The 257,708-nt window shown below is 44.2% G+C and overlaps 11 protein-coding genes and 1 long non-coding RNA gene across 14 annotated transcripts in view; 4 read left to right on the top strand and 8 right to left on the bottom strand.

Annotated features, from left to right (window-relative positions):
- Positions 1–923, bottom strand: part of LOC311111382 (unconventional myosin-Va-like) — a gene marked incomplete at its 5' end in the record, with an annotated part of 35,412 nt that extends 34,489 nt beyond the window's left edge. The window contains one exon of the mRNA XM_084154099.1: positions 900–923. Coding sequence (XP_084010225.1) covers positions 900–923 — 24 coding nt within the window. The remainder of the gene's footprint in view (positions 1–899) is intronic.
- Positions 924–7,573: 6,650 nt separating this feature from the next.
- Positions 7,574–11,020, bottom strand: LOC311111851 (nicotinamide riboside kinase 2-like). The gene is made up of 8 exons (XM_084154752.1): positions 10,428–11,020; positions 9,845–9,935; positions 9,520–9,568; positions 9,106–9,292; positions 8,596–8,667; positions 8,361–8,467; positions 8,102–8,196; positions 7,574–7,879 (listed from the first exon to the last, which is right to left on the bottom strand). Exons 1-7 carry the CDS (start codon positions 10,451–10,453, stop codon positions 8,111–8,113), a joined length of 618 nt encoding a protein of 205 aa, XP_084010878.1. The 5' UTR covers positions 10,454–11,020; the 3' UTR covers positions 7,574–7,879; positions 8,102–8,110.
- Positions 11,021–23,628: 12,608 nt separating this feature from the next.
- Positions 23,629–33,559, top strand: LOC311111645 (signal peptide peptidase-like 2A). 2 transcript variants are annotated; one of them, XM_084154424.1, is made up of 17 exons: positions 23,629–23,799; positions 24,299–24,409; positions 24,651–24,833; positions 25,001–25,090; positions 25,267–25,400; positions 25,515–25,681; positions 25,888–25,984; positions 26,579–26,680; positions 27,857–27,938; positions 28,446–28,520; positions 28,624–28,680; positions 29,132–29,179; positions 30,190–30,289; positions 31,259–31,339; positions 31,454–31,614; positions 31,844–31,877; positions 32,846–33,559. In XM_084154424.1, exons 1-17 carry the CDS (start codon positions 23,746–23,748, stop codon positions 32,884–32,886), a joined length of 1,617 nt encoding a protein of 538 aa, XP_084010550.1. In that variant the 5' UTR covers positions 23,629–23,745; the 3' UTR covers positions 32,887–33,559. The 2 variants fall into 2 exon arrangements, with proteins under 2 accessions (XP_084010550.1, XP_084010551.1); XM_084154425.1 differs by lacking the exon at positions 29,132–29,179 and having other exon boundaries at positions 23,643–23,799.
- A 932-nt stretch (positions 33,560–34,491) lies between these two features.
- On the top strand, positions 34,492–107,020 carry LOC311111121 (transient receptor potential cation channel subfamily M member 7-like). The gene is made up of 44 exons (XM_084153807.1): positions 34,492–34,630; positions 49,765–49,844; positions 55,834–55,872; positions 56,249–56,459; positions 57,632–57,845; positions 58,268–58,392; positions 58,707–58,878; positions 61,785–61,959; positions 62,078–62,201; positions 62,793–62,865; positions 68,725–68,825; positions 69,261–69,395; positions 69,607–69,660; positions 69,796–69,936; positions 70,148–70,282; positions 71,324–71,601; positions 71,974–72,202; positions 72,432–72,587; positions 73,334–73,477; positions 77,649–77,777; positions 78,200–78,451; positions 80,971–81,145; positions 82,779–82,911; positions 83,077–83,261; positions 83,643–83,775; positions 83,968–84,815; positions 91,201–91,295; positions 91,710–91,806; positions 91,945–92,024; positions 92,133–92,170; positions 93,056–93,087; positions 93,234–93,281; positions 93,938–93,982; positions 94,303–94,368; positions 97,540–97,688; positions 97,862–97,996; positions 100,079–100,161; positions 100,332–100,537; positions 100,941–100,992; positions 101,160–101,266; positions 103,094–104,422; positions 105,406–105,470; positions 105,889–106,264; positions 106,567–107,020. Exons 1-41 carry the CDS (start codon positions 34,628–34,630, stop codon positions 103,195–103,197), a joined length of 5,781 nt encoding a protein of 1,926 aa, XP_084009933.1. The 5' UTR covers positions 34,492–34,627; the 3' UTR covers positions 103,198–104,422; positions 105,406–105,470; positions 105,889–106,264; positions 106,567–107,020.
- Positions 107,021–108,288: 1,268 nt separating this feature from the next.
- Positions 108,289–109,128, top strand: LOC311111136. The gene is made up of 2 exons (XR_014610748.1): positions 108,289–108,365; positions 108,668–109,128. It is a non-coding gene; the product is annotated as an uncharacterized lncRNA (long non-coding RNA).
- A 5,808-nt stretch (positions 109,129–114,936) lies between these two features.
- On the bottom strand, positions 114,937–119,394 carry LOC311111204 (anti-apoptotic protein NR13-like). The gene is made up of 3 exons (XM_084153913.1): positions 119,236–119,394; positions 117,641–118,105; positions 114,937–115,995 (listed from the first exon to the last, which is right to left on the bottom strand). The coding sequence occupies exons 1-3, from the start codon at positions 119,377–119,379 to the stop codon at positions 115,873–115,875; spliced, it is 732 nt and encodes a 243-aa protein (XP_084010039.1). The 5' UTR covers positions 119,380–119,394; the 3' UTR covers positions 114,937–115,872.
- A 109-nt stretch (positions 119,395–119,503) lies between these two features.
- On the bottom strand, positions 119,504–131,607 carry LOC311111203 (guanine nucleotide-binding protein subunit beta-5b-like; the record flags this gene model as incomplete). The annotated part of the gene is made up of 12 exons (XM_084153912.1): positions 119,504–120,005; positions 120,528–120,694; positions 121,346–121,442; positions 121,997–122,045; positions 122,312–122,403; positions 122,609–122,752; positions 128,500–128,632; positions 128,778–128,854; positions 129,018–129,059; positions 129,986–130,122; positions 130,418–130,529; positions 131,482–131,607. The coding sequence occupies 12 exons, from the start codon at positions 131,605–131,607 to the stop codon at positions 119,994–119,996; spliced, it is 1,188 nt and encodes a 395-aa protein (XP_084010038.1). The 3' UTR covers positions 119,504–119,993.
- An 8,460-nt stretch (positions 131,608–140,067) lies between these two features.
- On the bottom strand, positions 140,068–188,157 carry LOC311111669 (unconventional myosin-Va-like). Its single transcript, XM_084154458.1, has 41 exons — positions 187,960–188,157; positions 174,787–174,897; positions 173,969–174,140; positions 173,737–173,881; positions 173,057–173,213; positions 171,894–172,037; positions 170,808–170,889; positions 169,514–169,621; positions 166,632–166,738; positions 166,086–166,351; positions 165,921–166,002; positions 164,935–165,075; positions 162,915–163,040; positions 162,594–162,677; positions 160,299–160,451; positions 159,371–159,468; positions 158,877–159,072; positions 158,353–158,564; positions 156,592–156,748; positions 155,152–155,391; positions 154,713–154,961; positions 153,900–153,993; positions 153,433–153,581; positions 153,129–153,242; positions 152,732–152,866; positions 152,556–152,612; positions 152,000–152,227; positions 149,769–149,869; positions 145,604–145,684; positions 145,222–145,420; positions 144,223–144,291; positions 143,524–143,617; positions 143,253–143,399; positions 142,901–143,055; positions 142,530–142,619; positions 142,095–142,245; positions 141,833–142,017; positions 141,634–141,731; positions 141,347–141,521; positions 140,871–140,951; positions 140,068–140,407 (listed from the first exon to the last, which is right to left on the bottom strand). The coding sequence occupies exons 1-41, from the start codon at positions 188,011–188,013 to the stop codon at positions 140,255–140,257; spliced, it is 5,640 nt and encodes a 1,879-aa protein (XP_084010584.1). The 5' UTR covers positions 188,014–188,157; the 3' UTR covers positions 140,068–140,254.
- A 2,512-nt stretch (positions 188,158–190,669) lies between these two features.
- LOC311111744 (cAMP-regulated phosphoprotein 19-A-like) lies at positions 190,670–195,351 on the bottom strand. The gene is made up of 3 exons (XM_084154558.1): positions 195,169–195,351; positions 192,729–192,851; positions 190,670–192,566 (listed from the first exon to the last, which is right to left on the bottom strand). The coding sequence occupies exons 1-3, from the start codon at positions 195,226–195,228 to the stop codon at positions 192,387–192,389; spliced, it is 363 nt and encodes a 120-aa protein (XP_084010684.1). The 5' UTR covers positions 195,229–195,351; the 3' UTR covers positions 190,670–192,386.
- Positions 195,352–196,147: 796 nt separating this feature from the next.
- On the bottom strand, positions 196,148–221,198 carry LOC311111642 (atos homolog protein A-like). The gene is made up of 12 exons (XM_084154420.1): positions 221,116–221,198; positions 207,122–207,309; positions 206,827–207,023; positions 204,789–204,914; positions 202,682–204,638; positions 202,310–202,429; positions 201,848–201,936; positions 201,048–201,144; positions 200,808–200,966; positions 197,760–197,828; positions 197,208–197,446; positions 196,148–197,014 (listed from the first exon to the last, which is right to left on the bottom strand). Exons 1-12 carry the CDS (start codon positions 221,144–221,146, stop codon positions 196,861–196,863), a joined length of 3,426 nt encoding a protein of 1,141 aa, XP_084010546.1. The 5' UTR covers positions 221,147–221,198; the 3' UTR covers positions 196,148–196,860.
- Positions 221,199–221,815: 617 nt separating this feature from the next.
- LOC311111644 (uncharacterized protein) lies at positions 221,816–232,320 on the top strand. Its single transcript, XM_084154423.1, has 3 exons — positions 221,816–221,903; positions 229,120–229,390; positions 231,923–232,320. The coding sequence occupies exons 2-3, from the start codon at positions 229,138–229,140 to the stop codon at positions 232,132–232,134; spliced, it is 465 nt and encodes a 154-aa protein (XP_084010549.1). The 5' UTR covers positions 221,816–221,903; positions 229,120–229,137; the 3' UTR covers positions 232,135–232,320.
- Positions 232,321–232,407: 87 nt separating this feature from the next.
- LOC311111643 (hepatocyte nuclear factor 6-like) lies at positions 232,408–238,263 on the bottom strand. 2 transcript variants are annotated; one of them, XM_084154421.1, is made up of 2 exons: positions 236,754–238,263; positions 232,408–232,947 (listed from the first exon to the last, which is right to left on the bottom strand). In XM_084154421.1, the coding sequence occupies exons 1-2, from the start codon at positions 237,892–237,894 to the stop codon at positions 232,565–232,567; spliced, it is 1,524 nt and encodes a 507-aa protein (XP_084010547.1). In that variant the 5' UTR covers positions 237,895–238,263; the 3' UTR covers positions 232,408–232,564. The 2 variants fall into 2 exon arrangements, with proteins under 2 accessions (XP_084010547.1, XP_084010548.1); XM_084154422.1 differs by having other exon boundaries at positions 236,769–238,263.
- Between the last annotated feature and the right edge of the window lie 19,445 nt (positions 238,264–257,708).

Raw genomic sequence — 257,708 nt, 5'->3', positions numbered from 1 at the left:
GCCAGCCAAGCAGCGCTGCAATTATAGACATGTTTTAATTTTTTCCTAAGAGGAGCACCACTTCTTACATAACTGCTTATCTGACGCTCTCACACGGCCTTATACTATCAGATATACACAGAGAGAGAGCCTTATTCTAATGTATCTCCAGAACATTGTGCTGTAACAGGAAAGGCCTCTTTATCTGTGATGTCTTCTCTTTGACCTAGAACTTTTCCACCTCATTTTAAAGTTATGTCATGCTGGGGTACGAGTGGGGGGTTGTGGGAGTTTACTGTATGAGTGGGGGGTTGTGGGAGTTTACTGTATGAGTGGTGGGTTGTGTGAGCGTATGTGTGGTGGGTTGTCTGTGTTAGGGATTTTAAGAAGTGCAGTGTTATCTGAAGCGTGTTTTACTGAGCCCAGCAGTGTAGAGTGCGGTGGAAAGGCTTGGCGTTGACAGATACATAATTTCAGTGTACAGGATATGGGTAGATGTACTGCTAAATTACATGTGCCAACAGTTGATATGGCCTATTCAGTTATTATGACATTCTGTAACATTTACATTTAGCAGACGCTCTTATCCAGAGCGACTTACAGGAGCAATTAGGGTTAAGTGCCTTGCTCAAGGGCACATCGACAGATTTTTCACCTAGTCGGCTCGGGGATTAGAACCAGCGACCTTTCGGTTACTGGCACAACGCTCTTACCCACTAAGCTACCTGCCGCCCCCGTCTTCTTCAAGACCTTTAATGTAACACGATTTAATACACATACTGGATATTGTATCATAAATGATACACATGACTTTTATTCATTTAATCATTTATCTCAATCATTAAATCACACATTCACACGTTCCCCATTTGACCTTGTGAAATCTTGTAATGACACAGGATCCACTTGATCTGATGTACTTGATCCAGCTTGCTGGTAGCCATGTTCATTCTCCCCCCTGCAGGGTCGGTTTGTAAAGCGTCATCATGTGGCTCCGGTGAGCTGCTAAAATAGCCACTAGGAAATTCCCGGCGTGGGTAGGATTGCAACAAGATCGACTGCTTACCGCTACACTGCTCACACGCACACACGTACACACACACACATACAGTACAATACAATACCCATGTAGGCTACTTCCACAGCTTTACATTGCAATGCCCACAGGCAGGCATGAGAGAAAACCAAGACTGACAAAGTAAGCACGTTTCCATGTGCTAGGGAATCCCTCACAGCAGCTGCTGCAGGACAGTATGTTTCTCTCTCTGTCGCAAGTGGGACTGAAAAGGCTCTCTGTCCATCCATTACATTACACACAAACACGCAGACACATTCACACAAGCACACAACACAGTGAAGCTATTTGTCTGTGTGTCATCAGACAGGGATTGCCTGTTCAGACACGCTCTCTCTGGTCGACCAGGAGACACAGTGACAGTTAGGTTACACTGTCCTTAACTTAGTTCACAGTTTCAGCTGGTAACTCCCTGGTATTTACTGAGAGATTATGTGCTTTCTGGTATTTACATGCTTTCTGGTACTTCAAATAGTACAACACAATTGATAACTGACAATTGATGATGATTGGTTAGAGATTAATTTCAAAGCAACTAAAGCATGTATAATTATTATGTAATAACCATTTTCTCCTGATATGATTGATTTTTGTTTTCAGAGGTTGCAACTTTAATTTCATTGTGGTTTGAGGTGAATGTAATGGCATAATTTATACAATGGTGTGAATGTGGGTTACCACATGTTGGGAGAATGCACCTGGCACACAGACAGAGTTATATTATTGTGTTATTTTGTGATGTGTTACATATGGAGTGTGTGTGTTTGTGCCCACCTGGCACAGAGTCAGAGTTGTGTTATTGTATTGTGGTGTTGTGTGGAGTGTGTGAGGGGAGTTATGTTATTGTGGTGTGTGTTGTTGGATGACCTCAGGGTGACTCTGGTGACACATCCAACACACACGCACACATGCAGACACACGTAGCAAGTTCAAATGTGTCAAAGGGGACCGTGTGTGTGTGTGGAAATTGTTGCTGTGCTCTGTCACCGTGTGTGTGTGTGTGTGTGTGTGTATATACAGTATGTATATGTAGCATATACAGTGCCTTCGGAAAGTATTCAGACCCCTTGACTTTTTCCACATTTTGTTATGTTGCAGCCTTATTCTAATTTTACACACAATACCCCATAATGACAAAGCAAAAATAGGTTTTTAGAAATGTTAGGCAAATGTATTAAAAATAAAAATTGGAAATCACATTTACATAAGTATTCAGACCATTTACTCAGTTCTTTGTTGAAGCACCTTTGGCAGCGATTACAGCCTCGAGTCTTCTTGGGTATGACGCTACAAGCTTGGCACATCTGTATTTGGGGAGTTTCTCCCATTCTTCTCTGCATATCCTCTCAAGCTCTGTCAGGTTGGATGGGGAGTGTTGCTGCACAGCTATTTTCAGGTCATTCAGATGTTCGATTGGGTTCAAGTCCGGGCTCTGGTTGGGCCACTCAAGGACATTCAGAGACTTGTCCTGACGCCTGTGTGCTTAGCGTCTTTGTCCTGTTGGAAGCTGAACCTTCGCCCCAGTCTGAGGTCCTGAGCACTCTGGAGCAGGTTTTCATCAAGGATCTCTGTATTTTGCTCCGTTTATCTTTGCCTCGATCCTGACTAGTCTGACTAGTCCCTGCCGCTGAAAAACATCCCCACAGCATGACGCTGCCACCACCATGCTTCACCGTAGGGGTGGTGCCAGGTTTCCTCCAGACGAGACGCTTGGCATTCAGGCCAAAGAGTTCAATCTTGATTTTGTCAGATCAGAGAATCTTGTTTCTCATTGTCTGAGAGTCTTTAGGTGCCTTTTGGCAAACTCCAAGCGTGCTGTCATGTGCCTTTTACTGAGAAGAGGCTTCCGTCTGGCCACTCTACCATAAAGGCCTGATTGGTGGAGTGCTGCAGAGATGGTTGTCCTTCTGGAAGGTTCTCCCATCTCCACATAGGAACTCTAGAGCTCTGTCAGAGTGACCATCGGATTCTTCACCTCCCTGACCAAGGCCCTTCTCCACCGATTGCTCAGTTTGGCCGGGCGGCCAGCTGTAGGAAGAGTCTTCGTGGTTCCAAACTTCTTCCATTTAAGAATGATGGAGGCCTCTGTGTTCTTGGGGAACTTCAATGCTGCAGACATTTTTTGGTAGCCTTCCCCAGATCTGTGCCTCGACACAAAACTGTCTCGGAGCTCTACGGACAATTCCTTCGACCTCATGGCTTCGTTTTTGCTCTGACATGCACTGTCAACTGTGGGCCCTTATATAGACAGGTGTGTGCCTTTCCAAATCATGTCCAAACAATTGAATTTATCACAGGTGGACTCCAATCAAGTTGTAGAAACAGCTTAAGGATGATCAATGGAAACAGGATGCACCTGAGCTCAATTTCGAGTGTCATAGCAAAGGGTGTGAATACTTATGTAAATAAGGTATTTATGTTTTTTTTTATATACATTTGCAAAAATACATTTTAGAATAAGGCTGTAATGTAATTAAATGTGGAAAAAGTCAAGGGGTCTGAATACTTTCCGAATGCACTGTATATGTGTGTATGTACAGTATGCCTATGAGTGTGTGTCAAATCAAATAAAATAAAATTTTATTGGTCACATGCGCTGAATACAACAGGTGCAGACATTACAGTGAAATGCTTACTTACAGCCCTTAACCAACAGTGCATTTATTTTAAACAAAAAAAGTAAGAATAAAACAACAACAAAAAAAGTGTTGAGAAAAAAAAGAGCAGAAGTAAAATAAAGTGACAGTAGGGAGGCTATATATACAGGGGGGTACCGTTGCAGAGTCAATGTGCGGGGGCACCGGCTAGTTGAGGTAGTTGAGGTAATATGTACATGTGGGTAGAGTTAAAGTGACTATGCATAAATACTTAACAGAGTAGCAGCAGCGTAAAAAGGATGGGGTGGGGGGGCAGTGCAAATAGTCCGGGTAGCCATGATTAGCTGTTCAGGAGTCTTATGGCTTGGGGGTAGAAGCTGTTGAGAAGTCTTTTGGACCTAGACTTGGCACTCCGGTACCGCTTGCCGTGCGGTAGCAGAGAGAACAGTCTATGACTAGGGTGGCTGGAGTCTTTGACAATTTTGAGGGCCTTCCTCTGACACCGCCTGGTATAGAGGTCCTGGATGGCAGGAAGCTTTGCCCCAGTGATGTACTGGGCCGTACGCACTACCCTCTGTAGTGCCTTGCGGTCGGAGGCCAAGCAGTTGCCATACCAGGCAGTGATGCAACCAGTCAGGATGCGCTCGATGGTGCAGCTGTAGAATTTTTTGAGGATCTGAGGACCCATGCCAAATCTTTTTAGTCTCCTGAGGGGGAATAAGCTTTGTCGTGCCCTCTTCACGACTGTCTTGGTGTGTTTGGACCATGATAGTTCGTTGGTGATGTGGACACCAAGGAACTTGAAGCTCTCAACCTGTTCCACTACAGCCTCGTCGATGAGAATGGGGGCGTGCTCAGTCCTCTTTTTTTTCCTGTAGTCCACAATCATCTCCTTTGTCTTGGTCACGTTGAGGGAGAGGTTGTTGTCCTGGCACCACACGGCCAGATCTCTGACCTCCTCCCTATAGGCTGTCTCATCGTTGTCGGTGATCAGGCCTACCACTGTTGTGTCGTCGGCAAACTTAATGATGGTGTTGGAGTCGTGCCTGGCCATGCAGTCATGGGTGAACAGAGAGTACAGGAGGGGACTGAGCACGCACCCCTGAGGGGCCCCCGTGTTGAGGATCAGTGTGGCAGATGTGTTGTTACCTACCCTTACCACCTGGGGGCAGCCCGTCAGGAAGTCCAGGATCCAGTTGCAGAGGGAGGTGTTTAGTCCCAGGATCCTTAGCTTAGTGATGAGCTTAGAGGGCACTATGGTGTTGAATGCTGAGCTGTAGTCAATGAATAGCATTCTCACGTAGGTGTTCCTCTTGTCCAGGTGGGAAAGGGCAGTGTGGAGTGCGATAGAGATTGCATCATCTGTGGATCTGTTGGGGCGGTATGCAAATTGGAGTGGGTCTAGGGTTTCTGGGATAATGCTGTTGATGTGAGCCATGACCAGCCTTTCAAAGCACTTCATGGCTACAGACGTCAGTGCTACGGGTCGGTAGTCATTTAGGCAGGTTATCTTAGAGTCCTTGGGCACGGGGACTATGGTGGTCTGCTTGAAACATGTTGGTATTACAGACTCAGTCAGGGACATGTTGAAAATGTCAGTGAAGACACTTGCCAGTTGGTCAGCACATGCTCGGAGTACACGTCCTGGTAATCCGTCTGGCCCTGCGGCCTTGTGAATGTTGACCTGCTTAAAAGTCTTACTCACATCGGCTACGGAGAGCGTGATCACATAGTCATCCGGAACAGCTGGTGCTCTCATGCATGCTTCAGTGTTGCTTGCCTCGAAGCGAGCATAGAAGTGGTTTAGCTCGTCTGGTAGGCTTGTGTCACTGGGCAGCTCGCGTGTGTGTTGCGTACTGTATGTAATAATATAATTTCCTTACTACCTCAAAGTGTATATAGAGACAAAGCATGCTCATAATGTATGGACACATGCACACACACATATTCAATGGGAGAGACAAACAAACAGTTGAACTCTATTCATTTGAAAAGTGGGCCAGAGGCCAATGCTTGTTCTCATAATCCTGCATGCTGACTCACACCCCCATGGCCCAAGACGTTCTGTCTGGTTTAGGGTTCTGGTGTGGGTTGGTGGTGAGGGCCTTTTCCTTCCCCTGTAGCATTACTTATACTTCTGACATCTTATTCCCATTAGAGGGAAAAAATGCTTCACATTGAGTGTATATGAAGGACACATTTAAGACATATATGTGGACATAGTCCTATTTAGCAGAGAGCTAGGAAAGGGATGTGTATCTGGACGTGATCTGCAAAATGCCCCTTATATAAAGTATGTGTACAGTAAGCAGCCTCTAATGCATCATTTGAATAATTTAAGATAGCACATCTACTCCAGTTGTTTGAGCATAAAAAACTATTTTAGACCAGTAGTATACTCCTATCATAGGAGGAGTCCTATGGGGAAATATTTCTGACATTACTAACACTAGTTCTCATCTATTTCAAGTTCAACGTTTTCATTTATCAAATAGCAGACAGCACACCGTCTAAAATATTTGATTTAACAGAAGAAAAGATTCCAACTCCAATTTATAGGCCTATGGTCTTATGCAGTTTCCTTGAAAGGTGTTTTGAAAGGGCCATAGATCTCTGGTCAAAAGTAGCGCACTATATAGGGAATAGTGTGCCATTCGGGATGAAAACAGTCTCTATGGAGCAAACTACAGTTATTTGGACCTCTCCCAGCTGTAGGTCAGTTTGGTCTCTTTCTATAGCCTTGTGGAATACAAACTGAGCTGCCCTGTTTCTTTAGTGAAACAGAGTAATTCAGTGTGGATTCCAGTTTACCGTTTCTCCCTAAACTGACTAGACTGAAGGTGTGGCATTTATACTGCATGTCGTTGTACATGTAGCCTTGAATCCCAGGCTTCTCCCCCACCAGATTCAATTCAGTAAGCAGAGTGACCGAGAGTACACAACATACCAGTGGCCTAATGGTCTGGGGCTAGATCCAAAAACACACAATAGAGTCTTTATTGAACAGTTGCACATGGAGATCTGTTTTACTATTGCATTATCTGTTGAACAAAACAATGTTCTTCCATAGTTTTGGTTGGTTTTAACAGTAAAGAAGCATTTTTAATAAACTCCCACTGTCATCCAAGAGTTGCTGAATTTCCTTTTCAGTAACAAAACAACCTTGACATATAGGCTATCCAGGGACAGCACATAATGTTTTAGTCTAGAATGTACTAAATGTAATGAGCTACTTGTTGCCAATGATTCAGCAATGTCAACAAACAAACGCAGTTGTGACCAGCCAATAGCAACAGAGCATGAGCTGGTGATGTAGCAGTCTTTTCCTGGAGTTCAGTTTGTTCTATATAAGTTCTGGAGTTCAGTTTGTTCTATATAAGTTCTAGAATCCACTATCTATGAAGTCAAAACTCTGTAGAAATAAGCATACTGTACAGCGTGGCTAAATCCTGAGAAAAAAATAAATAAAAAAAAAGAGTTGATTTTCCAGTGAAGCAGATCTTAAATGGTTGTCAGCAAAGTCACAGGGTAGTCTCGTGATCACACCCTGCTATCACTCGTGCCAACTGTTGCCGGGGGGATAGATAGCGAGCGTTGCCGCAGAGACCTGTTTAGTGGTGAAAGTGCGAAAACCCCAACGAGCATTTAGCTCTGCACTGGCTGGGGATGTGTCTGAGCCAGACGTACACACACTGTCAATGGAAGGGTGGAAGCGGAACTATAAGTCATTCTACAGTAAACAAAGTGAAGAGATGTCTATTTGGAGCGATAGTCATGGGATTAAACTCCACTATGTACAGTAGAACTGGAGAGGAAACCTTCATATCCTGCGCCATTTCAACGGTATATGGGTGCACTTCATGTCAACAGGTTGAATAATACAGTGGAAACCAACAGTTATAGAAGACAACAGAGAGTAGAGTCTGTTTAGCAGGAGGATTGTTTATTGGTGTTGTGCTTTGAGCTGCAACCCTCTCAACTGTTCCATTGTCATCTCTGTGACTGACTGCCTGGTGGCCCGTAACAAAGCAATAAATATGGAGGATATAAAACCATGCCAGCATATAATAATAATTTACACTAGAAAATAGTAATATCACGGTGGCAGCAGCAGCCGGTAGAGTGTTGCTAGCTGCAGGTCAGAAAGACGTAGGAACGGTTAAGGCAATGCGCGCCTCTCCTTCTCCTCATGTAGCAGATCCATCCTGCTCTTAGCCGATAGATTGACCTGGAAGAACACAAACCTATTAGTTGCGATTTATACAACACATACACCTAGTATATTTAGATGCACAAGTATTAGTTGTTTTACACAACAAAACTATCTCTCACACGTTTATTTTCACAACGATTAGTTTATTTACACACAAACAACTATTTGTTAGGATTTACAGGTAGTGATGTTTTCATGGTTTTGAGGCTGAAATGAAGGGACAGGAAGGAAACGTACCTTTGTTGCTTACAGACACTTCTGGATGTTGTTCAGGACATCTCCGTAGACAACGTTGTACAGTTGTTCCTTTGACATAGTTCCATCTAGCTGAACTGTAAACACCACACCCAAATAATGACTAACATGAAATCAGATACTACACATGTATAAGTAGGAGAACCAATATGCCGTGCACACACACAGAGAAGAAGCATTACACATTTATCACAAACACCACATGATATACTGTGCACACATAAACCAGACAGACACTTACCAACATCAACGCCTGATGTTTCCATTATGTTCTTGTGTTTGGTGTACATGGGCCAGACGTGACCATCAAACAGACCGGGGGGATCTGGTACCTTGTAGTTTCTTGAGCTGCACACAGGACACACACACACACACACCTGGGATTAGCTGAAAGGTTCCTTCACAACAGTAAAGCAGCAAAAAGCTGGATGTTCAGGTAGATATGTCTGTGTTTGAATCTCAGAGTTTTTACTTACCACCTCCTCTTTTTGCATTCTTCGTATGGAATGGAAATAAAATAGCGTTGGTTCAGTACGTCGATCAAAGGTCTGCAGGAACACAAACATAATTGGAAATATTATATTTTTAGTTTTATAAGTCTGACAGGTCTTTGACAGAATGAGATGAACGTACGTCTCACTCATGTGAGGAATGCACCGGCCCCTCACCCAGAGTTGTTAGGAGAGAACATACTCCAGACAGGGGTTTCACTTATGTGTGAAAGAATTTCATTTTCAATGTACACGCTTATTACTTATTTAAACAGGAAGAAATATTCAAAGTATTGACCAAGTGTCCTGTTGTTACTACTACCATATTACTGTGGTATCCCATTTGACATATATAACAAGAAAGCCTCTAAATTAACCGGATCTAGAACTACTGATGCTCTACTAAGAGACAGACACAGAGAAACACATGCTGTCCTCCTCACCCATAGTTCAGGAGCAGGAAGAGAGGGAGGAGAGAGAGACAAGAGTTCTCACCCGTAGGTGTAAAGCAGGAATCCTTCCACGATGAGGATGTGAGTTTCCTCATCCTTGTGGTCAGACTCCGGGAGAATCTCGGTATCCAAGGTGTTGTTGACGCCGTGCGACCGTTCAAACTTCACCGGGTCGTCAAACCAGGCGTAGATGGTACTCATCATGGCGTCCATGTCGAGGGCAGTGATGACTGGAGGGACGGAGGAGGGATGATGACAGGGAAAAGGCATATAAAGGAGAGAGGGTGAGAAACGGAGAGATGTACAGCTAAAATCAGCCTCCTTGGTTAAGAAGCATGATGATTGTATTGAGTAGTAGTGTGTTACACAACCACACACTGTCAATCACACACACAAACAAACTCACCCCCCACCCCCCACACACACACACAACCCTTCCAGAAAGAACCCGTCTTACCATCATACTGCTTAAAGCCATCTTCACCAACTTCAATCTGATCTTGTGGCTGAAACATACATGAATGAGATGTACCCAGGTACATTCTAACATTCTGCCATATGAACACCTCTCAGGGTCTGCCAACCCTCCCTCACGCCTCTCTCCCAACACACACTGAAGGAAATAGGCTAGGCTACTTTCCACACTAGTTCTTCCAAGCAATGATATAGATTCAAAGCTCTGACGAATCTAGCCCATGTGCAATGTGCGTTTAGTCTTTATCACTAGAATAGCGACCAACAACATAGTAATAACAACAGTAATACACTCATAAAAGACTCACCTTGAAAAAGTCATCCTGATGAACCACACAACAGTTGGGAAGGTTCTTGATCAGTTTGTTGGTGAGGGTGGTCTTTCCCCCGTTGGTTACGCTGTAAAGACACACAATCACATATGGTCAGAAACACCACGAGGGAGGGCGCTGTATTGTACAACGTATCACAAAGGCGCTGGCATTACATATGAATGGTAACTAGCGGGCAGAGGATCAGAGAACTATTTGCACACGTTTGTATTATTTTAGCGACGCTGGCAACATTATTGTAGTGAATTTCGTTACAATGTTACACAAACTTTTAACTAGCCTCTTCGCCACAGACAGAAGGGGTTAGTTATAAATATATTGGTATTCGCTCCCGGAGCGATGAGACTAGGCGGAAACGTCAGAGATATCGAATAGAACATATCAGAACCATATTTTTGATATTTATTAGACAATGGAAATGTACTGCTGAAAAGGGAAGGGCTGTAAAGTGGCCACGATGACGGAAAGATAATGGACAAGCAGTCTTTCTATGGAACGCGCCCAGCCCCACGTGCTGCGGCCTAGTAGGCTACATTACAAGTTATTTTAAGACACTCACCCGCCGATGCCGATAATGTACTTCATCTTGTCAGACAGTGAAAGTTCAGGTAACTTGCAAAAAAACGTCAACAAAACCAGGACCGGTCAGCTCACTAGGAACTCAGTGATCAGACGGAAGAAAGCTTCAAAAGAGAAGGTTCAGTTAACGTCAACTACTTGATTCTTCCATGTTTCAGAATATGGTGAAAGGTTGGATGATGTCACTCCGCTGTGCACTTCCACCAAGAGAGAAATGTACTGCTAGGCTCACTTCTACACGTACTGCCTGTTCAACGGTGATTGGCTATATAAACACTTCAAGCCCAGCGGAAACAAAACCCACATCCAATCAGGAAGCGTTTCAGCCTTCAGCCCCCGCTTTCCGCGGCCAACTTTTTTTTTTTCTAGTGACTATTAAAATATAATTTATTGCAAAAAATAAAAATAGTTATTTTGTTGTTGTCTGTAAAAGGAAAATAATAAAACACTTGTTCGTTCTTTGTCACCTCCCAATTGCACTATCGTTTGTATCGGTTTGCTATGTATTTGTTATTGGCTTTATCAGATAAATTAATCTGCTGATGAAAATCATAGTTACAGACAATCTGTCCTGAGGAGTGACATGTAGGTACGTGTTCATTGTACACAGAGTACACACAATATCTTCAGCCATGCAATGTAACAAGTACATGTCAAATGTCATTTTCTATGTCCTGGACCTTCTTCTCATTTCCTGAGAGACTGTATGCAATGCACGAGCTGCATATTTTATACATACGGTCTTACCTCACTGAACAAGCACATGCCCTGAGAGTTTAGAGGTTATCTAACCTAGATCAAGATAATAAGATAAAGGTAATTGTTTTTGATTGCATCATGTTGTTGCTCTCTCTTCATTTTCTCCTGCTGACATCTTTGCTTTGTTTACTAGTATCCACCCTTTCAACAATGTGACACAGTTTTCTGAGGTTGGAAACCAAAATATCTCCTACAGATGGTTTACTGCCCCCTCAGAACCTCAGCTATGAGGAGTTGGCTGCCAACCGTATGGGGCACTTCCCAAATGGCACCCTATTCCCTACATGGTGCACTACTTTTGATCAGGGCCCAAAGATCTCTGGTAAAAAGTAGTGCACTATATAGGAGATAGGGTGCCATTTGGGACACTAATGAATAAAATCCGGTTCTGATTTATGTTGTGAGGCGGCTGTCGACATACTTTGTTTAAATTTTTTTTTCCTTGTTAAGGTTTACATTGACCATCAAAAGCAAGCCATTAACAACTAAAATACCAAGATAGAATGTGTAAACATTTTATAGCCACTTTCTCTCTTCCATTTCTATTCTGTGACAAAACAACTTAATCTATGGATGTACCAATTAAAGCCTTTTTAAGTCAGAATTCTGGTTAGAATACCTTGGTCTTTAGGATTAGCTCCTCACACACTGAGCCTTTCCTTTCCCAACACTTTCATGTTTTATTTGTGAACCTGAATGCATTCCTCTCAACAAACATGAGGGTCGTTCCACCTCAAAAAGCACAACAAAATTGGATTTTGACACCAACCATCTCAGATTGTTTACTGAAATTGCTTCGGGGGTTAGAAACAGATAAGATTAGCATTCCTGCAACATTATTTTGTTGAAATATAATTTGATCTTTGAGAAATTAAGTTAATTGATTGCACCCAATTTGGCCATTTTAATTTATAGGATTCATATAATATTCAATAATTATAGTAATTAACATCTGATTTGGACCAAGCTTTTTTCTAACTTTGAGTAAGACATGAGGAATCCAAAGAAGTGATCAAAAGCCATCCACGGACCCCCCACACCCCACGCTAATCCCACCCCAAAAATGAGTATATACAGAACTGTAGTATCAGTTATCTATGTTTGACAAGTAATATGGAGCTGCAGCTTGGAGTATTATTTATTCATCCAATGTAATGTATTCTCAGTGAAATTGTTAAAGGGATAGTTCACCCAAATTACAAAATTATATAAATATTGGTTTTCTTATCGTGTAAGCAGTTTATGGACCAGGTATAACAGCAACCCATGCTTTGGTTTAGTTTACCTGGCCACTGTTTCAACTGCTAACTAAGCGTGGAAATGCTAATATAGGTATCATTCACTTGCATTGGATTTATGCCACAAATGCAAAAAAGTTAGCATTTGAAACAGTAATAATATGCCATTTAGCAGACGCTTTTATCCAAAGCGACTTACAGTCATGCGTGCATACATTTTTGTGTATGGGTGGTCCCGGGGATCGAACCCACTACCTTGGCGTTACAAGCGCCGTGCTCTACCAGCTGAGCTACAGAGGACCACAAAAAACAGTGGCCAAGTAAACAAAATCAAAGCATGGGTTGCTGTTATACCTGGTCCATTGACTGCTTACAGGGTAAGAAAATCAATATGTAATTTGGTAATTTGGGTGAACTATCCCTTTAACAATGGGGGTGGGGGAACAGCACCATCTAGTGGTCAGAACCTGGTAATATCAGGATGTAGGATGGGACATAAACCCAACAACTTCAATGACTAATTTCTCTGAACAGGGGAAAAAAACATCACCAAATTGACTTAGAATACATTACATAGGATGAAGAAACAATACTCTGAGCCGCAGCTCCATACTACTTGTCAAACATAGAGAACTGATACTATATACGGCGCCATTTGGGACGTACTGTAGCCTGTCTGTCAGTCCCAGTTTGCAGCGGGACAGATGCCATGGCCATGCTGCTGTACATAGGGCTCCCAAGTGGCGCAGCGGTCTAAGGCCCAGCGTCGTCCAGGTTAGGGGAGGGTTTGGCCGGGGTAGGCTGTCATTGTAAATAAGAATTTGTTCTTCACTAACCTAGTTAAATAAAGGTTAAAGAAATAGAGACATGTGGAGCTGATTCAGCTGGCTGCCATTTTGGCAAACTGTGGGGCGCATTAAAAACATTTTTTTTTTAAGGAACTCAGTCCGGCTTTCAACTTACTCTTGAAAGTTGTAATAGTAGAATGCACAAGGTGCAATTTCGAAATTGTAGTGCATCATCAGTTTTCCTCCCTCTTGTCATGTCAGTCATTGCATACCTTGGAGAGCTATTTATAACTTGTCAGAAATGTCCAGATCAACTAGCCCATGTCAGCTAACGTTTTTTAGCCCATAGATTTTGTTGTAATGTTTGAGTCACTCAAATATCACATGAATAAACATTAGCCATAGCAAAATGTATAGAATTGCAAGAAAATAAGCTTTAAACCTACAACATTTTCTCTCTGCCAACAAGAGGGGTGTGAACAGTGGGGCAGTGGTCTAAGGCAGTGCTAGCTGTGCCACTAGAGATCCTGGTTCGAATCCAGGTTCTATCGTAACCGGCCGCGACCGGGAGACCCATGGGGCGGCGCACAATTGGTCCAGGGTAGGGGAGGGAATGGCCGGCAGGGATGTAGCTCAGTTGGTAGAGCATGGCGTTTGCAACGCCAGGGTTCTGGGTTCGATTCCCACGGGGGGGCAGTATAAAAAAGAATGTATGCACTAACTGTAAGTTGCTCTGGATAAGAGCGTCTGCTAAATGTAATGAACAGTGCTTGTGCCCATAGATGTGGCGTGTGCAAGGGGGGCACGGGATGTTCCCTAATGCTGGAAGCGGGGCCTGAGTGAAAAGGTTTGGGAACCCCTGATTTACTTTATTACAAAAGTAATACTGAATTGTGGTTGGTTGACAATGCATCCAAATATGCACATTTAAAGGAGATGTATCTACTGCTTGGATCTGTGCCACTGACTTAGTCTGGCATGAATTCCAGTTTGTCTACAAATTAATGATATGTTGGATTCACGTCTACATCTCAACCAAAAATCTAAGTTAAAGAATAGGACTAATTCAAATCAAACTTTAAATTAACTTTAAATAAAGTTTGATTTGATTTAGTCCTATTCTTTAACTTTGTTTTTTGGTTGAGATGGAGACATGAATCCAACATATCAATTATTAATTTGAAAACAAACTGGAATTAAAGACAGACTAAGTCAGTGGCACAGATGGAACTATCCAAACAGAAGATACATCTCCTTCAAATGTTGATATTTGGTTACGTTGACAAGCAAACACAATTCAATATCACTAAATATCATTCAATTTGAAATAAACCAGAGCTTGAAACCCTAGGCTTATTGAATTGTCTATTTTTAGTTTAATTCTGGGTTGAATTGAAATAATAGCTGTTGATGACTTTGCAAATGCTATTTAGGGCAAATAGCATAATTGATGACATAAGAGTGATAAAGTATGGTCACATTTAGTTTGCTCTGTTAACCCTTTTGAATGGGTTCGATAGCAACAGTGAATCTATTTAGTTTTTAATTGGAGATCTCTCAACAATCATTCTCACGATAGCACATTGGTAATAGTCAGTGACAAATATCATAGCTTGGGCTTGGTTGAAACCCTGGATGGGAGTAGCTGTAGATAGATACATTCTCCGGTAATTGTTTTTTTCTCTGCTAGTGGATATAATGTTGAAGATCTGACGTTGTTTTAAAAGTACAAATTCAACATATTTTACAAAAGGTTTATCCATGATGACACAATCCTGTGGATTAAATTTCACCATCAAAACAATGGTTGATAACTTTTTTCAAATCCAATGTATTTTCCACATAGATTCCAAGTCACAATAGGTTGACAAATTACGTTGAAACAACCTTGATTCAACCAGTTTGTGCCCAGTGGGTTCCCTCTGGCTATACACTCATTGCAGGTTTTGAAAATCACTGTTTGTCTTACTTTTAATCCTACCCTGTGATGTCACAGAGAAGCATTTTTAGGAGCTTTCTTCTTATCTTTTTAATCACAGATCATGGAAATGTGTCGTTTTCACATATGTAGACACTGGAATGGTGCTGGAGATAATGAATATGAAGTTATAGTGGTAGAATTGTCCCAAATGGCTATGGGGCCTGGTCATAAGTAGTACACTTTAAAGATAATATGGTGCCATTTGCTACAGCACATTCAAATTACCTAATCACTCCAGGAGCTACACAACTCACTGCAAATCCAAACATATTAGACAAAGGAGTTAGATGTATTCCCTATGCAAAAATGTAATCCTTATGGAAAGAATCCTCAAACTTATCGGATGTTTCAGGGTTTCTTCCCTGTACTATCTCATCTGGTGTGATGAGATAAACCTTGGTCTGTGCATCAGTTTACACATCTAAATGTATCTAGCTACGTTTAATGTATAGCTATCACATGATAGGAGGAGTAAACTAGCTGATGACTATATGTGATGGCATACACTTATACACTCCATGCGTGGTGTAACTAACTGTTCCTGAGTCAAGTTATGCCCAGTTGGAGTCATTGTGTAGAGTGAGTGAGATAGATCGCAATACACCTTCTATTTGGCTACAAACCTTTTTTGATTTTGTGAGTAGGTCTGCCCTCTGCTGGGCATTACTGAGACACCACTAGTGACGTGAATTTGATGAGGCTTGCCTTGCTGTCACCCTCTTTAAAGGTAAAATATGAACCATTTCCTGGTTGCTAAAATTCTAATAGTTCGCCTAATTTCAGTTTATGTGAATCATTGTACCATCTAAACCGCCGTGAAATACATTTTCAATAACCAAAAATATTATATTTTCAGCTGTTTGAAGACTGAAAGTAAAAGATGCAAAAAACGAAACGTAATAATATAATAATAATGAAACAGGAAGCATAGAAATAGCATACATAGAACATACCACTTCTTAGAGTTGCCTTCAATGAGAATGACAAATATATAACTCACATTTCTATGTGAATTTGGTTGGTCACCCAAAAAGTTACATATTGCAGCTTTAATAGAGCTCACCAGCTTGTAGACCAAAAACCTGGAAATTAGTTACTTCTGGTAATTCCTATGGTGAAAATGAATGGGGAAAGAATAGGGTTTTGGGATAAACGTTGAAAATAATGTCTGAGGTTAACACAGGCTTAGGAGATCTTGTATGTTTTGTTCTATGCGATAATATCAGTCAGTTAACATTACCTTTATTAATTATGATCCCTTTATGTGCTTTTTTAGGGCGCGTTCGTAAATTCACTCTGGCTATCTACTCCGATTTCAGAGTACTCTCGTCTGAGTGTGCCAGAGCGCAGAATAACTGATGAATTTAAGAACGCTCAACACCCGTTGAATATGGCCGGTGTCAGTAAACATTGGCAAAAAAAGCTTAATTAAATTGTTGCCAGCAGCACAGTTACAGTCACCAACGCTCTGGATAACATGAAAACAGCCTAACCAGCTCTGCTAGGGCAAGTAAAAGGGTCAAAGTGAGGTGTTCTCTCATTTATGTCTGGAAGTAGCTAGCAAGCTAGCTAACTTTAGCCAGTTAGCTTCGGTGCTTGACTGCTGTTGTGAGGTCAGAACGCTCCTCGGCCAGAGCTTCCAGTGTGTGCTCTAAACGCTCTGAATTTACGAACGCACAGAGCGCACTCTGAGCGCTCTCTGGCACTCCAGAGTGAATTTACGAACCTACCCTTTAATTACATAAAGGCTTCAAAATTCACAAAAAGTGACGTTAGCTGATGAAGATGATCTCATAGAACCAGACCTTATTACAACGAAGACGCCATTACTATTGCTCTCTATTCCTAGGATAGAAAACAAAAAACTGAATCAAGCAATAGCTCAAAATTGGAACAATTGGCCATTTATATTAGTAAAAAAAAAAATGAAGGAAGCACGAGTTTCCAAAAGATTGTCTGTTTTCTATTGGAGAAGTCTGCTTTTAGGTAATATCGTTTCATTGAACACTATATCCCAGAAAGCATTGTGCCAAGGCAAAGCAGGAAGAGCTTTTTCTCGTATGCAACTTCGGGAAGTTAGCCAGCAGGTATGTCTATTTTACTTTCTTTTTTTTTTTACCCCCCAAAATCTATCTAATTAACCTAAAGCTCATTTGAAATTAGTTCCAACCTTCAAAGTTCACAGCTACGTGTAGATGTATTTCCATAATTGGTCCTCTTTCAAGTTTCTGAGTACAGTTTACTGAGTTAGCTACCGGTAGTTAGCGGTTAGCTAACTACTTAGCTGTCAGTTTGAAAACCACAAGTCGAAGCTCGCTCTTTCCTGCTTGTGTCTCCTCTGTGCGCTAGAAAGCCTGAAAGAAGTTGCCTCTTCTTGGCCTATTTCAATTAAACGACTTTGGCAATGAAATAGCTATTGAGAGTAAGTACCTTCTACTGTAAGAGATTATCGAGATAGCTACAGTACTACAAATATCGCCCCTCCCTAGTTATTGAATTGTTTGTAAACAATACAACCCATAGTTCAGTCTCATTTGGTTAATCTCTGAGATCAATGATTCTAAACCTCTTTGGGCTTCAATGTCATTAACAGCACCTTAGATCATTGTCAACCAACAAGTATTTTTAGCTACTCAACGACACCTATCCTGGTCTTGAATTAAACATGTTAATGGTTAGTGGATTTGTAGACTTCTCTAGTTTGTAGTAGAGATGGTAAAAACACTAGTTAGTAGAGAAGACGGTATCGAGTAATGACATAGTCTGTCTCAACTGTTTCAGGGTGAAATGAATAGCCTAGTTCCTTGATTAAACTAAAGTATTTTATTCTAACTCCACCATCTGTGTAGGGTGAGGCAGAGGCGTCTGAGCTCACACCGCTCTGGGTATTTTTATAAAGTGGTCATGTGAAACTACAGACAACAAATGAGAGATGTCTACTGTCTTTTCTTCCTGGGCCACAAGATGAAGGGTCGGTCGGTCGGTCGGTCGGTCTGTCGGTCTGTCGGTCTGTCGGTCTGTCGGTCTGTCGGTCTGTCGGTCTGTCTGTCTGTCTGTCTGTCTGTCTGTCTGTCTGTCTGTCTGTCTGTCTGTCTGTCTGTCTGTCTGTCTGTCTGGGATCGGTATTATAGAGCGGTATTTGTTAGACTATGTTTTACAACTGAGAAGACTGGGTGTCAGCATGTTATTAAATATAGAATAATAGATGTTTTGAATGTTGAAAACCGACCAGTTAAACTTGCTATTAAATCCGCTATCTATGCCAGTGTTTTTTTTCTTCAGCAGTGGTGGCAAAGGTAGTGTGGGCCGAGGGGTGCATCGCTACTAGAGGGGTGGGGGCGCACCGCTGCTAAATTAATATAGGGGAAACACTGTATGCTATTGTCCATTACTGTACTTTCACTGGGTCCCCCCTAAGTCTCCTAGTCAGTCAGTGGACTATTCTGTAGTATGATATTAAAGGGGAGTTTTGCTAGATTACATTTAATGGGAAATCTACAGTTTCTCTAGTAGGCAGGTACAGTAGTGTGTTACTGGTGCTTGGCGGCATGTTGCTCGAGTTCCTTCCTCTTTTAAGACTCGGTTAGTCTCTCTCTTTTCCAGACCCGCCTCTGTGTCCTTTTTATCTTTACCACAACTACAAATGCACCCCTGTCTAGCTAGCATACCATGCTACAACTAGGCCTACATAGCCAGGTCACAGAATCTCCTGGCCATCACCAAATCTCACTTGATATTTAACATAACTAATACTAAGATATGCCAACTGTCCTCTGATTCTGTGTGTCCACAGGAGTGTGTTGCTCAGGCCCTGTGGACAGTGGTGTGTGTCAGTGTGTGTTACAGAAACACCAGCAGTGAGTGTATGTCTGTCTGTAATCAGCTTCCGCCGGCTGTTTGTGGCATCGGCTGTGAAGTGAACAGGAAGACAGAGGGCTGAAGAGAGAAAGAGAAGAGAGAGGAAGCTGCCGTCAGCATGACTGAGTTTTGGGTGTGTTTCAGCTGCTGCGTTGCAGAGCAGCCCCAGCCTGTGAGTATACACACACACACACACACACACACACAAGCAAGCAATCACTGTTTTGTTTACTCCTGACCTTTCAGTCTATGAAGTGTGAACACTAAAGGGGAAGGTGCTAGACACTGAAGTAGAACCAGGTCTTCTCATCTTCTGTACTTCTTATCAGCCTGTGTGAGTGTCTGTTAATAAAACAGTTGACTGTTGTTGCCTGTAGTAACACTACTATGTCTTTATTGCTTTACAGAAGAGGCGGCGGAGGATAGACCGTTCAATGATCGGAGAACCAACCAACTTTGTTCACACAACACACGTAGGCTCAGGAGACATGGGCATTGGGCTGTCATCGGTACGTACTGACCTCCTACCCTCACACAGAGAACAGAGCCTTATGTCATATCTACTAGGTAAAGAATCGAAGCAGTTACAAACCGTTATCCAAGTCTTCTGTTCATTATGACGGTGTGTGTGTGTAGGTGAACTCTGTTCAGGCCCAGATGAAATCTAAAGGAGGTTATCACGGAGGGTCTGAGAGCAATCAGGAATAATGAGGTGAGACACTTGCTGCTCCCTGTGTTACAATGTGTTATCAACGTGTTACTACTATGATATCAGCGTGTTGTCAGTACTGTGTTACTACTGTGACATTGACGTGTTATCATTACTGTTACTACTGTGATATCAACGTGTCATCAGTGCTTTGTTATTACTGTGATATCAACGTGTTTTCAGTACACATTTGCCACGCTGATCCTCAACACGGGGGCCCCTCAGGGGTGCGTGCTTATTCCCCTCCTGTACTGCCTGTTCACCTACGACTGCGTGGCCAAGCACGACTCCAACACCATCATTAAGTTTGCAGACGACACAACGATGGTAGGCCTGATCACTGACAACGATGAGACAGGCTAGAGGGAGGAGGTCAGAGACCTGGCTGTGTGGTGCCAGGACAACAACCTCTCTCTCAATGTGATCAAGACAAAGGAGATGATCATGGACTACAGGAAAAGGAGGCCCGAGCACGCCCCCATTCTCATCAACAGGGCTGTAATGGAGCAGGTCGAGAGCTTCAAGTTCCTTCATGTCCACATCACCAACAAACTATCATGGTCCAAACACACCAAGACAGTCATGAAGAGGGCACGACGCCTATTCCCCCTCAGGAGACGATTTGGCATGAGTCCTCAGTTCCTCAAGAAGTTCTACAGCTGCACCATTGAGAGCCTCCTGACTGGTTGCATCACCGCCTGGTATGTCAACTGCTCTGCATCCGACCGCAAGGTGCTACAGAGGATGGTGGGTATGGCCCAGTACATCACTGAGGCCAAGCTTCCTGCCATCCAGGACCTCTATACCAGGCGGTGGCAGAGGAAGATCCTAAAAATTGCCAAACACTCCAGCCATCCTAGTCATAGACTGTTCTCTCTGCTACCGCACGGCAAGCGGTACCGGAGCGCCAAGTCTAGGTCCAAAAGGCTCCTTAACAGCTTCTATCCCCAAGCCATAAGACTGCTGAACAGTTAATCAAATGGCTACCCGGACTATTTGCATTGTACCCCCGCACATTGACTCGGCACTGATACCCCCTGTATATACCCTCGTTACTTTTTTAGTAAATATTTTCTTAACTCTTATTTTTCTTAAATGCATGGTTGGTTAAGGGCTTGTAAGTAAGCATTTCACGGTAAGGTCTACACCTGTTGTAAATGGCACATGTGACAAATAAATTAGATTTTTGTGTTGCTACTGTGATATCAATGTATTATCAGTACTGTGTTGCTACTGTGATGTCAACGTATTATCAGTACTGTGTTGCTACTGTGATGTCAACGTATTATCAGGACTGTGTTGCTACTGTGATGTCAACTTATTATCAGGACTGTGTTGCTACTGTGATGTCAACGTATTATCAGGACTGTGTTGCTACTGTGATGTCAACTTATTATCAGTACTGTGTTGCTACTGTGATGTCAACGTATTATCAGTACTGTGTTGCTACTGTGATGTCAACGTATTATCAGGACTGTGTTGCTACTGTGATGTCAACGTATTATCAGGACTGTAATGCTACTGTGATGTCAACTTATTATCAGGACTGTGTTGCTACTGTGATGTCAACTTATTATCAGTACTGTGTTGCTACTGTGATGTCAACGTATTATCAGTACTGTGTTGCTACTGTGATGTCAACTTATTATCAGGACTGTGTTGCTACTGTGATGTCAACTTATTATCAGTACTGTGTTGCTACTGTGATGTCAACGTATTATCAGTACTGTGTTGCTACTGTGATGTCAACTTATTATCAGGACTGTGTTGCTACTGTGATGTCAACGTATTATCAGTACTGTGTTGCTACTGTGATGTCAACGTATTATCAGGACTGTGTTGCTACTGTGATGTCAACGTATTATCAGTACTGTGTTGCTACTGTGATGTCAACGTATTATCAGGACTGTGTTGCTACTGTGATGTCAACGTGTTATCAGTACTGTTAACATGCTCCTTGTGTCTACGAAAGCTTCATTCAACGTTTGTGTAATGTGTGTTTTAAACTTTACATGAATGTGAATTTGCCAGCTGCATTAATGTGATGTATGTATGTATTCTTTCTCCACAGTCTGATAAGAAGCCTGTGCTAACTACTGCTGTAGATCTGAAGAGGAGGCGTTGTAAAAACACTCTTATCTGAACCAGACAAACGACCAAATGATGAAACCACTGCTCTGCTCCCCAGGAACCTGTATATAATTCATTTATATTAAATCACCGCTATCTGTCTGTCTGCCATGCTGTTGCACTGTAAGAGTAGTCTGTGTGTGTGTGCGGCTGTGCGTGTGCCTGTGTGAACAAATGTTTCCCCAAAAAATGTTCAGGAGTGTGTGGTCGTGTTTTTAGGTCTTGCCTGTATTTATAGTCGGATTTGTGGAAAAATTACCTTTCGTGTGGTGGCTGGGCCACTGTGGAGATACGAAGCACATGATTAGTAGTATCTGGTTCATTATCAAATCATAGAGACTTTTTAAACAATGTCTGTTTGCATCCCAAATGGAACCCTATTCCTTATATAGTGTGCTACTTTTGACCAGAGACACATGGGCCCTGGTCAAAAATAATGCACTATATAGGGCATAGGTTGCTGTTGGGGACATAGGCCATGTTAACTGCTTTATTCTGTTAAATATCCCATATTCTTTGAGTTGCCTTCAGGAGTAAATAGAGAATGCTGTTTTCCAATAAACTTGAAATGTGTAGGTAGGGCACACTGGACCATTTTGTTTCTTGTACACACTTGTTCAAAAGCTTTTAAGCTTTTGCATTGATTTCAGCCAATGTGTTTTTATACATGTATTTTTCTCATTCATTAGCTAGAATCGTAATAAAAATTGTTTTCTATGCCATCTTAGAAAAGTCTTTCTTTGTCAGGTTTGACTGTAGCAATATCTGATCGTCCTCTCTAGGAACACTTAAATGGCACCCTATACCCTATATTGTGAACTACTACCCTATGGGCCCTGGTCAAAAGTAGTGCACTATAAAGGAAATGGTGCAATTTGGGAAACTCAGATGAATGACCCATCACTATGATAAGTAGATTTTATTAACACTTACCCCTCCTACATGGACAATATGGGGACAAGGAGAAAATCTCCTCGTGTTGTCTCTCCTCGCCTCCTCAAAACCCATTGGAGGAGAAGGTCAGAGAGGAGGTACCCCGGGCTTTCTCTTCCAATGGGTTTTGAGGAGGCGAGGAGAGGACGCACGGAGTATGCAATTGAGATTCTACCATTGTCATCTGGCATGACTTTGACATTTGTCTCACAAACCACAGACAGGCTGTGGGTTGAAATGCCGCATTCAAAAAAACTGGGAACTCTGAAATCTCTCACTTCCGAAATCAGTGCGTTCAAGACAACTGGGAACTCTGGAAAAAATCAAGCTCCGACTGGGAAAAATCTTTTGAATGGTCATCCAACTTGGAATTCCAAGTCGGAAACTATGGCACCTTTCTAGAGCTCCTTCTTTCTGACCTGAAGTTCACTGACGTCATGATTTGACCGAGTTCCCAGTTGTTTTGAAAGCGCCATAATCACACAGTCTTTGGTTGTAATGGATGACTTAGTTTCCCATTACACTCACAGACAGAAGGGGTAACTCGGACACATCACAGGTGAACTATCTTGGGTTAGTTATAATTATCTTTGGTACACATGCAGACAGTTACATAATAAACAACTTTTCTCATGATATTTATACTGAGAAGAAATATTGACATATAATGATATGGGAACAGTGAATGCATTGATAAAATGCAGTGCATGTCAGCATTTGCCAAGATGTTGTCAGCTTTCACGAGATCCATCCGCATGAGGAACAGGAAGTGAATGGCTAACTCTGAAAACGATGATGCGAGTACAATAAAAGGGACGATGTTGAAACTAGTGTCGTGCCAAATCACAGATTAGCGTTTTCTTTCTGAACACGATTTTTACTCAATCACGGATGTTACCGACATGGCAAAAACTCCGTGGATTATTATTTTATCAGTCATTCTCCTGTCATCTCAGGTAAAATAGGCAGTTAGCTGTTATTGTAGGTAAAGCTAGCTAGCTAACGTTATTTATCATAACAATACAGAGATAGCTGTAACATGTAGCTAGCTAGCAAGCAAGCCATGTCCAACTATGTCGACATGTAGACAACTATGTGACATTTATTTCACAAATACTATCGACAAATGGATAATGTCACCTTTACAATTGTCATTTCGAGTGTCTTTATCCTGTTAGGCAGGTTTGCCATCTTCATCTAGCTAGCTAGCCAATTAGCCCTCAGCTAAATTAGCCAGCTGAGCTCTTTTATGGCTTGGCTATGGGGAAGTACCTAACTTCCCAGGCAAGCTTCAGAATGGAACAGATACTGACAGTGTAATGAAAAAGTGTTACACTGCTAACACTGATCAGTCTCTGAACAAACGAGCTGTTGTTGTTTCTTATACTTTGTATACTCTGAAATACATGTTGCGTTCTATGTATTTCACTTAGTTACTGTTTTTATTCCACACAGGTGAACTGTCAAGAGGCAATCTTGCACATCTCAAATGGAGCCACAGATAAAGAATACTGCCTGGTCTACAACTCCTTATGGACCAACCTGTCACTCTCCCTCAGCGCTGCTGTAAGTCCAGTCCAACAACATGACCATTCTGATATTCAGCTGCCCTATGCACCCATTTGCTCCAGCCTCGACTTTGTTAGACTTTAGTATGTGTTGGTGAACCAACAGAACTAGGTGAACCTCACCTGACATCCAGCCTGCTGTTTAGTGGCTCTGGGATTCAGCCTTTCTACAGTGACAATACATCATAGCTATTAATATATTGATTGATTGTCTAACCCTACCTGTTGTCCTGTGTTAGACGGCGTATCCCCTGGTGAACCTGTCCTCCAGCCTACTTTGTAGCTCTGCAGGGGTGAGCCCGGCCACAGTGAGGGGCAAGGCGGTGGTGGTCATGAGAGGGAAGTGTACCTTTAACCAGAAGGCTCTGGTAGCCCAGGACCTGGGGGCTGCCGCTCTGATCGTTGCCAGCAATACATCTATGGTAAGGCTTTGATAATGGATCTACAATGTATCAATAGTGTTACCTCCAATGTGTCTATGATGCAGCACTTAATTTACATCTATGGTATAACATGATAGGCCTACATCTTTGAGTGTGCTTTTTCAGACCTGTGTTTTGTTTTATATCTCATCTGATTGGTTCTAAAGAGTCCCCCGGCAGCCAATGTGACAGAGGATGAGAAGGTTCAGATTCCGCTGGCTCTGATGAGATACAGGGACTTCCTGGACGCACAGAATGTGAGTTCTCTGGAACTGTAGGTCCTCTGGTATAGTGCTTATTCACGCCTTCTGATTTAATGCAAAAACATGTATCTACAGTATATCTTTCAATCAATAAGAATATACATGAGACATTAGTGTGTGTGTGTCTCCTCAGGTGTGTTAGTGTATGATCTCTCTGTGTGTTTCTCCAGGTGTTTGGTGAGGAGATGCAGGTTAGGCTGTATGCCCCGGCGGTGCCTGTGTTTGATGCCAGCATTGTGGTCATGCTACTCATAGGAGTGGTGACTGTTGCTCTGGGAGGCTACTGGAGCGGAGCCTGTGAGAGGTGAGACTGCACACACACGTTTCTTTATTTCCTTCGGAAAAGGACAGCCATGCATGCTGTCCACTCTTCAGCCACTCTACACTCTGTGTAACAGTCTGTGTGTCTGTGTGTCAGAGAGAGGCTGAGTGCATCTCGAGGAGGAGGAGGAGGAGGGGGAGGGGGAGGAGAGGAGAAGAGTGACAGTGGGGACTTGGCTCTGCACTCTCCCCTGAAGGTGGTCATCTTTGTAGCGCTGATGTGTCTGATGCTGGTACTCATGTACTTCTTCTACAAGTACCTGGGTCAGTCTTTCACTCTGGACATACACTGCTTAATGTATTTGTATTACATTTTCACAATGTGTTAAGTTCATTAACAGTTTATTAACAGTTTTATATGCAAAGCAAACATACCACACCAAAAGCTGTTAGACACTCAATGATTGTCTCATAAGGAGTTCGTTCAGGTGTGTTTTTATATTTTCTCTGTGTATTTGTGTGTTTTCCAGTGTATGTGATCATCGCCATATTCTGCCTAGCGTCTGCTACCGCCCTCTTCAGCTGTCTGGATGCCCTGTTGGACCTGGCCAAGTGTAGCCCCATGAGGTACACCCCCCCCCCCCCCCCTTTAAAATCATGGTATTTACAGAGTGTCAAGGTTTTCTATGGTAACAACGTAAAGCTTGAGACTATTTCCCTGTTCCATAGACATCTGTCTGTTCCATGGACATCTGTCCTTCCTGTCTGTTCCTCTGTCTGTTCCATAGACATCTGTCCTTCCTGTCTGTTCCTCTGTCTGTTCCATAGACATCTGTCCTCCCTGTCTGTTTCTCTGTCTGTTCCATGGACATCTGTCCTTCCTGTCTGTTCCATAGACTTCTGTCCTTCCTGTCTGTTCCTCTGTCTGTTCCATAGACATCCGTCCTTCCTGTCTGTTCCATAGACATCTGTCCTCCCTGTCTGTTCCTCTGTCTGTTCCATAGACATCTGTCCTCCCTGTCTGTTTCTCTGTCTGTCATAAACAACTCATCGGTCATAGTTTCATATGGAAGTTCTGAGAGAAGTTTTTTTTTAAGTGAATCACACGCACCCGTCTCCTCGAACATCACACACACACACATGTTTTTGTGAGTCATACGGACCTTTCTGTGGTTGCCTGTGCACTCTCTCTCTTCTCTCATGTGTGCTGTGTTCCTCTAGTGTGACGGTCCTGGGTAGGAGTGTATCCGTGAGGTCGGTGCTGCTGTCTGCTGTGTGTGTCACCGTAGCCGTGGTCTGGGGAGTCTACAGGAACGAGGACAGGTACTGTCTATCACACACACACTGACACAGTCACGCACACTGATACAACCCTTTGGAATGCTGTGGCTGGGACATCAGGATGAGGGAGTCTGGAGGACTCGGACGTCATCAGCAGAGTAGAGGCGTGTTGTTGGTGTTAGTTTAGTTTAGTTCAGCATCCCTCACTGCCTCATTGACTGTCTCTGATTGTGTCTCAAATGGCACCCTATTCCTGATATAGTGCACTACTTTTGCTGGTCAAAAGTAGTGCACTTATAGGGAGTAGGGTACTATTTGGGACGCACTCTCTGACAGACCGAAACCGTTAGTCCCACTAATGCCCAATAACAGAATAACATCATGGTGGGTAGTGTGTGTGTTCATACAGGCTAGTGACTGTCCTTAGTCCTTAGCGCAGTAGAAGTATTAGTAGACATGATAACTAAATGTCCCCAGTCTACAACAGCAACACACTGTCCACAGCTAATGTCGTATGAAACTTTTCCATAAGCAAAGCATGGTGGATAATTATAATGTTCTAGAGAATGTGGTTTCACTTCCCTTTCCACCACCCCACACATTATAACTCACTCAGATTACACATTTACTAGTTCACTGGATCATACTCCCGAGTGGCGCAGTGGTCTAAGGCACTGCATCGCAGTGCTAGCTGTGCCACTAGAGATCCTGGTTCGAATCCAGGCTCTGTCGTAGCCGGCCGCGACCGGGAGACCCATGGGGCGGCGCACAATTGGCCCAGCGTCGTCCATGGTAGGGGAGGGAATGGCCGGCTGGGATGTAGCTCAGTTGGTAGAGTTGTGGGTTCGCTTCCCACGGGGGGCTAGTATGAAAAAATAAAAAAATTATGTATGCACTCACTAACTGTAAGTCGCTCTGGATAAGAGCGTCTGCTAAATGACTAAAATGTAAATGTAATAACTGGGAAAATGCTCTCATTTTTGCTTTCAGAAAAAATTGAACTAAAACTAAACTAACAATGAATGCTTGGGCCATTTCAGGGTAAAGTACAGGAACCATTGTCAATGGTTGTCCTTATGTTTGTGAGGGTGATAAGCTTGACATGCACTTTATAACCTATTTCTTTATGACCTTTATTAAATCAGTTTGGTTGTATTTAATAGTTAGTTGACAGGCTGAAGTGTGTTGTTGAAAAAAACTACTCTACTCTATTGCCAGGTGGATCTGGATCCTGCAGGACCTCCTGGGTGTGGCCTTCTGTCTCAACTTCCTGAAGACCATCTCACTGTCCAACTTCAAGGTGAAATCTTCACTCTGACCTCTCACCTCTGATCTCCAGTCACAATGAGGGCCACCATAGAGATAGATAGAGATCACTACTTGGAAATAAACCGTTTTTGCATGGACATTGCCATTGAGGACTTCCACCGTTTTAAAGTAGTCAGCTGGGTGGGATCAGCCAATGAAGTATACTCGTGAGCAAACATTCCATAACTGCAGGTGGCAGTAAATTGCCAACCTTGGCTTTATACCTGTTCAAACAACACACTACAGGTGGCAGTATGCCCCCTTTCAGTTTGTTTACCAACTCATAAAGTAGTAGAAGAAGAAAATGGACTACTCTAAAATGGAGATGGCCTCAATGGCGCCGCCCATGCCCTCACAGACCGATAAAAATATGTTGTCTAACTAAGTCTGTGGACACGTCTCTAAACATCTGTTCTCACTTTCCCTCTCTTTCTTTCTTCTCTCTTTCTCTCCCCCTCACCTGTCTTCCATTCCACCCCCCCCCCCTCTCCCTCCTCAGATCTGTGTGATCCTGTTGAGTCTGCTGCTGCTGTATGATGTATTCTTTGTCTTCATCACTCCTCTGTTCATGCCGGTGAGTCACTTTTCCCTTTAAATACAGTGCAATATTGTCTTATTTTTTTTCATAGAAAGGTTAAATACATTGTCCCTCGTTTTAAATGTTTAATATTTTACAGAATGGGGAGAGCATCATGGTCCAAGTGGCCATGGGTCCAGACGCAGCAGGAGAGAAGGTAACCACTTGTCTGTCTGTCTGCATGTCTGTCTGTCTGCCTGCCTGTATGTCTCTCTCTCTCGATCTGTCTGTCTGTCTGTCAAAACTTGAATCTTCAATCTCTGGATGTTAAAATGGCTTGATTAACAATCAGTAAGGTCAGGAGTTTTCCTTGACTGAGTGTTCCCCGACCCAGTAAACACTCCTGGCCCTGACTAGAATCAGGCTGCGTAGTTGTGATCTCATCTGCTGTGTTCCGTTGCAGCATTGCGGTGTAGATTAGATTTCCCTCGGGGTCGGAATGGCTTACTGTCTAACTGAGGATGTGTTTCAAATGGCACCCTATTCCCTACACAGTGCATTACTTTTGACCAGAGCCCTGATCAACAGTAGTGCACTATGTAGGGAATAGGGTGGCATTTAGGATGCAAACTGACTGCGTCTGGTTGGGGTGTTCTGTCTCGACGCAGGGTAACACGGTGGAGGTGCCAGCCGAACCCTCGACTACATATGAGAAAGTAAGACCCCACCGCTTTACCACTCAGCTTCATATGTACTGTTAATGATCAAATAAATGCATTCATTTATTCACACCCTGCCCGCCCACCTAGCCATTCATCTCTGCGCTATACCATTGTTTGGATTAAGCCCATATGTTTAAAGCCATAGTTTAAAGCTATATGTTGTTAGTTTTACAAATACATTGTTTACAAACAATGAAGTAAAACAACCATATATTTTATGCTGGGGTAAGATGGTTATACTAAGTTCATAAGGCATTTATAAGTCGTATTCTTAAAGAATAAATGGGAATGTATATATTGCTGTAAATATTGTAGATTGTTCCTTTTAAAAGCTGTAGTGAAATGGCCCCATCTCCACTAGTCCCTTACATGACTATCAGCAGAGAGAGAGCAAGAACATACAGCACATACCAACCAACCGTCACATGACTGGCTCTTATGTCATGTGACAACTGTGTTAACATCTGATTCCTCATGTGTGGGGCCAAGAGTTTTTATTCACGTGACCTGACCAGGGAAAAATCCTGTCTCTAACAAACTTTACTGTGCTATTATACAATATTACACAATCTCAAGTCATTGCGTTGTAGCCTAAGAGTTTAAATAATGAGGGCTTAATCTGCATTTAATAAAACATTGATATATTTGCTGTGTGATTTGGTGGTGAACTGATTGCGTTCCTGTGTGTCTCATGTTCATGTCATTAACAATCACTATGGCTTGACAGTTGGCATATTGACATTACATGTATGTCTGTTTTCTGTTTTTTTAAATGGAAGTACTGTAGTTGGTTTCGATTCAGAATATATTATAGTGAACACTCCTAATCCTCAGGATGTGTCTCTGTGATTGATTTTTGTTGAGTTTTTATTATTCTTTAGTTTAGTTTTGGTTGAGCTTTAGTTAACTTTTAGTCAATTGTTATTTAACAGAGTGTTAGATGGTTTTTATTTAATCGTTAGTTGACCGTTAGTTGACTGTTGCCTGTGTTCTCTCCCTGGTAGCTCCCGGTAGTGATGCGTGTTCCACGGTTCTCTTCATGGGCACAGAACCTGTGTGGCATGCAGTTCTCCATCCTGGGCTATGGGGACATTATCGTACCAGGTGAGATAAACATGGTTGCATCCCAAATGTCAACCCTATGCAATGTCACCCTATGCCCTATATAGTGCACTACTTTTGACCAGAGCTAGGGTTGCAAAGGGAGGATATATTACTGGAAACTTTTAACATTTACCAGTAAACTACCAGAATTACGGTAACGTATATTTTTATTTTCTATTTTATCAGATGACATCTAGTGGCCTTGGGTACTTCAGATTATCACAGGTGTCTGTAATTATCTCTGGCCCTCTGTGTGGCCTTATCACATGTAAAATATATACAATAATCAAATAAGATGATTTTTTAATAAAAAAATATAATGACAACTGTAAAACATTATAAACCATAAATTTAGTGAATGCCATTAGTGTTTAACATGAGGGTATCAGCATGAAATATCCTTTATATTCTTTTTACACACTTCTATTTATTTTACTATGTTAATATGTCTTTGTTGTAAATATTTTTGTGCCAAGCTGGTGTCAGTTGTGAAGAAAGTCAATAGTTGGAAGTGTTGCAGAGTTAATAGAAAATAAATGCTATTGTTGATTAAATGCTTTTTTCATGAATTAGGCTATTTTTTCTTGAACCATATGGTCTATCCACTGGATACTCATGGACAATATGGACACAGAAAAATTACCATAGATTACCTGTTAATTACCAAAATTACTTAAGATTCTGGTAACTTTGTTAATTACCGGTAGCTTTGCAACCCTAACCAGAGCCCTATAGGTCCGTGTCTCTAAACAGTGATGTAAGATCAGTATTATGCTTCCCTCTATAATGGTTATAATTAGGAAGTTTGGCGTGTAAGCTGATCCTAGATCTGTTCATGAAGTAATTTTTTTTCCAGGAGCGATTTTAAAGCCTCAGTATCAGCTCCATGTTCACACCCTTCTGTTCTGCCTTCTCATTGGACGATAGCTTCAGACCTTCATATATTCTGTTTGCTGATTGGTCCAACAGGTCTTCTGGTGTCCTATTGCAGCAGGTTTGATGTGTGGGTCAACAGCCCCAAGAAGATCTACCTTTTCTGCTGCTGCATAGGTAATGACATGGACATTATCAATACATTACTGATCATTATCATCATCATCATCATCATCATCGTTTTGATCATCTCCTCTCCTCTCCTCTCCACCCACCCCCCTCCCTCCCCAGCCTACCTGTGTGGTATGGTTGTGACGTTTGCGGTGATGTTGGTGACTAAGATGGGGCAGCCAGCCCTGCTCTACCTGGTTCCAGTCACCCTGCTGGTATCTGCTCTGCTGGCCTGGAGGAGAGGGGAGATGAGGCAGTTCTGGAACGGGACCACGTACGAGGTGAGAGGACGACAAGACACTTTTCCTTTGGGGGGATTCAATTTATTTAATTTAATTGAATATTTGATCACTTCAAAGGGTTTGGGCCTAATTCCATTTGAATTCAAACAACTCAGGAAATTATTATACATTTGATTATAAAAAATTTTGTTCTCATGATATATTTCTAATATGGAGGGTTGTTATACAGTAGTGTGTGATGTAATGATGATAATTGAATCTCCATCAGGTGTTGGACTCCACCAGGGAACCCTTACTGCCAGGTGTGCTTTCACTCCCTGACCTCTAACCACTGACAACAGTCAAGGCTACTCACGCTCCCTTCTCCTGCATCCTCCCCGCCATCTACCTACCCTGTGTCTCTAGACTAGCATTCTTTTTTCTTTTTTCACAGCCTTTCAGCCTTTACTTAAAAAATTTAGCAAATTAAAAACATAACACTGCAATGTCAAATTGAGTTATGTATGTTCATAAAGCTGGTAGAGCACGGCGCTTGTAACGCCAAGGTAGTGAGTTCGATCCCCGGGACCACCCATACACAAAAAAAAAATATGTATGCACGCATGACTGTAAGTCGCTTTGGAAAAAAGCATCTGCTAAATGGCATATTATTATTATTATTATGTATAATATAATGTTACATACTCAGATCAGCAGTACCCAACATGGCCACTAGATGTCACTAGAGTCCTGGAAATGCCAGTGGTGCCACAGATTTCACTCTAGCTTGGACACACACATACGACACACACACACATGTTGCTTAGAAAAGTATGTTTCTATTGTTTTATTTCTTTAGTCTGTTTGTCAATGTCTGCATCCCTTAATTGTTTTCTCTCCTAACCAGAATACAACCCTCTCATAACGTTTTCATGGGTTTGAATTTTCCCTGTGCAGCTGTGTTGAGATGTGGGAGCTTTGTTTGTTGTTTATGTTTTGTCATGTGCGTGTCGTCATGCTTTCTGTAAACCTGTGGTTTGCTGCTGTTCAGAAGGGTGAAAATTTCAGAACGTTGCAGTTAGAAATGCAATGCATAGAATGGACACAATGGACTATTCTCTATGACAAAGAAGATGAATGTCTGTTCTACATGAACGTTCTGTACAGTTCCACCCTCCTGAATAAACCTGTGCTGTGCACAGCAGACTGTCTGTTGGCTACTGGACTAAGCTTTATGTTGTATCACTGATGTCTGTCTTATACTGATAAACTCCTCTACTCCCTCTCCTAGATGGAACACCTGACTATGACAGCAGAGGAGGAAAGTGCTGACTACAGCTGATCCAGGAGCCAACCAACAAACCAACTGCTGGGGCTCTTTTCTACTCTTCAAATCAAGCATCTAGTTCATCATCCATGGGATGCAAGGGAAATACTATAGCTAGTCTATCAATCAATACAGATTTATACTGGGGAAATGTAGTGGGGAGGGGTTAGGGGTCAGGGGTGGGTTAGGGGTATGGGTTGATTGGACAGTGAGACAGTTAATTTGAGAGGCTGACTAGTGGCTGAGAATGCAGTGTGTTCATATTATGGGGTGTTTGAGGAACTATAATATTAAAATGATGCCTAAACTGTATTGCCTTGGTAACCGATACAAGTGATTTATTGAGAAAGCACTTTAATACTTATGTTAGCAGGTTTGTGGGTTTTTTAAAGTGAAAGTTAAACTGTAGATGAAGTTAGAATTTTTTTTAAATAACTGCTGTTCTGGGGTTTTCTGTATAACTTGTTTGTATTATTGAGAAACACAATCTTTGATTGCTTTTGTTGCCTTAAATTAGTCCATTCTGATTTCAGCTCTGAGTGTGTCCTTATAATGTGTTCTATGGCCTGTACTTTATCTAACACTTCTTCATGTATTTTTAAAGCTCACAGTTAGAACTATGACATAACTGATTCAAATAATCATAGACTCCAATAAAGACTCACTGTATTAGTTGAATCAGCTGTGTTACTGCTTGGCTGGAGCAAAAGCCTGCACCCACACCGGCCCTTTGCATATATCTTTGCCCACCCGTGAGCTAGGTCACTGTGGGGATGGGTCTGGTCAGTGTTACACAGTGCTATATATGTACCCGTTACCACCGGTACTTTAGAAAGAGCAAATATTGAGTTAGTGATCTGAGTTTGGTAAGGCACTGACTGACTGACAACTGAGCCCATGGTACCCATATTAATGAATTACTTTATATTGTTTAACTACCATCCTCATAAATGTAAAGAGAGAGTGAGGAGGGAGGGTGGGGGAGAGAGGCCTGAGGAGGGAGGGTGAGGGAAAGGGACCGACAGGGAGGGAGAGAGATGGAGATATCAAACTTGACCAGTAGATAGGGAGTGCGTTAGAGAGGTGGCTTTTTGTACTGTTGCAAAATGTTCTTTGTTTGGGTTCATCTGTGGAGTTGGTCATGTTTCAGCCTGTTGTAGCTAGTTCCTGGTGACTTGCCACCTCTTGCCTACATACCAGTCAGATTGAGAATGAGAAGTATGTAGATCTACCACATTGACCTAGAAACACACAGCCTACTACCGAGCTATATTTACATAATGCACTTTTAATTCCAAGCCAGAGGTCAGCAGGAAAAGGTCTTCAATAAGACAATGCTCACAGTTTCTTCAGTGTGACTTTGTTTACAGTTCACTCTTATGCCTGTTGCATAATACACTTATCCAAACACCCATCCCATGGCAATAAACTAATATAAATGCGGGTATTAATCAATCAATCAAATAACACATAAATATTCAGGTATTTGACCCCCCCCGTCCCCGTCCCCGTCCAGTCATGTGACGTGCTGCGGGCTCGGGGGCTGACTCAGCTGGCTTCGTCACGCAGCGGCGTCAGTTCGGAGTCGCACAATTATGAAAAAGCAACCTTCCGCTGGAGCTGCAGCTAGGGAAGATCTCACCAGCGACTACTGGACTTTCCTTCCAAGGCTAACAGAAAAGAACACCGCCGATAGATGGATAATAGCCTCGGAGAAGCTCTTCCTGAGTCTCAACGGTGAAGAGAATGGTACGAGATCCAACCAAAGTGCTTTTCAGCTGGGGTTTTTTGTCCAGGTAGAACGTTTCGAGGTAGAATGGGGGCTTCTAGAATGTCAGGTCGGCGGACCGAGCGAGCCAAAGTGGGAGAAATGAGTTGTTGGCAGTTCTTTACATGCTGCTTGTTTGTCTTTCAAGAAGATCATGATCAGTTGGTATCGCGTACTTGTGTTGGGTTATGTATCTAGAATAACGTTATATATGGTTCAGTGGCACCGACATCTGGGTAAAACATCTGGGCACCTTTACATTGGTAGTAAAAAGGCATCGGCCGAACGTTCGTTGAAATGCAAACTGCGGCTGGTTGAGTTCTGCAGATCCGCGATGCCGCAGCTAGGTAGTTAGCTATCTAACTAACTTTAGCATTACCATCCATCCACATTGGCGTTAGATGCTAACTAGCGAGCCAGCTCCATCTAGCTCTGTCTGCCAAGGGACTTGAGCACAAAGCGATGTGACTGCAGCGCCATGCCAACTCGTGCGTGCACTCGTGCGATGACTTGACAAAGTTGGATTCCAAGAAAAGGGGTGGAGATGACATTGTCCCCGCGAGACAGTACTGGTATCCAGCATTCAAAGCTTGCCTTTATTACTGTCTTGACTAGCTAGCAAATTAGCCTGCTAGTTTTCATTTTGCGGAAGTTATCAGAGATTGTGTCACTAACTCATACTATTGTTGTCTTTGTTATGGCAAGCTGTCACTAAACAATAGCTTAGCCAGCTACTTTAGCTGACGAATTTCTGTCTTTGATGATCCCTTCGGGGGTCTCGGGATTGTTCATCATCTAGCTAGCTAACCACCACTGAGTAGCATAGTTAGGCTATATGAAATCGTTAGAAGCTTGTCATCAGACCTCCTATAAGTCAGTTGAAAACACACCAGATTTTTTAAAGGCATCTCTCTTGAAGAGTTTCAGGCAACATAGGCTACTGTCAAGTCGCCGCCGACTCGCAGTTTGGCCACACAGACAGTCAGGCACTGCATGTGGCGTCACTAATTGTGCGCGGTGGTCATGGTTGTTATGCTGCTTTGTGTGAGCCTTTGTTGTAGTCCCCATGTGTTCACTGTCCAGCGGTTTACCAGGCCAGATGAATGCATGCAGGCTACAGGATATAGAACGGACACCAGCAAATGATCACCAGATTCAATAGAATACCAAAGAAACTGTAGCTCAGTTGGTAGAGCATGGCGCTTGCAACGCCAGGGTTGTGGTTTCGTTTTCCACCGGGGGCCAGTATGAAAATGTATGCACTCACTAACTGTAAGTCGCTCTGGATAAGAGCGTCTGCTAAATGACTAAAATGTAAATGTAAACAGAACATAATTGAATTAAACAATAGAACCACATAAGTACTACTTGCATCTGTTTTAGACTACAGGGGATCATTAGACCATGCACAATTTGAGTGTCAAACGCCTTTATAAAGCTCTGTCCATTCTATACTGAACAAAAATATAAACGCAAAATGTAAAGTGTTGGTCCCATGTTTCATGAGCTGAAATAAGAGATCCCAGAAGTGTTCCAGACACACAAAAAGCTAATTTCTCTAAAATGTTGTGCACAAATTTGTTAGTAAGCATTTCTCCTTTGCCAAGATAATCCATCCATCTGACAGGTGTGGTATATCAAGATGCTGATTAAACAGCATGATCATTACACAGGTGCACCTTGTGCTGGGGGACAATAAAAGGCCACACTAAAATGTGCAGTTTAGTCACACAACGCAATGCCACAGATGTCTAAAGTTTTGAGGGAGCGTTCAATTGGCATGCTGACTGCAGGAATGTCCACCAAAACTGTTGCCAGAGAATTTAATGTAAAATTCTCTACCATAAGCCGCCTCCAACGTTGTTTTAGAGAATTTGGCAGTATATCCAACCGGCCTCACAACCGTAGACCATGTGTATGGCGTCGTGTGGGCGAGTGGAGTGCCCCATGGTGGCATTGGGTTTATGCTATGGGTAGGCATAAGCTACGGACAATGACACAATTGCATTTTATCGATGGCAATTTGAATGCACAGAGATACTGTGACAAGTCCTGAGGCCCATTGTCATGCCATTCTTCTGCTGCCATCACCTCATGTTTCAGCATGATAATGCACAGCCCCATGTCGCAAGGATCTGTACACAATTCTTGGAAGTTGAAAATGTCCCAGTTCTTCCATGGCCTGCATACTTACCAGACATGTCACCCATTGAGCATGTTTGGGATGCTCTGGATTGACGTGTACGACAGCATGTTCCAGTTCCTGCCAATATCCAGCAACTTCGCACAGCCATTGAAGAGGGGTGGGACAACATTCGACAGGCCACAATCAACAGCCTGATCAACTCTATGCGAAGGAGATGTGTCGTGCTGCATGAGGCAAATGGTGGTCACACCAGATACTGACTGGTTTTCTGATCCACGCCCTTACCTTAAAAAAAAAAAAAGATATCTGTGACCAACTGATGCATATTTGTATTCTCAGTCATGTGAAATCCATAGATTAGGGCCTAATGCATTTATTTCAATTTACTGATTTCCATATATGAACTGTAACTCAGTAAAATCTTTGAAAATGTTGCATTTTATATTTTTGTTCAGTATAGTTTGAGTAAGGAGGACTTGATGATGATGATGGTGGTGGTGGCTGTGGGTTGATTACTGGGTGTAGGAAAACCAGTCCTGTCTAAACCTGTAATTTCCTTGATGGAGTGAGTGAATGTTATCATTTGTGTTCTCTCAGTTCTTCCTCCCTCTGCATCAGATGCAGGTTGTTGTAATGCTACTCCTTGTTCGTGGAATGGTCACAGAAGGTTCATGAATAATTCATTAGTATTACCTATGATGCATTGACACGCATTGCGATCACTTTCTACAAGACCTCTAAGTGCCTCTTAAATTTACATTTTTACATTTTAGTCATTTAGCAGACGCTCTTATCCAGAGCGACTTACAGTTAGTGAGTGCATTCATTTTTTCATACTGGCCCCCCGTGGGAAACGAACCCACAACCCTGGCGTTGCAAGTGTCATGCTCTACCAACTGAGCTACACGGGGCCACTAAATGGCACTATTTTCCCTATAAAGTGTACTACTTAGTAGTACACTATATAGGGAATAGGGTGCCATTGGGACACAGCCCTAGATTGTGGACATCAACCATGGGTTTTCTGTCAAACTTTCCCAGAAGAGCCTGGTTCTGCAAGATGTTTTTTTTTTTTTTTTAAGTCATTTAGCAGACACTCTCTTATCCAGATTGACTTACAGTGCATACGTTTTTCATACTGTTTTGGCCAGGCCAGGGCAGGTGTTGTGAAACTGCTCCTTGTTTCCCCCAGTCCCCTTTCAGCTTGTCACATGCCTCAGTTTACAGCCACTTAGCATGTTCTAGCAGTAGGGTGGTTTACCATAGCCCTGCTGCAGCCAGGCCAGCGCTGCAGAGATAGTCACACCTACTCAGCATGTCTAGGAGATCTACAAATCACTTTGCATCCCAAATAAATGCATTTAAAATATATGGGATCTGGACTAGAGAATCTGCACAGGAACTTGTGTAGGGCGAGTCCCCTCGAATGCACCCCCTGACTGCCAGTTTGCTAGAGGGCTGATCATGGACCAAAGGAGACTCCTACTGTATAGGACTCTGGTCTGTTCTATATACAGTAGCTACAGACTTATCACAGACACTGTTCGAGTGCATGCAGAGCGTGAGAGCAGTGATGCAGTATAGGATTGAAGGCAGCAGTGTGCTTGGGAAGTAGCAGTAGCATCAATAGCTGTCCCTCTCCTCCTGTTCTACCTTATTCACTGTGAGAGAAGAGTCTCTTCTATTCCACTACAATGCCTACAGGTGCTCCCTGGGAGTGGGAACTGAAGGCTCGTCACACTGCTGTCCCGTGACTTTTCACATGGCTCCACACTTGGCTTAGTTTATAGTTCACGTTTTATTTGTCACATGCACAGGTACAGTGAAATGCTTAACTTGCAAGCCCTACCCAACAGAGCATTATTCAATGTCAAAATAGTATAACTAATAGAAAATACACTAGAAATAAGAAATAAGGGAAATAGAAGAATGTACGTTTTATATACAGGGTCAGTGCCAGTACCAAATATACAATGTGCTTATATACAGGGTCAGTGCCAGTACCAAATATACAATGTGCAGGGATACTGGAGTAGTTAAGGTAGATATGTACATGTAGGCAGGGATTAGGAGAAAGGTAGTAGTAGTAGTAGTAGTGGTAGTGGTGGTAGTAGTGGTAGTGGTAGTGGTGGTAGTAGTGGTAGTGGTGGTAGTAGTAGTGGTAGTGGTGGTAGTAGTAGTAGTGGTGGTAGTAGTAGTGGTAGTAGTGGTAGTGGTAGTGGTGGTGGTGGTGGTGGCGTATGGCAGCAGGATAAGTGGTGGGTGCTAGAGTGTCAGTGTATGTGTGATAGGTGAATATACATGTAAACAGGAGTAATAGTGACCAGTAGCAGGATAAATACTAATGGTAATAGCAAACAATAATCAATAAACAGCAGCGTACTAATAAATCCAATCAATAATCATTTTAGCAGCCGAGTAGATGTGAGGGGGGTGTCGTGAGTGGTTAGAGACCTGTGGATGGGCATAGTCAGTGTGGATAGTCTGTGGGAGAGGGAGAGCAGTAGTTGTTAGCCATTTAACAGTCTTATGGCCAGGGACTACAAGCTGTTTGGGAGTCTGTTGGTCTGAGCCTTGATGCACCGGTACTGCCGGACAGGAGCATGGAGAACCATCCATGTCTCGGGTGGCTGGAGTCTTTGGCAATTTTTCGGGCCTTTCTCAGACACCGCCTGGCATGTACGTCCTGGATGGCTGGGAGCTCACCCCCAGTAATGCGCTAGGCTGTCTGCACCACCCTCTGTAGGGCCTTCCGTCTGCAGGTAATACAACCAGTCAGGATGCTCTCCATGGTGCAGCTGTAAACGTTTGTTTCAACCTCCTGAGAGAGAGAAGGCACTGCCGTGCCGCCTTCACCACTGTGCTGGGGTCAGAGGACCATATTAAGTCCTCAGTGATGTGGACACTGAGGAACTTGAAGCTCGTGACCCTCTCCACCGTGGCCCCGTCGATGTGGATGAGGGGTGGGCACCCGCCCCTGTTTCCTGTAGTCCACCATCAGCTCCTTGGTCTTGCTGACGTTGAGGGAGTTTAATCTACTTGAGGCAGCTACCCACAGCCAGCTATAGATACTTTTACAACATCATATCATGTTGTAGCTACAGTTAATATAAAGAACATTATCATGTGTGTAGTAGTAGGACTTATAACAACATTATTATGCCAGGTTGGTGGTCCATGCTGCTCTGTCATCGCTCGTCCATATATGTATATATTCTTAATTCCATTCCTTACTTAGGTTTGTGTGTATTGGGTATATGTTGTGAAATTGTTAGATATTACTGCACTGTCGAAGCTAGAAGCACAAGCATTTGGTAGTTTTTGCTTTAGGTATGAGATCAGTCATACTGACCTGAATCTCATCTTACTTTGCCAATGTCAATGTTTATTGACCTTCATTTATGCTGCCAAATGCCAGGCAATGTCAAATAAGACGATTGGAGTTGTATTACAACTCTGGGTCATTGAGGGCAGCAGTTTATATTGTTTTACGAAGAGCAGCGCAGACATTTATGGACATGTTTATGGTGGTGCCTACATTAAATGTTGATTTATTATGAACGCAGGAGAGTGATACTTCCCTTACAGTAGGCTCCACTGTGCAACTGTTACAGACTGTGCCAATACCTACTGGTGTAGGGTGAAGTTGGACTGTGCCAATACCTACTGGTGTAGGGTGAAGTTGGACTGTGCCAATACCTACTGGTGTAGGGTGAAGTTGGACTATGCCAATACCTACTGGTGTAGGGTGAAGTTGGACTGTGCCAATACCTACTGGTGTAGGGTGAAGTTGGACTGTGCCAATACCTACTGGTGTAGGGTGAAGTTGGACTGTGACAATACCTACTGGTGTAGGGTGAAGTTGGACTGTGCCAATACCTACTAGTGTAAGGGGAACTTGGACTGTGACAATACCTACTAGTGTAAGGGGAACTTGGACTGTACCACTACCTACTGGTGTAGGGTGAAGTAGGACTGTACCACTGTACCAGATTGTAAACTGTCATGGTCAAAACATATTAATGCAACAGTAGCTAAGATGGGGAGAGGTCTGTCCATAATAAAGTGCTGCTCTGCCTTCTTAACAACGCTGTCAACAAGGTAGGTCCTACAGGCCCTACCTCACTACTTTTATTTGTGAGAAGTATTGACATGTTGAATGCACAGAGCTGTCTGTTTAAACTACTAGTACACAGCTCAGACACCCATGCATACCACACAAGACATGCCACCAGAGGTCTCTTCACAGTCCCCAAGTCCAGAACAGACTATGGGAGGCGCACAGTACTACATAGAGCCATGACTACATGGAACTATTCCACATCAAGTAACTCAGGCAAGCAGTAAAATCAGATTTTAAAAAACGATACAAATACACCTTATGGAACAGCGGGGACTGTAAAGAGACACACACCGGCACAGACACACGCATACACACACACACACACACACACACACACAAACGATAACATGGATCTTGTATTGTGGAGTAGTGGCCTGAGGGCACACACTTAATGTGTTGTGAAATGTATTTTAATGTTTAAAAATTGTATTATAATGTATATTACTGCCTTCATTTAGCTAGACCCCAGGAAGGGTAGCTGCTGACTTGGCAGCAGCTAATGGGGATCCTTAATAAATACAAATACTGGTGTATGGTGAAGTTACCCCTAGACGCTAGTCTGGGGTCAGTTTTTTACATTTTCTTTCCCCCACTAATGGTTAAGGTTGGGATTGCATTGTTGGGAAGGTCCTGTAAGTAAGCATTAGTTAGTCTACACCTGTTGTGTACAAAGCATTTGACAAGTAACATTTGATTTAGATTTGATTGTGGGAGGGTAAGCTGATCCTAGATCTTCACTGAGGGGAAACTTCACCCCAGCGTGTACCTACTCTCTAGGTATCCTATTGTCTCTTGTGACATGCTAGTTACATAGGCCTACATGTTAACGTGTTTCAAATCGAGTAGCTGGCCACTAGTGCATGTGAGATTCAGTTCTGGGTTCCAAGCACAGGAGTCTGCTGAGGGGAGGACGGCTCATAATAATGGCTGGAATGGAGCAAATGGCATCAAACATGCAAACCATGTGTTTGATGTATTTGATACCATTCCACTTTATCTACTCCAGCCATTACTACGAGCCCGTCCTCCCCAATTAAGGTGCCACCAACCTCCTGTGATTCCAAGATGAGGTATTCTATCTACAGCATTCTAACTGCCTTGTGGGAGACTTGGTGCTGCTCTGACTCAGAGCTCTGAGGCAGATTAGTTGATTATTAGTATCTAGAGTTGTCAGGCACAAAGTTCACAACTGTCTGGTTCTTATAGGGCTTATCTACTGGGGATGTCTGACTGATGCTGGGATCAGGACAACTATACTGAACAAAAATATAAATGCAACATGCAACAATTTCAACGATTTTACTGAGTTACAGTTCATATAAGGAATTCAGTCAATTGAAATAAATTCATTAGTTCCTAATCTATGGATTTCACATGACTGGGCAGGGGCGCAGCCATGGGTGGGCCTGGAAGGGCATTGGCCCACCCACTGGGGAGCCAGGCCCAGCCAATCAGAATGAGTTTTTCCCCACAAAAGGGCTTTATTACAGACAGAAATACTCCTCAGTTTCATCAGCTGTCCGGGTGGCTGGTCTCAGACGATCCCGCAGGTGAAGAAGCCTGATGTGGAGGTCCTGGGCTGACGTGGTCACACATGGTCTGTAGTTGTGAGGCCGGTTGGTCGTACTGCCAAATTCTCTAAAACGTTGTTGGAGGCGGTTTATGGTAGAGAAATTAACATTAAATTCTCTGGCAACAGCTCTGGGGGACATTACTGCAGTCAGCATGCCAATTGCACGCTTCCTCAAAACTTTAGACATCTGTGGCATTGTGTTGTGTGTCAAAACTGCACATTTTAGAGTGGCCTTTTATTGCCCCCAGCACAAGGTGCACCTGTGTAATGATCATGCTGTTTAATCAGCTTCTTGATATGTGTGCACAAAATTAGAGAGAAATAAGCTTTTTGTGCGTATGAAAAATGTCTGGGATCTTTTATTTCAGCTCATGAAACATGGGACCAACACTTTACATCTTGTGTTTATATTTGTGTTCCGTTTAGTTTATTTGTCTTCCTCTCCTCTCTGTTATCTCCTTATCTCTCCCTTATGGTGTGTCCACCTAATCCTTCTGTCTTTGTGTTTAGTAGTAGTCTTCTTAATAATGCCTACTTAGAGGTGAGAAAGAGAGCGGTCTGTCTGTGTCTGCTACAGAGGAAAGGCCAGCACACAAAACACTTTGTGAGAGGTAGGCCTATTCACCTCTTAGAGGACAAAGGAAGTTGATTGAAGTATTTTCAATTTTCTTTATTGTTAAAAAAACACAGAGCATTTTTCAATCAACACTGGCCTTCTGAGGATGACTCAACAACACCTCTTTTACACTTAATTTTTGTTGTCATATAGCAGATGCTGTTATCCAGAGCGACTTACAGGAGTAATTAGGGTTAAGTACCTTGCTCAAGGGCACATCGACAGATCTTTCACATTGTCTGCTCTGGAATTTTAATCAGCGACCTTTCGGTTACTGGCCCAACGCTCTTAACCGCTAGGCTACATGCCTTTTACACCTTATCCTGCTTGACCCTGAGCTTCTCAGCTTGTCATACACCTTGCCTGGACCGCTAGCCTGGCAGGTGACAACAGTATAGACTTTCTCTTGTTATTAACACCCCAGCACCACTACTTCATGCTAATGTCCTCTCTCTCTCCCCCAGTGTATAGACTCATTATGAGTGTGAGAACAGGCTGGCTGGCCAGGTGTTATCAGGAATGATGTGAGTCAGTCAGGCATGTCGGGCCAGAGGAGTGAGAGAGGAGAGGTTAACTAGGGCTGCAGGCCAGGTCTGTGGTGTGCATTTAGCCACCTTTCTCTGTCACTGCCTTAGCCCGCCTACCTGAGAAACGGGTTGGAGAGAGGGTAGGAATTTGGGGGGTGGGGGGTGCTTGATGAAACTGACTCATGTTGTCAGAAGGTAAAGGGTTAACAGAGGTGTGTGTGTGTGTGTGTGTGTGTGTGTGTGTGTGTGCGTTTTATGATGGAAATGTGGGCTGGTTAATTTCCTACAGGAAGACTAAGTGGCCAAAAAGAGCCCTTCCTCTGTTTGGCAGAGAGAGAGGGAAGTACATCTCAGAAAGACAAAAATAATGGTGTTCCAAAAAAGGTCCAGTTGCCAGGACCACGAATACAAATTCCATCTAGACACCGTTGCCCTAGAGCACACAAAAAACTATACATACCTCGGCCTAAACATCAGCGCCACAGGTAACTTCCACAAAGCTGTGAACAATCTGAGAGACAAGGCAAGAAGGGCCTTCTATGCCATCAAAAGGAACATAAAATTCGACAACCCAATTAGGATCTGGCTAAAAATACTTGAATCAGTTATAGAACCCATTGCCCTTTATGGTTGTGAGGTCTGGGGTCCACTCACCAAACAAGAATTCACAAAATGGGACAAACACCAAATTGAGACTGCATGCAGAATATATCCTCAGTGTACAACGAAAAACACCAAATAATGCATGCAGAGCAGAATTATGCCGATATCCGCTAATTATCAAAATCCAGAAAAGAGCCATTAAATTCTACAACCACCTAAAAGGAAGCGATTCCCAAACCTTCCATAACAAAGCCATCACTTACAGAGAAATGAACCTGGAGAGCAAGCTGGTCCTGGGGCTCTGTTCACAAACACAAACAGAGCCCCAGGACAGCAACACAATTAGACCCAACCAAATCATGAGAAAACAAAAAGATAATTACTTGACACATTGGAAAGAATTTACAAAAAAAACAGAGCAAACTAGAATGCTATTTGGCCCTAAACAGAGAGTACACAGTGGCATAATACCTGGCCACTGTGACTGACCCCAAATGTAATGAAATCTTTGACTATGTATAGACTCAGTGAGCATAGCCTTGCTATTGAGAAAGGCCGCCTAAGGCAGACCTAGCTCTCAAGAGAAGACAGGCTATGTGCACACTGCCCACAAAATGAGGTGAAACTGAGCTGCACTTTCTAACTTCCTGCCAAATGTATGACCATATTAGAGACACATATTTCCCTCAGATTACACAGACCCATAAAGAATTAGAAAACAAATCCAATTTTGATAAACTCCCATATCTAATGGGTGAAATGCCACAGTGTGCAATCCCAGCAGCAATATTTGTGACCTGTTGCCACAAGAAAAGGGCAACCAGTGAAGAACAAACACCATTGTAAATATATTTATTTATTTTCCCTTTCGTATTGTAACTATTTGCACATTATTACAACACTGTATATAGACATAATATGACACTTGCAATGTCTTTATTCTTTTGGAACTTTTGTGTGTAATGTGTAATGTTTACTGTTAATTGTTTGTTTATTTCACTTTTGTTTATTATCTATTTCACCTGCTTTGGCAATGTAAACATGTTTCCCATGCCAATAAAGCCCCTTAAATTGAAATTGAGAGAGAGACCTGCCTGTGTAATTGGCAGAGAATGAAAGCTGGAGAGGGAAATGTAGAGACCTGCTAGTATAGTTGGTAGAGAATGAAAGTGAGGGAGGGAGAATGAGAGGTAGAGAGAGAGAGAGATGTGTCTGTGTTCCTGGCTGGGGCTTTAAAGTGCATCTTAAGTGAGTCTTTTGTTGCCTGACATTCTCAGGTGCCATGGTTACAGGTCAGCGGGGACCAAAGCCTCTCTAACAACCCTCTGTTAACACTAACTATCAGACCACCTGAATGAGATGTCCTGTGTTCATTATCTGAAGCATTCAAATCTCCTCCTGTTGTTACCATAATATCACCGTCCTATTGAAGATAGTTTTACCATAATGAATAGGACTGGGAACTGCCAGGGACTCACGATACAATATTATTTTACATTTACATTTTTAGTCATTTAGCAGACGCTCTTATCCAGAGCGACTTACATGAGCAATTAGGGTTAAGTGCCTTGCTCAAGGGCACATCGACAGATTTTTCACCTAGTCGGCTCGGGGATTAGAACCAGCGACCTTTCGGTTACTGGCACAACGCTCTTAACCACTAAGCTATACTTAGGTGCCAATACGATATGAATTGCGATTGTCACGATTCTCTGTGTGTGTGTGTGTGTGTGTGTGTGTGTGTGTATATATGTATATATATATATAACACATATGGAATCATGTAGTAACTAAAAAAGTGTTAAATAAATCAAAATATATTTTATATTTGAGATTCTTCAAAGTAGTCACCCTTTGCCTTGATGACAGCTTTGCACACTCTTGGCATTCTCTCAACCAGCTTCATGAGGTAGTCACCTGGAATGCATTTCAATTAACAGGTGTGCCTTCTTACAAGTTAATTTGTGGAATTTCTTTCCTTAATGCTTTTTAGCCAATCAGTTGTGTTGTGACAAGGTAGGGGGGTATACAAAAGATAGCCCTATTTGGTAAAAGACCAAGGCCATATTATGGCAAGAACAGCTCAAATAAGCTAAGAGAAACGACAGTCCATCATTACTTTAAGACATGAAGGTCAGTCAATACGGAACATTTCAAAAACTTTGAAAGTTTCTTCAAGTGCCATTGCAACAACCATCAAGCGCTATGATGAAACTGGCTCTCATGAGGACCGCCACAGGAATGGAAGACCCAGAGTTACCTCTGCTGCAGAGGATAAGTTCATTAGAGTTACCAGCCTCAGAAATTGCAGCCCAAATAAATGTTTCACAGAGTTCAAGTCAGACACATCTCAACATCAACTGTTCAGAGGGGACTGTGTGAATCAGACCTTCATGGTCGAATTGCTGCAAAGAAACCACTACTGAAGGACACCAAAAAGATGAAGAGACCTGCTCGGGCCAAGAAACATGAGCAATGGACATTAGACCGGTGGAAATGTGTCCTTTGGTCTGGAGTCCAAATTGGAGATTTTTGATTCCAAACGGCGTGTCCAACCGGCGTGAGACACGGTGTGGGTGAACGGATGATCTCCGCATGTGTAGTTCCCACCGTAAAGCATGGAGGAGGAGGAGGTGTTATGGTGTGGGTGCTTTGCTGGTGACACTGTCTGTGATTGTATTTAGAATTCAAGGCTACCAGAGCATTCTGCAACGATACGCCAACCCATCTGGATTGGGCTTAGTGGGACTATCATTTGTTTTTCAACAGGACAATGACCGAACACACCTCCAGGCTGTGTAAGGGCTATTTTACCAAGAAGAGTGATGGAGTGCTGCATCCGATGACCTGGCCTCCACAATCCCCCGACCTCAACCCAATCTGAGATGGTTTGGGATGAGTCAGATGACTGAGTGAAGGAAAAGCAGCCAACAAGTGCTCAGCATATGTGGGAACTACTTCAAGACTGTTGGAAAAGCATTCCAGGTGAAGCTGGTTGAGAGAATGCCAAGAGTGTGCAAAGCTGTCATCAAGGCAAAAGGTGGCTATTTGAAGTGTGTGTGTGTGTATATATATATATATATATATATATATATATATATATATATATATATATATATATATATATATATATATATATACATACATACATACATACATACATACATACATACATACATACATACATACATACATACATACATACATACATACATACATACATACATACATACATACATACATACATACATACATACATACATACATACAGTGGGGAAAAAAAGTATTTAGTCAGCCACCAATTGTGCAAGTTCTCCCACTTAAAAAGATGAGAGAGGCCTGTAATTTTCATCATAGGTACACGTCAACTATGACAGACAAATTGAGGAAAAAAAATCCAGAAAATCACATTGTAGGATATTTTATGAATTTATTTGCAAATTATGGTGGAAAATAAGTATTTGGTCAATAACAAAAGTTTCTCAATACTTTGTTATATATATATCTTGCAATAAAATGCAAATTAATTACTTAAAAATCATACAATGTGATTTTCTGGATATTTGTTTTAGATTCCGTCTCTCACAGTTGAAGTGTACCTATGATAAAAATTACAGACCTCTACATGCTTTGTAAGTAGGAAAACCTGCAAAATCGGCAGTGTATCAAATACTTGTTCTCCCCACTGTATATATATAATTTTTTTTACACCATTACTTGGAGTCAAATATCTATATAATATTGCGACATGTAACTGTATTGATTTTTTTCCCCCATCACTAATAATGAACAGAGAGAGCCTTGTGAAACCAGCCTGATCTCGCGATAGCTCACATTCTGTTTCACTTCACGTCGAAACGTGAACGTAGCGGACAGTCTGCTTGACCAGGCTAGAACAGATTTGAATAGCAGTAATGCCAATGAGCAGAGAGTTGGGCCTAGTTTCAGTGGGAAGTGAGTCTCTCCCAGTGACTATTAGTTGTCTGGTGGTAAGCCTGCCATTATAGATGGTCTTACCAAGTCGTCCTGAAGGTACCTAACCTGTGGTCCCTGTGTATATAGCGGAGGTGGTTGGTTGAGTGAACTATTCTCACGTGACGAGTGAGGCTGTGCGTCTCAGCAGGTGGTCTGAAGAAGATATAAATTACTGAGGCCTCTACAATCCTGCCCCTCTTCTCTCTCTCTCTTGTAATAAGCAGTGTGTCTCAGACACATTCATCAGCCCTCTGAGTGTCTCTGTCTTACAGATTAACTCCTATTCACAGTTAGAGTAACACAGGAGGTTTCTCTCTGCTGCTCACTGATCGCTCAGCTTTTAACAGACACGGATTCACAATATGCCATCACCTTTTAGACTTTGAGACCTGAGCTATTATGTGGTGAGAGAGAGGAAGATCTAGAGTTAGAGATGGTATCTGTGGAGATCTGTTGAGGCTGCGGTGCTGGTCTGCGGTGCTGGTGTGGTCTGGTGTAGTTGTTTGGTCAGGAGATGCGTGAAGTTTCTTTGGTATGTTCCTGTACTCAGCCCTTAAACACTACCGCGATGAAGATGAAGAAGACTTCCAGGTAGACAACCTGTTTTATCATTGTTTTATAACTTCTGTTGTTCTAGAAGTTCTGTTCTAGCAGTTTTGCTGCTGTGTTAGAACTTCCATTTGACCTTTGTTCTAGAACTTCAGTTCTTCTACCTCTGTTTCTAAAACATCTGTTGTCCGAACACTGTTTCTAGCTGGTATGTTCTTTCACTGTGGGACAACAACAGGACTACTAGGCCACTTCAAACCTTGTCCTTCCCAGTGTTGCGTAATCTCAGCTCTTTGCCAGTAAACCACTGTACCCAGTACCTCTCTGAGTTAGGAGGAGGTGAAGAATTTCAGGCTGTTTCTTTGTGAAGGGAAGGATTATTGGTGGTAATCGTCTGTGAGGCCCTGCGAGGTTTAGAACCAGGAACAAAAAGGTATCGGAACGACGGAACCCTGGAAATTAATTGAAAATTCTTCTGACATAAAGCCCTCGCTGGACGCTCGGACGCCTGTCTCAGGAGGGAGAGAGTTTGTGGTTGTGAACAGACCGCTGCTGTTCACACACACACTGCTGTCCCCTTGGCAGCACTAGCAGCTCTGGTTTAAAACACAGCAGGATTTAGTCTGATTACATTTATTAGTTTATCAATCAGAACACTGAGCCTCCTGGATTATGGGGTCGCTAGGAGCTCCTGGCTGGCCATTGTAGTTTGGGGGGAGCTAGGCTCTGTGGTTACTGGTTAGTTACCACAGCAAACATTGATTGGACTGCCTTTAACTGTGAAAATATTATCTTGTATACTTTTGTGTTGACTTGAGTTCAAATTGTAAATATGTTTGTTGAATGTTCAGGGTAAGTCAATTAAGCAATCAAGTAGTCCAACTACAGGCCCGTTTGAACTGTACATTGGCCGATGGGTTCCCTACTATAGCGATCTCAGATATAGGGATCCGATGTGTAACGTTGTGATTCATTATATTTCTGTCTCCTTCTCTCTCCACAGTCCCAGAAATCCTGGATAGAAAGCACTTTCACCAAGAGGGAATGTGTCCACATTCTTCCAGTGTCAAAAGACCCCCACAGGTATGTACTGTGTGCGTGTATGTGTGTGTGTCTGTCTGTGTGTTTCACATGTATCTCCCTCCCTCCCTCCATCCTTGAGTGTTTATTACCTGCACGGTGGGGTTAGTACACTGTAATTACAGTGAGTGTGTCAGTAAAGGCCAGAAGGTGAAACTTAACCACTACTGTAGTAAGTAAGATTTGGTGTTCGGCCAGGGTGTAGCCCAACAACTAGGTTAACCTCCAACAGTGAGTCAGTCAGTCATCAGGCAGTCAGCCAGCCAAGGGCGTAACTTTGTGTTGGATATTGAAGGGGTCAGGGTCAATGGGTTCCGGTGTCAACACCCCTCTACCGGGGGCTTGGCCCCCCGGGATATATTTTTATTGCTGTGAAATTGTTATTTCTGGTGAATTTCTAAGGGAAAATGCATCTAAAAATGTCCTGATAATGTGGTCAATATACCCCAATCACAACTGAAAAAACAATATTTTTCTATATTACTTTAAACTGTGTTCCTACTCTTAACAGTTCAGAATGCCACCACCACACCCATTCTTTAACTTCATTTAAATGTCAAAACCCATTATTCTATTTGTGTACCCTTCACCACACTTGGCTAGTACATGATCTTGAATAACTAATTTCTTATACCCAATTAACTTAAAAGGAGTCGAGGCAATCTGAGTCCAGAAACTTCTTACACAATTTAATTTCAGTATTAATTCATAAAATAATTCAGTGTCAGTTCGAAATATAAATCTTCAATATGGATAAAGCAATAGACTTCAAAGTAAACCAATCAGTATGGCGTTAATCTCAAGCAATAGACTTCAAAAATACATAACATTGTCGTTCACCGTCAAGTAAAAAACATACTCATTGAATAACCAGTTGCAACCTTCTATACAAAGGTGGGCATATAGTGGTACAGAGAGGGTCAGATCTTCAGTCTCAATTACCTTAAATGCACCAACTACCTGTTCATGCCAGTCACTGCCAGAAATAAAATGTGGGTATATTGTTTTCCTAGCTATGGTATCCAGCTTCTAATGGTGGATATGACAGACGGCAACATGGTTCAATCTGCTTTGTGTCATTGTTGAGCACAGCCACGTCTTCAACCTCCATGACAACCAAATGAAATCAGAATGCCAGCAACAAAATGTGTTATAGCACTTGGGCTACAGTCAGCAAAGATGAGTTGAACCGATAGTTCCAATCTGTGTGCGATGTAAATAGCTGTGCAATGTGTTTTACCAGACTGCCTTATAACTCAAATTCAAAATGTGTACCTGATGACCTGTTCGTCCTCACCCTGTGCCTCAACATGGGTGGTGCTCTCCCTCTCTCTACTGACTGTCTCTGACACCTGCCATGACAACCAAATGAAATCAGAATGCAGGGAGCAGTTGTTTTGTTATAGCACTTGGGCTATAGTCAGCAAAGATGAGAAGTTGAACTGATAGTGCCTTATTACTCAAATTCTCACCTGATGACCTGTTCGTCCTCTCCCTGCATTATTGTTGCTACCATGGCTAGAAGAAGAGATCTGTGACTTTGAAAGAGGGTTTAAAGGGTGTGTGTCTCTGTCACCCAATTGAACAATTCTGGGAGGTTCTGGAGCGGCACCGGAGACAGCGTTTTCCACCACCATCAACACATTTCTCGTGGAAGAATGATGTCGCATGCCTCCAATAGAGTTGCAGACACTTGTAGGATCTATGCCAAGGCGCATTGAAGCTGTCCTGGCGGCTCGTGGTGGCCCAATGGCCTATTAAGACGCTTTATGTTGATGTTTCCTTTATTTTGGCAGTTACCTGTACATAAATAATTAGCCTACATCTCAAAGTGTAGCTTAGGTGATATGTCCACACCGATGTTGACATGAGGGAGGCATCAGAAAATGTTGCCAAACTTTAATTAGACTTTTAATTACATAAATATAGGACAAACTCCAGTCATGTTTGACAAATATAATGTAGGATCATTAACATTAACATCTAAATCCCTCTTTCTCTTTAATCATCCCTGTTTCTCTCTCTATTCATTCCTCTTTCGCTCCATGTCTCCCATCCCACCCATAGCATTATTAACCAAAGCTAGCAGAGCGGAAACCAAAGCCTACTGAAGGCACGGTTCATTCAGATCAAGCACAAGAGTGGAGAGAAAGGCCAGTGCCTGTAGCGCACCACGTATCACCCACCTTGCACCTCTGAGTGGAGGCAGTCAGCATTTTGAAACTATTTAACCATAAACTTAATTATTTAAACCCTGGAGGTTTTATGCCATTTTATGAGGCATGTCTTACCTTGTTTCAAAGTAGCCTAGCCAAAATCAGACCATAGAAATGGAGGGAATTATTTGATAAATACTTCCTTATCCCATTGAAAGCAGCTTTCTTTCATTGTCCAGCAGCCAAGGACACAATCCTAGTCATATTAGCAACCCATGCTAGCTGTTGCATCTTTAGATCTCCCCTCTTTCTAAATGTGTGGTGTGCGTTTTTAGTGTGTTACCGCTACTTGCATTCTGGAACATTCGTGCAGAGCCTACTGCCGTGTGCACATTGCTGCACTTACAATGTACAGTGGTTGTATGAATTTTGGATCTGTCGTCCCAGAACTGTCCCAGAGTCTGTTTTGAACCGTCCCAGACATATATTTGTATCGTCCTGGGACGACGGGACACCCTTAATTTCGAGCCCTGTAGCTACGTCTCCTCAGTGAACAGCAAAGAGAGGGAGGAAGTGCACGCTGCTGAACTGTTAATGCAGGGCTGCTGCCTCTGGGGACCGGGCGCAACCAAAATAGTTTTCGGCGGCTGGTGGATCCAATCATAAAATGAGGAACAAGTGTTGTTTTCTATGTTTATAACATTACAATATAATATGAAGGTCTGACATGTAGGCTAGGTTATGTGTGTGTGTGTGTGTCTGTGTGGTATGAAGTTTAAGCCTTGTTTGAACTTGAAGGTCTCGTGCAGCTTAGTAGTATTTCCAACTTGAACTTGTTGGAATGTGACATTGCAGTGCTAGAATTCTACAGAGGTCCCATTTGTGCACTTTTCACACTACTGAACCGTGCTGGCCTGGTTACAATGCTGCAACTGTGTTGGGAAAGACAATCTGAAAAGAAAATATAAAATCCAGCACAGTACGGTTTGGGTTCGAGACAGTGGGAAAAGGGTGCTAGTGTGTGTCTGTGTGTAAGTGTGTGGTAGGCTACAGTCATTCAGTTCACCACATCTACTGGACAGCTAGACACTCAAACAAGTCAGCTCTCTTCAAAACATGTATTTTATTGTGAAGTACTAACAGAGGATTTCACGCTGGCTATTTTTCCCAATATGACATCAATCGTTGCCAGGTTACCCACAGTGACACAGATTCCATCCCCACACTCTCTAAAAGTAGTGGTTCCCAACCTGGTGTTCCTTGAGGAACTCTCAGGTGTGCCACAACTTTTCCTAATCTTGATTTATTTATTTATTGAACACTTAGTGAAAAGTGACCAGTGGAATGCACATGGGAGCACTAGTGGCGGTCAGATCATACACTAAACGGCACATGGTTACATCAGTCCAGTGGGCTCAGGCTGTTACATTTGTATTATTTGAGGGGCGTGCAATCACAAGCAAAGTCATTTGTATCATTTTACTTCGTCTGTGAAAACCATTAGCACAGGCAAGTTTGATTAGGCTTAGTCAGTCATTTATTTCTTAATATATGGCTCTGGACTTAGCTATACCACAGCCTTTGCCATAGAACCATATGGAGCATGGCTTTGTGTCTGTGGTTCCACCTTTTACAATGCAGAAAACTGCTCAACTGTAGCCAAAACCATTCAAACCTATTTTACCTGAGCTATAGTTTCTTCTTTCTGGCGCAGGTTGCGAGACGCTCTTAAACGGGTGCACTCAAAAATTAACCATCATGAGTAAGGAACTATCAAAACTATGAAAATATTTCAAATAAACCCTATCTAATCTATAAAAAAAGGTTTTCACAGAAAATAAATGGTTTGCAGTATGGATCAGATGAGATGGAGGTCATTACCACTAAATAAATGAACAGGTCAATTTGAGGTCTGACGTTAATGTTATATCCCATCAAGGTGTGCCACGGTTAAAAAAAGGTTGGGAACCACTGTTCTACAGTCTAATGGAATGTTCTTCAGTCTGTGGTGGGTTAGCCATCTCTCTCTCTCTTTCTGTTGTTTTTGTTTCCAACGAAAGAGTAACTAATCTTTACAGTTTCCTCCAACTCACACCGTTACTCAGTAATTTATCTCAGTGTATCTTTACATAAATTATTTGCTGGATAACATTTCTCAATACACATCCATTACACAAAACACGAAAAGCAAAACACAAACATATGAAACAAACACATTCTTCAGTAAAAAGGCCCTCTAACATTTACCTAAATTGCCCAAAGAGGCACCAACTTTAGGCACTTTTGGAGATCATTCCACATGAGGCGCAAAAAAACTAAAAGCAAATTTACCTAACTCGGTGGAGATCATATCCAATATCAGCTTTCTGTATAAACCAGAGGAGTCAGTTATATATCGGTGTGAGTGGTACTCAATCAATGCTAGCTGGTTTACTTATTGATCATACTAACAACACTGCTGCTTCCTGTTGAAGTACAACCCAGAGATGGGCTAACAACGGGTACATGATGAATGTGTCTTCAAACGGGACTAGATACAAACGGTTGTCTGAGTTCATCTCTCTTATTTTATAAGGCCAGGTTACAGCTGCACTATATATACAAAAGTATGTGGACACCCCTTCAAATTAGTGAATTCAGCTATTTCAGCCACACCCGTTGCTGACGGATGTATAAAATCGAGCACACCGCCATGCAATCTCCATAGACAAACACTGTCAGTAGAATGGCCTTATTGAAGAGCTCAGTGACTTTCAACATGGCACCGTCATATGATGCCACCTTTCCAACAAGTCAGTTCATCAAATTTTTCTGCTAGAGCTGCCCCAGTCAACTGTAAGTGCTGTTATTGTGAAGTGGAAACATCTAGGAGCAACAACGGCTCAGCCGCGAAGTGTGTAGGCCACACAAGCTCACAGAACAGGACCACCGAGTGCTGAAGTGCGTACCACGTAAAAATAATCTGTCCTCAGTTGCAACACTCACTACTGAGTTGCAAACTGCCTCTGGAAGCAACGTCAGCACAAGAACTGTTCGTCGGGAACTTAATTAAATTGGTTTCCATGGCCGAGCAGCCGCACACAAGCCTAAGATCACCATGCGCAATGCCAAGCGTCGGCAGGAGTGGTGTAAAGCTCGCCGCCATTGGACTCTGGAGCAGTGGAAACGCGTTCTCTGGAGTGATGAATCACGCTTCACCATCTAGCAGTCCCACAGACAAAGCTGGGTTTGGCGGATGCCAGGAGAACGCTACCTGCCCCAATGCATAGTGCCAACTGTAAAGTTTGGTGGAGGAAGAATAATGGTCTGGGGCTGTTTTTCATGGTTCGGGTAGGCCCCTTAGTTCCAGTGAAGGGAAATCTTAATGCTACAACATACAATGACATTCTAGACGATTCTGTGCTTCCAACTTTGTGGCACAAAGCGAGGTCCATACAGAAATGGTTTGTCGAGATCGGTGTGGAAGAACTTGACTGGCCTGCACCGAGCCCTGATCTCAACCCCATCAAACACCTTTTGGGATGAATTGAAACGCAGACTGCGAGCCAGGCCTAATCGCTCAACATCAATGCCCGACCTCACTAATGCTCTTGTGGCTGAATGGAAGCAAGTCCGCGCAGCAATGTTCCAACATCTAGTGGAAAGCCTTCCCAGAAGAGTGGAGGCTGTTATAACGGCATATTAATGCTCATGATTTTGGAATGAGATGTTCGACGAGCAGGTGTCCACATACTTTTGTTCATGTAGTGTATCAAGTACTTATGTATATAATGTATGTATAATACTTATATTTTACTTCATACTCTAATGTGAAGATGTGTTTGATGTTGTTTCAGATGCCTTCCAGGATGTCAGATCTGCCAGCAGTTGGTGAGGTGAGTCTTTGGCCCTATTCGGATCTCCCAGACAGACATGAGCTCAGTCCATAGTGCCCCCACTGTATAGTACTGTATATAATACTTCACTGTATAGTACTGTATATAGTACTCCACTGTATATAGTACTGTACTACACCCCGGTCCTGTCAAGAAACCATTACCTTCCAGGCTTTGTGTGTCATGAGGAACACATCATCCCTCTGAGGTGACTGAGAGAGGGTGTATGGGAGAGCAGGACCTAGACTGCTCTGTGTGTATATCTCTCTTTATGGAAGTGTAGAGGGGGAAAGCTGATGATTCCTATGGGGCTATGACGTGTGTGTGTGTAAAATAATATTTAGCTCTCTGTCCCCCCCCACCCCCCTTCCTCTAGATGCTGCTGTGGTCGGCTGGTACGGCAGCATGCTGGGTTTACAGCCAGCCTGGCCATGAAGTACTCGGACGTGAACTTGGGTGGGGGGGCAGAGGGTGGGGTGCAGCCGGAGTTGGAGGAGTGGGCTGTGGACAAACACACAGAGGAGAGCCCTACAGACGCTTACGGCATCGTTAACTTCCAGGGAGGGTCGCACTCTTACAGAGCCAAGGTAGGGTGGAGAGAAGCTTACACACTCAAGCGCACACACACACACACACACACACACACACACTCACAGAGACTGACACTCCCTAAGCGCTTAACCCAACAAGCCAAAACAGTGTCTAAGTCACATTGTGTCTATGGCCATCACCCCAAATGTATACAGTATAAGACATCCTTTGACCTGGCCTGGCTTAGCATTCTGGAAACTCTTCAGTGCCCTGAGCTGAGCAGCCTAGCCTGTCTAGCCTTCCTCGATAGCCAGTGGGTTCATCCCAAATGGCATCCTATTCCCTATATAGTGCCCTACTTTTGACCATAGCCTATTGGGCTCTGGTCAAAAGTAGTGCACTATGTAGGTAAAAGGGTGCCATTTGGGACGTAGACAACTATACCACCTAGGAAAACACTTTTACCTCAGACTAACTTACTTACTTAGGCCTTTGTATAAACATAGGTAATGTTTCTGATGAGTCAACTACATTTTACATTTTATTTTTTACATTTTAGTAATTTAGCAGACGCTCTTATCCAGAGCGACTTACAGTTAGTGAGTGCATACATTTTTCATAATGGCCCCCCGTGGGAAACGAACCCACAACCCTGGCGTTGCAAGCGCAATGCTCTACCAACTGAGCTACAGGGGACCTACATCCTGTTCAGACTAAACTAAGTGTTTATTGTTGTGGTTATTCTAGATGAAGGAGGTGAATATAATCACATAACGCCATTTAATCTAATATTTTAGAAACAGCAGTGACTATAATACGAGGAAATCCCCCTCTTAAAACTACAGGTTTATTATGCCTTGGAGCAAGTGAAGGGGTTGGGTGGCTGTGAGACTGAGGATATCCTTTACTGTACTGTACATTCCGCTTTCCATGGCCCAGATTAACACATTTAATGGAGAATCTGTATCAAGCATGTCCATGTAGGTTCGGGAAATCAGCCCTCAAAGACCCAAGTATTGACATTGCAACATCATTAATAATAATGTTGTGCTCAGAGTTCAAACTTAAAATTAAAGCTGGGCGTCTTTTGAAAGGACTACAACATTTTGTTTGTACATGAGAAGTTCTAACCCTCCAATTTCTCCTTTCGGCTCCCCTCTCTCCTCTCCTCTCCTCTCCTCTCCTCTCCTCTCCACTCCTCTCCTCTCCACTCCTCTCCTGTCCCCAGTATGTGCGTCTGTCCCATGACAGCAGGCCAGAGAGCATCCTGAGGCTGATGCTGAATGAGTGGCAGATGGAGCTTCCTAAGATCCTCATCTCTGTCCACGGAGGCATCCAGAACTTTGACCTGCACCCCCGTATCAAACAGGTGGTGGGGAAGGGCCTGATCAAAGCTGCTGTCACCACTGGGGCGTGGATACTGACGGGAGGGGTTAACACAGGTGACACACATTTGCATAGAAAAACGCACATACACTAGCACACACGTGCACACAGATTTGCGCAAACTCTCTCACACACTGACACACACACACACACACTGCTATTACAGTTATTGTTCTTATTAAGCAAAAGGCACACAAGTCGGGTGTTCTGTCTTAGCAGAGTACTACTGGGACCTAAAGACTGTGTTTAACTCATTATGGAGACCTAATGATCATGTTTGACTCATTACTTAATGACAGTGTTTAACTGATTACTTACTGTAGTGGGTTAATTAACCAGGCTGGTGTTTACTCTGACTGGTCCTGATAGTGACACTCCACTGCAGCAAACTGGCTATCCAGACAACTACACTTGTAACTAGTCTGTTTGGATACATTGCTTGTTGTTGATTGGTTGTATTTGAACCCCTGACCTCCAGGTGTTGCCAAACATGTGGGTGATGCACTGAAGGAACACTGTTCTAGATCGTCAAGGAAGATCTGTACAATTGGAGTCGCTCCCTGGGGCGTCATTGAGAACCGCAATGACCTCATCGGGAGAGACGTAAGGAACACACAAGTTTGTTTTACTATCCTTGTGGGGACCAAACAATTGATTAAAATCCTATTTTCACTAACCTTAACCCCTAAACCTAACTCCTAACCCTAAAATAGCCTTTTTCCTTGTGGGGATCGGCGAAATGTCGTTTTCCTTGTTTGACTATCCTTGTGAGGACTTCTGGTCCCCACAAGGATAGTAAAACCCAAAAACCCCACACACAAACAAGCACATCACAATACTTACATACCCAGTATTTATTTTTCAAGTGGTCAAAAATATCTGCTGTCCAGTCAGAATAGTGTGTGTGTGTGTCCCAGGTTGTAGCCCCCTACCAGACATTGCTGAACCCCCTGTCCAAGCTAAACGTGTTGAACAACCTCCACTCCCACTTCCTGCTGGTGGATGATGGGACCGTGGGGAAGTATGGAGCAGAGGTCGAACTACGCCGCCAGCTGGAAAAACACATCAAACTGCAGAGGATACACGCACGTAAGCGACACACACACACACACACACACACACACACACACACACACACACACACACACACACACACACACACACACACACACACACACACACACAATAAATACATTACATTTACATTTTAGTCATTTAGCAGACGCTCTTATCCAGAGCGACTTACAGTTAGTGAGTGCATACATGATTTATTTATTTTTCATACTGGCCCCCCGTGGGAAACGAACCCACAACCCTGGCGTTGCAAACGCCATGCTCTACCAACTGAGCTACATCCCTGCCGGCCATTCCCTCCCCTACCCTGGACGACGCTGGGCCAATTGTGCGCCGCCCCATGGGTCTCCCGGTCGCGGCCGGCTACGACAGAGCCTGGATTCGAACCAGGATCTCTAGTGGCACAGCTAGCACTGCAATGCATTGACCTGCAGAGGATACTTTAGCAATAAGGCATGAGAATCGTGGATTATCGTGAATAACACACCATTTTGGGCTGTTCTTACGCACAACGGGAAGCGGAGTGCCGGTAAACAATACTTGAGTGCGTTATTCATGATAATCCACAGGTTGGAGTGCCTTATTGCTTTTATAAAACGATTACTAACATATTTTTAAAAAAAGATTAACAACATGTTTTCATTTTAACAGTAAATTCATTTGATTTCATCCTTCCACCCAACAATATAGTCTGGTCAAACCCCAGTTGTGAGTTCTATTTCTGAGGTTGCTTGCCAAAAGCACTGGTTGTTTGTTTTATTGGCACATTAGCTAGCCAAGCGGACTGGTCGCCAGTTCTAATTGCTAAGGGTTACTATGCCGGCTAGCTATTTTCCCTTTGCTAGCTAAGCAACTAAAGCTAACACAATCCCATCAAGCAGCTGGAATGACAGCAAACTAGCTCAATTTCTGTTTGTTTCACCTTTGTTTATTGCCATTTCTTTGGATATTTCCATAATAATAATGCTGATGCATGAACAGGGCCCGCCCCGCCTATTAGGCAGAATTAGGTGGCTGACAACGGCGGCATTTTCCGAGCTAAACGTATCTCGCCCAATGGCATATGGGCTATTTAGGTGAGTGCTGATGCCAACCCATGATAAGCAGTGCCCACTTTGGCAAAGCCAGGGGCGCAAAATATTTATCTTGTCCATGCCCAGCATGCCTCTCCAGAGTGCTGTTGAAGATCAGCAGCGCTGCGTTGCTTCACCAACACTCAAGTCACCTATCATAAATAATGTAGTCTATAGGAGACTAGTAACCTATGTGGTTTTTCTGTAGCCTACAGACTGGAGACCATATTTATGACAATGTTATGAGACAGACACTTTTGGCACGTGTCTCCGACCACATACCCCTATTAAATAAAAATGAACTTCCATATCCTAAAACCAGGACAGGTCAAAATATAATGGACAATATGGAATTAAATTAGGCTACTCCCGTCTGCTGCGGGAGTTTCACGCCGTGGGCTAAATTGTCATGAATCAATGATTTCAATTGTAGGCCTATTTGTCAATTTTTTACGAGCTGATCATAGCGAAGAAGAAAACACATCTGCATTTACCGCTGTGTAAACACATTGATTCTCACTGAAAATAGGCTCATAACCGCTGTGTAAACACATTGATTCTCACTGAAAATAGGCTCATAACCGCTGTGTAAACACATTGATTCTCACTGAAAATAGGCTCATAACTCCTGATGAACTTGGGTATCTCTCATGCAGATCTTAAATAGACGACATGATGAGTCTTAAGCCTTGGTCGGGAATCAGGTCTAGGCTAATAAAGCCAATGCAAACGGTAGGACACGGATGGGCAGTCATAAAATTGCATTGCGGCCCGTCACTGTAGGCTACACTATTCTAGTTTTTCTCGCCTAGGGTGGAAGAACGGCCAGGACTAGGCCTGCATGAATTCGCCTGGCTCAGAGAAGCTGTCTGTCTCGTCCGAACACGTTCATTCTCATTTTGCACGCTGAAGGTTGCATTCCAACATTGTTGCAGAGATCGGAGAGGCAGACTGCAAGGTTTAGACAAACCCCCACTGTTACAAACCAAATGCTAGGCTAGAAACATGGGGGAAATAATGTCTAGATGCTTTGTCCAGTAGAGATAACGTTTTGGAATTGCCTGGCTGGGCTGTGGGACAGTGAATGCACGGTGATAATTCAAATAGCACTGTTAACAGGCATTACCCGTGGATTATTGTAAATAACTAACGACTATCAACCAATTAGCATCCAGGATCTAAACGTAACGTTTTATTATTATTATTTTCGCCACAGGCATCTTCTGTGGCTGTGTGTTGAGAGTACTTTGACACCTGAAGGCAATGTCTAAGAATTACGATCCGGTCCAAAATGATTGGCACCCTTGATAAAGATGAGCAAAAAATGTATATCAGTAAGTGTCTCCTACCGTAGTTGCTGTATCTCCCCTGGCCTGTTCTGTCTCTGTGTGGTGGTTCTAAGTGCCAGTGTGTGACAGAAGTAGTTTACCAGAGACCGGCTATTATCACAGTAACCTTAGATACCCTATTATTATAATATCCTAGGCAGACACCCATACAGTATGTACACCCAGTGTAGAAAGCCTCTGTTATTATGGTGTGGCAGTCCGATGACCTGCTGAAACACCCTCTTATAATGGTGGTTTAAGACCTGTGACATGTCTCTCTCAATTAACCATTTACTGCTTTCCTGTTGTCATCACAAACAGAGACCGATAGAATACAGGATCTACAGTAGATGAACATACAATGTTGATATTTGAGACGTTTCCAATGTTCTTCTACAGCATATTTAGTGATCTTCTGACTCTCTCTCTCTCTCTGTCTCTGTCTCTCTCTGTCTCGATCTCTCTGTATCTCTCTGTCTCTCTCAATCTCTCCCTCCCTCCCTCCCTCCCTCCCTCCCAGGAATTGGTCAGGGTGTTCCTGTGGTAGCGTTGATATTTGAAGGGGGTCCCAACGTAATTCTGACGGTGTTGGAGTACCTTCAGGAGACTCCCCCTGTCCCTGTGGTGGTCTGTGAGGGGACTGGCCGCGCTGCTGACATACTGGCCTACGTCCACAAACAGACTGAGGAAGGGGGGTGAGACACACACATTCCTCCAACCCATTGACCCACATATAATGGGCTTCCACAAGGTTCTGTGCTAGGACCGTTACTTAGAGGATGGATGGTAACATAACTTCCTTTAACCCTTCAGGGGTCTACCTGATGGTGTGGATACGGAAATCATCGCTACGATCAAAAAGACGTTCAACTTCAGCCACAGCGATGCGATCCACCTCTTCCAGACCCTTGTGGAATGTATGAAGAGCAAAGAACTGGTAAACACACAGTTAACTCACAGTTAATACATGGAACTCTATTCCACATCAGGTAACTGATGCAAGCAGTAGAATCAGATTAAAAAAACTAATAAAAATACACCTTATGGAACAGCGGAGACTGTGAAGAGACACACGCACAGACACATGATAAGACCCACTCTACACACACGTACACATGGATGTTGTATTGTAAATATGTGATAGTGGAGTAGTGGCCTGAGGGAGCACACTAAATGTATTGGGTGAAGTGTTATGATATATATTATGGTATATATGGTGTTATGGTATAATATTTCAAATGGCATATAACTGTCTTAATGTTGCTGGACCCCAGGAAGAGTAGCTGCTGCCTTGGCAACGGCTAATGGGGATCCTTAATAAATACAAATACTTAATTAATTTTAAGAGAATGCTGAATCCTACAATGCATACTGTGTCCTCTGTTCATAGTCTGATCATGATCAATATAAAGATACGGATTAAAAGAATAACGCTTATCATTTTTCCTAAATACCAGAATGTAATGCATTACTTACGATGAATGACTGCCTGTTTTCTCTCTCTTTCTGTCTTCCCTCTGAATGACAGATCACTGTGTTTCATATTGGCTCTGAGGACCACCAGGATATCGATGTGGCCATACTGAGGGCATTACTGAAAGGTGTGTGTGCGAAGCGTGTGTGTGTTTGAAGCGTGTGTGTGATGGGTAACTCCATCGCAGTGTCCTGCTGTTTGACTGACAGAAGATCTGTGCCCATGACTCCTCTCTGACCTCTGACCTCCTAGAGAAAGGGAGAAGGCAAATGAAAAGACCATAATAATAACAAAAAGAGAAGGGCGAGACAGTGGGTTGTGTAGCAAAAGTTTTCATTTGTATGTTTTCATTTTGAAACTGATACTATAGAGATGTTTTGAGAAGTCATCACTCTCTTCCCTCCCTGTCTAAATCTCTCTCTCGTCATGCTCTCTCTCTCTCTCTCTCTCTCTCGTCCTCTTTCTCGTCCTTCTCTCTCTCTCTCTCTGGTCCTGCGCTCTCTCTCGCTCTCTCTCTTGATCTCTTTTGGGGTTTCCCTGTGGGTCTCAGAGGGGCTTATTGCTAGGTACTCTGAGGCCCCATTCTCACAACACATAAAGCTTTCCTCTTCTCACTTTTCTCCGTTCTATTCTATCCATTCTGGCTCTAAGACAGAGGGCAAGAGAGAGCTCTGAAAGGATAGGTACTCACCTGTTTTGCTAAAACATGAATGTGTCTGTCCTGGTGTAGTCAGTAGTTGTGTGTGCATGTTTGCCTATCTGTTAGTGGTCTTCCATCTAGATAGAACTGCCAAAGGGGGTGGAGTTGCAATCTACTGTAGAGATAGCCTGCACAGCTCTATCATACTATCCAGGTCTGTGTCCAAACAGTTTGAGCTTCTACTTCTAAAAATCCACCTTTCCAGAAATAAGTCTCTCACTGTTGCCGCTTGCTACAGACCCCCCTCAGCCCCCAGCTGTGCCCTGGACACCATATGTGAATTGATTGCCCCCCATCTATCCTCAGAGTTCGTATTGCTTGGTGACCTAAACTGGGATATGCTTAACACCCCGGCCGTCCTACAAACTAAACTAGATGCCCTCAATCTCATACAAATGATCAAGGAACCTACCAGGTACAATCCTAAATCCGTTAACATGGGCACCCTCATAGATATCATCCTGACTAATTTACCCTCTAAAACCAGGATCTCAGCGATCACTGCCTTATTGCCTGCGTCCGTAACGGGTCCGCGGTCAAACGACCACCCCTCATCACTGTCAAACGCTCCCTAAAACACTTAAACGAGCAGGCCTTTCTAATTGACCTGGCCCGGGTATCCTGGATGGATATTGACCTCATTCCGTCAGTAGAGGATGCCTGGTTGTTCTTTAAAAGTGCTTTCCTCTCCATCTTAAATAAGCATGCCCCATTCAAAAAATTCAGAACTAAGAACAGATATAGCCCCTGGTTCACCCCAGACTTGACTGCCCTTGACCAGCACAAAAACATCCTGTGGTGTACTGCATTAGCATTGAACAGCCCCCGCGATATGCAACTTTTCAGGGAAGTCAGGAACCAATATACACAATCAGTTAGGAAAGCAAAGGCTAGCTTTTTCAAACAGAAATTTGCATCCTGTAGCACTAACTCCAAAACGTTTTGGGACACTGTAAAGTCCATGGAGAATAAGAGCACCTCCTCCCAGCTGCCCACTGCACTGAGGCTAGGAAACACTGTCCTCTGTAGCTCAATTGGTAGAGCATGGCGCTTGTAATGCCAGGGTAGTGGGTTCGATCCCCGGGACCACCCATACGTAAAAATGTATGCACACATGACTGTAAGTCGCTTTGGATAAAAGCGTCTGCTAAATAGCATATTATATTATACTACCAATAAATATACGATAATCGAAAATTTCAACAAGCATTTTGCTACGGCTGGCTGCTTTCCACCTGGCTACTCCTACCCCGATCACCAGCTCTGCACCCTCCACTGCAACTTGCCCATGCCCCCCCTGCTTCTCCTTCACCCAAGTTAACAAACAGATCACCGACCATTTCGAATCCCACCGTACCTTCTCCGCCATGCAATCTGGTTTCTGAGCTGGTCTTGGGTGCACCTCAGCCACGCTCAAGGTCCTAAACGATATTATAACCGCGATCGATAAAAGACAGTACTGTGCAGCCCTCTTCATTGACCTTGCCAAGGCTTTCGACTCCGTCAATCACCGCATTCTTATTGGTAGACTAAATAGCCTTGGTTTCTCAAATGACTGCCTCACCTGGTTCACCAACTACTTCTCAGATAGAGTTCAATGTGTCAAATCGGAGTGCCTGTTGTCTGGACCTCTGGCAGTCTCTATGGGGGTGCCACAGGGTTCAATTCTCGGGCCGACTCTATTCTCTTTGTATATCAATGATGTCGCTCTTGCTGCTGGTGACTCTCAGATCCACCTCTACGCACACGACACCATTTTGTATACATCTGGCCCTTCATTGGACACTGTGTTAACAAACCTCCAAACGAGCTTCAATGCCATACAGCACTCCTTCTGTAGCCTCCAACTTCTCTTAAATGCTAGTAAAACTAAATGCATGCTCTTCAATCGAACGCTGCTTGCACCCGCCCGCCCGACTAGAATCACTACTCTCGGCGGGTCTGACTTAGAATATGTGGACAACTACAAATACCTTGGTGTCTGGTTAGACCGTAAACTCTCCTTCCAGACTCACATTGAGCATCTCCAATCCAAAGTTAAATCTAGAATCGGCATCCTATTTCGCAACAAAGCCTCCTTCACTAATGCTGCCAAACATGCCCTGATTATCCTACTGATCCTTGACTTTGGCGATGTCATTTAAAAAATAGCCTCCAACACTCTACTCAGCAAATTGGATGTAGTCTATCACAGTGCCATCCGCTTTGTCACCAAAGCCCCATATACTACCCACCATTGTGACCTGTACGCTCTCGTTGGCTGGCCCTCACTACATATTCGTCGCCAAACCCACTGGCTCCAGGTCATCTATAAATCACTGCTAGGCAAATCCCCGCCTTATCTTAGCTCATTGGTCACCATAGCAACACCCACCCGTAGTCTGCGCACCAGCAGGTATATCTCACTGGTCATCCCCAAAGCCAACACCTCCTTTGGCCGCCATTCCTTCCAGTTCTCTGCTGCCAATGACTGGAACTGCAAAAATCTCTGAAGCTGGAGACTCTTATCTCCCTCACTAACTTTAAGCATCAGTTGTCAGAGCAGCTTACCGATCACTGCACCTGTTCACAGCCCATCTGTAATTAGCCCACCCAACCACCTCATCCCCATATTGTTATTTATTTTGCTCATTTGGACCCCAGTATCTCTATTTGCACACCATCTTCTGCACATCTATCATTCCAGTGTTAATACTAAATTGTAATTATTTTGCACTATAGCCTATTTATTGCCTTACCTCCATAACTTGCTACATTTGCACACACTGTATATAGACTTTCTATTGTGTTATTGACTGTACGTTGTGTTTACCCCATATGTAACTCTGTGGTGTTGTTTTTATCGCACTGCTTTGCTTTATCTTGGACAGGTCGCAGTTGTAAATGAGAACTTGTTCTCAACTGGCTTACCTGGTTAAATAAAGGTGAAATAAATAAATAAAAAATGAAATAAGTAGATCAGACAAAGGTAGGAATGTGTTCCTGGTCCGCCCTGCCCAGCGTTTCTACCAGCTATGTAGATCGTCTTTGATCCCGTAGTATAGGTCCCCTGTAGCTCAGTTGGTAGAGCATGGCGCTTGCAACGCCAGGGTTGTGGGTTCGTTTCCCACGTGGGGCCAGTATGAAAATGTATGCACTAACTAACTGTAAGTCACTCTGGATAAGAGCATCTGCTAAATGACTAAAATGTAGAGGAACCAGTCCAGTCAGTCTAGAGTTCAGGACATTCTGACTGAACATAATAGATCCCTAGCCAGCAGGAAAATACAAGCCTGTCAAACCAGTATTAGTCCTGGTCAACCAGTAACACATCCTCAATAGGAGGCCTCCAATAGCTCATTAGACCCTAAATGATACATACACAAGCATATAGAAATACCTTTAAAATAGCTGTCCAGTATTTCCAGATTTCTATGAAATATGACCTATAATGAATTACAACATGAGTGAAATAGTTTTACTTCCAAAAATGGTAATTAAGTATGTATGTTAAAAAGCAGCTTGTCTGTGTTTGAATGGTGTGGGCTTACTGCAACAACAGAATGGTGTGGGCTTACTGCAACAACAGAATGGTGTGGGCTTACTGCAACAACAGAATGGTGTGGGCTTACTGCAACAACAGAATGGTGTGGGCTTACTGCAACAACAGAATGGTGTGGGCTTACTGCAACAACAGAATGGTGTGGGCTTACTGCAACAACAGAATGGTGTGGGCTTACTGCAACAACAGAATGGTGTGGGTGTAAATGGCTGATCAGCCAATCAGCCACCTCGTGATAATGAGACGTCTCCTCTATGAGGAAATATGAGATGTCTCCTCTATGAGGAAATATGAGACGTCTCCTCTGAGGAAATGGCAAGCATTTTTGAAACGGTCTGTTTGAGATACAACTTTGAGGTGGGGTTTTTGAAGTGTTTTTTTCCTGTAATTTATGCTTTGGCCACAAATATGAGTATAGGACAAGTCAACAACATTATTTGGGTTTGCGTTAACAGATTATGAGCCATTAAAAGTGAGATTTTCACTGGACAGTTACTTTAAGATTTCCTCCATAAACATATCAGATGAACCGTAAGGTTACAGAGACATGTTTGTAAATATGGAAATGTACCTCCTCCCACATCAGGACTTACATCCTGAAAATACAACTTGAACTTTAAATCCTGTAGGAAATTCTCTCTCCATGGTAGTTGTATTTGACTGTGTATTAGTATGCACTATATATATTTTTTTTTAATAAGGTACACTAAACAGGTACACATAGACAGAGAATCAAGTGACAAGACCAAACAAGTTCCCTTCCCATCCACAGGACTTCCCCAACCCAAAGTTAGATTAGTGGTTCACAATAGCAGTCTTTTTACAGAGTCATACATTTGATGAAAGAGCAAATATGTTTATTTTTCTCGCCCCATGCATGAGTCCTACATATATTTCCATGTTTTTAATGTCCATGAATGATAGCAGCCACTGCTGTCTGCTTAAAGAATGAGGAGCCTGCCAACGTGATACTATCATTCTTTGGTCTGCTGTCAAACCAGCCAAATAGGTCTAAAGTAGTGTCTTCATTTAACAATAAAATAGATGGGGAACATGGTACATTTCTACCCATTATGTCAGAAAGACAGGATGAAACACAACTTGAGAAATGTAAAGCGCCTGGGCACTCCCAAATCATATGAAAGAACTTATCAGGAGCCCACTGAGGGCACAGTGAGCAACTTGGGGATTGTCTAGCTTTCATGCAGTAGAATCCTAACTTCAAATTGGTGTGTAACTCTGACATCATGCATGGATTTATATGGACGATTAGTGTTGGATGTTAGGATATGGTCCTGTGTAAACCGGAGTGGTTAGTATGGGATTGAATCTGTATTATTCTGTATGGTTGTTTCTGTAGTCCGTCCTCCCCCTAGCCCTGTTATCTTAATCCTGCTGCTAAGTCAACAGGAAACACTGCATTAATGGTAATGTTTGTGTTTTGCGTGTGTGTTGTTTGTATGCTGTGCATGTGTGTGTGCTTACGCTGCTGCTACTCTGTTTATTATATATCCTGATTGCCTAGTCACTTTTACCCTTACCCACATGTACATACTGTATTACATCAATTACCTCAACTACCTCGTACCCAGCACATTGACTCGGTACTGGTACTCCTTCTATATAGCCTCATTATTGTTTTTATTGTGTTACTATTTCCTTTTTTATTTAGCAAATATTTGTCTTACTTTTTAACTTTGCATTGTTGTGACCAATAACATTTGATTCGTGTTCTACTCCTCCAGGCACCAATGAGTCTGCGTTTGACCAGCTGGTTCTGACTCTGGCCTGGGACCGGGTGGACATCGCCAAGAACCATGTGTTCGTCTATGGACAACAGCTACTGGTACGTCTGTCTGTGTGGCTGGCTGGCTGGCTCTCTCTGTCTGTGTGGCTGGCTAGCTGGCTGGCTGGCTGGCTGGCTGTCTCTCTCGTGTCTCTGTCTCTGGCTGGCTGGCTGGCTAGTTGTCTGTCTGTCAAGACTGCATCTATTATGAATGTGCTGTTCACCAGTATCAGCCTAAATGAAAACCTTTAATTTAAACCCCAAATATCTCCTAAGCTAGCCACTCCAGAGTCAGTGGTCCTATATGACCCAAGGGACAGGCTACAGGAAGGCTGCAAGTAGACTGTTTATTTGGACTAATCTGAACTGGTCTGGTATATTTATTCAGGATATACAAACGTCCAGTCACTTGTTAGTGCAGTCAATGTTGGATCCTTGTTGAGGTGTGTGTGTGTGTGTGTGTGTGTGTGTGTGTGTGTGTGTGTGCGGGCGCAGGTGGGTTCGTTGGAGCAGGCCATGCTGGATGCCTTAGTGATGGACCGTGTGGAGTTTGTAAAGCTCCTGATTGAGAATGGAGTCAGCATGCACAGGTTCCTTACCATCACACGACTGGAGGAGCTATACAACACGGTAACACACATACACAGCTCACCAATTTCACACACATACACATAATGATGCTCCACAGGGCTCTATGCTGGTACCATTACTGTTCTCATCACACGTGCAACCTCTCGAATCTAACGTTTGATTTGTATTCTGTCAAAATCATTTCTAAATGGTCTGTTTGTCCATGGTCCTGCTGGGCATCGTGTTTTTATCTGTGTCTTTTCTGTTCCAGAAACAGTCCCCTACCAATCCAACGCTCTTCAACCTTGTAAGGGATGTCAAACAGGTACACCTTTGACTTCCTGTCAACCATTGATTGTCAATAAAGTTTTTATTAAATTGAACAATAGTAATTGATGATGATGGTGTTGTTGATTAGATTAGTATGGCTCACTATGACTCTTATTATGATTCTTTCCAGGGTAATCTCCCCCCTAACTACAAGATGACGTTAATTGACATTGGCCTGGTGATAGAGTTCCTGATGGGCGGGACTTACAGGTGCAACTACACCAGGAAACGCTTCAGGATCATCTACAACAATCTCCACGGCAACAGCAGGGTAAGGGTTAACGGTTAGTGTTAAGGGTTGAAGATTACAGGTTAAAAGGTGAGGTCGCTTCAGGGTCAAGGGATAAACTAATTTTTCACACAGGTTATTTTGATCTTCCGGTTTCACTGATTGATTCACTTAGAGTAATGGTGAAGGTAAACTTTTCTCTATCTCTTTCTCTCGGTCTCGCTCCCTCCCTCACTCCCTCCTCTCTCTCCAGAGGTCAGGTCGCCACTCTGCGGGGCCTGGGTCCCACCTGAGGAAGAGCCAAGAGTCGTTCAGTATCCAGGCCGACAAGAAGGAAAAGACCAGGCACAACCACTTCATCAAGACTGCACAGCCATACAAACCCAAGGTACACACACACACACAACACGGAGAGTCGTTTGAGAACACACTGGCTACGCCGATGACTTTGAGCTGTACCGTGCTATAAGGCTAGCAAGCATTAAAAATTACACCTCAATGGAAGAGAAGGTGAAGTAACTGAAGGAATGGGTGGCAGGTATCAACATGCTTCTTAATGTAAAAAAAATAGTATTTTTAACTAAGAATTTGCTATTCCAAAAATCCTCCCCAACCAGCTCCACTAATCCTGGGTTGACAGGCTGTTCCAGTTGTAACAAGCACAAAATACCATGGCTTCCACTTGGACAACTAACTCAGTGGGGAGTAGGGACCAACACATTGACCAATGAAAAACGCTTCAAAGCGTCTCTATTTCATGACTGTGACTTGTGTGATGGCAAGGAACGGCCTGTCCACTGATGACCTTGTGGAGATCTACACCACTGTAATCCGACCATGCCTGGAGTATGCCAGTGTGTTGCTGGTGGGCTGCACAAAGAAGCAGCAAGATGCACTGGACAGGTTACAGAAAAGGGCAAGCAAGATAATAACAAAAAACCGAGACATCCCACTGACCCTTCCACCACTACAGTCATGGAGAGAGCAAGCAGCAGTAAGATTGGTCGTTGACATGCACCAACCTGACCACCGTCTACAGGATCTCCTACCACAGAGAATGGGAGATTACTGGCAGAGTACTCCGCAACCAGAACCAACTGTCCAGCATCAACGCAAGGACAAATAGGCTGAACATTTCTAATCAGACTTTTTAATAACAAAATGTGACTTTTTAAACTGTAATTTCTTGTAAGATAGGACCTTTTTAATTTAATGTAGTATTTTGTGTTTTTGAAGTATTGTCTAAATGTAACTGTGCATTCTGCATTACTCTTGTTGACTGCGAGCATGAATTAAATCAATCAATCAAATCAATACAAATCCAAGGTACACACATACACACGATCAGTCATACAAACCCACGCCACAGAACTGAGCCATCAGATTACATTAAACTCCCCCTCTCGACACCCACCCCTCTCCCTCTTAGTTGGAGTCGGCGACAGACCAGTCCAAGAAAAAAGCCAAGGAGGAGATAGTTGACATCGACGACCCGGAGACGCGCAGGTTCCCGTACCCGTTCAACGAACTGCTGATGTGGGCCGTCCTGATGAATAGGCAGAAGATGTCTCTGTTCTTCTGGAAGCATGGGGAGGAAAGCATGGCCAAGGCCCTGGTGGCCTGTAAACTCTGTCGCTCCATGGGCTATGAGGCCAAGAAGAGTGACGTGGTCGACGACACCTCTGAGGAACTCAAGGACTACTCAAAGTATGTATGACACATTACACACCAAATAACTATGACACTTCAATCCTCACTAATTCTCAGAGTATAATATGTGACAGATGACATACTAATACTTTGAGTACTCCAAGTATGACGCATTACTACTAGTAGTCACTAAAACGTAGTCACTAATACTCAAGGCTACTTGAAGTATGAGTATTACTGAGTATTAGTATGTAATGTGTCAGACTATTATTGTGAGTGAGGTGCTGACAATGAGGTGCTGTGTTGCAGTGACTGATGATGATGTTTATGATGGTGTTTTTAATGAGTTTGATACCCTGTTATGCGTGTCATGTTTGCAGTGATGATGATGATGATGTCTGGAGTAATGTAGATATTATTATTTTATAGTGAATTTGGCACTCTAGCAGTGGACCTCCTGGAACAGTCGTTCAGACAGGATGAAACCATGGCGATGAAGCTGCTGACCTACGAACTGAAGAACTGGAGTAACAGCACCTGTCTGAAGCTGGCAGTGTCGTCACGGTTACGACCCTTCGTGGCTCACACCTGTACCCAGCTGCTGCTGTCAGACATGTGGATGGGACAACTCAACATGAGGAAGAACTCCTGGTACAAGGTGACACTGCCCAGCAATGCAGTGTATACACACACACACACACACACACATAATGGTGTTCTACAGGGCTCTGTGCTTAGACGGTTATTATAGATGTATTATGTTTTTTTCTCATTTTTTTCTCATTCTCATTTTCCTGGTCCCTCCTGAGTAAACATAAATAAAAATATATAATAAATACATATAAAAACGAAATATAATCTGAATATAATAATCTATATATTTCTAGGTGATCCTCAGTATCCTGGTGCCTCCTGCCATCCTCCTGTTGGAGTTCAAGACAAAGGCAGAGATGTCCCACATCCCTCAGAGTCAGGACGCCCATCAAATGACCATGGAGGATAGCGAACACAACTTCCATAACACCACCGACAACATACAGATGGTCAGAATCAATATGACAGAGTTCATCACATCTGTTATCTTAGTTTATGTTGTATTTTCTTATCTTACTGTGTCTGTTCTGGCATGTACACTGGTGCTACTGGTATTCTGATGGTCCTGGTATTTAACTATGAGGGGTAGCTATGATGGTCCTGGGGCTTAGCTATGAGGGGTAGCTATGATGGTCCTGGGGATTTAGCTGTGAGGGGTAGCTATGATGGTCCTGGGGATTTAGCTCTGAGGGGTAGCTATGATGGTCCTGGGGATTTAGCTGTGAGGGGTAGCTATGATGGTCCTGGGGATTTAGCTGTGAGGGGTAGCTATGATGGTCCTGGGGTTTAGCTATGAGGGGTAGCTATGATGGTCCTGGGGATTTAGCTGTGAGGGGTAGCTATGATGGTCCTGGGGATTTAGCTGTGAGGGGTAGCTATGATGGTCCTGGGATTTAGCTCTGAGGGGTAGCTATGATGGTCCTGGGGATTTAGCTCGGAGGGGTAGCTATGATGGTCCTGGGGATTTAGCTGTGAGGGGTAGCTATGATGGTCCTGGAATTTAGCTATGAGGGGTAGTTATATGAGAGAGAGGGTTGGACTGCAGTTCTCGCTTAATTGATGGTTTCTTAATTTCTGGTGCTGTAGTCTTTTCAGTCTACATGTATATACATGGACATATACACATACATATACATATGCGTACATGTCTATACAGTCTATTAAACATGCGTTATTAAACATGATTCTTCTCCAGGACGTGTTCAAGGAGGCGAAGGCGGATGACAACGTGGAGGTGAAGGATGAGGCGGAGACACAGGTCCGCTCCCGAAGACTTCCTCTAACCAGGAAGTTCTACGCCTTCTACCACGCCCCCATCGTCAAGTTCTGGTTCAACACGGTATGAAACCCTAGCCGCTAGACCAGGGTTCTTCAATTCCGGTCCTGGAGGGCCGAAACACTTCTGTTTTTCATTTCTACCTGGTAGTTAATTGCACTCACCTGGTGTCCCAGGTCTGAATTAGCCCCTGATTAGAAGGAGAGGATGAAAAACAGAGGTGTTTCGGCCCTCCAGGACCGGAATTGAAGAACCCTGCGCTAGACCCTACTTCTACCCCCTCCATGTGAACTGACCAGCAGAAACTCTGGGCCCTACTATGTTTAATGGTACAGCAGAGTTCTGACCATCATGGTTCTCCCTGTGGAGCAGCTAAACAGCTTGAATGGAAGGGATGTTTCCTTTCTCCTCATGGGATATTTCCTGTATCCTGTCCTGTGTGTGTGTGTGTGGATGAGTTCGTTTTGCATCGCTCGGTGTCCCGGGTGGGTGGAGATTTCCCTTTAGAACCAATGTAATGTAATGGTCTGAAAATAAGCTAAACTCGTCCAGTGTGTGTACTCTGAGACCAGAGAGGGCTGACATGAAACGTGTTCGTGTTGAGAGGACAGAGGGAGGCTGGGGCGTGTGTGTACTTTTCCAGAGCTCTACCTCCCACCCCCTGCATACTTCTCACACACACACACACACACGTACCCTCAGGTGGTTTTCCAGATGCCCTGGCCTCATTTACATGTCCTGATAGCATCAGTAGAACAGGCCTTAACATAACTATTGCTGCTGTACCCAGATCAATGCGCTTATCTACCCCACAATCAACATCAACATAATGATGCTGCCTGCCACACAATGATCCTGCTCTGACTGCATATCTGTCACATCATGATTTCTGCTTCCACATAATCACCCCTGCCTGCCTCAGTCAGCACTGATCCCAACACTGATCAGTCTCAGTTTAGTCATGGCCCGCCAACTGCCCCACACACCCTACCTAACCCCCGGGGCCATAGTTAGAATGACTGATGTCTAGGGGGGTGGGGGGGTTCTGTATAATGGCTGAGAGGTGTTGTTGAATGCTGTAGTTTCCTTCACTTCAAGCTTCACTAGTCAGGCTCACAGTGTTCACCTCTAAAAAGACCTGGGGGTATGTCACAAACCAGGAACAAAGTAGGACTGCTGATATAATGACTCATACAGATCAGCCTTTTTAAACCCCTCCTCTGGTAGCCCTAAACTAGCACACCTGTTTTACCTCGGCGAGGGCTTGATGATTAGTTGACAAGTTGATTCAGGTGTGCTAATTCTGGAATATCTGGGGAAAGGTTTGAAAAGGGCTAATATAGATTATGAATTAAATAAGAATATATGGACGGGGGGGACCTGATCCTAGATCAGCACTTTTAATGTTAATATGGGCCCAGGGCGTTGTCTTGGACAAAGGTTTAGTAACCACATAGCAGCTTTACTCTATGTGGGTCATTCTGTATTAGAGCCTTGGTGTACAGGGGTGTGTGTGTTAAGGTGAGTGTTGTCACGATACCAGTATCACAATACTACAATACCAGATTTTCATTGACAAAAAAACAAAACACAAAGCAGACTTCTGTGGCGCTGTTGTAAAACAGTGTGCTATAGCTTGCAAAATAAACAAATGTGACTGTGACAACATAAGGCAGTTTTTTTCCAACATGAGGACGGTTTTCCTCAAGAGATGAAGTCAGCTTGTTTCCTTTCCTTCCTTCCTTACTGGTTTCACAGTACTGGTATCGTGATAACACTAATTAAGGTGTATGTGTGTTGTGTGTCTTCTGGCTAGCTGGCGTACATTTGTGGATCTGTATAATAACCTGTGTTAGGTATGTAAAGGTGTGTGTCGAGGGTCTGTATCATAGCCTGTGTTAGGTATGTAAAGGTGTGGGTCTGTATAATAGCCTGTGTTAGGTATGTAAAGGTGTGTGTCGAGGGTCTGTATCATAGCCTGTGTTAGGTATGTAAAGGTGTGGGTCTGTATAATAGCCTGTGTTAGGTATGTAAAGGTGTGGGTCTGTATAATAGCCTGTGTTAGGTATGTAAAGGTGTGGGTCTGTATAATAGCCTGTGTTAGGTATGTAAAGGTGTGGGTCTGTATAATAGCCTGTGTTAGGTATGTAAAGGTGTGTGTCGTGGGTCTGTATAATAGCCTGTGTTAGGTATGTAAAGCTGTGGGTCTGTATAATAGCCTGTGTTAGGTATGTAAAGCTGTGTGTCGTGGGTCTGTATAATAGCCTGTGTTAGGTATGTAAAGCTGTGTGTCGTGGGTCTGTATAATAGCCTGTGTTAGGTATGTAAAGCTGTGTGTCGTGGGTCTGTATAATAGCCTGTGTTAGGTATGTAAAGCTGTGTGTAAAGGTGTGGGTCTGTATAATAGCCTGTGTTAGGTATGTAAAGCTGTGTGTCGTGGGTCTGTATAATAGCCTGTGTTAGGTATGTAAAGCTGTGTGTCGTGGGTCTGTATAATAGCCTGTGTTAGGTATGTAAAGCTGTGTGTCGTGGGTCTGTATAATAGCCTGTGTTAGGTATGTAAAGCTGTGTGTCGTGGGTCTGTATAATAGCCTGTGTTAGGTATGTAAAGCTGTGTGTCGTGGGTCTGTATAATAGCCTGTGTTAGGTATGTAAAGCTGTGTGTCGTGGGTCTGTATAATAGCCTGTGTTAGGTATGTAAAGCTGTGTGTCGTGGGTCTGTATAATAGCCTGTGTTAGGTATGTAAAGGTGTGTATCGTGGGTCTGTATAATAGCCTGTGTTAGGTATGTAAAGCTGTGTGTCGTGGGTCTGTATAATAGCCTGTGTTAGGTATGTAAAGCTGTGTGTCGTGGGTCTGTATAATAGCCTGTGTTAGGTATGTAAAGGTGTGTATCGTGGGTCTGTATAATAGCCTGTGTTAGGTATGTAAAGCTGTGTGTCGTGGGTCTGTATAATAGCCTGTGTTAGGTATGTAAAGCTGTGTGTCGTGGGTCTGTATAATAGCCTGTGTTAGGTATGTAAAGCTGTGTATCGTGGGTCTGTATAATAGCCTGTGTTAGGTATGTAAAGGTGTGTGTCGTGGGTCTGTATAATAGCCTGTGTTAAGTATGTAAAGGTGTGTGTCGTGGGCCTGTATAATAGCCTGTGTTAGGTATGTAAAGCTGTGTGTCGTGGGTCTGTATAATAGCCTGTGTTAGGTATGTAAAGCTGTGTGTCGTGGGTCTGTATAATAGCCTGTGTTAGGTATGTAAAGGTGTGTATCGTGGGTCTGTATAATAGCCTGTGTTAGGTATGTAAAGGTGTGTGTCGTGGGTCTGTATAATAGCCTGTGTTAAGTATGTAAAGGTGTGTATCGTGGGTCTGTATAATAGCCTGTGTTAAGTATGTAAAGGTGTGTATCGTGGGCCTGTATAATAGCCTGTGTTAGGTATGTAAAGGTGTGTATCGTGGGCCTGTATAATAGCCTGTGTTAAGTATGTAAAGGTGTGTATCGTGGGCCTGTATAATAGCCTGTGTTAGGTATGTAAAGGTGTGTATCGTGGGCCTGTATAATAGCCTGTGTTAGGTATGTAAAGGTGTGTATCGTGGGCCTGTATAATAGCCTGTGTTAGGTATGTAAAGGTGTGTATCGTGGGCCTGTATAATAGCCTGTGTTAGGTATGTAAAGGTGTGTATCGTGGGTCTGTATAATAGCCTGTGTTAGGTATGTAAAGGTGTGTATCGTGGGTCTGTATAATATCCTGTGTTAGGTATGTAAAGGTGTGTATCGTGGGTCTGTATAATAGCCTGTGTTAGGTATGTAAAGGTGTGTATCGTGGGCCTGTATAATAGCCTGTGTTAGGTATGTAAAGCTGTGTGTCGTGGGTCTGTATAATAGCCTGTGTTAGGTATGTAAAGCTGTGTGTCGTGGGCCTGTATAATAGCCTGTGTTAGGTATGTAAAGGTGTGTATCGTGGGCCTGTATAATAGCCTGTGTTAGGTATGTAAAGGTGTGTATCGTGGGCCTGTATAATAGCCTGTGTTAGGTATGTAAAGCTGTGTGTCGTGGGTCTGTATAATAGCCTGTGTTAGGTATGTAAAGCTGTGTGTCGTGGGTCTGTATAATAGCCTGTGTTAGGTATGTAAAGGTGTGTATCGTGGGTCTGTATAATAGCCTGTGTTAGGTATGTAAAGGTGTGTATCGTGGGTCTGTATAATAGCCTGTGTAAAGGTAAGTGTTGTCTCCTGGCTAGCTGGCGTACCTGGGCTTTCTGATGCTGTACTCGTTTGTGGTTCTGGTCCGGATGCCCGAGTTTCCGTCTCCTCAAGAGTGGGTGGTCATCCTCTACATATTCACCTCCGCCATCGAGAAGATACGAGAGGTACGCTAATGCTGCTCCCTACTCTCTAGGTCAATATGGTTATGTTCCAATTGGCACCGTTTTTACTATATAGTGCACTGCTTTTGACAGTGCACTCTGTAGGGAATGTTCCCTTCATTAGTATGAGAAGGACAAGACACTTACCCAGCTATCTTTGGCTCTCAGAGGATTCAATACAATTTAGTATAGTTCAGTTTGCTTTAAAAAAGGTCCTTATTCCTTATTCTTCTAGTCGACAGCTTAAACAGAGAAGTACTGAGCCCCCATTCACGTTGGTAGAATATCTCTCAATTTCTATCACTATTTGTTTACATTTTTTCTGTCTGCATGTTATTGTTGATTTGATTTGAGCTCTCAGTTTACGCGATGCACTCATCTCCTATTTCTGTGTCCTGTTTTCTGTTCTGTTTCTTTCTTTGTAGATGTTTATGTCTGAAGCTGGGAAGATTAGCCAGAAGGTTAAAGTATGGTTCAGTGACTATTTTAACCTCTCAGACTTCCTGGCTATTGTCACCTTCTTTGTGGGCTTTGGATTGAGGATAGGAGGAGAGGATGTGCTTGTCCCGGGCCGGACTGTGTATTGCTTGAATATCATCTTCTGGTACGTGAGACTCCTAGATATTCTGGCAGTCAACCAGCAAGCAGGACCGTATGTGATGATGATCGGTAAAATGGTGAGTATTTTTTTCGAATGCTTTCCTAATCCAAATTAATTTTTCAACTGTGTAATATACATTTCAATGTATATCTCCCGAGTGGCGCAGTGGTCTAAGGCACTGCATCGCAGTGCTAGCTGTGCCACTAGAGATCCTGGTTCGAATCCAGGCTCTGTCGTAGCCGGCTGCGACCTGGAGACCCATGGGGCGGCACACAATTGGCCCAGCGTCGTCCAGGGTAGGGGAGGGAATGGCCGGCAGGGATGTAGCTCAGTTGGTAGAGCATGGCCTTTGTGTATGAAAAAAAAAATAATAATAATAATAATGTTTGTACTCACTTAACTGTAAGTCGCTCTGGATAAGAGCGTCTGCTAAATGACTAAAATGTAAATATCTAAATGTTTTATATATCAGTGATAATGTATATCAACATATTTTATATAGTGATGATAATGTCTATCTATTACAATTGAGTTGTCAATTCAATTGTCTATTACAATTACATTATATTAAATATAGAGCTGACATTGTACAGGTAACTGCCAAAATAAAGGAAACACCAACATATAGAGACATTGAACACTAGTCACTTTAACAATGTTTACATACTGTTTTACCCACTTTTAGAGCCCTGCACAGGCATGAATTTTAAGTCCAAGCTCTACCCATGCTCGCGACGTTCAGGCCTTACCCTACCCAGGCCCGATTGCTTCTGCCAAATTAAGAGCCGGCCCTGCCCGAAACCAGAAATAACTTCCTCTGTTAGTAAATCCCTTAGCTGCTCCTCTCTGTCTGTCACTCGCTCCCTGCGCGAAGCTTGCTCTGTGCATGTACACTGCGAGTAGCCATAGCAACGGCTCCACTTGGGCTGCTCTGCTCAATGAAGAGACATAAGAGAGCATTCTCTAAACTCTGACAAAACTCAAGGAACATTATTATTTTCTCTGAAATAATCTCTCCTGTCGTATATATTTGACGAGGTTGAAGCACTTCTGACACCATGGTATGATCTTAGTCAGATATGACTGTACTGCGCAGTAGAACACGCGCAAATGGCTCCGCTTCCAAATATTAGTGATCAATTTAGTGATACCTGAGCCCTGCCCGTAGTTATTGATGAAGAAACAGGCCCCACCTGGCCCTAATGTTGGGGCCCGTCGGGGTCAAGTAGCAGAGCTCTACCCAATTTAAATGTAAATACTGTATTCTAGTCATGGTTAATCCTATATACAGTAACTACTGCTGTACACATCTTTTCTATTCATATACTGTCCATACACACTGAAAAATAGCGCAAAGAAACTAAGGGAACAATGTGTGTCTGTAAAAGGCTCTACACAGTCTACGCAACGGATCCGCAACCAATCCGACGGAGGTTTGTTTGCTTAGACTGTGAAATCACTGTGGAGTGCCCTTAAGAACAAGGTGAGAGGAGGGTAGCCTTTGACCAACTTATTTAGGTAATGTATGAAGGTAGATTGGATGGTTTTCACTCAATAGCACATCTCTAGGGTTCCATGCTGGTTTGGTTTGAAAGAGGATAATGATTGCAGGTGGGGGTATTTAAAGGGGTAGCCCTGGCTCTTTCATGTGGACATGATCTGGTTGATTACATTGAATGAGGTGTGTGGGGACCAATAGGTGGCAGGCTCCGCTCCAGGGTAGGAGGGAAGTGGGAGGAGTTTTCTACGCACACTATTTATATTCCGGACTCTGATATTGCTCCTTCTGATATTTCTTAATTTATTTTTTTATTTTTTATGTTTTCGGATTATGTATGTATTGTTATTGTATTGCTAGATTATACTGCCCTGTTGGAGCTAGAATGGTGTTTTGTTGATGGTGGTGGAAAATGTTGTCTCAGGCACCGCTCCAGAATCTCCCATTAGTGTTCAATTGGGTTGAGATCTGGTGACTGACACACACACACACACACTTTAAACTCCTTATACTCTTTTCAGACCCCTCTTTCAAAGTCAAGAAAGATATCTTCTAGCCATGGTAGCCAAAAGAATGGCAACTGGGCATTTTTATTTGTATGTTAATTGCTTAATTAACTCAGGAACCACACCTGCTTTCAATATACTTTGTATCCCACATTTACGCAAGTGTTTCCTTTAATTTGGCAGTTACCTCTATATATCAACATGTTTTGCATAGTGGCAATAATGTCTACTATCAACAACATGTTTTGATAGACTAGCACCAGTTCTTTTCATTCTGAGTCTGGAAATTCTCTCAGTATTTTCTGGGAACTTGGACGTTTATAGACCTGGTTAACTGCATGTACATGCCCTTAATATAGTGGTGGTAATGTATCTATTCATACAGATGGCCAGCATGTTTTATGTTGTTGTGATAATGTATAGGATAATGTGTATATTCCTCTAGGTGGCGCTGGTGTTGTTGCGTTATGGCATGAAAGCCATCCTGTAATAATGTGTGTATATAATAGGATAATGATAATGTATAGGATAATGATTGTGTGTGTGTGTGTGTGTGTGTATGTGTATATATATATATATATATTCCTCTAGGTGGCCAATATGTTTTATATTGTGGTGATCATGGCGGTGGTGTTGTTGAGTTATGGTGTGCCCCGAAAAGCCATCCTGTACCCAAATGAGGAGCCCAGTTGGACGCTGCTCAAAGACGTGGTCTTCCAGCCATACTGGATGATGTACGGGGAAGTGTATGCATATGAAATCGACGGTAAGGAAGACGAGCCTAGTATAAACGACTACGATGGTAAGAGAGTTTTCTTAAGGATTCTCACCACGGCATGAGAAGCTGATTAGCACTGGAAATCAATCAAAAACCCATGTTTGGTCTAATCAACGCCTCGCACCACACAGTCACCTCACACAGTCGCTGTGTTACAAAATCTATTTAGAGTATAGATTGAGATGCTAGTCCCTTGGTTGGAGAGGCATACGTTTCACTATGCCTATCCAGTTCTTTCATAAGTAATCAAGTCCCTAGGAGGTAGGGGCTAGGAGTTGATTGTGGACACAGCCAGTTGGCCCCTGTTAGGGGAGGTATAGCCAGCAATTGTAGGGAACAACAGCTATTAACCAATCAGGGCTTTAGTTTAGGTTATTGTACACGTGTCCAGATTTCTCTCGAGGCATGTCAAATGTAAGTGATTTGCTTAAAGTACAGGCTCAGTGCTTCAAAATGGTGTATCGTACACTGTAGTTGGAGGAAACATGGGAGTCAGCATGGCATTGTCCTCCAGAAAGTAGTCTCTCTACTTAAACCCAGCTAAATTCAGGGCAGCAATGTTTTTGAGAGCTGTAGCAACACTTTTGCAGTTGTCCATAGCTTTATCTTTCCAAAAATCTGTGGTAAAGATGATCTATATACTTACCAGAGAAGAGCCCATTCTATTATAGACAGAAGCCTGTGACATGACAGACCAATCAGGAATTGTATCTCAGCATACCCAACCACTCTAAAATCTCAGCCAATTATGACTAGCCAGGAAGGATCCTGTCTTTCTCCCTGTATCAGTGCTTTCTCCTTGGCTAAACTAGGCACATTTGAGATTTTTATTCATATTTACGAATCCCATACAAGTTTGTAATTAAGGCAGATAAAAGTTCACATGTTCAAGAAGGCATTTCTGCAAAAAAAACGTGTTTTGAAACGGCCCTACTGTGAAGTAGGAACCAGTGTCAAATGCCTCAGATCCTGTAACATTTAGTAAACATTGTTGAACACATGGGGGTAAATCCTTACTTCCAGTTAAGGCGACTTTTCACTTAGTCTCCTATTGACATAACTGCGTGACTAAGTGACATTTTAGATTTGTTGCATAGAGCACATGTGAGATAGTGTATTATGATATTGAGTAGTGATATTTACAGAAGATACATTCTGTAATATATAATAATCGCAGCTACCTGTCTCGCTCATCAGACTCAGGGAGCTCCACCCCAGTTGTGTGGGAGATACAGCGGCTGTGGGAAGAGACTACCTGTTGATATACAGAGCATAATGCATACAGTAGCAGTAGATACGGTGCAGTAGTATGAAATGTTATTCCACTATTTAGATGGTAGTCGCTGGTTTTACTGACCCAAATGATGTTTACTCCTAGACAAAAAATATATATAATTTCTGTAGAGACATATGAAAAAAAAAGTAGAAAGCTTAATCTGGCTGTGCAAAACCAGTCCATGGAGCTTAGAGCTGTAGTTTGTGTGTGTATGTGTGTGTGAGAATGATCTACACTTGTCACTGTGTGTTTGGGATGTGTGTGAATGTAAGTGCGTGTGTTTTTTGTGTTTTGATGTGTGAAGCACCGCGTGTGTGTGTCTGACCCAGTCCCCTCTCTCCACAGTGTGTGCCAATAATAGTGAACCGAATGTGAAAAACCTGTGCTCAGCTTCAGTGTGGATCACTCCGTTCCTACAAGCAGTCTACCTCTTTGTCCAATACATACTGATAGTTAACCTTCTCATCGCCTTCTTCAAGTAAGACTACACACACACACACACACCGGTGTTCTGTAGAGCACTCTGCTGTGACCAATACTATTCTCATTATTATTCATTAATAACATTATTATTATCATGTTTTTCCCCGATTTCTACATCACTGTGTATATCCATTTTGCAATCTCTCTCTCTTCTCCTCAGTAATGTGTACCTCCAAGTGATGTCAATCAGTAATCTGGTATGGAAGTATCAGAGGTATCATTTCGTCATGGCCTACCATGAGAAGCCAGTCCTCCCTCCTCCCCTCATCCTCCTCTCTCACCTAGTCTCTTTCTTCTCCTGCATCTGTCACAAGAGGAAGAAGGACAGTCACTCTTACGGACCAAGTACGGGAACTACCCATTTATCTCTCTAAAATGCAGATATGACAGAACCACTTGGTGATCTGCTCCTGTAAGTCGCTCTGGATAAGAGCGTCTGCTAAATGACTAAAATGTAAATGTAAAAAAATGTGATCAGCTAGAACAAGAGAGGACCTAGTACCGAGCTCTGGGGGACACCAGTAGTCTATGAACAGACTATAAAACGTATATAGGTGTCCCAGGGCTCTCTAGTTTATCAGCAAAAAGATATGCAGCTACAATAAGTTATTTGAAAATGTTTACCAGAAGTTACATTGAGATCTGTAAAATGGTTTGTTGAAACTAAACTCTTCATCCTCTCCCTTTTTCCCCCTCTTTCCTTCCTTCCCTACCTCCTCCCTCCAGAGTTGTTTCTAACGGAGGAGGATCAGAAGAAGCTCCATGACTTTGAGGAGCAGTGTGTGGAGACGTACTTCCATGAGAAAAACGACCAGTTCCACTCAGGGAGCGAAGAGCGCATCCGCCTCACCTCTGACAGGTAACTGTTACAATAGTTACCGCTCACCACAGTTGTTATTTTACTCTTACATTGACAGTAACAGTCATAGTGTCTATATAACATAAGAGGATTAGGAGGTTAATTGAATAGTGAATGTTGAACTCTATGGCAACATATCAACAAAGTTCAATATTCAATAGATCTAGATTTTTTCCCCCTTTATCTCCTCAGGGTTGAGACGATGTGTATCCAGCTGAAGGAGGTCGGAAATAGAGTGAACTTCATCAAGCGTTCCCTCCACACGCTGGACTCCCAGATCGGCCACCTCCAGGACCTGTCAGCTCTGACAGTGGACACCCTGAAGACCCTGACCGCCCAGAGGGCCTCTGAGGCCAGCAAGGTCCACAACCAGATCACCAGGGAGCTCAGTCTGTCCAAGAACTTTGCCCCCAGCCTGGCCCCCACCCCCCAGGACCCTAACCCCCAATCCAAGGGGGTCAAACGCAGCGTGGGGGCCTACTTCGGTTCGTCTTTCCCCCAGGTGTCCGGGGTGGTGGTGGGGGGCAACTTGGCTGATTCTCTGTTTGGGAGTGGGGTGGAAGGGAGGTTGGAGATGCTGGGGCTGGGGAGGAGGCCTCCTGAGATGGGAATGGGGTTGGACTCAAACCCGCCCCTGACGCTCAGTCCCCCAGAGCAAAGAGGAGACTGGGCTGGGCTGGGGCACCAAGCTACTGCTGCTATAGAGGCTGGATCCTCCACAGGTGGCAGCGCCAGTGCCAGTCACAGTGCCTTCTCCCTCGTCCCAGCTCCAGCACCCCCTACTGTCAGTCCTCCAGAGCTGCGGCTACGCGGCCACTCCTTCACCCAGTGGCAGCTGACCCGTCCAGAGCAGCCGGGCCTCTCCGACTGCCCCTCCAGCCTGCCCAGCGTGCCCTCTGCTGGGGCTGCTTTCTACGTCAGCTCTACCCCCTCCCAGCCCTTCGGCTCCAGCCACCCAGAACTCAGCCTGCCTCTGCCAGACAAAGACACAACCTCTGCTTCCACCTCTGCCTTTGCTGTAGAGTTTGGTGCGTTTGTTGGTAAGTATAAGTGTGAGGAGAAAGACGAAGACACTAGCTGTGTGTACCCCACTATTGTTGTGTCCAAGACTTCTGACATTGCTCGCCCCATTTGCCTGCCTGCTTCCATTGAGAAACGGGAGGGAATTGGTGAGAAGGAGGGGAGGGGTGAGTTGGAGAGGAGGAGGAGTGAGAGAGGGGGGAGGGCGAAAGGGATGTGTGAGAGGGAGGGGAGGGCAGAGGGGGAGGGGTATGTGAATGAGGCATTTTGCAATGATGAGGGAAGATCCGAAGGAGTTCTGATTGGTGGTCAGGGCAGAAACGCTGAGCTTCCATTGGCTCCTGAGACCACCCGTCAGGCCGCCCCCTCGCCGCATGCTGACGCTCACAGGAACAGCCCCCTCCCAGGCTGCACCCTGGCCCCTGCAGTGGTGCCCAGGAGACCCCGCTGCCAGAGGACCAGAGAGGTGGGGTCCTCAGGCCCCGTGGCCCAGCCGGGGGCCCCTCAGCAGGGGGAAAGAAGGACTGAAGCCCATCTGAGAAGTGACAGGAGGGACACTACCAGAGATAGAGGTTTGAGTCTCAGTCTGAGTTTAAGTTGGCAATGGGCAAATCTCAGATCACTCTCTACCTTTCACCTGTAACACACCTTTTCCTAACCAGGGTGAAGTATGGTTGTTGGTATAAAGGGGTGTTCTGGGGTCTAACTAAAATGAAATAACCACAGGTGTGTTCTCAAACCCTATTCAAATACACTGAGCATAACCTGATATGGGACCATGCTTAATCAATAGACTTCAAAATAAACCAATCAGTATGGCATCATGCTCAATCAATAAACTTCATAAACTCATAGCAACAACTCATTGTCATTCACCAGTAAAACATGCACATTCAATAAACAGTTGCAACCTTATACAGTGGGGAGAACAAGTATTTGATACACTGCCGATTTTGCAGGTTTTCCTACTTACAAAGCATGTAGAGGTCTGTAATTTTTATCATAGGTACACTTCAACTGTGACAGACGGAATCTAAAACAAAAATCCAGAAAATCACATTGTATGATTTTTAAGTAATTAATTTGCATTTTATTGCATGACATAAGTATTTGATACATCAGAAAAGCAGAACATAATATTTGGTACAGAAACCTTTGTTTGCAATTACAGAGATCATACTATTCCTGTAGGTCTTGACCAGGTTTGCACACACTGCAGCAGGGATTTTGGCCCACTCCTCCATACAGACCTTCTCCAGATTTCGGGGCTGTCGCTGGTCAATACGGACTTTCAGCTCCCTCCAAAGATTTTCTATTGGGTTCAGGTCTGGAGACTGGCTAGGCCACTCCAGGACCTTGAGATGCTTTTTACAGAGCCACTCCTTAGTTGCCCTGGCTGTGTTTCAGGTCGTTATCATGCTGGAAGACCCAGCCACAACCCATCTTCAATGCTCTTACTGAGGGAAGGAGGTTGTTGGCCAAGATCTCGCGATACATGGCCCCATCCATCCTCCCCTCAATACGGTGCAGTCGTCCTGTCCCCTTTGCAGAAAAGCATCCCCAAAGAATGATGTTTCCACCTCCATGCTTCACGGTTGAGATGGTGTTCTTGGGGTTGTACTCATCCTTCTTCCTCCAAACACGGCGAGTGGAGTTTAGACCAAAAAGCTCTATTTTTGTCTTATCAGACCACATGACCTTCTCCCATTCCTCCTCTGGATCATCCAGATGGTCATTGGCAAACTTCTGACGGGGCCTGGACATGCGCTGGCTTGAGCAGGGGGACCTTGCGTGTGCTGCAGGATTTTAATTCATGACGGCATAGTGTGTTACTAATGGTTTTCTTTGAGACTGTGGTCCCAGCTCTCTTCAGGTTATTGACCAGGTCCTGCCGTGTAGTTCTGGGCTGATCCCTCACCTTCCTCATGATCATTGATGCCCCACGAGGTGAGATCTTGCATGGAGCCCCAGACCGAGGGTGATTGACCATCATCTTGAACTTCTTCTATTTTCTAATAATTGCGCCAACAGTTGTTGCCTTCTCACCAAGCTGCTTGCCTATTGTCCTGTAGCCTATCCCAGCCTTGTGCAGGTCTACAATTTTATCCCTGATGTCCTTACACAGCCCTCTGGTCTTGGCCATTGTGGAGAGGTTGGAGTCTGTTTGATTGAGTGTGTGGACAGGTGTCTTTTATACAGGTAACGAGTTCAAACAGGTGCAGTTAATACAGGTAATGAGTGGAGAACAGGAGGGCTTCTTAAAGAAAAACTAACAGGTCTGTGAGAGCCGGAATTCTTACTAGTTGGTAGGTGATCAAATACTTATGTCATGCAATAAAATGCAAATGAATTACTTAAAAATCATACAATGTGATTTTCTGGAATTTTGTTTTAGATTCCGTCTCTCACAGTTGAAGTGTACCTATGATAAATATTACAGACCTCTACATGCTTTGTAAGTAGGAAAACCTGCAAAATCGGCAGTGTATCAAATACATGTTCTCCCCACTTTATATATTCACAGCTCTGAAACTTTATATAGTCTTACTACATTGCAGGCCTGTGCTTCGTACCTTAACAGGGACTAGATGAGGAAGAGCAGTCCTCGCGCTTCTGTGTGCAAATGTGCATGTGTTTTCTGGAAGCGGGAGTTCCAATGCAGGCGAGGGCGGTCTGTAGCCAGTGCGGTAGTGGGAAACAGAGAGCTAGCGATATCAGGTTGATATCTGAGCTCGATATAAACTACTTTGACACACGGTAGTGTACTTACAATATACATGTCTCTGCCTCTTATGGAGATGGCTTGCTACGCTAGTTATCTAGCTGGTGTTGGCTAGCTAGCGGCAAATATTAGCTAGCTTCGCATTGTACCTTCAGACAGGACCCAGAGGAAACTGTAGAATTGCCGGTATCTTGAGTCGCTATTACATTTACATTTACATTTTAGTCATTTAGCAGACGCTCTTATCCAGAGCGACTTACAGTTAGTGAGTGCATACATTTTTTTATTTTATTTGTTATACTGGAATCGAACCCACAACCCTGGCGTTGCAAATGCCATGCTCTACCAACTGAGCTACATCCCTGCCGGCCATTCCCTCCCCTACCCTGGACGACGCTGGGCCAATTGTGCGCCGCCCCATGGTTCTCCCGGTCGCGGCCAGCTACGACAGAGCCTGGATTCGAACCAGGATCTCTAGTGGCACAGCTAGCACTGCGATGCAGTGCCTTAGACCACTGCACCACTCAGGAGGACACATCTTAGACGCTATCTTAGAGGTATACTACAATTTGAAGCTAGAACTACTCAGGCTTCTATAAAGTTTCAGTTAGCTTCACATTCAAGCTCAGGCTTCATCCATACTAAGGTGGATATTGATCATGCAGCTAACGCAAGCAAGCTCAGAGGGGATTTCCACATAACACGATAATTCGGGATAGCCACTCTAGCTTCACCCTAATGTGGGTGCTATCAAGCAAGGTTGTTTCATCGCCCCCATCTTGTTATATGGAAATGCACTGTCAGTATGTTTTAACTACACTTGTATTCTACCTCGCCCTTCGCCCTCGTGTGGGTGCTAGCAAGCTAGGTAGTGCTAGATATCAACAGCCAATCCATTAGGGACTGGAAGCTATACTGAGCTTCAATTGGTCAAGGGTGATGTTGCAGAGTATTTGCATAAATGTTCCTGTTTCCCCAACTTTGGTCCCGCCCTGTTCACGTCCCTCGCCCATGCTCTCATCAGCCAACATTCCCCCGCCCACTTAGCTTCTTTTCCATTGGAAAATAATGGCTTTTTGTAGTTTCATCGCCCACATCACTTCAGTTAACTGTACGTGCATGTCGCACATGGCTAGTCGAACGCCAAACTCTTAATTGAGACAATGCTCACATTTTAATTTTTGCCAAAATCAACATGAAAGAAAAGTTATCTTGCAAATTCAGCAGGCTATGATGTGAAATAGGTGCCGTGATTATTTTATTAAGTATAGTTAATGCCGTCTTTGTGCTTTGGTATGCCTATCAATGCACGAGCACCTTTTCCCCCACCTATCGATACAATAATTTTAGAAAATCATACAAAGGTTTTAGTCTGCGTGCACTTTCAAATGCATGCTGTCATTACTAAATGTGTAATGTGATCTGTATTTTGAATATTACTATAGAAAAAGTTTAAATTAAAATAAAATATTTAATCAGTCATCTTCCTCAAATGAAGGGGATGACGACAGTCTTTGCGAGAGGGATGGAATCTAATTTCATTAGTCCTCAACTCGAGGCTCAGACACTTCATTCAGGATAAATGGATTTAGCCATGAGTTAGCCTTCCCCTGAGCACGTTAGGTCTGAAGGATTCGTTGCCATATAAACCTACCTGGCTAAAAGGTGAGCCACTTTTGTATGACCGGTTATCCAAAATTGAGCTCCGAGTTGACCACACTTACCTCGCTAACTCTTCTTTGTAGTATAGGGCTCGGGTCTCGTCACTGTCATCAACTCTTCTTAGCCACTTATACAGGTCACATGCTGGTATGTTACATATACAACAGATATTTACTTTACAGCTAAACGGTTACAGCAGTCTGCTGTAAAGTGGGAATCAAAATCACCTCAGAACTAACTATTGTAATTTGTTCCCTTCACTTCCCCTACGTACGTCTGATTTGGCTAAGGGGGACCTTTTAAAGACGCTGCATGGTCAATCTGACGTCTGCATTGGCCATGCAGCATTTATGGTGGTACGGCCTCTACAGACGTCAGGGCATTCATACTTCTTACATTTCGCGAAGCAGCGCAGAGCTGTTAAGGAAGTGAGTTTGTGTTTATACAGGCCCTCCCACCCTCACCTACCGTCAACCAATCATGTCAATGCTGAGCTATACGGAAAATTACAACATTTGAGAGGCGCACGGGATGCAGAGCTCAATTTGGCCTCTGCATGCCTCCGGAGGCTCCGCAATTGCGTCACACTATCCATACGGCGCCTCCGACCACATTTGTGGATCAAGCATAAATTGGCACTTAGTCAGCAACGGGGAATAATGCTGCGTTCATAACCAAGTGGGAAGTTGGTAGGCCAATTTAGCACATACGTCTGGGAAAAATGAGGGGGAACAGTTGACCCCTTACATTGAAGCCATGATGTTTAAGGCAGATCGGGATACTGCAGGCTGTTTTATCCAGAAAGCAGGATACCTCATTATAGTCAATGGGAAAATGGCAATCTTTGTGGTCAATATTCGTGAGAATTTATTTTTATCCAAAACAATCATAGTACGAATAATTGCTTCTATTACACAGATATATGTCCTTGCACCTATTTTTTGTAAAATAAGTTTGTAAAATAATTGGTTCAAGGACATGCATCTGGTATAATAGAAACAATTATTGGAATTGCACACAGAATACTGTAAGTTAATGATAATTTATTTGCTACCGGCAGCCTGCAGTATCATCCAGTTGAACGCCCCTCCAACTCAATAATTACTGGTGGGAAACTTGTCTCATCCCTGAGCTCCGACTTCTCGCACATGCTGATCTCTGACTTTGATAACAGCACTTTCAGTAAAATGTAACAATTATTCATAAAAAGCTATTTACTAATATGATTTTTGAAAACTATATAATATGTTTACAAGCATGATAGCTGTACATTTAGTTTATGGTTGACACCACTTGTTGGCCATTAGCCAATCTGTGTTTCTCAACGAGTTGAAAGCACGTGAACACCTCCAACTGTTATTAACTTCACAACTGGTAATTACCACCTTTCCACTTAGGTATGAACGCGGTAGTGCACTACATAGAGAGCAGGGTGTGATTTGGGACGTTACCTAGGAAGAAGTGCCAGGGATGTAGGGTGCTAGGATCAGCTTTGTAATTGACTTGTCGTCATTGTCTCTCTTTCAGATCTGTCTCTTTCTTTCTCTCTCGCTCTCGCTCTCTCCCTGTCAATTAGTGTGTCCACCTTTTGTCTTGTCTAACGTCGTTGGGGTGTTGGCCTCTGGTTGCAGGGGACAGGGTTGTGACTGTATCACCATGGATTGATTGATTGGTTGGTTGAGATTTGCACCCTTTCCTGAATTTGTCTGTATTGGTTAAAGGGTTTGTCACATGGAAAGGTGAAAGGTTGAGGTACCTACCCTCCGTCCATCTGTCTTCCAGTGACTGTCCAAGAGGTCTAAGATGTTCTCTCTAAGGCACAGAACCAGGTGTGGCCAACCCCTGACCTGGGTCAGGGTTGGGGTCAATTCCATTTTAATTCAGGAAGTTATCAAATTTGAATTGAAATTAACCCCAACAAAAAAGCCTGCGACTCTGCAGCCTTCCAGGACCAGTGTTGGCCACCCCTGGTGTGATGCTGTCTATGTATCTGTCTGACTAACAGTGTTCTGGTCCTCCAGGTCATAAAGACAACCTGCACCTGGACCTGCAGCGCTCCTTCCCCAGAGACATCTCCTCCAGACAGCTCAGCCCAGCCACACGGCACAGGGAACAGGTGAGAGAGTATGTGGGATTACGTGTGTGTGTTCCTCCTAGGTATTGAGGCAGTTATTTACTTTCGCTTAGTTCCCGTTTGGGAAGTGGTTGTTGGTTGGTAGAATGTTAGTCATTGTTATGACCATTTTAAAAACCAGAACCTGTTAGTTCTAGTTCGATATTTCTACCAGGGCAGGGGGCAGAGCAGTTTAGTTCCATGTGATCAATTTATTTACATGAAACATCACAGAGACACTTCCACAGAACAAACCAGAATTCCTCAATGGCTTCCTGTCCAAACACATTGTCCCCACAAATCCTAACCTTAGCCTCACTATGTGAAAAACAAGAAAACTGATCTCATCAGCAGAGCCCAGTAGGAGGAAGTTGCTCCTAGATACTGATGTCGGTGTGTCTTTCTCTCTGTCTACAGGGTCATCCTGAAGGCCAAGGTAATATGAGGACGGTCAACTCGTACGCTGGCTTCACTGAGTTTGACCGGAGTCCCTCCTTCCTCCACCCAGACTCCTGTAAGTCCAGGAAGTTAGAGATGTGTTGCTAGACACATGAATACATTGCAGAACCCTGACAAGACCTGCCAGAGGTCAACGACATGTATACCATGTCTGTTAACTGTAAGTGTCTTTGGTTGTTGTGTGTCTCTGCAGCTCTGAGTAAGAGAGAAAGGAGCAGAGTGTCAGCGGAAGACATCCTCATCCAAGAAGACCCCCGAGCTGCACTACTACTGGTGAGAACTGTTCCATAACTATATGATGTCTCACACCCCTTCAGATCCTGAAATCACTTCTGACTGTATAACTGACTGACTGACTGGTATGTTTTCCTGTCTCCTCAGGAGAGGGCTCAGGTCAAGACAGCTCAGGCCAGCAGTCTGTAAGTACCTGACATGCATTCCTACCTTCATCCTGGTTTTTCAGCTGGGGTCCACTTATACTTAGAGCCCTGGATCTTACAGCCCTGGATCTTACAGCCCTGGAAGAGTAGAGTAGATTCATTCACCTACAGCCGTGGGTCTAGTAGAGTATAATAGATCTCTTGATTGTTGATCAGTTCAGTGTTTCCACAGCGTGGCTCGTAACCCTGGGCCAAGCCTGGCTTACCATTACCATGGTGACAGGAAACAATGTTCCAATCACATTTCCAACACAGCCATTAGGGTTAGGGTGAGTGGGTGGTTCGTAGGCTCCCTGCATTATAGCTTCAGAATCTATGAAAGTGTTAGTTCGTTAATGAATAGGTGAACAGTGTTGTACTACTACTGTTCTACTGTATAGGTTAATGTGTTGTGTAGTATCAGCTGTAGAGGTGGATCATAGACTTGGACAACACATCTTTGTATCAGTCCCTTTATGGCGTCTGTGAGGGCATGGGCAGCGCCATTGAGGCCTTCTCCATTTTAGAGTAGTCCATTTTCTTCTTCCACTACTTCTATGAGTTGGTAAACAAACTGAAAGGGGGCATACTGACACCTGTAGTGTGTTGTTTGAACAGGTATAAAGCCAATCTTGGCGATTTTACTGCCACATGCAGTTATGGAACATTTGCTCACAAGTATAATTCATTGGCTGATCCCTCCTGATGACCTGGATGGAATTGTGTGATCCTTCCTTAACCCATAGGAAGTCCCACCAAGTTGACTACTTTAAAATGGTGGAAGTCCTCAATGGCAATGTCCATGCAAAAACATGTTATTTCCAAGTAATGATCTCTATCTCTATGAGGTGGATGTTAATGTCCGTTGTGTGTTCTCTCTCTCAGCAGGGCACCAGGGGAGGACTCAGGAATAAATGGTATGTGTCCATTGGAACTTGCTGTCTCTACGATTACTGTAAATTGATAGTTCCTGATTTCTTTCTCTGAGATGAACAAGGATGACAGGCTATTCACCCCTGTGGTCATGTCTCTGGCTGATGATCTCTTCTCTCCTTCCTCTCAGCTGCATCATGTCTCTACAGACACGCCCACCTGGGGAGCAGGAAGGACTGTGAGTGGATGTGAACTATCCCTTTAACCACTTCTAACTCATTGGGATGTGAACTATCCCTTTAACTACATCTAACTAATTGTGATGTGAACTATCCCTTTAACTACGTCTAACTCATTGTGATGTGAACTATCCCTTTAACTGTCTAACACATTGTGTTGTGAACTATCCCTTTAACTATGTCTAACTCATTGGGATGTGAACTATCCCTTAAACTATGTCTAACTCATTGGGATGTGAACTATCCCTTTAACTATGTCTAACTCATTGTGATGTGAACTATCCCTTTAACTATGTCTAACTCATTGTGATGTGAACTATCCCTTTAACTACGTCTAACTCATTGGGATGTGAACTATCCCTTTAACTATGTCTAACTCATTGTGATGTGAACTATCCCTTTAACTATGTGTAACTCATTGTTCATCCACCTCTTCACCTCAATGTACTTTTTCATTCTTATTCTCTTCTCTACATGCTTATTTCTTTCTTATTTTTTACTTGTACTTTTATTAGCAAATGTCATGAGAGGAGAGCTTGCAAGTAAGCATTTTGTTGTATTGTGTACATTTGCTGTAAACCATGCATATCACAAATACACTTTAGATTTGATTGGACAGGATTTGAATAACTGATCTTTATTATTATTTTTGTAGCAATTGGTTCCCCGTTCAAGCCAATGGAAAGCTACCAATACTCAGGTGAGGTTTGGTCCTCTGTAGCTCAGCTGGTAGAGCACGGCGCTTGTAACGCCAAGGTAGTGGGTTCGATCCCCGGGACCACCCATACACAAAAAAAAAAATATTTATGCACGCATGACTGTAAGTCGCTTTGGATAATAGCGTCTGCTAAATGGCATATTATTATTATTATTATTATTATTATTATTATTATTAAATCATACTTTAGTCAGTTGCAGGTCACACCCTATTTCCCACTACATGGAGTAGGATGTCAGTTTACTATGTTGTGTGTATTTGACCTATGTGTGTGTATGCACCTGTGTGTTCCCTCCCTGTAGCTGTGGAGCGTAACAACCTGATGAGGCTGTCTCAGAGCATCCCCTTCACCCCAGTGCCCCCTAGAGGTAAGATACAACATTGCACATCCCATTCATCCCAGTGCCCCCTAGAGGTAAGATACGGTATGACACCACACCTCTCCCCCTTGACCTGGGTCCTTTTCATCAGGCACCACATGGAAAAAAATGGGCTGATAAGAAACGCTCATTGTCCCCTACGATTGAATCAGAGTGTGACTATGGATTTGTCTCCGTCCGTTTGTGCGTACATTAATCACACGCGATATCGCTCGTCCATATATGTATATATTCTTAATTCATTCCTTACTTAGGTTTGTGTGTATTGGGTATATGTTGTGAAATTGTTAGATATTACTTGTTAGATATTACAGCATTGTCGGAACTAGAAGCACAAGCATTTCGCTACACCCGCAATAACATCTGCTAAACACATGTATGTGACCAATAACATTTTATTTTATTTGATATCTCAGACACCACTGACCCGATTTTGAGGAAACTTGGTTGAATGATGCTTCTTGCCATAGAGATCCGGCATTTACAAATGTACACTGATTGGCCAAGGGGCGCGCAATAGTAATCAACTGAAATGTCTAACTTTGAACAAGCATATCTCCTCTCCCATTTAAGCTACAGTCATGACATTTCAGTGAGGGAAAAAAGTATTTGATCCCCTGCTGATTTTGTACGTTTGCCCACTGACAAAGACATGATCAGTCTATAATTTTAATGGTAGGTTTATTTGAACAGTGAGACACAGAATAAAAAAATTCCAGAAAAACGCATGTCAAAAATGTTATAAATTGATTTGCATTTTAATGAGGGAAATAAGTATTTGACCCCTCTGCAAAACATGACTTAGTACTTGGTGGCAAAACCCTTGTTGGCAATCACAGAGGTCAGACGTTTCTTGTAGTTGGCCACCAGGTTTGCACACATCTCAGGAGGGATTTTGTTCCACTCCTCTTTGCAGATCTTCTCCAAGTCATTAAGGTTTCGAGGCTGACGTTTGGCAACTCAAACCTTCAGCTCCCTCCACAGATTTTCTATGGGATTAAGGTCTGGAGACTGGCTAGGCCACTCCAGGACCTTAATGTGCTTCTTCTTGAGCCACTCCTTTGTTGCCTTGGCCGTGTGTTTTGGGTCATTGTCATGCTGGAATACCCATCCACGACCCATTTTCAATGCCCTGGCTGAGGGAAGGAGGTTCTCACCCAAGATTTGACGGTACATGGCCCCGTCCATCGTCCCTTTGATGCGGTGAAGTTGTCCTGTCCTCTTAGCAGAAAAACACCCCCAAAGCATAATGTTTCCACCTCCATGTTTGACGGTGGGGATGGTGTTCTTGGGGTCATAGGCAGCATTCCTCCTCCTCCAAACACGGCGAGTTGAGTTGATGCCAAAGAGCTTGATTTTGGTCTCATCTGACCACAACACTTTCACCCAGTTCTCCTCTGAATCATTCAGATGTTCATTGGCAAACTTCAGACGGCCCTGTATATGTGCTTTCTTTAGCAGGGGGACCTTGCGGGCGCTGTAGGATTTCAGTCCTTCATGGCGTAGTGTGTTTACCAATTGTTTTCTTGGTGACTATGGTCCCAGCTGCCTTGAGATCATTGACAAGATCCTCCCGTGTAGTTCTAGGCTGATTCCTCACCGTTCTCATGATCATTGCAACTCCACAAGGTGAGATCTTGCATGGAGCCCCAGGCCGAGGGAGATTGACAGTTATTTTGTGTTTCTTCCATTTGCGAATAATCGCACCAACTGTTGTCACCTTCTCACCAAGCTGCTTGGCGATGGTCTTGTAGCCCATTCCAGCCTTGTGTAGGTCTACAATCTTGTCCCGGACATCCTTGGAGAGCTCTTTGGTCTTGGCCATGGTGGAGAGTTTGGAATCTGATTGATTGATTGCTTCTGTGGACAGGTGTCTTTTATACAGGTAACAAGCTGAGATTAGGAGCACTCCCTTTAAGAGTGTGCTCCTAATCTCAGCTCGTTACCTGTATAAAAGACACCTGGGAGCCAGAAATCTTTCTGATTGAGAGGGGGTCAAATACTTATTTCCCTCATTAAAATGCAAATCAATTTATAACATTTTTGACATGCGTTTTTCTGGATTTTGTTGTTGTTATTCTGTCTCTCACTGTTCAAATTAACCTACCATTAAAATTATAGACTGATCATTTCTTTGTCAGTGGGCAAACGTACAAAATCAGCAGGGGATCAAATACTTTTTTCCCTCACTGTATATGCAGACCCTCATGAGCAACAAGTTTCCCATAAGGACATGTAAGATCCGCCCATTTGATTTTCTGCAAATGAGACTTTTTCTCCCCCACCAAACTTTGAACAAGCATATCTCCTGTCCCGTTTGAGCTACAATCATGTAATTTCGTACATATGTATCTCCTCATGAGAAATACGTTTCCAATAAGGACCTTTTTTCTCTCTCATTAATCCATGCAACGTACGTTTGAATAATTTTCACTAATTGGCCCAAGAGGGTGTGGGTGGGGGGCGCTGCATAATTTGTGAGTACAACATGTTTACTGGTGCCTTGTTTTAATTTTCCACAGTGAAATGCTTTTAACCGTTTTCCATTGCGTGACGTTTTCCATTGCGTGAACACGACCCTAATTACGCTTTGCCCTTTTCAACTGATTCGGGATCCATTTTCTTCCACTGTGGTGGTTTCACGGACCGTGTCCTACTGTCTGACTCAGCTATAGTCTAGCTAGTTGAAAGGACTGCAGTGTTGGGGTCAATTCCGTTTCAATTCAGGAAGTAAACTGAAATTCCATTCCCAGTGTTTCTAATTTATAAACAATGAGATTGAACTGTCCCACCCCAACCCTGGAGAACTGGACAGGTGCAGGCAAGGTGACCCCACCCAGCCCCAGCCCCGGGACAGGAGACTGGGCAGGTGACCTTGTCCTTGTCCTATCACCGGTCTGTTAGAATGAGGACGTAAAGTGGGACATATCATGGCCAGTTAAGGAAAATAAGGAAGCCAGTTTAACCAATAAATAATAGGTTAACTCCCCCTGACACACCCTCTGAGAGTGGGTTCACGGCCAGGGTCAAAACCAGTTTAACCTATAAACGCCCTATCCTGTGTGGCCGCAATTATGTATTTAACACACACTCATACAACACTGTCTGTGTGTGTGTGTGTGTGTGTGTGTGTGTGTGTGTGTGTGCTGCCCCCTGTAGGTGAGCCAGTAACAGTATATCGTCTGGAGGAGAGTTCTCCCAACACCATCAACAACAGCATGTCCTCCTGGGCTCACAAAGGTCTCTGTGCCAAGATAGAGTTCCTCAGTAAGGAGGAGATGGGAGGGGGGCTGCGGCGTGCACTCAAGGTATAGTTGGTGTGTGTGGGGTCACTACTGTGCACTGTCTTCTACATGTAACTGAACATGGAAAAGTATTGCTATTGGTTTGTTGCTTTTGTTGTTGTTGGTTTGTTGCATTGTTGTACAATAATGTATTTCTCAGAAGGAAAATAAACTATAACTATTGTATTCTACTCTAGGTGCTGTGTACGTGGTCGGAGTATGACATTCTGAAGCCAGGTCACCTGTATATCGTTAAGTCCTTCCTACCAGAGGTGGTCCAGACCTGGCAGAGCATCTACAAGGAGGACACTGTGCTGCTGCTCTGTCTCAGGGTAGAGGAGAACGCGCTTCACCCAACGATATATACACTGAGTGTACAAAACATTAGGAACACCTTCCTAATCAAGGCTTTAAAATCCTTCTTTAACCTGTCTCCTCCCCATCATCTACACTGATTGAAGTGGATTTAAAAGGTGACATCAATAAGGGATTATAGCTTTCACCTGGTCCGTTTGTCATGGAAAGGGCCATGTTTTGTACACTCAGTGTTTCCCTGATTCATTCCCATTACTCAAAGCCCCGAAAGGAGGACTAGGAATATGGCGACCTGGTGGCTTCAAAGGCTCTTATTGGCCAAGACATAGTGTCAGCTATCCAGGGCTTACAGTGCATTCGGAAAGTATTCAGACCATTGACCTACACACAATACCCCATAATGACAAAGTGAAAACAGTTTCTTTTTTACATTTTTGCAAATGACAAAAAAATTTAAAACAGAAATACCTTATTTACATAAGTATTCAGACCCTTTGCTATGAGACTCAATATTGAGCTCAGGTGCATCCTGTTTCCATTGATCATCCTTGATGTTTCTACAACTTGATTGGAGTCCACCTGTGGTAAATTCAATTGATTGGACATGATTTGGAAAGGCACACACCTGTCTATATAATGTCTCACAGTTGACAGTGCGTGTCAGAGCAAAAACTAAGCCATGAGGTGGAAGGAATTGTCCGTAGAGCTCTGAGACAGGATTGTGTCGAGGCACAGATCTGAGGAAGGGTACCAAAACATTTCTGCTGCATTGAAGGTCTCCAAGAACACAGTGGCCTCCATCATTCTTAAATGGAAGAAGTTTGGAACCACCAAGACTCTTCCTAGAGCTGGCCAGCCAGCCAAACTGAGCAATCGGGGGAGAAGGGCCTTGGTCAGGGAGGTGACCAAGATCCGATGGTCACTCTGACAGAGCTCCAGAGTTCCTCTGTGGAGATGGAAGAACCTTCCAGAAGGACAACCATCTCTGCAGCACTCCACCAATCAGGCCTTTATGGTACAGTGGCCAGAAGGAAGCCACTCCTCAGTAAAAGGCACATGACAGCCCGCTTGGAGTTTGCCAAAAGGCACCTAAAGGACTCTCGGACCATGAAAAACAAGATTCTCTGGTCTGATGAAACCAAGATTGAACTCTCTGGCCTGAATGCCAAGCGTCACGTCTGGAGGAAACCTGGCAACATCCCTACGGTGAAGCATGGTGGTGGCAGCATTATGCTGTGGGGATGTTTTTCAGCGGCAGGGACTGGGAGACTAGTCAGGATTGAGTAAAAGATGAACGGCGCAAAGTACAGAGAGATCCTTGATGAAAACCTGCTACAGAGCGCTCAGGACCTTAGACTGGGGGTGAAGGTTTACCTTCCAACAGGACAACTACCCTAAGCACACAGCCAAGTTAACGCAGGAGTGGCTTCGGGACAAGTCTCTGAATGTCCTTGAGTGGCCCAGCCAGAGCCCGGACTTGAACCCAATCGAACATCTCTGGAGATGTGCAATGACGCTCCCCATCCAACCTGACAGAGCTTGAGAGGATCTGCAGAGAAGAATGGGAGAAACTCCCCAAATACAGGTGTGCCAAGCTTGTAGTGTCATACTCAAGAAGACTCAAGGCTGTAATCGCTGCCAAAGGTGCTTGAACAAAGTACTGAGTAAAGGGTCTGAATACTTATCTAAATGTGATATTTCTGGTTTTTAATTTTAATAAATTTGCAAACATTTCTAAAATCCTGGTTTTGCTTTGCCATTATGGGGTATTGTGTGTAGATTGATGAGCGGGGGGGGGGGGACAATATAAGATTTAACATAACAAAATGTGGAAAGGGTCTGAATACGTTCCGAATGCACTGTATATACGTAATTGGCTTCACCTCTGTACGTATACACACACACACACACACACACACACACACACAATAGCAGGACACAACTCTATGGTTAGTTTTCCACCCTCTCTTCCTCCATTCTATTCATCCATCCTTCCTCCTCTACTGTCTATTCAAGGCTATTTCATGTGGAAATATGGAAATACCTCATACACTGGGATCATCTCTCTCTCTCTCATTCATTGATTTCTCTTTTGACAGGAAATTCAACAGCAGAGAGCTGCTCAGAAACTGACATTTGCCTTCAACCAAATAAGGCCCAAGACAATCCCTTACTCTCCCAGGTACACACACACACACACACACCAGAGCTATATGGCACAGTTCTCATTTAGCTGCTTGGTTTCAGGTGTTTTCAGCTGCTAACATTAAAAATGATTTTATTTTGGCATTTTAAACATGAATTTCAGAAGACAGAGTGCCCACCTCTCTGTCTCTCTGTCTCTGTGTGTAGGTTTCTGGAGGTGTTTCTGTTGTACTGTCACTCTGCAGGCCAGTGGTTTGCTATAGAGGAGTGTATTACTGGAGAGTTCAGGAAGTTTAACAATAACAACGGGGACGAGATTGTCCCGACCAACCTTCTGGAGGAGACCATGCTGGCCTTCAGCCACTGGACATACGAGTACACCCGGGGAGAGCTGTTAGTGCTGGACCTACAAGGTAATACTGACCTTCAACCCCTAACCTTTAACCCCTGACCCTTCAGTGACTGGACATACAGTACCAGTCAAAGGTTTGGACACACCTACTAATTCAAGGATTTTTCTTTCTTTTTACTATTTTCTACATTGTAGAATAATAGTGAAGACCAAAAGTGTTAAACAAATCAAAATATATTTTAGATTTTAGATTCTTCAAAGTAGCCACCCTTTGCCTTGATGACAGCTTTGCACACTCTTGGCATTCCTAACCCCTGACCTCCAACCCCTAACCTTTAACCCCTGACACTTCAGTGACTGGACATACGAGAACACCAGGAGAGAGTTGTGCTGGGCTGGTCAAAATCCTGTAAATACAAATCCCTCCCATTAGTAACTGCTATCTCTGTGTTTGTGTTTTTTAGGAGTGGGGGAGATTCTGACTGATCCGTCTGTCATAAAGAGTGGAGAGAAGGGGTGTGTAAACCTGTTTCTGTTCTCTCAAATTCAAAAATCATGTTTCACTTTGTTGTAAAACCTTTATAACATTCCCATTTTAATCCATAGATCATACAACACAATATTTGGACCTTTAGAATGCTCACATAATTAATAATAATAATGTTGTCTTGATTAATCTGTAGGTCATATGACATGATATTTGGTCCTGCCAACCTGGGAGACGACGCCATCAGAAACTTCCGTGCCAAACACCACTGTAACTCCTGCTGCAGGAAACTCAAACTTCCCGGTAGGGAATTCTCTCTCTGTTTGTTTTCCGTTTGCATCCGAGTGTGTCCGTTACTATGGAGACGGGGTGAGCTTATCTGTTGCTATGGGGACAGAGGACTGTGGGCGAAAGGGGACAATGCAGATTCGAATATAAGGCTCTAGGACAATGGAGTAGTGACATTGTTACAGTGCCTTGCAAAGGTATTCATCCCCCTTGGCGTTTTTCCTATTTTGTTGCATTACAACAAATTTAAATTGTACTGCAAATTTAAATTGATTTTTATTTGGATTTCATGTAATGGACATACACAAAATAGTCCAAATTGGTGAAGTGAAATGAAAAAAGTAACTTGTTTCAAACAAATCTAATAAATAACGGAAAAGTGGTGCGTGCATATGTATTCACCCCCTTTGCTATGAAGCCCCTAAATAAGATCTGGTGCAACCAATTATCTTCAGAAGTCACATAATTAGTTAATAAAGTCCAATCTAAGTGTCACATGATCTGTCACATGATCTCAGTGTATATATACACACACCTGTTCTGAAAGGCCCCAGAGTCTGCAACACCACTAAGCAAGGGGTACACCAAGCAAGCGGCACCATGAAGACCAAGGAGCTCTCCAAACAGGTCAGGGACAAAGTTGTGGAGAAGTACAGATCAGGGTTGGGTTATAAAAAAAATATCAGACATTTTGAACATCCCACGGAGCATCATTAAATCCATTATTAAAAATGTTTAAGAATATGGCACCACAACAAACCTGCCAAGAGAGGGCCACCCACCAAAACTCACGGACCAGGCAAGGAGGGCATTAATCAGAGAGGCAACAAAGAGACCAAAGATAACCCTGAAGGAACTGCAAAGCTCCACAGCGGAGATTGGAGTATCTGTCCATAGGACCACTTTAAGCCGTACACTCCACAGAGCTGGGCTTTATGGAAGAGTGGCCAGAAAAGGCCATTGCTTAAAGAAAAAAATAAGCAAACACATTTGGTGTTCGGCATGTGGGAGACTCCCCAAACATATGGAAGAAGGTACTCTGGTCAGATGAGACTAAAATTGAGCTTTTTGGCCATCAAGGAAAACGCTATGTCTGGTGCAAACCCAACACCTCTCATCACCCCGAGAACACCATCCCTACAGTGAAGCATGGTGGTGGCAGCATCATGCTGTGGGGATGTTTTTCATCGGCAGGGACTGGGAAACTGGTCAGAATTGAAGAAATGATGGATGGCGCTAAATACAGGGGAATTCTTGAGGGAAACCTGTTTCAGTCTTCCAGAGATTTGAGACTGGGACGGAGGTTCACCTTCTAGCAGGACAATTACCCTAAGCATACTGATAAAGCAACACTCGAGTGGTTTAAGGGGAAACATTTAAATGTCTTGGAATGGCCTAGTCAAAGCCCAGACCTCAATCCAATTGAGAATCTGTGGTATGACTTAAAGATTGCTGTACACCAGCAGAACCCATCCAACTTGAAGGAGCTGGAGCAGTTTTGCCTTGAAGAATAGGCAAAAATCCCAGTGGCTAGATGTGCCAAGCTTATAGAGACATACCCCAAGAGACTTGCAGCTGTAATTGCTGCAAAAGGTGGCTCTACAAAGTATTGACTTTGGGGGGGTGAATAGTTATGCACGCTCAAGCTTTCTGTTTTTTTGTCTTATTTCTTGTTTGTTTCACAATAAAAAAATCCATTTAAATTCCAGGTTGTAAGGCAACAAAATAGGAAAAATGCCAAGGGGGGTGAATACTTTCGCAAGCCACTGTATTTCAGCTGTATGTAATAGATGGATGCCTGTCTGTCTGCCTCATCTCTCTCCTCTTCCTGTGTCTGTTCAGATCTGAAGCGGAACGAGTACACGCCGGACAAACTGATGCTGCCTCAGGACGAATCACACGACCCCGGAAGCGGGACCCGCCCCTCAATGAGGCTCATGCTCTGATCCTATTGGACAGAGATAGAGAAAAGAGGCCAGTGCTGTTATTCTATTGGCCAATGCCATAGAGGAGGAAGGAAGAAGTAGTGCGCAGACCTCATCGGTCATGGCTAGAAGGGATCCAGCTTTTGTCAAATTAGCTTCAGATTTGACTTTTCATAGCAGGTTAGGAGAATTAGGTTAATGTTAGGAAAAGAGTTAGGGTTAGCTAAAATAAAACGTTTTACATTAATTTGACAAAAGCTGGATGAGGTGGGTTTAGCCATGACCCACCTCATCCAATCAACTGGAAGAGCCACGCCTGTGTTTCCATGGAGACCAATGCATGCATGCAGAACTGTGTTACTTTTGTATCTGTCCTACCAGAAACTGTGTCCAACCAACACCAATCAGCAACCAAGAAGATTCTTTTTTTTAATGTGTAAATGGGGAACAAAACTTTTAAATCTGTTTTTTTTTTACTACAAGTTTATATGTTATGAGTGTGTGTATATATATATCTATATATATATATATATAAACATAAATGGTTATTAACAGGTACAATATCATTGCATAAAGAGACGGTATAGTACTTATTCTGAACTATGAAAAGCCTTGTATATACTAAAGCAAAACTAAAGTGCATTGCCTGTGTCTGTAGGGCTGGACTGTAAGGGTTAACCCGCTGAGATACAATTTGCAACACTTTATACAGAATGTCACCAGATACTTTTTTATAAATGTAAAATACCTGTTATGGCATTAGTGGTTCATATTTAATGAGAAGACACATTAATTAGAAAGTCTTGTAAAATATGGGCAGATTGCAATGCAACTTTTACAGTACATATGGAATAATTGTATTCTGTTGAACTCTTCTAAAATGTGTCCATCAAATATTGCTGATAGTTTTTAAATGTTACAAAGCTGGTACTATTATTGTTATTTCTTTGTCATCACGTATTGTATGAGCAAATACCAATCTAGTGTATCTTATAGATACTTATATCTGGTACTGAGCAGAAGCAGATGATATTTTATGCAGGGGAGTGTAAGGTTCTATTACTCTACATTTTCTACTGTATATTATTTAAACTAATAAAATGAAAAAATGACAGTTATGTCCCATTCCTTGTACAGAATGAGGCTGATACTGTCTTGTGGGGATGAGGCCCCCACATTCTTCAGTATGACTGCAGCTGCTGGCAGAGACACACACCTGTTGATGAGCCAGCTGATAAAGAACCCAGTAGGCAACAGTTATTCATCAGTTACTCAACAGACTATTTGTCTGTAACCCAACACCATTACCCTACAGTTAGAAGGTCTGGATGGGAACTCTGCATATTTCCTCCTTTTCACAAACTTCATCTCCACCTATATCTTTAGCAGTTTAGGAACATCGATCAACGGTGATAACGATTCTCGGTGTTGTCACATAAAGTCCAGTGGAAAGCAACATTATGTAAAATCAGTATGTATAGTGATATGTCCATTTTACTGCCACATATCTTTGTCAGAGGTGGAACTGCCTTAGAGCTGTCAAATCCACAAGCGGCTCCTGGCATTATACCTAAAGTGGACATTGCCATTGGCTGCACGGAGTTAAGTTCCAACACTGGAATGTGAGATGTAATCTACACCTTGATTAGGATGATAAAAAAACGTATTTAGTTGAATGATTTTTCAATTTGACTAATTATTTCTATATAGCCTACACTTTCTCGTTCTGAACTTCCAAAGCGAATGGGGGCGGGTATGGCTTCATGAAGAGGCAAGAGCAGCTGCTCACTGATTTGATGGCTCCAACACAGTTCCACCACCAAGTCATCCGCTATGCGGGTGTCTGCCATCGCTGGTTAAGGCTTGATTGAACCTAGGCCTTAGTAGTAGTAAGTTAGCAGTAGTAGTTATTAGTAATAGTAGGACTCCATATGTTTGTGTTTGTTGTTTTTATGTCCTATGAATTTGTATGACAATTTTTTCACACATTTCTGTGAAAATAGACAAAATCATTTTTGATCTTTGGCAAATAGAGAGCAGAGTACAGTATATTGACATTCTGTTGGTCAAATAGCAGAAGGATTTTTTTTTACCACTTCCTGTCTAGGCTAGATAAACCAGTCTACTGGTTTAGGCGTGGTTAGATGGGGGCCAGTGACTCTGCAGTTTACTCAGCTTATCTGTAACCGTGCTCACCTGCTTTCACTTTCGCATTGCTCACACACACAGGTTCTAGAGAGGAGAAACTACCAAGAGATAAGAATCATGTCTGTGGAAATCCACATAGAATATTGGTAAGTTATTGTCAAACGTTTTACTACATCTGTTAATGTCTACTCTAAAATGATATTAGGAGATCTGGTGTTATACCCAAGAAAACATTACAGTGAGTCCATGTACAAACTGTCTGAATGTGTTGGTGTGGAACCAATAGACTTCCTATTGCCTCAGGTTATTGATTTAAAGGGATAGTTTACACACAAAACATTTTTTTTACATGATTTTCCACTTAGACTGATGATGTAAATAATTAGTTTCTCTAACTTTTATCAAAGTTTCAGCCACCCTCTCCATTTCTATTGTCCAGTGTAAAGTTAGAGATATGACATGCCATGTGCAGCCTGTGTGACAGTGTGTGTGTGACCGTATGTGTGTGACAGTGTGTGTGTGACAGTGTTTGTTGTAACGGTGTGTTTGTGTTGTGGGCTGCAGTAGTGGATGAGGGTACGAGTCTCGCTATCAGGACCTGGCATCCGCCATCAAGCGGAATGTTCCTGATGCGACGGTGACGGGAACCACAGGGCGGCGTTCTAAGTTACTCACACACACACAGCTTGAAGTTACCCTGTCAGATACAGTGACGTCATAGCTGTGTTTTACACACAGAACAATGTCACAGATCCCATCAGACTTCAACTGACTACACTATGATGGTCCATCCATCAGATTTGATCAATACCTCAGATTATTATTTTATTTTCTAACCTAACTGCTCATGGTTTGTCCCACAGCCAGTTTCGAGGTAACAGTGAATGGTAAACTGGCTTACTCTAAACTGGAGGCAGGAGGATTCCCAGACACCAAGGAGGTGGGTGTTGTTCCTGTTCTAACCACCAGGTGGCACCATACTCAATGTATCTTCATGTTATGTCTGAGGTCAAGCCACACTATCTGAACCTGAACAGTAGCTCAGAAGTGTAAAGTCAGGGAGCATGGATAAGACGATAAGGCATGGGATCCAATCCCAGCCAAGTCATACTATTTATTTAAGCATTTCATTGTACTGTATAGTATACATCATGTGTATCCTGTGCATATGATATGACAAATATACCTTCATTTGATTTATCGCCTACATGCTCTCTGTAACATGCGCTACCATCTGACCAGCTGGTGGCGATGGTGAGGGAGGTGAGCCACGGAGGAAAGGTGGAGAAAGTGAAGAAGGATAAGTGCGTTCTCCAATAGATGAGTGGAGAGAGAGAGAGAGATGAGGAGGAAAGGAGAGAGCCGGACAGGAGGAGGAAGAGTGTTTTCTAAGATTCTGGGTCCTGATCTGATTCTATTAATGATTGTTCACAATTAAACTAGGGATGTGCAACATGATGAAGACTAGTCATTTCAACTGTCTGTGATCTGAGGGAAATACTCTGTTTTATACAATCATGTCATTTTATGTTATTCCTTGTCTGTTTTTCTTTCGTTATACAGACAAAAATATTATATTCAACTGACCAACATTTAGATTTACATTCTATAAATTATATTGTACTCAATGTAGATCTCTGCAGTTGTATAGGCTTTACGTGTATTTTTAAATGATCAAATAAATTCAATTAATCAATTGGTATTGAGTTTGTGTGTTGGGAGGGTGCTGTCTGACATTTATTGGTGTTTTGTTTTTAAATGGCTGTATAAAGATTAACGTTTTTATTGAACTTGTGACACTTCATCCAAGAGGGGAATTTATTCCAGTTGTGGAGTGCGAGGGAATTACCACTCTGCCATCTGGAGTTTTGCTACATTTTACCACCCAATGTATTCCATGGAATTTAGAGCTGATTTATTATTCATTCTATCCACTCTATAAGCCTCTGTCAAATGCACTTTAAATTGTAATACATCTGTTCTGTGATAGCCTCCAGCATATTGGAGAATATTGTAGAATCTGATCCTTTCTACCCCTCTATCCCGCTTTCTCCCTCTCTATCCACCTGTTACCTGAAAGGGTGTAGTTAGATGGGGGCCAGTGACTCTGCAGTTTACTCAGCTTATCTGTAACAGTGCTCACCTGCTTTCATGTTTCTTTAACATTGCTCACACACACACACACAGGTTCTAGAGAGGAGAAACTACCAAGAGATAAGAATCATGTCTGTGGAAATCCACATAGAATATTGGTAAGTTATTGTCAAACGTTTTACTACATCTGTTAATGTCTACTCTAAAATGATATTAGGAGATCTGGTGTTATACCCAAGAAAACATTACAGTGAGTCCATGTACAAACTGTCTGAATGTGTTGGTGTGGAACCAATAGACTTCCTATTGCCTCAGGTTATTGATTTAAAGGGATAGTTTACACACACAAAACATTTTTTTAACATGATTTTCCACTTAGATTGATGATGTAAATAATGAGTTTCTCTAACTTTTACCAAAGTTTCAGCCACCCTCTCCATTTCTATTGTCCAGTGTAAAGTTAGAGATATGACATGCCATGTGCAGCCTGTGTGACAGTGTGTGTGTGATGGTGTGTGTGTGACAGTGTTTGTTGCAACGTGTAACAGTGTGTTTGTGTTGTGGGCTGCAGTAGTGGATGAGGGTACGAGTCTCGCTATCAGGACCTGGCATCCGCCATCAAGCGGAATGTTCCTGATGCGACGGTGACGGGAACCACAGGGCGGCGTTCTAAGTTACTCACACACACACAGCTTGAAGTTACCCTGTCAGATACAGTGACGTCATAGCTGTGTTTTACACACAGAACAATGTCACAGATCCCATCGGACTTCAACTGACTACACTATGATGGTCCATCCATCAGATTTGATCAATACCTCAGATTATTATTTTATATTCTAACCTAACTGCTCATGGTTTGTCCTACAGCCAGTTTCGAGGTAACAGTGAATGGTAAACTGGCTTACTCTAAACTGGAGGCAGGAGGATTCCCAGACACCAAGGAGGTGGGTGTTGTTCCTGTTCTAACCACCAGGTGGCACCATACTCAATGTATCTTCATGTTATGTCTGAGGTCAAGCCACACTATCTGAACCTGAACAGTAGCTCAGAAGTGTAAAGTCAGGGAGCATGGATAAGACGATAAGGCATGGGATCCAATCCCAGCCAAGTCATACTATTTATTTAAGCATTTCATTGTACTGTATAGTATACACCATGTGTATCCTGTGCATATGATATGACAAATATACCTTCATTTGATTTATCGCCTACATGCTCTCTGTAACATGCGCTACCATCTGACCAGCTGGTGGCGATGGTGAGGGAGGTGAGCCACGGAGGAAAGGTGGAGAAAGTGAAGAAGAAGGATAAGTGCGTTCTCCAATAGATGAGTGGAGAGAGATGAGGAGGAAAGGAGAGAGCCGGACAGGAGGAGGAAGAGTGTTTTCTAAGATTCTGGGTCCTGATCTGATTCTATTAATGATTGTTCACAATTAAACTAGGGATGTGCAACATGATGAAGACTAGTCATTTCAACTGTCTGGGATCTGAGGGAAAAACTCATCCTGTGACTCTGTTTTATACAATCATGTCATTTTATGTTATTCTTTGTCTGTTTTTCTTTCGTTATACAGACAAAAATATTATATTCAACTGACCAACATTTAGATTTACATTCTATAAATTATATTGTACTCAATGTAGATCTCTGCAGTTGTATAGGCTTTACGTGTATTTTTAAATGATCAAATAAATTCAATTAATCAATTGGTATTGAGTTTGTGTGTTGGGAGGGTGCTGTCTGACATTTATTGGTGTTTTGTTTTTATATGGCTGTATAAAGATTAAAGTTTTTATTGAACTTGTGACACTTCATCCAAGAGGGGGATTTATTCCAGTTGTGGAGTGCGAGGGAATTACCACTCTGCCATCTGGAGTTTTGCTACATTTTACCACCCAATGTATTCCATGGAATTTAGAGCTGATTTATTATTCATTCTATCCACTCTATAAGCCTCTGTCAAATGCACTTTAAATTGTAATACATCTGTGCTGTGATATCCTCCAGCATATTGGAGAATATTGTAGAATCTGATCCTTTCTACCCCTCTATCCCGCTTTCTCCCTCTCTATCCACCTGTTACCTGAAAGGGTGTAGTTAGATGGGGGCCAGTGACTCGGCACACCAAAAATTAGGGATTCAACAAGGGTTCTTCTAAGATCCTCAAAGTTCTTTGAAGAACCTTAGGGTTCTTGGCACAGAAAATTGGACCCAAAAGGTTCTTCCAAGAACCCCATAGGAGGTGGGGTTCATCGAGGAACCTCATTAGTTGGTGGGGGTTCTTGCAGGAACCTAACTGCCCAACTGAAACATTTGGATTTGAAAGGACAGCAGGTGCAGGCCCTTAACTAAAACATGTAAAGATCTCCTCAATTTAAGGTAAGGTTTGTTCCTTGTATGATCTAAATTGATATTGTTGAACAGTAGCTCAGCAGTGTTAAGCATGGATAAGACGATAAGGCATGGGATCCTATTTCTTTAAGTATTTCATTGTACTGTATAGTATACACCACGTGAATCCTGTTCATATAATATGACAAATATACCTTCATTTGATTTATCTCCTACATGCTCTCTCTGTAACATGTGCTCTACTGTCTGACCAGCTGGTGAGGGAGGTGAGCCGCAGAGGAAAGGTGGAGAAAGTGAAAAAGAAGGAAGATAAGCTTGTTCCCCAGTACAGGGTTTCCCAAACTCGGTCCTGGGGCCCCCCTGGGTGCACGTTTTGGTTTTTGCCCTAGCACTACACAGCTGATTCAAATAATCAAAGCTTGATGATGAGTTGGTTATTTTAATCAGCTGTGTAGTGCTAGGGCAAACACCAAAACGCACCCAGGGGGGTCCCCAGGACCGGGTTTGGGAAACCCTGCACCAGTAGATGAGTGGAGAGCAAGAGGTAGGAAGAGGAGGATAAAAGGAGAGAGGGGGAGAGGAGGAGGACGGTGTTTTCTAAGATCCTGGGTCCTGGCCTGTTTCTATTAATGATTGTTCACATTGAAACTAGGGATGTGCAACATGGAGACTAGAGTCATTTAAACGGTCTGTGATTTAAGGAAAATACTCTTATACTGTTATGTTATGTTGTTATGTAATGTTATGTAATGCTGTTGTTATTCCTCTGTTTTTCTTTCATGATACAGACAGGGATATTATATTAGACTAGCGTTTAGATTGATATTCTATAAGTTATATTCTACTCAATATAGATCTCTGCAGTTGTACATGTATTTTTAAATGATCAAATAAATTAATTCAATCAGTTGGTATTGAGTGTATGTGTTGGGAAGGTAGAGGTTGGGGGATCAGGGGCACACACAACCACTGCACTTTACCTTCCCAGGTAACATCCACACACTCCAGCAGCATCACAGACTGGCCTACCAGGTGACAGTAGTGCGTGCACCATGGACAGATAAAATCTCACACCACCTGAGATCAGAGCACCCATCTACCGCAGGCTTCCTGTCCAGATCCTCATCTACCCTGCTCTCTGTTTCTCCTTCTCTAGCTCTCCATCCCTCTATCCCACCAGGTTCTGAATGATCAGAGATGGAAATAGCTGTTCTATACACAAATCAACATCCTACTGCTATCACACAGTGACACGCTGGCAGTGCCAGCAGGGGTGTAAAGTATTTTTACTTAAGTCGTTTTTTGGGGTATCTGTACTTTACTTTACTATTTATATTTTGGACAACTTTTACGTCACTACATTCCTAAAGAAAATAATGTACTTTTTACTGCACACCCAAAAGTACTCGTTACATTTTCAATGCTTAGCAGGACAGGAAACTGCTCCACTGCTTCACGCATTTATCAAGATAAATAAATCCCTGTTCATCCCTACTGCATCTGATCTGGCGGATGCTTCATTTGTAAATGATGTCTGTGTTGGAGTGTGCCCCTGATTATCTGTAAATTAAAATAAGAAAAATAAATGTGCCGTCTGGTTTGCTTAATATAAGGAATTTGAAATGATTTTGATACTTAAGTATATTTTAGCAATTACATTTACTTTTGATACTTAAGTATATTTAAAACCAACATTCCAAACACCCATGCACACACACCTGCCACATGTAACACAGCTACTGTAAGCGCAGAGATGTCACAAACTCACAGCACAAAACCCCCCAGAATGAAATACGCCCAAGAGAAGCAAACCAAGCATGCATATCTAGTGACATTCACTGTCCACAGTCTAGAGATATAATTCACTGTCCCCTGTCCACAGATAACATAATTCACTGTCCACAATCTATAGATAACATCATTCACTGTCCCCTGTCCAATCTAGAGCTAATATCATTCACTGTCCCCTGTCCAGTCTAGAGATAACATAATTCACTGTCCCCTGTCCAATCTAGAGCTAATATCATTCACTGTCCCCTGTCCACAGATAACATAATTCACTGTCCCCTATCCAATCTAGAGCTAATATCATTCACTGTCCAGTCTAGAGATAACATGACTCACTGTCCAGTCTAGAGATAATATCATTCACTGTCCCTTGTCCAGTCTAGAGATAATATTATTCACTGTCACCTGTCCAGTTTAGAGATACCAACACAGCATGACTAGCATCAGTCCCCAGCCCAGACATCAGCCGGTCAGTGATCATTCTGCTGATACTGGGTGTCTGGGTATCTAAGGTCAGTGATCATTCTGCTGATACTGGGTGTCTGGGTATCTAAGGTCAGTGATCATTCTGCTGATACTGGGTGTCTGGGTATCTAAGGTCAGTGATCATTCTGCTGATACTGGATGTCTGGGTATCTAAGGTCAGTGATCATTCTGCTGATACTGGGTGGCTGGGTATCTAAGGTCAGTGATCATTCTGCTGATACTGGGTGTCTGGGTATCTAAGGTCAGTGATCATTCTGCTGATACTGGGTGTCTGGGTATCTAAGGTCAGTGATCATTCTGCTGATACTGGATGTCTGGGTATCTAAGGTCAGTGATCATTCTGCTGATACTGGGTGTCTGGGTATCTAAGGTCAGTGATCATTCTGCTGATACTGGGTGTCTGGGTATCTAAGGTCAGTGATCATTCTGCTGATCCTGGGTGTCTGGGTATCTAAGGTCAGTGATCATTCTGCTGATACTGGGTGTCTGGGTATCTAAGGTCAGTGAGGTCAGAGAGTTTAACACATTTCTCAAACCCCCGGACCTCTGTCTGTCTGACTCCCTGCCTCTCCCTCCCTTGCGCTCTCTCTACCCTGGTCTCTCGCCAATTCTCCCCCCCTTATCTCAGTCTCTCCCTTTGCTTGTTTATGAGATCCAGTCCCGAGAGTCCCATCTGGAGGCCAGTAAAGATGTCCCCCTTCATCAGTAATCTCTATAATCCATCATCTAAACAGACAGTGTGCGTCAATAGAAAGAGTGATAATAACTAGGCATTAATATGTCAGCCAGTTCACCATGATGAAGCACAGCAGTGAGGTGCTGCTGTTAGTCTACTGGGAGAAAACATGTCAACAGGATATAACAAACAGTCACACGTTGACAACATCAGCTCTCAGCCATGTGAGTGTGTGTTGTATGTGTTCTATGGTAGCAAATCAGGTCCGTCTCATTGTTGCATGTTTTGAGGGTCTGAGAGGCCGAGGGCAACACAGACTCTTTGATGGTTCAGATATACAATGGCTTGTCTCACGCTTACCTCCTCCATCCCTCACTCCGGAACCCCTCCTCCATCCCAGACCCTATTGGTGACATAAAACAGTCACTCTTAGAAGGAAATCTATTCTGGGGCAGAGCGAAAGAGAGGGGCAGAGAGAGAGAGAGACTTTGTATGGGAAGCAGGGAAAGGGGGTCAAACTCGTTCGCAGGGTTTACTTGGCTGCTTGGGGTGAAATATGGACTCTGTCACAGAGCTTCCTCCTCACCTGATGTTCTCAATGACCCCACAAAGCAGCTGAGTGCCAGCTAATCAGAGAGCAAGGCTTGTGTGTATGTCAGCAGACAGAGTGCTGATAGTATAAACAGATTGGAGAGAGGGGAGCAGATAATACTGCTCTTCCCATGGCTCAAGGGTGTGTGTGTGTGATAAATGTGATGAAAGTGTGTGTATCAGATGGAAAGCCAAAACAGTTCAAAGCCGGCATAGCAGAAACGACTAGCTATCAACAAGATGAGGCCAGATAGTGACTGAGACACTGGGATAGCAGAAACTACTAACTATCATCAAGATGAGGCCAGATAGTGACAGACTCTGGAATAGCAGAAACTACTAACTATCATCAAGATGAGGCCAGATAGTGACTAAGACACTGGAATAGCAGAAACTACTAACTATCATCAAGATGAGGCCAGATAGTAACAGACTCTGTATGTCTGTCCATCCTGGTAGATAAGGATAAAATAGACAGACATAGAATGGTTACGGCCCTCAGGACTGATCTAATTCCCCCATCACAGACACACACCTCTCATTGCTGTAGTATCACTGAGTATAGGACTGAATTCTCTGGCTTGGAGAAACCACTGGCTGATACTTCTAAATTCACTAGAAATACATTTAGTAAAAACGATTTGAGAGGCAAATGTGACTCAGTGAAAGACAAAGTTGTGTTTTTCCTAGCAATGGCTGTTTCTTAGAAAGCTTGCTGTGGCTATGTGTATAGAATAGCAGTAGCTACAGCTTTGTATGGGACTGAGACCAAAGTGCTGAGTTCCATTAGATGTGCGTGTGTCTAAAATAGCGGTAGCTGCATTTGTGTAACAGGATACAAGTCAGCGCTTTTATTTCTGACGATTCTGAGAAGCGTATCGGAGAGACAAGATGTGGAGCACAAGGCCTGCCTCGACAAGACTATGATGGGGGAGGAGAGGGGCAGTGTGTAGGCTGATAAACACACACACACAAACTAAGCACTTAAGTGACAGTAACAAGAACAGAGCACTCAAAAGGAGTCCTGATGCCATAGTGGAGTGTGTGTGTCGTGGTTTACATGGGGTGTGTCAAAGTAAAACCAAAAGGACTCCTGGGATATCAGTGTCTTCACTATCCTGCAGTCTCACTCACTCTGTTTTAACAAAAGACAGAACTGTAACTCAATGATTGCAACTTTTTATTTAGAAAAAGACAAATAAATAAAAGTAATGCCCTGTAGGGAATAGGGTGCCATTTGGGATGCAGTGCATGTCTAGTTAATTGGTCTAAGGTGAGGCAGACATGATGTCTGTAATATCATATCACACTGTAGCACCACTGTCTGTAAGACAGAGACAGAAACATACATAGACATACCAAGGATATTCAACTGCAGGCCTGGAGGACCTAAACACTTCTGGTTTTCATTCTCTCCTTCTAATCAGAGACGGGAGGCGGGATGTATGTAGGCTCTCTGGCCAATCAGTGACAATCAATTACCAGGTAGAAAATAATCAAGCAGTACTGTGGACTGCCGGGCCTGGAGTAGAATAACCCTGTTGTAAACCATAGATGTTTAACATGACGAGACAGAGAAAATAGGTCAAAACTAAAAATTAACAATGAAATCTGCCAAGTGTCAATTCAAAGATGGCCACTGTTTACATTTTTATTTCATATAAATATAATATATTAATGTATATGTTTATTACACTAAAAAAGGCTTCTTGCCACACACACACACACACATTTGAAGTAGAAAGGCAAGAGACATTAATACATTTAAGACAGGACACTAAACCAATGGACAAAATGATGGGGTTCGTCCCAAATGGCACCCCATTCCTATATAGGGCAGGGATATTGAAATCTGGACCACCAGGCCAGTTCAACTGTTCATTTTCATTCTTCCCCTCTTACTAGGGACGGCTTTAGACCTGAGACACCAGTTGGGTGCAATTATTTATCAGGTAGAACAGAAAACCAGGACTACTTGGAAACTTCAGGCTTGGATACCCCTGATATAAGGAAGAAGTCGCCATTAGGGAAGCGGCCATCAACATCAAAATGGTCATCTATGTAGCTGCACGGTCGAACAGAATGCTACCAACCATAGTGGTCCAGTTGTGGTCAACACAACATGTGGTCCCTGTGCGCTCGCTTTGACAAAATACAACATTTTAATAACATAACAGGGGAAAGATATGCAAACTAATAATATTCACATACTCCATCATTTCAGAAGGCATTTAGTTTGTTGTGTTACAATCTCCAGGTATGACTGAATAATAGAGTTGGTAATAGTTGAAGGTATTACTGCGGGGCTGAAAGATGTGGAAACATTCAGTTGATGGTTGAACGAATGAAACAACTAAACCATGTAATGGAATCCTGCTTCAATGTGACATAATTCACCGGGGGTGAAGGGGGACATGTCCCAACCACTATTCTCTCTCTCCCCCCTCCATTTTCAAGACACTGTTTCGCCCCTGTTGTGACACCATTTAACCCATTAAAGACCTACCACACTGTCATTACTTTGAAATGAGACTGATGATGCAGCAGGTGCTGTGTGTTAGCGGACCAGGAGGAAGGTTAACCCTGCGATGCCCATGCCAGCGGCAGCAAACAGAGCAGTCTTCATGGACAAGTCCTGTTTCACCTCTCTTGCTGTGTGGAAGAACTTACAGAAGCCCTCCTAGAAGAGAGCGGAGAGGGTTAGGGTTAGATCCATATATTTTATTGAACACGTACGTATTCAAGGCACAACAGTGTATCAAAGGACCAGGCTAGAGGTCAAAATAAGGAAGTCAAGAAAGTGTTTTAGTTCAATACTGCTCAAAAAGCCCCATTTCCTCTCATGTTTTCAGACAGAGACAGCTGCCTGTGGACAGTCCCTAGTCCCTGCTATAACAGACCTGCGTTGTGATTAGTAAGGCCCATTTCAAAATGTGGTTGTGTTCATCAGTCTAGTTGATGTACTGATCCAGACCCAGGTGGTTGTGTTCGTCTGTCCTTATTTTGTTGTACTGATCCAGACTAGTATTTGAGTATTAATGATTGTTGTGTGCTTGGAGGTCACTAGAGTGTTACGTTAGAGACAGTACATATGGCTGTTGGGACCAGCTGGCTAGAGGAGGGGGGTGTGGTTAATTCACAAAAGCAGTCAACAAATGGAGCTGCAGCTGTGCTTGTTGCTACCCCAGTTCTTCACAGCACTACAGTCCTATGTTGTTTTGGAGTACCCCAGTAACCCCACTACCCCTGATCCACTTTATATGACTATACTGGCTGTGTGGCTACCTTGTACAAACCCTCCTCTTTTAAGTGACAGGTAGATCTCTGACCTCTCAGACTACCAGGGTTTATAATCCACACCACAGTAAAACCCCTGAGTGTATTGACATGTATAATCTACTGTGACACACTTATAACATCCTACTGATATGTAACACATTACAAATCAAAGACCCATTTCTAATAAGCATTAAAAAAAACCTTAGGGCCAGTTTCCCAGACACAGATCAATCATTTTCTAATGGGAATTCTCCATTGAACTTGCTCTTTAGTCCAGAACTAGGCCTATATTTAACCTTTACAGTCATTTAAGTCATTTAGTAGACGCTCTTATCCAGAGCGACTTACAGGAGGAATTAAGGTTAAGTGCCTTGCTCAAGGGCACAGACTTTTCACCTAGTCATCTCGGGGGATTCGAACAAGCGACCTTCCCGTTACTGGCCCAACGCTCTTAACCGCTAGGTTACCTGCCGCCCCTAGACTTAATCTGTGTCCAGGAAACTGTCCCCCAATATTGTCACATTTCGTGTAGCATAAAAAGCCTGTGTGTTGAACAGTCATTCCTGGGTTAGACCTGAACATCATCTTGGTAGCACAGACACACATTCCAGACATTCTTGGCTGACGCCACTCTCTAATTGACATAAACACAGCAAGCAGCAGCCACATAGCAAGAAGCCACAAGGTGTCTGAATCATAGACATTATTATGACAATATAGAATGTGTCTGAATCATAGACATTATCATGACAATATAGAATGTGTCTGAATCATAGACATTATCATGACAATATAGAATGTGTCTGAATCATAGACATTATCATGACAATATAGAATGTGTCTGAATCATAGACATTATTATGACTATAGAATGTATCATTGTCCAACTGCTTCTTTTAACTTGACAGAGAGGACTAGTGCTGCTGATATGAGCCCAGATTCCCATATCTAATTCCCACCAGCTTAGTCAATTATCCTCTGTGTGTGTGTGTGTGTGCACGTGTCCATAAGCGCATGTGTGTGTGATGCTCACTGCTCAAACCTACCCAGCCTTTGTTCTGCAGCATCCAGTCACTCTTCTCTTCTCCTAGGTAGTCTGCTATGGTCTCCGCCAGCGCCCTGCAGCTCTCCTTCCCCCCCAGCCCCATCCCATTCCCCTGGTCAGTGTCCTCTCCCTGTAGTTCTCTGACCAGCACCCCAGTGAAGGTGAACAGAGAGACCACCCTCCCCCAGTTCATCTGTCCGTCTCCCACCAGCTCCTCCATCACCCTCCTCAGACAGGTGCAGGGGTCCGGCCCGCACTGGCACAGGAAGCTGTGTGCCAGGGTGTGGAAGCGGGCCTGGTGCTGGGCCTCCATGTCCCGGGCCAGGCGTCGCATGGCTGCAGCCGATTCGCTGGGAGGAGGAGGGGGCGGGGCTTTCTGGGACCCACTGGCAGGGACGATACTGCAGACAGACAGGTAGTCCTCTGCTACAGCCAGGGTTTCTTTCCACAGCCCGCATGACATGGTCTACAGGAAGATATACATTATCATCACATACAGTTAATACATTATCTATAGCCTATATATCAGAAAGGTCTTCTGCTACAACCACCGATTTTCTCACAGCCAGCATGACATGGTATATACAGGAAACATTATCAATACATTATGCTCAAACATGACCAGTACATTATCACATGCAGTACATTTTTCCCACCCTGTACTACAGGGTCTAGACTCAAAAGGAAACATCATCAATATTCATATAGTTAGGCCTAAAGGTAAGATATTATACAGCAGGCTTCTTTCCACAACCCATCCAACATGGTCTATTGGAAACAACCTCAATCTAACCCCAAGAGGTGACATCCTGTGTGCAATACCAAGAAGAGGCTTGTATTCAAAAGAAAACAAAGCTAAGTTTCCCAATGAGCTGCATAGACCACATAGCAATATGATGCAAGCAGCACAGTGACTTGAGGTTAACATGTAATGTCTAGTCTGAGGCCTGCTTGAACTAATCAGTAGGTAGAAAGGTAAACCGTTGGTTAGCTAAATAACTGGCTATGTGAGCAAGCCAGTAAAGTCTAACTTAAGAGCCCTTGCAGGCTGGAATGATTCAGGACGTGTCATGAAGGAAACAAGGTTGTAGCTAGAGCTAATACGTTAGCTAGCTACTGTATAAAGCCAACTGAATTGACTTGAAAACGGACATCTTTGTACTTGCTAGCTTGACTGTCAAATCGCAGGCAAATCATCACACAATGATAAATCCCAATCTAGCTACTGTAGCCAGCTAAGTTAGATATCTAGCTAACGTTAAGTGGTTGGATTGTTTTACATTTTTTTGTCAACATCAACATTGGAAAATAGACAACCAGTCTTGGTTTGGATATGAGTAAGAAAGCCTTCTCGCGAACGTTAGCCGTTTCTGGCTAGCAGCTGATAGCTAACTAGCGTAGCTGGATCTGTCAATGAATATTGACACACAAAGGACCAGAGAAACCGGGGAAGCGAACAACGTCAGTATATCAAACCGCATCGATCCATTCACTCAAAGTTTATAAAACCGAAGCTTTACTAACGTATACAAGAATAGTTGGAGTTGAAGAAAAAAATATGTAGAATAGGTAGAAAAAGGTTTTTCAAAATCTCACCCTCCCAGCGATCAGACTGCTTTCTCCAAGTACAAACGGAAGAAGGAAGATCGCTGTCGTCAACGGTATTTCCCCCTCACCAGCCTCTCGCCATTCTTTATACTGTCGGTTCCGCCTCACCAAGAACGTCACAAAAAATGGCATTTCCCTGAATTGTATTTTCTTCCGCTAGAAGAGAATCAGATGTAATGGAAATACCACAGTCTCCATACTATCATCATCATCATAACCATAGCATAAAACACACTTTTAACACACCATTCATCAATCATTTAAATAACATGTATTTATTTCACAAGAAGAACACTATGATTACAAATTAACAATATTTCAAACACTCCCTCTTTCTCCCTCTCTGGCTAACCACAGTCTATGGTCTGATTGTATATAACAGTAGTATTGCACTTTCGATCTGAGCGATTGTTAGACTCTGGGCAGACTGACTGACTGGTAAACTACAGACTGTGAAGCAGGTAACAGGGGTTTAAAGGGGGACTAGGGTGTATAAACATTGACCTGATGAGCATTTGGTATAGTCCAACTTCAATCAAATAAATAGTTTCTGGGAGCCAAACCTAGATAGTTTATTATTGTGTGTGTGTAACTTAATAGAGTTTCTATAGGCAGACTCTTTCTGCGGCAGTGTGTGCTCCAGGGGCACTCTGGGTCTACTGGTCACATGACTCTGGTCCTGACCCTTAACCTCTGACCCCTGACTTCCAGCGGTTCGGTCTCGCTCTGATGACATCACAGCAGCTCTAGGCCCATATCTGTTAGAGAAAGAGCACAGAACATCAGTAAATCACATTGTATTCATTAAGACATTTGAACAACAACACAAAAAGTACATTACAGTAACCCGGTCTAGACCCCAAAGAGCAAGCAGCAGCATAGTGGCAACGAAAAACTCCCTGGAAGGAAGAAACCTTGATAGGAGTCAGATTTTTGGGGAGATGGAGAATCCTAAAATGCTAAAATGACTAAAATGTCAAATGTAAGTGAGATCACCAGAGGGAACACTAATGCTGTGTTACTGTACTTCCACAGACATTAATGAAGAACAACTACTACAGTATCTCTCAGTGGGTGGTTTCCATGTCATATATTGTGGCTACAGAGGAAAACAGAAGTATGTACTAGATTATTGTGATGTGGGGATTATCTGATGCATGACTCTGCAGAACCAGGGTTTACCACAAACTCTCCCCCTCTCTCTAGCCCATAAGGTGTTGTCCCTCCTTGTTTAATCTCCCTTCCGACCCCCCTACCCCTCTCTCTCTCTCGTGTCTCACCCGTAGAGTGTTGTCCCAGGACCCAGAGCAGAAAGCGGTTCCATCAGGAGAGACTCTGAGTGAGCTGACTCTGTTTTCATGACCAAACAGGATGGCTACTCTGGTCCCCTTCAGGACGTCCCACACGTTGATGGTGTAGTCATTATAGCCAGCAAACAACAGACGACCTGAGAGAGAGAGAGAGAGATTCTAGAATATTAGCTAGAGGATATCACAGAACAGATTTATTACAGTTTAAAGTGCATTTGACAGAGGCTAATAGAATGAATAATAAATCAGCTCTAAATTCCATGGAATACAGTGGGTGGTCAAATGTAGCAAAACTCCAGATGGCAGAGTGGATTAAATTCCCCATCTTGGCTGAAGTATGATCTCTATCACAAGTTTGATAATTAACTTTAATCTTTATACAGCCATATAAAAACAAAATACTTTGTACCGCTACAATCATATAACACACAGAGAATTAACGTTTTTTGGGGGTATAATCCAGTCTCGGCCTACACACAAAATCAGATAAGATCAAATAAAATCCCTTCACGGTTATCAAGGCCATGGCAGTATATCTATTGCATCATCACACCCGGTAAGAAAGAAAGTGAAAGAGGCAAAGTGAAGATGGGAAAGTATTGCCTGGGACAACAACATCCAATAATAACAGCACAACAACACCAGTAAATGTCCAACAGCATAATTGTAAATCTGTTCACGATTGGGGGACCAATGCATGTTTAGTTGACTCTAGTCTCTGTTTAGAGGAAGCTAATAAAAATAGGTATTATTTGTCAAATAGTTGATGACTTTTGTCCACATCTTACCACTAAGAGAGAAGTCAACACTGGCGGCTCCAAATATGATGCTGTCTTTGGAGTAGATGGACACCTCACGATCAGCCCTGAGATCAAACAGACGGCACTGGAACACACACACACAATCAATGGGACATTAAAAAATATATTTATTTTTTAACCCATCACATGCTAGTTTAATTCTGTGTTGTGAACTCAAAGGCCCAGCATTTTTCCTCATGAGAGACAATAAAGTCACATTGTAATTTTCCCATGAGGTACAATAAAGTTATATTGTAATGTATTGCATTTTTGCTCCTTGGCCCGAATAACACTTCTCAAAACAATACAAACCTGTGTAGTAATGTAAAACAGTGGGATGCTTTGACACATGTACTGTATGATGTGGTCAAAGAAAAGAGTGGTCTTTGACCAGTGACATCACAGTAAGATAACATAATCTCTCTGAGATAATCGATTAAATCAATGGTGTTATTGAGACAGACTGTCCGACTGCCACACACAACACACATAATCACATCAAAGGTAAATCATCTCTCAAGTGTCACCATATTCCCTTTATAGTGCACTACCTTTGATTACAGCTTTTTAGTGGCAACTATGTGGCTTTGCTCAAGAGTAGTGTACTAAGTAGGGTGTATAAGTGTGTTATAAACTCACTGTAGAGTCGTCAGAAGCAGAGGCAAAAGCATCGCCACTGGGGTAGTACCTGGAGAGAGAAAGAGAGCGAGCGAGAGTGAGAAAGAGAGAGAGAGAGAGAGCGAGAGAGAGAAAGAGAGCGAGCAAGAGAGCGCGAGAGAGAGAAAGAGAGAGAGTGAGAGGACTAAAGAGGATGACATGGGCACTAAGCTGTATGAAGGGTTAGGTTTAGGGTCGATGGATGCTGTACTGTAGAGATTATGTGGATACTATAAAGATAGGAGATCTGTAGACAGTGAGGCTGTATAAAGGGTTGATGTGGATCCTGCTACTTACTTGACACAGTTGATGTCAGAGTCGTGGGTATCAAACGACTGGACGTTCTGCCCTGAGCGCAAGTCCCAAACGTTAGCCTTCTTATCAGAACCCTGGAACGAACACACAGACAGGTTAGGGGAGGGGGGAGAGAAGAGAGAGAGAGAGAGAGAGAGAGAGAGAGAGAGAGAGAGAGAGAGAGAGAGAGAGAGAGAGAGAAAGAGAGAGAGAGAGACAGAAAGAGAGAGAGAGAGAGAGACAGAAAGAGAGACAGACAGACAGACAGACAGACAGACAGACAGACAGACAGACAGAGACCCCGGAGACGAAGGTGTTTCCAGTCTCAGAGGGGGCGAGGTCCAGAGTGAGGACATCAGCAGAGTGACCGTGGAAACTCTGCAACAGCTGACCACTCTCCACATCCCACAGCGCACTGGTACCGTCACCACTGGACGTCAGGATCTACACATACGCACGCATGCAACGCGCACACATGCACGCATGGACACACACGCACAAGCAAACACACAAACAGTTTGTCAGAATATTGAAACACACACTATGATGTATTCCTAAACATGGGGCAATGTGTGATCCTCCTACCCTTTTGTGGTAGTTTGGGGTAATATAACTACAGTGCCTTACAAAAGTATTCATCGCCCTTGGCGTTTTCCTATTTTGTTGCATTACAACCTGTAATTTAAATGGATTTTTATTTGGATTTAATGTAAAATGGGCAAACACAAAATAGTCAAAATCGGTGAAGTGAAATGAAAAAAATAACTCCAGTCTCGGCCTACACACGAAATCAGATAAGATCAAATAAAATCCCTTCACGGTTATCAAGGCCATGGCAGTATATCTATTGCATCATCACACCCGGTAAGAAAGAAAGTGAAAGAGGCAAAGTGAAGATGGGAAAGTATTGCCTGGGACAACAACATCCAATAATAACAGCACAACAACACCAGTAAATGTCCAACAGCATAATTGTAAATCTGTTCACGATCGGGGAACCAATGCATGTTTAGTTGACTCTAGTCTCTGTTTAGAGGAAGCTAATAAAAATTGGTATTATTTGTCAAATAGTTGATGACTTTTGTCCACATCTTACCACTAAGAGAGAAGTCAACACTGTAATTTAAATGGATTTTTATTTGGATTTAATGTAAAATGGGCAAACACAAAATAGTCAAAATCGGTGAAGTGAAATGAAAAAAATAACTTATTTTAAAAAATTCAAAAAAATAAATAACGGAAAAGTGGTGCGTGCATATGTACAGTGAGGGAAAAAAGTATTTGATCCCCTGCTGATTTTGCACGTTTGCCCACTGACAAAGAAATGATCAGTCTATAATTAATGGTAGGTTTATTTGAACAGTGAGAGACAGAAAAACGCATATCCAAAATCGTATAAATTGATTTGCATTTTAATGAGGGAAATAAGTATTTGACCCCCTCTCAATCAGAATGATTTCTGGCTTCCAGGTGTCTTTTATTCAGGTATTAAGCTGAGATTAGGAGCACACTCTTAAAGGGAGTGCTCCTAATCTCAGCTTGTTACCTGTATAAAAGACACCTGTCCACAGAAGCAATCAATCAATCAGATTCCAAACTCTCCACCATGGCCAAGACCAAAGAGCTCTCCAAGGATGTCAGGGACAAGATTGTAGACCTACACAAGGCTGGAATGGGCTACAAGACCATCGCCAAGCAGCTTGGTGAGAAGGTGACAACAGTTGGTGGGTGATTATTCGCAAATGGAAGAAACACAAAATAACTGTCAATCTCCCTCGGCCTGGGGCTCCATGCAAGATCTCATCTCGTGGAGTTGCAATGATCAAGAGAACGGTGAGGAATCAGCCCAGAACTACATGGGAGGATCTTGTCAATGATCTCAAGGCAGCTGGGACCATAGTCACCAAGAAAATAATTGGTAACACACTATGCCGTGAAGGACTGAAATCCTGCAGCGCCCGCAAGGTCCCCCTGCTCAAGAAAGCACATATACAGGGCCGTCTGAAGTTTGCCAATGAACATCTGAATGATTCAGAGGAGAACTGGGTGAAAGTGTTGTGGTCAGATGAGACCAAAATCGAGCTCTTTGGCATCAACTCAACTCGCCGTGTTTGGAGGAGGAGGAATGCTGCCTATGACCCCAAGAACACCATCCCCACCGTCAAACATGGAGGTGGAAACATTATGCTTTGGGGGTGTTTTTCTGCTAAGGGAACAGGACAACTTCACCACATCAAAGGGACGATGGACAGGGCCATGTACCGTCAAATCTTGGGTGAGAACCTCCTTCCCTCAGCCAGGGCATTGAAAATGGGTCGTGGATGGGTATTCCAGCATGACAATGACCCAAAACACACGGCCAAGGCAATAAAGGAGTGGCTCAAGAAGAAGCACATTAAGGTCCTGGAGTGGCCTAGCCAGTCTCCAGAACTTTATCCCATAGAAAAACTGTGGAGGGAGCTGAAGGTTCGAGTTGCCAAACGTCAGCCTTGAAACCTTAATGACTTGGAGAAGATCTGCAAAGAGGAGTGGAACAAAATCCCTCCTGAGATGTGTGCAAACCTGGTGGTCAACTACAAGAAACGTCTGACCTCTGTGATTGCCAACAGGGGTTTTGCCACCAAATACTAAGTAATGTTTTGCAGAGGGGTCAAATACTTATTTCCCTCATTAAAATGCAAATAAATTTATAACATTTTTGACATACTTTTTCCCCTCACTGTATTCACCCCCTTTGCTATGAAGCCCCTAAATAAGATCTGGTGCAACCAATTACCTTCAGAAGTCACTTAATTAGTTAAATAAAGTCCACCTGTGTGCAATCTAAGTGTCACATGATCTGTCACATAATGTCAGTATATATACACACACCTGTTCTGAAAGGCCCCAGAGTCTGCAACACCACTAAGCAAGGGGCACCACCAAGCAAGCGGCACAATGAAGACCAAGGAACTCTCCAAACAGGTCAGGGACAAAGTTGTGGAGAAGTACAGATCAGGGTTGGGTTATAAAAAAATATCAGACACTTTGAACATCCCACGGAGCACCATTAAATCCATTATTAAAAAATTGAAATAATATGGCACCACAACAAACCTGCCAAGAGAGGGCCGCCTACCAAAACTCACGGACCAGGCAAGGAGGGCATTAATCAGAGAGGCAACAGAGACCAAATATAACCCTGAAGGAGCTGCAAAGCTCCACAGCGGAGATTGGAGTATCTGTCCATAGGACTACTTTAAGCTGTACAAAAAAATAAGCAAACACATTTAGTGTTCGCCAAAAGGCATGTGGGAGACTCCCCAAACATATGGAAGAAGGTACTCTGGTCAGATGAGACTAAAATTGAGCTTTTTGGGCATCAAGGAAAACGCTATGTCTGGCGCAAACCCAACACCTCTCATCACCCCGAGAACACCATCCCCATTGTGGTGGCAGCATCATGCTGTGGGGATGTTTTTCATCGGCAGGGACTGGGAAACTGGTCAGAATTGAAGGAATGATGGATGGCGCTAAATACAGGGAAATTCTTGAGGGAAACTTGTTTCAGTCTTCCAGAGATTTGAGACTGGGACGGAGGTTCACCTTCCAGCAGGACAATGACCCTAAGCATACTGCTAAAGCAACACTCGAGTGGTTTAAGAGGACACATTTAAATGTCTTGGAATGGCCTAGTCAAAGCTCAGACCTTAATCCAATTGAGAATCTGTGGTATGACTTAAAGATTGCTGTACACCAGCGGAACTCATCCAACTTGAAGGAGCTGGAGCAGTTTTGCCTTGAAGAATGGGCAAAAATCCCAGTGGCTAGATGTGCCTAGCTTATAGAGACATTCCCCAAGAGACTTGCAGCTGTAATTGCTGCAAAAGGTGGCTCTACAAAGTATTGACTTTGTGTGGGGGGGGGGGTGAATAGTTATGCAGGCTCAAGTTCTGTTTTTTTGTCTTATTTGTTTCACAATAAAATATATTTTGCATCTTCAAAGTGGTAGGCATATTGTGTAAATCAAATGATACAAACCCCCAAAAAATCAATTTAAATTCCAGGTTGTAAGGCAACAAAATAGGAAAAATGCCAAGGGGGGTGAATACTTTCGCAAGCCACTGTAATCTATGTCCATTCCACAGAGCTTAACTACTGGGGTGTACCCAGCTAGCGTACAACGTTCTGAGAACCATATGTTTCTTAGAGCTTGGTGAGAGAGTGGTTGTCCTATGATTATTTTGCATACAACCTTCCCACAACTTTCTGTGAACGGTGCAGGATAGTTGCTTGGCTTTGAACATTCTCAGCACATTTAAGGAACTTAACAAAAAAATTATATTTTCTTGGTATTTCATTACTTTAACAGAAAGTTTCCTAAAAGTTCAAACATGGTTGCATTTCATTTCAATTTTGGTAATGTTCTTGACATTGGGAATGTTCTCAAATAGTTCTGAGAACGTTAAGAAACAACGTTCTTCTGTGGGAATTTCAGTACTTCAGCATAACGTTTCCTACAGGTTTCCTTATTGGTTCTATTTAAAGTAATGTTCTCAAATTGTTCAGAGAACGTTAATAAAACTTTCCATAAAAACCACCAGAAAACTTTTGTAACATTCAGAGAACATGCTAAGAATGCTATTCAAAAACATATACATTCTGTTCTTAGCATCAACAAAACTCTCTCTATCCTCTTGTTAATTGTGTTCAGGTGTTTTGGCCGCGCCCATTAATTGGCCACACCTGATCTTAATGAGTGCTTGTTTCCTTTGAAATGGGGTCTGTTTGAATAGACACAAATTAACAGCTTTGTATGTGTGAAACAACATGGCATGCTAGCGCCATCCTGGTGGCGCAGTGGACTAATTCCATGGACAGAGAACAGAAGATTATAGGTTCAATTCTCACTGATGCCGTGTCACACAAAATAAATGTATTTGCTTGATTAATGCCTAAGGAAATTAATTTCCAAGTGTCCATTCATGCTTGGACGTCAAAAAAGTTAACCCCAAATAAGCTAGCAGTGTTATTAAACGTCTTATTGAAACATTCAGAGGAAGTTATTCAAAAACCTCCAAATAACCTATAATTAAGTTCGAATTATAATAATAATGTATATTCTCAGAGTGTTAATAAAACCTCCCAGGAAAACGTTCAAGGAACCAAAGTAAAACATTCTCACAACCTCCCTGCAACCTAAAAATGAACATTCCCAGAACAGGACACATTTTTATTTCTGTTCTCAAAACGTTGACATTTTTTCAGTTTTAACGGTCAGGAAATGTATGGCTTCATTCTCACAACCAATGTGAAACCAAAATCACATGTTCCCACAACTTCCAAGGAACCAAATGTGCTAACTGTATATTCACTAGGAAGCAAACAGAACCAAACGGAAGATATGAAACATCCCCCTGTCAGTCAGACAAAGATATGAAACATCCCCATCAGACAATAAAGATATGAAACTGAGACTGAACTGAGACTGACTGGGACAATGTAGTCTCAACTCTCCACAGCCCTGTGCTTTATTCCTGTTAGAGGAGAGGAGATGTGTCTGTCTCTGTGTGTTTCCTGTATTATATTACAGCTTCCTCTTTACAGGTCCCTCTCCTCACAGATGTGGCACTTAAAACTCTTGACCACTTCTATCTCTTCCTCTACATCTCCTCCACTCTTTCTTTCTCTCTCTCGAGAGCGCAAGCTTGACACACACACAGGCAAACACACAAACACCACCCCACGTTCACCCCGTCCACACGCACACAGGCAGCAACAGCCACTAACAGACCCCAGTACATTAGGTAGACAGATATTGTGAGCGTGTGCCCGTAGGTATGAGTTTTCAGCTCTGACAGATAAAGGCCTCTTAATGTCTAGTAATACACTCATAATGGAGGGCCATCTCTCTCTCTCATCACCTTCTCTCTCATCACCCTCTCCTCTCCTCTTCCTCATCCCCCTATCATTCTCAACAGTTCCTCTCTGTCTAGCAGAGATGAATTATTAACAGCCTTATATCCTCCATCTAATATTATCTTCCCTCTATTCCTCCCTCTCTCTATCCATTCTCACCTCCTTGTTCTGAAAATCTCAAATCGATTTCCTTCTCCCTCTCTCCTCGTTGTGTTGTGTGCGCCTGTGTCTGAGTGTGTTTGTGTCTGTGTGTGTGCGTGTGTGGGTGTGCGTGCATGTGTCTAGTCCCTAACCTGCATGTCAGAGTTGGTGAATGTGCAGCCGGACAGGTAGTTGGTGTGCATGGCAACCGACTTCTTCTTAGCCGCCAAGTTCTCGTCCTTGTCCAATGAGAGAGGGTACACCGAACACTTATTATCCAATCCCCTGTCAGACAGAGAGACAGACAGAGGAGAGAGATATTTGTTGGCCTTTACTTTAACATCAAGCCCTCAAGCCAATACTTTAGCATCAAGCCAATACTTTTCTTGGGGCTAAGGGGTTAAAGGTCAGAGGTTAGGGTCAGACCCACCCACAGGCGATGGCACAGCCAGAGGGGGCGTAGGCACACGCCATCACCCACGTAGTCGGCATGGTCACTGCATGTTCCTAGAACACATTGTGCATATACATTAACGTAAATAAGCACACTCACTCCACTCTCTAGTGTTAATGGAACTATGCTCTTAGCAGCCTGGTTAAGACTGCTCCACCATGGGACTGGATTAGGCAGCCATTAGCGCACTCACACACTCAGGCTGCTTTTACTAACCTTATTGGTGGTGAAAGCATCCCACACGATAACCTTCCCATCCTGGTAGACAGAAGACAAGGAAAAGAAGCATACAGATCACATGGACATACAGGGAGAGATTACCATTAAATGCCTGGTGAGAATAACATGTTCAGTGTGTCTGAGAATGGAGGAGGCAGGGAGGGAGGGAGAAATGAAGAAGGGAGGTGGGAGGGAGGAAGAGGGGAGGTGGGAGGGAAGAATGAAGACGGGAGGAGGGAAGAAGGGAGGGAGGAATGAAGACGGGAGGAGAGAGGGGGAGGAGGGAAGAAGGGAGGGAGGAATGAAGACGGGAGGAGAGAGGGGGAGGAGGGAAGAAGGGAGGGAGGAATGAAGAGGGGAGGAGAGAGGGAGAGGAGGGAGGAAGGGAGGGAGGAATGAAGAGGGGAGGAGAGAGGGAGAGGAGGGGAGGAGAGAGGGAGAGGAGGGAAGAAGGGAGGGAGGAATGAAGAGGGGAGGAGAGAGGGAGAGGAGGGAAGAAGGGAGGGAGGAATGAAGAGGGGAGGAGAGAGGGAGAGGAGGGAAGAAGGGAGGGAGGAATGAAGAGGGGAGGAGAGAGGGAGAGGAGGGGAGGAGAGAGGGAGGAATGAAGAGGGGAGGAGAGAGGGAGAGGAGGGAAGAAGGGAGGGAGGAATGAAGAGGGGAGGAGAGAGGGAGAGGAGGGAAGAAGGGAGGGAGGAATGAAGAGGGGAGGAGGGAGGAATAAATAAGGGATGAGGGAGGGGGGAGGAGGGAAGAGTAATGGATGAAAGTTGGGTGTCAGGGAGTTCAGCGCCATGGACAGGGCTGTGACTAAAACACACTAATTACAGTAGAATAGAAGGAGGACGGAAGGCTAGAGGGCGAGGGGGAGAGGGTGGAGAGGGAGGAGAGAAAGGGGAGGGAGAATAGGGGGAGAGGGGAGCTGTTCAGGCCTAAAGTTTGGGATAGCGTGTGTGTATGTATACCTGTGAGGAGCTGACAATGCGTCGTTTGTCTTTGCACCAGTCCATACAGAGCACCTTGTTACCATGGCCCTTCAGTGTCCTCCTAGTCTTCATGTTTAACTCACCCAGAGCTTCTGCCTTCTCAGCTACCTTCTCCACTACACACACACACACAGTTAAAAACTCCAGTAATGACAATGAATTGTCGTGTAAATTAATAAATAGGATCTTTTTTGATCACCCTGTTGCAGGAGAACCTTCCTGCAATGCACTATATTAACTATATTCTGGTAGCATATCTAATGCGGTTTCATAGCCACGGGCAAATCTCTGCAATAATGGACCTTACATATCGGATATAATAACAGTTTCAGCGCAACATGTTTGGGGTACAGTCGGTAAACATTTAGCGCATCGCGAGGCCCCTCTCCCTCCCTCCCATTAAACACTCACACTCCACATCGTGCAGCTTCTTCCGCTCCTCCTCGAGCTTCTTCCTCAGCGTCTCGCTCTCCGCCTTCAGCGACTTCAGAGTTTCGCCGCTCGCAAGGCCCAGGCACGCCATCTTTAGAGGAGAGGAGGAACAAAAGAAGGGAACCGGGGAAAGGAAAGAAAAGGGACCGGCAAGACCATGTTTTTAGTCGCGCACTGGCTGCGCCTGTCAAGGCGGCTGTCTGCTTTCCTACAGCTGGGGCGTATTCATTACGCCAATTCTGTTGCAAAACGTTTCTTAAACGGAAGCAAACGGAACGAAACGGAGAGAGACCTACCTGAATTTGTCCAATATAAACTCTCGTTTTACTTCCAAAACGTTACGTTTTGCAACTGTTTGGACTAATGAATATGCCCCTGATGCTGCTGCCGCGCTGACGTTCTCCTTCTCTCCCCCTCTTTCCCTGTCTCTTCTCTCACTTGCTCTCAGGCAAGTCTCTACCTCTTTCTCTCTCTCCCTCTTTCTATATCTGTCTTTCTCGCCCCAGAGATGCCACTATGACTGTCTTTGGTAGTAATTTCACTAAATATAGCCTATTTTTTTCTCTAATAATATTAATTTAAACACTTTACAGGAAAAGCACAGTTTCCTTATTTTATTGAACCACATTGCAATGAGTTTACTTGTTGAAATGTATGTGTTTTCCCTTTAAAAAGTGTATTTGCACCTATAGTAGGCCTATTGCTGTTTAGAGAAGTGAAAGACAAGGTTGCTATCAGTGTGGATGAGCTGCCAGAGAGAAGGGAGTACAGATAAGATGAGGTGGTGAATTCATCCAGGCATGGTGTGAGTGTGTATGTGTGTGCGTTCTGAAAGAGGCTCTCTGCTACTGTATATCAGACAGATAGGGAGGCTGCATTCTCAGAGGGGGCCCTCTCCAACCCCCTAAAAATACATAAAGAATCTCAAATCTACCCCTAACCCCTGGGCATTTGTGAAGATCTTAAAGGATTGTATAGGTCCTGGATGGAGCAGTTAGATGGGTTAGACTCAGAGGTTAGAGGTCAGGGGTTAAGGGACGTACAATCTCCATGCATAGTGAGCAGTAGTTGATGGGTTCAGTCTTGATGTACAGGTTCATCAAGGGGCGGTTCTCCGAGCAGCTATCACACGGCCCGAAGGTGATGGCCACAAACGTCTGGTCACACATGGCTGCAGCTGGTTAACCACACACCTGTATAGGGGAGAAGAGGAACACAACGTTAACATTCAGGTATGAGAGATAACACACACACACACACACACACACACACACTGTTATCGATTCACCTGAAGGAAGCATTGCTATTTTGTGTGTGTGAGTGAGAAAGAGAAAAAGAGATGGAGAGAGAGAATGTGTGTATGTGTGAGTCAGTTAGCTAGAGATAGTGAATAAGAGACAGAGCGAGAGGAGAGAATGAGAGAGAGGGAGTGAGTGTGTGTGTAGGTGTGTGTGTGCTGCCAATTGTATTGAGGATAAGCAGTGGGTAATCTCCCTCCTGCCTGATCCTGCTCAGAGAAGGAGAGAGCAGTAGGCCTATTTTGGGAGACGCACACACACACACTTGGATGTAAATTATTATACATTGTGTATAATGGTTGGGATAGGTAACTGCCACTGATAGTGATAGTCTGGGGAATGAATCATAGACACACAGAGCTGGATATGGACCTGCAATATACACAGTGTAGAAATAGAACAGATAATATCCTGCAATATACACACTGTAGAAATAGAACAGATATATAATGACCTGCAATATACACACTGTAGAAATAGAACAGATAGATAACCACAATCTGATAGACAAATACTGTATAAATACATTGCTGGCTGTAACAGATACAAAAGGGTGGAGATATACACACTGTAGAATTATACAACGGGTGTATCTAATCCTGAATGCTGATTGGTTAAAACCGCATTCCAGTCGGTGTCTATTCCACAAATTGCCACCGGCTAAATCTGACGTTAAAATGCCTATTTACTCTGTTCCATCTGACTGCGCAATCAACTGTCTCCGCAATCAATTGTCTCATCAGCCCAACCAGGCAACTTATAAACTTGATCTCCACTATAAAAAGCATCTAGACATTATCTCACATTTCTTTTAGACTAACATTTCGTTTTCAACAGCGGAGATTTGTAAAAAAGTGTTAAACAAATCAGAATATTATTTATATTTTATATTCTTCAAAGTAGCCACCCTTTGCCTTGATGACAGCTTTGCACACTCTTGGCATTCTCTCAACCAGCTTAATGAGGAATGCTTTTCCAACAGTTTATTGGTAAAATTGCCCTTACACAGCCTGGAGGTGTGTTTTGGGTCATTGTCCTGTTGAAAAACAAATGATAGTCCCATAAGCGCAAACCAGATGGGATGGCGTATCGCTGCAGAATGCTGTGGTAGCCATGCTGGTTAAGTGTGCCTTGAATTCTAAATAAATCACAGACAGTGTCACCAGCAAAGCACCCCCACACCATCACACCTCCTCCATGCTTCACGGTGGGAACCACGCATGCGGAGATCATCCGTTCACCTACTCTGCATCTCACAAAGACACGGCGGTTGGAACCAAAAATCTCAAATTTGGACTCATCAGACCAAAGGACAGATTTCCACCTGTCTAATGTCCATTGCTCGTGTTTCTTGGCCCAAGCAAGTCTCTTCTTCTTATTGGTGTCCTGTAGTAGTGGTTTCTTGGCAGCAATTCGACCATGAAGGCCTGATTCAGGCAGTCTCCTCTGAACAGTTGATGTTGAGATGTATCTGTTACTTGAACCCTGTGAAGCATTTATTTGGCCTGCAATCTGAGGTGCAGTTATCTCTAATGAATTTATCCTCTGAAGCAGAGGTAACTCATGAGAGCTAGTTTCATCATAGCGCTTCATGGTTTTTGCAACTGCACTTAAAGAAACTTTAAAAGTTCTTGACATTTTCTGGATTGACTGACCTTAAAAAAGAAATAGTTTACCAACTGTTTCCAACACAACTGCATGACATCAAGATAACAAACATATAATATAGTTCTTACCTAGTGAGGGAAGTTGGTCTGTCTGTCAGACGGTATGCTATCCTGAGGAGAGTGTTTTCCTAGGTTAGTTAGAGGATTGGAGGCCAGGGACAGAGAGGGAACACTAAGCTACTTACCAAGGGCTTTGACCGCGCCACAGTAATACCCTCAGGTACACAGACCAGGTACACAGACCAGGGCTACGTCCCAAATGGCACCATATCCCCTATAAAGTGCACTTCTTATGTCCAGAACCCTATGGCCTGGTCAAAAGTAGTGTCCTGGTCAAAAGTAGTGCACTACAAAGGGAATAGAGTGCCATTTGGGACGAAGGCCAGGGTATTAGGACTGGGTAGAAGCTGTCCGTAATCACTGGTCCAAGGTCAGATTGTTTCTCATTCTCTAATGGCAAATGTTATTGTTGGTGGTAAAGGTTATCTGATCCTAGATATGTTGTTAATAAGGGCTGTATTACCTGTTCAGACCTGTCAGCTAGTCACTGGACGGTCTGAAGGCAGAAATAGTTAACGTTATAACGTATTCAATATTAACTGTTTAACATTAGGTTTTAAACTTAAAAGCTAAAATTCCATGGCAGAATGTTTATAAGTAATACAATATTATAATAACTGCTATATTTTCATAATCCATTCATGACCACAGCTTGCCTTTCGCTTTGGACAAAAAAAATAAACAAATATTTACAGTGCTGAATTCCTTTATTTGTCTTTTACAGAGTTTGACAATTTAAACTTATTCCAAGTTTCTTAATGGTGAACACATTCACAAGTACAGCTACCAGGAATTATACACACAGTCCAGTTCTCCTGATGTACACATGGGACTCGAGAGGAGAGGAGAAAGAAGCGAATAGAAGAGAGGAGATGAAGAGGAGAAGAGCAGAGTTCAGCATCTCTACCACAGGTGGACTGTATGATGTCTTTAGATCATTAGAACAATGAGATGCGTCGGTTAGTGATGATGTCATGAAATATGATACTTTAGCATTGACCTCAATTGTCAAAACCATAAAAGGGAGATATTAAGTATCTATTTTAAGAACCATCTGGAGATGTTTATCTCAAATGAAGTGAAGACTGGTCGTACCACAGACTGACTACATGAACAAGCCTGTCTGAGGCACAGGGCATGTACAGAGTGGGACACTATAAGGGGAAGGAGAGAGGGGGGAAGAGTGGTCCATCCACACTGCTTAAAGAGGGCTAATCATAGAAATGGACTAAGGGTACATACAGTGAGGGGAAAAAGTATTTGATCCCCTGCTGATTTTGTACGTTTGCCCACTGACAAAGAAATGATCAGTCTATAATTTTAATGGTAGGTTTATTTGAACAGTGAGACAGAATAACAACAAAAAAATCCAGAAAAACGTATGTCAAAAATGTTATAAATTGATTTGCATTTTAATGAGGGAAATAAGTATTTGACCCCCTCTCAATCAGAAATATTTCTGGCTCCCAGGTGTCTTTTATACAGGTAACGAGCTGAGATTAGGAGCACACTCTTAAAGGGAGTGCTCCTAATCTCAGTTTGTTACCTGTCTAAAAAGACACCTGTCCACAGCAGCAATCAATCAATCAGATTCCAAACTCTCCACCAAGACCAAATAGCTCTCCAAGGATGTCAGGGACAAGATTGTAGACCTACACAAGGCTGGAATGGGCTACAAGACCATCGCCAAGCAGCTTGGTGAGAAGGTGACAACAGTTGGTGCGATTATTCGCAAATGGAAGAAACACAAAAGAACTGTCAATCTCCCTCGGCCTGGGGCTCCATGCAAGATCTCACCTCGTGGAGTTGCAATGATCATGAGAACGGTGAGGAATCAGCCTAGAACTACACGGGAGGATCTTGTCAATGATCTCAAGGCAGCTGGGACCATAGTCACCAAGAAAACAATTGGTAACACACTACGCCGTGAAGGACTGAAATCCTGCAGCGCCCGCAAGGTCCCCCTGCTCAATAAAGCACATATACAGGGCCGTCTGAAGTTTGCCAATGAACATCTGAATGATTCAGAGGAGAACTGGGTGAAAGTGTTGTGGTCAGATGAGACCAAAATCGAGCTCTTTGGCATCAACTCAACTCAACTCGCCGTGTTTGGAGGAGGAGGAATGCTGCCTATGACCCCAAGAACACCATCCCCACCGTCAAACATGGAGGTGGAAACATTATGCTTTTGGGGTGTTTTTCTGCTAAGGGGACAGGACAACTTCACTGCATCAAAGGGACGATGGACGGGGCCATGTACCGTCAAATCTTGAGGGAGAACCTCCTTCCCTCTGCCAGGGCATTGAAAATGGGTCGTGGATGGGTATTCCAGCATGACAATGACCCAAAACACACGGCCAAGGCAACAAAGGAGTGGCTCAAGAAGAAGCACATTAAAGGTCCTGGAGTGGCCTAGCCAGTCTCCAGATCTTAATCCCATAGAAAATCTGTGGAGGGAGCTGAAGGTTCGAGTTGCCAAACGTCAGCCTCGAAACCTTAATGACTTGGAGAAGATCTGCAAAGAGGAGTGGGACAAAATCCCTCCTGAGATGTGTGCAAACCTGGTGGCCAACTACAAGAAACGTCTGACCTCTGTGATTGCCAACAACGGTTTTGCCACCAAGTACTAAGTCATGTTTTGCAGAGGGGTCAAATACTTATTTCCCTCATTAAAATGCAAATCAATTTATAACATTTTTGACATGCGTTTTTCTGGATTTTTTTGTTGTTATTCTGTCTCTCACTGTTCAAATAAACCTACCATTTAAAATTATAGACTGATCATGTCTTTGTCGGTGGGCAAACTTACAAAATCAGCAGGGGATCAAATACTTTTTTCCCTTACTGTACTAAATGGCACCCTATTCCCTATGGGCCCTGGTCAAAAGTTGTGCACTATATAGTGAATATGGTGCCGTTTGGGATACTCACAAAGACTATAGCCTTCTACTGTGTAAATGACCACAGCTATATGACCTCTCTGAAGGAACATAAACCTCAATGATGATCACAAAGAAATGATAATAATATCAGATATGTTAAGGGCAGACAGAGCTAACTTTATCAGCGTTTATTAAACTTGTTCAGTAAATATTTCAAAAAGTGCATCTAGACAGAAAGCAGAACAATCCTTCCATCCCAGCCTTCGAAAAAAGGATCCAAGGACAACTTATCAAAACACTCAATAATAATAATAATGTTACTTTTTAAAACAGTAGTTGTGTAACAGACGGACTGACACAAACAGAGACAATGACAGGAGATGATTGTGTTTTAAAATCATATGTAAGGCTTTGTCCAAAACATGAGTAACAATGAAGTCATCCTATTGTTATGATCAACAACAGCTCTAAAACATTCACAAGAGTAAAACCTGGAGTATTGCCGGTATCGTTTTCCAGTATCGTCCAAGTTGCAGATATGCATTTTAGATCTGGTATCACTATACACATGTTGCACAACCTATCACCTATTCCTAAAAATCCTTCATTAAAATGCAACGCTGCAAAAATGTAACAAAAAGGCAATTTTTAATTTTTATACAATACACTCATGGTGGTCCCAATAATAAATATGAATATTAATTAATTTATATTAATTAAATTGCACCACAAAACAAGTTTAAACATGAACTTGACTCCTACATCAATGATAGTAATAATAATATGTTTTTCTGAGTCATGTGTCTCTCTATAGGCCAGGGAACAAAGGTCAAAGGTCATGGGGTCAGGGTTGGCAGGCAAATAAAGGTCACGGTAAATAATAAGGTTCACAGTAAAATAAAGTTGATGGTTAAACAATAAGGTTGATGGTTAAATATAGTTAATGGGCAGATAGGGTATAGGTGAACACTGATGGCACAAGTAAGGAAGAGAGGCAACGATGATATGATGATGAATGTATTTCTGTCCTTTCTATCCCTCAGCCTTAGTAGTAGTGATTAGAATGTTAGTAGATCGTCTTCCACTCTATAGAACATCTAGAAGAACGTCTGGTTCTATAGAAACCACAGTCATGTGAGTTAGTGTCTAATGTCGCCCTCTCCTGGTCACTATCTGGTGCTGAGTAACAACATGGCTGCTTTCGCTAAAAGTAGAGCCATGAAAACAGACTTGTCTGATGTTGGGACACAGTGAAGAGGGGGTTGGGGAGACAGTGAAGGAGTTGTAAGAGTTAAAGTAGGTTAGTAGGGAATGAAAGAAGGGGGTAAGAGTTAGAGTAGGTTAGAGTAGAGACTGTAGCCAAGGTGTGTAATAGTTTGTCTAGAAAGCAGTGATTTAGTTTCTGGAGTAAAGCTGGCATGACAGCATTATCATACATGCTGTAGGGAAAAACATTCAAGACATGGTTGATATTGGGTCTAAATCCAATGGATTACAAGAGCAACTACAATAAAACAGACTGACTGTTAGACCGGCTCAGTGATAACCAGGTTTAGTTACACACAATACTGAAAGTAATACCTATAGATCTTGTTCATCATAACCTATAGGGAGTTGAGCAGAGAGAGTGGTGGGGTGAGGACATGAAGATATTTAGAAGTGAAGATATGTAGAAGTTGGTAGTGCAGGGGTTCCCAAACTTTTTATTTAGATGTTTTGATTTTTTTTAAAATCACGACTCCACCATGTAGACAGTCTATTACAAATCAGTCTGACAGTACCTTTGGCAGTTTTTCAATCTGCAGGAAGTATGGTTTGAAGTGACTGGAAAGCATCAGAAAGGTATTGGGAAGTTCAGAAGATCATCAGGCAATAATTTTGTATGATCTTCTGTGTAGAAAATAACATCATCATTGATGAAGTTGTTCTCCCCCCAGTCTGATGTAGTGCCTGGTCTTGTCCACTCTGTTCTAAGGAGGCTTGTGGCCATTGTAGAGGGAAACAGAAGACACATACGTGTTCCTGAGAGTCTTATCTTTCATGATGGGGTCATAATATTTTGTAGCTTAAACCGTTCACAAGATAGAGCCACATTTGCCAGAAGAAAACAGAAACCGCTCTGTTTATTACAATCTAGCGGCTACCGGAAGTTACTAACGTAACCCCGGGGTTACCCCATTTTCAAATCTGGCGACCCCAACATGGGGCCGCGACCAATAGTTTGGGAAACGATGTGGTAGTGGATATGTAGGATCCAGTGTGCTTCTGTTTTTAACAACAGTCATTAGTGTGTGTGTGTGAGTCCTCAGTAGGGGTTGGAATGACACTACTTACTTAAAGTGGAGAAGCAAGTACAATAGCTGAAGCTGTCTAAACCTGCTAGTTTGATCCCTCTATACCCATACCTATCTAAACTACTCGTCCAATCTAACCATCTACTGCAAGTCTATCTATTTCAACCTCTGTTCCAGTCGAATCCTCTATATCAACCTTTGTTCCAATCTAATCATCTATATTAACTTCTGTTCCAGTCTAATCCTCTATATCAACCTCTGTTCCAGTCTAATCCTCTATATCAACCTTTGTTCCAATCTAATCTTCTATATCAACTTCTGTTCCAGTCTAATCCTCTATATCAACCTCTGTTCCAGTCTAATCCTCTATATCAACCTCTGTTCCAGTCTAATCCTCTATATCAACCTCTGTTCCAATCTAATCCTCTATATCAACTTCTGTTCCAGTCTAATCCTCTATATCAACCTCTGTTCCAGTTTAATCCTCTATTTCAACCTCTGTTCCAGTCTAATCCTCTATCTATTTCAACCTCTCGTGCAGCGGTGATAAAGTGCAGATCTACTAGAGAAGCAGGTTACACACGACAAAGCTACGGCAGAGAGATCTTAAAGCACAATACATTGTGAGCTAAACAAATAAAAACCTACATTAAATAGCGCTAATTAAATGATACTACATAGTTAATCTGCTATCGACATAAATATCATTATAATACTATAGGACTCTAGTCGTCTTTCATGTCCATACTTCTCTCCGGCCTGGAAAGTTGGAGAGATAGGTCTACCTGTCTATGGTATCTATGTTTTCTGTCTGCAAAGAAAAACGTATTTTAGGGAAGGGAGCGGAATAAATGCAATAAATAAAATACCCTAGCGTGATATATATATATATATTAATATTTATATGTATTTATATATGTATAAGAAGTATGGTACAGACAATGGGTACTGCACTTGGCTTGACTGTGTTCAGTGGGTGAGTTGACAACAATGTACTCAGAAGTGATGCTAGCTAGCTAACTGTAGAAGCGCTAGCTAGCTTTAGCATCACATCAAAACAGAACTATCTAATGCTAGCTATGCTAACTGTAGAAGCGCTAGCGTTAGCATCCTATTATAACACAACAGATGCTAGCTGAGTTTAGCTGAAGGAGCTAGCTAGCTGTGATGCTAGCCCTGGACAGCTAGCTTTAGTGTACCGTAATACATTCCTATGGGAGAACCGGACTGCTAGAAAACACTACACTACTGAGAAGAGAACACAGAGGAGAAAAGAGAGGACTGGGGGAACATGGTACTAGGTCTTAAATGGGGTTCTATGTGGTCTGTGTAGCTCCAGTAAAAGGGGGTAAGATAGGAGAAAAAGGTGGCCTGTAGCAGTGCATTCTCTTAGAGTTTAGCATTTGTATATGCAGAGGAGGATGGGCTTTCAACTACTGACGTAAAAACTACCGAATGGTGGAAGCTGAGCGTGTGTGTGTGTGTACACGTTGTGTGTGTACTGTATGTAAGTGTTTGGATGCGTTAGGAAGCGAATGGTTTGTGTATGCATGTGAATGCATGTGTACCTATGTATAGCTTATCTATTAATCATATATGTGTGTGTGTGTGTGTGTTAGACGCGGGTAAGGAAGGCTAGGTTGAGGGAGCCTGGTATTTGGATAGTCTCCAGGGCCAAAGAGGAGGGGTTGAAAGGGAAGGTGACGGGGTAGATGATCTTAGTGTCCATCAACAGCTGAGGAGTCTCACACCGGTCCCGCAAACGAGTCTGACAGAGAGAGAGAGAGAGAGAGAGAGAGAGAGAGAGAGAGAGAGAGAGAGAGAGAGAGAGAGAGAGAGAGAGAGAGAGAGAGAGAGAGAGAGAGAGAGAGAGAGAGAGAGAGAGAGAGAGAGAGAGAGAGAGAGAGAGAGAGAGGACAGGGAGAGAGAGACAGAAAGAGAGAGAGGGAGATACAGAGAGGGAGATACAAAGAGGGAGGGAAGGAGAGGGAGAGGGAGAGGGAGGGAAGGACAGGGAGATAGAGACAGAAAGAGAGAGAGGGAGATACAGAGAGGGCGATACAGAGAGGGAGGGAAGGAGAGGGAGAGGGAGAGAGAGAATATACACATTAGTTGCAGTTATTTATATGCAGACAGACAGACAGACAGACAGACAGACAGACAGACAGACAGACAGACAGACAGACAGACAGACAGACAGACAGACAGACAGACAGACAGACGGGTCTTACCTGTATGGTTCGTATGAAGGTAACAGACACCCTCTCTTCAAACTCGTTGACTGGAGTGTACAGGTTCAACACCTTCACAATCTGGGAACACAGAAAGACAGATACAAACTTCATTAGTTGACCTTGAACTATTAACTCAACTGTCAAAGACTCCAGTCACCCTAGTCATAGACTGTTCTCTCTGCTACCGCATGGCAAGCGGTACCGGAGCGCCAAGTCTAGGTCCAAAAGGCTTCTTGATTTGATTTGATCCCCTGTCCCATTCTCCGCAGTGATTGGGCTTGATTGGTCAGTTGAGTACCTGAGGGCTGGGATTGGTTAGTTCAGTACCTGAGCGGTAGAGGGCTGTGATTGGCTAGTTTAGTACCTGAGCGGTAGAGAGGGCTGTTATTGGCTAGTTAAGTACATGAGCGGTAGAAAGGGCTCTAATTGGTTAGTTTAGTACATGAGCAGTATAGTGAGCTGTGATTGGTTACCTGAGATGTGGAGAGGCTGTTGCACATGGAGCAGATGGCCTCGGCGTCTTCGTCCGTCTTCTTCTTGACTTGCAGAAGCTGAGCAGCCTGAATCAGAGGCTCCAGAGTCTCCTTGGCTCCACACAGCATCAGAGACTTGTCACGCAGCCACTCCTCCAGCTGACTCACGTTATACCTGGTACAAACACATTATATACGTTACACACACACACACACACACACTATACACACATTAGACACTGTCTGTCTATACATACTAATACACATTACACCCTCTCTGAACCTACCTGATCTGCATGCCCTTGCTCCAGGAGCACATGTCTTTCCGCAGTAGCAGATTGTTGAGAGTCACAGCTCCAATGATGTAGAACTGCTGCTTCACAACCTGGGGGTCAGAACACAACCAAGCACCAGGGTCAGACACATGCACACACACAGGATCAGACACATGCACACACACGCGTGCACACACACACGTGCACACACCTGTTTGATGAGTTCAGGGTCGGTGCCGTGCTGACACATGGTGGAGTGGAAAGCGCTGAGCTGGCGTAAGATGGATTCCAGTGTGTAGGTTCCCTCGTCAGCGATGCTCGATGTCCGTTTACGCAGACCGGTCGGCTTAACCCCCGACACACCCTGGATGGTCTCATGCTCCAACATACCAGAGACTGAGACACACACACACACGTTAGTGGTGTGATCCTACACACACAGGACACACACACACACAGCGTGGTATACTCACCGATCATGGGCTGTAGGATGTTCTCCATGCATTTGATGAGCTGCTGGTAGATCTGAATGGCCAGGTCACTGAGGACCTGACGGTACTCAGCCAGGTCAAAGTTAGACAGGCAGTGATCATTCTGCTTAGGAGTGTTGTGCTTCATAAACGACTGCAGGAACAGAGAGGAGGAGGAGAAAGAGAGAGAAACAGACACAAACAAGTTGGAGCAACGCAAGAATAAAGTGTGTCTGTGTTTTGGGGTGTACCTCATCTCCGCTGTACTGTTTGAGACTGTGTGTGTGTGTGTGTGTGTGTGTGTGTCTCGGTCTGTAAGCATTTGGTTGTGTATTTGTTTTAGCATTTGTTTGTGTGTGTGTGTGTCGTCTCGGTCTGTAAGCATTTGTGTGTGTGTGTGTGTGTGTGTGTGTGTGTGTGTGCTGGGTCCTGTCTCACCTCATCTCCGCTGTACTGTTTGAGACAGTGTAGGAAGCGGCAGGTGTTGGACAGCCAGAAGGAGACTGTCTCAAAGTCATCCCCCCGTTTCTGACAGAGGATAAAGAGGAGAGGGACAATTAGAAGAGATGGATATGCAGTATGGTTACTAGTGGAACTACAGGGTTACTACACAAGTATAACAGCAACTTACTGTAGTGTTACTGACATCATAGGGTGTGCGCCCCAAATGGCACCCTGTTCCCTATATAGTGCACTACTTTTGACCTGAGCCCTATGGACCCTGGTCAAAAGTAGTGCACTATAAAGGGAATAGGTTGCCATTTGGGACACAGCATAGATCAATATCAAAGGCACCCCCCCACACGCACCTTGAGTATCTTCTTGATGCTGTTGATGGTAGATGTGAGCAGGGTCCTGACCTTCTGGTCATCGTTGACATAGTCAGCATGTCTCAGACACATGAAGAGGATGTAGGCTGGGAGGCCTGGGATCAGATTCACCGCTACACCCCGAGGCTTCAACTCTGTTAGAGATAATTGATTGTTACAATAGACTATTGGATTATCTATATATATGCCTGTATCGATGTATGAACAGAAAAACGTATTTCTAACACTCATAGAGAGAGAGAGAGGTGGTGAGAGAGACGGATAAAAGAGAGAGTGCAATATTGAGAATGGTTAGAGGTCGGGGTTAGAGGTCAGAGTGGAGGTTACATACCCAGTATGAGGTTCTTAACCAGTTTCAGCTCATCCTCCTTCTTGTACTCCAACATTCCCTGGAAGTCTTTCTCCCGACGAGGAATGTTCACTGGACGGACCGTCTCTTCAACCATCTGACCCGGAGATATAGTCTCACCCTGGCCAGCTACACACACACACACACACACACACACACGTTTAGGTACATATACACAAGTTATAGATATACACAAGTTCAGGTCCAACAGTCACCCATCTACACAGACGGTCAGGTACGTCTCCTTCCTTACCTCCCATTTCTCCAATCTTCTTAGAGAACACCTTCAGCTGTTTCTTAAGCTTACGGATAGTCTTATCCTGCTTCTCCAGCTGTTCCATGAGGTCCTAAGAGAGAGAGAGAGAGAGAGAGAGAGGTGAGATCGGCAGCAATCGATCAGTTTATCAAAGCGAAGGGATCAGCGGTCAAACAAGAAGCTGACAAAGGTCAAAGTTCAGACAAAAAACTGGCTCCATTACCCAGTGGGTTGGAGAAAGAGAGGGGGTTGATTTAAAATAGGGGGTACTTATTTGGTCCTCTGTGGGGTTAGAGAGAGTCGGGGTGCTGATTTGAAACAAGGCTTGGCTGTGTGTTAACAGAGAGAAGAGGTGCTGGGTTTAACACATTGACCTCCTGTGTGAGTTAGAGAGAAGAGGTGCTGGGTTTAACACATTGACCTCCTGTGTGAGTTAGAGAGAAGAGGTGCTGGGTTTAACACATTGACCTCCTGTGTGAATTAGAGAGAAGAGGTGCTGGGTTTAACACATTGACCTCCTATGTGAGTTAGAGAGAAGAGGTGCTCTACTGGATTTGTCTGCCATGGGTTAACACACACTGCTGCAGAGTTAGAGTAGAAATCTGACACAGCTCCATAAAAAACACACACCAAACTCTGTTAGTGGTCACACACGTGCAGAGAAACACACACAATGTCCTTAGAGACTCTACATACAACCATCCGTCGTAATATGTTGACTTTGGCGCTGCGATATGCTGTTGGATCCTCAGTCAGCAGCATCTCCTGTTAGGTGACAGCCACACACATCAGAGTGTGTTCTCACAGGACACACACCTGGGTGGTGTCGGACACAGTACCACTACTGACCAATAAGGGAAGTGCTGGTTGATGGCACCAGGTTTTCTTTGGTGGGGCCAGTGATCATGTATGAGTATGTGAGTGTGTTCATGTATCCCTGACATTTTGAATGTTTAAATAATTTTTGCAAAAGTAATACAATTTGTGTTTTGAAATGTGTGTGCATGTGACTGTATGTGTGTACACGTTTGCATGTTTGTAAGCGTGTGTATACACGGGAGTGTACAAAACATTAAGGACACCTTCCTAATATTGAGTTGCACCCCCCCCCCTTTCCCCTCAGAACAGCCTTAAATTTGTCGGGGCATGGACTCTACAAGGTCTCGAAAGTGTTCCACAAGGATGCTGGCCCATGTTGACTCCAATGCTTCCCACAGTTGTGTCAAGTTGGCTAGATGTTTGGGTGGTGGACCATTCTTGATACACACGGGAAACTGTTGAGCGTGAAAAACCCAGCAGCGTTGCAGTTCTTGACACAAACCAGTGCACCTGGCACCTACTACCATACCCCGTTCAAAGGCACTTAAATGTTTTGTCTCGCCCATTCACCCTCTGAATGGCACACATACACAATCCATGTCTCAATTGTCTTAAGGCTTAAAAATCCTTCTTTAACTTGTCTCCTCCCCTTCATCTACACTGATTGAAGTGGATTTAACAAGTGACATCAATAAGGGATCATAGCTTTCACCTGGATTCACCTGGACAGTCTATGTCATGGAAAGAGCAGGTGTCCTTAATGTTTTGTACACTCAGTGCATGTCTGTATGTGTGTATATGAGTGTGTACATGTGTCTGTATACGATGTGTGTGTGTGTGTGTGTGTGTGTAAGCGTGTGTGTGTGTGTAACGTACCAGGTTTTCGTTGGTGAGTCGTGTGATCTCATGCTGTAGACTAGCCTCTATGCGTGCCTCTGGTGGAAGCTGCAGGTTCTGGGCCAGCAGCTGTTGTTGACGGTTATTCTCCTCTTTAACACTCTGTAACTCCCCTCGCAACACCTCCACCTCGTTGTCATAGCTACGCCGCTGCTGCTGCATCTGGCCCTCCAACAGTCTGAGAGGGGGGGATGGAGAGAGAAGAAGAAGAAGAATTCTTAGAACTACTATAGGAGGTTGGGAAAGCAGGAAGGAGAAAATATGTGATGAGGGAGCAAGAGTCAACAGCCCCACACCATCCCTGGTCCACACACACACACACACACACACGCACGCACGCACGCACGCACGCACGGTTAACCTGTTGGTCTCTTTTAACCCTTCATATACCAGCCACAGCTCTCCGTCCTCATTCAGCCTATGGAAGTCAGCAGTGGGAGATCTGACACAAAAACAAAGGAAAGAAAGGGAACATAAAAAAGGCAAAATAAAGAGGAGGACTAGGGGAGGTGGGGTGGTGGTGGACTAGGGGAGGTGGGGTGGTGGTGGACTAGAGGAGGTGGGGTGGTGGTGGACTAGAGGAGGTGGGGTGGTGGTGGACTAGGGGAGGTGGGGTGGTGGTGGACTAGAGGAGGTGGGGTGGTGGTGGACTAGAGGAGGTGGGGTGGTGGTGGACTAGAGGAGGTGGGGTGGTGGTGGACTAGGGGAGGTGGGGTGGTGGTGGACTAGAGGAGGTGGGGTGGTGGTGGACTAGAGGAGGTGGGGTGGTGGTGGACTAGAGGAGGTGGGGTGGTGGTGGACTAGAGGAGGTGGGGTGGTGGTGGACTAGAGGAGGTGGGGTGGTGGTGGACTAGAGGAGGTGGGGTGGTGGTGGACTAGGGGAGGTGGGGTGGTGGTGGACTAGGGGAGGTGGGGTGGTGGTGGACTAGGGGAGGTGGGGTGGTGGTGGACTAGAGGAGGTGGGGTGGTGGTGGACTAGGGGAGGTGGGGTGGTGGTGGACTAGAGGAGGTGGGGTGGTGGTGGACTAGAGGAGGTGGGGTGGTGGTGGACTAAGGGAGGTGGGGTGGTGGTAGACTAGAGGAGGTGGGGTGGTGGAGGACTAGGGGAGGTGTGGTGGTGGTGGACTAGAGGAGGTGGGGTGGTGGTGGACTAGGGGAGGTGGGGTGGTGGTGGACTAAGGGAGGTGGGGTGGTGGTAGACTAGAGGAGGTGGGGTGGTGGTGGACTAGGGGAGGTGGGTGGTGGTGGACTAGGGGAGGTGGGGTGGTGGTGGACTAGAGGAGGTGGGGTGGTGGTGGACTAGAGGAGGTGGGGTGGTGGTGGACTAGGGGAGGTGGTGGACTAGAGGAGGTGGGGTGGTGGTGGACTAGAGGAGGTGGGGTGGTGGTGGACTAGGGGAGGTGGGGTGGTGGTAGACTAGAGGAGGTGGGGTGGTGGTGGACTAGGGGAGGTGGGGTGGTGGTAGACTAGAGGAGGTGGGGTGGTGGTGGACTAGAGGAGGTGGGGTGGTGGTGGACTAGGGGAGGTGGGGTGGTGGTGGACTAGGGGAGGTGGGGTGGTGGTGGACTAGAGGAGGTGGGGTGGTGGTGGACTAGAGGAGGTGGGGTGGTGGTGGACTAGGGGAGGTGGGGTGGTGGGGGACTAGAGGAGGTGGGGTGGTGGTGGACTAGAGGAGGTGGGGTGGTGGTGGACTAGGGGAGGTGGGGTGGTGGTGGACTAGAGGAGGTGGGGTGGTGGTGGACTAGAGGAGGTGGGGTGGTGGTGGACTAGGGGAGGTGGGGTGGTGGTGGACTAGAGGAGGTGGGGTGGTGGTGGACTAGAGGAGGTGGGGTGGTGGGGGACTAGAGGAGGTGGGGTGGTGGTGGACTAGAGGAGGTGGGGTGGTGGTGGACTAGGGGAGGTGGGGTGGTGGTGGACTAGAGGAGGTGGGGTGGTGGTGGACTAGGGGAGGTGGGGTGGTGGTGGACTAGAGGAGGTGGGGTGGTGGTGGACTAGAGGAGGTGGGGTGGTGGTGGACTAGGGGAGGTGGGGTGGTGGTGGACTAGAGGAGGTGGGGTGGTGGTGGACTAGAGGAGGTGGGGTGGTGGGGGACTAGAGGAGGTGGGGTGGTGGTGGACTAGAGGAGGTGGGGTGGTGGTGGACTAGGGGAGGTGGGGTGGTGGTGGACTAGAGGAGGTGGGGTGGTGGTGGACTAGAGGAGGTGGGGTGGTGGTGGACTAGGGGAGGTGGGGTGGTGGTGGACTAGAGGAGGTGGGGTGGTGGTGGACTAGAGGAGGTGGGGTGGTGGTGGACTAGAGGAGGTGGGGTGGTGGTGGACTAGGGGAGGTGGGGTGGTGGTGGACTAGGGGAGGTGGGGTGGTGGTGGACTAGAGGAGGTGGGGTGGTGCAGTTCATGACATGACAGACATGGTCTAGTCTCATGCTGTGTGTGTGTGTGTGTGTGTGTGTGTGTGTGTGTGTGTCAGCTTGTTCTGCTTAGTATACTGAATAAATGTGTGTTTAGAACAGGGGTTGGAACCGGTTCAGGGAACAGAACGGAAAACCGAAAAATAAATAAATTTTTCAAGGAACAGAATCAGAACAAAAGTGATCTATACTGTTACGGAACAGAACCATTATTTTAAAAGCATGGAACCGGTTAATAACGTTCTTTTACTTTCCATGCATTTTTTTCCAGTCCGAACATTTACATTTGACATTTTAGTCATTTAGCAGACGCTCTTATCCAGAGCGACTTACAGTTAGTGAGTCCATACATTTTTCATACAACAAAGCGCATATGCAAAGCCCTCACACTCTGTCACTCAGAAACGTATTCCAGTGTCTGCCTGTGTGTGCGTGTAGGCTACCTGCCCCTCAGAAGCGTAGTCTACTAGCCTACTGACGTTACACGCCTGATTCAGAATTGTTTTATTAGAGAAGAATGGATTAACCTTTTCAATGCTAGTTAAGGACACTATAGTTATCATGTTTCACATTGGATTTATTAACTACAAAAAGGTACTATAGTTATCATGTTTCACATTGGATTTATTAACTACAAAAAGGTAAGACGTGTTTTGATTTTAATTCTGGTGCCGCTCTGCACAAACAAGCTTGTTAGCTAGCTAGCTGATCCAACGTTAAGACAACTTTCTGAAGTTCAAAGACATTCAGAGTTCCTTCATATAAGCCGCTCTTCCGAAGGTATAATTCTGTGGGCCTAATTCAGATGATGCATGTCATAACAACAAGATGCCCAGATGTGTTTCAAGCCTCCTCCAGCCTCTCTCATTCTCTCCCCACCCGCAACATTTCAGTCGCATCCAACACCCTACACTCGTCTGTCCAACGCATGAAAATAGCTTGTCCGCTCCATAGCAAGCTGCTGTATCCTCACTGATTGGTGAAGTCATTTAATGTTGAGCTAACTGTAAAAATGTCAATTTCAGAGGTTTAAAAAGGAACAGAAAGGAATGATTTAAACCGTCACTTTTTGTTGGGTTCGAACCGGTTCAAAACGTTTTTCTTCTGGTCGGAACAGTGGAACAGAAACAAAAAATGTATGGTTCTGTTCAGAACAAAACGATTGGAAAATAATATTGGTTCCAACCCCTGGTTCAGAACAAGCAAAATTAACAAAATCTGAAATGACAAGGATTCTTAATGCAACTTAACACATAGGGTGGTAGCAACATGATGGAACTAAGTAACACAACACAGGGAAACACATGGTTGGTAAAGATGCAGGTTTGGTTCCATGCAGAAGAAGACATTTCATAGAGCTGATTAGTAATTTAGAGTCTGTGCATCATTCATGCCTAACCCTAAACCCATACGGAGGCTAACCTAGCATAGCCTCAACATGCTAGTTAGATGACCAATGCTATGTAGGCTAACCTAGCTATGCTTAATCTCCATGCTAGTTCGATGACCAATGCTACGGAGGCTAACCTAGCTTAGCGTCATCATCATACTAGTTAGTAGGCCGGCTTATGCCGCCTTTGCCGCTTACAGTACAGTACAGGTTAGGCATCGCCTGGCGTGCAAAATAAGCAGACCCACTGCTACTGAAGCAAACCTAGCTTAGTTTAATCACCTACATAATATAGCATTAATATAGCATTCAATATCAGCCAGCCATCATCAACTGTATTAGCCTATCCAATAAAAAGCCTCCACTCAGTCTTGCTCAATCCCCATTGGTCAGCGTGGCCATGCATGCTCCGCCTCATGATGCAAAGGCCACATCTGATTGGTTACCTGAGCCGATTAAGGAGCTCATTGGCTTCTAATGGTTTACGCAAGAACCTGGGAGATCTGTGCAAAACAGAGAGAGTAGTTCACACATACACAGTTCTCAAACACATACAGATCACACACACACACCAAGTGTACTCATGGAGTACGTCACACATACTGGTGGAGAGTCCTCCGTGGCACTCTGGGGGGGAAGAAGGGAAAGGGGGAGAGAAAGGTAAAGAGGGTGACAGAGAGAAGGAGATAGAGGGGGAGGGAAAGCGAGAGAGGGAAAGAGAGAGATGTACCTGTTGGTCTCTTTGAGTCCTAGATAAGCCTGAGTGATTGCACCAGAGTCCTTCATCTTATGGACATCATCTACATAGTGCACTGGCTCTGTCATTGTCTCCTTGATAGAGGGATGACATGGAGGGGGATGAGAGAGAGTGAGAGAAAAAGAACCATCAGTCATGTAGATAAGACAGAAAACAGAGAGTCAGAGAACAGAGCAGACAGTATGACACTATTATTCCACTTTAATCTTGACCCATCCAGTATTGTGAACCTAAAGACTATACATACGGTGGGGTTACATGCAAATAATCAGTGGCACGTGTGTGTGTGGGCACGTTAAGCTAGTCATTCCCAGAGCATGCAGTCAGCAGGGGAGTTCTAGTACCTTCTCATCCTTTAGGAAGACATGGGAGGAGAGAGAGACAGTAGAACAGAAGAGAGAAGAGACTGGAGTGTTAGAAGCATTGTTAGTGCAGTGGACAGACATGAAAGGGTTTGTGTGTGTGTGTGTGTGTGTGTGTGTGTGTGTGTGTGTGTGTGTGTGTGTATCTCTGCAGGTCTGTGCATGTGTCAGTGTGTGTGTTTACACGTGTCTGTGTACAGTGGGGAAAAAAAGTATTTAGTCAGCCACCAATTGTGCAAGTTCTCCCACTTAAAAAGATGAGAGAGGCCTGTAATTTTCATCATAGGTACACGTCAACTATGACAGACAAAATGAGGGAAAAAAATCCAGAAAATCACATTGTAGGATTTTTAATGAATTTATTTGCAAATTATGGTGGAAAATAAGTATTTGGTCAATAACAAAAGTTTCTCAATACTTTGTTATATACCCTTTGTTGGCAATGACACAGGTCAAACGTTTTCTGTAAGTCTTCACAAGGTTTTCACACACTGTTGCTGGTATTTTGGCCCATTCCTCCATGCAGATCTCCTCTAGAGCAGTGATGTTTTGGGGCTGTCGCTGGGCAACACGGACTTTCAACTCCCTCCAAAGATTTTCTATGGGGTTGAGATCTGGAGACTGGCTAGGCCACTCCAGGACCTTGAAATGCTTCTTACGAAGCCACTCCTTCGTTGCCCAGGCGGTGTGTTTGGGATCACTGTCATGCTGAAAGACCCAGCCACGTTTCATCTTCAATGCCCTTGCTGATGGAAGGAGGTTTTCACTCAAAATCTCACGATACATGGCCCCATTCATTCTTTCCTTTACACTGATCAGTCGTCCTGGTCCCTTTGCAGAGAAACAGCCCCAAAGCATGATGTTTCCACCCCCATGCTTCACAGTAGGTATGGTGTTCTTTGGATGCAACTCAGCATTCTTTGTCCTCCAAACACGACGAGTTGAGTTTTTACCAAAAAGTTATATTTTGGTTTCATCTGACCATATGACATTCTCCCAATCCTCTTCTGGATCATCCAAATGCACTCTAGCAAACTTCAGACGGGCCTGGACATGTACTGGCTTAAGCAGGGGGACACGTCTGGCACTGCAGGATTTGAGTCCCTGGCGGCGTAGTGTGTTACTGATGGTAGGCTTTGTTACTTTGGTCCCAGCTCTCTGCAGGTCATTCACTAGGTCCCCCCGTGTGGTTCTGGGATTTTTGCTCACCGTTCTTGTGATCATTTTGACCCCACGGAGTGAGATCTTGCGTGGAGCCCCAGATCGAGGGAGATTATCAGTGGTCTTGTATGTCTTCCATTTCCTAATAATTGCTCCCACAGTTGATTTCTTCAAACCAAGCTGCTTACCTATTGCAGGTTCAGTCTTCCCAGCCTGGTGCAGGTCTACAATTTTGTTTCTGGTGTCCTTTGACAGCTCTTTGGTCTTGGCCATAGTGGAGTTTGGAGTGTGACTGTTTGAGGTTGTGGACAGGTGTCTTTTATACTGATAACAAGTTCAAACAGGTGCCATTAATACAGGTAACGAGTGGAGGACAGAGGAGCCTCTTAAAGAAGAAGTTACAGGTCTGTGAGAGCCAGAAATCTTGCTTGTTTGTAGGTGACCAAATACTTATTTTCCACCATAATTTGCAAATAAATTCATTAAAAATCCTACAATGTGATTTTCTGGATTTTTTTTCCTCAATTTGTCTGTCATAGTTGACGTGTACCTATGATGAAAATTACAGGCCTCTCTCATCTTTTTAAGTGGGAGAACTTGCACAATTGGTGGCTGACTAAATACTTTTTTCCCCCACTGTATATGCGTGTGTGTGTGTATGGATCCCTCCATGTCTCCTACCTTGTGCTGCATGGCCTCCTTCTGAGAGACCAGTTGGGATCGTAGAATCAGCACCTCCTCTTTCCGCACCTCCAGCTCCTCGCAGGAAGAGTTCAGTTGGTCCATGAGAACTTTGTAAGGTGGACTTCCTGGTGCACCTGCCCCAGCGCCTGCATTACCCAGCAGGCTCTGCCTCATGGCGGTCAAGTCGTGCTTCAGCTTCTTGTTCTCCGAATCCAGCTCCTGGCGCTGTGAAATAAAGATGGATGCCGCCGGCGACAGGCAGAGAATTAATACACACCCATAGAGATGGCAATGTCAATGCTAAAATGGGTTATATATATATATATATATCATCTAGAGATCTCTATCTATCTCTATGTACACAGCACACTCACCCAGCTAATACAGTCCCAAATCAACCCCTAGCCCCGTGATGGGCAACTGGCAGGCCCCGGGGCCCTTGAGCCACGAGCTGTTGCCCACCACTGCCCTAGGCCCTAAGTCCTAGCCCCCACCCACTACCCACTAGAGTAGATGAGTAGATTGGATATCTATTCGGATTCCAATACAATACCTTGAGCGACTCGTACTCCAGTTCTGCTCCACGAGATTTCCTATGCTCCTCATCATCCTGACACACAGACAGAGAGACAGAAAGAGCGGTCCGACAGTAAAGTAAGTAAGAATGTGGTTGTAATACAGTAATACTGCATAGTATTGTAGTAATATTGTGTAGTACTGTCGCTGTACCCTGACTCTAGCCCGCTGGAACTGCTCCTCCTTGTTCTCGAGCTCGTTGCGGAGAGAGGATTTCTCCTGCTCCAGCTCCGTCACGCGCTTCTGCAGCTTCAGAGTCAGAGACGTGTCCATGCCCCGGGTCACATCCTGTCACAACAGGAAGTGAGGTCAGAGACAGGAAGGACACTGACAGGCGGAGCTTCGGGGCATCATCAGGGCATTAAAGACATTAGCTGTCAACACTAAAATGTTACAGAACGTTTTTTACTGTATGATTACCAATTCTGCAGGGTTGTAGTTGTAATAACTGTTAAAATAACTACAGAACAGTTTGAAGCAACATAAACAGGTTTTTGTAACATTTTCTAATGGTTAGAGGATGTTCCTGTCTAAGTCCCACCCCACTCACTTCTCCATGTCGGGAGCTTTCTTCTGATTCGGCGAACTCGGAGTTGTAGGTGCACTCTGATCCGTTGCTGCTGTGGGTGGAGTCTGTTCTCCTGTGGCCGGGCTTGGGCACACTCTAAAGAAAGGAGGGGCAAGGGGACGTTAGTGTGTATGTGTGTGTTTGTGTTGTGGTGCAGTGTGTTTGTGTTGTGTGTGTGTGTAGCATGGTGGGGTGGTGTGGCGTGTCTGTAAGTGTGTAAGTATGTGTGGTATGGTTCAGTCCAGTGAGTGTGAAAATGTTGACATGCTATACGTGTGCCTCCTACCACAGAGAGTGTGATTTCTTCCTTGAGGTCGTCGTAGCGTTCCTCCAGTCTCAGGTGTTCTGTTAGGAGGTTCTGGTAGCGAGACCTCTCCTCGTTCAGATCGCTCTCCAACTGCTGAGTCTCCTCCGCTAATGCACGAGCCATTTTCTCTGAGAGGGGGAGGAGGGTGAGACGGGGAGGGAGGGAGATTGAAAGGGGGTAGGGGGGAGAGGGGGAGGACAGAGGACAGAGAGAAGAAGGGAAAGAGGGAGAGGGGGGAGAGAGAGGAGAAAGAAGACATTTTCAGCATGCGTGGGGAACATATCATAAATTCTCTGTATGGAACTTCAACAATGAATGTGATTGGTCTAAAAGTATTAACACGGAATGTGATAGGTCTAAAGATAGTAACAGTGAATGTGATTGTTCTAAAGCTAGTAACAGTGAATGTGATTGTTCTAAAGCTAGTAACAGTGATTGGTTGGTACCTGTCATCTGCTGGCTCTGTTCTTTGATCATTCGGTTCAGGTCGTCTTTCTCGGTCTTCAGCAGACCATTCTGCTCCTTCAGCTCTGCTACCATCTACACACAAAAGAGAACATACTTAAATAAAGTCTACCACAGCCTATTGGTCAGTAATCCATCAATTTGAGAATACTAGCAGATCTGGGTCAAATAGTTTCAAATACTTAAAGATGCACTTGATTAGCTGGACCAATGTGCAGAGTGGGTGGAGTTTGAGAACATTTCCATTGGTTCCAGTGTACAAGGTGAGACAAATCAAGTGCATCTTCAGTATTTGACAGATGTTCTGTATCTGACCCAGGTCTGGACCCTAGGGACATTGGGGATGAGTTGATTTCCCTGGGCTTCTGGAGGACTGCTCTACTGTACTGCACAGCTAGCACTAGTCTACCTGCTCTCGACTACTAGTCTACCTGTCTCACCTGCACCAAGGCAATGGCCTCCCAGCCCGCCATGTGCCCAGTCTGCAGTAGATTCCCCTGGGTCCTAAACCATTGAACCACGACACAAACACTGTATCCTCTGGCAAAAACATCTTTACACATTCTTATACAAACTTGTCACATTTCTATAGGGCCACTATGGGGAATATGTATGAAAGGGAGCCATTTCACTTAAATATATCTGAGAAGTGACTGGAGGAGAGAAGATGAAGAGATGACTTGAGTAGGTGAGAAATGTTCTATCCCACCACCCTCCTCACCCCACCTCACCCTCTCCCTAACCCCCTCCTCACCCCACCTCACCCTCTCCCTAACCCCCTCCTCACCCCTCACCTTTTCCATCTCATCCCTGTACTTGGTAGCCCAGTCCTCTATGGTCTTCTTCTCTTTCTGGGTGGTGGTCAGCTCCTTCCTCAGCTTCTCCAGCTCCTCCAGAAGGGAAGTGACACGGTTGGCGTTGTTCTTGGCTTCCTCTTCTATCCCCTTCAGCTTAGACACCTCCACCTTCAGCTTCTCACTCTCCACCGCGTGGGACGTCTCCAGACAGTTCAGCCGCTCGCTAGTCACACGGTTGTCTTTAGCCTGGGGGGAGGGAGAGGATGAGGGGAAGGAGAGAGAGAGAGGTAGGGTTAGTCCATTTTAATGTAATGTGTGAAGATGCATATTCTATTATTTTTGAGCAGTCACTCTTGGAGGAGAGTTTGTTATTAGGGTGGCTACTTCCAGCTGCAAAAAGATCAAAAATGTCCGCCTGGTTTCCACAGAGCCTCACCTGTTCGTCTAACTTCCTCTGCAGCTGCATGATCTTGTTCTCCATGCCGACGTTAAGCTTCTTGAAGTGTTCAACGGAGCGGGCCTCGATTTTCAGCTTCTTTAGCTCTTTCTTGGCCTTCATCCTCCTGATGCAGCACTGCAGATAGACGATGGCTCGCAGGGAGCGCTTGTACCGCTGTCTGGCCAGCCAGCCACGCACGTGTTTCTGGATGAACACAGCTTTGTGGTTACGCAGCAACTGTGGAGAGAGAGGGAGAAAGAGAGAGTTAGTTCCTGTGAATGTAATGTGAGCGTTCTGGTGTTGCTGAACTCTTATTGGTCTCCTGGGCTTCATCTTGCTGTTAATCCACAACAACAGGAGATCTATCTACTTTCTACCTAATATAACAGACGAGTGATGACAGAGACAGAGACAGAGAAAGAGAGGCAGAGAGTGAGAGAGCAGCAGAGAGAGAGAGACATATACAGATGCACAGAAAGATAGAGACAGAGTGTTGATAGAAAGACAGAGAGAGCAATAGAAAGTGGTATCCTAGCAGGGTTATGTTAAAGAGGTCAGCTGTGTGTGTCAGTCAGTGGGACAGTCCCTAACTACTGCCATGTCACCTGACCCTAACATGGCCCCAGTGACCAGAGAGACACCAGCCTAGTTCTCTCCCTAGCTCCCAGTGACCAGAGAGACCCCAGCCTAGTTCTCTCCCTAGTTCCCAGTAACCATAAAGACACCAGCCTAGATCTCTCCCTAGCTCCCAGTGACCAGAGAGACACCAGCCTAGTTCTCTCCCTAGCTCCTAGTGACCAGAGAGACACCAGCCTAGTTCTCTCCCTAGTTCCCAGTAACCATAAAGACACCAGCCTAGATCTCTCCCTAGCTCCCAGTGACCAGAGAGACACCAGCTGAGTTCTCTCCCTAGCTCCCAGTGACCAGAGAGACACCAGCTGAGTTCTCTCCCTAGCTCCTTGGGAGTGGTCCAGGTATGAGGGTGACTGGTGACTCACGTCCATCCAACGTTGCACTGGAGTTATTTATAAACCACACTGCTGACAGACATGCAGGAGGGCTGCGTTATTAGCTGGCAGTGCTAGGAGTGTGTATGTGTGAGTTGGTTCTTCTATCCTTGTGGGGACCTAAAATCACAAAATCTCCCCCCACAAAGATAGTAAAACAAGGAAAAAGGCTATTTTAAGCTTAGGGGTTTGGTTTAGGGTTACAATTAGGGTTAGGGTTACAATTAGCGTTAGGGTAAGGGGCTAGTGGTTAGGTTTAGGGTTAGGAGTTAGGTTTAGGGTTAAAGTTATGATTAGGGTTATGGTAAGGGAAAATATAATTTAATGGAAATAAATGTTAGGTCCCCACGAGGATAGAAGAACATAACGTGTGTGTGTGTGTGTGTAGTGTATGTAGTGTGTGTGTGTATATAGTGTATGCGTCTCTCACCCCTTGGTATTTCTGTCGGGCCATGTATGCTCTGAGGATAGTCTGCATGACCAGGGCAGCAGCCTGCTTCTGGAGGTACAGTTTCCTCTGGACACACATCCTCTGGAACTTCTGGATGGTGATGGCTGCCAGGGTCTGACGCATGTACTTAACCAGACTGGGGGAGGAGAGAGAAAGAGGGGAGGCAGGGGAGAGAGTGAGAGAGGGGAGGGGGACAGAGGAGGAGGAGAGAGGGGAGGCGGACAGAGGAGGAGGAGAGAGGGGAGGCGGACAGAGGCGGCAGGAGAGAGAGAGAGAGAGAGAGAGAGAGAGAGAGAGAGAGAGAGAGAGAGAGAGAGAGAGAGAGAGAGAGAGAGAGAGAGGAGGCAGGGGGGAGAGGAGAGGCAGGGGGGAGAGAGAAGGGGGAGAGGGGAGGCAGGGGAGAGTGAGAGAGGGGAGGGGGAGACAGGGGAGAGAGAGAAGGAGACAGAGGAGAGTGAGAGCGAGAAATGGAAGATGGACAGAGGAGGCCAGGGGAGAGAGAGAGAGAAAGGGAAGGTGGACAGAGGAGGCAGGGGAGAGAGAGAGAAGGGGGACAGAGGAGGCCGGGGGAGAGAGAGAGAAGGGGGACAGAGGAGGCAGGGGAGAAAGAGAGAGAGAAGGGGGACAGAGGAGGCAGGGGAGAGAGAGAGAGAAGGGGGACAGAGGAGGCAGGGGAGAGAGAGAGAGAGAGAAGGGGGACAGAGGAGGCAGGGGAGAGAGAGAGAGGAAAGGGGGACAGAGGAGGCAGGGGAGAGAGAGAGAGAGAGAGAGAGAGAGAGAGAGAGAAGGGGGATAGAGGAGGCAGGGGAGAGAGAGAGGAAAGGGGAACAGAGGAGGCAGGGGAGAGAGAGAGAAGGGGGACAGAGGAGGCAGGGGAGAGAGAGAGTAGGGGGACAGAGGAGGCAGAGGGAGAGAGAGAGAGAGAGAGAGAGAGAGGGAAGGTGGACAGAGGAGGCAGGGGAGAGAGAGAGTAGGGGGACAGAGGAGGCAGGGGAGAGATAGAGAAAGGGAAGGTGGACAGAGGAGGCAGGGGAGAGAGAGAGAAGGGGGACAGAGGAGGCCGGGGGAGAGAGAGAGAGAAAGGGAAGGTGGACAGAGGAGGCAGGGGAGAGAGAGAGAAGGTGGACAGAGGAGGCAGGGGAGAGAGAGAGAAGGGGGACAGAGGAGGCAGGGGAGAGAGAGAGAAGGGGGTCAGAGGAGGCAGGGGAGAAAGAGAGAGAAGGGGGACAGAGGAGGCAGGGGAGAGAGAGAGAAGGGGGTCAGAGGAGGCAGGGGAGAGAGAGAGAAGGGGGACAGAGGAGGCAGGGGAGAGAGAGAGAAGGGGGTCAGAGGAGGCAGGGGAGAGAGAGAGAGGGGGGTCAGAGGAAGCCGGGGGAGAGAGAGAGAAGGGGGACAGAGGAGGCAGGAGAGAGAGAGAGAGGGAAGGGGGACAGAGGAGGCAGGGGAGAGAGAGAGAAGGGGGTCAGAGGAGGCAGGGGAGAGAGAGAGAGTGTAGTTAGGGTAAGTGGTGAAACATGCTGTTGAATTACTATAATTTACCCACCAATAACCTCCAACTGATCGGATTAACAAATCAATCAATCAAATCACAAATAAATATTTGTAAAATGTTACCACTTCCTACAATACATCAGACAATTCTGATTGGCTCCTTTTCAGGAAGTCACACAGTCTAAACTGCTTTTATCTGCATTGTGATTGTCCAGAGGGTGTTGAGTGACAGGTGTGTGCTCCACTGACCAGCGGGCCTGGTGTCCGCGGGTGTATCTCTGGATGGTGATGGCGGCATGCTTCTTGCGGAGGTACTTCTTGCGTACCAGCCAGCAGCGGATGGTCTTCTGGATGCGGACGCATGCCTTTCTCAGCTTATCAGCCCTCAGCTTCTCCAGGTAGGCAACCTGACCAGCCCTGAAGAAGATCTTAGTCTTACCAAACTGGTACTTATCCTGGTCCTAGAGAGAGAGAGGAGAGAGGAGAGAGGGATGGGTGGGAAAGAGACAGACCACGTGTTTTAGAGGATCAGTTTCAGCAAGGTGAGGTCCAGAATTGCTCATTTTGACCACAGTAATCAACTAATCATGCAATTAGTTTAATGAGCTGTGTTTACTAGGGATGGGAGAAAAAGTGTGTCACCACTCCGGCCCCCGAGGACTGGAGTTGACCATCCCTGACATAAATAGTTGGGATGTAAGATGATTTGTAGATCTTTGATTCTACGCAGTCTGATTGCAATGTAGTCGATCTCAAACCCTTGACCCTCGTACCTGCACTAGTTTCTCCAGGACGTTCCTACAGGTCAGCCTCCTGTCCGACAGGACGTCCTTCTGCTTCATCAGAACCCGGTAACGACTGAAGAACTCCTGGTAGGTCCACCTGGATGGGAAGCCTGCGGCTGAGATGCGGATGGTTTCAAGAACACCACAGGCTCGGAGCTGCTGCACCGCTCGCTTAGGGTCAAACCTAAAGACAAAATTCACCTAACGTTAGGGTCAGACCCACACACAACATTCAGCTCAACCTAAGGGTCAACCTAAAGACAACGTACACCTAACATTAGGGTCAAACTTAAAGACAACATTTCACTAATGTTAGGGTCAAACCTAAATACAACATTCACATAGTTAATCAAACCATACCAGCCAAACTTGGAGAGAACCATTCAGCCTCATAACATCACAATTACATCCACCTAACGTTATCTTGCCAAGTCAGATGGTACTATGGCAATTTAACCAGAGATTAGTATGCAGACACTTACGTGAAGGGGAACTTGAGGTCATTGGGCTTGATGCAGCGAACATAGTGAGGAGTGGTCGCATTCAGAGTCTCCATCAACATTGCCAGAGAGTTACGGAACTACAAGAGGAGAGGAGAGGAGAGGAGAGGAGAGGAGAGGAGAGGAGAGGAGAGAGGGAGAAGCGGACAGAGAAGGAGGAGAAAGAGTAAAGACAGGAGATTATTAAAGTGCTTCATTTTTACATTTCAGCTATTCTGACTCTGGTTGGCAAGTCACAATGCTGGTCTGAGTGCCTGTAGGGGTGTGTGTGTGTGTGTGTGTGCAGTGGTGTAAAATACTTAAGTAAAAATACTTTCAAGTACTACTTTAGTAGTTTTTTTTGGTATCTGTACTTTACTATTTTTATTTTTGACAACTTTTACTTCACTACATTCCTAAAGAAAATAATGCACTTTTTACTCCATACATTTTCACTGACACCTAAAAGTACTCGTTACATTTTGAATGCTTAGCAGGACAGGAAAATTGTCAAATTCACGCACTTATCAAGAGAACATCCCTGGTCATCTACTGCCTCTGATCTGGCGGACTCACTAAACACAAATACTTTGTTTGTAAATTATGTCTGAGTGTTGGAGTGTGCCCCTGGCTATCTGTACATTAAAAAAAAACAAGAAAATGGTGCCGTCTGGTTTGAAATAATTCATACTTTTAGTTTTGATACTTAAGTACATTTTATCAATTACATTTACTTTGATACTTAAGTATATTTAAAACCAAATACTTTTAGACTTTTACTCTAGTAGTATTTTACTGGGGTGACTTTCACTTTTACTTGAGTCATTTTCTATTAATGTATCTTTACTTTTACTCAAGTATGACAATTGGGTCCTTTTTCCACCACTGTGTGTGTGTGCATGCATGCGACTGTCTCTATGATGCAGTCTACCTGGCAGCCAACAGTCTTCTTGTGCTCCTTGCTGCTTGCTCCAGGTCTGATCTCTTTTGGTTTGACGCTGAGTCGTGTTCTACCTCCTGCAGCGGTCCCTGTCGGACTGGTCGCCTTCTCCTCATCCTGAAACAGCTCCACTAGCAGGTCCAACTACACACACACACACACACACACACACACACACACAAGCATGCACACAGGCACGCAACCGCACACAAACATTTGTACACACACAAACATGCCTCGTCATTGCAAATAAGACACTGTTCTTAATTGACTTACCTGTATAAATAAAGGTAGCAGCAGCCAACAGACAGTTACGTCACAAACTTGTTAAGCTAACAGTTAGCCATAGGTATATGTGGGTGGTGGCTAGGCTAGGCTAGGTAACAGTGCTAATAATGTTTGTGGCTAAAGCTGCAGACAGACTGGCTATTAACAGAATGGTACAACAAGACAACAGGAAACTCTGGACAGAAAATGTGTGTAGTCTAATTAATACATATTTTTAGTTTTTTGGACCAATAACAATGTGGACCAATAAAAGCCCTTGATAAGGAATGAGATGATGCTGAGCAGCGGCATCTAAACATTACATGATAAGTATAATAAGGTCTATAGTATAACAGACAAGTCTATGGAATTGTTATCATCAGCTTATTCATGCAATCCTTTATATCTAACAATCTAAAATGACAACAAAGAATGTTATGGTTCGAGGAGAAAGCGATTGGTTAGTGTGTTCTCTGTTGGTTAAGTTGTAAATGGGGAGGGGGCCACAGTGCAGCCTTTCAAAAGGGGTTCAGTCCTCCAGCTGTGTTCTTGTGTGTGTGTGTAGAATGCTGCTATGCTGCTTCTATTCGGCAGGGTTTCCCAGACTCGGTCCTGGTGAACCCACAGGGTGCACATTTAGATTTTTGACCCAGGCACTACACAGCTGATTCAAATCAGCTTGATGGTGAGTTTATTATTTGAATCAGCTGTGTAGCGCTAGGGCAAAAACCAAAATGTGCACCCCTTGGGGTCCCCAGGACCGAGTTCGGTAAACACTGCTTCAGCTCCATTAAGCAGGATGATACAGCCAAAACATCTCAACCCCCCCGAGAGGTAGTCTCCAGTGCTGCAGCGCCCATGCAGCCTCACCCCCTACACCCCACACACTTAAGTGCCATTAGAACTATTGTGAGACCACAGTGACGAAGAATGAATGGTGTGGGTTAGAGAGTCAGGGAGAAAGAGACGATGCAAGGATAGAAAGAAAGAACTAACAAAAGGTTGAGACAGAAAGAGGTAAATGGGGCAGCAGAATGTTTACCTTTAGCTGTTTAAGGGTTGTTGTCATGATGGGACAGACACACATGGACAACAGATGTAAACAACAACAACACAACAACAAAATAAAGATTAACCAAAAATGAAAGAAACCAAGGAAATCAAAATCATTGCAGTATATACATCTAAAACACATTAAAAGTATATTCATATAAAACTATGAATCCAAACAAAAAGGGCCATCAGATCAGACAGGGTAGGTGTCATGGTGTCTACTGCCGAAGGCTGTTTGTAATGACAACACACCATTCAAACATGGCATCAGACCATAGACGTGGCACTATGTCTGTCGGCTCAGACAGCATAACACATGACTGAGCCATCTCTTTGCTGATGGTAGGCAGAAGGAATGTGTGTTTCTTGTAGACATAAACACACACAGAACCTCTCTCTTTCTCTCGAACACCATGATGATGGGTTGAACTGCTAGATTTCTAATTAAAGAGTCATTATCACGTCTACACCATTACTGGTTAGTCAAGCTGGTTTCCATGACAACACACACACAATTACACGCACAAGCACATACACACACAGTATTGCCATGGCTGATTGTTCCAGTGTAGTTAAACCTTGTGTGTGTTTAATGTGTTAGGGGGTTAAAGGAGTGTTTTAACCCTTACCCCGCTCTGCTGCTGCTGGCCTCTACAACAGAACAACGGGCAGAGTGAATCTTTATACACACACACACGCCCACACTTACACAGACACACACACTGCAAGGCCTATTTGGCGGAAAATGTCTCCCATTGTGTACATATCATCATTACACCACATGGACAGCAGAGGGTGCTGTTTCTCCTGACCTTCACTGGGTTCCCTGTCGGAGGTCATTCAGTGAGACAACACTGAGACTGTCAAACACACACACTAGTGAGAAAGTCATCGATCGTGTGTGTGTGTTACCAGTTGAATGTGTGCGTGTTTGTATTTGTGTGTGTGTTTTGCAGGGACACACACCTTGCTGGCCTTCAGGACATTGATCTGCTCTTCATTCACTGTGTCCTTGTTTTTCTCCAGAAAGCCATCACACTGGTACTGCACCTGGACACAACAGTTAGAAAATAAGGTTATTTTGCTGACACTTTAATACAAAGTAATTTACAGAACTGTCAACTTGGACTCAGATTATCAATCAGAACAGCATTCATTTTATTCATAGAGTGAACCCGCTCACTTCCCGCTCTCTGTAACCGGACACTGATACTAAAACAGAACTCAGCAGTACTGGGTCAGCCAAGACGTCAACACTGCACACACATAACACACAGTGATCAGCACCTTGTCAGCGAAGTGTTGTATGATGAAGGCTTTGTTGGACATGCGAGGTTTCTCAAACAGAGAGCAGGTCTTCAGATGGGTGTTGTACAGCTTCTGGGCCCACGAGTCATCTGAACCTTTAGGCATCTGGACACACAGAACACTGGTTCACACTAGGTACTCTATGTGTGTGTGTCTGTGTTATGGGGGTGTGTGTTATGGGAGTGTGTGTGTGTGTGCCTCTGCATTATGTATGTATGTATGTATGTATGTATGTATGTATGTATGTATGTATGTATGTATGTATGTATGTATGTATGTATGTATGTATATATATATATATATATATATATATATATATATATATATATATATATATATACACACAGTGGGGAGAACAAGTATTTGATACACTGCTGATTTTGCAGGTTTTCCTACTTACAAAGCATGTAGAGGTCTGTAATTTGTATCATAGGTACACTTCAACTGTGAGAGACGGAATCTAAAACAAAAATCCAGAAAATCACATTGTATGATTTTTAAGTAATTAATTTGCATTTTATTGCATGACATAAGTATTTGATGCATCAGAAAAGCAGAACTTAATATTTGGTACAGAAACCTTTGTTTGCAATTACAGAGATCATACGTTTCCTGTAGGTCTTGACCAGGTTTGCACACACTGCAGCAGGGATTTTGGCCCACTCCTCCTTACAGACCTTCTCCAGATCCTTCAGGTTTTGGGGCTGTCGCTGGGCAATACGGACTTTCAGCTCCCTCCAAAGATTTTATATTGGGTTCAGGTCTGGAGACTGGCTAGGCCACTCCAGGACCTTGAGATGCTTCTTACGGAGCCACTCCTTAGTTGCCCTGGCTGTGTGTTTCGGGTCGTTGTCATGCTGGAAGACCCAGCCACGACCCATCTTCAATGCTCTTACTGAGGGAAGGAGGTTGTTGGCCAAGATCTCGCGATACATGGCCCCATCCATCCTCCCCTCAATACGGTGCAGTCGTCCTGTCCCCTTTGCAGAAAAGCATCCCCAAAGAATGATGTTTCCACCTCCATGCTTCACGTTGGGATGGTGTTCTTGGGGTTGTACTCATCCTGCTTCTTCCTCCAAACACGGCGAGTGGAGTTTAGACCAAAAAGCTCTATTTTTGTCTCATCAGACCACATGACCTTCTCCCATTCCTCCTCTGGATCATCCAGATGGTCATTGGCAAACTTCAGACGGGCCTGGACATGCGCTGGCTTGAGCAGGGGGACCTTGCGTGCACTGCAGGATTTTAATCCATGACGGCGTAGTGTGTTACTAATGGTTTTCTTTGAGGCTGTGGTCCCAGCTCTCTTCAGGTCATTGACCAGGTCCTGCCGTGTAGTTCTGGGCTGATCCCTCACCTTCCTCATGATCATTGATGCCCCACGAGGTGAGATCTTGCATGGAGCCCCAGACCGAGGGTGATTGACCGTCATCTTGAACTTCTTCCATTTTCTAATAATTGCGCCAACAGTTGTTGCCTTCTCACCAAGCTGCTTGCCTATTGTCCTGTAGCCCATCCCAGCCTTGTGCAGGTCTACAATTTTATCCCTGATGTCCTTACACAGCTTTCTGGTCTTGGCCATTGTGGAGAGGTTGGAGTCTGTTTGATTGAGTGTGTGGACAGGTGTCTTTTATACAGGTAACGAGTTTAAACAGGTGCAGTTAATACAGGTAATGAGTGGAGAACAGGAGGGCTTCTTAAAGAAAAACTAACAGGTCTGTGAGAGCCGGAATTCTTACTGGTTGGTAGGTAATCAAATACTTATGTCATGCAATAAAATGCAAATTAATTACTTACAAATCATACAAGGTGATTTTCTGGATTTTTGTTTTAGATTCCGTCTCTCACAGTTGAAGTGTACCTATAATAAAAATTACAGACCTCTACATGCTTTGTAAGTAGGAAAACCTGCAAAATCGGCAGTGTATCAAATACTTGTTCTCCCCACTGTATTTATATATATATATGTATATGTGTGTGTACGTGTGTATGTGTGTACTTTGCACTCTTCGTCCAGCAGATCTAGTACTCCCATCTTGGCCTCTATGAGGTTGATACATGGCTGGTTATCATAGAAGTCTATCAGAGTCCAGGGAATCTGCTCCTTCAAATACTCCTCCTGCTCCAGCTTGAACACATGCTGTAGAGAGGAGGAGGAGAGAGAAGGGGGGAGAAGAGAGGAGAGGAGAAATGAAAATACAGGAGAGGAGAGGAGGGGAGAGAGGAGAGGAGAGGAGAGAAGAAGAGGGGAGAGAGGAGAAGAGAGGAGAGAAGAAGAGGGGAGAGAGGAGAAGAGAGGAGAGAAGAAGAGGGGAGAGAGGAGAAGAGAGGAGAGACAAGGTCAGCATGTACAGAGAGCATCACATTGTAACTCTGCATCAATAATAAAATATATAAATCTATTTATATTGTTTTTTTGGAATACTTTTACACACAAGAGGGTTATTTAGACAACGGCATCACAGGAGTTCAGTTTCAGACAGGACACACACAGTTTTCTCACCATGTTAAACAGGAGTTCAGTTTCAGACAGGACACACACAGTTTTCTCACCATGTTAAACAGGAGTTCAGTTTCAGACAGGACACACACAGTTTTCTCACCATGTTAAACAGGAGTTCAGTTTCAGACAGGACACACAGTTTTCTCACCATGTTAAACAGGAGTTCAGTTTCAGACAGGACACACAGTTTTCTCACCATTTTAAACAGGAGTTCAGTTTCAGACAGGACACACAGTTTTCTCACCATGTTAAACAGGAGTTCAGTTTCAGACAGGACACAGTTTTCTCACCATGTTAAACTGGAGTTCAGTTTCAGACAGGACACACACAGTTTTCTCACCATGTTAAACAGGAGTTCAGTTTCAGACAGGACACACAGTTTTCTCACCATGTTAAACAGGAGTTCAGTTTCAGACAGGACACACAGTTTTCTCACCATGTTAAACAGGAGTTCAGTTTCAGACAGGACACAGTTTTCTCACCATGTTAAACTGCTGTTGTAGCTTCTCGTTAGCATAGTTGATACAGAACTGTTCAAAACTGTTGATCTCAAACGTCTCAAACCTGGAGAGCAGAGGAGAGGTCAGAGAGTGATTGTCTCACACACACACACACACACAAACAAGCACAGACACACACCCACCCACCCATAGATATCCAGGACTCCTATGAAGGAGTGCTGTTTGACAGTGGCGCGCAGAGATTTGTTGACGTGGTCCACGATCCAGTTGAAGACTTTGGCGTAGATGTGTTTGGCAAGCGCGTCGCGGGCATTGGAGGCTTGCAGCCGAGGGATGGGCTTGATGTAGGTCTCCTGGGCTGTCTTCAGCTTCTTGTGGCACAGCCAATGAGACATGTCCTGGTAGGTCACGCCCATCAGCTCACAGAACACCGTCAGGTGGCGGTTATTGGGCTGAGAGGGGGGAGAGAGAGGGATTCATGGTCATTTCAATCAATTGCTCAATTAATCTTTCTGCTATTCTTCCCATCTCCTCGACCCTTCTCAACCGTATTGGAGAAGGTCCAAGGTCCCTCCCCTCAGACCTTCTTCTCCAATGGGTTTTGAGAAGTAGGTGAGGAGAGAGATGGGAGGAATTGAGTCAAGACAATTTGAGAAAGAGCCAATGATTAGGAAAGGTCAGAGGTTTAATAATAGAGGTTAGAGGTCAGAGAGGTTGGAGGTGTCTCCTCACAGGTATGATGCTGCTATCAGAGTCTCGGTCCTTGATCTCCACGTTGCCCAGATGTAAGATGGCCGCCAGGACCTGGAACAGCCCCCTCTGGTTCAACTCGTTGATGCCTGAACACAAATACACACAAAAACAATACTATCAAAATCAACACTATACTAAAAACCAAATGGGACTGAGAGTAAATGACTGCCTGGGAAATGTTAACGTGTGTGGTGTGGTGTTTGTGTGTGACCTAGGACATTAGGGTAGCCTAGCGGTTAGAGCATTGGGCCAGTAACCGAACGGTAGCTGGTTTGAATACACAAGTCGACAAGGTGTAAATCTGTCTATGTTCACTTCAGCAAGGCACTTAACCCTCATTTGCTCCAGGTGCGCAATACTACTATGGCTGACCCTGTGTGTATATATTACCTAGCAGTGAGAAGGAATGTCAGGTGTGTATATATTACCTAGCAGTGAGAAGGCATGTCAGGTGTGTATATATTACCTAGCAGTGAGAAGGAATGTCAGGTGTGTGTATATGTTACCTAGCAGTGAGAAGGAATGTCAGGTGTGTGTATATGTTACCTAGCAGTGAGAAGGAATGTCAGGTGTGTATATATTACCTAGCAGTGAGAAGGAATGTCAGGTGTGTATATATTACCTAGCAGTGAGAAGGAATGTCAGGTGTGTATATATTACCTAGCAGTGAGAAGGAATGTCAGGTGTGTATATATTACCTAGCAGTGAGAAGGAATGTCAGGTGTGTATATATTACCTAGCAGTGAAAAGGAATGTCAGGTGTGTATATATTACCTAGCAGTGAGAAGGAATGTCAGGTGTGTATATATTACCTAGCAGTGAGAAGGAATGTCAGGTGTGTATATATTACCTAGCAGTGAGAAGGAATGTCAGGTGTGTATATATTACCTAGCAGTGAGAAGGAATGTCAGGTGTGTATATATTACCTAGCAGTGAGAAGGAATGTCAGGTGTGTATATGTTACCTAGCAGTGAGAAGGAATGTCAGGTGTGTATACAGTGAGGGAAAAAAGTATTTGATCCCCTGCTGATTTTGTACGTTTGCCCACTGACAAAGAAATGATCAGTCTATAATTTTAATGGTAGGTTTATTTGAACAGTGAGAGACAGAATAACAACAACAAAATCCAGAAAAAAACGCATGTCAAAAATGTTATAAATTGATTTGCATTTTATTGAGGGAAATAAGTATTTGACCCCCTCTCAATCAGAAAGATTTCTGGCTCCCAGGTGTCTTTTATACAGGTAACGAGCTGAGATTAGGAGCACACTCTTAAAGGGAGTGCTCCTAATCTCAGTTTGTTACCTGTATAAAAGACACCTGTCCACAGAAGCAATCAATCAATCAGATTCCAAACTCTCCACCATGGCCAAGACCAAAGAGCTCTCCAAGGATGTCAGGGACAAGATTGTAGACCTACACAAGGCTGGAATGGGCTACAAGACCATCGCCAAGCAGCTTGGTGAGAAGGTGACAACAGTTGTGGAAGAAACACAAAAGCGCTGTCAATCTCTCTCGGCCTGGGGCTCCATGCAAGATCTCACCTCATGGAGTTGCAATGATCATGAGAACGGTGAGGAATCAGCCCAGAACTACACGGGAGTATCTTGTCAATGATCTCAAGGCAGCTGGGACCATAGTCACCAAGAAAACAATTGGTAACACACTACGCCGTGAAGGACTGAAATCCTGCAGCGCCTGCAAGGTCCCCCTGCTCAAGAAAGCACATATACATGCCCGTCTGAAGTTTGCCAATGAACATCTGAATGATTCAGAGGAGAACTGGGTGAAAGTGTTGTGGTCAGATGAGACCAAAATCGAGCTCTTTGGCATCAACTCAACTCGACGTGTTTGGAGGAGGTGGAATGCTGCCTATGACCCCAAGAACACCATCCCCACCGTCAAACATGGAGGTGGAAACATTATGCTTTGGGGGTGTTTTTCTGCTAAGGGGACAGGACAACTTCACCGCATCAAAGGGATGATCGACGGGGCCATGTACTGTCAAATCTTGGGTGAGAACCTCCTTCCCTCAGCCAGGGCATTGAAAATGGGTCGTGGATGGGTATTCCAGCATGACAATGACCCAAAACACACGGCCAAGGCAACAAAGGAGTGGCTCAAGAAGAAGCACATTAAGGTCCTGGAGTGGCCTAGCCAGTCTCCAGACCTTAATCCCATAGGAAATCTGTGGAGGGAGCTGAAGGTTCGATTTGCCAAACGTCAGCCTCGAAACCTTAATGACTTGGAGAAGATCTGCAAAGAGGAGTGGGACAAAATCCCTCCTGAGATGTGTGCAAACCTGGTGGCCAACTACAAGAAACGTCTGACCTCTGTGATTGCCAACAAGGGTTTTGCCACCAAGTACTAAGTCATATTTTGCAGAGGGGTCAAATACTTATTTCCCTCATTAAAATGCAAATCAATTTATAACATTTTTGACATGCGTTTTTCTGGATTTTGTTGTTGTTATTCTGTCTCTCACTGTTCAAAGAAACCTACCATTAAAATTATAGACTGATCATTTCTTTGTCAGTGGGCAAACGTACAAAATCAGCAGGGGATCAAATACTTTTTTCCCTCACTGTATATTACCTAGCAGTGAGAAGGAATGTCAGGTGTGTATATATTACCTAGCAGTGAGAAGGCATGTCAGGTGTGTATATATTACCTAGCAGTGAGAAGGAATGTCAGGTGTGTATATATTACCTAGCAGTGAGAAGGCATGTCAGGTGTGTATATATTACCTAGCAGTGAGAAGGAATGTCAGGTGTGTATATATTACCTAGCAGTGAGAAGGAATGTCAGGTGTGTATATATTACCTAGCAGTGAGAAGGAATGTCAGGTGTGTATATATTACCTAGCAGTGAGAAGGCATGTCGTGTTGTGCACATCTCTTTAGCGTCGTCCACTCCATCGATGATCGGGTTCCGACCCTGGTTGGTGCAGTGGAAGTCATCAGCACTACCTGCATGGACACACAAAAACACACACACACTAAATCAACAGTGGTTAATCAGTAGCCTATAGAAAGTCTTATATTCTATTCAACTGTTTAGAGCAGCTGACCAGGAGAATACTGCTACATTAGGGTCACTGGGATTATACAGGGCCCAATCCTGACCTGATGTTTGAGTGTGATACATTGAATACTCTTGTTAATACGTGCACGCAGAAAGTGTGCACACACGCACACTCCCAAAACAAAGCCTTCCCTAGATTAAAGCAACCATAGACTGTTGCCTGGCAACTCAGGGCTGATATCACCGTGACAACCCCTCCATTCTGGTGGTGTGTCTCTGCCAAGAGGCCAGCTGAGAGAGACTAGGGCAGTGTGTGTGTGTGTGTGGCAGAGATTAAGTGTGTGTGTATGTGTGTTTGTGCAACAAACAGCCTCGTTAGATGACACAGTCTCTCTTTCTGCCATCTCACACACATGCGCTCTCCCTCCATCTCTCTCTGCAGGCAGCTGGGCACTGCCTCACACCCACAACATGAAGTTTGATCGAATAGGAGCTCTACTGTAGTTAATATGATCCCACAGTTAATATGACTCAATATGGCTGCTGTCTGTCCTCACGTTTCTGTTTGTTTACAAATACACTGTACTATTTCCTCTACCCCTGTTACACATCTCACCTATATGATCACGGAGAACGACTGGGGCACTATTTTTATTTATCCATTTGTCATTTATTGATATCAATAAATTGCTTGACGACTCATCCTGAATTTAATTCCACTGCTCGACCGATCGCTTCATACATTCAGTCTGAAACTGCCATCCCAGAAGTCATTTGTGCCGACTTCAAAATGAGGATCGTTGTACAAAACAAATTCATTAACGATTGGATCGTCTCAAACCAATCACAGTATCAAAGCCAATGACGTGATTCATGATTTGTGTACGCTGGGCTCAACCCATTGGAATCGGGACCAATCAGAACGGTTAGAATGTGTTCACATTCTATGTATTGAGGGAGGAAAGCAAATCCAGACTCATGGTGGAGAAGAAACTCTAGTGGGCGTGGTGTTTGGCCGGAGCCATGTGGATGGGTTGTCAGGCTAATTAATAAACAAATAGATAGATACGTTTCAAAGCTTAGGAAGCGTCCAACCATCCAATGGAGAGTGTGTGTTTGTGTGTGTCTTACCTAGCTTCAGATTCTTGAACTCTGGTAGATGGGAGGACGCACACAGCTGATAGAAGATGTGATAGTTCCTCTCCTCGTCCGCCTGCACAGACAGACCAACAGACAGACCGACAGACAGACACACACAGTCAGGCAGTTTCAGATAGTGTGTTCTATACAGCCAGCAGATTCCAGTGTGCAATGTTGTATACAGACAACAGAACACTGTCATGCTGTTTAGAATCTCGTATAGTTTTAATGTTGCAACATTTCCACCACAGACTAAGACACACACACCCAGGTGCTGTTGCAGAAAGGAATGTGGGGAATGTGTGTTGCAGTACAGGACTCACTGCAGCTTCCTCAAGTCTGGGAAGACATGCTATACTCCACTATCCTCATTCCTCATCTGAACAATGTGTTTTTGTGTGCATGTGTATCTGTGTGTGTGTGTGTGTGTATCTGTGTGCGAGTGTGTGTATCTGTGTGTGCATCTGTTTGTGTGTGTGCACTTTCTAAGTTGTGCACCTTCCTGATCCGTCTCAGCTGTGTGACCTGGATCAGATCGACACGAGAGAGAGAGAGAGAGAGAGAGAGAGAGAGAGAGAGAGAGAGAGAGAGAGAGAGAGAGAGAGAGAGAGAGAGAGAGAGAGAGAGAGAGAGAGAGAGAGAGAGAGAGAGAAGGACTAAAACACTTATTCAATAGGCTCATATCAGGAATGAGCTGGACACAGAAGGAAGGAAGAACAGAATAGAACAGAGGTAAAGTGACAGGTGAAGAGAAGGAATGTGTTCTGATGTGTGTTCTGTCTCCTGTGTTTTCCTGACCTGGAGGAAGAGGAAAGACAGTGGAAGGAGAGACAGCCAGAAGGATGGATGAGAGAGAGAGAGAGAGAGAGAGAGAGAGAGAGAGAGAGAGAGAGAGAGAGAGAGAGAGAGAGAGAGAGAGAAAGGTAGACTGAGCAGAAGTAAAGACAGACAGACAGGTAAAAAGAAGGAATGTGAACTGATGACTGGTGTGTGTGTATGGTCCGGGTGTGTTTTCCTGAACTGGAGTGGAGGAGGAATTCACTGCTAAATACTGAACTTGTTTAGAGAGACACTCACCTGGAACACCACTCTAGACTTCTCCAGTAGATATGTCCTCATGTTAGCGCCGATGATGCGGTAGCGTTTGTCGAAGCCGATCTCGATGTACTTCCCAAAACGACTGCTGTTGTCGTTACGAGTCGTCTTAGCGTTTCCTATCGCCTAGAGAACACACACACACGGACACACACACACGGACAGAGAGCGAGAAATATAGATTAGGTCAGCAATATCAGCATATCACCCCCCCTTTTACAACAAGGCAGTGTTTTGACATTAGTATTCAGTGTGCATTCCAGGCTAGCTGGGCCATGTGATGGTGTAGAACTAAACTGTCCAGCAGGGAGGGGAGGGACATGGGGAGAGAGATACTGTGGTGGTGCTGCTGCTGCTGCTGTGCATCATGGGGGATGAAGTCCTGCTGGGTCTGCAGTCAAAGCACAGCACAGTAGTCAGTGGTGGTGTTAAAGGTCGTCTTTATTGCAGTCGCGCTGCCCAGATAATCAGACCTCACAACGCCAGCACAGGGACTGGAAATGCCTAAAGCAAATATCACCAACTGACTAACTGCAGTGGAAATCAGCTCTGCTACACACACACACACACACACTATATAGGGGTTAAAGTGTGTGTAAGGAGAGAGCTCTCCTCTAGCTGAGTTAAGAGAAAACACACTGTTACTGTTCCCTAAAGACAAGGAGGCTTTCAGCTGCACAGGCAAGTATGGTAATGTGTCCTTACATCAACACACACACACACAGCACACACACAGCAGGAAGAAGGCTTCCTGTTCATCTGTGATGCTGACCACTGATTGGCTGACAGGGCTGTGAGAGGAGTGATGTCATCCTTACACCAAGGGGGAGAGGGAAGGGAGGAGGAGAGAAAGAGAGGAGATGGGAGAGAGGCCATATGGGCACAGGGGAGAGCACTAACCCCCCCCCCAGATGCCACATGAGAGTACTGGAGCGAGGAGAGGAGAGGAGAGGACTGGAGCGAGGAGAGGAGAGGAGAGGAGAGGAGAGGAGAGGAGAGGAGAGGAGAGGAGAGGAGAGGAGAGGAGAGGAGAGGAGAGGAGAGGAGAGGAGAGGAGAGAGGAGAGAGGAGAGAGGAGAGAGGAGAGAGGAGAGAAGAGAGAAGAGAGGAGAGGAGAGGCAGAGGCGAGGTGAGGGGAGTCATACCTCCATGATGGGGTTGGATGCGAGGACCTTCTCCTCTACGTTGGCCTCTGTGGCTGCTCCGCTGACCGTAGCGAAGTACCGCATGGCGTATTTAGCCGACACAGTCTTCCCTGCTCCCGACTCACCGCTTACGATTATAGACTGGTTCCTCTCATCTCTAATACAGGAGAGAAGGAAAGATGGAGACGGTGAGGGAAGCAAGAGTCTGCTATGTGTCAGCTTAGTTGGCTCAGTCATGCCAATACAACAATACACACATAAAAAAGGAAAGTTATTAGACTTGGTTCTCAAAACGGTGTGTGTGAGGTCACTCTAGCAGACAACATGCTGTACAGAGAGAGAGAGAGAGAGAGAGAGAGGAGAGATAGAAAAGGGGAGAGAGAGAAGGAGAGAGAGAAAAGGGGAGAGAGAGAAGGAGAGATAGAAAGAGAGAAACAGAGACCACCAGTTTATTTCTGGTTTAGTTCTGACCTACAAACCCTAAGAAACAGATTTAGTTAGAGAGGGAGGGGCCATGAGCAGTGGGCGGGGCCAGGAGCAGAGGAACACTTGAAACACAGGTAACACAGACAGTAAATACCCACACACTGTTCTATTCCACTGGAAGCTCTCAGACTGACATCGTTTGAACCATGGGAAAACTGTTTAAACACTGGCACGCATGCCACACACACACATACCTGGCCATCTGTTTGTAAGCCTCCTCAGCCACAGCAAAGATGTGAGGGTCCATGTCTCCCATGTTCTGGCCGCTGTACGCATTGATGATGTCACTACCGTAGATGGGCAGATTCTCATAGGGATTAATGGCCACCAGCACAATCCCTACAGGAAGAGAGAGGAGAGAGGGGGTTGGTGTGTGTGTGTGTGTCTGTGTGTGTGTGGGACCCTTGTGTGTCTGTGTGTGCATACCACAGTATGTGTAGATGAGTTTGGAGTCTGTGAATCGGACTTTAAGGTTGTGCAGGATAGCCGGCTCATGGAGGTAGCTGAGAGCTGTGAGGTCATTCTCCCCCACCAGGATGTCAGGGTTCCGGAGGTGAGGAAGGTTATTCGTCTTATCATCCAGCTTGTGCTCAATGTCCTGAACAACACAGATTAAACAGAGAAGCTGGTGGCACCTTCATTGGTAAATGGAACGGTATCAAACATGGTTTCATTGGGTTTTATACCATTCAATTTAGTTCATTACACCCATTATTGTAATCCGGCCCCCCCTCACCAGCCACCTGTGTGTGTGTGTGTGTGTGTGTGTGTGTGTGTGTGTGTGTGTGTGTGTGTGTGTGTGTGTGTGTGTGTGTGTGAGAGCTGAGTAAGGTCCTGGTTTTATGTAACCCAGTGACATAAAAAGCAGACAGTTGGTGAACATAAGCAAACTCTGCCAAGCCTCATGTATGTACTAAAATATGCCAGCAAATGGGACATGTTTCTGAAAGGTCCACTGGGCTTGGTTGACTTTGTTAACATTGACATATGGACAGGTTATGATATGTATGGTGATATATGGTATATTGCAGTGTGAAGACAACAGCCCTTTACAACTCCTCTGAGTCTTCACTGGAACATACTGGTTCATTTCTGGAGAGTGCTTTCACAGGAAAACTATTAACCAATAATGAGATAGATTCACTGTGTGTGTGTACTGTGAATCTCATCACAAATGAGAGGATGTTATGCAACCACCCAACCCTATACCCCCCTTCTCCTCCTCTTCATCCTCCAGTACTCACCATTCCATCCTCCAGTGTGAGGTGAAGGGTGGAATCTCCATGTTTGTAGTTCTTAGTGAGCTCTGCTGACTTCCACACCTCCTCTGCATCAGGGATCCACACCCGAGCAAACTGAGAGAGAGAGACAGAGAGAGATGTGGATAGAGATATATGGAGACAGAGAGAGAGATATGGATATGGATAGGGAGATATATGGAGACAGAGAGAGATATGGATAGGGAGATATATGGAGACAAAGAGAGAGATATGGATATGGATAGGGAGATATATGGAGACAGAGAGAGAGATATGGATATGGATAGGGAGATATATGGAGACAAAGAGAGAGATATGGATATGGATAGGGAGATATATGGAGACAGAGAGAGAGATATGGATATGGATAGGGAGATATATGGAGAGAGAGAGAGAGAGAGGGGGGAGAGAGAGAGAGAGAGAAAGGAGATGGTGAGAAGGTAGAGAAAGGTTATACATTACATAAATACATACTACAGAGTTTATTCTCCAAGTCATAAAGCTACATAAGGCCTACATCAGTACAGTGCTGTCCCTAGGCTCCATTTCTACTGCATAGAGAGAGCCTGCTGGTGTCCCAGATTAGGACAGTGCTGACTGAGGCTGTTATATATCCATGGTTGTTTGGATATGATTTCACCATCTAACATGATCAATACCGCTGGCCATTCATAAAGTCCCAAACCCAGTCCACATGATTCTGTGACCAATCACAACATGACAGGAATGCTTTCAGAGCCCGCCCTGCCCTGCGGCAGGAGCCTGTCAGCTGATCAAAGACATGCGAAACACACAGACACACTGTGACTGGGTTTGATCCCAGGTCTTCAGCCTTCCACTGGACTATGTTAGCCCGCTGAGCTAAAGCCAAGGCATTAGCTCAGGAAGAAGTCTTCAGGCCTCAGGCTCACAAGAGTGAAGTTCACAGAACCACATCCGTAACACACACATTGGTAGAGACGCACTCCAGTCACCAGAGGAGAGCTGAGTGGTAGATTCCAGCTCTAACAGATGCCATTGGAAAGGTCAAACAGATGGCCTATCAGATTGCCAATCAGTGATCTTTCCGTCTCATTAATCAGCTCAATGATGATCAGCACTACCCTAAGCTTATCATCGTTTACCCTAATCCATTATTACCACCAGCAGACCTATATATGAAGATCTTTCAGAGGCACACACAGCAGGCCAGCCTAGGTCTAATTCCATAGCGCTAGAATGTTTAGCCCACATGATACTGCTTTTTCAGGAGAACAGTCTGTAAAATGTGTTATAATCTCATTGGTAGGAAGGATTTACATGAAGACTGAAAACAAGCTTCAGTGTGTGTGTGTGTGTGAGCATGTGTGTTGGCACTATGACTGTTGGCACTCGGATAGGATGCTCTCATATCCTTATGACTCCCCCTAACCTTCCAGGAACATTCTGTGGAAAAGTCTGATGATCTAGCTCATAGCCTACAGAGCCATGCACTCACACAGACAGACAGACAAGAATCACCATTGTGGGAGGTTGCTTACATATTCAGACCTACGTCATCGTCATGCCATCATGGTTTATCACTACGTAATGGAAAAGGTATTCTTGTGATGGTCCACAATGAATTGAAATGAATCTTTCACACCAGCGTTTAACACTGAAAGGTCAGAGCAGAGTGTGTGTAGAGAGGTCAGCAGAGAAAAGTGCTGACGCGACAGAACACAGAGATTCAGTCATCCTATAGCAGGGTTACTGAGGCTATTCTCTCTCTTTCTCTCTCTACCTGTTCCTTCCTGGAGGAGAGCGGTTCACAGCCCAGCTCCTAGCAATGGAAAGGAGGAGTGAGGGAGTGAGAGTGAGCGATAGAATGAGTGAGAGAGAGATGGAGAGAGTGAGAAAGAGATGGAGAGAGGGGAGTTTGGAGGTAAAAATAGCCTCACACACACACACCTCACTGAGTAGCATCACTCCCACTGTGACACAACCATACACCGCTGAGCACACTTCCTGATCCTCCTAATCACACACACACACACACACTTTCTGCTGCAATTAAGTGTGTAAACCATTTACTAGTCCATGTTGTGAGGAGGGGGGGAGCAGTGGGATTGAGTCATATTTATAGACAGATCCCCAGGGTTACAGTAGAGGAGAGATGAAGGGTAGAACTCTACCCCAAAACACACAGAGATAAGTCAGAGGACCCTGTCTGTCACATGGTGCTAGTGGGGATCAGCTAGACTGGTCAACTATACAGGAGAGGAGGAGAGGACTAAGGAGGAGGATGCAGGAAGAGAAGGGGAGATTATACCCCTTGTGACATCAACCCTCATGACTCAGAGTGAAGGGGTTCTCATCACACACACACACCCTCTGCTTGCCTGGCTCATGACCTGGAACAGCTGATCAGAGTGGGAGAGGAAGAGCTACAGAGAGGGTGAGAGGACAGAGGGGTCCACAGCGAGCAGCAGAGTGTGTGATGTAACCTTGCTTGAGGCTTTAGCTCAGTGGGCTACTGTAGAGCTAACATATCCCTGAGGCATGTGGTGTGTTCTATATTAACCTGACACAAACTGTTTCACACTGCAGGCCTACTCCTGGATCAGTTTAGTAGTTCAGTGCCTTCCTCAGGGGCCCAAGAGCATCCAGTAAGAACACCAGCAACCTTCTGACCTGGGATCTGAACCTATAGGTCAAACCTATAGGCTAACTACCAGCCCAGTGGTTAGTTTTATTAGAGTAGTGTATATGTGTGTGTGTACGTGTGTGTACGTATGTATGTGTGTATGTGTGTATGTGTGAATGTGTGAATGTGTGAATGTGTGAATGTGTGAATGTGTGAATGTGTGAATGTGTGTATGCGTGTATGCGTGTGTGTGTGTGTGTGTGTGTGTGTGTGTGTGTGTGTGTGTGTGTGTGTGTGTGTGTGTGTGTGTGGCAGGTTGGTAGGAGGGAAAGGCCAGTAGCGACTCAGGTCGGCCCTTTAATCCAGGACTGACTAAGAGACTAAAGATCAGCACTGGATTAACTCTGGATTTACCTCTAATCTAATCCCTACACAGAGAACTACACCTCCACTCTCTCTCTTTCACACACACACACACACACACACACACACACACACACACACACACACACACACACACACACACAATAACATTCTACCAGCGTTATTGGTTATACCAGTCCTTTCACAGCCGTGAATACTGAAAGGTTCTGAGAGATACTACGGGTACAGGGTACTAGGGGCTAGGAGCTAGTGAGACAGACCCAGGAGCTAGGGGAAGAGGTTAAGGGGAGGAACTAGGATATTAGGAACAAAGGGCTGGGAGTTAGGAGGTAAGGCCTCAGGCGAGATAGTGAAAGGTTCAACTTCACTCAGTTCCAAGAGGTTATGTCAGTGGGTTTAGATAGAGGCAGTGATGAGGGGACATGAGGAGAGGGTTAGGAGGGGAGTGGAATGGAGAGAGAGGAGTGGGAGGAGAGGAGAGGAGATGAGGGGGGAGGAGAGAAGAAGAGGGGGAGAGAGGAGAGGAGGGGGGAAAGTAACAGCAGAAGTGTTTATACATTTGTTCACAGCCAACAGGATTATTAGAAGTAGATTAACCCTCTTAGACTGAGCTTTCACTTCATCAGTTAGATCTCTCTCGCCCTTTCTTTCGCCTCCTCTCCTCCCCTCCTCTTGTTCGCTCTTCCTCTATCCTTCATTCCTTTATTTCTCCTGATCTGACAAAGCAGGACAGGCCAAACCAGACATCCACCATGTTGCTTTCACAACTCAGCATTACAGATCACTGACAGTGACTGCAGATGGAGGAGAGGAGGAGGATGAGGAGAGTTGAACTGCAGCCTGCCCTCACCCTGCAGGCCTGGTGTCTTCACTGCCGCTGAGGGGGAGGATGAAACAGTGCAGGGCTGTAGAGCAGCAGTAAATCCAGCCTCCACCCCCTGGCCAGGCCTCTCTCTGCTAAAATGGAGAGCATCAATGGCCCTATGAGCCAACATAATTATAATGTTCTTCAATGTCTTCGTTCTTCAACAGAAACAGTTTCCACTCAATTAAACACTTGACTACGATTTATTCATCCTGAATGGAGCCCTGCCCTCTGTGTGTGTGTGTGTGTGTGTGTGTGTGTGTGTGTGTGTGTGTGGTTAGTCTAGTCAACACTGTGTGTGAGCAGTAGAACTAATCTCGCGGTGACTGCGGCCCCGTCATCACATGACCCGGGTCATCACATGACAGAGCCTCATGTGAGAAACTGCTGCTTTTCTGTTTAACCACAGAGTTTCTAAACCATCTTTGGTTTAACACTCCAAGTACACACCTCAGCCGAGATACAGGAGGAAGAGGAGGATAGGAGAAGAGAGATGAGAGAATAGAGGAGGGAGGGAATAAGAACAGAGGAGAAGAGAGGGGAGGAGGGGGAGGAAAGGAGAGGGGAGAAGGTAGGAGGAGAGGAAACGAGGGAGAGGAAGAGAGGGGAGGAGGGGAGCAGATGTAGGAATCTTGGGAAAAAACTATGTTGATGAAAATCCCTGATTCCTGGGAAACACTACCTGGAGCGCTCGCTCGCCCTCTTTCCCTCCCTATCTCATTACCCCCCTCCCACTATCCCCCTCTTCCTCCCCCCTCTTTCTCTCCCCCTCTCCCATCCCCTCTCCCCCCTCTCCCATCTCCTCTCCCCTCCCCTCACTCCCATCTCCTCTCCCCTCCCCTCACTCCCATCTCCTCTCCCCTCCCCTCACTCCCATCCCCTCTCCCCCCTCTCCCATCCCCTCTCCCCCCTCTCCCATCCCCTCTCCCCCCTTCCTCTCTCCCACCTCTCCATACCAACAGTGTCACCCCATATCAGAGTGTCTTACAGTAACTTGTCTGTCTAATCCCATTAGTTACTATGCAGACATTTGGCAAACAGGAGTACAGTATGACACAGTACAGTAGCCCTGACTATGACAGTACAGTAGCCCTGTCTATGACAGTACAGTAGCCCTGTCTATGACAGTACAGTAGCCCTGACTATGACAGTACAGTAGCCCTGTTTATGACAGTACAGTAGCCCTGTCTATGACAGTACAGTAGCCCTGACTATGACAGTACAGTAGCCCTGACTATGACAGTACAGTAGCCCTGACTATGACAGTACAGTAGCCCTGACTATGACAGTACAATAGCCCTGACTATGACAGTACAGTAGCCCTGACTATGACAGTACAATAGCCCTGTCTATGACAGTACAGTAGCCCTGTTTATGACAGTACAGTAGCCCTGTCTATGACAGTACAGTAGCCCTGACTATGACAGTACAATAGCCCTGACTATGACAGTACAGTAGCCCTGACTATGACAGTACAGTAGCCCTGTTTATGACAGTACAGTAGCCCTGTTTATGACAGTACAGTAGCCCTGTCTATGACAGTACAGTAGCCCTGTTTATGACAGTACAGTAGCCCTGTCTATGACAGTACAGTAGCCCTGACTATGACAGTACAATAGCCCTGACTATGACAGTACAATAGCCCTGACTATGACAGTACAGTAGCCCTGACTATGACAGTACAGTAGACCTGTCTATGACAGTACAGTAGCCCTGACTATGACAGTAGAGTAGCCCTGACTATGACAGTACAGTTCAGAATTCCCATAGTATAATAGCGTATAACGGGGTATGACAGAAGGAAGGTATGATAATCTAGATAGTGCTCCTAACTGGCTGAAACAGTATTTTCTGTTGAGCAGCCCTCTGTTGTTCCTGTGTTGGCTGAGGTACCCAGGCCTACTGGAACACTCACTGTGGCTACATCCCAAATGGCACCCTATTCCCTATAAAGTACACTACTTTTGAAACAGAGCCCTATGGGTGCCATACAGGGTACCATTTAGGCCGCAGCCTGTCTTCATTTTTATTTTTTATTTTTTTGGTCATTTTTAGCATACATTTTTCATACTGACCCCCGTGGGAATCGAACCCACAACCCTGGCGTTGCAAGCGCCATGCTCTACCAACTGAGCTACAGGAGGGTCATCAACAGACAAACAACCCTTCCTGGTACAGGAGAGACAGGGGAGTCTGACCTCCATGTTTAAGAAAGAGAGTACCAACTCACACAGCTACTGGACAAGTATGCTCTTGCACGTGCACACAGGCCTGAAACAACCAAAGCCAAGCCAAGTGAAAGGAAGTGAACTTACTTTGACAAACATATAATCCAACTCCTGATTCTCGTTCATCTTCACGTCTCAGCAGATCCCAGAGCCTTATCTTAAACTTCCTCTTCACCTCCCGGCCCCACACACACACACCTTGCAACACACTCCCTGCTACACACACCGACCACCACACACCTTGCCAACGGAGGGAGGTGAATGGATTAGTGATGGTTATAGCGTTGTGGACAGATGAAGTATACCCATTGTGTCTGACAGCGATCAGGACTCTGTCTCTCTCCCTCTGCCTTCTACTTTGCCCTGGTCCAACCCTGTCATTGGACGACCCAGATTTCAGTCAAACAGCCCAGCTCCCGCCCTCCCAGCCCAGACTACCACCCCTCAGTCACATGAGGACGAGGCAGACAAAAACTCACACACTATCGCTCAAACACACACACACACGAGCTGGGATGATGATGTGATTGTTGATGGAACAAGTGATAGATACAACAAGTAGTAGTGGTAGTAGTTTCAAGGGAAATATATATTGTGATAATTCAGTCAATTTATCGTGATTTGGGTTTTTGTCCATATCGCCCAGCTCTAACAGGCAGTCTCTCACACACAAGCAAACTAAAGCTCCATGAGTCTCCTCAACCACAGAACTACCTAAGTATTTTGCCCCTTACTAAGTATTTTGCCCCTTACTAAGTATTTTGCCCCTTACTAAGTATTTTGCCCCTTACTAAGTATTCTGCCCCTTACTAAGTATTTTGCCTCAGCGAGTCAGCTCCTTTGCCCTTTACTACTGCTCCAAACACTGTGTCCAGAAAGTTGCACACACACCACAGAACAAGGCGTGTTTACCTGTGTGTGTGTGTGTGTGTGTGGAGCAGCAGGAAGTCATGTAGAGAGCACTGTGGACATGACTTCGCCGCTCAATTACCATAACAGGGTTACCGTGGTAATCTAATGCACATGTCCTGCATCAGCGTCCGAGGAAAACACACAATTATGTAATGGTCCAGCAGTTTGTCTTAACTTGCTGACCTGATCAGTAGGATGAGGAAAGTGTGTTCATCTTTGAGCCGAGAGATGCTGTATTCTTCTCTGAGCTACTAAAGGACTGTGCTCTCCCCAATGCCCTATAGGATAGACCTGACTGACTACTGGAGCCCGCTACAGCTGTCCTATAGGATAGACCTGACTGACTACTGGAGCCTGCTACAGCTGCCCTATAGGATAGACCTGACTGACTACTGGAGCCTGCTACAGCTGCCCTATAGGATAGACCTGACTGACTACTGGAGCCTGCTACAGCTGCCCTATAGGATAGACCTGACTGACTACTGGAGCCTGCTACAGCTGCCCTATAGGATAGACCTGACTGACTACTGGAGCCTGCTACAGCTGTCCTATAGGATAGACCTGACTGACTACTGGAGCCTGCTACAGCTGCCCTATAGGATAGACCTGACTGACTACTGGAGCCTGCTACAGCTGTCCTATAGGATAGACCTGACTGACTACTGGAGCCCGCTACAGCTGCCCTATAGGATAGACCTGACTGACTACTGGAGCCTGCTACAGCTGCCCTATAGGATAGACCTGACTGACTACTGGAGCCTGCTACAGCTGTCCTATAGGATAGACCTGACTGACTACTGGAGCCTGCTACAGCTGCCCTATAGGATAGACCTGACTGACTACTGGAGCCTGCTACAGCTGCCCTATAGGATAGACCTGACTGACTACTGGAGCCTGCTACAGCTGTCCTATAGGATAGACCTGACTGACTACTGGAGCCTGCTACCGCTGTCCTATAGGATAGACCTGACTGACTACTGGAGCCTGCTACAGCTGCCCTATAGGATAGACTTGACTGACTACTGGAGCCTGCTACAGCTGTCCTATAGGATAGACCTGACTGACTACTGGAGCCTGCTACAGCTGTCCTATAGGATAGACCTGACTGACTACTGGAGCCTGCTACAGCTGCCCTATAGGATAGACCTGACTGACTACTGGAGCCTGCTACAGCTGCCCTATAGGATAGACCTGACTGACTACTGGAGCCTGCTACAGCTGTCCTATAGGATAGACCTGACTGACTACTGGAGCCTGCTACAGCTGTCCTATAGGATAGACCTGACTGACTACTGGAGCCTGCTACAGCTGTCCTATAGGATAGACCTGACTGACTACTGGAGCCTGCTACAGCTGCCCTATAGGATAGACCTGACTGACTACTGGAGCCTGCTACAGCTGTCCTATAGGATAGACCTGACTGACTACTGGAGCCTGCTACAGCTGTCCTATAGGATAGACCTGACTGACTACTGGAGCCTGCTACAGCTGCCCTATAGGATAGACCTGACTGACTACTGGAGCCTGCTACAGCTGTCCTATAGGATAGACCTGACTGACTACTGGAGCCTGCTACAGCTGCCCTATAGGATAGACCTGACTGACTACTGGAGCCTGCTACAGCTGCCCTATAGGATAGACCTGACTGACTACTGGAGCCTGCTACAGCTGTCCTATAGGATAGACCTGACTGACTACTGGAGCCTGCTACAGCTGTCCTATAGGATAGACCTGACTGACTACTGGAGCCTGCTACAGCTGTCCTATAGGATAGACCTGACTGACTACTGGAGCCTGCTACAGCTGTCCTATAGGATAGACCTGACTGACTACTGGAGCCTGCTACAGCTGCCCTATAGGATAGACCTGACTGACTACTGGAGCCTGCTACAGCTGTCCTATAGGATAGACCTGACTGACTACTGGAGCCTGCTACAGCTGCCCTATAGGATAGACCTGACTGACTACTGGAGCCTGCTACAGCTGCCCTATAGGATAGACCTGACTGACTACTGGAGCCTGCTACAGCTGTCCTATAGGATAGACCTGACTGACTACTGGAGCCTGCTACAGCTGTCCTATAGGATAGACCTGACTGACTACTGGAGCCTGCTACAGCTGCCCTATAGGATAGACCTGACTGACTACTGGAGCCTGCTACAGCTGCCCTATAGGATAGACCTGACTGACTACTGGAGCCTGCTACAGCTGTCCTATAGGATAGACCTGACTGACTACTGGAGCCTGCTACAGCTGCCCTATAGGATAGACCTGACTGACTACTGGAGCCTGCTACAGCTGCCCTATAGGATAGACCTGACTGACTACTGGAGCCTGCTACAGCTGTCCTATAGGATAGACCTGACTGACTACTGGAGCCTGCTACAGCTGCCCTATAGGATAGACCTGACTGACTACTGGAGCCTGCTACAGCTGCCCTATAGGATAGACCTGACTGACTACTGGAGCCTGCTACAGCTGCCCTATAGGATAGACCTGACTGACTACTGGAGCCTGCTACAGCTGTCCTATAGGATAGACCTGACTGACTACTGGAGCCTGCTACAGCTGCCCTATAGGATAGACCTGACTGACTACTGGAGCCTGCTACAGCTGTCCTATAGGATAGACCTGACTGACTACTGGAGCCTGCTACAGCTGCCCTATAGGATAGACCTGACTGACTACTGGAGCCTGCTACAGCCTGATGACTAGACACACTCTTTGTTCACCAACCTGTGACAGCAGAGACGTCATTTTAATGCTGTCAAAATGACAAGACATTTTTCTATAGTGCGAGAGAATGAGCTGACATTCATTCCAACAGAGTAAGGTCATGTTGTAAGCTAGACCTAAACTTAACCCTTTGAGTTGTGGGTTTGTGCTGGCACCAGCAGAATTATAGTTATTGTTAGTGGCAACACCAGGGTTGTGAGTTTGATTGCTACATGTCCCATATACTTAGCTATGTGTTTCTTCATTGTACGTTTATCTGCCTTCTTTCTCCTCTCTCCTTCCGCCTCCCTCCCTCCGCCTCCCTCCCTCTCTCCTTCCGCCTCCCTCCCTCCGCCTCCCTCCCTCCGCCTCCCTCCCTCTCTCCTTCCGGCTCCCGGAAGGAACAATAGCTAGTGGAAAGCCTCATTCTGGTTCAAATATGATAATTGGGGCCCTTACGGAATCCAGGCATTAAAAAGTAATTCAACAATATTTAAAAATGTATTTACCTTAGTAGGGAATCAATTAAATGTATCAACCAAGTTTATCTTAAGACATGAACAGAAGACATCAGTGATTGGTATTTCCTGCAACTTCCTGAAGAGGCAAAGAGAATGCTCCTGTCTGTGAGTGTGCGGTGCGTGCATCTACCACTTTGTGTAGCCTTTAGTGATGATGTTAATGAAAACAGTCTTCTGGTAGATGGAAAGGCTTTCCCCAAAACCTTCTCAATTAAATGTTAACTATAAAGTAGCCTATGCCTACCTGGCAGAATGATATCATGATTATTTCAATCCAGTGGGTATTTGTTTTGCAAACTCCCATTACATGTACCGCTAAACAACAGCCTCTTCCTAGGTGTGCACTTGAATTAAAGGGTAACTACACCCAAAAATCTACATTTCTCAGATTATTCCCAGACTTCAAAAGTGGTCTCCTAAAAAATAAAAAATTGGATGTTCTATTTTTTTTTTGTGTGTGTGTGATTTTGAGAGAGAAAACCTGAAAGAAAATGGGGGAAAATGAAACCTGGAAAAACAAAATGAAGAAAACTGAATTTGGGAAAGAACAAAACGGAATCAGGCAAAAAATGTAATGGATTGTATAGGGCCCTACCTAGGCTAATGATACTTTGTTATTAATATAGGCTATGTATAATCAGATAAATGTAATTCTTAAGACTGATATAACCCTTTTCTTTTTTTAAATGTAACCTTTTATTTATTTTTCAAGATAATGTGGGCTATTTATTTTTATAAAATACATAATTTGAAGAACAAACATTGTGGCAATACATATCTTGCAGTAAAACTGTAAATAAGACTGATCTCAAGAGAAGACTGATCAAACGTTAAAAAAGGTTTCTCTTACTTAGAAAATAGTCCTGATCATATAGACCTAGACCATATCCAAAACAACTCACTGAATTCATACATTTTCTGTCATTTGAATTGTAAAGTCATGTCTCTCTACACAATACCACAACTAATTTTTCCAATCTGGGAGGTAAACTCGATAAAGTATTGAATAATTTTGCTGTGCATTTCGGATGGAATCATGGTATTAGAATGTACGAGAGGCAAGCTCCTTAGGCAAAAAATCTAACCCTTGGGGGCAAGCCCCGGACCAGGGGCACCTGGCTGTCTACTTTTTCTAGTTGGCTGGCTAATCTATGTACTTGTGGAAAACACTGGTGTGTGTGTGTGTGTGTGTGTGTGTTGAGTATGGGAGGACCCTCTGAACTAACTGTTTATTGGTTAGAGAGACAAAAAGAAGAGTGTTCCCTAGACCTCTGTACTCACGAAGAAAACCACACACACCCTCAGGGAAAACCTCTGAGTTGACACGCCCTTTGACACTTAGGCTACAAGGCATTAGCAATGCACACAGACATTTCAGTTCTTATGGAGAGCCTTCATTTGTGCAGCGGTGAATTTATCCTAAGTATGGATAGTCATGTCTGTAGACAGATAGACAGACCGACCAACCGGCAGTGTATTTCCATCGCAATCTTTCTATATGTTTCTAATATATCCACACACTCCTTCCTTTGGTGTGTGGATGGATGTGGTAGTAGTAACCCTGAGGACCCGGACACTTCAGGGTATCAGTCATTCACATTCATGCCACACACCACTCTGTTCATTCTGAATACAGCAGCTGGCCTAGTGGAGGATGGGCAACTCATCTCTCTTTCTCACACACGCACACCCACACTCTCTGCCCCCTCATCTATCCGAATTTCCTCCTCACATTGTTGGTCAAAAACAATAACATCAACAACAAAGAAGTATTAATTTTATTTGTTGGGTAAGGTTATTCTAGGCTGTTGTCATTCATTTCTATATTATAATTATACTAAACTCAAATTGCATCCCTATATTTGGCCTGTTTTGATCAGGCAGTGACAAGCCTTTATCTCTCAGCTCTCACCGTTCCCCTGGCCGAGCTGTCTCGAGCTTGGGCCGCGTTCAGCAGGATGGAAAGTTTTGGAACGTTCAGCTAGAAATATCCTATGTAGAACAAACATGCATCTCTGACTTGTAGAATACGGAATCACGTCGGTTCTATTTGTGGCATTTCTATCTGCAACGTTCGAGAACGTTCTCATACTGAACATGGTCCTGGACCCAAAAAGGGGGAAAAATCTCAAAACAACCGGCGGTGACGTGAGCGGGGCCCGTGACGTCAGCGCTGGTATCAGCATAATTCCTCTCTCCTCCGTACCCCAAACCGAATCCCAGCCTCGAGCTCAAATAAAAGGCCTGTCCTCCGTTATAAACCACGACTGTATAAACACAAGAACAAACATGACTGTGCCACTGCCAGTTGACAAAATAACATGATTTATTTAGGACAAAAAACAACATTCTCCATCGTAGCCAGTGCGATGCTACATTTATACCATAATAAAAATCGGCTTTTAAAAAGTGCATCAACCTGCAGATGATGACATTACGCCGAATAATAAAACATTCAAATTGACAGTCATTCTGAGCCGGGGGCTATGAAGGGCAGAGACAGAGGCCGAATCTCAGAGCCCACCGCTTCGGCGCTTTGTCAACTGAGATGCTTCTGCTGCTGCACCCATTTTAACACAGCAGAGAGCTAAATATAGAAGGTGCCTTCACTCAGTCATAGGCTACTGCATGTCAACCTACATGTACTGTATATAGTCCCCCAAGCTGTAGGACGCTGCTTCAAACGCTTTTCATTCATTCCAAAAACCAAGCATTGTTTTGATGTCCGAAAATCACCTCCTGCGCGGTGCGCGAGGCTTTGTGACCTGTCAATCTCGCTGTTTGTATTAAAGACTTCCCTCTCATTCATTCCCGCCATCAACGAATGAATGATTATAAACAAGCTCTTTGCTTTGTGCTCATTGAAGAAAGCGCTGCAGAAACGCTATAAACGCACAAGGCAAAGCCCGATTATGTTGATTCCATTACCTTTGTGTACAGCTCCGACGCTGCCATACTGCAGCTGTCGTGTCCTTTTTCCATGAATCTCAGCAGCTAGATTTGAACATCAGTAGGTCGCCGCTCCGTTTTTTCCTCGCAGTTAATAAATAAAAATCCCTCCAGGTTTTAGGTTACTCTCCTTTTAGTGTACAACACATAGCACCATCATACCTGGAAAACCTCGATATTTTGGCATCTCTCGGAGCATTATGGGAATTGATGATGGATAAAATGATTCAGTGAAACGCGGTTGTTGCCATGGGCTCGGAAACATGGCTAAACAGCGCACCCCTGTGGCCAAGAGGCGACATCGCTTTAGTTCTGCTGGTTAGAACTATGGTTAGAAGCCTGCTAGTCAGAAACTGTAGGTAGGCCTACATAACTCTATGTGTGGTTATTTCAGAGGCGTGAGTAGGAGTATTGTTCAACTTGTTCGTGTAATAAAAACTCTGATTCACCTCTCCTCCAGTCAGCTGAACGACCAGAGAACTTCTCAGCTGTCTAGATCTAGAAATGTCATCTTTAGACCCGTTGCTGACATGATTACACAATAGAGAGAAATTAATCATAATCTGATCTAGACCACAGTTCTATCTGAAATTCCAGATGTTCTGTAACGTTCTACATTCCTAATTGTAAACGGCTGGAGTCAGTCTTCTGTTGAGAAAAATATATATATATAACTAGAAGACTGGTTGCTGTGTCCCGTGTCATAATAAGTGGGTGCTTCTCATAGATAAATCAAGAGGATATATAATTTTTTTTTTTAAATGATGTATCACTGTATTTCTTTCGCTCTGCTGGCTGTTGTCCTCTGTTGAGAACACATCTATAAATCGAACTAGAAGACTGGGGTGTATTCATTAGACAGATTCCGTTGCAAAACGTTTCGTCTGTTGCAAAACGTTTTGCAACAGAAACCGTTTACTATAGGAGCCGAACGGAAGCAAACAGAACGGAACGGGTAGCGACCTGCCTGAATTTGTCCAACAGAAACTCTCATTTTCGATGCCAAACGTTTTCCGTTTTGATTGCAACAGACTAAACGTTTTACAACGGAATCCGACTAATGAATACAGCCCTGGTTGCCATGTGTCATATGCCTACTAATTTAGCACTCTTCATCCCGGGTGGGTCATAAAGCTGCAACAATTTTCTTCCACTAGGGTCTGTCGGTCTTTGGCCACAGCTTGTGTCTTAAATGGGAGATAAATCCAGCATATTTATATACATTTTGATCAAGATTTATCTTGGTGGTGCTTCTGCTCTGCTGGTGTTATCCCTCATGTAATACTAACTGGCCTCTACATTTGCATACATCATTCCTTTGTATACAATCTTTCATAGATGATCGTATGATCTCTGTCATTGCATGGAGTCAGTCATCAAACACCAACAGCCGTTTGTGCAAAACTATTTTATTTACAAAACAAAATGGCACAAAGTGACAGGGGGGCAGTCAAATACAAGCACACCTCAACTATGTAGTGCTTCAGCTTCAGACCCTTGATGACCACACCCCCACCTCTACTAGTGGACTGGCCTGTGCATATATACAGTAGAGCACTATATAGGGAATATGGTGTCATTGATATTTGTAAGGATATGCTGGACAAAGGGGGTGGGTATGTGTGAGGGAGATAGTGTGTGTGTGACAAGAGAGAGGGAGAGTGTGTGTGTGTGAGAGAGAGAAAGAGGGAGAGTGGGAGTGAGTGTGTGTGAGAGAGTTGGAGTGTGTGTGTGAGGCCAGCTAATTTGGAGCTAAATGAAATGTCTTTAGACCCTGTCACATCATCCTGCTGTTCCATCTCCATTCACCAGTGGAGCCTGCTGAGGGGAGGACAGCTCATAATAATGGCTGGAACAGAGTAAATGGAAACCATGTGATTGATACCATTCCACTCAAGCCCTTACCACGAGCACATCCTCCCCAATTAAGATGCCACCAACCTCCTGTGACATTCACCCCTCCCTCTGATAGCCACTCTGGTCTCAAACCACACCATAGAGACAGGAGGGTTTTCCTGACCATGTGACCTGACCAGGAAATACTATAGACACTGGTTAAAGGTTACAAATAGGGTCCAGAGTTTTTCCTGGTCAGGAGTTTTTTGGGGGGGCCATACATGTTGGTGCTTTTCCAATGAAACTTACCCCCACACTAGTGGGTCGACAGTGTTTTAATGTAAGCTCTAGTGTTATTGTTTCCATCAGGAGAGTGCCACTAAAGACTTGGGGCGAGCAGAATCAACAACCTCTACATCATTCAAGACAGTAGCTTTGTGAGAAGGTGTTAAAGTTCATAGTTAGCCATTGTTATGCAAATAAAGCTGAAAAGTACCCAGGGCCTGGGCTTGGCCCCAAGTCAGAGCAGGTCCACTGGAGCCATGGCCCAGTGAGACACGGGTGCCGACCCACGTAGATGGAAACAGAAAAGTCTGAGTCTTTTGGGTAAATCCTAATTGGAAACTCGCCAATAGTGCACTACTTTTGACTAGAGCCCTATGTGGCAGTGGGTGTAATGTAGTGCACTATACAGAAAGAAGGGTGTGATTGGAGATTCTCTATATAATGCAATAATTCTCACCACCAGAGCCCTTTGGACCCTGGTCAAAAGTAGTGCACTATGTAGTGAATAGGGTGCCATTTGGGACATATATGTAGCATTTAAACAGAACAAAACAACAGTAGTGAGAGGTTCTGGTCAGTCATTATCAAGGTTATATTCATATTCAATCACTCAAGCACATTACAGCATAATTTAGATGACAACATAACACTAATAACAACGTGTTTGGTAAATCATAATATTCTAGGGTAAAACATTCTAAAAGGCTGATTTCGGCCTCACTCCTCTCCAACACAACTAGAAATATGTACACAATCAGCTAACAGGACTGGAGATGACATTCAACCCTCTAGACCAGAGAGACCGTCTGTCTGTGTCCCAAATGGAACACTATTCCCTATGTAGTGTAACCATTTTGGGCCAGAGGCTCGCAGGGCAGCCACATACGGCTCTAGTTGATAGTAGTGTACTGCATAGGGAATAGGGTGCAATTTAAGACTCTCTGTGGCTCCAGTCGGCCTTCCTCCCTCCTATGTTAGACTCTCCAGGTGTGCGTCCAAAATGGCACCCTATTCCCTAAATAGTAAGAAAAAAATGTATGCACTCACTCTGGATAAGAGCGTCTGCTAAATGACTAAAATGTAAAACGTAATACACTGAGAGTACAAAACATGTTCTTTCCATGACAGACTGATCAGGTGAAAGCTATGATCCCTGATTGATGTCACTTGTTAAATCCACTTCAAGTTAGTGTAGATATAATATAATATGCCATTTAGCAGACGCTTTTATCCAAAGCAACTTACAGTCATGTGTGCATACATTTTATATGAAGGGTAGGAGACAGGTTAAAGAATGATTTTTAAGCCTTGAGACAGATTGTGTGTGTGCCATTCAGAGGGTGACAAAAGATTTAGGTGCCTTTGAACAGGATATGGTAGTAGGTGCCAGTTTGAGAGCGTCAAGAACTGCAACGCTGCTGGATTTGTCATGCTCAACAGTTTCCCGTGTGTATCAATAATGGTCCACTACCCAAAGGACATCCAGCCAACTTGACACAACTGTGGGAAGCATTGGAGTCAACATGGGCCAGCATCCCTGTGGAACGCTTTCGACACCTTGTAGAGTCCATGCCCCCGACGAATTGAGGCTGTTCTGAGGGCAAAAAGGGGTGCAACTCAATATTAGGAAGGTGTTCAGTGTACTTTTTACCAGGGCCCATAGGGCTATATAGGGATAGGGTGTCATCTGGGACAGAGTTCCAGTCATTTACATTTACATTTTAGTCATTTAGCAGACGCTCTTATCCAGAGCGACTTACAGGAGCATTTAGGGTTAAGTGCCTTGCTTAAGGGCACATCGACAGATTTTTCACCTAGTCGGCCCGGGCATTAGAACCAGCGACCTTTCGGTTACTGGCACAACGCTCTTATCCACTAAGCTACCTGCCACCCAATTTGCTGGTCCCAGTCATCTTTAAAGTCTCCTCCTCTGTAGTGGAGTCATCCCACTCCCTCTCTCTTCTACACATCCTCATCCTTGCTTTCAGTGTATTTTTACATGAGAATAGAAGATAAACAAGAACAGAGAGGGGAGGAGGAAAAGGAGGAAGAGGGAGCCATAACAGAGTGGAAGGTGAAGGGAAGCTGAGAGGACTGGGTGAAGAGGGTGAGGGACAGAACAAGGGACAGGCGGTTAGGGGTGTGTGCCAATTTGCTGGCCACCAGGAAGGGGTCTCTCTGGGACTGGTGCAGGAGTAGATGGGGGGAGGTAGTGAGACAGGAACAGGTGTAGTAGGGTGATTGTTAGGAGTATTGACAGGGTTAGAGACAGGACAGTGTGTGTATCAGCCGGCCAGTTTGCTGGCCACCAGGGAAGGTTTCCTCTGCGGCAGGTCCTGAGGTGTAGGGATATGGTCTCCTGTGATCTCTCCCCCTCCGCTCTTCTCTGACGTGGCTGCAGGAAGCTGCTTGTTCTTCACCTTGGCCTTGGCCATGTTGTAGTCCCCAGAGTCAAAATACTTTTGCTGCAGAAAGAGAATGTTAGACTTAAAACAACCTGTAACTTTAAAAAAACAAAAAAACAGTCTAATTGATGCTGAGCGAGAGAGAGAGCGAACTGTAGGCTCGTGGGGATAGGTTAGGAGAGAAAGTAGGGCGGTAGGTAGGGTTTGGGAGTGTGCACTCACCCCCTTGGTCAGGCGTTTGCGTAGCAGGTCGGAGCCTCCAGGTTTGTGTCCCAAGTTTGGGTAGCGAGCCTTCAACTTGGCCTCCTCAACCTTCTCTGGACTGATCACCTTGTCGTCCATCTCCTGAAACACACAAACAATTGCAAGCTGGCTAAAGGCATTGTCAAGCGGATGGTCACGTGTTTGCGAGGCAGTGTGCCCAGGGTTTGAGCCGTTGTACGGACAGTGTACCCGAAGCTATGCTAAGCAAGCACACTGTGGTCTGTCACATCAGCTCCTGAAAACACCTGCGCCACCCACATGCGGAGGGAGCAGGGCTGCTACTACTGGTAGGGACGTCAAACAAACGCTCAACAGTTTCCCGTGTGTATTAAGAATGGTCCACCACCCAAAGGACATCCAGCCAACTTGACAACTGTGGGAAGCATTGGAGTCACTATGGGCCAGCATCCCTGTGGAATGCTTTCGACACCTTGTAGAGTCCATGCCCCGACAAATTGAGGGCAAAAGGGGGTGCGAGAAAATGTTTTCTTACAGAGATTTAAGTTGATAAATGGCTACGCCAGGTTGTCATCTAATCGACATATATGCAGTATACCCAAGTTCATTGAGGTTTGTCTGTGAGAAGAGCGCAAACAGTACATGTCGCTGCAGTTATTGTCCCAGTTCCATTGATTTCAATACAATATCAACATGAGTGATTAATTTGTGCGCGCTATTGATTACAGTAGAACAAGCTAATCAATTCCAGTCTTGAGTGACTCCTTGGTAAATATTGGTCCTGTTTATATGGTACTAATTTAGCAAAAAAACAAGTAATCTGAACACAAGTGTGACGTGTGTGTAGGGAGTAACTTATGTAATGGTCTTCAAAATATCATAACTTATTTCAGCATATTGATTATGAATTTGAAATGTAAACTGGTGTTTTGACACTCAAAAAGACATGGCAACAGGAAGCAGCAACAGTATCATTTTCAATGCATGTTTCAGGAATATAAATGGTACTTTTAACACTTTATCAGGAAAAACTACTGAATGAGCCCAAAAATGTGCTATGATTTATTCATTTGAATGATATTAGTGAAATCGTTAAAATAGGTTTGTCCTGGCTACTACTGAGCCTGCAGGCAGCCAACAGCCACAGCAGCAGACACCTCCGTCAGGCCTGCACAACAGACAAGGCCTGTACAGCCTTAACATAGGGCCTTTGTCCTGGTAAATGCAATGTGTATTGCTAAACAACATTGAGAGAGGATTTCTGTTAAAGTGACAGCCTGCCTGGCATGTGATATGTGCCTGTATGAAGACATTACATAAACTAAAGCTGGTTGATGTGTGTTGTACTAGAAGCTGAAGTAGGGATTTAGCTATAAAACCACCACAGCAGTAATAAGAGGAATCTGGAGCATGAACAAATTAATACATTTACATTTTAGTCATTTAGCAGACGCTCTTATCCAGAGCGACTTACAGTTAGTGAGTGCATACATTTTTCATACTGGCCCCCCGTGGGAAACGAACCCACAACGCTGGCGTTGCAAACGCCATGTCTACCAACTGAGTTAGACATGCCTAGAGTGCCTTCACCATGCCTCCTAAGCTGCGGGCACACTGCAAGAGTTGAGAGGGTTGGAAGGAATGGAATATGGATTATATGAGTTACCTAACTAAAGGACAGAACATAAACACTGGCCTTCAGTACATCGTGGGGCGAGTCACTGTTGACAGTCAAGCCAGATTGCCATCTTTAAAGTAGACAACAGTGGTCAAGCCACTGAAAGCAACATAACTTCGCTAACGTTAGATGGCTTTGATAGTGGTAGCTAACTAGTTAGATCACTTGTTGGTTAATGTGGTTAAAGCTAGCTGGCTAATGTGGCAATGACAGTTGTTCGTTAGCTAACTAGCTGGCTAAAATAGACACAAATCGACATAGCTAGCTAGCATTTACTTGCTAGCTAACTTAGCTTGTTAAGTCGTTATCCAACAAGCAAGTCAATTATATAACGTTAGCTATTACTACACATTAGTTAAGGAAAAACAATAATTAGGGGATTTGTTCCGCTTGTGTTTACCAAATAATCATGACTTCATTAGTTAACTAACTAGCATTATGGGCAGCTAACGTTAACTGTCGTAGCTAGCTAACGTTAACTAGCTGAATTCCTTAGTTAACGTTAGCGTAATATCGAAAAGCCCTAGCTAGTTACGACTGCAATTAGTTATGGAAAACAGTTTGTTTAGACACCAACTGGTATTTATTAAGTAGAACAAACTGATGTTGTGGATAATCAATCACGACAGCTAGCTAGTTAGAAAGGATTAACGCTAGCTAGCTAAAAACCTGCATCCCATATGATCGTGTGCATTGCAGTGCCAGTGCAGCTTGACAGTCGTTGGTTAGCAGTGTGGTTGTGTTTAAGACAAATACACGTACGTTCTGGTCATTTACCAACGTCTCCTCGGTCGTCTTTGTTCCCTCAATTTCCTCCGACATTTCTGTGTAACCTCGATCCCTGGCAAAGTCGAAAAGTAAACACAATCTGGACTAAATCCTTGCCCTGGTTTCCTCTCCCCATACGAATCCGTCCGACCGTTAGCTACTAGCGCGCACAAATATGGCTGCCCGATCTGACGTCACTGTTTAGCAGAGGCGCGCTCATCATTCTCAGAAAACCGCCGCTAGATATTTGAGCAAGACAAAAGTAGAGCCTTTTATTGAGCATCAACTCGGTTTAATGCATGCAACCAACATTAACTACAAACGTTTTTGACATCAGATTTGAAGTAGGTGTTTCCCAGTATATTGCATGATGGTAAATGCCGTTTTTTTTGCTGTAATGACAATGGAATGCAGCAGAAGGATTTGGCCATGAAGTCCAATGTCATGAAATAAGCTAAATTATACACATTATTCCTTTATTTGATGGACCATGATCCATATGTTATATTGAAGGCCAGTGATTGTGGGGGAACTGCCAGAGATGAACCAGTGACTCAGTGGTTATGGAGTTTGGCCACCACCTGTGCCATGACCTCTTGGCAGCTGCAGCCTGCAGCAGTAGGCCTACACTAAGAAAGGAGGGTCAGGGACCAGGGTACATATATTAACGGTTTACAGACAGAATAAAGTTTTTTTAATTGACAGAGATTTGAATGTAGCTCTCCAGTGTGTATCCTTTCTCTTCTCAACAGGCCACTTGATCATGTACATCTGACCACAGGACCAACCTGCTATGACCGATGAGGACTTTAACAGTCGTTTTATTCAGCTGTAGAAATTCTGACTCGTTTTCATTTGTACATAATCTTTTTCAAATGTATTATAACAACATTATAACATGTTTTACATCAGTCGACATGACATGGACCTCAGTGTTGTCCAAGACACTCAAAATAAAGACACACAGACAATGCAGGTTTCAAGATTTTAAGATAGAGATATATTTTCAGATCTGAGTTAATGTCAAAAATACATATGATTTACAGACTTTTGTACTACATAATGCTGAGGATGATAGATGTCACATGAGCAGTAACTGAAATATTAATTTAAATATTAAATAACTGACAGTAAACAAAGTAAAATAATGTAAACACTAAAGCTAAAGGTTACTCTCTTTCTATTGCAACACTTCAGAGATTTGTTTTTGTAACAGTACACAAAAAGTATTAGACTATTACTCATTTTGATTTCCAGTCATCGTGGAAATACACAGTGCGCTTTTTCAATGTCGTCTTGTCATTTTCTCAGTCTCTTGATTGCTTGTTCTGGTCAGACAGTGGTCCATGGTCGCTAACGTGTAGTTGATGTGTGTTTTAGCATGTCTTTAATACGCCTTCAACATGTATAAAGATGAGTTTCAGCTTCACAGACAACAGCAGGGTTCTGTAGGGCTAGGAGTTGTTCCTGGTCAGATCAGATGGTCAGTGAAATCTCCAGGCCCTAGGTATCTGGGACGGAGCCTGTCTGGACTGTTCCACATGAGAACGCTCTGAGCCCAGCTCTCTGACAGCTCTGTGGGTGTGCGTGTGTGCGCGTGTGTGTGTGTGCGTCAGTGCAGATAGAGAGTGTGTGTGCGTCAGTGTCAGCAGTGCAGATAGAGGTGTGTGTGTGTGTGTGTGTGTGTCAGCAGCGCGGGGAGAAGGCTGGGTCAGCGGGGGACTCTGTGTAGGACTTGAGTTCGTAGGCTGCTCCACTGTCTACCTCCATAGACTTCCTACTGAACAGCAGTCTGATATCCCTGTGGAGGTACACCTTACCTGACCTAGAGGTCTGGAACCTGGGGGTGGGGGGAAGAGAGAGAGAGAAAGAGAGAGAGAGAGGGAGGGAAAGAGCTAGATTAGTGTCAGTACAATGTTTTCCTGTTCAGTTTGGTCTTCTGTCCAGTCTTGACTAACAGGTAATATATTTTATTGACAGGTGAGATTATGTGATTGACAGGTCAGCTGAGCCAGACCAGGTGTCTTTCTTACCTCAGGTGAATGAGGTAGCGCAGGATGCGTCCCTGGCCGAGGGGGAGGGCTTTCCTGCTGCTGCCGTGTGTATGTGTGTTGCCTGGGCTGCCGTGTTTGTGTGAGTGTGTGCTGTCCCGTCGAACGGGGACAGAAAAGGTCCTCTGACGGAGGAAGGTCTGGTAGCTGGCAGGCATGGCTCTCAGGTCATACACCACCACAAACATCTTCACCACCGTCTTATTGGGGTTAAATAAGGTCTGGGAGTGAGCGGGAGAGAAGGAGGGAGAGAGTGAGGGCAGGAGAGAGAGGGCGGGAGGGAAAGTGGGTGGGAGAGAGTGGGCGAGAGAGAGGAAAAGAGAAGGGGTTAACACACTACAGTCATGTATTTCTTTATGTCCTCACTAGGGGTCTCCCTCTCCTAACTCTCTGCTGGAACGGAGCTGGTCCATCTTTCCTTTGTTCTCACTGTCTGGAGTTCTTATGTCAGCAACAGTGACACACATGCATGCACACACATTTAAACAAACATTTTCAATGTGTATAATCCACAGAGTGTAAATCTGTCCTCACCACTTGAATGGTTCCTGATGGAGGGACGCGGTAGCCCCGTTTACCCAGAGTCTCCAGGTTGATGACTCCCTGTAACAAAAACAACACACACACACACACTATTAATATTGATCTGCACTGTGAGCAGTAAGTGTGTGTGTGTGTGTGTGTGTGTATTTATATATATATATATATATATATATATATATATATATATATATATATATATATATACACACACACTGAACAAAAATATAAACGCAACATATAAAGTGTTTGCCCCATGTTTCATGAGCTGAAATAAAAGATGACAGAAATTTTCCAGACGCACAAAAAGCTTATTTCTCTCAAATGTTGTGCACAAATTTGTTTACATCCCTGTTAGTGAGCATTTCTCCTTTGCCAAGATAATCCATCCACCTGACAGGTGTGGCATATCAAGAAGCTGATTATTACACAGGTGCACCTCGTGCTGGGGACACTATAATGTGCAGTTTTGTCACACAACACAATGCCACAGATATCTGACTGCAGGAATGTCAACCAGAGCTGTTGCCAGAGAATTGAACGTTAATTTCTCTACCATAAGCCTCCTCCAACGTCGTTTTAGAGAATTTGGCAGAAAATCCAACCGGCAACACAACCGCAGACTACGTGAATGGCGTCATGTAGGGGAGCGGTTTGCTGATGTCAACGTTGTGAACAGAGTGCCCCATGGTGGCAGTGGGGTTATGGTATGGGCAGGCATAAGCGACAGACAACGAACACAATTGCATTTTATCTATGGCAATTTGAATGCCGTGACGAGATCCTGAGACCCATTGTTGTGCCATTCATCCGCCACCATCACCTCATGTTTCAGCATGATAATGCACGGCCCCATGTCGCAAGGACCTGTACACAATTCCTGGAAGCTGAAAACATCCCAGTTCTTCCATGGCCTGCATAGTCACCAGACATGTCACCCATTGAGCATGTTTGGGACGCTCTGGATCGACGTGTACGACAGCGTGTTCCAGTACACGCCAATATCCAGCAACTTTGCACAGCCATTGAAGAGGAGTGGGACAATATTAACAGGCCACAATCAACAGACTGATCAACTCTATGCGAAGGAGATGTGTCGCGCTGCATGAGGCAAATGGTGGTCACACCAGATACTGACTGGTTTTCTGATCCACGCCCCTAACGTTTTTCTTTCTTTAGTCATGTGAAATCCATAGTTTAGGGCCTAATTCATTTATTTCAATTGACTGATTTCCTTATATGAACTGTAACTCAATAAAATCTTAGAAATTGCTGCATGTTGCATTTATTTTTGTTCAGTTTATATAAAGTGTGTGTGTGTGTGTGTGTGTGGGTGTATGTGTATATATATATATATATATATATATATACAGTGAGGGAAAAAAAGTATTTGATCCCCTGCTGATTTTGTACGTTTGCCCACTGACAAAGACATGATCAGTTTATAATTTTAATGGTAGGTTTATTTGAACAGTGAGAGACAGAACAACAACAAAAAAATCCAGAAAAAGGTATGTCAAAAATGTTAAACTGATTTGCATTTTAAATTAGGGAAATAAGTATTTGACCCCTCTGCAAAACATGACTTAGTACTTGGTGGCAAAACCCTTGTTGGGAATCACAGAGGTCAGACGTTTCTTGTAGTTGGCCACCAGGTTTGCACACATCTCAGGAGGGAGGGATTTTGTTCCACTCCTCTTTGCAGATCTTCTCCAAGTCATTAAGGTTTCGAGGCTGATGTTTGGCAACTCAAACCTTCAGCTCCCTCCACAGATTTTCTATGGGATTAAGGTCTGGAGACTGGCTAGGCCACTCCAGGACCTTAATGTGCTTCTTCTTGAGCCACTCCTTTGTTGCCTTGGCCGTGTGTTTTGGGTCATTGTCATGCTGGAATACCCATCCACGACCCATTTTCAATGCCCTGGCTGAGGGAAGGAGGTTCTCACCCAAGATTTGACTGTACATGGCCCCGTCCATCGTCCCTTTGATGCGGTGAAGTTGTCCTATCCCCTTAGCAGAAAAACACCCCCAAAGCATAATGTTTCCACCTCCATGTTTGACGGTGGGGATGGTGTTCTTGGGGTCATAGGCAGCATTCCTCCTCCTCCAAACACGGCGAGTTGAGTTGATGCAAAAGAGCTCAATTTTGGTCTCATCTGACCACAACACTTTCACCCAGTTCTCCTCTGAATCATTCAGATGTTCATTGGCAAACTTCAGACGGCCCTGTATATGTGCTTTCTTGAGCAGGGGGACCTTGCGGGCGCTGCAGGATTTCAGTCCTTCACGGCGTACCAATTGTTTTCTTGGTGACTATGGTCCCAGCTGCCTTGAGATCATTGACAAGATCGTCCCGTGTAGTTCTGGGCTGATTCCTCACCGTTCTCATGATCATTGCATCTCCACGAGGTGAGATCTTGCATGGAGCCCCAGGCCGAAGGAGATTGACAGTTCTTTTGTGTTTCTTCCATTTGCGAATAATCGCACCAACTGTTGTCACCTTCTCACCAAGCTGCTTGGCGATGGTCTTGTAGCCCGTTCCAGCCTTTTGTAGGTCTACAATCTTGTCCCTGACATCCTTGGAGAGCTCTTTGGTCTTGGCCATGGTGGAGAGTTTGGAATCTGATTGATTGATTGCTTCTGTGGACAGGTGTCTTTTATACAGGTAACAAGCTGAGATTAGAAGCACTCCCTTTAAGAGTGTGCTCCTAATCTCAGCTTGTTACCGGTATAAAAGACACCTGGGAGCCAGAAATCTTTCTGATTGAGAGGGGGTCAAATACTTATTTCCCTCATTAAAATGCAAATCAATTTATAACATTTTTGACATGCGTTTTTCTGGATTTTGTTGTTGTTATTCTGTCTCTCACTGTTCAAATAAACCTACCATTAAAATTCTAGACTGATCATGTCTTTGTCAGTGGGCAAACGTACAAAATCAGCAGGGGATCAAATACTTTTTTCCCTCACTGTATATATTTATATATATATATATATATATAAATATAATGTGTCTGTGTAAGTACTGTAGGTGTGTCTCACCATGTATGGCGAGGGTGCGTTGTCGTCAGAGACGCTGTAGAAGGAGACGTCGACGGGGAAGGTCATGTGACTGGGGCAGAAGGTTCCGGAGGCACCCACCTCGGCCGTGAAACCCTCCACTGACCCCAATGGCTCCAGGCGGTAGTTCAACACACACTCCTGTAACACACACACGCTTTAGGTCATACAATGCATGTACACTTGTGTGTGTGTGTGTGTGTGTGTGTTTGTGTGTCGTACCTCAAAGTTGCCCAGTAGACTGAGGCTGGCAGGAGGAGCGCTGGCACTGAACAGCTGCTGAAGTTCCTCTGACTCCTCCTCTGTCTTCACACACACTCTGCCCAACAGAACACAGTACAGGGTTAAAAACAGGTGAACACACACACGCACTGATTGATTGGTCGATTGGTTCATTCATTGAATCATGCGAGTTAGAGATGGCCTGCAGACCCTGCAACCCTCAGATGATTTGGACATGATGCACGAAATATGCTAATATCGGTCCCATGACATGAATAGGATTTGTGCCACAAATGCTAAAACATTACTATTTGGAAACAGTGCCAGAGAAGCTAAACCAAAGCATGGCTTGCTGTCCTGTGGTCTAATTCTGAATTTATGATTAGACTAATACTGTATATTCAAACACTATCAAACCTTAGTCAGCCATGTACGTAGAAGCATCAAACTGACTGACCTCTAATCCACACAGTAACCCAGCGGCCAGATCAGAGCCTCTGAGTGTAGAGCTGTGTACAGCTGCCATTTTGAGCTGAGCCTCAGTGTCAGGCCAATAGCAACAGTACTAGCAATACAACCCCAGAACAGCAGGTGGCAGTGTGAGAGGACAGGACAGGGCTACAGTACAGTACAGGCCTGGACTGAATGACCACTGATGTCTAGTAACAACCTAATCTCACCTTCCAGTCAGCTCACTCTCTATTGAACCTCTAAGTGGTAGCAATTGAGTTTGAGGACAAGGTTATTCATGATGAGTATAAATGTGTGTGTCTGTGTGTGTTTGCGCGAGAGATCAGTACCTCTTCCCTGCGGTCCAGGGCAGTCCTTTACAGCTGGTCAGAGAAGAGTCCAGGTCAAAGTAACCAGTCTGAGTTCTCCTCTGAGGAACCTGGGAGAGACAACACACACATTTAATAATACAACATAACACACACAACTGTACACAAAACTTTATTGACGTCAAAACACCCAATTTAAACACTATAGCATGACAGCACACACAAGTATATAATAATAATAACAACAACAACAAGCACTACATGAAAACACACAACTTTTAAATTATTCCATTTTTATGAACACAACCTAGTCAGCATCAACAGGAGTTTAGTCAGAGTATTCATACTATTGAGAAGAAGATAAGTCATGTGGCTCCGCACCCTGACTGACTGACTGACTGACTGACTGACTGACTGACTGACTGACTGACTGACTGACTGACTGACTGACTGACTGACTGTGTGTGTGTGTGTGTGTCTTACAGGGCTGGACAGCAGAGGCAGGCCGGTACAGGGGTGGAAGGCCTTGGTGAGGGTGGAGTCCAGAGAGTGACGGTTGCGTTTCCTCCAACTGTTATACGGTCTCAGGGGCGAGGGAGAACGCTACGGGGAAAACACACACACTGGCTTTAATACAGCAATTCTAAAAAAAACATTTTAGACAAATGCCAAATACACTACGTCAAATATCCTTTCTCAAAATGATATCTCTTTGTACTGTTAATAGACATTTTCCAAAAGTGGTAATATCCTCTTTCACAGGTGGACAAGCCACCTGCATGATATTCAACATATACTGCAGTGTGTGGTGATTTTCTAATCAGGTGTGCTGGTCTTTAGGGACACTCCACTCACCAGGACAGTGTTGGGCTCTGTGCTGGGGGGTCTGGTAGCAGGACTGGGGGGGCTGGAGGACTTGGAGCCTGGGGGGGCCTGGTTCTCATCCTGGAGACCAGACGGCTGGGTTCGATCGCTGCCCTGAATCTGTGAGGGCTGAGTTCGAGACTCGGTCTGGGTCTGGTTGTGAGACTGAGTCAGAGGTTTCATGTGGTTCTGGATGAGAGCAGTGGTCTGGGTGTGGGTGAGCTTGGTGGTCAGTGTCTGTGCAGTGGTCTGGGTCAGGGTGGTGGTCTGGGTCACTGTCAGGGTCTGGATGGTCCTCAGGATGTTGTCTTTAGGTGAGGAGGGTCTGGGCTCCTCTTGGGGGTGTGTGGGGTGTAAACTCTTTGAGGTCTTGGCCCTGGGACTCTTGGGGCTGAGTAGTGGAGAGGCCTGAGACTGGGGCTGGGGTAAAGGCCGTGGGATGACTAGAGGAGAGGACTGGGGCTGAGGCAGGATTTGGGGTCGGGGGCTGACCGGGAGTTCTTCAAGTGTTGAACCACAATTCTGGGCTCTGATTGGACCGTCTGTCTCTGGAGGAGCACCAGCTCTGTCTGTGCAAACAGGTGTGTGTGTGAGAGTGTGTGTGTCATGGCTGGGTGTGTAGCCGTTGCTATGACTGTAGCCGGCTCTGTGTGTGGTGTGTGTGTCCGTGCGGAGAGTGTGTGTGTCGTGTGTATGTGGTGTGTGTAGTGGGGTGCTGCTGCGGCTGTGTGTTGGAGACAGAGACTGGACAGACAGTCTGTCCTGAATCAGTCTGGTAATGTCCTGAACAGCATGGGACAAGAGACTACTGTCTCTCTCTCGCTGTCGGTCTCTCAATGCATCTCTGTCTCTCAGTGTCTCTCCATCTCTGTCCTCTGTGAGTCTCAGTCTGCGGCAGGCAACAGGTTTCGGGGACAGCGTCTCCCTGAGAATAGCTGCTACGTCGCCAATGGGCGTGTCGAAAGGGGAAGACCGGGCGCGGTCAGTAGGCAGAGCTCCCTTTGGGTCTTTGGTCTTTCTGAGCGTGGTGTTGTCAAGGTAACTGCCCCGGACAGGGGTCTTGGTGGGAGTGTCGGAGGTGAAGAGGGCAGGGGGGAGGTGGGGGGCGGTCGGGTCGCAGAAGTTGAGGCGCTGAGCGATGCGGGCGATGACTTCCTGTCTCTCCTGGAGCAGCGAGCCAATCAGAGGGTTGGTCTCAGAGGAGGAGGCTCTGGGGGAGGGGCACCGTGGGGGCTCTGCCAACGAATAAGTCTTAAAGGCCCGGAAGGCTTCGGAGCCACGCCCCTTGGAGCTCTCGGCCCCATTGACGGCCATCCCATAATCCTCGGTGGTGTGTGTAATGTCATCGGAGGGGTCAGAGGTGAGGGCATAGAGCCACCTGACAGCCTTTCCCCCGGGAGGGAGGGGCAGGGGGGAGGACAGTTTCCTGTGGGGGCGGGGGGAGGGCCGGGGGGAGATGGGGAGGTGGTAGGGGGATGAGGTCTGCCCCTTATTGACCTGGGGGAGGTCTGATCCATTCTGGCTAGAATGACCATGGCTGTCTGGGGGGTCCTGGCCTCTCTTACTGGGCAGGGGGAGACTGGGAGGACTGGGGAAGGGGAGGCCAGAGAAAGGCAGAGTCGCCCTGTTGTGGCTCTCTTTAGAGTTGTGGCTCCTCTCGTACAGAGGCGGGTTAGGGTTAGGGTTCAGGCCTGGGTTAAGGCTAGGTGTCTTGCTGTAGAGGTTAGGACTGAGGTTGGGCTTAAGGCTGGGGGACTTGCTGTAGAGTGGGGCCAGGGGCAGGCTGGTGTGTATGCTACAGGCCAGGGTGGGGTAGGTGGGCTGACGGGGGAGTGACTGGACCCTGAGCCTCAGGGCAACACTCTGGGACACGTTAGGGACAGGGAACAGGTGCTCCGCTGGGGGCTGGGAGAACTGACAGACACACTCCTCATCTGCTGCACTGATCCTGTGGGACACAAACACACACACATAGGCTTAGAACCTGTGATCACATCAGATTATTTAGTTAATTTTGGAAAGTATTTTATGATCAACATTCAGTAACGATATAGGAAAATAATGGGGAAGTTTTTAAGATGTTGTTAGTGTGTGTTACCTGTAGAGGATGTTTCGGGGTACAATGCCGTGAGAAGCGCTGAGCCAGGCACTGAGCTGGGAGAAGAAGACGTAGGAACGAACAGCCAACAGCAGAGTCTTCTCCTCTATAAACTTATCACCGCTCCTAGAGAGACAGGGGGAAGGAGAGAGTCAGGCCTTTGCTTTAGCTAGCTAGCAATGGCTAAGGAAATTAGCATTTGCAATGATGCCAATCCCACATTTTTTGGGGTCATGGTCAGTGTTCGAAATATATATAGCGTCAAAGCGGAATATTCCAGTTTTTGCATGTGCCACTAGCTCAACCTAGTCCTGACAAAAAGTGTGTGTGTGTGTGTGTGTACACACTGTCCTGGTACAGGCTGCAGGGTGTGTGTGTATCTATGTACAGTTGAAGTCGGAAGTTTACATACACTTAGGTTGGAGTCATTAAAACTAGTTTTTCAACCACTACACAAATGTCTTGTTAACAAACTATAGTTTGTTAGTTAGGACTACTTTGTACATGACACAAGTAATTTTTCCAACAATTCTTTACAGACAGATTATTTCACTTAGAATTCACTGTATCACAATTCCAGTGGGTCAGAAGTTTACATACACTAAGTTGATGGTGCCTTTAAACAGCTTGGAAAATTCCAGAAAATGATGTCATGGCTTTAGAAGCTTCTGATAGGCTAATTGACATCATTTGAGTCAATTGGTGGTGTACCTGTGGATGTATTTCAAGGCCTACCTTCAAGCTCAGTGCCTCTTTGCTTGACATCATGGGAAAATCAAAAGAAATCAGCCAAGACCTCAGAAATAAAATTTGGTTCATCCTTGGGAGCAATTTCCAAACGCCTGAAGGTACAATGTTCATCTGTACAAACAATAGTACGCATGTATAAACACCATGGGACCACGCAGCCGTCATACCGCTCAGGAAGGAGACACGTTCTGTCTCCTACAGATGAACATACTTTTGTGCAAAAAGTGCAAATCAATCCCAGAACAACAGCAAAGGACCTTGTGAAGATCCTGGAGGAAACAGGTACAAAAGTATCTATATCCACAGTAAAACGAGTTCTATTTCGACATAACCTGAAAGGCCGCTCAGCAAGGAAGAAGCCACGGCTCCAAAACCGCCATAAAAAAGCCAGACAACGGTTTGCAACTGCACATGGGGTCAAAGATCGTACCTTTTGGAGAAATATCCTCTGGTCTGATGAAACAAAAATAGAACTGTTTGGCCATAATGACCATTGTTATGTTTGGAGGAAAAAGGGGATGCTTGCAAGCCGAAGAAAACCATCCCAACCGTGAAGCACGGGGGTGGCAGCATCATGCTGTGGGGGTGCTTTGCTGCAGGAGGTACTGGTGCACTTCACAAAATAGATGGCATCATGAGGAAGGAAAATTATGTGGATATTGAAGCAACATCTCAAGACATCAGTCAGGAAGTTAAAGCTTGGTTGCAAATGGGTCTTCCAAATGGACAATGGCCCCAAGCATACTTCCAAAGTTGTGGCAAAATGGCTTAAGGACAACAAAGTCAAGATATTGGAGTGCCCATCACAAAGCCCTGACCTCAATCCTATAGAAAATGTGTGGGCAGAACTGAAAAAGCGTGTGCGAGCAAGAAGGCCTACAAACCTGACTCAGTTACACCAGCTCTGTCAGGAGGAATGTGCCAAAATTCACCAAACTTACTGTGGGAAGCTTGTGGAAGGCTACCTGAAACGTTTGATCCAAGTTAAACAATTGAAAGGCAATGCTACCAAATACTAATTGAGTGTATGTAAACTTCTGACCCACTGGGAATGTGATGAAAGAAATAAAAGCTGAAATAAATCATTCTCTCTACTATTATTCTGACATTTCACATTCTTAAAATAAAGTGGTGATCCTAGTTGACCTAAAACAGGGCATTTTTACTAGGATTAAATGTCAGGAATTGTGAAAAACTGAGTTTAAATGTATTTGGCTAAGGAGTATGTAAACTTCCGACTTCAACTGTATGTATGTATGTATGTATGTATGTATATGTGTGTACATACTGTCTTGGTACAGGCTGCAGAGTCCATCGCTCCAGTAGCAGAGCGTCTTGTTTGATCGCCGGGTCACTGATGGGGTCACTAGGGGGACTCTCGTCTCCATAGCAACAGTCTGGCAGCAACATCACCTCCACCATGATGGGAATACTGTTCCTCCACAACACACACACCTCCGAGCGCACACGACGCGCCTGCACACACTTGAACACACACACAGACATGGGAGGGTAAGTGTGTGTGTGTGTTAGCTGAGGCAATGTGTGTGTGTTATCTATGTGTGTATGTGTGTGGATGTTACCTGTGGCAGTTTGTCGCTGCACTCGTGCCTGTGTAGGGGCGGCAGGGCGGACTTTGCAGGGGGGCAGTGCAGCCCCTCGGTGCGACCCTTCACAGAACATTCTGGGGTCCGTCCCTCAGTGATCAACAGGGTCAGGAACACCAGGAAGTCCTCAGCATCGTACTCAAAGAACTCCTCCACCACCACGTCTGGAAGACAGAGAAGAAAAATTAAAAAACACAGGTCAGATACACATTCTGGCATAATATATACACACACTACCAGTCAAAGGTTTAGACACACCTACTCGCAAATCTATTTTCTTAATGTGTTTGAGCCAATCAGTTGTGTTGCGACAAGGTAGGGGTGGAATACAGAAGATAGCCCGTGGTCGAATTGCTGCAAAGAAACCACTACTAAAGGACACCAATAAGAAGAAGAGACTTGCTTGGGCCAATAAACATGAGCAATGGACATTAGACCAGTGGAAATCTGTCCTTTGGTCTCCTCCAGGCTGCGTAAGGGCTATTTGACCAAGAAGGAGAGTAATGGTGCTGCATCAGATGACCTGGCCTCCACAATCACCCAACCTCAATCCAATTGAAATGGTTTGGGGTGAGTTGGACCGCAGAGTGAAGGAAAAGCAGCCAACAAGTGCTCAGCATATGTGGGAAGTCCTTCAAGACTGTTGGAAAAGCATTCCTCATGAAGCTGGTTGAGAGAATGCCAAGAGTGTGCACAGCTGTCATCAAGGCAAAGGGTGGCTACTTTGAAGAATCTCAAATCTATTTTGATTTGTTTAACACTTTTTTGGGTACTACATAATTCCATGTGTTATTTCATAGTTTTGATGTCTTCACTATTATTCTACAATGTAGAAAATAGTACAAATAAAGAAAAATCCTTGAATGAGTAGGTGTGTCCAAACTTTTGACTGGTACTATATACAGTGGGGAGAACAAGTATTTGATACACTGCCGATTTTGCAGGTTTTCCTACTTACAAAGCATGTAGAGGTCTGTAATATTTATCATAGGTACACTTCAACTGTGAGAGACGGAATCTAAAACAAAAATCCAGAAAATCACATTGTATGATTTTTAAGTAATTAATTTGCATTTTATTGCATGACAGAAGTATTTGATCACCTACCAACCAGTAAGAATTCCGGCTCTCACAGACCTGTTAGTTTTTCTTTAAGAAGCCCTCCTGTTCTCCACTCATTACCTGTACTAACTGCACCTGTTTGAACTCGTTACCTGTATAAAAGACACCTGTCCACACACTCAATCAAACAGACTCCAACCTCTCCACAATGGCCAAGACCAGAGAGCTGTGTAAGGACATCAGGGATAAAATTGTAGACCTGCACAAGGCTGGGATGGGCTACAGGACAATAGGCAAACAGCTTGGTGAGAAGGCAACAACTGTTGGCGCAATTATTAGAAAATGGAAGAAGTTCAAGATGACGGTCAATCACCCACGGTCTGGGGCTCCATGCAAGATCTCACCTCGTGGGGCATCAATGATCATGAGGAAGGTGAGGGATCAGCCCAGAACTACACGGCAGGACCTGGTCAATGACCTGAAGAGAGCTGGGACCACAGTCTCAAAGAAAACTATTAGTAACACACTACGCCGTCATGGATTAAAATCCTGCAGCGCACGCAAGGTCCCCCTGCTCAAGCCAGCGCATGTCCAGGCCCGTCTGAAGTTTGCCAATGACCATCTGGATGATCCAGAGGAGGAATGGGAGAAGGTCATGTGGTCTGATGAGACAAAAATAGAGCTTTTTGGTCTAAACTCCACTCGCCGTGTTTGGAGGAAGAAGAAGGATGAGTACAACCCCAAGAACACCATCCCAACCATGAAGCATGGAGGTGGAAACATCATTCTTTGGGGATGCTTCTCTGCAAAGGGGACAGGACGACTGCACCGTATTGAGGGGAGGATGGATGGGGCCATGTATCGTGAGATCTTGGCCAACAACCTCCTTCCCTCAGTAAGAGCATTGAAGATGGGCCGTGGCTGGGTCTTCCAGCATGACAACGACCCGAAACACACAGCCAGGGCAAGTAAGGAGTGGCTCCGTAAGAAGCATCTCAAGGTCCTGGAGTGGCCTAGCCAGTCTCCAGACCTGAACCCAATAGAAAATCTTTGGAGGGAGCTGAAAGTCCGTATTGCCCAGCGACAGCCCCGAAACCTGAAGGATCTGGAGAAGGTCTGTATGGAGGAGTGGGCAAAATCCCTGCTGCAGTGTGTGCAAACCTGGTCAAGACCTACAGGAAACTTATGATCTCTGTAATTGCAAACAAAGGTTTCTGTACCAAATATTAAGATCTGCTTTTCTGATGTATCAAATACTTATGTCATGCAATAAAATGCAAATGAATTACTTAAAAATCATACAATGTGATTTTCTGGATTTTTGTTTTAGATTCTGTCTCTCACAGTTGAAGTGTACCTATGATACAAATTACAGACCTCTACATGCTTTGTAAGTAGGAAAACCTGCAAAATCGGCAGTGTATCAAATCCTTGTTCTCCCCACTGTGTGTGTGTGTGTGTGTGTGTGTGTGTGTGTATATATATATATATATATATATATAATTACATTCTTATGGGGATACATTTCAATTCAAATAGACAGTGTAGAATGGGACAAGTCATGGAACTCAGACAAAGCAAATGGCAGCAGGCTCCTGTTCTCTTGTAGAGTAGGAGACAACATGCTACAACATCTTGGCCCAGACTAACCACTAAACACAGACAGGAAGGGAGGAATGAGACCACTATTCCTGTTCTGGGGATAATTTTTGTATCTCCACGTCAGCTGAGCACAGGCGCTGTGTCACAGAATAACACTCACACAGAAAAAGAACAGTGTGTTCTACTGTAGTGTCTGTCTGGTCAGGGTTGGGTTAAGGTGGAGCAACAGAAACACAAGCATGACAGTCAGAGAGGTTCTGTCCTCCTACAGCCCAGCTTTAACAAAGAGCCTCTCAACTGGCTCTGGGGGGCACTGTGTGTCTCTAGCTTGTCTCTCTCTCTGTGTGTGTGTGTGTGTGTGTGTGTATTTGTGTGTGTGTGTGTATCAGGCATTCTTCCAGGGAACTCCTCCCACGTGCACACAGCTACTCTCTGCACATGGAGAGAGAACAGTCAACACACAGACACAGAGTAGGAGCGAGACAGAAACAGCACAGAGAACATGGATCAGGGGAGGGTGCTGCAGCCAGCTATAGGCTGAGACTAAGGGAGTGGGAGAGGGGGATCGGGGAGAGAAACCCAGCTCTGACTGGCTAATGGCTATAGGACAGGAGAGAGGGAGAGGGGAGGGAGAGGAGCAGCCTATAGGACTTCCTATACAGCGATCTGCTCTGCTCTGCTAACCCTCTGCTCCCTCCCAGTGAAGTAGGCTAAAGGTAAAGCTCTGGCAGGAGGGAAAGAGAGAGAGATCCTCCGGTCCAGTGGGATGGGCCAGAGAAAAATGGAACATGGCTGTGCTGGTGTCAGCTTGCTGTTTTAGTGTGTGCATGTGTGTATAGTGTGAGAATGTGTGCATAGTGTGTGAATGTGTGTGCATGTGTGTATAGTGTGTGTATGTGTGTATAGTGTGTGCATAGTGTGTGCATAGTGTGAGAATGTGTGTATAGTGTGAGAATGTGTGTATAGTGTGAGTATGTGTGAGTATGTGTACAGTGAGTGTGTATTATGTAAGAGGTGAGGTTTATAAAGAGCGGACTGACTGCAGAGCGGCACGCAGGTCTTATTATTAGAACTACTGCTGCTGTCCCTGAGAGGAGCTGGAACGGAGCCCACTGATCAGCTGGCCTAGTACACACACACACCAGTGTCATGGGGTGTGGAAAACGCCCCCAGGGTGCTGGACTAGTACAGGGGAGGGGAGAGGGTGTGTAGTTAATAGATCATGTAGTCATGTTTAGGTCTGCTATATAGTGCTATAGTACAAAGAATACTGCTGTTGTTTTTTAGGCTTCAGCTAGAAGACAAGCTGATTAACTAATGGCCTAACTCACACACTTTCTCTCTCCTTCTGGACAAACACACACTTTTTCTCCCTCTTTGCTAAATATCCAGGCTCCCACACTAGTCCAGAGAAACAGATGTTATAAGAAAAAAAAAATAGAACTGATGAGACTGAAGCACTGAGAGGGGAGACCGTGTGAGTATGTACTTTTCCAGTTTCATCAATAGGCTACTATCAGTTCAGTTGTAATACCATTTTCCTCTGTTCCAAACCAAGGCCAGATCATCATGAACCCTCTACTGGTCATCAATACCTTGTTGACCTCTGGTTAGTCCAGTAGGGACAGTATCTAATCTAAGGTGGGTGTGGCTACTACCTAGTAATGCGCCATCTGTGGTCTGATGGGGGCATACAGTTCATACACTCACGCCCCTGCCTCTTTCTCTCGGAGTCTCTCCTTCTCACACACACACACACACACACACACACTTTCAGATTCAATTTATGAAACACACAGAGTCCGTATTAAACACACACACTATATTAGTGGTGGTAGGCAGTAGTGGGAGATTACAGACAGCTTCTCCATGGTAAATCTGATTACTGTTACAGCAGGGCAGGCCCCTCTGGGATAAATATAACTACACTACAGCAACTACCCAACACAAACCATAACCCCCACTAACACCAACCAGCATTAACCATACCCCCACTAACACCAACCAGCATTAACCATACCCCCACTAACACCAACCAGCATGAACCATAACCCCCACTAACACCAACCAGCATTAACCATACCCCCACTAACACCAACCAGCATTAACCATACCCCCACTAACACCAACCAGCATTAACCATAACCCCCACTAACACCAACCAGCATTAACCATACCCCCACTAACACCAACCAGCATTAACCATACCCCCAAAAAGCCATCAGCATGCTTCAGTTGGGCTGGCGCCTAGCCGAACTCGGCTAGCCGAATCAAACGAGTGTGCTAGCATACTCCCTTAAAATACCTTCGTTTGAAATACAAGAAAAAAAGCGGCAATGGTACTTTGTCCATTTTGAGACGCCGTAGCCAGTATATGCTTCCTCAAAATAGTCAGAATTAATCTAAAATAACTCAAGAAATCTGTCATTCATTTTGACGTTTTTGACGAGATCTTAATCGCAAATGTTACATCTAACTAAGATGTTTGGTGCAGTATTTCTCAATGAAAAAATGTGCATGAAAACGAGTCGTCTCTCGTTGAAAAAACACTACTGTTGACCAATCCCTGACGAAGGGCGTAGACTTTGGCTCCGAACTTCAGCTTGCCTCTAGAAAAAAAAGTAAGTGTGCCCGAACAACCGAAAAAACCCTAATTGAACTCTTCCGAATGCCTTAACACACACACAGTAACACAAATATTACTACCTACAGGTTTCCCCTAGGATTTCTTCCAGCAGCGGTGGCAAAGTTAGCGGGGGGATGGGGGCGTCGTAGTGGGCATTGCCAATTGCGAGGCCTCCTACCAAAATCTTGAAAGGCCCTCCTCTTGGCAGCAGAGACCAAATTCTTCTGTTTTAAAAGGTCATTTCCTGCAATTCTACACATTTGGAATGTCGCTGCTAAATGAATATAGGGGAAACAATGAAAAACACACCTCAACACACACAGCCCTGAGGCTCCTCTCCTCCTCTGGTCATTGTGCACATCTATTTTGCATGGGGACAAAGGGTTGCCCTGGCAACACACAGCTCATGTTAATGTCCCATCACAGGGATTTTGTGTGTGCTGGAATGAGCTGGGGCTGTGTGTGAGCATCTGTGTACGTCTTTCCAGTGGCATGTTAGTCACGTGTGTGTGACTCATCTATGACATGTCTGTCTGTCACTGTGTGTGTGTGTGTGTGTGTTTTTACACAGACTCTTTGTTCTCCATGAGGCCTAATCTGTGCCTCCGTGACTGAAACAGACAGCAGTCCAGCCCACTCTATAGGAGCTCTGATTTAAGTTAATGTTTTTCTAACTAGCCTACACTGTAGTGGCAAGCAAACAGAAAAGTGTTGTCAACACAAAGATATAGTTTCCTGTTCCATGTGATGTTGGCCTGCCCTGAAATCACATGCAGGAACAAGAGAGAGAGAATAGAGTTTGAAGTTTAGCCATGTTCAACTTTACAGTTTCCTGAGAGCTCTCTCTTTGTTCCCTCTATCTACCCCCCCACCCTCTCGCGCTCTCTTTACACAAAGGGGCAGATTCACAGCACGCATAGCAACACACATAGCTGCCTTCTGATTGGCTTAGAGGGTTCGGTACAGTTTTCTCCTTCTGCTCCTGTGAACTCAGCTGCTCTGGCTGCTTTTGTCTGGATCTCTCACACACATACACCAGGCCCAACGGACACACACACCTCTCAAACCTTCATTACTAGCTGCTGCAACAGAAGGGCTTTCACAGACACACACACCAGATTAAGCTTTTACTTGAGCCCTTATTGACCAACCGTTAACTTAAAACACTACCTCTAGTGACGAGTCTAACGAGAGCATTCAGCCTAGCTAAAGCTTTAATCATGATCCTGTGTGGACTGGGGTCAGCTCTGAAGGCCTGCGAGATGTTTACCATTACAGGTGACTCTGACCAGACTAGCCCTGATCATGCCCTCACTAGGCTGGGTATAAAGATCTCCAGAGCCAGTGCTCTCACTCTGTAAAAGCCCACTCTTTGTCCCACTAATACTGATTACGTAACTGGCAGAGAGCCCGGCACAGCACAGGGTAGGATAGCCAGGTAGTACTCCCCGCTGTGTACCCACTATGGCCACCACAGCGGACTCTGATACCACTACACTCTATAGACTGATAGTCTGTGCTCTGCCCTTTAACCTAGGTTCTGAGGAGTTTACAGCCCCCATCAGCCACATGTTAGAGAATTCAGATTGTGCGGGTGTGTTTGGCACGCTCAGCAGGTCTCTCCTGCTGGTTGAGCCGGGTCTATCTGGCCTTGGTTGAACGTGCGCATGCATGTGCCAACCCCCAAACACACACCTCTGACCTACAGCTCTTAGGAGATTACATTTCTGACACAGAGGACAAATTTAGCAACGTCAACAACGCTCCAAAGTGTGGCAGTCAGACTTTTTAAAGTGCTGAACTGAACTGGAGCTGGCCAGCCAGGGCCTAGGCCTAATATATCTCTGTATGACTGACTGACCTAGCCAGATCATGGCTGGTTGTTCTCTGCTACAGATAGAGGTCAGACGACTGACGACTCTGACATGTCCATCTATCTATCTGGCTATGAAAAGCCAACTGACATTAACTCTCCAGGTGTTGACCTCTTGCACCCTCTACAACCACTGTGATTATTAGTTGACCCTGCTGGTCTTCTATGAACATTTGAACATCTTGAAGAACAATCTGGCATTAATGGCCATGTACTCTTATAATCTCCACCCAGAACAGCCAGAAGAGGACTGGCCACCACTCAGAGCCTGGTTCCTCTCTAGGTTCCTGCCTTTCTAGATAGTTTTTCCTAGCCACCGTGCCTTTATATCTGCATTGCTTGCTCTCTGGGGTTTTAGGCTTGGTTTCTGTATAACCACGTTGTGACAACTGCTGTTGTAAAAAGGGCTCTATAAATATATTTGATTGAATTTGATTGATATCTATCTATCTAGACTGGTGGCCACTTGCCAAACCAGTTGTGCTTTAACCAATTCCTCTGTTGCTGGTAATCGTGTACAGGCCAGAGGCTACTGATAGTTGTCTATGTTCCACAATGTACAGTTGAAGGTGGAAGTTTACATACACCTTAGCCAAATACATTTATACTCAGTTTTTCACAATTCCTGACATTTAATCCTAGTAAACATTCCCTGTCTTAGGTCAGTTAGGATCACCACTTTATTTTAAGAACGTGAAATATCTGAATAATAGTAGAGAGAATGATTTATTTCAGCTTTTATTTATTTCATCACATTCCCAGTGGGTCAGACGTTTACATACACTCAATTAGTATTTGGTAGCATTGCCTTTAAATTGTTTAACTTGGGTCAAACGTTTCAGGTAGCCTTCCACAAGCTTCCCACCATAAGTTGGGTGAATTTTGGCCCATTCCTCCTGACAGAGCTGGTGTAACGGAGTCAGGTTTGTAGGCCTCCTTGCTCGCACACGCTTTTTCAGTTCTGCCCACACATTTTCTATAGGATTGAGGTCAGGGCTTTGTGATGGCCACTCCAATATCTTGACTTTGTTGTCCTTAAGACATTTTGCCACAACTTTGGAAGTATGCTTGGGGTCATTGTCCATTTGGAAGACTCATTTGCGACCAAGCTTTAACTTCCTGACTGATGTCTTGAGCTGTTGCTTCAATATCCACATAATTTTCCTTCCTCTTGATGCCATCTATTTTGTGAAGTGCACCAGTACCTCCTGCAGCAAAGCACCCCCACAGCATGATGCTGCCACCCCGTGCTTCACGGTTGGGATGGTGTTCTTCAGCTTGCAAGCGTCCCTCTTTTTCCTCCAAATATAACGATGGTCATTATGGCCAAACAGTCTTTTTGTTTAATCAGACCAGAGGACATTTCTCCAAAAAGTAAGATCTTTGTTGCAAATCGTAATCTGGCTTTTTATGGCAGTTTTGGAGCAGTGGCTTCTTCCTTGCTGAGCGGCCTTTCAGGTTATGTCGATATAGGACTTATTTTACTGTGGATATAGATACATTTGTACCCGTTTCCTCCAGCATCTTCACAAGGTCCTTTACTGTTGTTCTTTTCGCACCAAAGTACGTTCATCTCTAGGAGACAGAACGCGTCTCCTTCCTGAGCGGTATGATGGCTGCGTGGTCCCATGGTGTTTAAACTTGCGTACTATTGTTTGTACAGATGAACGTGGAACCTTCAGGCGTTTGGAAATTCCTCCCAAGGATGAACCAGACTTGTGGAGGTCTACACTTTTATTTCTGAGGTCTTGGCTGATTTCTTTTGATTTTCCCATGATGTCAAGCAAAGAGGCACTGAGTTTGAAGGTAGGCCTTGAAATACATCCACAGGTACACCTCCAATTGACTCAAATTATGCAAATTAGCCTATCAGAAGCTTCTAAAGCCATGACATCATTTTCTGGAATTTTCCAAGCTGTTTAAAAGGCACAGTAAACTTAGTGTATGTAAACTTCTGACCCACTGGAATTGTGATACAGTGAATTATAAGTGAAATAATCTGTCTGTAAACAATTGTTGGAAAGATTACTTGTGTCATGCACAAAGTAGATGTCCTAACCGACTTGCCAAAACTATAGTTTGCTAACAAGAAATGTGTGGAGTGGTTGAAAAACTAGTTTTAATGACTCCAACCTAAGTGTATGTAAACTTCCGACTTCAACTGTATTCAATGGATCAAACCTAGATATCATGTGTCAATAGACAGCTCTGTTTCCAGATGCCTTTAAAAAATGGGCACAGCACAGGCAGACCAATCATCTGGGTAGGACTGTGTTGGCCTTGTTACTAAAATAAAGCAACAGAACAAGCAGCCAGCTGACTCTAACCATGTGGGAGTTCATCTCAGATATAGCATCAGCATGTGAGTGAGAGAAGACAGCCATGCATGGTGGTGGGCGGCCATGTTTAGAACAGTAAAGCTGTTGGCTGACTGTTGGAGGGAGGTGTGTTGTTGTTGGCAAAGAGGACTCTGACCCAGCAAGGGGACACTACTCAGCTCCAACTAAGGAATGTGTGAGAAATTGTCAAGTCTGTTACCTTCCTCTCCTCGTCTCCTCTAAAGTGGTTTCCTCATCTTGTCCCCTCTTCTTGATATGCACTGATCTGATTCTAAACACAGACAGGCTTGGACAGCAATATTTTAGATAGATTTGTCCAGGTCTTTCACATCAGTGAGGAAGGGGAGAGAAGAAGAAGTCAATATAGACTATTGACATGGAGCCCATATCACAGAGCATTCTATATGGGCCAGGGCAGGCATAGAGAGTGGTCCGCTCTGCTAATCCTTCCCAATGCCAGGAGGAAACTGAGCGGGCCAGATGGTTCCTACTTTTCCTGCTGAGCTGGTTGCCGGTTGGCTCTGCGCAACCATGGGGGAGGAGCCACAGCGGCACAGGAGGTGATAGGCACCCAGGAGCTGATGATGTCACTAACACAGAACCGGTTGGATCAGCACACTTACGTCCCGTGCTGGTTCTGAGCCAGAGCAACCATTGAGCCTGAGTTAGAGTGAGTGCGTGTGTGTCAAGCGTGAGCCCGAGTGACCACTGAGCTTGTGTGTGTGAGCATGAGCCTATGTGTGTGTGTGTGTGTACACGTGTGTGTGTGTGTCAGGCAAGCGTGAGCCAGATAAGACCCCCACAGTTACATAAGAGCATTACTGGGAGGACTGGTTGGAGCCGAATCACATGCTGAACTGGAACTGAACTACAGTACCGGCTAACACAGGAACCTGTCAGAGCCCTTTTGTGTTCAAAAGTTACACACTGCACCTTTAATAATAACAGGTTTATTATTATTGACAAATGAATAGGCATGTTTTGGTTGGCCAGAGGTCTACAAAGACAGTCAGCACTTCAAAACACAACATGTCACGTCAAAACACAACATCAGCCTACACCCCAGTGACCAGATGTGTCTGACCCTTTCTGTGAGAAAACACCTGTCGTCGTACCTGAATGTCATTCTGTCTGGTTGGTGAATAACATAACACCTGTTCTGTTGTACCCGCCTGTGTGTATGGTGAATAACAAAACACCTGTTGTAGGTGAATCACTGCAAGAAGGAGAGGCTGGCATAATAGTCAGATTGACTGTCTGCGATTGTCCTGTCGGGCTTGGCTATCGGTGACAGTTCACTCAACTCTGTGCTCTCCTGGCAGTTCTGGGCCTTGTGGGATGGGCTAAGGGGTAATCTGTCTGCGAGGGGTGTGGACGTCCCCTGAGACGCCTTGTTAGACCTTCAACAGGAAACACCTCCAAACAAACAACAAACCACACTGATTCTGGGGCACGTTCCAGTAGACCTTTATGTAAAGAAAGCTTGGATATGCCTTTAGTGACCAGGAACGTTCTGTTTCTTCTTCTCTTCACCTTCCCTCTATTCTTCTTGTCCTCCTCGTCTCTCTTCCCTTATTCTTTCCTCTCCAGAAACACGACTCATTGTGAGCTCATGTGTGTGTTGTAGCCTATGTTCTTAGTGTGTGTGTGTGTGACATCCGACCGTTTCCTTCCTCTTTTGTGACTGTTCTGCCATGGCTCTTTATGAGATCTGTTACAGCTGTGTGTGTGTGTGTGTGTGTGTGTGTGTGTGTGTAAGTAAATATGTGGGTTGGTTCTTCTATCGTTGTACCCACAAGGATAGTAAAACAAGGAAAATTCTCCCTCGTGGGAGGACAAAGGCTATTTTAAGCTTAGGGGTTAGGTTTAGTGTTACAATTAGAGTTGGGGCAGGGTTTCCCAAACTCGGTCGTCGGGACCCCAAGGGGTTTTGGCGCTAGCACTACACAGCTGATTCAAATAATCCTCTGGTTGTGTTAGTTTCTCTCAGCCAGCACAGGGGCCACAGCACTAGCCTACATGTTGAACAACAAGTCAGTCAGATGACTTCACTTAGCACTGAGCTAAACCCTGCACTGTGATGGCTCCCTTTCTCACACACACGGTTGCAATCTAAAGTTGAAGAAAAAGCGCTTGTGAATCAGAATTTGTATAACAAGTAAAGCATTTTTTTTTTAAACAAGAAAAGGTTCTCTAAACATTCTCTCCGTTACATTGTGGGTGTGTGAATCAAGACAGGGTAAGCCTACTGGGCTAAAGCCTAGAGAAACTAACTCCTCTCACTAGTTCAGTGTAGAGGCTAGAATGCTCAGTAAACACCTTCCTCGCCAGGGAGATGACAGAGGAGAGAGGGGGTCTGGGAGGAGGAGGAGAGGATAAGACAGGAAAGGAGAGGAGAACGGGATCAGGACAAATGGAGGAGAGAGATAGTGTCAGAGGAGTACAGGGAGGGCAGTCTGTCTGCTTTTTCCACCAGAGGAACAGTATGTCCCATAATAACAATAGAACAGAGGGAGCATCGGCTGGCCTGTCATATGAGAACTGCTCCAGAGCAGCTTCTATTGCAATTAGACATTATTAATAGAACCACTGTGACAGACCGACAGGGAGCAAATAGCACACATAATCTATATGAGGGGTAAGGGAAAGAACGGGTGGAGTCCCGTGTGGCTCAGTTGGTAGAGCATGGCACTTGCAACGCCAGGGTTGTGGGTTTGATTCCCACGGGGGACCAGTACAAACAAATTTGAAAATGTATGCACTCACTACTGTAAGTCGCTCTGGATAAGAGCGTCTGCTAGATTACTAAAATGTAAATGTGATCCAGCAGGAAAGGCCAGATCTGTCTCTCTAGCTCAGTAAAAGTGTGTGTGTGTAGTTGTTTACAATTGGCCATGCAACAACAACAAAACATCTGCAGTGTGTAGTACAGTAAGTGTGTGTGATTTAATTACTATATGTACAGTGTGTGTGTTTACCACATCCATGGCCCATATGTCAGAGCAATGAACCCTGGGTTATTTTTAAAGGTAAAGCCAGTCAGTGTGTTCAGGACAGGGGTTAAATCTCAGCCTTGTGGTGTTGGAGGACATGTTTACACCCTGACATTGGGTAGGGAGTCATGTTACAGTGTCAGTAGGCTGTAGGATGGGGTGTAGGACACTGATGGTGTGGGGTTTGTTGTGTGGTAGGAAAAACTATCTCTGATTGTGCTTCCTTTGTCTGACAGTGGTTGCTGTGTGACTACATCAAACCTCTGTGAAGTAGTTACAGGCCCTGCCTATTGTCTGACTAGTGACAACAGGTCCCAGTAGATAGAGACAGAGCTAGTACAGAAGAGACAGGCCTATTGTCTTACTACAGATCTCAGAACAGAAGATATAGATAGGAATATTGCCTTACTACAGGCCTCAGAACAGTAGATAGAGACAGGCCTATTGTTTGACTCCATGTTTGGTGGTAACCAAAACAAACAGAGGCTGAATGTCTTCTGATTGACTGTAATGTGATAAGGCCAAAGAGTATCAGCTAGCTGCTCTGAACTCCAATGAGCTGCTGCTGTTGTTGTCCCTACAAGAATCATAACCAACCTTGGATTAATGACAAGCATGTTGAAGCAATCACTACATTAGTAGACTATGTCCAAGCAGGCAGGCAGGGTGCATACAATACAGTCCATGTATTCCTAATAGAGCTGGCATTACAGACCACTGCTGCTGTGGTTGCATAACCCTGACATGAAAACAAACAAAGCTGGCTGCCCAGCAGGCTTCATGTAAATCATACATCATGTTAACACACAGACAGTACAGCAGGCAGAGAGCAGATCGAAGTCTCTGATCATGGTGATGATTCAGGGTCACAGTGAAGATGTTCAGTTCGAACAAAGGCATTTGAGCATTGCAGCATACCCATACCAGAGACTGACAGAATAACGCAGAGCTCTCAGGCACACAAAGGAAGCTTGAGCGGCTTTATCATGCAGTCAGCTGTTCCACCATGTCAGTGTGACCTGGTGCATTTTGTTCCCCAAAAACAGCTTTTTTACAGAAATGACAAGATGACATTATGTTGTTATAATTGAACCACTGCTCAGATATCTGTAGCCATGTTGTTAACCTATCCATTGTGTAATTTGGCAGTCAGAACGTCCTAATTTCCGTGGCCTCACTGGGTCAGGTTGACTTTGTTATCAACACAGGCAGGCAGCAAGCAAGTTAACCAGCTGTTACATCACTCTCTCTCTCTGCCCCCGATTCCTCTCCCTCTTCCGGGGGACTGCCTGGCTGGCTACATTCTGCTGGTCCAACAACACACACTGCCAACGATGGATAATTTCAATATGATCATCATGACCCTATTAGTACTGCAATGATTGGCACTGTAGTGTAGGCTCACACAGACGCATACCATTAACAGTATAGCTACTGCTAGTTGGCATGGAATAAATCCTTGTAGATCAGCTTACCTCGCTCTGGTTTCATGTTAGCCAGTGTCATCTGGATCCCTCTGGGAATCTGGCAGCCTCTTATGTCTGTCTGTCTTCGGTCTGAAGACTCCCGTCCACACAGCCCTGACAGCAATATAATGATGTGTGTCTGAATGTGTGGATCCAAATCTTCCAAAGGATTGCTGACTTACTGCATTAAGCAACAATACCAGCTGGGTAGCCTGTATGCTGCCAATCGCCCCCTACCTGACAAAGCAACGCTTTGTTAGCAAACTGCTACTGTACAGGTCCATCGAGTCGCACTGTTAACTGGCCAACGTACAGTTGAGCTAGCTAGCTAAATCTGACCGTCAAACGATAGATTAGCTCCGAGCTATTGGTTTGTCAACCACCTAGTTAGCCAACAAGGCATTGAGCTGACAACCTGACTGTCTACCCCCCAAAAATAAACGTCTCAAATTCCACCACCAAAACCACAGCAGTAGTCCCGTCACGAAGCATCTCTCTCTTTCAGCTTGTTGTGCTACTGTAACCTCACCTACTTGGCTTAGCTAACGTGGCTTTAGCTAGCTGACCAAGCAAACAACACACAGGCATCTGATCTGATGACAACCTTCTCAAACAAACACCCCAACCCCCACGCGCAGGTAGCTAGAGTGATCCACCTCAGCTAACAGTGGGCTCGAGTCTAGAGGACAGACCTCGTTCAACGGATCATTCTGAAAAACAGCCAACGTTAGCTAGATAGCTAAACGTTGTGTTGTCCAGAAGCATCGGCTCCACTTGTCGTCTTGGAACATAGTGAGGTAAAGTAGCCACATCCCTTGTCAGTTACCTAGTTATTGTTGGTTAGCTTTCTCTCATATCAAAAGTTTGTCAGAAAACAAAGCTGACCATCTATTTCCCAACTCGTTGCAGCGGTTAGCGAGATTTTTTATTCCTCCAAAACAACGGTTCGCTGGCTAGCTAACTTCGTCCAACTCGATAACACAGTACAGGCGCATACCGTTCGCAACAAAATTATATTTTGTGCTCTTTCTTATCCATAAACGATTTTGTGTGCTCTTTCCCCCTTCCCCTCTCTCTACCAATGTCCCCTTGTCAAAACAGATCAGCGCAGTCTTTTCTGAGTCACGTGTCCCAACAACAGCTAGACCACTTTCCTGTATCTGCCCTCGAGTGAACCTGCTGCGATAGCAACCGTGATCTCTAAACTTTTTGGTTACAGTTTGACAATGTGTCAAGATGACAACAAATACCATACACTAAAACACGGTTCAAAGTAACAATATAACTATGTGTAAGGGTACCTCAGGCCATGATTGATACATTGTAGCGGGACGGCCACTGCTCTGCTTTGATTGGATGGTGGATTGAATGCGCGTTCACGTCTGCACGTGTATTATTTTTTATGTGAACATTTTGTTCAGATACAGATTAGTGATGCGTTCACGTGTTGCTCCTCTGAGTTTTATATTTCGTAGTTGTGATGTCGGAAATATGAGTTCATTTTATTAATGTGCTTTTTGGTCTGAATAATTCTTCAACCAATATGATTAGCAGATTTTAGCTAGCTTGATAAATCAAATCAAATGTTATTTGTCACATACAGGTGTTTAGCAGATGTTATTGCGGGTGTAGCGAAATGCTTGTGTTCTAGCTCCAATGGTGCAGTAATATCTAACAAGTAATATCTAACAATTTCACAACATATACCCAATACACACAAATCTAGTAAGGAATGGAATTTAAGAATATATACATATATGGACAAGCAATGACAGAGCAGCATGGACTAAGATACAGTAGAAAATTATAGAATAGAATACAGTATATACATATGAGATATATGAGTGCCAGATATGTAAACATTATTAAAGTGATGAGTGTTCCATTTCTTAAAGTGGCCAGTGATTTCAATAGGCAGCAGAGGCCTCTAATGTGCTAGTGGTGGCTATTTAACAGTCTGATGGCCTTGAGATAGAAGCTGTTTTTAATTCTCTCAGTCCCAGCTTTGATGCACCTGTACTGACCTCGCCTTCTGGATGATAGCCTGGGTGAACAGGCAGTGGCTCGGGTGGTTGATCTCCTTGATGATCTTTTTGGCCTTCCTGTGACATCGGGTGCTGTAGGTGTCTTGGAGGGTGGGTAGTTTGCCCCCGGAAATGGGTTCGGCAGACCGCACCACCCTCTGAGAGCCCTGCGGTTGCGGGTGGTGCAGTTGCCGTACCAGGCACTGATACAGCCCGACAGGATGCTCTCAATTGTGCATCTGTAAAAGTTTGTGAGGGTTTTAGGTGCCAAGCCAAATTTCTTCTGCCTCCTGAGGTTGAAGAGGCTCTGTTGCACCTTCTTCACCACACTGTCTGCATGGGTGGACCATTTCAGTTTGTCAGTGATGGGTACGCCAAGGAACTTGAAGCTTTCCACCTTCTCCACTGCGGTCCCGTCGATGTGGATAGGGGGGTGCACCCTCTGCTGTTTCCAGCGAGCTAACGTTGTTTATAATAAAGTTAGCTGGCTTGTTTAAATTGTTGAACATTGACAATATGGTCAAAGTAGCTACATTTTACCCATATTGTAGTTGTCCTTTTTTGGTTGACAAGATAAAAGGTCATTGGTGAAACGTCACAACGTCGCTAACTCAGGAGGCAATTTTCTCAGAGTTTCCCACTTGTAATGCTGATTTGGAGGATCGACTGCGAAGTGACTAGGAACTTCTGATAACTCTAACAGCACGTGAACGCAGCATAGGCCAGATGAAAAGTGTGATAATATTGTAGCACTTTGACAATTCAAATTTGAGATGTTCTTTGTTTGAACTGTGAATAGTAATCAGTGCTTTGATTGTCTTTGAAAGTGAAAACATTGAATCGGTCAATAATGACAACAGGAATCCAGGCCACCAGCTCTCAGTAGGCATATAATAAGATTAGGGATGTTTTATTTATTACTCAGTGCTCACTATTGATCATTTTGAGTAATATTGTTAACCATGTATTGCTCACAGAGGAAAAATGGTCATAGATCCACTCAGAGCAACAATAAATTCAGAGCAACAATAAATCCTACCACTGCAGTGCTGTCATAACGTAACACAACAACTAGGTGGAGTCCTTGACCCAGCCTGAGAAATAGAGGTCGCTGTCAGTTCAAAATGACAAAGGGTGGCTTCCTTGCTACACTTTATATACAAAAGTATGTGGACACCCCTTCAAATTAGTGGATTTGGCTATTTCAGCCACATCTGTTGTTGACAGGTGTATTAAATTGAGCACACAGCCATGCAATCTCCATAGACAAACATTGTCAGTAGAATGGCCTTACTGGAGAGCTCAGTGACTTTCAACGTGGTAACGTCATAGGATGCCACCTTTCCAACACGTCACTTCGTCAAATGTATGCCCTGCTAGAGCTGCCCCGCTCAACTGTAAGTGCTGTTATTGTGAAGTGGAAACGTCTAGGAGCAACAACTTCTCAGCCTTGAAGTGGTAGGCCACACAAGCTCACAGAACAGGACCGCCAAGTGCTGAAGCAACATTCACTACCGATTTCCAAACTGCCTCTGGAAGCAACGTCAGCACAAGAACTGTTTGTCGGGAGTTTGATGATTCTGTGCTTCCAAATTCGTGGCAAAAGTTTGGGGATGGCCCTTTCCTGTTTCAGCATGACAATACCCCCGTGCGCAAAGCGAGGTCCATACAGAAATGGTTTGTCGAGATCGGTGTGAAAGAACTTGACTGACCTGCACAGAGCCCTGACCTCAACCCTATCGAGCACCTTTGGGATGAATTGGAACGCCAACTGCGAGCCAGGCCTAATTGCCCAACATCAGTGCCCGACCTCACTAATGCTCTTGAGGCTGAATGGAAGCAAGTCCCCGCAGCAATGTTCCAACATCTAGTGGAAAGCCTTCCCAGAAGAGTGGAGGTTGTTATAGCAGCAAAGGGGGGACCAACTCCATATTAATGCTCATGATTTTGGAAGGAGATGTTCGACGAGCAGGTGTCCACATACTTTTGGTCATGTAGTGTATTTCATTATTGCACTCAAACTTGTTGACCTATAAGCTGCTTGCTCTTGAAGGTCATCATTGAAACTATCTTGATGGTTGTGCGTGTGTGTTCGCACGCATGTGTGATTCCAAAACAAATGCTACTGACAGATAACCTGTTATGCAACTATGGCATGTCTGTCTCCACTCCCTGATCCATTCTCTATACAACCTGTCCTACAGTCTGGATGGGTGGGACATTCAATTAAATAAACAGAAAACACATTTTAAAGGGTCAGTTTTGCCTCATTTGACATGCTTGGAACAAAGGAAACCCTGTATGATCTGTGATGATGACAACACAAAGAGACCTCAGTAGAACAACATACTGTATCAGCTGGAGGAATCCCTCTGCAGGTGACTGAGTTATACTGTGTTATGTTGCAACCTAGTGGTGGAAGAGTAGAAGTGCAGTGTATCAGTGGGCATTTAAAAGAACATGTGGGGGGTAGGTGCCAGTTGCAGTTCAAAACAAATTGTATCTACTACATACATATGAAATACACTTTTGAGTCTAACATCAATAGTGAAGGAAATGACACGAGTCAGATGCTGCAATTCCAACTGTTTATTTTCTACTTTTTAGTGACTGCAGAAAAGGTTAAATTTGAACACTGAAAAACTAAAGCTGGATGACATCATTACTTGCTTCTCTTTATTATTTGTATTCCAATGTTTGTTTTGTTTAGCAAACACAGCAGATGTTGCACAGCACTGAGAGAGCAGCAGCAAAGCCAAGAGTATTAGAACCTATATGATAAAACCAATCAAGCTATGAGATACTGTGGCCCATGAGGACAAAGTGTCTTAGAGTAGGAGTACTGATCTAGGAGAAAGTCTCCCCACTGATTTATTAGGATTCAAAGGGAAAAAATGATCCTAGATCAGCACGCCTACTGTGAGACGCTTTGTGAATATGGGCCAAGAACTGTGCACCTCTATACGAGCCTGAGAGAGTGACACCTAGCCCAACATCCCTCTAGCCCATCACACACAGAAACACAACTAGAGACTATGATGATTGATATGAAGGACAGACGGCTTCAGAGGAAGGATAGATGGAAAAAAGAACAATGGACGCCTGTCACTGGCTGGTTTACACCAGAACAACTCAGTGTGAACTGGAAAATGCAGAAACAACTACTGGGTTCTCTTTGGAAATAAATGTCAGCGAGTTGGTTTAGGTATTTTTTTTGTTCAACAAAACCTTCCAGAACTCTTTATAATATATGAGTCATCTCTGGAAGAGGCCCCAAGAAAGGTTACAAAATTCCTGGAACTTTCAATAAATTCCCTGGTTTTCCAGAAGTCCTGGTTGGAGGATTCCGGATTTCCTGCTTTATTTCCTCCCGATTCCGGGTAACCTCCAACTGTGATTTCAGGTAAACCAGGGATTTTTTTGCAAACCTACCCCCCAGTGAGGGGCTCACCCCCCTTTATTGTATTAGTGTTTTCACATTTAAAATGACACCCTATTGCCTTTAGCACACTACTTTTGTAGGGAATAGGGTACCACCTCAGATTTGCCCAAACGTCTGATTGTCTCAGGCGCTGCAGTACTGTGATGAGACTCAGCATGATTTGGGACACACACAGTAACACACACATGTACAGAAGCACACAGAAACACACACACAGACAGACAGACAAATATATGCACGCAAGCATGGCGCATGCACATACACACCACACACACACACACACACAAACCACACACACACACACACACACACACCCACACATACTCACACACACATACTCACACACACAGCCTGTCTAGTTCTACAATGTAACTACTCTTGTCTGCAGGGCTATTCCCATTGAACTGTATGGCCTGTGGAGATTGAATGCAAGAGAAAGTAACAGAGGGCTGAAAGCTAAAACATCTGGACTCCACTTAACTGTGTCAGGATCCATTGTAACAGGGCCTGTTCTAAGAAGGAAGGCCACACTACTGAGAAATTAGATGAGCACTAAACAGCTTAAAGCTGCTAAACTGAGTTCACTGACCACACACACACACAGACCAGAGAAGTGCTGTCCCACCCATATACACACACAAGTTTCTTAGTAGGTTTATTAGACTTTGCTCATTGTCATTACACGAGTTTGCACCAAACAACAGACACGGGGTGGAGCTAGGCGGCAGAGACACAATATTATGAATAAGAGGCCTGTGTTTCAAATCACACCCTAATCCCTATATAGGGCACTTCATCACACCATATTCCCTACCTAATGCACTACATCACCTATATGGAATAGGATTTAATTTGAGATGCAGTTCAGAACAAGCTCTGTGACCCCACCCCTGGAAGGCCTGCTGCCCCGCCCAGACCCCACCCATCCCACCACTAACTCCACCCACCCCCTAACTCCACCCACCTCACTCTGTGTATCAGACAGCAAAGTGACTCAGATCAGTCCTCAGGGACCAACTATTTCATATATCTGATGTATTCCAACACTAACACACCTGATTCAACTAGTCAAGGGCTTTATGATTAGTTGACTTAGTTGAAAGAGGAGTGCAAGTGTTGGAATAGACCTAATATGTGAAATGGTTGGTGGTCCAATACCTGATTCACACATTTGTAACCAGGCCACCACATTACAGCTCGGCTTGGCCCTATAGTATGAATGTCAGGCACCAGAGGACTGGGTTGAGCAACACTGAGAGGACTTGCAGCCCTGGTTTAGTTTAAAACAACACTTCAGATTGTACATTTAAACAGGACATTTCCTACACGGCTGAGTAACCTTGACTACAGAAGCCCCCGGCCTACAGCCTTCTACTAACATCTATACCCGTGCTGCGAATGGCAAATCAAAACTCAACATCTCCTAAACTCACAAATGCCAGTGCTTTTTCAAACATTTTACATCGTTTATTTTTCCTTTTTTTCTCCACTTTTTGGTTTGTTTTAGAAATCTTTGGATGTTCATTATTATTATTAATACTATTAAAATAAAAATGTAAAAGTCAAAAGAATAGAAAACACATTACACACTGCTGCTTGTTTGACAGCGGTTGAGCAAAGTACGTACCAACTGTAGAACTTTTGTCTGCATCTGAAATGACACCCTATACAGTGCACTACTTTTGAATAGAGCCATAGGGTTTGGGTTAGTAGAGATGTGATTTATCCTGAATAATCAGAAATTCTTGGTTTTCTGACATTATCTTCCATTCATATGAAACTAACATAGCCCCTAGTCCAAATCCTGATCCTGATTTTCAATGTTGTCCTGATCACAGGGATCCAGGGATTAGCCATAGGGTTCTGGGCAGAAGTAGTGCACTAAATAGGAAACAGGATGTAGTGTCAGATGTGTGTCAGCCCGTTGTCAGGGCAATGGTGTGGTCTCTGGCAGTGTTCAGAACACATGATGAAGCGACGGAGCTGAGATACAGGAGAAGAAGTATACAAACCCACTCCTTCATCTGATCTAAGCAGGAGACTGTTATAAGGCTGTAACACAAAACTGAATGTTCATTTGGTTGTTTTTTTGGTTGTTTTCGCTCAAAAAATCTACTATATACAAATCTAGATTTTCTACTAAGGCATAAATTAAAGCAATGGTTAAGCAATAATACAAAAACGCAATTAAATTAAAATGAAATCATCACAACACAGAAGAAGAGAAAATTAAAAAATATGAACACATTATCACAGCAGTTGTTGGTTTTACCCTGTAAAAAACAATAGTCTACCATCATTATAATATCGGAATAAGTACCCAATGTCTGATAACAAAATAGTACACTTCATCTCTCCATCCAGACAAGTTTCAAACCTCAAGACCCTGAAACTTGTCCTCTGCGACCTTAAACAGAACACTTCTGCCAAAACAAATGTCCAGAATAAATAAGAACCATAAAGCTTTTTGAAATAAGTAACAATAACAACATTAGTTACCAAACTAGTTGAGTTCTTCCTTGACCCACTTTGACTCTCTATCCACAGAACCACAGAGGTCTCACTATGAGGTATTCAGAGACAAACACGGCCAGAGTGCTGGGCCTTCCTTCAAAGGGGAGGAGAGAGGATGGGAGGAGAGGGGAGGGAGGGGGGCTGGGGAGACAGAAGAAGAAGAAGAAGAAGAAGAAGAAGAAGAAGAAGAAGAAGAAGAAGAAGAAGAAGAAGAAGAAGAAGAAGAAGAAGAAGAAGAAGAAGAAGAAGAAGAAGAAGAAGAGCTTTGGTATATCAGCAGGAGTGGAGATCAGAAATTCCTTTGGTATGTTTCATTGCATGGTAGAGCTGGCGAAAGCACCACTTGTGAGAGAGCGAGCAAGAGAAAAAGGGAGAGAGAGAGAGAGAGAGAGAGAGAGAGAAGGAGAAGGAGGGAGAGAGTGAGAGATATTCCTTTAGTCTTCAGTAATGGCCCGTCTCTACAGGCTGAGGTATTCAAAGAGTAAAAGGTCAAAGGTCAGAGAGGTCATAGAGAGGTCAACAGTGGTTTAACACTTTGGTTCAAGCAAGGCACTCGTCCTGGGAGTTTTAGAGAGGTTGTCAACATGTCTGTATAGAACGTTGTCAACATGTCATTTTAGAACGTTCAATGTTGTCAACATATCATTCTAGAACGTTTTCAACATGTCTGTCTAGAACGTTGTCAACATCATTCTAGAATGTTGTCAACATGTCTGTGTACAATGTTGTCAACATTCTAGAACGTTGTCAACATATCATTCCCGAACGTTGTCAACGTCTGTCTAAAAGGTTGTCAACATCATTCTAGAATGTTGTTAACATGTATGTCTAGAGTGTTGTCAACATCTTTGTTGTTTTGGTAACATAGTCTACAGCTTCAGTATCATGTCTACCTATAGCTTTATAATTAGAGAGCAGAGATGAAGAGAGACCAAGCAGAGCAGGGGGAGGAGAAGGGGGGGGGGGGGGGGGGGGGGGGTGTAAGGATAAGGACATACAGTAAACCTTCTATCCACATCACTCATGTCGGCCGTGCAATGACAAAATCTTTGGTTATCTTTGGTATCATCAAAGTGATAGAAATCACAAATGGAAATTGAGTGAGGTAGCATCTTTGGTTCACACTATAAAATATCAGTAGGTCTTAACACATTTAGAGTTTTCTTTATCCTCTTCTTTGTTGTTTTCTTTTCGACATGAGGAAGCAGCTCTCGCTTGGCTTTGCTTCATTTGATGTATTACTCATTAACATGGAGAGGAGCTACAGTAACCCACAGACAGAGGCAGAGATACCCCCACTCCCAGCCCAGAGACAGTACTGGTACCGCAGACATGGAGAGGAGCAAAGGAGCTAACCAAGCCCATAGACAGTAAACCCCACACAATTTGACCCATACTTTGGGAAAGCAGGCCACTGTAGTGCTTTCTTCCTGGTGCTGACATGCATAGCATCCATCCACACCCACTGAGGTGAGATGGAGAGATGGAGGGGAGAAATGGAGGGAGAGGAGAGATACTGGGTGAGGATGAGAGGAGGAGAAATGGCAGTGGTGTAAAGTATGAAAAATTTATGCACTCACTAACTGTAAGTCGCTCTGGATAAAAGCGTCTGCTAAATGACTAAAATGTAAATGTAAGTACTTAAGTAAAAATACTTTAAAGTACTACTTAAGTAGTTTTTTGGGGTATCTGTACGTTACCTTACTATTTATATTTTTGACAACTTTTACTTTTACTTCACTACATTCCTACAGAAAATATTCCTACAATTACATTTACTTTTGATACTTAAATATATTTCAAACCAAATACTTTTAGACTTTTACTCAAGTAGTATTTTACTGGGTGACTTTCATTTTTACTCGATTCCTTTTCCATTAAGGTATCTTTACTTTTTTAAAGTATGACAATTGGGTACTTTTTCCACCACTGAGAGATGGAGAGAGAGGAAGAGAGGAGAGATGGAGGGATAGGAGGAGAGGAGAGCTGGAGGGATAGGAGGAGAGAGATGGAGGGATAGGAGGAGAGGAGAGATGGAGGGATAGGAGGAGAGGAGAGATGGAGGGATAAAAGGAGAGAGATGGAGGGATAGGAGGAGAGGAGAGATGGAGGGATAGGAGGAGAGGAGAGATGGAGGGATAGGAGGAGAGGAGAGATGGAGGGATAGGAGGAGAGGAGAGATGGAGGGATAGGAGGAGAGAGATGGAGGGATAGGAGGAGAGGAGAGATGGAGGGATAGGAGGAGAGGAGAGATGGAGGGATAGGAGGAGAGGAGAGATGGAGGGATAGGAGGAGAGAGATGGAGGGATAGGAGGAGAGGAGAGATGGAGGGATAGGAGGAGATGAGAGTGTTAACAGTCACACTCAGGTCTTTAAAAATACTATTTACAACAGCTACAAAATATAATACATTATTCTTTGGTTGTACTTCTTGCTGTGATTTTGTCAAAGTGATTTGGTATTATAACTGCATACAGTCTACGCTACCTGCCCTGGAGTGGAGAAAGCTTTGGTTTTCATTTTTACTGTTTCAACACGTACAGGAAGAAAGCACTACGGAATGGGTCAGGGGTTATGGGTCATGGTTAGCAGCCTCTACTAGGGTGATTTCCCCCCTCCCCTGTCTGCTCTTCCAGTGAAGGAGGTAGAAGTAGCCCCTAATCACTGATCCTGGGTCAGAAACAGTATTTCTTTCATCCTTCTAATGGTTAGTGATAAGATTGGGGGCAAGGTAATATGAACCTAGATCAGTTTATGGCAGCTTCTACCTGGAGTGTCTGGGGTTTACTGACGGACAGAAAACTCTGACCAATCAAATGTCTGTTTGTCCTCACAGACAGAAACTCTGACCAATCCAAATGGCTGCTGAACATTCCAGTGGCTCCTGTAAGATTCCTCCTCAAAGCTGATTGGCCCGTCCCACAGGATCTCCATCCACTGGTCAGAACCCACACAGCTGATAGGCTGATTAAACGTCCATCCAGAGGCCCTCCCTCAAACCGACCAGTCAAAGATAAGGACAGTGGGCGGGAGGTATTAAAGCTGTGAGACCAGTGATTGGGTAGAATGCCAGAACAGAGTTTTTAAAGCAGGTCAAAACAAGTCTTTGGTTTGTTTTTTCTTTGGATACTATAAATAGCAGTGTTATAGTACAGGCTTTAAGGTCAAAACACTGTTTATAGGTCTTTTCCTTAGTTTCTCCTGGTTTCTACATTTTAAAGCTTTTCCACCGAGGTTGAGTCTGTCAGTCTGTCTCCCCACACACAGTAAAAAATATTCATTGCTTCAAACTAGAAAAAATAAGTAACCACGCTAACTAAAAACTTCTAACACCATATCTAATATAAAATGTAGTCAACTCAACACTTGATTACCTGAGTTGACATAATTCAAAATTGTAAGTCAGCATGGCAACTTATTTTTTCCAAGTTAAAGCAACTCAAAACTGTGCCAGCTCTCCCCCTCCAGTCCCTCCTCCTCAGGCTTTGCTGCAGGTGGAGGAGGAGGAATTAGCGGAGTGGGAGGAGCCTCCGTTTTCGTCGAGCCACTTGTCGAGGCTGCGTCGGCGTGCGTTCATGAAGAAATTTGAGACGGTGGTCAACTCCAAGCCCAGCTGCTGGCTGATGGTGATCTGAAGCTCCTTGGACGGACGCTTGTTCTCCTTGAAGATGGCGTGGAGGGTTCTTCTCTGGACGTCGGTAAACACCAGCCGAGGCTTCTTGGAGTGGCCACTATTGCTGCTGTGGTTGCCGCCGCTGTGGTTGCCGCCACTGCTGCCACCGCTGCCACCACCGCTGCCGTCACGGTCACCACCAACTTTACAGTGGCCATGGCCCTGGTCCTGGTCCTTGCGCTTACACGCTACGGCAGGGGTAGAGGGGTGGGGAGAGAAAGAGAGATGTTATAACACACTATATTATAACAACATTGACAAGGTATACAACACTGTATGAGAACAATAGGCTACAGCACACAATCATCTATACAGTGGAATATAACACACACGGGTAGCCTCATAATAAGCCACACAGAGGAAGCGCACAGCTGAAAACAATGGCTGCTGACAGTTGTGCTGAAGCACACGGTAAGTGGGCCTCTCCCTGCATATCGATACATTATCGATAGAGGGCAGTAGTGAGCTGCCAAACAGCTGTAGCAGCGCTGAATTCGACCAAGAGCCATTCATTTTTACTTAGCTGGAGGACATCGGCTTGACAGTCACTGTCCCGGATAGATATAATATAATATAGTTCTTAGAACATATTTTCTTAGACCAAGTGTATTTCACTACCATCGGACAAATGAATGCAAAACACTAATTTAAGCATCAGTTGTCAGAGCAGCTTACCGATCACTGCACCTGTACACAGCCCATCTGTAATTAGCCCACCCAACTACCTCATCCCCATATTGTTATTTATTTTGCTCATTTGCACCCCAGTATCTCTATTTGCACATCATTTTCTGCACATCTATCACTCCAGTGTTAATACTAAATTGTAATTATTTTTGCACTATGGCCTATTTATTGCCTTACCTCCATAACTTACTACATTTGCACACACTGTATATAGATTTTCTATTGTATTTTTGACTGTACATTTTGTTTATCCCATATGTAACTCTGTGTTGTTGTTGTTTTTATCGCACTGCTTTGCTTTATCTTGGCCAGGTCGCAGTTATAAACGAGAACTTGTTCTCAACTGGCTTACCTGGTTAAAGAAAGGTTAAATAAAAAATGTTTTAAAGCAAGATGGATCTGCATGCCAGGTGCGTGTTGTTGATGTGTCATATTTCAGTCTATGAAATGAACTAATCACAGAAAGGCCTGTGTGTGTTCTGTGATAGCAGCAGTAGTAGCCAAGTTAGGTAGAGACACCACTAGATAACCATTAACAGAGAGCTACGGCTCCGTGTGGAGTTGAGCTGGCATCCTATCTGCTGTTTGTGTGTGTGTGTGTGTGTGTGTGTGTGGAGCTCTAGCCTATCTACTGCGCTATAAATCAACCTGCTGAAGGCCACAGTAACACCCCAGCAGCCACCGCGCTGTGCAGATAGACAAGTAGTCGGACAGGTTGGGAGCTTTCCCAGGCTCGTTATCACCCTGGTCCCACACACAAACACACACACAGCTCTGCTTGTCTGACAATCATTAAGCAGATAACTCCACACTGAGGTAGCCTAACAATGGCGTGACTGCACACACTCGTGTACCCGCAGCAGCGGTGTGTGTGTGTGTGTGTTTAAAATAAATAAATAAAATGTATGAATAGCCCCTTTTCCTAATCAAAGAGCTGATTCACTCAGCTTGCCAAGTTTTTAATTAGGCCTATTCCAAATATGTTCAATAACATGTTATTAAAATACTAACGCACAAACTTACCAAACTGGAAAATAATAGGCCTAAATTTTAACGAATTTCTAACAAACAAAATGGTAATGTCAGAATCAATGCTTGAGATTAATTATCGGGCAGGTGCAATATTAGGCCTTCATGTTTACAATTGTTTACAATTGCTTTAACAAAACGCTTTTTTCTGTATTTGCTGCTAAATTAATATAGGCCTGGTTAATTGTTGAGTATGTGAGGGTGTGTATAGGTCTAGAATCTATTAGTATTATTAGCTATTTAGGGAACTATACACGCAACTTCTCAACAACAACCTTGCCAAAAGCAAAGGACCACAATGGAAATACGTTTTGGCTGCATTATCCTCGATTATTTTAAACCCAATTCACATGTAATACATTACATTTCCAATTCATGAAAACATCGGTCAATTCAAGATGAAATAGGCTAATGATATGAGTAGGCCTAGTCTACCGGCAGGCATAGGCCTTGGCTACATGAGAAAAACTGCCAGGAATACATGATGTAACATGGGAAAATGGAATAAGCCAAATTTCAATAATCAATATCAATCTTCTATTTTAGTTCTTAGTAGGCCGATCACACACACATTTCACCCAAGAACCGATCGATATATGGTCCTGCACGGGCTTCCTTCTCCTGTTTACAGACATTTTACATTTCCAGAATCTGAAGCGCTATTATTATTATGAGACATATTTCACAATGAAGCCTTTATGATTCAGTTCGAAGTTGTAATATATATACTTTCATTAGGGAGAAATAAAATATATATGCGTGTGGATGCAATAGCTATATTACGGTTGTGGTCTTATGGAAGTGAAATTAGGCTAAAATAAAATTAAGAGGGAGAAACTGCCAAAATAATATCCCCACTCAGAGAACACGATATGCCTAATCAAAAATATGTTATTTTACTTTTTACTTTCATAAATGCATGGCAGGCCTAAATAGAACAGCACAAGCGTACTGCCTAACATTCATGAATTCACTGAAAACAATTCCGGGAAAAGTAATTATTTTTTCTGTTCTGAGTGATAGTGTTTTCCGTTAGCTCACGAGATGGAAGGGATTATTGGTTGTAATTATAATGGTTCAATACAAATGTGTTTGGCGTGCGTCAACAGACGTATTATAAGGAATACCCTAATATTGAATCACCTGCATCGAAAGATCAAGAGTTGCGTTTGCGCTGCAACATATTTATTCGTTTATTTAAGTCACAAAAACAATAACATGTATATATATATGATATGGTATCTATATGGTTTGCTATGCAAGACGGTTGATGACACACACACACACACACACACACACACTGCAAATAATCAATGGCGATTTAACACACTTTCAGCAGCGTAGCGCCTCACACTTTTCACAAGCCAAAAACCCATCCGCCTCAGCGCGTCATTGATTAGAAATAAAAGCAATTCCTTTGTATGCTTCCGACTGCGTGGCTCCGTGTGTGTGTGTGTCCGCTAGAACGGTTCAGGCGGATTGACTCGGGTCTTCGGGGACAAATTAATAGAGAGCTATCTATCAGTTAATTACCACAAACCCAGTCAGCCCCGCATCACGCCTCCTTAATGAGTTTTGCTCCAAGACAAAAACACACACTCACTGAAACACAATAAGTGCGTCAACGCAGCCAAAGACACAGCTTCCATAAGCTTTCCTCAAGATTTAAAACAATGGTCATATTGATACTGGGAAATATTGTGTTCTCTTCTATTATATTCTATTGTTGTTATATTATACTATTTTCCGCAGATGTTCCATCCCTCAGCCCCTAAACACACAGCTTGAGGATGTCACTATGTGTGCTGGCAGCAAATTAATATTTTCATGACATAAAAAGCTTTTTTAGAACTTGATTCTTATTCTCCCGCGCGTGGACTCTGTTTACATGGACTCGCGTGGACTCTGTTGGTAACAACACAAAGCTGATGAGATAGATGCTGCTGGCATCTACAACCCGGTGGCCAAAATAAGCCCATTCTGGTACCATATCGCTTTACCAACACACACACACACACAAAGACACACAGACACACGCACGCGTGAAAAAGCCAAGAGAGAGAGATTTCAACAAAGACAATGGTGAATTCAACTGCAGGGAATTCCAGAGGGAGGTTTCAGTTCTGTCACACCACTGGCTACTCCACTGTCAGATTCAAGACAGCTGCAGACAATAGGCCTACTGTTCCAATGACGAGCACCAAACAATCTTAAATAACGCCTATAGATATATAGTATAGGGAGAGAGAAAGATAAATAAAAAGGAAGGGGGTATTACCGAGGGTTCGCTCACCTGCGAGCCTGAGCGCGCTCATGCGTGTGAACTCAGGCTCCTGCAGCCACTTCCACATCCGGCGGAAGGTCTCCCGGCCGGACTTGAGCTTGGACCAGGGCTTGGGGTTCCGGAGCAGGTCTGACAGGGTTCCCTGGGACCGACACAACACCCTCTGGGCGAAGATAGCCTGGGGGATGGAGTAACGCTTCAGCTCTGTGGTGATCCTCTGAGCTACTTCTTTGGTGTTTACTTCTTCCATTTGACCCGTCGAACTGCCCCCGGTACCGCCACCACCACCACCAACCCCGTGGACTTGAACCCCGGGCCCTGAGGCCTGGCTCTGGCTGTTGTTGTCCCGGGGGTTCCCGTGGCCCAGGACGTGCCCCGAGGCTCCGAGGTGGGCATGGGGGTGGTGGTGATGGAGGCCATTGATATGGAGCATGTTCCCCGAGGAGGTGAGGTGCTGGTCGGCGTGTCTGGCCAGCATGGTGGGGTGATGAGCCTCGAACCCGCCGGGAGTCAGCTGCATCTTCTCCCCCGGCATGGAGGCTGAGACCCCGGGGTGGGCATAGGGAGGCAGGCCGGCCTGGGAGCTGTGTAGGCCGGCCAGGCCAGAGCCAGACAGTGGGGAGAGGCTTTGTCCCATCCCAGGGGCGTCTTTGTGGTGGTAGGGGGAGTAGAGGTTGTTGATCGGTGCCAGCCCCCTCTCATCCCTCATAAACGTAAAGCTGCCGGTGACATTACCGGGGAGTCGCTGATGATGATTATGAGGATGATGAGGATGGTGGTGAGGATGATGATGATGGTGATGATGAGAGAACTTGTCTGCCACAGTGGAGATGGGGGGTAGGGGGGGCTGGAGAGGTGTGAGGGTGGTGTAGGTGCTCGCGCTCATTCCAGGGGGGGTCTCGCACATACTCATGGCGGGGTGCAGGTGATGGCCGGGGTGTCCAGTGTTGTGTCCGTGATGGGAGTGGTATTCTCCCCCGTCTAGCAGGCTCGACATGCCCATGGAGCGGTGCGCCAACCCTCGGCCCCCACCCGGGCGGGGGTGAGGGCTGTGGCCAACTAGCAGCTCTCCTGGACCGGCCACAGACTCATGGCTCAGGTCGCCGAGGCTCTCCATGGACAGTTGCGCGTTCATGATGCTTGGCGACCATCTATGTGACCTGGGAGAGGGATGGATGTCCACAGAACAGTCCAGCGTCCTCACGGCGGGAAAGTTCCCTCCCAGTCTGTTGGTTTGTTGTGGTGGTTTGTTATGTCTCCTGAATCCTGGTTGATGGATGTTTTTGGTATCCTTTTTATCGCAGTTTTTTTCTTCCTCTTGTCTTTGTTGATTATTTTCTTTCCTCCGATTATATATTTTTCTTTCCCTTTTAGAATCGTTTTATTGGTATTTCATTTTATTTTCTGCTTCCTCTCGGTTGTGTCTCGAGCCCCCCCCGCCTGTCCTTGCGCTCCGGTCGGGTCCTGCGCCATCTCTCTCTCCGTGGCTCTTCTCGTGCTGCTCTGTTTCTCCACACCTCCGTTTCACCGCTGCGGATCACGAACATACACACATGCGCACGGGCGACCATCCATCCCCTCCCACCACACACACACACACACACACACACACACACACACACACACACACACACACACACACACTGCTCTGACGTCAGTTATTAAGGAAGTTACAAAAGAGGTATTAAGCTACCTGCTGGTTATGACCCCCCCCCCCCCCCCCCACCCCCTCTCACACACCCACTGGAATGAAATAATTAAATCACAAATTAATGAATGTTATTTACTAGGTTATACTTTACACGTTCAATGGAGCCTATTGAGACTATTGTATTTCAACACAAATAAAAACCTCTTGATCCAATATTGTTCTGGAGCCTCCTTAACATGTCATGCAGAACAAATGAAGTGAACTTCCGGGTTAATTCTTGGCTCGTCAATAAGGTGCGCGCGCGTGTGCGTGTGTGATTAGAGCATGACAGCGTGCATGCAGTATTCAAAACCTTATATTCACACACGTGTCCTTTATAATCACCACCTATCCTGAACCAAATGTCATCATGCTGTTTCTCTATTTTTATATAAAATAAACAAAAATGGTATCCTCTACAAAGTTATTATTGTAGCAATCTTTCAATTCCAATCCCAAATGAAAACTCTTCCATATGTCGATTTGAAGTAACAAATGAAGTTGTACTTCTCTCTCTTTAGAAAGAAAAAGATGAACAGATGTGTCTATTGTTAAACCATTAAGATTAACGAACCGGCCGGCCGTGCATGGGAGTGTGTGGGTGTGTGTGTGGGCTAAGTGTGTCCACGCGTGCCCCCGTCGATACTGGGAGTGTGTGTGTGTGTGTGTGTATGTGTGTGTGTGTGTGTGTGTGTGTGTGTGTGTGTGTGTGTGTGTATGTACTTGATCACAGTGAAGAAAAGTATTCATTGGAATAGGCCTATGATTACATCAACATTACATCTCTCATGATAATAAGACATAATAATGTTAGTAATTAATTGAGAAACAATTGAATGACAAATATTTTTAATGTTTTATCGCGTCATTTTACTTCCTTCACACATTGAGTAGGCCTACCTCATTACAATACAATTTCAATACAATTTGAAACATTGGAAGATTCCTAAATTGGCTACACATTGGATGAACTTCAAATGACTTGTGTGTGTTGGAAGGGGGGGTCGAGGCGTCCTTTTCACGCGGTCAGGCGACAGCTTGCTGTGTCCAGTGGCCAGCCCGGGCCGCATGTCAAAGGCGACGCTTCAAGACTCCTAATGTTAACAGCTGCTCGTGCAGATTAACTTTACACACACACACACACACACACACACACACACTGCGGCATCTGTCAGTGTCAAGAACAACAGGACACCATTCAGTTGAACAAGTTAAAGAAGAGAAACGGAAAAGTTAAATGGTCTCTAATAGGAAGTCAACGTCAGTGGCGTGTGGGGACTTGACGTGTGCCCAGAAACAAAGACAATTAATGAACAACGAGATGCTTTCCAACTGTATGGACATAATAAAGGACTGGGCGGAGAGTTACTACATAGGCCTATTGATAATTTACAAACATAACTTGTAGACTAGGCCTAATAACAAAATAGATAACCCCAACAAAATAAATAAAATGTGTTAACATGTAATAAATAATACATTTAAAAATAAATATGTTATCAATTTGTTAAATTAATTTACATAACATTTTTCAGGCAAGTAATAATCATTCATCACAAATAACAGATTGCTCCAAAAATATTATAGCCTATATCAGGCCAAATGAGAAGAGAAAGATTCACGTTTCAACAGCCACATCTGCACACATTCTCATACTGATCGATATTTTTCCTTCCAGCAACGTGCAAAAGGGCGGTGTGCGCGTGTATGTGTTTGAGTGTCTTTGTGTTGAGGTCTATTCACGCATCACAGCCGCAGTGTGTGTGTCGTGTGCCTGTAGAGAATGGTCTGTGGTTGTTATAGCAAGTATATGATGAATGTAGAAAGAGCGAGAGAGATCGAGAGCGAGAGAGAGATAAATATATATATAACGTATTCACATAAACACTGCGATTCATAAAACGTGTGTCAACTGACTAAGAAGTCAACTGACATAACAAAACCTTTAAAATGTAACAACCAAGACAAGCTAAAAAGAAAACTCCATCCCTCACTGTAACTGCAGCAACATACAGTAGATAGGCTATGACATGACTGGCCGTTGTAATTATGGCAATGTATCTTTCAAATTGCTATCCCGCAACAACGTCGTTGAAAACAAATTGTCATATTTTAAACGATAGGCCTATACCACAGATATGCAGCAGCCACCTCCATAATAGCATTTATCGTAATATTCAATAGAACATCACGATGCTCTCGGCTTGGCTACCAGTCAGGCATAGGCAGTTGAATAGTCAGAAGCAGAGCATGTATTTAGATAAAATAAAAATATGGCCTCGGTCAGAAGGTAAAAGTCAGTCAGGTAAGTTAACCCAGAGCACCAGCAGTATTAGAGCAAAGCGGAAACACCCTCAACCCTTGGGTCGGTTGGTCATGCCGCACCGTGGAGACTGTCTGTATTAATGATTAATTAGCCACACACTGCTATTGTATTCTGTTGACTCTGGGTCATATTCACAGTCATGTATAGCCTACAGTCGGCATTAGGTTATGGTGTTGAATCCAATAACCATTGTTGCATATAAAATTATGAATAAAGCAGGCCTATGCCTCTCGCGCTCTCTATGTGAATGCTGATGCGTATGTGTAGGGATGTAGCTCAGTTGGTAGAGCATGGCGTTCGCAACGCCAGGGTTGTGGGTTCGATTCCCACGGGGGCCAGTATAAAAAAAATAAAAAATGTATGCACTCACTAACATTTTAGTCATTTAGCAGACGCTCTTATCCAAAGCGACTTACAGTTAGTGCATACATATTTATTTTATTTTATACTGGAATCGAACCCACAACCCTGACGTTGCAAACACCATGCTCTACCAACTGAGCTACATCCCTGCCGGCCATCCCCTCCCCTACCCTGGACGACGCTGGGCCAATTGTGCGCCGCCCCATGGGTCTCCCGGTTGCGGACGGCTACGACAGAGCCTGGATTCGAACCAGGATCTCTAGTGGCACAGCTAGCACTGCGATGCAGTGCCTTAGACCACTGCGCCACTGTAAGTCGCTCTGGATAAGAGCGTCTGCTAAATGACTAAAATTTAAAATGTAAATGTTTAGCAGAATATGCTTATGGAGCAAAGGTCAGGCCTATTACAAATATCATAAGCTGATTAGTGACTCTTTGGTAGTCGCCTACAGGGCATGGCTTCCAACATTCCATGGTTTTACGGTGGCCGTTACTAAAGTGCAGCATAACATTATTAACGTTTATTTCATATGCTGTGGTTTATGGTGGAGACAGAGGCACATGGATCGATACTCTCAGCTCTACAGACAGTGACATGCCACTACATAGATGGGTTATTAACGCTCATAACGACACTATTAGAATTCCCAAACCAGATTTAGGCAAACGCGACCGTCTAGACGCTATATTTCTAGACAAGACTAATATAATCGAAATCCACACTTACAGTAGCCTGAATTGTATTAAGCGTGGTCTATATGCCTGTACACATGATTATATGTAGGCCGGCACTATTATTGTCTATCATATATATTCTTAAAGCTAAATATTGTTCAAAGACTATAATAACCAATTCGATAACCTTTAATTGCAGACCGAGGTTTTAAATTCGTATAGGATATTAATAGCCTAATATCAAACGTTTTATTGATGGCTAAAGGCTATATAGCCACTGAAAATAAAATGAGAATCTTAGGCGCTGTTTATTACTATATTTTTATGTAGGGTAGTCTTATTTCCCCGAATAAAAAAACAGTTGACCATTCGTTTAATTTAAAGTTCAAATAGTTCAATGGTCAATCTGCAAACAGGTCTCGAATTAGCAGCTAAATGTAGTTGTACTGGCATTCTTCAGTAAACGTCTAGAACTCCCAAGAACGATTTCACTTTACTGACACTTTAAAATGAAAACATTTCTCCTAATAAAATCCCTTTCTTTAGGCCTACTGCTTGTGGGCTATGGAAAAAGGAGCTATATGCCTATACCTTTATACTTTGACACCTAATTTGTTTTATAAAAAATGAAAGCATTGAAAAGGATGCTCTTTCTGAGCAGTAGGCTACACACAACAGGACATTCTTCTGAGCAGTACGATAACTAACACAACCTTAACTTATTATAATTCGTGGGATTTATGATATTAAATATATAGCATTTATAATAATTTATATCCCTGGCCAACTGCCATAAATGTGTAGTGTAATGCTATACTGCAGTCGACTCCACTGTAAGAAATGCAGTGATTGCCTTGGAATGAAAATAAACTGGCCAAATTCCTTTTCAATAGCCTATTTGTAATTAGGCCTACCCTAAAACATATTCATATGTAGCCTATCATAAGATAATAGTCTTAATTCTCATCATGTCCTAGATTCTTATATCAAATTAATATGCCTTTAAAGCATTAGAGCCTCACACAAGTTGTTAAAAGTTGTCTCTAAGTGGTTATAATGACCATAAGTAATCTGATGGTTGCCGTAATGTTCGTACGGGCACATTAAACATATTTATTTGAGGAGCGAGAGCTGCAAATATTGAGAGAAGATTAGTGACGGCACTTGGGTCGCTATCTGAAATGTTTGGATTTGATTGCGTGCATCACCGTCCCTGTTGAAACGACATTAGATTATTCCGGGTCATTTGGTTTTCGAGATCATGGGAGATTCTCGTGTCTTCGCCTCTGAATTAATTGTCCTATAATATTAATAGCATATTGTGATAAAAGCAGGCTAGGCCTAGGCTACACGACTGATGGAGAGAACAAATGTTTATGGATAAAGGGAGACATGCAGGCCAGGCGTATATCCAACTGTCTCAATGTCTGAATATTCTTCAACCAAAACAGCTTTGTTAAGAATCGCAGACAGGTTGTCTAAACAACGTCATGGTGTGGTGGGCATCATCATCCTCATCATCCTCATCATCCTCATCATCCTATCCACGTGAAAACATTGATTCGGTGTCAACACATTTTTCTGCAACACCAAATTATAACATTGTAATAGATATTCACTTAAATATAAAAAACAGATACAGTAGAAAAAAGGAGGAGCCGGGTGGTTTACCTAGAGGTTATGTTATGTTCATCAAGAGATGAACGATATATTTCATAAGGTGGTAGGCCAATATTTCTCCATCTGAAATTGTTTCGAATCATTCAGGTGGTATAGCCTACTATTTACATTTTACATTTTAGTCATTTCGCAGACGCTCTTATCCAGAGCGACTTACAGTTAGTGAGTGCATACATTATCATACTGGCACCCCGTAGGAATCGAACCCACAACCCTGGCGTTGCAAACGCCATGCTCTACCAACTGAGCTACACTGGGATATCTGGCAAAGGAAAATAGTTTAGGAAAAGGGGTTTTGGGTGAGATTTCTTGTCATTTTTACCCAGGAGAAATGGAATGATACAAAGCAGCAGGAGCAATAAAAACACACAATTTGAAGTTTGGAGCAACTTCTAAATGAGATGTTTGGAGAATGTGGATGAACGTCTAATTCTGCAGTGAGACTGTGAGAGCTTGTTGCAGCACCAGCCTATTTGTCAATAAACGTATTTTTTTCTATTCTTTCGTGTAAAATCTGGCATTTGCAATGATCCTAAAACCTACGTCAATAGATTACATTTACATTACAAAAAATGAAGAGAATAGTAGGCTAATTTTGGTAAGCAGTAAAGGTTTGTGCGCGTGTGTAAGGTAGGGTCAAAGGCACTGAGCAGAATACCTGCAATGTGTGCTCGCCTGTTGCGATGCCAACCACAGTTACTACAGTTACTAGAGTTAAAATATCAAACGATATAAATCTAGCTTACATGTGTAACACAATCCTTCATATTAACGTCGAGTTAAAATGTGTTGTCATTGAAGGCGAATGCTCCTAGCTCTTTTTAGCCTGAATGTGACATATCAACGTTAGTTGTAAACTGGTGGATCAGTGCCAATTCAAACAATAAACTGGTAATAACATGATAATGAAATAGGTCCAATCAGACTATGACTAAACAAAGTCTGACACACACACACACACACCCCTGGCTGTCATCTCCTACCACAACATGAATCTGATGCCCTCATGCATCTTTTACGAGCCTCCCAGTTTACACACATTTTCCTGTCAACCCCCCCAGATACACACCACATCTGAACACACCCCAGATACACACCCCATCAGAACACACCACATCTGAATACACCCCAGATACACACCCCATCAGAACACACCACATCTGAATACACCACAGTGTTGCAGCAGAACACACCACAGCAGAACACACACATAGACACACAGCTTTCTCCATCATGGTCCAGTTCAGAAGAGTGCAACATACTAAGAAATGCAGACTGAATGCCATGAATAGCTGACATAATTCCTAAATGTCAGAAAGGCATGTCTATTCTAGACGGTATATTTATATAGCTGAACGTTCCACATTGAGCCCAACTGAACATGACACACAGGTATGATGAACACTGTAGCTCCACACGGGTTTAATGGCCAGTTAGTCAACAAGAGTTGGAGTTTGTCGCTCTCTCCCGTGTTGCGTCAGGCTCGGTTGCAGGCAGGTCAAGCTGCCCTCGTGCGTCCTGTAGAAACAGCCCAGGGCGTGCCTCCATTTCAACCTCAAACTCTCCCGTTCCTGGTCGGCGGAATAAAACCTGCCGTTTCCATCTGCCTGTCAGTCCGTCCCGTGTGCTCTTCGTGCCGTTCCCGCCGGTGTCTGCCCGTGCTTTTAATGCTCCTCGCGCATTTGACTAGCAGCCCCGTTATGGATCGGCCCGGGCAGAGAGGGAATCAGCATGCAGTATGCAAATTACTTCAGTTTCAATCGAAAGGTTCGATCCCTGGTGGAGGGCACGTGGAAGTGGGGTCGGTCAGCCCTCAGCACGTAAGCCTCATCTCAGCTGGACCCTGAAATATTTAATTGTAATGATAAACAGTTTTAACCAAAACATGGTTTATTATTATTGACATTAGAAATATATTGAAAACCAAACATTTGCCAAACGTTTGCAACACAAGGGTATTTAAAGAGATATCTACTGTATGTTGATCTGGATCCTTATCATGATCAATATCCATGATATTGTGCAGGAGTAGGTTATGGTACATTTGTAGCCTATCAACAAATCTTCCTTATATAATTAACATTCAAACAATGAATGGGCATTTAGGCCCAGGCCTATAGGGGGTTTCTTATAAATAAAACCAGTCATAGAAAGCAATTGACCTTTGCTGAAATGGGCTCAGACAATTCTAACGGATTTATAAAAGCAGAAGGCCTATAATCTATAGTGCCATTTCTATCACAAAAACAACACAGATAAATAAAATATAGATACAGTAGCCTATAATATACCGTGGGCCTATAAATAATATATTTTATATGCTACAGGTTTTGTTTTATTCTTGCTGTCTGGAAGAACATGATATATGTAATGCTGTTGATATCAATCTGTTTTAAAACTGAGAAATGGATATAGAGATTTTATCAGATCCTGTTTCAAAACATCTGAATATCAGTCAGCTAATATGACAACAACATAGTTGTGGTTGACTGACAGGAGAGGAAAAGAGGAGCAAAGAAAGGAGAGAAGAGGAGAAAAGAAGAGAGAAGAGAAGAGAGAAGACAAGAGAGAAGAGAGAAGTAGAGGAGAGAAGAAGGGAAGAGAAGAAGAGAAGAGAGAAGAGAAGAGAGAAGAGAAGAGAGAAGAGAGGAGAGAAGAGAGAAGAGAAGAGAGAAGAGAAGAGAGAAGAGAGAAGAGAGAAGAGAAGAGAGAAGAGAAGAGAAGAGAGAAGAGAGAAGAGAGAAGAGAAGAGAGAAGAGGAGGAGAGAAGAAGGGAAGAGAAGAAGAGAAGAGAAGAGAGGAGAGGGTAGGGTGGAGTGCAGAAGAGAGAAGAGATGAAAGTAGAGAACAGGAAAGGATAGAAGAGAAGGGTAGAGGAAAGGAAAGGAGGGGAAGAGAGGAGGAAAGGAGAGAGAGAGAATAAGAGTTGAGTGTGTGTGTTGACTGGAGGGGTGGTGTATGGGACACATGGGCCAGAGCCCATCTGTCTGGGTTAGGGCTTGGCCAGCTGAGAGGGTGAGGGGTCAGGGTTAGAGGTCAGGGGTCAGGGGTTAGGGACCTCTGGACACACCATGGGTGGAGTGCCCCTGATATTAACGGTCATATTCAATCAAAACAGCCAGGCGGTTTTCCTGGTTCAGTAATGATATCAGTAGGTGAACACGTTTTGCAACATGGGGCCGTCCGATTCGTATTATTCGATGTGAGAGACTGTGTTGTGCATGTACAGGTGTGGGTGTGTGTTTGTGTGTGTTTAGATGTGTGTGTGTAGATAAAAGTGTGTGTGTGTGTGGCTGTGTGTGCTGATACAAGTGTATGCGTGCGTGTGCAGATACAGGGGGCCAGTGCGTGCAGGTAGGGGGAACAGGGATTAGTAGGGAGAGGTTTTAAAAAGGACACTGCTAGTGTCTGTTAACAGGGGATTACAATGGTACCATGACACCTATCTGCTTTTACAGGATTACCTGACACACACACAATATCACACACACGTTAATGTCTTAATACCTGGAGTGGCAGGTGTGTATGTGTGTGTATGTGTCGATTTAATATAATATAATACGTGGAATGGTTCCATAAAGACAGTGATTAGTAATTAGTAACAGATAACACCCTCTTAATGTGCTGCCACGCTGTGACCATGGTTGTCATAAATTACAGCTGTGTGTGTGTATGTGTGTGTGTGTAGAGGGGGTGGTGTAGGAAGGAGATCTGTATGTGCATTCTGAAGAGGTTCAACCATGTTTACATAGCGCACACGCACACACACACACACACACACACTCTTGAGTATGTAGTGGTAAACCTAATTCAGGTTATGTGTAGCGATGTTCCACTGGAGGGATGGACAGAGAGACATTGACAGGGAAGGAGAGAGAGAGAGGGAGAGGTAGGGAGGGAGGGAGAGGGATGGAGAGAGAGAGAAGGACAGGGAGAGAGAGAGGTGGAGGTAAGGAAGTAGGGAAGGAGGGATGGAGAGCGAGACTGAGTTAGTATTGGTCAGGATGAATAATAGAGGCTACAGTAATCACATCACAGAGAGGAGAGGATAAGTGTCTGTCTCACTCCCAGAAAACTGACCCTCTTTCTCCCTACCCCTCCCTCCATCCCATCTATCCCTCCACCTCTAACCAGCTCTCCCTCCCCCTCTCTCTCTCTCTCTCTCTCTCTCTCTCTCTCCCTCAGTCCCTCCTCCCTTTATCCCTCCCTTCACAATGTATGAAAAAAGGCAGAGGCTGCTGATCCGACTTTTCTGGACAGCTAAAGGTCCCGAAGCTTCTGCACATGTGCGGGATTCTCTACTTTATGTGCAGTCTCTGATCTACTCATAGAGAACCTCCCTTCACATTTCTCACTGTCAATCGTGAATGATAATTCTTCAAGTTTTACTGGTGAAGAGTCCATGCAGCCTCTGCATACCAACCATTTGATCTCAATCAGTTTCATGGGGATACGCATTTAGATCTTCTTGAGTTATACAGTGTTGTTTCGAAGTAGCCTACAGTGTTGTTTTGAATAGTGTACAGTGTTGTTTTGAATAGTGTACAGTGTTGTTTTGAAGAATGTACAGTGGTGTTTTGAATAGTGTACAGTGTTGTTTTGAATAGCGTACCATTTTGTTTTGAATAGTGTATAGTGTTGTTTTGAATAGTGTACAGTGTTGTTTTGAATAGTGTACAGTGTTGTTTTGAATAGTGTACAGTGTTGTTTTGAATAGTGTACAGTGTTGTTTTGAATAATGTACAGTGTTGTTTTGAATAGTATACAGTGTTGTTTTGAATAGTGTACAGTGTTGTTTTGAATAGTATACAGTGTTGTTTTGAATAGTGTACAGTGTTGTTTTGAATAGTATACAGTGTTGTTTTGAATAGTGTACAGTGTTGTTTTGAATAGTGTACAGTGTTGTTTTGAATAGTGTACAGTGTTGTTTTGAATAGTATACAGTGTTGTTTTGAATAGTGTACAGTGTTGTTTTGAATAGTGTACAGTGTTGTTTTGAATAGTGTACAGTGTTGTTTTGAATAGTGTACAGTGAGAGAATTTTAGATCAGATGGTGTTAAAGGGGAATTCCACCCTGGGGGAATCTGGGCTTGTTTTCATCAGGTCTGAGGCATTTCTAGGACAGTGAGATGTGTTTCACACATAATTGCCCAGGAGGAAGGCAGGTCAGGGTTTGGCTCGCTGAATGATACACCCTATGACAGCTTCCTGTGTATTGATGGGTGGGGGGTGAGATCTAAAAATATTTGTAGTCCTGCTTTCTGGCATTTCGTGACGGCTCTATGTTACACTGATCGCACTATACATTTTTGTGGGTGTAGATGTGGTTGTCCTTGTTCCATAGAGCCATTGGACTTCTTCCAGCAATGTTTCTATCGGCAGATTCATTGCTAAATATACAAGCAGACACATTCTTTCCAGTCTCTGAAAGACTACAACTTGTGTTGGGCGGTGCTTCGTGCTCTGGCCCCCGTTCCTCCCCCAAGGCGGGCTTTATTTAAAAGGAGGAGGACACTAACAACAATCCTTAGGGCAAAACTGAAAGAACTGACCAGATGCTTCAAGTGATTCCTCTCATCAACATTAATTTGATGATGGAGCATCTATTAGCTACACGGTGACATTCAACCATACATGTTTCAACTGGAATGTAGGGAGGAGGATTCGAAACAAAGAGTTGGATTTAGCTAACATTAGAAGCTCAGCTACAGCACCAAGAGGGCCGATGACAAATACAGTGCCCAGCTAAGTAAGTTATTTTTCCTGGAAGCCACCTAGCTAACTTTAGTTTATCTACTGAAACTCATATTGTGTATTACTGGCTAACATACTACTGTGTTACAGTGGGGGGAAATCAAATTATTTTTCTGTTTGCTAACTTAGCTAACTATGAAGTTAGCTAGGTAGCTAACTAAACAAATACCGGTAGCCATATCTATGACTAAAAATATATATTTTGTATCTCGATTGTAAAACATCTTCTCCTTTTAGTCGTAGATATAGCTAGCTACTAAACAGCAAGCTACAATGTTACAACCAGCCACCTAAAGCTAGATTTACCAGCAAACATTAGCACATGACTGGAGTTGGCTAGCTAGTTAGCCTGGCGCCTGCTAACTTGTTATGCGGCGCACCTTGCATTTGTAACTTGCTAGCAAACGTGTCACATCAACAACTGTAAAAAATGTACTAGCTAGCTATGTAACATAATTGACGAGGATTGACATTGGTAATGATTATGATCTTGGATGCATTTCATTCATAAAATTATAGGCATGACACAAGATAGGATTCCAAACATATGTAAATAACAAGTATTGCATATCCAGCAACCTAGCTAGCTAAGTTTACTAGCAAACAGTGATGAGAAACAATAATACAACAATTTACTGTTGTAAATCTCTAAAACTGAAGCAGCTTTTTTCTATATAAATATTTGCTTAAGCATGCCTGACAGACATGGCTGTAGGTAGATACTGTCTGCCTATCTGCCTAGGTTCATATGTACGGTCTGGTCACCGGGCTAAGGTTGAGGGTTATGCCCTATTTCTTTCTATTAGGCTAGATATTGTTGTAAATGTAATTTATGTGCCTGTGCACATGTATGCATGTTCAAGTAGTCTACCCTAATGTTGATGTTATGCTGACATGGTTCAACTGTTGTTCAAACTGTACAATAGAGTATAATTTTGTTAGTTTTTTTAATCTTACAGACAATACCATGTGGTGACTGGGCATCTTCCTGGAGTGGATTCTAGATAGGGAAACATAATTCCCTTGCCTGCGTGTGTCATTGTAGCAGAACTGTATCCCGTGAACTGTATCCCTCTCCAGGGATTAGACATTATGCTCCATTTCAAGCAGATGACTCATGAGGAGCAGAATGGCAGTTTGATCATAACAGTCCTCCAACAGATTCTCTGAACTTACTGTATGTTTCTTTGGAATGGCAATTTCATCATGACCACCTCTCCCATTATCTGCTGGTCACCAGGTCTCTTAGCTACAGATTGTTACACCAGATAATGTGATTTAACCAAAGGTTTTTGGTATCTATCACTGGGTGTTACAGGATAGGTACTGTTTCGTGTAGCACAGAGAACTTTCGACCAACATTAGTGATGACTTCTTCGTCATTGATTTGGGGAAACAGGAGCCTCAAAAATGTCTGTGTACAGTTGCAGGGGGTCAGTTTGAATTGAGAAAATGCTCCGTTATGAAAATACTTGTTTTTCTCCATAAAGTAATCCAACAATACGTGCGCCGCCATCGTGTCTATTTAAAATCTTCTCACTCATTGATCGAGACTGGTCTCTGTCATTATGACATGCAGCACTTTGGGGTGGACACCCACCTGTCTCGATCAATAAAAGACGTGAAATAGACAAGATGTCGGCAAAAATCTTTGGGTAAATCACATTAGCTGGTGTAACAATCTGTAGCTACAGTTCTCTGCACTTGTGTGTCTCTACACCTGAGACACACTTGGACGCACTGAACTGTACTACACAGTCCATAAAAAAATATTGTATGTTACTTTTACCATATAACATTGTTGTTGAATACCCTGTTCTCGAGTTCGTTTTAAATAGTGTACACTCCTGTATTTTAGATATCCAAAGAATGTTTGTTTATTTGTCAATCTGAATGTCTAGCATCTGTTTGATGCTACAGAGCCATGTACAGCTTATATAAATATCTTCTGTGAATCCATAAGGACTGACAAATTTCGAAGATTGGTAGAAAATATCCATATTTATTTTATGGTGGTTCTACATCAGAGCTCTCCAACCCTGTTCCTGGAGAGATACCGTCCTGTAGGTTTTAACTCCAACCCCAGTTGTAACTAATCTGGTTCTGTTTATCTAGCGGGCGGTATCAGGATTCGCTATGAATGCCGGACTTTGTGGTTCACTATGAGCAGACGAATACACAGGGAGTCGACACTTCCTGATTCTACCAGTGAAATGAAAATGATTCTAATAATTAGCTGGTTGATAAACAGAACCAGGTTAGTTACAACTGGGGTTGGAGCGAAAACCTACAGGAGGGTAGCTCTCCAGGAACAGGGTTGGAGACCCCTGTTCTACATAGTCTTATGCCAGGGTTTCCCAAACTCTGTCCTGGGGACCCCAAGGGGTGGACGTTTAGTTTTTTGCCCTAGCACTACACAGCTGATTCAACTAATCAACTAATCATCAAGCTTTGATTATTTGAATCAGCTGTGTAGTGCTTGTGATGTTTATGACTATGTAGAACAGGGGTCTCCAACCCTGTTCCTGGAGAGCTACCCTCCTGTAGGTTTTCACTCCAACCCCAGTTGTAACTAATCTGGTTCTGTTTATCTAGCGGGCGGTATCAGGATTCGCTATGAATGCCGGACTTTGTGGTTCACTATGAGCAGACGAATACACAGGGAGTCGACACTTCCTGATTCTACCAGTGAAATGAAAATGTGCTAGTTCTACCTTGGGGTTTGGATAATTGTGATGTTTATGATAAAAACGTAATGTTGTTAATATAGTAATGACTATATGCTGTGGTAAAGCCAGGGTGAAATTCCCCTTTAACAAATTGTAGCATAGCCTACCTGTGTTTAATTTCAATCAAAGCACATATGTCAGGCAGATCGCTCATGAGTGACTTCGAAATTGGATGTCTATCCATGTCCTGAGGACGTCTGGAAATGTCGTAAATACCGGCCACTAGGTGCAACAGTGAGCGCTATTACCATAAAGTAGGCTTGGGTTTTTCTAGGGCATTGTTTTAACCGTACCCCAAACCTTAACCCTTAACCTTCTAAATTTGACGTTTGGAGCAACTTTGAAATCTGACTACTATCATTATGTGATCTTGCGGACATTCAGCTTTGATCTAACTTGATTAAACAAGCACCATTCGCCAGAGTCGCCTGTTCTCTACGAGTAGAGCAGAGACCGTGCGTAAAGTAGAGAATCCTGCACATGTGCAGAAGCTTCGGGACCTTTAGCTTTCAGGAAGAGGGTCCAGAAAAGTTGGATCTGCAGGCACTCTAAAAAAGAAATATGTTAAGCAAACTTAAAATATCAAGACCAACTTTGAATTTTAGGTTGAGTGGACATACAATTCAACTTGAGAATGTTTGTTGGTCAAGTATTTTCTGTTTTAACTCTATCCCAAACCTTAACCCTTACCTTAACCAGTCAAAATTAATGCTGAAACTTAACCGTCTAAATTCCCCCGGACAAATGTCGAATACTGAAGTCAGACCGTGATACCTTAATCGACTAGAAATCCTATTGCAGCTGGATAAGACTCTGCCAAAGGTGGTGTAGGGCTTCAATGCTAGTCAACTCGTAGAATTACGCTGATTAAGCAATTGGTTAAGTTGGCTTTTTTACAGTGCAACCATCTCTCCCTCCCTCTAACCATCTCTCATTCGCTCTCTCCATCTCTCTATCCCTTCCTCTAACATCTCTCCTTCACTCTATCAATCTCTCGGTCCCTCCATCCCTCCCTCTCAGGGAGGAGAAGAATACCTAAACATCCATTCTTTCTAGCATTGTTTCTCTACAGTCCAGTACTTGGTGACCTGAAGCCTTGTTAGTGTCTAGGCTTTAGCTCAGTGGGCTAACGCGGATATGGGTATTGAGTCACAGATATTATCAAACATAGACAAGCAGTAGCGAACTCCACCTGCTCTAGTTTAATAGAAAGGCCAAGATCAAACCGATGAAATCACAATGAAATCACACATCAAATTACAGGGGTACACTGACACTTGAAGATACGAGCGTGTGTGCCTGTGTGTGTGAGAGCGTGTGGATGTGTGTGTGTGGAATGTGTGTGTGTGTGTGGAGTTTGTGTGTGGTGTGTGCGTATGGTATGTGTGCGTGTGTCTGAGGGGTGATCTTTGAGATGGAAATGTCCAGCTGGCCGGCCGTCTGCTGCCTGACCTCTGAGCTCAAGGTCAACAGCCAGGTCCCCAACCGCTGACCAACACACACACACACACACACACACACACACACACACACACACACACACACACACACACACACACACACACACACACACACACACACACACACACACACATTAACTGACTGATTAACTAACTATTAATGAACTAACTAACTAAATCATTTATAGATTAATTCATACTTCAACTTAACCAGACCCATAACCTCAATCAATTACTATGTAACACGTGTGTGTATGTTTGTGTGCGTGTGCATCCATTCATGTGTGTGTGTGTTCGTACAACTGTGTGTGTGTGTGTGTGTGTGTGTATGTATGTGTGTGTGTGTATGCTTGTGCGTGCATCTATTCGTGTGTGTGTGTTCGTACAATTGTGTGTGTGTGTGTGTGTGTGTCTCTCACTGTGTGTGTGTGTCAGAGAGGGAGTCTTAGGGAAATGATTGTTATTGATTTCTGTCCTGTAGAGGGTGAGATGGCACCAGATGGGGCATTTAGCTGAGAGAGGCTCTGAGAGGAAAACGTTTCACTTCAGAATGAGTCAGAATCACTACAAACGCTAACTACAGGCCCTCAAAACTCACTGACCGTGCCTCCACTCTCCTCCCTCTCTCCTAGCCTCCTCTCTGTCCCCCTCTCGCCTACCTTTCTATGCCCTCTCTCTGCCCCCCCTCTCTCTGCCCCCCCTCTTTCTGTCTCCCTCTCTCTGTCCCCGTCTCTCTGTCTCCCTCTCTCTGTCCCCGTCTCTCTGTCTCCCTCTCTCTGCCCCCCTCTCTCTGCCCCCCTCTCTCTGTCTCCCTCTCTCTGCCCCCCCCCCCTCTGTCCCCCCCTCCTACTTTTCTATGCCCTCTCTCTGTCCCCCCCCTCTCTTACCCTCCACTCCTCTCTCTGTCCCTCCTCTCTCCTTCCTTTCTACAGTATGTTCTTTCCTTTTCTCCTCTCTCCCCTACTCTTTCCTCTCCTCTGTCAGTACGGCTTTTTATCACTTGCTATCAACACTGACTCTCAACACTGACTCTCAACACTGACTCTCAACACTGACTCTCAACACTGGCTATAAAACACTAACTCTCAACACTGACTCTCAACACTGTCTATTAACACTGACTCTCAACACTGACTCTCAACACTGACTCTCAACACTGATTCTCAACACTGACTCTCAACACTGACTATAAAACACTGGCTATCAACACTGACTCTCAACACTGACTCTCAACACTGATTCTCAACACTGACTCTCAACACTGCCTCTCAACACTGGCTATAAAACACTGGCTATCAACACTGACTCTCAACACTGACTCTCAACACTGGCTATAAAACACTGACTCTCAACACTGACTCTCAACACTGGCTATAAAACACGGACTCTCAACACTGGCTATAAAACACTGGCTATAAAACACTAACTCTCAACACTGACTCTCAACACTGACTCTCAACACTGGCTATAAAACACTGACTCTCAACACTGGCTATAAAACACTGACTATAAAACACTGGCTATAAAACACTGACTCTCAACACTGGCTATAAAACACTGACTCTCAACACTGGCTATAAAACACTGACTCTCAACACTGGCTATAAAACACTGACTCTCAACACTGTCTATCAACACTGACTCTCAACACTGACTCTCAACACTGATTCTCAACACTGACTCTCAACACTGACTCTCAACACTGGCTATAAAACACTGGCTATCAACACTGACTCTCAACACTGACTCTCAACACTGTCTATCAACACTGGTTATAAAACACTGGCTATCAACACTGACTCTCAACACTGACTCTCAACACTGTCTATCAACACTGGTTATAAAAAACTGTCTATAAAACACTGGCTATATCAACACTGACTCTCAACACTGGCTATAAAACACTGACTCTCAACACTGGCTATAAAACACTGGCAATAAAACACTGACTCTCAACACTGACTCTCAACACTGGCTATAAAACACTGACTCTCAACACTGGCTATAAAACACTGACTCTCAACACTGGCTATAAAACACTGACTATAAAACACTGGCTATAAAACACTGACTCTCAACACTGGCTATAAAACACTGACTCTCAACACTGACTCTCAACACTGACTCTCAACACTGGCTATAAAACACTGACTATCAACACTGGCTATAAAACACAGACTCTCAACACTGGCTATAAAACACTGACTCTCAACACTGGCTATAAAACACTGACTCTCAACTCTGGCTATAAAACACTGACTCTCAACACTGGCTATAAAACACTGACTCTCAACACTGGCTATAAAACACTGACTCTCAACACTGGCTATAAAACACTGGCTATAAAACACTGACTCTCAACACTGGCTATAAAACACTGGCTATAAAACACTGACTCTCAACACTGACTCTCAACACTGGCTATAAAACACTGACTCTCAACACTGGCTATAAAACACTGACTCTCAACACTGGCTATAAAACACTGACTATAAAACACTGGCTATAAAACACTGACTCTCAACACTGGCTATAAAACACTGACTCTCAACTCTGGCTATAAAACACTGACTCTCAACACTGGCTATAAAACACTGACTCTCAACACTGGCTATAAAACACTGACTCTCAACACTGGCTATAAAACACTGGCTATAAAACACTGGCTATAAAACACTGGCTATAAAACACTGACTCTCAACACTGGCTATAAAACACTGACTCTCAACACTGGCTATGAAACACTGACTCTCAACACTGGCTATAAAACAATGGCTATAAAACACTGGCTATAAAACACTGGCTATATCAACACTGACTCTCAACACTGACTCTCAACACTGACTATAAAACACTGACTATATCAACACTGACTCTCAACACTGGCTATAAAACACTGGCTATATCAACACTGACTCTCAACACTGACTCTCAACACTGACTCTCAACACTGGCTATAAAACACTGACTATAAAACACTGGCTATATCAACACTGACTCTCAACACTGACTCTCAACACTGCCTCTCAACACTGACTATAAAACACTGGCTATATCAACACTGACTCTCAACACTGACTCTCAACACTGCCTCTCAACACTGACTATAAAACACTGGCTATAAAACACTGACTCTCAACTCTGGCTATAAAACACTGACTCTCAACACTGGCTATAAAACACTGACTCTCAACACTGGCTATAAAACACTGACTCTCAACACTGGCTATAAAACACTGGCTATAAAACACTGGCTATAAAACACTGGCTATAAAACACTGACTCTCAACACTGGCTATAAAACACTGACTCTCAACACTGGCTATGAAACACTGACTCTCAACACTGGCTATAAAACAATGGCTATAAAACACTGGCTATAAAACACTGGCTATATCAACACTGACTCTCAACACTGACTCTCAACACTGACTATAAAACACTGACTATATCAACACTGACTCTCAACACTGGCTATAAAACACTGGCTATATCAACACTGACTCTCAACACTGACTCTCAACACTGACTCTCAACACTGGCTATAAAACACTGACTATAAAACACTGGCTATATCAACACTGACTCTCAACACTGATTCTCAACACTGACTCTCAACACTGCCTCTCAACACTGACTATAAAACACTGGCTATATCAACACTGACTCTCAACACTGATTCTCAACACTGACTCTCAACACTGACTCTCAACACTGACTCTCAACACTGTCCCTCCTCTCTCTGACTACCCTGTCCCCCGCTATTCCTTATTTCTACTGTTTTGTCCAGTTGATATGTTTTGTCCACAGTGATAGTATACAGTATATGTCAGTATATATGTCAATATATGTCAGTGTACTCTTGCACCCCTTCTCTCCTGAACTGCAGATATTCACATTACAGCAACAATTCAATATAGATTAACTCAGCATATTGCTGTGGATATGAGATACACATGCACACACACACACACACGCACGCACGCACGCACGCACGCACGCACCTCGGCATATATTGCTGTAGATATGAGTTACACACACACACGGCTGGCAATCTGGTAGGCCTGCAGCTAAAATGACACAGAATCGATTTGATCTCCACATCATCTCAATAAAGATGAAAAGATGAAAAGATGTTAAATTTAATCACAGTTCATTTTATCTTTGGGGGTTAAATTCTTTCATTTAATTGAATAGGCCTATGCGCTAGGACCTCCTCTGCTTATCTGATCATAAATCAGAGTCTCAGAAAGGTCTGATGTGAGATATGA

Source organism: Coregonus lavaretus, assembly GCF_964263955.1.
Source record: "Coregonus lavaretus genome assembly, chromosome: 37".
Taxonomy (NCBI): domain Eukaryota; kingdom Metazoa; phylum Chordata; class Actinopteri; order Salmoniformes; family Salmonidae; genus Coregonus; species Coregonus lavaretus.
The sequence above is the reverse complement of the archived record's forward strand: the minus strand, read 5'-3'. Positions and strand labels throughout refer to the sequence as shown.

Bases quoted from the DNA above. Each gene is read 5' to 3' on its own strand.
- LOC311111851 (XM_084154752.1), bottom strand. From the start codon at position 10,453: ATGAAGTACATTATCGGCATCGGCGG. The intron at 9,936-10,427 runs GTGAGTGTCTTA...GTGTCTTTACAG, and splicing joins TACATTATCGGCATCGGCGG to CGTAACCAACGGGGGAAAGA. The intron at 9,569-9,844 runs GTGAGTCTTTTA...TGTATGTTTCAG, and splicing joins ATCAGGATGACTTTTTCAAG to CCACAAGATCAGATTGAAGT.
- LOC311111645 (XM_084154424.1), top strand. From the start codon at position 23,746: ATGGCAAAAACTCCGTGGATTATTATTTTATCAGTCATTCTCCTGTCA. The intron at 25,682-25,887 runs GTCAGTCTTTCA...TGTGTTTTCCAG, and splicing joins CTTCTTCTACAAGTACCTGG to TGTATGTGATCATCGCCATA. The intron at 31,340-31,453 runs GTAATGACATGG...CTCCCTCCCCAG, and splicing joins CCTTTTCTGCTGCTGCATAG to CCTACCTGTGTGGTATGGTT.
- LOC311111121 (XM_084153807.1), top strand. The intron at 77,778-78,199 runs GTACGCTAATGC...CTTTCTTTGTAG, and splicing joins CCATCGAGAAGATACGAGAG to ATGTTTATGTCTGAAGCTGG. The intron at 94,369-97,539 runs GTAAGATACAAC...TGCCCCCTGTAG, and splicing joins CACCCCAGTGCCCCCTAGAG to GTGAGCCAGTAACAGTATAT.
- LOC311111204 (XM_084153913.1), bottom strand. From the start codon at position 119,379: ATGCCATTTTTTGTGACGTTCTTGGTGAGGCGGAACCGACAGTATAAA. The intron at 118,106-119,235 runs GTGAGATTTTGA...ATCTTCCTGTAG, and splicing joins GCAGTCTGATCGCTGGGAGG to ACCATGTCATGCGGGCTGTG. The intron at 115,996-117,640 runs GTAGGTTTGAGC...GCTCTCTTCTAG, and splicing joins TGCTGCAGAACAAAGGCTGG to GAGGGCTTCTGTAAGTTCTT.
- LOC311111669 (XM_084154458.1), bottom strand. From the start codon at position 188,013: ATGGAAAAAGGACACGACAGCTGCAGTATGGCAGCGTCGGAGCTGTAC. The intron at 152,613-152,731 runs GTACAGCGACAG...TCTGTGTGTCAG, and splicing joins TCCAGCGGGCTAGAGTCAGG to GATGATGAGGAGCATAGGAA. The intron at 140,408-140,870 runs GTAAGACCCGTC...TCTCTCTGTCAG, and splicing joins CCTTCATACGAACCATACAG to ACTCGTTTGCGGGACCGGTG.
- LOC311111744 (XM_084154558.1), bottom strand. From the start codon at position 195,228: ATGTCGGAGGAAATTGAGGGAACAAAGACGACCGAGGAGACGTTGGTA. The intron at 192,852-195,168 runs GTACGTGTATTT...TGTGTGTTTCAG, and splicing joins CGTTGGTAAATGACCAGAAC to GAGATGGACGACAAGGTGAT. The intron at 192,567-192,728 runs GTGAGTGCACAC...CTCTTTCTGCAG, and splicing joins GCAAACGCCTGACCAAGGGG to CAAAAGTATTTTGACTCTGG.
- LOC311111642 (XM_084154420.1), bottom strand. From the start codon at position 221,146: ATGACACTGGCTAACATGAAACCAGAGCGAG. The intron at 202,430-202,681 runs GTGAGTGGAGTG...TTTTCCCCGTAG, and splicing joins CAGAGCCCAACACTGTCCTG to CGTTCTCCCTCGCCCCTGAG. The intron at 197,447-197,759 runs GTGAGGACAGAT...GCTCACTCCCAG, and splicing joins CATCAGGAACCATTCAAGTG to ACCTTATTTAACCCCAATAA.
- LOC311111644 (XM_084154423.1), top strand. From the start codon at position 229,138: ATGAGGTATTCAGAGACAAACACGGCCAGAGTGCTGGGCCTTCCTTCA. The intron at 229,391-231,922 runs GTATGTTTCATT...TTGTCCTCACAG, and splicing joins GGAGATCAGAAATTCCTTTG to ACAGAAACTCTGACCAATCC.
- LOC311111643 (XM_084154421.1), bottom strand. From the start codon at position 237,894: ATGAACGCGCAACTGTCCATGGAGAGCCTCGGCGACCTGAGCCATGAG. The intron at 232,948-236,753 runs GTAATACCCCCT...CCCCTGCCGTAG, and splicing joins CGCAGGTGAGCGAACCCTCG to CGTGTAAGCGCAAGGACCAG.